This window comes from Cervus canadensis, chromosome 12, assembly GCF_019320065.1.
Source record: "Cervus canadensis isolate Bull #8, Minnesota chromosome 12, ASM1932006v1, whole genome shotgun sequence".
In the NCBI taxonomy this organism is placed as follows: domain Eukaryota; kingdom Metazoa; phylum Chordata; class Mammalia; order Artiodactyla; family Cervidae; genus Cervus; species Cervus canadensis.
Window position 1 is genome coordinate 13191586 of NC_057397.1, and position 288358 is coordinate 13479943.

The 288358-nt window shown below is 43.2% G+C and overlaps 1 protein-coding gene and 1 non-coding gene across 4 annotated transcripts; both read left to right on the forward strand.

Moving 5' to 3' along the window:
* Nucleotides 1–28335: 28335 nt before the first annotated feature.
* FER1L6 (fer-1 like family member 6) lies at nt 28336–190534 on the forward strand. 3 transcript variants are annotated; one of them, XM_043484105.1, is made up of 42 exons: nt 28336–28422; nt 61671–61709; nt 66428–66510; nt 71112–71232; nt 74658–74712; nt 75163–75294; nt 79082–79144; nt 81002–81080; nt 82626–82782; nt 83386–83572; nt 84820–85012; nt 88513–88865; nt 92617–92725; nt 93609–93792; nt 101179–101299; nt 102730–102830; nt 106711–106801; nt 109567–109686; nt 111275–111427; nt 118573–118750; nt 122128–122252; nt 129224–129358; nt 133002–133151; nt 141952–142062; nt 142328–142489; nt 143823–144003; nt 145436–145662; nt 147258–147380; nt 149836–149875; nt 151435–151547; nt 152590–152721; nt 153640–153765; nt 158922–159049; nt 163411–163581; nt 166372–166532; nt 168834–168976; nt 171868–171956; nt 172411–172509; nt 176043–176284; nt 178019–178182; nt 188143–188243; nt 190029–190534. In XM_043484105.1, exons 1-42 carry the CDS (start codon nt 28400–28402, stop codon nt 190210–190212), a joined length of 5649 nt encoding a protein of 1882 aa, XP_043340040.1. In that variant the 5' UTR covers nt 28336–28399; the 3' UTR covers nt 190213–190534. The 3 variants fall into 3 exon arrangements, with proteins under 3 accessions (XP_043340040.1, XP_043340042.1, XP_043340041.1); XM_043484107.1 differs by having other exon boundaries at nt 122128–122219; XM_043484106.1 differs by lacking the exons at nt 28336–28422; nt 61671–61709 and adding an exon at nt 65833–65983.
* LOC122451551 lies at nt 138984–139090 on the forward strand. Its single transcript, XR_006272449.1, has one exon. It is a non-coding gene; the product is annotated as a small nucleolar RNA U13 (small nucleolar RNA).
* Nucleotides 190535–288358: the final 97824 nt, after the last annotated feature.

Genomic DNA, 288358 nt, shown 5'->3' on the forward strand with positions numbered 1-288358 from the left:
CCCATGGATGGAGAAGCCTGGTAGGCTACAGTCCATGGAGTTGCAGAGAGTCGGACACGACTGAGCGACTTCACTGTCACTTTCAGTCATCCAAATTTTCGGGTTTTTTTGAAAATTGATTTTGGCTCTTAGTTCCTTTGCCTTTCCATGTAAATTTTAGAATCAGCTTTTCAACATTTACACACAAGCCTGCAAAGATTTTAATCAAAATTATATTGACTCTATAGATCAAATGGAGGAGGACTGACCTCCTAACAAATCTCTCTATAGCTTCTTTGATTTTTGTTGGGTCACTGTTATGTAGATTTTCTTTCTTTCTTTCTTTTTTTTTTGGAAATGTTTTGACCTCCAAATTAAATTTCTATAATAGATGTATTCAGATTATCTATGTCTTCTTGAGTGAGTTTTGGTAGTTTATATCATTCACGAAATTGGTCTGTATTACTGAATACGAAATTGGCCTATATTACTGAATTTAAGGGTATTTATTTTTCATAGTGTACTCTTGCTGTCCTTTTATCTTGTGAGATAAGAATACAAAAAAGATCAAGTGAGATCAATTCCAAAGAGAAAATGGCCAGGAATGATGGTGAAAGATGGGAATCCAGAGATACAGGAATCCAGTGTATAGTATTTAATCAGTAATGAACTCAGAAAATAAATCAATTACATCATCAAAGTACTTAGAAAAAATGACTGTTGACCTAACTATTGTGAATCCTGCAAAACTATCTTTCAAGAACAAGTGTGGAAAAGACATTTTCAAATATAAAAAGACCAAGTTTATCATTAGATCAATCTTAAAAAAAATAAGATTTATTCACAAGGAATGTCTGTTTTATGAAAAGAATGCTAAGCAAAGATGCTGATTAACCTTAAATTTCTTTTCTGAATGAAAATAATAGGTTTAATTTGGAAGAGTAAAAAAATAGGACTAAAACCCTGAAAAAGTTATATGAGAGTTATGATTACACAGAGTGAAGCACTCTTAGCTCACTGTATTGTTTAGGGGTAAATAATAATCTTTCATGTGTACATTCGTCACTTATTACTGTAGATTTACTAAATGGCAGACAGGGTACTAGTTTAGGAAAGGGATGGATCAGTGAATAAGAAATTCTGGTCTTCGTGGAGTTTACATTTTAGTTAGTGGAGACAGTAAACAAATTGCATAGCAGGTTAGAAGGTGGTAATTGCTATAGGGGAAAAATAGTAAAAAGGATGGGAAATATTAGGAAATGGAATTACTATTTATCAGTAGCTGGTCAGAGAAGACCTTAATGAGAGGGTGGCATTTAAGCAAAGAAGAGTCTGGGCCAAACATCTAGGGAAGAGTGTTCGGGGAGAAGAAATAGTTTGTGCAAAGGCTAACTGGTAGAAGCATGCCTGGCATGCATGTCCGAAAAAAAAAAAAAAAATGATGGGACTAGGGTAAATGGAGCTAGGGTAAATTGTGTTAGATATATCAGAGGCCCCCAACCTCTACATTCTAACACCTGATGATCTGAGGTGGAGCTGATGTAATCATAATAGAAATAAAGTGCACAATAAATGTAATGTGCTGGAATCATCCTGAAACCATCCCTCCCACCTCGTCCCCCCACCTCCCCTACCAAACACAACTCACTCCCTGGTCCTTGAAAAAACTGCCTTTCATGAAACCAGTACATGGTGCTAGTTGGGTGCCATGAGCGAGAACGGCAGCAGTCTGCTTTTGTATGTTTTGCTCATGAGGAAGAAAAATACATGAATGGCTTTCATTTTCCGGGCAGGCATCTGCTGAATGCCGGGCAGGACAATCAAATTGAAACCCACGTTTAGGCCTTTCCTGTTATCTTTTGAACACCACTGAAAATTTAGAATGCCGAAAGGGAGCAACTGCCCAATTAAACTTTTCTTAACTTTATCTCTCAGTGTTTTTATTTCTGGTATTTCAAAAGTCACTGTCCGGGTTCCTGTGGGCAAAGAGTGGGAGTTGTGTTTAAAGTTCAGGGTCCAGGCAGCTGAGGTCTGGAGTGGTTTCAGTAGCTTCTTTGCTTACAGGCTTCTCTCTCCCAGTGGGTGGCAGTGTTTCACTTTTTAATCTTCCCTTTTCTGAGGGACTTCACTTGCATGAGGACAACAGAGCAAGCAGAATTCATTTACAGCCCCCCTCGTCACCCACTGCCTCTAGTCCTGTTAACCGTGGACTGAGTTCGCTTGGATAACTACTTTGAGAACAACGGAACTTACTCCTCCAGTTGATTGTCCTATAATTGGTCCTTAAGTGGCTGTGTGACCTAATTCTGGCTAATGAAACAGCATGGGAGGTCTTTGGGGAGGGCACACCTCCCAAAGGGAAAATATGAAAAAACGACTGAACGATGAGAGGAAATGAAACCCCACCCGTGGTCTTTGGATCCTATCTCGTTGCTTTTCTGAGACTTTCTAGGTCTAATATCTAGTGGTTGTGTAATGGTGGCATGTTTACATCCTTAAGTCAATTTGGTTGATAAACATGAGACCTCATAAGAGCATCAGAAGAGAGCAATAATAATTTAGTGAAGCTTGGAAGATAGTGTGGGAGATCTGTTACCAAAAGAGTGTGGGGCGGGGGTTCTGGCCGCTCGCCCCTTGAAAGACATTAAACAGGTCAGGTTGGTGGGAAGGACCAAGATGCAGAAGCAGCGGTCATCTCTGACAGTCATCTTCAACCTGGTCATCAGCGGTCTGACCAGCAACATCTTGGTTGTTTAAGGTACAGTTAACCTTCAGTTCCAGGGTCTATTTATTCCCATTTCTTTGAGGCCAGTTCTCAGAATTGTGGCAGCTCATGTCCTGGGTCCGGTCTGGTCACATGTAGTTAAACTTCTCCACCTGCTGTTTTAGTGTCTGTAAGACAGCTCACAGGATGTGGCTCAGAATATTATCTATAGCCCTTGAGAAAGAACTAAAGGTCCTTGACTAAATCATTATTATTCATTCTCCTTTGACTGTTTTCCTTTATTTCTGTATTTCTCGTTTCTCTGATTAAACTTCTTTGACTAGAGTTTTCCACAGACAAAAGGCAGGCTGAGGACATGGTGCGGGGCAAGGACTATAGAGTCCTGCTCCATTTCAAAACCACACAGCTGGGAGCAAGAGAGGAAATGGTGAGGCAGCCCCAGAAAAGCCCGTGCTCCTGCAAAGGTGGTATAAGCGGGGAAGGTGAAGACGAGCCATTAGCTTCGAGTAGGCAAATGTGAGCAGGTTAGATTGGAGCCAGGGGACTCCTGACACAATACTAATTACTGTATTGTTAAGTATCAGGAATAGCAATGGCTATTCCTATTGTGGGAAGGGCTTCTAATTTTCTTGACTCCTCTCATTAGGCACAGTGAAGGCATTCAAAGAATTCTCATTGAAAAAATTGTTCTCTTATTAGCTTGGGAAAACCAAGGTCTTTTTCTGAGGACAGATAGAAATACAGGTTTGGTTTTTCCAGAAATGGAGCAATGATCCTTCAGTTATGTGTACAATAATTGGACAAGACACATTTCTTAAACTTTCAGAGGTAGAGAATTACATAAATCCAAGACCACTAATAAAAAACAAGGTCGTTATCCATGACATATGCAGAGGACCCTGAGATGAATGGGGCTGTATGCTCCCAAAGGCGTTCAGCCAAGCAGAGGAAGCACACACAGAGTTGACCATAATACAACTAGAAAGGGTAGGATCCTACAGCTACTTAGAAAGAGGTGCGGAACACAGAGGAGGGTGTTGTGCTGAGAGGAAAGGAGAAGAGAGTCAGGGTGGGGTTTATGACAGGCTGCTGTGAAAATTTAATTGGAGTGGGGCTTCCCTGGTGGTCCAGGGGATAAGACTGTGCTTCCAATGCAGGGGACGTGAGTTGGATCCCTGGTTCAGGAACTAAGATCCCACATTGGATCCTCATGGCCAATAAATAAATACAACGCCTAATGCTGGTTCTGAGGCTCTTTAGGAAAAAATTTTTAAAAAAAATAGGAGTTTTCCAGACAGGGAGTGCAGGAGTGTATATCCAATGCAGAGGAGTCAGCATGAAGGGACACACAGGAGCAAGACAGTGTTCAGCATTTTAAAGTAATGGCAAGTTCTCTGCGTTTGTAGAGCATAACCATGGCCAATGCTATAACAAAAGGGTAAAGAACATTGCTTTCTGCGATCAGGAGAAAGCTGAATGCCTCTGGTCATCTTGTATACCAGAAATAAGCTGAGTCACCTAAGTATTCTGAATGTCATTAGAATCTTCGTTGCTTTTGTGTTCACATCACCCGATTAAGCAAGGGGAAAGTTTTTAGGTGAGACTTATGCCTTTAAATCTTGACGTCCCACCGGATAACTGGAAACAGTGTGGGTAGATTGCTCTTTGAGCTCTTGGAAGGTAAGCATGAAATGAATCTTACTCATTCTAAGGTTGTGTGGGCTCATGGTGGTTATGACTCATGACTGGTGGTCAAAATATAGGTGTTGACTTGATTCAAACACTATAGATTACTGTGAAAGCAAAAAAGATGATAAGCCTGGTCTCTGAAAAGGTAAGTATGGCATCGGAAGTATGAGTCTCATGGAGAAGAGAATCATATCTTTTTTCTTTGGCCAAATGGCATGTGGGAACTTAGTTCCCCAACCAGGGATTAAACTCGCACCCCCTGATTTGGAAGCAGAGCCTTAACCACTGGACTGACAGAGGTACCAGGAACCGCCTTTAATTACAGGGAAAATGAAGTAAATGGCTTGGATCTATAAGTATTTTGTGTCTTGAGATTCTATGTTCTATAGTCTTTCTTTGGATTTTCATGATTCTTGCAAGGATCCAGGCAGGCTACACAAAGAACCTACTTTATAAATTAATCAACTTGAGACAAAGTTCTTATAATTAAAAAATCTTTTTCTTCTTTATTTTCCCTGACATTTTCTCTCAAGAGATAACAATTGTCTTGTCAAATTGTTTCCTTTCAGAGTCCATCTCTTATCCCTCTGAAATGTAAACATCTCTGCTTGATGGATAATCTAGGTATGTGGAAAAGAATTCAGATGTTAAAATCATAAAACAAGTCTAGTGTAAGAGATAACGATCATGACTGTATTCTATCCATTGTCAGTTTCTTTAGTTGTATCTAAATAATGAAACTGGACATTTGGTAACAACAAGAAACTAATTTTTTTTTTACTTTTTTTTTCTGTTTAGAGTTAAATCATTTGTTTTGTGTGCTTAATAAAACCTCTGGTCTTTAAGAGAGATATTTATACTTATAGTTGCTGCTTCATCCTGCAGAGATTTTCAACAAATTTAAATTATATAAAAGTGTTTTGGACAGTTTCTAAGTTTAAACATCTTGCCAATTGCCGTTCATCTACAGTACTCCAAATATTCTTGCTGAATTTTTATTTGTCTGAATTTGATCACAGGAGCTACAAGAAAGAAAATTTAAAAACCTGATATTTGTGGTTCAACCATAGAAGAGGCTGACCAGAGAATATAAAACAGCCAATGAAAAAGAAAATCAGGCATTTACTGTTTGTCTAAGGCTCATTAGGGCTTCCCTGGTAGCTCAGCTGGTAAAGAGTCCGCCTGTAATGCAAGAGACCCCAGTTCGATTTCTGGGTTGGGAAGATCTGCTGGAGAAGGGATCGGCTACTCACTCCAATATTCTTGGGCTTCCTTTGTGCCTCAGTTGGTAAAGAATCCGCCTACAATGTGGGAGATCTGAGTTCGATCCCTGGGCTGGGAAGATCTGGAGAAGGGAAAGGCTACCCACTCCAGTATTCTGGCCTGGAGAATTCCATGGACTGTATAGTCCACAGGGTCGCAAAGAGTCGGACACTACTGAGCGACTTTCACGTTCACTAAGGCTCATCAAGAAAACAAAGCAGAAATACCAGTACTGACTCTGGTTGTCATGGTGAAGATCTTTCCAAATCTTAAATGTATAGAAGCCCAAGAAATGCTTCACAAGACACATGATCCAAGGACTCCAGGCTCTCTGAGGCAGTAAAATTTACGTTTAGGAATTTCGATTCAGGTGAGACAAGTCTTGTTTGTCTTTGTACCACTGTATCTGCATCTCCACATGTTTGCCACCCACAACCAGTCCTTTTGGTTTTATTATGAAGGTTTCACTACACAGAGCTTCCCAAGTGGCACTAACGATAAAGGACCCAGCTGAATACCAGGTCAGACGGCTCTGCTGGTGGCTCAGATGGTAAAGAGTCTGCCTGGAGTGCAGAAGACATGGGTTCAATCACGCAGTTGGGAAGATCCCCTGGAGAAGGGAATGGCTACCAATTCCATGGGCAGAGCACCCTGGTGGTCTACAGTCCATAGGCTCCCAAAGAGTCAGACACAGCTGAAGTGCCTTAGCCTCAGGTAAGAAATCTGATTCATTCCAAAGAAAAACTATTACTGCGAGTGAAAGTTTTTCTTTGAATTAAGATCAGAATGAAGAAAGAACAGAGACAGCAATCTATAAGACATACCAGCTGTGCATAAGTTTTCCTGCTTCACATTTTTGGGGTTTCATAAAAGCCCTCTTATTCTTTTTTTTTTGTCTTGAAGCATGGCATACAGGATCTTAATTCCCCCACTAGGGATTGAACCTGTGTCCCCTGCAATGTGGAGTCTTAACCACTGGATCACCAAGGAAGTCCAAAAGCCCTGTTACTCTTTTCACCAAATTTAAACCAAGACCCAGGGCAGCTTCTACCAGAATATGACATTTTATACCCCATACATTTCTCTCCTCTTAATCTTGGTAATTCTAGAAGTAGGTTTGCCAGATTTAGCAAATGAAAATACAAAATGTCTGGTTAAGTTTGATTTTAAATGTTGGTGAAAGTATATGTTCCATTTAACCAAAACTCAAATTTAACTGGGTATCTTGTATTTTACCTGTCAAGCCTATTTAGAAGACATCATGTTACCCTATCCAATAAAGTTTTTCTTTCCTGGCACTGGATGACCTGATTTGTTTGGCAGTCTACTTCTTAGGTGGATTTACTTCAGAAGTTAATCCTGATTGGTCTAAGTGAGCCATAGTAGTTCCATTCTCCTTGAGAGTGATTGGTTTAGACGTGGTATATAGTTCAATTCTTGACAATGGGATTTGAGAACAAATCTACTGGGGTAGGGATTCTGGGAAAGGCTTCTTTGCTAATTGAAAGAAACATAAAAGGAACTGACCTCTCTCATTCCTCTGGATTTTGTCCTGTCTAAATGTGACACCTGGAAGAGTGGCAGCAATCTCGAGACCATCACAAGGGCAGACCAGATGGCAGGACAAAGCTAACTTTTGGAAGATGGCAGAGCAGGGAATTGGGAAGAACCTGGATCTCTCATGATGTCACTGATTCACTGAATCAGTGCCTGATACCTGACCCTGGAACTTCTTACTTGATAATAAAATTTCCTTATCTTTTAAAAAATTAGTTAATTGTTTTGGCCACACCATGCACCTTCCTTCTCCTGGGATCTTAGTTTAGTTCCCCAACCAGGGATGGAATCCAAATCCCTGCATTGCAAGGTGCGTTCTTAACCGCTTGACCACCAGGGAGGTCCCCAAGTTTCCTTATCTTATAAGGCATTTTGATTTGAGTTTTCTATTCCATGTAACCCAAAACATCCTAAATGATAGATGATTTATTAGAGTGGAAAACCAAAGCTCAAATAAGTGAGGTAAGTTATCCAATGTCACTGAACTAGGAATTACTGGGGTTGAATTTGCAGGCAAAGCTGTCTGACTTCTCTCTGTTATACCAGTTCAATCATTTCCCTGGAGTGAGGCTGTGGATAAATTCTACCACTTCTCTGAACTTTGACTTCCTTTTCTGTAAAACAGAGATGTACCTTTTCCCTTTTGTTGTTGTTTAGTCATTAAGTTGTGTCCAACTCTTTTGTGACCCCATGAACTGTAACCCACCAGGCTCCTCTGTCCATGGAATTCTCCAGACAAGAATACTGGAGTGGGTTGCCATTTTCTTCTCCTGGGGATCTTCCCTACCCAGGGATGGAACCCCAGTCACCTATATTGCAGGTAGATTCTCTACCTCTGAGCCACCATGATCCATTAAAGATTTAAATAAACAGTGTGAACCGAAAGTTCAGTATGAAGATACCTAATACGTTTCCTCCTTCCTTGCCCAATTTATGCTTTTATTCTTAGGAATATTCCTTTGCTCCTTACTGTTCAAGGAGATGAATAGTCCTTTCATTTGAAAAGGGTTGGTATACTATAAGGACTTAGATAAGTAAAGTTTCCCATTCCATGAAAGTACTTGGACCCTTGAGTCTGACTGTTCATTGGACTTAATGAAGCTCATAAACTCAATGAGTTCTTCAGACTATGGGGATCGCTCACAATTATGCCTACATGCTGGAGCTTTTCCTTGTTATAGTTTTTCAGTCCAGCCGTCACTCATCTTGAGTTTTCATGCTGTGGAGGACACAATGGGGAACAGCCCCCACCAGGAGCCAAGATGTAATGGTTCTCAGAACCATACTTTAAAAATAAAAATTATTCTCTTATGGATCTGGAAGCCAGAAGTTCTAAATCGAGGTATCCGTAGGACCGTGCTCCCTCCTGAGGTTCCAGGGCAGGATCCTTTCTTGTCTTTTCCTGTTTCTGGTGGCTCTGGGCAATTTCTTGGCTTGTAACTGCATCATTCCAGTCCTCCACCTTCACTCGACCTTCCCCTCTGTGTTGCCCCCAGTGTGTGTCTCTTGTCAGGACACTTGTCAGAATCATGCTTTCTAAAAACAGAGGCTGGGACACGGGTTTTCAGGATACTGGCTAAGAGGACCTGTAAAGTTTGCTTAATCATTCTGAGCTTTACTTTCCTTATCTGAAAAATGGAAATAATAAGACTTAACCTCAAAGATTGATGCCAGGACCACACAAGGTAAAAAGTGAGAGCTCCTGATGTCTAGAAGTTGAACAGAGCATCGTCACCCTCAGGGAGTCCTGCCAAACACACACCGCTCAACATTCTGTTACTCTCATTACCTCTGCAGTTGCAGCGTCCCTGCCAAACTGTTCTCCTTTCCAAAAAAAGATTCATGAAGAAGGGTTTCAGCCTCTCAGTCCACATCATTTCTCTTTAGAAACTGAGCAGTAATCAAATTTCCAGACCTTGGGTGAACTGCAGGGGCATGAATGGGTCACAGCTCAAACAGATCCTCCAGCTGGTTCTGGCGCCTCACCAGCATCTCTGGTTTGAATATAAATGGGAAAAACTATGGAACTTTGAAAGCCCATGTTTGGGATTGAGCAACTTGAAACCTGAGCAGATAATTACATACCCTCTGATACCGTCCTCCAAATTAACTTATACCAACTGAGCTCACTCAATCCATTTCAAAGGCTAAGGAAATTGACAAAATAAATTGTCTTCCTAAAATTGATATAAAATATGCTTCTACTGAGAAGTTACAGAGAAGATAGACTAAAAGAACCTTGGCTAGTGACTTAGTCTAGATTCTACCAGCCCTAAATCATTGCTTCAGCTAGGCTGTCTTTCTGGAATAGCCCCTCAACTCTTCTCCGTCTCTGCCCTCTTTGTGAAATCCGAAGACTCAAATATAGTGTGTGCGTGATCTAAAATAAACATTCACAAAGCCCTAGGAAACTCTCTTACTCCTTCCAAGCTAATCCCCACCCACCCCCACCCCCACTCCCCGTAGAGGTAACTAGTATTCTGACTTCTATCACCTTACTTTTGTATGACCTTGAACTTCACATACATGAAATCATGAAGTCTGTACCCTTTTGTATTTAGCTTCTTTTGCTCATCAATATGTTTGTTGCATGATCCATATTTTTGCTTGTAGCCTTAGTTTTTGGTTTTGTTTTTTTGATTGTGCCATGCAGCATGCAGATCTTATTTCCCCAATCAGGGATCAAACCCATGCCCCCTTCAGTGGAAGTGCAAAGTCTTAACTACTGGACCTCCAGAGAAGTCCCCAGTTGTTTTCTTTCTTTTCTTTTTTTTAAATAGAATTTATTAGTAGTTTTAGGCTCCCAGCAAAATTGAGTCACTGGTACAGAGATGTTCTATATACCTCCTGCCATCCACCCGCAAGTGTAACGTCTCCCATAATCCATATCCACACAAGGCTGGTGTTTTGTTATAATCGCCATGTGGCACAATGGTTTTCAACCAGGGCAGGGCACCATCCTCTTAGGGATCACACAGGTGGACAAGTGTGGTGCTGTCTTAACTGTGACAGTCACGGGCTCACTGCTGGTGTGCAGTGGGCTGGGGACAGGAGTGATAAACATCCTGGACTGAGCTGGGCAGCCCCACAAGTGACTGGCTCCACCCGTTTACTTTACAGGGAGTTAAGCCGGGAGAAAGATGCTAGTCTGAGGTCACGTGGGGCGACATGAGCTGGGAATCCTAGTGCCCCGTTCTGGCTCCAGTGCCCTCACTTCCCTGACATAAGGGATGAGCTCTGGAGTTCCAATGATGTGGGTTCAAATCCAGAGTCCAGTGTGTTCTGGGCAAGTTGTGTGATGCTGGGCAAGTTACTTATCCAAGCTTCACTTTCTTTATCTGTAAAATGGGAATAACCTTAGTATTTGCCTTGCAGAGTAGTTTTCTGAGGATAAAAATGAGTTCATTTACCCACAGTGTGCTCAGAACTGCCTGGTCCATGGGGGATGCACTTTATATGTTGAGTGTCAACTATATCTCACAATATTTGGGTGTGGTTGTTTTTGTGAGGATGGCTGTATGTTAGTCACTCAGTCATGTCCAACTTTTTGCAACCCCATGGACTGTAGCCTGCCAGGCTCCTCTGTCCATAGAATTATCCAGCCAAGATTACTGGAGCGGGTTGTCAATTCCTTGTCCAGGGGATCTTCCCGACCCAGGGATGGAACCCGGGTCTTCTGCGTTGCAGGCAGATTCCTTACCGTCTGAGCCACCCGGGAAGCCCAGGTGGGGTTCATACTAGTGAGGATGGTTAGTATTTTCCTTTTTTAAAAAAGTTTTAATGAAGTAAAAAGTATTTATTAACAAGCTGGTACTTCCCAGGTGGTCCAGCAGTTAAGACCCGCTGCTCCCAATGCAGGGGGCACAGGTTTGATTTCCTGGTCAGGGAACTGGATCCCACATGAGTTCACAAGTTGCAACTGAGAGCCCACATGCTGCAATGAAGATCCTGCAAGTGGCAACAAAGATGCAGTGTGCTACAATGAAACAGTCAAACAAGTAAAATAAAAGCTCACATATCACAAGAGTGCAGATTATAGAATTTCTTCCAGCTGGACTGATCCTCATAACTAGCATCATGATTAATGTACAGGACTCATCACCAGTACTCATATAACCTCTTTTGCTCCCTACCTGTCATTACTCCCCACAAAGAGTAAACCGTTGAGTCTAAATTCTAACAGCTTCGATTCTTTCATGTCTATTTTCATACTTTGTATAATGGAATCATATCACATGTACTTTTTGTGTGTATCTGGCTTCATTCACTCAACATTGTATCTGTAAGTTCCATTCTCCCCCACCTCCCGTTTGTCCCCCTCTGCCTGTTTACTGGGAAAGAATAAAGGGCCAGCACAGAGGGAAAATATATGAGAGGGTGACTTAATAGAAATTTTTTAAGAGGAAAACTTGCTGCTTAGATTAGTTAAAGGGATTGGGCGAACTTTGCTGCCTTGTTAAAATCCTGGCACTTAAGGCTCCCAAGTGTGGTCAGAAGAGCCCATTAGTGATTTGGGCTTTGAGGAAGGGATCAGTAAAGAAGAGTAATGATAAATAAAAACTTACATAGCGTGTGTTCTGGGGCAATGACTCAAAGCAGGCCAGTTGCTAGATGAGACCTCTGTTCAGTCGCGCTCTTTCTAGAATTTTTTTCCTGGGGATTTTATATATCATAACTGAGGTTCATTTCTTTATATAATGAAAACACATTCTAAGTACCACATGTTTCCCATTCCCAGACGTGATCTCTGCTTCCTGCATACGTTTGGGGAGGTGGCCCCCAGTCAGCACATTGCTTCTTTCCCTAAGCACTGCTGTGTGGACTTGGCATGTTTGTGCAATAAAGAAGTAAGTCTGTTGACTTGAACTGATATTCATCTTTATTTCTATACTCTAGTAGGAGTCATTGTCTGCTTAATTTCAGGAGATAGAGGTAATCATTTTTCTCTATCTTTCACCAGCAGAGCTACAAAACAAATTCTGAGCTATTGGTTTCACAAGGCAGGAAGTCACCAAAGAGTTGTCAGACAATTCAAGAGAGGCGTAATAGGAAGACATCAGGAGCATAACTCTACAGAAAGCGCCATCAGTGAGTTAATCAATGATTCAGACAGGGAGGGAGGGTTGTTCGCTGTCACCTGCCAGGTGAGCCCGAGTGATGCAAGGACCTGTGCCCCACCTCTGTCTCTAACATACTGACCCAAGCGAGTGTTGTCTCCTGTCTGTTTTAGGAAGTCTCACTGCTGTCCCCCCATGTTCTCTATAGTCTAGCCTCCATTCAGAATCCAGAATAATCCACAAAAATTGTAGGTCAAATCTGGTCTTTCTGCTTCTCAAAGCCCTTCAGTGGCTCTCTATTTCACTCAAAGGGAATATTTATATAAAAGATTTTATAGTCCTGTATATATATATAAAATATTTTACATTAATATATAATCTTATATATACACATATATAATCTTTTATATATTATATGCAGATGCTAGGGGATTTTGTGCATAATGTGTGATAGAGCTTCTTATCATTGTAAGACTTTCTTCTTAGGTATGGACCTCCTTCTCTGCTTCATAGCCCTGACAGCTACCATAACACTTGACACATAGAAATGCTTAGTGAGGGACAAAATGATATAATTTATGTGAAAGCAACTTGGCATACCCTCACCCAAGAATCATTCTTTCATATAATTTTTAATTACAGTTGATTTATTGGACTTGTCTGCCATTGCTAGCCTTCTTTTTGTTCATTGCCATGATTTTATCCAACCTCTGTCTATTTAGCATATTTTTCCATGTCTCATTTCCTCTGTGCTCCCAAAATAGCACTATAATTTTCTCTGATTGATGCTGTTTGTATAAACTGGCGAAGATCCTGGGTTCACACACCTGAGTTCTCTGGCTCGCTTGGGTTTCAGCAGGACACTTGGGAGTTCAGCCACCAGCAGCTGGACGTGTTTGGCATCAAATGAGATGAAGGGGCGAGAAACAGCAAAGCACTTTAGAATGGCAGGCATGATAAGGGCTGTTGTCATCCTGCTGCTGGGACAGGCAGTTTCTGGTCCTGTTCTGTGAGTGTTCTCACTGGTGGCCTCCTGTTGTTTCAGCCTAAGTCGCTCAGGCTTTGAATCAGCATTTTCATCAGGTTGTTCCAATGACAGGAAGCACCATCGCATATTATGAAAAAATTCTCTAGCATATGCATGTGAAAAAAAAAAAGCCTCCTGTAACTTTGTTTTCTTTACCTGCCCCTGCAAAGAAAATGAAATTATCATCTCTAGTGAGATTGATTCTTCCCCAAAAAGGTTGTTACCACCACGAAAAAATTACCAGCCATAATAGAGGCCAACAAATTATTATTATTATTATTTTGCTTAAGCACATTTTTCATAAGTATAAGAGAGAGTGAGCTAGCTCTTCATAAATCTTTTTGGTATTGTTAAGAATTTGATGCTCTTATTGTTTTTTTTTTTTATGAACACATTTTTGCCACCTTTAAAATTTTTAATTTTGTTTTTAATATTTTAATTAATTAATTTAATTTTTGGCTGCTCTGGGTCTTTGTTGCTGATGTGGCTTTCTCTAGTTGCAACAAGCGGGGTGTGATGGTACACAGGCTTCTCACTGCAGTGGCTTTTCTAGTTGTGGAGCACAGGCTCGGTGGCATGTGGAATCTTCCTGATCCAGGGATTGAACCCGTGTCCCTTGCTTTGGAAGGCGGATTCCTACTCACTGTACCACCAGGGAAGTTCTCTCATTGTTTTATTATTTTAAAAATAAAATGGAGCATCTTCTTTAAGAAATCAGGGTTAAGATTTCTAAGCTATCTTGTCTCACTTTCCCACAGAACAAGTCTTAGAGAAAATTAAAAGCATCTGGGAGAAGGGGTTGGGGTGGAATAGAGTAATGTGATATGTTCCAGAACAGGAAAGATGAGAGACAGGAAGAAGCTGGCTGTGTCAAGACTGCTGAGAATCAGAGCAGGGGAAGTCAGGAGACTCACTGGTAGCATTTTGCTCCCAAATCCACTTTTTAACTCTTGCATGGCCAAGGCTATGTTGAGTTCCTAGAGTCAAAGTCATAAGGAGAGCCTGGAGCAGTCTTTGGATGGGAGTAAGTTAAATACAGGACAGTTGATCAAGACCTGAATTTCACCACTTGTGGCTCAAATGTTAAAGAATCTGCCTGCAATGCAGAGACCCAGTTTCAATCCCTGCATCGGAAAGATCCCCTGGAGGAGGACATGGCAACCCACTCCAGTATTCTTGTCTGGAGAATTTCATGGACAGAGGAGTCTGGCAGGTTACAGTCCATGGGGTCGCAGAGTCAGACACGACTGAGTGACTAAGCAACAACGAAGTTAAATACAGGACAGCTGATCAAGACATGGTGTTCATCATCATGGCCCACGCCCTAACCTACCACCTCCCAGAGAGCCACTCCCCTCCCCTGCAATGTTTACCGACCTCTGTCCCAGGCAGAGAGCTCCTGGAGAGTCAGGGGTGGGAGCCAGGCCTTAGGACCCCACCCTGAGGTCTTCACTTCAAGCCTTGCCTGCACTAACTGTGGGGCTGCCAGTTACGGCACCCATTAGGCTCATCCTAGAGATAAACGAGTTAATGTTTGTGACGCATTTGGCATAGTGCTTGGCACATAGCAAGAACAATGTGAACATTAAATAAAATACTTTTTTTTTGGCATTGTCCAAATACCTTGTTTCCGGTTCATTTTCTATAAAACTTTTACATGTAACTATATCTGTTTTAAAAGGAAACTTAGTTACTAATAAAAATGGAAGGCCATGTTATAAAAAGAAGGTAACTAAAAATAAAAATGAGGAAAACAAAACAATGTTATTAAATTCTAGGTGTATTCTGTTCCCTGAGTCAGGCTCTGAGCTTGAGGCCTCTCTCTCTCTGTTAAAAAGTGAGATTTGCCAAGCCCTGGGCATAAAAGATAGTAGCACCAAAATGAAATTTACCCTTTGTTGTAACCACAAGGATCAAGGGAGAAAGAGAGTTGTAATAATTTTATTATACATTTCATTATATAATGAAATCTATATTATTATATAGATTTATTGTGTATATATTTCATTAAACATACAATTTTATTATATAATGTATAATACATATATTATATAATATATCAGTCAGTTCAGTCGTTCAGTCGTATCCGACTCTTTGCGATCCCATGAACCGCAGCACGCCAAGCCTCCCTGTCCATCACCAACTCCCAGAGCTTACCCAAACTCATGTCCATCGAGATGGTGATGCCATCCAACCATCTCATCCTCTGTCACCCTTTGTCCTCCTGCCTTCAATCTTTCCCAGCATCAGGGTCTTTTCAAGTGAGTCAGTTCTTCGCATCAGGTGGCCAAAGTATTGGAACTTCAGCTTCAACATCAGTCCTTCCAATGAATATTCAGGACTGATTTCCTTTAGGATGGACTGGTTGGATCTCCTTACAGTCCAAGGGACTCTCAAGAGTCTTCTCCAACACCACAGTTCAAAAGCAGCAATTCTTCCATGCTTGGCTTTCTTTATAGTCCAACTCTTACATCCATACATGACTACTGGAAAAACCATAGCTTTGACTAGATGGGCTTTTGTTGACAAAGTAATATCTCTGCTTTTTAATATGCTGTCTAGGTTGGTCATAACTTTTCTTCCAAGGAGCAAGCATCTTTTAATTTCATGGCTGCAGTCACCATCTGCAGTGATTTTGGAGCCAAAAAAATAAAGTCTGTCACTGTTTTCACTGTTTCCCCATCTATTTGCCATGAAGTGATGGGACCAGATGCCATGATCTTAGTTTTCTGAATGTTTATAGTTTTAAGCCAAATTTTTCACTCTCCTCTTTCACTTTCATCAAGAGGCTTTTTAGTTCTTTGATTTCTGCCATAAGGGTGGTGTCATCTGCATGTCTAAGGTTATTGATATTTCTCCCAGCAATCTAGATTCCAGCTTGTGCTTCCTCCAGCCCAGCATTTCTCATGATGTACTCTGCATATAAGTTAAATAAGCAGGGTGACAATATACAGCCTTGACATTCTCCTTTCCCAAATTGAAACCAGTCTGTTGTTCCATGTCCAGTTCTAACTGTTGCTTCCTGATCTGCATACAGATTTCTCAAGAGGCAGGTCAGGTGGTCTGGTATTCCCATCTCTTTCAGAATTTCCCGCAGTTTGTTGTGATCCACACAGTCAAAGGCTTTGGCATAGTCAATAGAAGAGAAGTAGATGTTTTTCTGGAACTCTTTTGCTATTTTGATGATCCAAAGGATTTTGGCAATTTGATCTCTGGTTCCCCTGCCTTTTCTAAATCCAACTTGAACATCTGGAAATTCACGGTTCACGTACTATTGAAGCCTGGCTTGCAGAATTTTGAGCGTTACTTTGCTAGTGTGTGAGATGAGTTCAGTTGTGTGGTAGTTTGAGCATTCTTTGGCATTGCCTTTCTTTGGGACTGGAATGAAAACTGACCTTTTCCAGTACTGTGGCCACTGCTGAGTTTTCCCAGTTTGCTGATATATTGAGTGCAGCACTTTCACAGCATCATCTTTTAGGATTTGAAATAGCTCAACTGGAATTCCATCACCTCCACTAGCTTTGTTCATAATCATGCTTCCTAAGGCCCACATGACTTCACATTCCAGGATGTCTGGCTCTGGGTGAGTTGTTACACCATCGTGGTTATCTGGGTCATTGTGATCTTTTTTGTATAATTCTTCTGTGTATCTGTGCCACCTCTTCTTAATATCTTCTGTTTCTGTTAGGTCCATACCATTTCTGTCCTTTATTGTGCCCATCTTTACATGAAATGTTCCCTTGGTATCTCTAATTTTCTTGAAGAGATTTCTAGTCTTTCCCATTCTATTGTTTTCCTCTATTTCTTTGCATTGATCACTAAGGAAGACTTTTTTTTTTTAAATCTCTCCTTTTTATTCTTTGGAACTCTGCATTCAAATGGGCATAGCTTTCCTTTTCTCCTTTGCCTTTCGATTTTCTTCTTTCACAGCTGTTTGTAAGGCCCTCCTCAGACAACCATTTTGCATTTTTGCATTTCTTTTTCTTGGGGATGGTCTCGATCCCTGCCTCCTGTACAATGTATATAATATTGTATGTTATATACAATATAATATATAATCTCATCTAAAATAATTTCAGGACCACCAGGGAAAAACACAGTTCACACACACACTCAAATGTGTATTTGGGGCTTCCCTGGTGGTCCAGAGGTTAAGAATCCACCTGCCAATGCAGGGGACATGGGTTCAATCCCTGGTCTGGGAAAATCCCATGTCCACGGAGCGGCTAAGCCTGTGAGCTGTAACTACTGAAGCCCATGCTCCAGAGCCTCTGCTCCACAAGAGAAGTCACCGAAGTGACAAGCCCAAACAACGCAACTAGAGAGCGGCCCCAGCTCACTGCAGCTAGAGAAAGCCAGGACAGGGCAACGGAGGCCCAGTGTGGCTGAAATACACAAATACATAAACAAGTAAGCACAGAGCTTCTGTGCAGCCCCGATTTTCAAAAAATTAAAAAATAAAAATGTATTTGGAAAAATGGAGGTTGACCTGCATATCTGTCCTGCCTTGGGCACTTGTAAATTGCTCCACCATTCCCAGCCCTGCGGGAAGCACGTGCTGTTGGTTGTCACTTGGGTTCCCCAGACTCTTTCCCTCATGATGCTTCTCCATGGACACCAGTGTCAGTTAACAGCTTCTGTGCGACAGGCTGTACTTCTTACTGTGTCGTCCTTCTTCCCATCATTACATTGTCACCAAGACAGGTGTAGATGAGACTCTACTGAAATATATGTGAGTCTGACCTGTGTCCCTTGGCTGTGAAGGGCAGCCTTGACACAACTGGTGAAAGTTCAATATTGGTCTAAGGATGAGATCATGGTTTCTGTATGTCTTACACATGTGAACTCATTTTCTCTTCACAACAACCCCATGAGTTAGTAACTTAATTTACAGATGAGGCAGCTGAGGCTCAGACAGGTTAAGTAACTTGCCCAAGATCACACAGCTGTAGGTAGTAAGAGCCAGGATTGTCTAGGTTCTGGAGTCTGGGATTTTGCTACTGCCACTGTACTGCCTCTCAACAAACAAACAATAAACAAATGAGATAAGTATATTGTGGATCAGAGAGTGACCTATGCTAATGGAGAATACCAAAGGAGGGTGTGCAGGGGGCTGGGTTTTTACTGAAGTGAATAGTCAGAGATGACGTCTTTGAGCAACTGAGGATTTGAGCAGAGGCCTGATTGGGTTGAAGGAGGAACCTTGAAAAATCATTCATTTGACTCGTGAAGTCAATCTTAAGGATATATTAGCTCTGATCTTGCCCATTGCTCAGCTCAATGTAATAAGATATGCAGAATCAAATCTAGGAAAAACATTATTATTGTTTGGTGCCGGAAAATAGAGACGAGAATATCAAAACAAACAGATGAGAATAAGGATGGATTCTTAGTCTTCTCCATGCCTGCTTCAAAGTGAGGGCAGGATTATACAACACACAGTGCAGGCTCCTGGGGGTGAAGGCCACAGAGTCAGGGTTATTGTTGTTCAGCCGCTCAGTCATGTCTGACTCTTTGACTGCAGCACACCAGGCTCCTCTGTCCTTCACTAGCTCCCGGAGTTTGCTCAAACTTATCTCCATTGTGTCAATGATGCCATCCAACCATCTCATCCTCTGTTGTCCCCTTCTTCTTCTGCCCTCAATCTTTCCCAGCATCAGGGTCTTTTCTAATGAGTTGGCTCTTTGCATCGGGTGGCCCAAAGTATGGGAGTTTTAGCTTCAGTATCAGTTCTTCCAATGAATATTCAGGGTTGATCTCCTTTAGGATGGACTAGTTTGATCTCCTTGCTGTCCAAGGGACTCTCAAGAGTCTTCTCCAACACCACAGTTCAAAAGCATCAATTTTTTGGCACTCAGCCTTCTTTATAGTCCAACTCTGACATCTGTACATGACTGGAAAAACCATAATCAGGGTTCTAAGGAGCCAAATAAAAAGAGGGCTTGTTCTGAAAGCAACCACTCTAGAAGAAGCAAGTACTGTCCTGGGAGGGGGGAGGCAAGGGGTGGTGGCACAGAGCATCGTCCTTGGAGGTGGCAAATGAAGGAAGCTAGCCAGGGGTTCCACAGTGACCTGAGGGGCTGTTGGGTAAAAGAGGGGAGCACGCTCAGCTCAAAGGCCTCCAGATTCCAGTTCTAACAACACACTCACCTTCGTGTGCTATTCCTTCCAAGTAGGATTTTAAGTCCCTTTCGGAGCAAAGGTACCGAGGTATTTTACTGCGCTGGCTGAAAAGCTTGTAACAACTTATGCAGAAACCTAAATGAATCTTTTGTCCAATACAATATGTGCTGCTAACTTGCACATCTGAGAAAGCCTGGCTTCTTCCTTACTTCTGCTCTGCAGAAAGGTAAAATCAGGCAAAACACATGGAATTTTTTGTTTGTTTGTTATCGTGGTTATATGTTGTGTTATTCACAAGAGCTCTGAAACTGTGCTGATTTGACTCTCCTGCAAGGAATCTGCCTTTCTGCTTTGAATCTGGAAAGATTTGGGAAGGATGTTTTCTTGCTAGTGATTTGTAACTTTTCCTTCTTTCCTGAAATGTCGTGAGTTCCTCATTTTAAAATTTCTATCTTTTTTCTTTTATCTTGATGTCCTTACCCCTTCCCCATTTTGCTTTTGAGTATTACCCTGATTGGCTTTACCTTTTTAAAAACCTAAGTTATACTTGTGCTTCTCACTGTGTAAAAATAGTACCCGTATTAGGTAGAAAATAATGGCTTTCAACACCGTCTATGTACTGATGACTTTCAAGTTTATGTCTCCAATCCCACCCGTTTCCTAAGTTTTGAGTTCGAGAGAAGCTGGAAATCTTTCTCTTTTTTTTAATATTTTCTTTATTTATTTAGGAAAGACATGAGTTCGATTCCTGGGTTGGGAAGATCTCATGGAGGAGGAAATGGCAACCCAGAGTGTTCTTGCCTGAGAATCCCATGGACAGAGGAGCCTGGTTGACTACAGTCAATGGGGTAGCAGTGAGTCGGACTCAACTTGGTGACTAAACACCAACACCAACATCTGTTTATTTGTTTGGCTGCCTTCGGTCTTAGTGGGGCACGCGGTATCTTTCATTGTGGCACAGACTCTAGTTGCGGTTCGTGGCCTCAGTTGCTCTGCAGCATGTGGGATCTTCGTTCCCTGACCAGGGATCGAACCTGCGTCCCCTGCATTACGAGGCAGATTCTTAACCACTGGACCACCAGGGGAGTCCCTGAATTCTTAAATGTTGCCAATGAATCAGATAAAACAACAACCACCGTAACACTATGTGATCCAAACCTATCTAAATCTGTCTGCAGAGGGTGATTGACAGAGACAGACAGGGAGAAAGATACAAGCCATGCTTGGGGAACAAACACTGCAGGAATGTATGTGGATATGAGTGGTTGCAAGTCCGGGGCAATAAGACAAAGAGCTGGATAGGGCTGTACAGCTTGAGAACTGAATTTACTTGTAGGAGTTCGGACCCTATTCTGTGGACTGTGGGGAGTCCGTGATTATGGAGATGGTTTGTTGAAAACTCTGTTTTATAAAGCAAGAAGATCCCCTGGAGGAAGGCATGGAAAAGGTTGTTGAGTTGAGGACAGAGAATGAGTTAAGAGTGTTGCAGGGAAGATCCAAATCTCACTCAAAGTTGCATCTGTTCTTTGATTTGCTTTTTGTTGCTTTTGTTATTATAATCATACATAACGACCTGCCTCAGGGAACCAGCCCCTCTTGCTGAATATTAAAACCAAAGTGCCTTTGTTCAAGACCCTGTCCACCTGTGGATATCTACAGGAAGAAAGAAATATCTTCTATTCTAGAGGGTATTAGCAAAATCTGTTGTTCCGTCGCTCAGTCATGTCTCTGCAACTCCAGGGATTGCAGCACGCCAAGCTTCCCTGTCCATCACCATCTCCTGGAGGTTGCTCAAACTCATGCCCATTGAGTTGGTGATGCCATCCAACCATCTCATCCTCTGTCGAACCCTTTTCCTCCTGCCTTCAATCTTTCCAAGCATGAGAGTTTTTTCTAATCAGTCGGCTCCTCACATCAGGAGGCCAAAGTTTTGGAGCTTCAGCTTCAGCAACAGTTCTTCCAATGAATATTCAGGATTGATTTCCTTTAGGATTGACTGGTTTGATCTCCTTGCTGTCCAAGGGACTCTCAAGAGTCTTCTCCAACACCACAGTTCAAAAGCATCAATTCTTTGGTGCTCAGTTTTCTTTATAGTCCAAATCTCACATCCATATATGACCACTGGAAAAACCATAGCTTTGACTAGATGGACCTTTCTTGGCAAAGTAATGTCTCTGAATTTTATTCAGCTGTCTAGGTTGGTCATAGCTTTTCTTCCAAGAGCAAGCTTCTTTTAAATTCATGGTTGTAGTTACCATCTGCAGTGAGTTTGGAGCCCAAGAAAATAAAATCTGTCACTGTTTCCATTGTTTCCCCATCTATTAATGGGCTTTTTATTTTGCTTTCTCACTTTCCCCATCTGTGTTCTATAAAAAATTTGGCCTCCAGACCCTGATAAGATGGTTATTTTGAGACTTTCCAAAGTTGTATTCCTGTAGACTGCCAGGCTCTTCTGTCCATGGGATTCTCTAGGCAAGGATACTGGAGTGGGTTGCCTTGCTCTCTTCCAGGGGATCTTCCCAGGGATCTGTGTCTCTTATATCTCCTGCATTAGCAGGTGGGTCCTTTACCCCTAGTGCCCCCTGGGAGGCCCTGTCTCAACACTTCATCTCTCAGTTGATTGGCCTGTCATGCAGCAAGTAGGGTGAGCTTGAATTCAGTAACATGAGGATGCTACAGAGATTCAGGGTGAAAACTGATGAGGGTCTGAACCTGGACTAAAACAGGGCTAGCGAGATATATGAACAGTCAAAAAATATTCATGTTTGGTTAGAAAGAAAGGTTTCTTTCCATTTGTTGAGAGGTTGATTTAGAAGACTGAGGTCTAAGTCACAGACAGACCACTAACTAGTTTTGCGACCTAGGGCCAATCCTTCCTTTAAACTTTAGCTTTTCTTCTGCCACGTGGTGACAACTGTCCCGTCAACTCAGGATGCTGTAGCAATCCAGAGAAGCAGAGAGCCTGAAAGAGCAACCATCACTATAAAGGACTGTGTCCATGGAAGTGATCTGGGGATATAGGGATGGGCATGCTAACTGAAATGAGGATGGGCATGCTAATTTATTTACAAGCACGGGCTGTGTAGGAAAGGACAAGATTATCATGGAAGTGATTTTTATTTGTGTAATTTTAGCCAGTTCTGGGATTCCACATCAGTTAGGATTTTAAAAACATAAGGAGACATGAAAAATTATTATTTAAAAGAATGATGATTTTTTTTTTAATTTATATGAAACAATAGCAGCATCCGGAGAGGAGAGACTTCCTCTGTCGCTGTGAGTAGTGACAATCACAGAACATGCTGAGTCTTACAGCCACTTCTTGTTTTAAAAAAAATTTTATTTCTTTGACTGCACTTGATCTTAGTTGCAGCAGGTCAGATCTTCCTTGACGTGTGTGGGCTCTTTTAGTTGCAGAATATGGGATCTAGTTTCCTGACCAGGGATCAAACCTGGGCACCTTGCATTGGGAACACAGAGTTTTAGCCACTGGACCATTAGGGAAGTCCATTTACAGCCACTTCTAAGCAAAATGGACCTACCCACTATCCTAGTGAGGGCTCAATTCAGGGCAGCTGCATTTGATACCTCAAGCTACATCTCAGCCAACAGCAGCAGATACATCAGTGGTCTGAGATGTGCCCTTGTGTCAAAGAGACTCTTCCAAATGGGAATAATGGTAATTAACTGAGACAGGAGGTAATTTCTATAGGAAATTTGAATGAGAAAGTAAAGCATCCCATCTATGGCATAAGGACCATGGGGTAGATGGGTAACATGGCAGACCCCTAGGGAGAAGGGGGGATGATGGTAGAAGGAAGATGGTAGAACACTAGGGAGATGGTCCAAGATCTTTTACTTCCAGCATTTCTGGAGTTACTTTAGGTCAAGAACTACTCTTCTGCTGTATTTTCCATGAAGCCATGTTAACTTTCGTCATTTTGTTCTATATAATTCCATTCAGTGGGAGTCCTTAATATAATCTTCACTATTCATTTGAGTTAGCCAAGCCTCCTGAAACCAAAAGGCTATATAAAAACACTGCGCCTATTCATCTGAACTGAGAATAATCATTTTTGAGGTGTTTGAATTTAAAACAGAGGTCATCTACAATTTGCTTAAACGGTGAAGTTAGACGGTATATGACTGAATAGACTCAGAAGTTTAGGTTAAACATTAGAAAAATACTGTATTTCAAATTCTTCTTTTATAGATGGGCCATTGCTTTAAAAAAGGAAGATGTCTTAAGACTAGTCATGTCAATGACAGTGAGAACAAGGCTGAATTAACTCATGAAGTTGATGGTGGAGTGGAATAATCCTGGGCTTCAGTCAGAAGCCTTAACTTGAAGTCCAAGTCCTATGCCTTCCTGGTTGGGTGGGCATTGCGTTTGCAGGTAAATCTCTCAATCATGCAGGACCCCAGGTGTTGAAAAATGGAGATGTGATGGTGTTGGCCCTTCTATACCAATGATGATGATGATGATGGTGTCACAGGAGTCCATGAGATAAACCATCCGAAGTTCCTCATAAACGAAACTAATCGGTATCATGAAATTAAGAAATTAGAGATTTCCCTGGTGGTCAAGTGGCTAAGACTCTGCTATAGCGCTAAGCTCCTCTGTCCATGGGATTCTCCAGGTAAGAATACTGGAGTGGGTTGCCTTGCCCTCCTCCGGGGATCTTCCCGACTCAGGGATTCAACCTGGGTCTCCCACACGGCAGTCTAATTTGTTACTGTCTGAGCCAGCAGGAAAGTTGGGAAGAAAGATTAAGAGGCTTGATCAAAGTTGAACACCTTGGGATTCAAACTCAGGTCTTCTGGGCTTTGCATTGGTGATTGGCTCATCCTAGGATGCTGAAACAGATGGGCTGCCATGATCCTTGCAGATTGTCCAGTCTAGGCCCTTCTTTTGGGAGAAAAGGAAGCTGAGGTCTAGGGCAGTGAAGTGACCTGCCCAAGGGCACACAGCTAGTTACTGGTGAGGTCAGATTCTCAGATGTGGGGCTCTGCCTCTCGCAGCAGTAACCTATCATCTGTACTAGGAGACGTCTCTGGGGTGCAGCCATCCTGAATTTCCATGCGCTTCCGCAGATAGGTCTGCTGAGAATTACAGGGGAAACTTACCCTTCCCAAGCGACAGCTGGCATGCGTGCTCTGCTGTGTCTGGAACGGCCCCACACCCTGGGTTTATGGTGTTGCCTCTGGCTTCTCCTGGCAGCGGGTAGCTGTGGCCCAGATTAAACAAATAAAGGAGTTTACTGAAAATCAACCCCTTGATTCTTGAGGATCAGCCACTTCTAGCACGAATGTCACATGGTACCACACCTGGAAGGGAGCAGAAATGACACATGAATATGCTCACAATAGCCAGTTTTGATGGAGTTCTCATCAGGTATCAAGGTCTTTAATTGTCATAGGCTACCAGTTAGTCGATTAAACCCATTTAACAGATGAGGAAACTGAGACCCAGGGACGTTAAGAAACTTGTCAGTGTGGGAAAAAAAAAAAAGCTCACGAGTAGTGGAGCCAGGTTATCACCTTCATTCTCTGATATGTTTGATGCCAAAGCTGACATTTGTAATCACTGGACACACCCGTGTGGAACTTAGAACGCTATGTACCCTTGGGAATGCTGGGTGGCTGGGAAATAAAGGCAAAGTTTTGCCTTCATGAAATTGATAGTCTCACGTGGGATGCCCAGTGCACAAGCATGATTAATTAAGGCACTTGCTATCTCAGGGAGTGCTGACTTTTTCTACCAGGCCCTCTTCTAAGAGATTTATGAGAATCACCTTTAATTTTTTTTAACATGCCTATTCAGTGAATTTTTATCTGCATTTTACAGATGAGACTACTGAGAGAGGTGAAGCAGATCACCAAACTTCCTACAGTTTATAAGTGTTAGAGTCTTGATTCAGTCCAAGCTTGTAGTCACTACGGTCAAGTTAAAAAAAAAGAAAAGAAATGCAATGTGAATCTAAAAGGAGAAGTCTGTGGGGTTGAAAGCCTGATTACACTAAATGCTTTGAACTGACTTTGGTAGATTTTCCTGCCAACCTCAGGGACCTGGAAGAGCAGCGGAGTGCATGGTGTTAGAGGCAGCATGTCGTAATCAAAACGGGAAGAGAATGGATGCCAGAGCTCTGAATCCGAGACCCTTCTCTTCTTCCCGGTGAGCTGTGCGGCCGTTGTAACTTGGCTGTTGTAAGCCGAGAACACATTGGCTCTTTCTTCTGTGTCCTGCTTGCTGTCACTGAGAAGAGCTCATCAGTCAGTCAGTTCAGTCACTCGGTCGTGTCTGACTTTTTGCAACCCCATGGACTGCAGCACGCCAGGCCTCCCTGTCCATCACCAACTCCCAGAGTTTACACAAACTCATGTTCATTGAGTCCATGATGCCGTCCAATCATCTCATCCTCTGTCATTCGCTTCTCCTCCCGCCTTCAGTCTTTCCCAGGGTCTTTTCCAGTGAGTCAGTTCTTTGCATCAGGTGGCCAAAGTATTGGAGTTTCAGCCTCAACATCAGTCCTTCCAATGAACATTTAGGACTGATTTCCATTAGGATGGACTGGTTGGATCTCCTTGCAATCCAAGGGACTCTCAAGAGTCTTCTCCAACACCACAGTTCAAAAGCAGCAATTCTTCCGTGCTTGGCTTTCTTTATAGTCCAACTCTCACATCCATACATGACTACTGGAAAAACCATAGCCTTGACTAGATGGACCTTTGTTGGCAAAGTAATGTCTCTGCTTTTTAACATGCTGTCTAGGTTGGTCATAACTTTTCTTCCAAGGAGTAAGTGTCTTTTAATTTCAAGAATGCAGTCACCATCTGCAGTGATTTTGGAGCCCCCAAAAATAAAGTCTACCAGTTTCCACTGTTTCTCCATCTATTTGCCATGAAGTGATGGGACCGGATGCCATGTAAGGAGCTCATAAACCTGGTTTATTTTTAAGATATTTTTTGTTTTATTGCTTGTGTCTGGGAAGATACCCATAGGTGCTACCAAGCCCCACAAAGACTGGGGAATTTGTAAAAGCTTCATAGAAATCTCGAAGTTATAGGGCTAGTTGGTGTTTTTTCTCATATTCCTTTCTGAGGCATACTTAGGTAATTATTCATCAACTGATTTCTCTTTGGTATTACAACTGTCTGCTTCTTCAATTCCTCAAAATCTTCAAAGAAGGAAAAGAAGAGAGATGTTTTCAATTTGGCCAGCTGTATTTCCCCAGTGGGGCTTCCCTGGTAGCTCAGTGGTAAAGAATCCGCATGCCATTGTAGGAGACGTGGTTCAATCCCTGGATTGGGAAGATCCCCTGGAGAAGGAAATGGCAACCCACTCCAGCATTCTTGCCTGGAGAATTCCATGGACAGAGGAACCTGGTGGGCTACAGTCCGTGGGGTCGCAAAAGAGTCAGACATGACTGAAGTGACTTAACAATAGCAACAATTTCCCTGGTGAGTTTCCTTTCTTCTGACTTTGTGACAATGAAAATAACAGTGGTCTGGCCAACGCCATTGGTTATTAGCTATGTGATTTGGGCAGGTCTTCTCTTTTGGGCTCCATTTTCTCTCTCTCTCAAACTAGGGCTACATAAAACCACTGGTTTGCACATTGAATTGTGCACTCTCAGAAATGGTCATCACGAGCTGTGGAATTATTGGAGAAGGTCTGGAAATCCATACATTAGACAAGTCTGAAGGCTGAACAAAACCACACCTTACATACATCTATTACATGTGTATAAGGATGCTGTTGTAAATTATGAAATGCAATTTAAAGTATTACTGAAGTTTTGCTAATTTTGGCCACTATGCTTTTCTTAATTAAAATGCCATTAAAACTGTTACTGAATATTTACTGCTTTTGATCATCATAATTTTCTTAATTAAAATGTAATTTAAAATGTTCTTGAACTTTTGTTCATTTGGATTATTACAATGTTCTTAACAAAAGGTACTACACATTCTGTTAATATGAGGAAGGTCTGAATGCATCTTTAATATTAGGAATGGGTTTCCCAAATACAAAGGTTGGGAATCACAGATCCAGATGATTTATTGGGTTCTTTCCAGGTCTAACATTTTGGGATCCTAAACTGCAGTGGCCAAAACAATAGCCATTAGCCACATGTAGCCATTTAAATTTAAATTAATTTTTAAAAGTGTACACAGTTGCACTCACCACATTTCAAATTCTTGGTAGTCACATGCGCTAGTGGTCAGTATTGATAATAAAACATTTCATTGATGAAGAAATAGCCTTTTCTTGGAGAACTGAGTGGTTTATTTATTTTTTTGCCTCACTGAGCAGCTTATGGGATTTTAGTTCACCAACCAGGGATCTCAGTAGTGAGAGTGAGAAGTCCTAAACACTGGACCACTGGGGAATTCTCTGAGTGATCGCAATAATATGTTGTCCTTGCAATGAGATGCTTTGTGTGCGTGTGTATACTCAGTCATGTCCAACTCTTTGCAATCCCATGGATTGCAGCCCACTAGGCGCCTCTGTCCATGGGATTCTCCAGGCAAGAATACTGGAGTGGGTTGCCATCTCCTCCTCCAGGGGATCTTCCCGAGCCAGGGATCGAACCTGCATCTCCAGGGTTGGCAGGCAGATTCTTTAGCACTTGAGCCACCATGGTCTTGAAACATAATTCTTAGAAGAGTATGAACTTGAGGCTTGAAGGCACTTAGCCTTTGGTTCTGTCACTGAAGACACATGCCGCTAGGTGTGTCTGACGGATGGGTCCACTCTTCGTGGGACAGTTTCCTTTTGCAACTTTGATTACACTGGGTAACATGATGCTTGAGAATAGCCGTGCACGCCAGCGAGTGTTGATTCAGCCACACCCCAAACAGCCTCACCCACCAGCTGACTGTGAAACTCAGAAGCTTGTGCCCAGGATCTGGATAAAGCCAGACACCAGGATTTTGCCAGCTCCTAGCCCAGAGGAGCCACCAAGAAGAGGAAGAATGGAGAAGCCATCCAAAGCCAAGTAATATATTTCCTTTTGCTAACAAGGTTTCTGGGTGTGGCCAGAGCCAAAGGGCCGGGGGCTGGGGAAGGAGGGCCTCCCTTCAAAAAAATCCTTAAAGATTAACAGATTTAAAGCTTAGGAGGGGAAGCTTGTGGGCCAGAAAGGACAGCTGGACAGCTGGGTCTGACCATGCACTTAAAGAGCTTCCCAGGCTGCTCAAGTGGTAAAAAAAAATCTGCCTGCCAATGCAGGAGACGTGGGTTTGATACCTGGGTCAGGAAGGTCTCCCAGAGAAGGGAATGGCAACTCATTGCAGTATTTTTGCCTGGAGAATTCCATGGACAGAGGAGCCTGGCAAGCTACAGTCCATGGGGTGACAAAGAGTTGGACATGACTGAGTACATACATGCACCTTAGAGACGGAATTTTCCCCTTCTGATGAGAAAATATATCATATTCATTGTAGAAAACTTGGAAAATATAGAAGCTATGAGGATTTTAAAAATCACTCAGTATCACTGGAGATAACCATTGTTAACATTCTGAACATTGAAAAAATTCCTTTAGGTCTCCCAACTGAGCCATAAGGTGAAAAGTGAAAGTAAAAGTGTTAGCTGCTCAGTCCTGTTTGACTCTTTGTGATCCCATGGGCTGTAGCCTGGCAGGCCTCTGTCCATGGAATTCTGCAGGTAAGAATACTGGAGTAGATTGCCATTTCCTTCGCCAGGGGATCTTCCTGACCCAGGGATCGAACCCGGGTCTCCTGCACTGCAGGCAGATTCTTTACAGTCTGAGCCACTGGGGAGCTATAAAGGGTTAATATTAAATGCTTTGTATTTTCGGAAACCAGGACCTTTCCTGATGTAATTGCACTAACCTATGTGCACTAACCAGCTTAAACTTGTGGTTTCTTTTCTCGCTCTGGCCATCTCTTGCCTCAAAGTCTCTTCTCTCAGTTTGTAAATAAGAAGTGCGGTCTTTTTAGTCCTATGGTCTCATTCTTGGACTTGCCTGGGGAGTTTTGCTGGGGCTCAGTCTGAACCCGTATGGCCACAAGGGCCTTGGGGAAGTTAGTCGTGTGTATAGAACAAGCCTTGGTTCTTCATTATGCTTGGGGCCAGTGAAAAGGGGTCTAAGCACATTTGTATCATTTCATCTACAAAGCAACTTGGTAGAATTATCTGAGCACGTTGTCAGCTCTGCTTGGGGACAGGTTTGATGTAATGGTATACAAATGGGCTGCTGAATCATTTTTGAAAACTCAATCATTTGTTAAATATATCTGTTATAAGTACAGCTCTTTACTAGGTTCTGGGTCCACACACATGGATCACCCAGATCTTCTCTCAGAGCACTTACAGATAAGTGGTATCAATGAACAGCAAAATAGATGACTATGATGTGGGTGCTGTGAAATTACGATAGGAGTAGGAACCCGGGTGGGAAGAGAAATCTCATCCATTTTGGAGGATCAAGGAAGGCTTTTCAGAAAAAGTGCATCTAAGCTGAGAAGGGGAGGGTGAATGGTAAACAACATTCTTGAACGTGGAGAAAGTGAGAGAATGTTCCAGGCAGAAGACACAGCAGGAGTAGAAGCTGGGAGGTGAGAAAGCATGATCGCTCTGAGAGGACAAGTTCAGCAAAGTACATGCAATGTCTGTCCTGCATATTTTCCCGGTAAACGCCTTGAAAGATAACGTTTGCTTCCAGACTGGCCTGTGTTGACCTCCGATAGCATATTTCCCTTCCTCCTCAAGTGTTACTGTCACAGTTTCTCAAGAGGACCAAGGTGGGGGTCACCTTCCTCAGGCAGCCCTCCTAGATTTCCTCTGGGGGAAAGAAACTCGCTCTCTTCTGAATTCCCACAGTGCTCTTGTCCTCTCTCACTTTCCATTTATACAACAGCTACGTCCAGTGTCTCTCCTGCTACTTTCTGGAACTCTGAGCAGACTGAGGTCAGGGACACCCTGTCTTCCAGAATCTTACCTGGTGCCTGGAACAAAATTGCACATACACAGCACATGTGTGTCCAGGGGGAGCTGGGCTCAAGCAAGGACTGGTCTTCTGTGGGGCTGTCTTGTACTTTTTGAGATTTTATTTTATTTTATTTTTTTGGCCACGCTGCATTGCATGTGGAATCTCACTTCCCCAACCAAGGACTGAACCTGTGCAGCCCTCAAGTGGGGTCTTAACCACTGGACTGGGAAGTTCTTTTTTTGAGATTTTATCACATCCTCTCTCCCATCATAGTCATTCTTTCCCTCTATAGACCTGCCCTGATCTTCTGCTATGGCCAGGCTCAGGAAAATTTTCAGAAGAGGATAATGACATTTTATTTCATTTGTGCATGCAAATTGGATGTGTCAGGATGAAGGTTTCAAGTGGAGTTATAAATAGTGCTCAGAGCAAGGGCCGTGCTGTGTGTGGAGAGAGAGTGGAGTTTCTCACTTGGGGAGTAACACTTTAGTGCTGTGGAGGGTTTTTGGCAGGGTTCGTATCCAACCTTTAGGCATGTGTTTGGCTGCCTTTATTGGTAAAATAAGAAATTGTTCTAAACCAGTGGCTGAGTGGGCTCCTATCTTGAACCCAGTGAATGTCCTGACTCCCAGGATCCACTGACATGCAGCAATTAATGGGTTAATGCTGATCAAGGCAGGAGGTCTCCAGGGTCCTGCACCAGTGCCTCTTTGACAGGTCAATACCCATGCCATTTTGAATATCATCTCTGATTATCAGATATATGTCTGTCAATGATAGTGAAGAGTTTCCTCCTAAAGAAAGATTTGGGGTGGGAGTGGCTTTTGATAAAAGAGAGCTGATTAGGTAACCATACACAGGAGTGATGCCAACCTAATAATTAGTGATGCCAAGCTAATAATTGACTAACAGTTTCACCCTAGGGATGTCGCTTCACCTCTGCTTCTCTGTTTTCTTGTCTGTAAAGGAGGGAAAATAATTCACTCCTGTTATCCATCTATCCACCCATCCATCCAACTACCGCTCATCCGTCCAACAAACAACTGTGCATCCCCAACCTGGAAATGTTGCCTAAAGGTGGCCAGACAGACATTTAGGGAGTTCAGTTTGGGAAACTGGTCACAAATCTAGTTTTGAAGGTTGAATGAGATGTTGAAAGCACAAGCCTTTCAAAACTGGGGAGGATTTCACTGATGGTGAGTCCTCATGATATCAGTAGAGACGTTTCTTCCGTGGTGTTGACTCAGACGGCAGACTAGGGCATTTTGGTACAATTTAGCAGCCAGGAAGGCCTTTTAGCTCTTCATCTATTCATGTCATTTATATAAGCCTGCCTGTACCAAAAGACTATGAGTCAGTTTCCATTTAACTAGTATTTGATAAGAGCCTTCTTGTTCCAGATAGATTTTTTTTGCCCCTAAATGAAAAGAACCTTACAATTTTTGCTGATTGTAAACATAATGCACAGCCTTTATAAAAGTGTAAAGTGACACAGTAAAAGGTACAAAGATGAACGTAAAATTACCCCAATCCTGCTTCCCAGAGATTAATACTCATCTTTTTGATGAAAATCCCTTCAGGCATCTTTCTATGCTTATATGCATTTTTTAAAAATATCGACTACATTGTATTATACTTGCCATTCTGTCACCTACTTTTCCTCTGAATATTATCAATATGCACTGAAAATTCCATTATCCAGTGGGTGATTGAAAAGAAGTGTTTAATATTAAAAAGCACTGTGACTTTGATGGTTTCTTTTCTCATGTCATACCAAGATTCTGTGAGAGTTAAAGCCTTTTCTTGCATTTTCTTCTTGAACTAATCAAGTTTGTGCTTTGGTCTTGTAAGGTGGTTCTTTTTCAATTCAACGAGTACATATTGCCCTGTCATTTTAAATGAATACCTGGTACTCCACTGTATATAAAAAATACATTTATTTAATTAGCCTCCAGCTGATGAATATTTGAGTTATTTCCCATTTTCGGCCAATGTAATCATTCCATAATAAACATCCTTGTGTGTTCAACTTTGTTCATTGGCAAAGTTGCATGATTGCATCCTCAGGATAAATTTCTAGAAATGAGAATCTGGCTGAGGTCAAAGGTTTTTAAAATTTAATCTATATTTGTATCAGGGGCTATTATGGGGCAAGAGAAGTTGTGGAAGCTCAAGGCTTAGCTGGGTTGGTGGGACTTCAAACTCATGGCCCAATCATAGAACAGTCCAGAAAGTAGACAGCCAAAGAGTGAATGCTTTTAGGTGAAATGGTCATTGAGTGTTGGAAGCAGTTTCAGAGAAAGTGAGTGAAATGACCTCTCTTTGGAGTCCTTAAAAATAGTTGGACCGTCCTCACTGAGGTTACCTCTTAGAGAGTGCTGCTTAAAGGCAGTTGAATGAATAGATTCTTTTCATTCAACAAATACTTCATGAGTGCCCCTTCAATGTGAGGCATGGGGCAAAACCAGGGCAGCAAGGGGTGGTCAGTCCATGGGGGACGCAGGGTGGCCAGTGTGAACCGCAGCTCAGAGTGGGTGTGCTCCGGCCAGCTCTGGCTCCTTCTATGACCCTGCGGCTTCCTGTAAATGGATGGGCACACCGTCTGGCCCCTGAGGGTTGTAATCCACTTCAAAATCAAGGTTCGGAGGGTGACACTGGGTTGTCATGAAGAACTAAGACTAGACTGGGCTGGGAAGATCCCCTGGAGGAGGACATGGCTACCCACTCCAGTATTCTTGCCTGGAGAATCCCATGGACAGAGGAGCCTGGAGGGCTACAGCCTGTAGGGTCACAAAGAGTCAGACACGACTGAGGCAACTTAGCATGTTCCAGTGCAGGGGGGTGTGGGTTTGATCCCTGCTTGGGAAGCTGAGAACCCACATGTCTTGTGGCCAAAAAACCGAAAAAAAAAAAAAAAAAAACAAACAAACAACCCACAAACAAACAAAAAACATGGAAGCACAATATTGTAACTAAATCAATACAGACTTGAAAAATGGTCCATATTAAAAAAAAAAAAAAAAAAGGTGGTAGAGTCAGCTTTGAACCCAGACTGACTCATCCAAAGCTCTTCTTTTCCTCTGAATCATGTGTCCTGGCTCTGGTTTCCAAAAATACAACAGCTGTGATCTCTTGTCCCCCATCCTGTCTTGCCCTCTTTGTCCTCCTCCGGCCGTGTCTTTTCCTGTCCTGGGAAGGGGTTGCTGCGCAGTGAGTTTCTACTTTATGCACCAAGAGCAGTGGCTCTTGGCCATCATCACTCCCACACAGTGATGGAGAAATTTGCACCTAAGGTTTATTCCAAAAGCTGGTGAGGAAATGTCTGGTAAGAAAGCAAGAGTCTGGAGAAGTTTTGCAATTTGCCTAGAGTCATGGATAATCAGTAAATGGCAGGCAGTGAAAAAGACAAGCTTCTTGGGAGCTTAGTTTTATAACCCAGAAGTGAGTCAGAAATCAATAATGAGACTTTAACAACCAATCTCATTTTGGGGAAAATAGAAGATTCAACTCATGGCTTGGCTGAAAGATAGGGCTAGTCCTCATAATAGTGAGTCTAGTTATTCGTGAGATAAGAGGATTGATGAAAAAAAATTTCTAGGTCTCTACTGGAACTCGTAAGCGGAAATGAAATCTGTACTAATCCTTTGGGAAAACCAACTGAACTCTGAGTGGTAAGGATTCAATGATAGAAGTCATATTTCTTTATTCAAATATCTGAAGGGCAACCTAGTTTTTATTTGTGAAATTGAATTTTTGGCTTTGACTGTATTAAACAGCCTATGGTTTGAAAATCTTCACATCGGAAGATTGTGATGAACGGAAGCACCGTTCATGTCTGTAGAGATCTTATTTTAATGCTTTTTCAAAAGTTGTACTTCTGGTTGGTAGATGGGTGGGCTGGCTGATACTGTTTTACTTTACTAATGACTGCATTATTCAAGGCAGAATCCCAAACGCAGACAAAATAAACATAGATCACATTTATCGCTTCTTTTCTACGTTCTGCAGTTACCTTGGCAAGAGAGCTGAGTTACTTTAGTTTGACAGGATTTGTTCTTTATGAAGCTTTACTGACTGCTGTCTTACACCTCTTTCTCTCTCTATATATATATCCCTGTTTATAAAGTTGTTGTCTGATGAGATTTCTTCTCACTGCTTCTTTTTCCCTTTCTGGAAAGGTATGCAAAGTTCATGTTGTGAATAATGCAGGGCTTTACTTATGTAATTGCTACAAATGATGATAAGGGTTAGAGAGGAATATTAATTTCTCTATTAATACTTGAATATGAATCAAAGGTTCATTGATCTGTAAATTACCTTTTAATGGAATTTGAAAAAAGTTTTCTCATCAAAATTTATCCATAAATTCTCATTAAATGCTTACCTTTGCATACAAAGTATACAGATGAATTCACTGATGAATATTCCAACATGTTCAATTTTTTAGAGCAAAAAGTCATGTTTGGATTAATCAATATCACTGCTGCCTGGTGGTGACTTATTGAAGTTATTTATTGTTGGTGGAATGAGACTATATTTTTCTTTTCGACTGCTCTACACCTTTAATCTTCTTTTCCCTTTTGTAAATTCTTCCCAAGTTAAAACCCATAATAAACCTGCTTCCCTTGCAGCTAGGATGCTGACATTAGACTCCAGCCACACCAGTCAGGTGCGTGCACTTGAGATTTTTTAATTGAAAGCTAGTGACACAAATAAACAGGTGCAGCGTAGAATGATTCTGGTGAGGGGAAGGGCAAATAGCCTATTCTCTGATTTATTTATTTATTTTTGCTGTGCCAGCTCTTCACTGCATTATGTGAGATTTTATTTTCAGACCAGAGATTGAACCCAGGTTCCTTACTTTGGGAGTGCAGAGTCTTAGCCACTGGACCACCAGGCAAGTCCCCAAATATCCATTTTCTCAGAGTGAGCAGTACCAGAGCTCCTGGCAGTACCTCTGGTTTGCAGTGTGGTGGGTATGCAGAAGTATCTGTACCCAGAGGTGGAGTCTACCCAGGGGCTGCCTGTGATGTGAGGCATTGCTCTTGGTTTTGTAGTCTTCAAGGTTTTCCCAGTTTCCCTGAGAATCTGGGGCTTCCCTTGTGGTTTAGACGGGAAACAGCCTGTCTGCAATGTGGGAGACCGGGTTCGATCCCTGGGTCAGGAAGATCCCCTGGAGAAGGAAATGGCAACACACTCCAGTATTCTTGCCTGGGAATCCCATGGATGGAGGAGCCTGGTGGGCTACAGTCCATGGGGTTGCAAAGAGTTAGACACAACTGAGTGACTTCATTTTCACTTCTCACTTCTGAGAATTTGAAAATGTCTCATATCCTTTAACACATTCCTTTTCTAGTTAATCTAGTCAGGGAGTGTTTCTGTAATTTGCAACTAAGAAATCCAACTGATACAACTGGGATATGAGAAAAAAGAGAAGGAAATATGGCTTTTTCACATGTATCTCATTTTAGCTGTTGAAAGACATCAGTAGAACAAGACTCTGCCAGGTTTTCTTCCAGTAGCCATCATCTATTTCAACTGATTCATGTTTTAAAAAAGCAGTCTAGGGACAGTGATGCACACCCAGGTAGAATGTTTCTAAGGGAAATGGAGGGTGTTTTAATACCAATGAATGGCTATGAGTTTGGGACTCACCAGTGGGCTTTTTGTTGTTGTTCAGATACTAGGTCATGCCCAGTGGCCTTAGGAAATGGCTTTAAAAGATGAACTATGAAGAGGTTAAGGAGAGAGATCTTCTGGAAAGGTTCCAGGTTCTTAGCTTGTGAGGTATTAGGAGCTGGTTGAAATAAAGAATACAGTTTCACTGGAGGCCCACGATTTAATTCTTCCACACATTCATCCAACTATATTTATTAAGTATCCATTCTGTACCATGCACATGCAAAAATATCAATATTAAGGAGATGGGGGTGAACTGGGCAGAGCTACACAGGCCTTTATTTGATGTTCTGGGGTTTCAGAGTGTTTCCATATACACATGAGGGAAGGACGGTAGGTTTTAGTATAACTGAAGATGATGAACACTGGAGAGGTCACATGATTTATCCACCAACACATAGCCAGTAAGTAGTAGAACTGAGAATCAAATTCAATTCTTTTGGTTCCAGAATCTTACATTCTTTCTAGGATGCCAGCCCTCCTTACCTGCTAGAGTTCATATCAACGTGAGAGACAGGTGTGAAAATAATACTTTTCTTGGAAGAGAGTCTGATTCAGAGAAAGGTTAAATTGGTAAATATAGAGGCAGGACCTCCCTTTCTAGGGCTTGTGGTCTTACTTCCACTCTGCAAATGTACTACCCCAGGCTGCCTCTCTCATTTATATCTTGATTATAAACATAGTATTGAGAGATGCCCTTGATGGATGATATTCAGGGAAGGGAAAACATCAAACATCTTTGGGATGAGGGTAGAAAGTGAAGTGAAGTCTCTCAGTCATGTCCGACTCTTTGAGACCCCGTGAACTGTAGCCCACCAGGCTCCTCCGTCCACGGGATTCTCCAGGCAAGAGTACTGGAGTGGGTTGCCATTTCCTTCTCCAGGGGATCTTCATGACCCAGGAATCGAATCCAGGTCTCCCACATTGCAGGCAGACGCAGGCAGACACTTTAACCTCTGAGCCACCAGGAAAGGTAGCTTCAAATATAGTCAAGTGTGAGAACTAGAGAGAGAGGGACTGCAAGAAAGGGAGCTCTACCTACTTAGCCATTTCCTCCTAGGGCTGCAATTTTATAAAAGACGTGGTCCCCACCCTCGCTGATACCACAGTCTAGCGGGCAAGATAAGCATGTACACACTGAGTCATTTCTATCCTCAGGCCTGTGCATATATGTATTCTACTAGGTGGCATTATTTTCCTTCTTTTTTTTTTTAATTGAAATTTTTATTGAGACAATTGTATGCTGTTGAGAAGTGAAGATAACACGTGATTATGGGAAATAATACAGAGAGATCTCATGTACCCTTTACCCGGTCTCCCCAAAGGTAACATCTTGCAAAACTATAGTACAATATCACAACTAGTCTATCGACTTTGAAACAATCCACTGATTATACTCAGCCTTCCTAAGTTTTACTTGTACTTATTTGTGTGTGTGTGTGTGTGTGTGTGTGTAGAGTGTGTTTGGCTCTATACAGTTGTAACACCTGTGTTGGGTTGTGATCTGACACCACAGTTAAGATACAGAACTGTTCCATCACTATGAGGAGCCCATGGGCTGACCTTTTATATTTTTATAACCATATCTCCCTCCCTCCCTGGTTTTATATTTTGTGTGTTTTGTATCCTTGGTGTCTATAAAGAATCAATGAAGGAACTTCACTGGTGGTCCAGTAGCTAAGGTTCTGAGCTCCCAAGGCAGGTGGTCTGAGTTCGATCCCTAGTCAGGGAACTAGGTCCCACATGCTGCAACTTAGAGTTTGCATGCCACAGCTAAAGATCAAAAATCCTGTGTGCCACAGCCAAGACCTGGTGCAGTCAAATAAGTAATTAGTAATTTAAAAAAAACTCACAACACAAAGTAACATAAAAAAGGACATTTGAACAACTCCTAAAATAAAATATTTTTTAAAAAAGAATAAATGAACTAACAATGCTATAAGAGATTGTGTTACATTTATATTTGTGTTTGTATTTATATGTGTCCTCTGAAGGAGAGGAAGAAGCCATTCATTTGAGCAGGGCCTTGAAGTCAGAGAAGGAGGCAGAGCCTCACAGTGAGTGAGGGACACTGGTGACTTGGAGGGCGCGGTGACTAAGCTCGTGGACTCCACGAAGGCCTGGCTGCCTGGGTTTGAATTCCCTTTCCAGCACTAAATGTCTGAGTGATCCTCACCAGGCAGATCTCTAGGCTTGCTCAATAGGAAGGACATTGTAGCCCCTTCAGAGGTCACCTGGAATAAGCTGCAATGGTGCGTGTATAAGAGTGCCAGGAAAGTGGTAAGACTCACCTCGGCAAACAGACGCCGTTCTTACTGGTCTCACTTTTAGCAATTTGAGAAGGCCTTTCAATGACCCGGTCTGAAGTCCTGTCTCATTCTGCCTTTGTGAAGAGGTGTGGATTGAGCTTCTTCCTCCTTGAGGCTGATGTGGGAGACAGTTCTCAGATGACACCCAGCCTCACCCCCGCCACAGTGGTTCTTGGTTCTCGCCCTGATGGTCACTCTCACTGAGGATCCTGAGGCCTTGCTGGCATTTTCCCTGTCTCTTCTTAAATGCGTTCTATGAGGAAGTTGTTTTTTAAAAGATTGTTATTTTTTAATTGTTTAACTTTTAGTTTTGACTTTTCTGGGTCTCAGCTGCGGCACGCAGATCTTCTATTGCGGTGCCTGGGCTTCTCTTTAGTTGAGCACAGGCTCTCCAGTTGAGGCACTTAGTTGGCATGTGGAACCTGAATTCTCCCGCCAGGGACTGAACTGGGACCACTGCACTGGCAGGCAGGATTCCTAACCCCTGGACCACCAGGGAAGTCCCAGAAAATGATTTGTTAATGAGCATTTAATCTGGGAATCTGTGAACTTCCTGAGTGGCTGCCCTCCTGAATAACCAGAGCGTGTGTAGAAAAAGCCCCACCTACACTTTGCACACTTGGTCAAGGTTTGACCCCAGCCTGCCCTCCTTCCTAACAAAGAGGCTTGTAGGAATTTATTCCCAAGAACCAGCTCCCTTTTCATCCACTTCCTCTTCATGTGATTTAGAGAGGTGTTTACTGTGGGTCTAATCTGTGGGTAGGGTGTCTAGACCTCTCTTGGTTCCATTGGCATTCCTTTGTTGTGTACACACCTGCTGTGAGAAAATAAATCTTGAGTTACAAAGACAAAAGCAGTTAGTAGAGCAGGATTCGGGTTAAAAACCATTTGTGAATCCCTTTGCCAACTGTCAAATCCACTTCCAGAGGCCACCACAGGAAAAGGCCTGTCTGGGGAACTGCAGAGACAATTTTTTTTTTAAGGATGAAATTGAAAAGCACCTAGGAAGGCACTTTCCATACACAAATTTCACATGGCGTCCTCAACAATTCATTGTGTGCTATGAAATATTACTGTCTTTTTCTCCCCTTAGAGATTCTTGCAATCTCAAAAGAGCAGGGACTTAACCCATTAAGTGTGGGCAGCTGTGGAGAGGAGAGTAGTGAACTGTTTCCTAGTTACAGACACAGGGCGCATTCAGCAGGCTGGTGGGATAGGCACAGATTTAGGGGACGTGGGGAAAGGGTTTAGCCTTCACTGATGATTCTTAGCTAATTAGTGATCACTCTAAGTGATCACTCTTATTAATTACGATCACTGGTGGCTCAGACTGTAAAGAATCTACCTGCAGTTCAGGAGACTTGTGCTTGATCCCTGGGTCAGGAAGGTCCCCTGGAGAAGGAAATGGTAACCCACTCCAATATTCTTGCCTGGAGAAGTCTATGGACAGAGGAGCCTGGCAGGCTATAGTCCATGGGGTCTCAAAGAGTTGGACATGACTGAGCAACTGAGCATGCATGCTAGGGATGAAAATCTTATTTTCTATTGTTACTCTGAGTATAAAAAGAGATTTCCCCTCTTTCTTCTTCATCTAGCCCTTCCCCTTTTCAGTATTAATATGGGTTTTCGGATTGTTATCTAATGTGTTATAATCCATTCCTGTTACTGATTTTGATACTCAAATTGTCTCCTATTTTTCCAGAGAAAGCCCCTTCAGGTTGGCTCCTGTGTCCTTTCCACATGCCCCCATCAGTTTTTTGAGTAGTTTCTTTCTATCTGGAATGAGACTTTCCAGGTTCCTATCTAACCTCTTGTGATTATGTTAGAAAAGCAAGAAGGTAAAAATAATTTCCCAGCTTCAACACTGGCAAACACATCCTAGAACTTTGACAAAAACCCAGCAGGTTCTGGACTGGTCCTATTGGTCACTGAAGCTCCAGATATGGGTCCCAGGAAAGTCACTGCTTTCTGTGAGAGGCAGCTGAGGGTAGATGCTACTGGCAATGGGCAGACCTGTGAGCTCAGGCAAGTGCAGACTCGTGGCCAACTGGTCAACATGACCCCTGGCACGTATCCATGGTGATGGGAGATGGGAAGCATATGGTAATTAAAGCCACAAGGAAAACAATTTCATCTAGGGATTTGAACCCTTGTTTCCCAAATGACACCAGGAGAGCAGCAAACCAGTTATAAAATTATCTCTTTGCTTTGCAGCAATTTAAACAGGTGCTAGTAGTAAAGAACCTGCCTGCCAGTGCAGGAAACATAATGAGATATGGGTTCAATCCCTGGGTCAGGAAGGTCCCCTGGAGGAGGTCATGGCAAACCACTCCAGTATTCTTGCCTGGAGAATCGCATGGACAAGGGAGCCTGGAGGGCTACAGTCCACAGGGTCTCAAAAAGAGTCGGACACAACTGAAGCAACTTAGCAAGCAAATGTCTTCTACTCTCATATCTGTAGAGATGAGGATCCTCAGTAAAGGGAGACAACAAAAGGAAAATAGAGAAGGTGATGAGGTGAAAAAAATCTCCCAAACTGTCTGATGCCAAAAAAAAAAAAAAAGTCAAATGTCAAAATGTTTCTTCAAGGCAGAGACATTTTGGGTCAGAGACTTCTAGACAGTTTGTATGTCACTTGGCAAGCATCCCTTAAAGAACTTTGCAATGCCAGTTGAATATGTGGAAAACAAGCAATAGAGCTGTGTATGAGGATGGGAAGAATAACCACTTGGTTGGAAGGAGCCAGTGGCCATGTCACCAATGACTTTATGAGATTACACTAGGATGCGTGCCAACTGGGATGTTCCAAGTCAACTGCCCACATGCTTTAAAATTGCTCTGAACCCCCCCAGTTGTTTCAAGGACAGAAGCTCAGAAGTTGGCCCACACTCCTCAAGTTCGATGAGAAGGCCAGGTCCTGGGGAAGAGATGAAAACCAGCTAGTTTCAAGCCCATAGTATGGTGCCCTACTTTTTCACCATAGAGGCTCAAAGCCCTTTAGTATTATCGACTTAGTTAATTATGATGTTGCCCTTTGAGTCTGGAAAGTGCATTGATATTTTTAAATAAAAGCTGATTGCAGCCTGATCTTCTCAATAAACGGTGGTGAATTTTCTAAGCAAAATGAGGGTGCTGTGACATCCATTCACTTGGACACAACCGTCTCGCATTTTCTGGTCTTCCCATTGTTAGGAGAAGAGAGTGACTATTAATAAAACAGATGGGTAGTGTTCAAGCTTTAGAAAGTCAGCTTCCTGGGGATATTTAGGACTTGAGTCAGCAAATACACACACTACCGTTCTCCTTTGTCTTGCCTCTTGCAGACACAGGTAATCTATCAGAGTTTCAAAACTTTCTATATAATATTAATTGGATGCCTACAATGGATGGGATGGTGGGGGCAAGAAAAGTGAAATGTATCTCGTCTCTCCTCTAAGAGCTTTTCAGTATGCTTGGGAAAAAATCAAGGGTGATAGCAACTGTTCTCAAATGCACTTTCAATCTATGAGAATTTTAGTTACATGGAGTCAGAGTCATCCATTTTTCACTGTACAGCAGTAGTGGAATGAGGATGGTATGTTTCTCCTGGGTCTCTTACAACATAATAGTATTTTCCAGAAAGACACTTGTCCTCTAGCCAGTTTTGGTTATGATTCCCCTCTGCTGTGCAGTCTAACTGTGACTTGGGTTTTTTTTAAATTTCACAGAACACAATAACATGCAGGTTACCCCCCGTGGTGGACTGTGTCTTATGGATATATTGAATATGGGATAGAGAAGCAGTGAAGTGTGGATGTTAAGAGCGGAAGTTCAGAGTCAAGTCTTGGCTAGCTGCAGGATGGCTGATCCTGGGCAAATCAGCTTAAGCTCTCTGATATCTGTTTCTTTATCTGTAAAATAGAGACAGTGGTAGATACTTTACAGAGTTGTCCTGAGGATGAAATAAGAGTATAAAAGTGTTTGCCACAGTTCCTGGCATATGAAAATGCTCAAATTTATAATTGCCATTATTATTTTTAGATTTTTTTCTTTTAAATATGTATTTATTCTGCTGCGTTGGCTCACAGGATCTTCATTCATTGTGTCACATGGGCTCTTTTATTGCAGCACATGGTCTCTAGTTGGGGCACGGGGGCTTACTTGCTTCATGGCATGTGGGATCTTAGTTCCCTGACCAAATATAGAACAGGCTTCCCCTGCACTGCAAGCCAGATTCTTAACCTCTGGACCACCAGGGAAGTCCCAGCCATTATTCCTTTTTAAATTAAACTTATTATTTTTGGTTGCACACGGCCTTTGTTTAGTTGCAGTGCACCGGCTTCTCATTGTGATGGCTTCTCTCGTTGCGGAGCACAGGCTCTAGGGGGCGCAGGCTCAGTAGTTGCCCTGAGGCATTTGGGATCTTCCTGGACCAGGGATTGAACCCATGTCACCTGCATTGGTAAGCGATTTCTTAACCCCTGGACTACCAGAGAAGTCCTGTCATTATTTTTATTCTTATTCTTATCATGATTATTACATGTGGAGTCGATTCCAGCAAGCATCCTTGGGGATGAGCAGAAATGTCGACAGCGCGCCACCCGTGCCCCCCAACGCCACCCTGCCCCTTTTAGGGATGGGAGCATTGCTCAGGAACTGTTGTTCTGTTCAGGGTTCCCATCAGCCCCTGGACATTAGGAGGTTTCCTCTGGCTCCTTCTTGCTCCTTCATTCTGTAGACTCATCTACTCCATCTCTGCTTCAACTGATTCCTGCTACCCTGAGCTAATTTCTCTATATTTCTCCACCTGGTGACTTCTGTTGATTCATAGGTTTCAAAATCATGTTTCTGTTTCCTATTTCAATGACAGGTAATCAAAAGCAGTTAGTTGGCTTCCCCTTTCTGTCTTGCCAAGAACATTTCTTTTCATTACAGTACATCTCAAGGAAGGAGAGGAAGGAACACTTGGAGAATTCAAGAAGACTGAATCCTACGTAGACTCATGTTAGGTCTCTTGTCCCTCAGCGACTCTGATGTGCCCTTTCAGATGACTCTCACCTAACTGTTTACACAGGGAACACCTGCTTGGTACATAGAAATCAATATCTTTTCCTACTAAGCTTCCAATGTACTGAGCTGCTGCATCTCCAGGAAGTTTACAGAAAAACTGTAGCACAATTTGTAACAGTGGATTTATTTCCTTTTCATTCAGTTGTTGAATCATGAAGGGGTGATGTGAAAGTCACTCAGTCATGTCCAAATCTTTGCGACCCTATGGACTATACAGTCCATGTGATTCTCCAGGCCAGAATACTGGAGCGGGTAACCTTTCCCTTCTCCAGGGCATCTTCCCAACCCAGGGATCAAATCCAGATCTCCCGCGCCGCAGGCAGATTCTTTAGCTGCTGAGCCACAAGGGAGTTGAGGTACAATTAATGACTTTCAACACTGAGTGGAAACATTTGGTATCAATTAAAACAATAGGGTAATACCCACAATAATAGGTCCAGTATTAAGATCTATAGATAGTTTAGAATTGTATATTAACACATATATGTGAAATCCAGAAAAATGGTACAAGTGAACGGCTTTCCAGGGCAGAAACAGAGATACGGATGTGCAGAACTAACACGTGGACACAGTTGAGGAAGGGGAGGGTGGGACAAACCGGGAGGGTAGAGCTGACACATTTACACTACTGTGTGTAAAGTAACGATTGGGAGCTCACCTCTGTGCTCCGTGATGACGAGAGGGGTGGGGTGGTGGCTGGTGGGTGGGAAGGAGGCTCAGCAGGGAGGAGATGTGTGTATGCATGTAGATGGTTCACTTCATTGTGCGGCAGGAACTAACACAACATTGTGGAGCAATTATATTCTAATTTAAAGAAGAAAAGAGAAAGTGATAAAAAAAGAATCCACTGCTTATGTTTCTTATTTTACTCAGCTCACCCATCTGTTAAAGATGACACCTATTTTAAGAAATCAAAATCACACCATTTGCTAAAAATAGGAGCAAAGCTTTAATATAAAGGAGAATGAATTTCCTACTCTTCCAGGGAAGATTACATTGCTTGAGGTTTTCCTGGGTCCCATGCTTTTTCCTCCCATTTTTTCCTCATTCATTTGGACACAGCAAAGGAAGGGAATATCAAACCATCATTTTGAGGCTTTTTAATAATGCTGATGGAAAAGGCAATAGGTGTCCATTTGTTAGAGGGTGTCTACTTATTAGCAGGATTTCTCAAACTGTGATCTGAGTTCCAATATTTCAGTCACCAATTCAGGGAAACTGACTTAAAAAGTTTTGCTGTCAAATCAAATTTAGAGCTACTTTGTAGTTCTTTTTTGCCTTTGAGGAGTCTTATTTCATCTAACTGTATTATTTTTGAATCTAAGTCTTGTAAAATGGGCCACTCCAGAATTTTCCAAATGTATTTCAAAATGAAATCTCTTTATTTGTGGAAGGTCCAGTTCTGAATGATAAGATCTAAATTTAGAGTCTGTTAGAGTGGGTCCTCCAAAGAGCAGATTCCAAGACGGCATTGGTGTAATCAAGATTTATTTGGAGAGGGACTTCTCTGGTGGTCCAGTGGTTAGGACTCTGAGCTTTCACTGCAGGGGGCTGGTGTCCAAGCCCTGGTCAGGGAACTAAGATCCTGCATGTCACTTGGTGTGTCCAAAAAAACCCCATTTATTTGGGAAACATATGGGAAGGATAGAGCTTCCCAGGTGGTGCTAGTGGTAAAGAATATGTCTGCCAATGCAAGAGACACAGGTTTGATCCGTGGATCAAGAAGATCCCCTGGAGGAGGGCATGGCAACCCACTCTAGTATTCTTGCCTGGAGAATCCCATGGACAGAGGAGCCTGGTGGGCTATAGTCCATAGGGTTGCAAAGAGTCGGACATGACTGGAAGCAGCTTAGCACTGATGCATGGGAAGGATGAAGAGGAAGAAGTACCAGAAGGCAGAGAGTTTTCAGACTATGATGCAAACCTGACTCCTGTGATGAAGAGCCGGAAGGAAGGGGAATTGGATAGGAAGAATCTTCTAAAAGACATTTCCTCCAGGCCAATAGGGACTCTTGTGACTCAAGTCATCCGTTAGAAGAGTACCATGTCTTGTAGGACTAGCTCACTTGCGATGCTTAGTCATTTGCTGGGTAGCCTAGTCTCAGTGTGACACAGAAGTGAATCAGGGGTACAGGAGCTGGGGCTGTCTGTGAACTATGCTTCGTGCAGCCAGAGATCTGAGTGGCATTTTTTCATGACTACCATGGTTTCCAGTTTGGGCCAGTTTTAACTGTGCAAACTTGAGTAAGTCATTCCAGGCTCTAGAAACGAAATGGTTAATCTGTCAACAAGGAGGGAAACCTTTATATGTCACACAACTGCTGTGACACACAGCTGTGTGTACAAGTTCTTTGTAATCTGTGAAGCACTCTAGAAATAGAAAATAATATTACAATGGAGTGAACGAAGCCATTTCAAATGTATTAGCTGTTAAAAAGTCATTGTGCTCCTTGACCACAACGCATTGTCTTTCCCAGGTTGCTCTGTATTTCCCACAGGCCCACTGCAGTGCTGGGCATCTAATAGGTAATGAGTAAATGTTTGCTGAATCATGATAACAACTTTTGAGAGTCCTCCAAGGAAACACTCCATGACTGAGATGGTATGTGGGATAATGATTGTAGACACTGAAATGTATTCCCTCTGGCAGAAGGCCACATGGCAGGAGGGAGGGTGGAGGATGATTTCTGTTGATAAGATCTGCCCTTGTATTTGGAATTGACATAGCAGCTTCGTGCAAAGGGCATTATTCTTCCCAGAGTGGGGAAGACTGGAGGAGAGTTTCATAACCTTCTTGTTTTGCAATATAGCCTTTCTTTTGAGAATTTCTAAAATAATTCTGAAGCTGACTGAAAGGCAATTCCCAATCTTCTTTTTAGATAACTTTACAGCATCACTCCTCTGAAGTTCATTTCCTAGAGTTGTCTGTCAGTTACATTATTGAACCTGTTGAGTTTTACCAACTCATCCTTTCCCCCTTTTGGAGAAGAATCTGTTGGGGCTAAAATGTTTAAGGGGCAAGCACAGGAATGAGGGAACTGGATAGTGGGGGTGAAGTGTGACTGGGTAATTTCTTAAGGAGCTGACTGTAGCTCATCTGTTTGGTTCTATTTCCTGAGAACTCACAGTTTTGTCTGTTCCTTCTTTCTACATTGCTTTGTACCAACTCAGCATTTTCAGCATTCGAATGTTTGTGGAATGAACCAATGAGTGAATTAGATGTGCTGGGCGCAGGAATCAACTAGAGAGAGTTTCTACCTTAATGGTCTAAGGGATGCATGTGAAAAAAAAAAACATGTAAAAATAAAATGACAAACTATGATAAGCGTTGAAAAGAAAAAGCATGAGAAACACGAGGACCTGCTGAGGAGGAGGAGAGGGGGGAATATCTGGGATGTTAAGCAGCATCCTTCTAAGGGACGGGATGGAGTCAGTAGGGTGAAGAGGTGTGTGAGGGCATATGGATTCCAGGTACAGAGAAGACCATGTGCAGAGACCCTGAGGGAGGGTCATGTTCCCGTCAAGTTGCCAAGGAAAGGTGGTCAGAGCAGAGAGAGAAAACAGCAGAAATAAGAGAAATAAAGCTCTGGGTTTTTCCTTGTGATGAACAATCAACAAACCTTTATGACTGTCTACTGTGTAGCCAGCTAATTTCTGTTGTTATGATGTGTACTTGTATCTGAGTCAGACATAGCAGCCGCAAGGCGAGACTGTTGTTCTGCAAATAAGGGGGAATAAACTTAAATTCTAGAAGGAGAAATATGAGTTTTAGCTGGAGAATCCTTGAGGGACCCTGGAGCTATTGAACTCAGATCAGAGATGCTACAGATCTTCTTTTGTGAAGAACAGATCAGACAAGGGGAGGAGGTTTTGCAAGCTTTGAAAGGATCAGGGATCAGGAGGCGAGGTTCCGGCTCTGATGGTTCCATGATTGGCTGTGTGACCTCAGACCATGTCACCTTTTTAGTCGTCACTTTCCCCATCTATAACACCTGAGGTTGGGGCTCAGGGATCTCTGACACATTTGCTTCTGATTGGGGTCAAGTTCACGATGACCAAAAAGGGAAGAAGGGGAGCCTCAGGAAACCTGTGCCCCACCTGTGAACGCCTGAGCCACAGGCCATTTCTTTGGGGACAGTGAGGGCTCTGCTGGGGCTCGTGAATGAGGTTGCCTTGTGAGTTACTAGGTAACCGGCTCAGCCCTCACTTGCAAAATCTTCTCCCCACCCCGTGTCTTCCTGTCCTGTCTCTCAGAGACTCTTGCATCACTGCCTGGTCCATAGGCATCAACCTCTCAGTCTTTCCCATGAAGGATCGGTAGAAAGAACCCAACATTTTCCTCCTTTCCTGTGGCGCCATCAAGAAGTGCAAGAGGGGACTTCCCAGTGGGTAGGACTCTGAGCTCCCAACACAGGGGGCCTGGGTTCCATCTCTGATCAGGGAACTAGATTCCACACACTACAACTAAGACCCAGTACAACCCAAATAAATATATATATATATATTTTTTTGAAATGCCAGAGGAAGTAACAAAGGGTAGTGGGTCAGTTCCTTGAGGTTGCCATACAAATGACCACAGACTGGGAGGCTTAGAACAACAAAAAATTATCCTCTCCCAGGTCTGGAGGCTGGAAGTCTGAATTCAAGGTGCCGAGAGGACCATGCTCCCTTTGACGGCTCTGGGAGAGAATCCTTCCTCTTCCAGCTTCTGGTATCACTAGGTGTTCCTTGGTTTGTGGCCACATCACTCCAATCTCTCTGTCTTCACATGGCCTTCTCTGTGCATCTTCTCCTTTTCTGTTTCTTGTTAGGACACTTGTCATTGGATTTAGTCCCCACTCTCAGGGTGGCACTAGTGGTAAAGAACCCGCCTGCCAATGCAGGAGATACAAGAGAGGTGGGTTCAATCCCTGGGTCAGGAAGATCCTCTGGAGAAGGGCATGGCAACCCACTCCAGTATTCTTGCCTGAAAAATCCCATGGACAGAGGAGCTTGGCAGGCTACAGTCCTTATGGTCCCAAAGAGTCAGACACTCCTGAAGAGACTTAGCGCTGCACAGCACGGGGGTAATCCAGAACTTAATTACGTCTTCATAGATCCTTTTTTTTTTTTTTTGTCACAAATAAGGGCACAGTCACAGTTTTCAGAATGTGAATATACCTTTTGGGGTGCCACCATTCAGCCCACTACAGGCCATGACTTCTGAGACATTTGACCCACCAAAATGCCTTCTTTTTATTTATTTTTCTCCTTTCTAAACTTGACTTCTTGAAACAGCATCATCCTACAAGTTCCAGTGAAATGCCACAGAGAGGAGACAGCAGGCTGAAGAGCCTGAGAGCACAGGCTCTGAGGGTAGGTGGTGGTGGTGTTCAGTCACTACGTCGTGTCTGAATCTTTTCGACCCCATGGGCTGTAGCCTGCCAGGCTTCTCTGTCCTTCACCATCTCCTGCAGTTTGCTCAAACTCAAGTCCATTGAGTCAGTGATGCCGTCCAACCGTCTCATCCTCTGTCATCCCCTTCTCGTCCTGCCTTCAATCTTTCCCAGCGTCAAGGTCTTTTCCAACGAGTTGGCTCTTCGCGTCAGGTGGCCAAAGTACTGGAGCTTCATCTTCAGCGTCAGTCCTTCCGATGAATATTCAGGGCTGCTGGCCTTGGTTCAAACCCCAGCACTTACCAGACCCTCTGTGACCCAGTTTCACCATTCATAAATTGGGTAAATAACAGTACGTACTTCTGAGGGCTGTTGTGGGACTTAAATAGGATAATACTTGTTAAAGTATCTAGAACAGGCCTCAAGTAAAGTGAAAACACTTTACTTGTAGGAGTATGTGTGGCAGTATGTGGGAGAATGGGGCGACAGAGGATGAGATGGTTTGGATATCATCACCAACTCGATGGACGTGAGTTTGAGCAAGCTCCAGGAGCTGGTGATGGACGGGGAGGCCTGGCATCCTGTAGTCCATGGGGTCGCAAAGAGTCAGACACAACTGAGCGACTGAACTGAACTGAAAGTGCAAAAACATATTACAAAGTAGTAGGGGATGGTGAAAATGACTAAAAACCCAACTTGGGTGACTAGATGGTGGCTAGAAAGTATCCAGAGCTTTGGCACTGTCTGGAGCTGGGGTTTCTTTAAGCCTAGACCCACCTGTGGCTACCTGACTTGGAATAAAGCATGCCAGTGGCCCCTCCCCTCAGGATCTGCTCTGAGCTGCTGTGTTTGAGGATCAGGGTCTTGGGCTCTGGCGGCCAAGCCAAGCAGCAGGCACTGGATTTCAGATAGGGAGCTACCAGGTGGACACAGTGGAAGGGGCATTTCCAGGGAGATGCCCACCCCTCCAGAGGCAGTCTAGTGACCTGCTCCATGCTAGAGGGGAGACTTTCTCCTCCCAAGACCCATTCTGGACACTGTGCCTCTGGCCCTGCCTTGAGTCCAAGAAGATAGTGAGCACGAGTACTTCCGGGCATGGTCAGAAGCCCTCAGTGATTAAGGTGAGACCGGTTGCTCTTTTTCTTATGACTGAGCAGGACTCAGCTGCAGTCTGGGCTGTTGGGAGCCCTCTGGGGTGTGGCTCCTCTGTTTGTGCCTAGAGACCTGGGTCATGATGGGTGAGGTCTCAGAGTGCAAAGAGGCTGGGCTTCAGCAATGGATACTGTGTGGTTGTAGGCAAGTTTCCACACCTCCCTGAGCTGTGGGGTTTAGCACCTGGGAAGGGAGGATTGCACTCTTGTTAATCCTGTGGCTCTAACTGGTATTTGGGAGGAGGTATAGAGTGGAGGTTGGATGGAGCTTGGTTGCAGCTTAGAGCTGTGGGATCTTAGGCAGGTTACTCAACCTCTTATGCTTTAGTTTTCACATTAGTAAAAGGGATTGAACACTGCTGTCAGATGGTTATTGGGACAACTAAATGAAAAAACTGTATGTAGGACCTTAAGCCAATGCCTGACTTATCCTACATGCCTAATCAGTTCAGTTCAGTTGCTCAGTTGTGTCCGACTCTTTGTGGCCCCATGGACTGCAGCATGCTAGGCTTCCCGGTTCATCACCAATTCCTGGAACTTGCTGAAACTCATGACCATCGAGTTGGTGATGTCATCCAACATCTCATCCTCTGTTGTCCCCTTCTCCTCCTGCCTTCAATCTTTTACAAGTTTAATGAATAGCAGCTATTAAGATTTCCCCAGAGCACTTTAAATAATGATAGTCAATAATGAAATGGATGACTATTGAGTAAATTAAACACTGTACAATGGATAACTGTTTAATCCCAGCATGGTCTAGAAGGAAAAGCATTCAGCTGGCTGTGGGAGACTCAACTCTGTCCCCAGTTTGTAGCTGGGTGACTTTGAGCAAGTTGCCTAACCTCTCTGAGCCTCAATTTTCTTGACTTGAAATAAGAATCATAGCAGCTATTTTCTTTTATTTGCCAGGAGCTGATCTAAGGGCTTTTCATATATAAACTCAATCCTTGTTACTTTGTGAAGTAGATATTTTTTTAATATCTATTTTACAGATGAGAAAATGGAGGCATAGAGGAGTTATGTCATTTGCTTCAGGTTGCACAGATTGTAACGCAGAGGCCAAGGTTAGATGTGATTCTGTGTTCTTCCCAGGATGCCATGGAAAGACTGCCTTGCTTTGTTCCCTCACAGAGCTTCTGTTAGGGTCCCACATGGACAGAGTGCTTGGGGGAGGGAAGACTGTTGTCCACTGGGCTCCACTGGGCTCCACTGCCTCTGTTTTATGTGTGTGAGATTCATTACTGTGTAAACTGGGATTTTAAGCAGGAAGAAGTAGAGGCTTCCCTGGTAGCTCAGTGGTAAAAAACTCACCTGCTAATGCAGGAGATGTGGGTTCGATCCCTGGGTTGGGAAGATCCCCTGGAGTAGGAAATGGTAACCCACTCCAGTATTCTTGCCTGGGAAATCCCACGGACAGAAGAGCCTGGTGGGTTGCAGTCCATGGGGTCACAAACAGACACAACTTAGCAACTGAGCAAGCAGGTAGAGATACGTTGTGATCATGTGTGAGTTCAGTATAATCTTCTCCACTTCTGATATTGCTCCTAGAGAGGATTGGAAGTAAATGAGTTTTTCTTCATTGTTTGTATGGAAAAATCTTTACTGAGAGTCTCGAGTCTGGGGTCAAGGACTCAGTATAACTTAGACCTCTTCTATTAGTGTTTCCAAGTGGAGACTGGGAGGGACAGGACTGGGATGCCCCTGCCAGCTTGGGATTCAATACATTTGGGCCCTGAACTGAGGCTGAAATCCCAAGGACAGTTACTCCTGGAGAGGGTGTTTTGTCTTCCCAGCCAAGAAGCTCAAACTTCAGCTTTTGCAAAAGTAATTTCAAAGGAAACCCAGCAGAGCCTTCAGGAACGTCTTGGCTGAGTGCCGGAGAGACAGTTGATGGCATTCTGTTGTGCCTGAGACCCTGTAAATCTCACACAAGACTCCCTCGAGATGAGCTGTTCTACAAAACCTCTCCAAAATGCCTTCAGTGTGATGTCTGGTTGCGTGAATTGATAGATGACCCTTCAGGTTCATTTCCTTCTATGCAGGATATCAGTGACAACAGAAGCAATGAATTTCTGGTGGGGATTTTTTTCCCTCTGTGATCTGTTCAGGGTCTAGCTAACTGGAAGCTGTTTGTCGGTCATTGCATTGACTTGCCTCACTATATTTCAAGTTTTAACTGACAGAGAACTTCACTCGACTGCTCTAATTAAAGTCCTTACTTTGGGAACTCATCAGCTTGAGTGAAGTAGATTTTCCCTCCTCATGGTTGCAGAAGCCATTAAAGAATTCAAGCATGTAAAGGAGACAGGATCCTATGGAGGTCGTATCTGAAGTACCGTAGCCTTTCATTTTCAGCCTTGATTTGCTTTTGCTTTTATCAGTTGTGAAATTCTTTTCATTTGACTTTTTTAAGTAGACAGAGGAAAGTGGTTAGGTTATCGTCGTTGACCCCTTGGAATATTTTCTGTAATGCACAGGAGTTCTGAAGGAGAGCTCTGTGGAAGAATAAAGGCCATTTTTTTCCATTTATTTATTTTTAAGTTAACTTTTATTGGAGTACAGTTGCTTTACAATGTTGTGTTAGCTTCTGCTGTGCAAGGGAGTGAATCAGCTCCATGTACACATATATCCCCTCTTTATTGGACCTCCTTCCCCTTCAGGCCACCACGGAGCAGTGAGCAGGGTTTCCTGCACCGTACAGTAGGTTCTCCTTAGTTACCTGTTTAATGCAGGTGTGGTCTGTTATCAGCTTTTGCCCCACCCGTGTTTGGAGAGGAAGGGGTGTGGAAGTCCACACTTGCTGAAGTCTTAGCGTTCCTGGGGGGTAAATACGGGAATAAATGGGTACCCAGAAGCCCCAACAATTTCAATAAGCAAATATGACCTTGATCTGGTTCCTAGCTCTTAGCTTTTTTTTCCCTGGGTCTTAGTTTCCCTATTTGTCGAATAAGTATGCTTGTCTTGAAGAGCAGTTTTCAAACTTGAAAAGTTTATTTAAGCTTTCCTCGAACTCCTTAACACAGGAAACAAGTAACGATGAAGCCCTTCAGATTGAAGGGAGGGAGGGAAGGGGGCAGACTGGGCCATCTTGGTCTTTCCTTCCTTCCTCCTACCTCAACCCCCTGGGTAGACACCCCCAGCTTGAGATCATTGATAACCCCTCCCATCAAATATCTAGAATTATTTTTCCAGCCCCTCCTTTCACTCAGCATCTTTACTGTAGTCATTCTGCCCAAAGATAGATGTGAAAATGACTTTATTATTTCATCTCTTCCTGACTGAAATTGCATAGTCCTGTCATAAGTCACTCTGAACTATTCTGTCTTGGAATAATGCATATAAATTTTCATCTCCCCCTTGTATGTTTCAGAAATATTTGTAGTCATCAATTTATGATGTAGTAAACTCCTCATCACTGTTGTCTTTGAGGCTAGGGTTGGCTTATCAGCTGAAGGTCTCACTTGTTAATATTTTATCAAACAAATACCCCTTGAGGACCTAGTATATGCAAAGCACACACGTATGCCCCAACCTTGCCTAACAAGGAGGACAGACATACATGTAAGCAATTCCTAAGAGAATGACTGGCTTTACCAGCTTAGGTTACAATAAGTCACACTGTCTTTTTTTTTTTTTTTTTTTGTCACACTATCTTTTATCATTCAAAGTCATTGCTTTAGTAGGTTAGAAGAGTGGTCAATTTGTCTTTGGTAAAGACAAACCTCCCTACTCTTGTTTCCCTGGGAGCATAAAGCACAATCTTGCTTTTAAATATTTTTGTACCTTTTAAAAAGTGTTTTTGACATGTACGCACTGCTTTATTTACTTATTTATGGCTACAACAGTTCTTCATTGCTGCAGGCAGGCTTTCTCTAGTTGCGGAGAGGAGGGGCTACTCTCTAGTTGCAGTGCACAGGCTTCTCACTGCAGTGGCTTCTCTTCTTGCAGAGCACAGGTTTTAGGTGAGTGGGTTTCAGTACTTGTGACACAGGGGCTCAGCAGTTGCAGCTCAAGGGCTTTAGAGCACAGGCTCAGTAGCTGTGATGCTCAGGCTCAGTGGCTCCATGGCAGGTGGAATCCTCCCGGACCAGGGATCAAACCCATGTCTCCTATCCACTGCCAACAAGGAAGCCTGTTTATAAATATTAAGCAAAGAGAGAAGTTTACTTAACAGTCATAGATTTTGCTCTCATCACTCTGAACTGTATTCCTGCTGAAAAGGAGTCCTTCTCTGATAAGGGATGTCCCAGGGCTTCCTGAGACTGTAACACTCTGGTTTGTATTTGGATGCGTACCCATTTCAGACCACGGCCGCTGAACTGGGACTTCCAGACTCAGCCACACCCTGGGCCAGCACTGGCCTTCCACATGACTTTCTAGTCTTGGTATTGGGTATTGGTCAACAATCCAGAATCAGTCATCCTCAGCATGAACCCCCCAGGCATCTGCAGTTCCAGCCACACTTCAGTGCCTCTAAGGCTTAGGACCCTGTTGGATTTATCTTTGTACACCAGCGCCTTCCACAGGGCCTGGGCCACAAACAAAATCCATGACCTTTTGTTCAATCACCTTCAATCACCCCAAAGGGACTGGTAGTAGAGAAAGAACCAACCGATAAAAGATGTTCAGGCATGATAAAGAGAGAGAAAAAAGATGCGTTGAAAAAGGGAGTGATTTTAAGAAACTGATGAAGACCAAGGCTGGGTGACAGCCAGGGGTGATGCACCATTTAACAGAGAACAGATGGTTTATCAGGTACCAGCACGAGTAATTTCCTCTTTCTCCCCAGCTCCAAGGTGAGTGTTAGGATAAGGCTTAGCCACTGACTTTTGAGATTGTTCTCTTCTCTGATTATGCTTTGCTCTGATTATGGTCTTACCTCTTTTCTTACATTTTTTAAAATGTATTTTTAAGCTTTTTGCCTCGGATGAGTCTTTGTTGCTGCACGCAGGCTTTCTCTAGTTGTGGTGAGCGGGGGCTACTCTTCATTGCGGTACTAGGGCTTCTCCGCACGGTGACTTCTCTTGTGGAGCGTGGGCTCTAGGCTATAGATTCTGTAGTTGTGGTGCACAGGCTTAGCTGCCCTGTGGCATGTGGGATCTTCCCAGATCAGGGAAGAGCTAGTGTCCCTTGCATTGCAAGTTGGATTCTTAACCACTGGACCACCATGAAAGCCCCTGATACTTTACATTTTTAAATAGAGACAGAGAGCTTCCAATGAACTCTTGCGGCCCTTTCTCTATCTGCCCATCTATCTGTCTGTGTGTCCTACAGTCAATTAGCCTATGCCAGGAATTATGAAGGTACAGGCATAAAATAGGCACAGTTACTGCCTTCAAAATTTCAGCATCTAATAAAAGAGAAGGATATTTTCAAGTAACTCTTATGATCCCTATAATAAATGATTTCATATTATAGAAATAAGGACAAAGGGCCAGTGGAATCCAGAGGAAAGAGTGACTTGATTCCTCCTTACAAAACCAAGAACTGTTCACATAAAAGAAGGTAGCTGAACATTCCTAGAAGAAAGATGTGGGTGTTGACAGTAGAGATGGGAGAAGTAACCTTCAGTGGAGGCCCTGGAGTGAGATCAGGTTCATGCACAGAAGTGTGTGAGGAGTTTTAGGAGGAGCTGTCCACTGGACTGGGGAACAGAGTATGGGAAGTCAAATACTGGATTAATGGGCTGAGCCTATGATGTGGAGAGCCCTGAGGGACATTCGTAGGACGTGAATCCAGTGTTTTCTTTTAATTAACATGTTTAGGATATGGTGGGCTTCCCTGGTGGTTCAGTGGTAATGAATTTGCCTGCCAATGCAGGAGATGTGGGTTCTATCCCGGGGTCGGGAAGATCCCCTGGAGAAGGAGATGGCAACCCACTCCAGTATTCTTGTCTGGGAAATCTCAGGGACAAAGGAGCCTGGTGGGCTATAGTCCATAGGATTGCAAAGAGTTGGACACAACCTAGCCACTAAGCAGCAATAACAATACGATATAGCACTTCAGTGTTTACAAATAGAATGTTGTATGTTTTATATCATTTGATCTTCATGACAATTATCTAAGAGAGGCATAACTTATCCTCTAATTTATAGATGAAGAAACAGGTGCAGAGACTTCTCTGGCAGTCCAGGGGTTAAGACTTCACCTTCCTGTGCAAGTGGCGTGTATTTGATCCCTGCTTGGGGAGCCGAGACCCCACCTGCCTCACGGCCCAAAAACCAAGACAAACAAACAAAAAACAGAAGCAATGTTATAACAAATTCAGTAGACTTTTAAAATGGTCCACATAAAAAAAGGGAAAAAAAGGATCTAAAAAGAAATTGAGGTGCAGAAAGCGTAAAGATTTGCTCAAGTTTCCATAATTAGCAGGTGGCTGAGCTGATAATCAAAGCCAAGGCTTTGGATCCCAGAATCTATGTTTTTAAAAAGTGAAGCATTTTGTTGAAGCATACTGTTGTTCTTTAGCTGCTAAGTTGTGTCCAACTGTGCAGTGCTATGAACTGTAGCCCAACAGGATCCTCTGTCCATGGGATTTTCCAGGCAAGAGTACTGGAGTGGGTTTTCATTTCCTTCACCAGATAATCTTCCTGACGCTTGACATATACACATAAAATACACATACAAATTAAAAATATATGACTTGAAAACTTTCACAAGTGAATAGAGTAAACAGTGATCTCTATTAAGTTAGGGAGGTTTTACATCTTTCGATATTGCATTTTTCTATCTATGAGCATGGAGTGTCCCTTCACTGATCTTTTTTTGTAATTCCTGGTGTAGAAATATTACTCATATTTCTTAGGTTTATTCCAAGGTTTTTAAATTTTTTGATGCTCTTATGATATCTTTTATTTATAATTTTAGTTAATACTTTGTTATTGGTGTGGTGGTGGTGGTGGTGGTTTAGTTGCTAAGTCATGTCCAACTCTTGCGACCCCATTGACTGTAACCCACCAGACTCCTCTGTCCGTGCTAGGCAAGAATACTGGAGTGGGTTGCTGTTTCCTTCTCCAGGGGATCTTTCCCATGCAGAATCAAACCCAGGTCTCCTGCATTGCAGGCAGATTCTTTACCAGCTGAGCTACGAGGGAATCCCCTCGTTATTGGTATGAAGTGAAGTGAAGTGAAGTTGCTCAGTTGTGTCCGACTCTTTGTGACCCCGGGGACTGTAGCCCGCCAGGCTCCTCTGTCCATGGGATTCTCCAGGCAAGAATACTGGAGTGGGTTGCCATTTCCTTCTCCAGGGGATCTTCCCGACCCAGGGATCGAACCAAGGTCTCCCGCATTGCAGGCAGATGCTTTAACCTCTGAGCCACCAGGGAAGCCCATTGGTATAGAAAGGTACAATAGATTAAAAAAAAAATTGACCTTGTTTCTAGATGACCTACTGAACTCACTTATTAATTCAATGAATCAAACTTTATTTATTTATTTTTTGACTGGCTACGTGGTAGTTCCCCGACCAGGCCCTCAGGCTTGAAAGCAAGGAGTCCTAACCACTGGACTTCAAGGAAATTCTCCACTTATTAACTCAACTAATCAAGCTTTATTGAACTGTTAAGAGAGGGCCTCAAGTACAGTGTTGGATAGAAGGGCTGATAGCAAACATCTTTCTTTTTTAATTGGAGGATAATTGCCTGAAAGGGTTTGTTGATTTCTGCCTTACAACAACGTGAATCAGCCATGAGTATACACATGTCCCCTCCCTCTTGAACCTCCCTCCCATCCCGCCCCCATCCCACCCCTCTAGGTTGTCACCGTGTGCAGAGTTGCGCTCCCTGGTTGTACAGAAACTTCCCACTGGCCGTCTATTTTGTATATGGTAGTGTATATGTTTTAGCACTACTCTCTCAATTTGTCCCACCCTCTTCCTCCACTGCTGTGTTCACAAGTCTGTTCTCTATGTCTTGATACCAAACATCTTTGCATCCTTTTTTTTAAATCTAAGAGAAAGTCTTTTAATATTTACCATTGATGTGATATTAACTCTAGGATTTAGGTAGATATTCTTTGTCATATTAAGGAAATTCTATGCTCTTCTAGTTTGCAAAGATGGCTTCAGAATGGAGACCAGTTTGCAGGAAGGAGAAAGAATGGATCCAGAAAGGCCAAGTTAGCGTGAGGTCTGTATAAGAGTAGGAGCAGTGTGGTTATAAGGAAGGAATGTGAGGGAGGGATGCTCTGGGTTCTCTTCCTCCTCAATGGCTCTTACATGGTAACTGCTCATCTCATAAAAATTTCAAAAGAGAAAAGAGCACTACAACTTGTCAGAGTTCTCTTTCTCTGGGCATCCCAAATGGTGCTCTTTATTACTAGATGTTTTGTGATAAAGATGTGGTACAATTCATTTAGAAAAATCTGAATACTCTATCACTCTTTTTGGAAAGTCATGATGAAGGTCAGCATATTAAAGGCTCTGAGAATCCTACAAAGGGAGGATATAATTTAATTATTTAATTTAATATAGCACCCATCCTTCTGTCTTTGAGGTCCATTACATGAGACTCAAAAGGAATTTTAGAGATCCTCTGTTTACCCATTATGGAGTTGAATGATACTCACCTATAACAAAATCTTTATATGTCAATCTGTTGGTTGTCTTAAGGTTATAACTGTATCTTTCTCTTTCCCTGTTATGTTCAAAACCATTGAGAAATAGACCCATGTGGCAAATTGGGATCAACATATCATCTTTATTGCTGGCAAAGGTAGATTGGAGGAAGCTGAATGGAGTGGAGTCCAGACTGGCCTTCATATACTTCACTGTGAATCAGAGGGTCTCCCCCACCCAGTTGCATGCAGGGATAAGGATCTCTGCCTCAGTGACTCATTTCCACCCGTAGTAGGAGCAGAAAGCAGAATACAAATGTTCTGTGTGAAAGCTGACTCAAAGAAGGGGAGACCACATGGGAACAGAAACCTTTAACGTTACCTGAGAGAAACATGCCAACCAGTGGATGGCCTATTGTTATCATTGTGACAAAAGATACTCAGGGAATTGATGTGGAAAGGAAATTTGGGGGAGTAAAGAAAAGATGGAAGTCTCAAAAGGGTGGAAGACTGATTTATGCTGGGACATAGGGAGAAACAGATGCTTGTTCTAAATAAGTCTATTTGGGACTTAGTGATTGATCATTTTATCTTTAGGAGAACAGAGATCAGGGCTCTGATTAGCCAGCATATAAAGAAGCTGAAATAAGAAAAAGTAACATTTTCTTAGGGACCCAGGAAAGAGAAAGCTTGGGGCCAGGGGAGTCCAGCAGCCCTAAGTATACTGAGTCAATGACATGACCTGCAATATTTGTTTCTCTGTTTTCCTTGCTCTCCAACCGACCTGGCCATACACTGATCTTAGCTAGAGAGGAGGAGGAACAGGAGAGGATGGAGGCCAGTGGCCATGGGTAAAAAGTCTCCTCCAGCCCTTGGAAGATGACCTCAGTAGTGGGCACTCTTGGGGTGCTGCAGGGTGGGTAAGAGGCATGAGAGGAAAAAGTCTCCATTTTCCTGGAACAGACCTACAACAGCACCTCCTACCACTTTGCCCTTGAGTTTTTGGCAAGGGTTTCTGAAGGACTGTCAGAGACTGGCTTAACCCAGGATGGTTCTACCCAATGTGACTCCAGATTACTCCCGAGTCACCCTTGGCTCAGAGAAACCACAGGAGGGAGGATTCATTAGCATCCTTGGAGGGGCATTTCCTAGACTCTGGCAGGTGAAACAGCAAGGTTTTCAGTGACAATCTGCTGAGCTGGTGATATCTGAATTTCACTGTGATGGCTGATGGGGCTGGAATATACAAAATGAGGGCCTACCAGAGAAACATCTGTTTACCTCAACAAGGGGGGAGATTCCATATTCCAGTAGGCAAAAATGGAGTGTTTCCCACCAGATTGGGAATCAGTTCTCCATCTACTGGGGCTTCCCAGGTGGTGCTAGTGGTAAAGAACCTGCCTTCCAATGCAGGAAACATGAGACATAGAGTTCGATCCATGGGTCAGGAAGATCCCCTGAAAGAGGGCATGGCAGCCCAATCCAGTATGCTTGCCTGGAGAATCCCATGGACAAAGGAGCCTGGTGGGCTATAGTCCATGGGGTTGCAAAGAGTTTGACACAACTGAAGCAACTTAGCAAGCACGAACACACTGCGTCTACTCAGGTCATTGCCTGACACATCAGACCCAATAGAGGACTGATCCTTCTCTCTTAGACTGAAGGACTCAGTTCCATCAAGACTGAGCTGATCCCATGCAGAATTAGGGAAGACAACCGGTTCTATGGGCTAACTGTTGGGATGAAGGTTAAAGAGGAGTTGAGGTTGGATGATAAAATTCACATAGCCTACCCAAATAAACTCACTAAGTACTCTGAATTTCTTAAATGTTATTGTTCCTGCTGGTTAAAAAAATTATCTTTGATCTTCCTTAAAAAATATAAACCTTGTCTTTGCAAACACAGCTCACCAGAACTGATAATTTAGCCATAGGAGTTTGAAACCCTGCTGCACTTCAGAATCAGCTGGGGACCTTAAAAGACTACTGTGCCTTGGCCCCACTCTGACCAATGAAGTCAGACTCTCTGGGATGGGATTTGACCATACTGTGTTAAAGAGTTTAGAAGGCTCTTCAGTAAGAACCAAAGTTGATCATTGTTGCTCTGAACAAATAGGATATGATCAGGAGAATAGTAACGGGCAGATCATAGGGAGAAGGGAAGAAAAGTTTCAGAGTCTCAACAAGGCAGGATGTCATGTGGATTTATATTTTCACAATCTTCTGCAAAACCCACATTATAGCTATTTCTGTGTTTGCTGGTTTGCCTTTTGCCAGTCTTAGAAGTAGGATGAGTATACAGAGAGCATATACCCAAGAAGGTATTTCCAACAGGGAGCTAGAAACTTACTCAAGGCTCTATAGATAACCTCAAAATGGTGATGAAGCTTGGTTTTGTTTTGTTTTGTTTTTTAAGATAGACCTGATTACCTGCAAACCATTCTTTTGACAAAGGAATTTTATTAAACATTAGTATATTAAATGTATATTTTTCAAATATATATTTTAAAACATTTTTAAGAGTTATATAAAGAAACTCACAAATCAAAAAAATTATTTTTCTACACTGGATGTTATGATTGTGTTTGGAGGGTGAGGTGCAGAGGTGACCTGAGTCCTCTTAGATGGGAAGGAGAGTGGGAGGGGCATGAACTGGTCGCACCCACCGATGCAATTAACTTAGTGTTTGTCCTCTTGGCCTGAGCTTCTTCTCTTCTGCACTGAAGGTAGAAAAGATGATTCTAGAAGAGGAATCTGGTGGCACAAGTGGAAAACCACATAGAGACCGTGGTTGTGAGCCGTTTCCTAATCCCGGCTCCCCTGAGCTGTGTAAAGTAGTTATCTGTAGAACTTTTAACAGTGCAGCATGAAGGTTCAAGGAGGTCACACACACAGCACCCCCATGAGAAAAGCAGAGTGAACTTTATCGCCGCTTCCTGCAGAAGAGGAGCCTGGAGCTCAGAGAAGTCCCATGGCCGGCCCCAGAGACATAGTCAGAAAGGGACAGAGATGAGACCCGAGCTCCAGTTGCCCGGCTCCTCTTTCTGTGTGCTGGGCTGGCTTCCTCCCTGCCTGTGTGAGCCCTGGGTCCATGTGGAGCAACACCACCTTGAACAGATGAGCAGAAGCATGTAAACACATACACTGTTTAATGCTCTTGTTGTTTGGATGCAGATATCGGAGTCATGGTAGCTTTCACCCTGAGGAGACCAGGTGGGTACGGACATTTCTGTGTGTCTCTTGACTTATCTTTGGGTGGCCCTGGGAGGAGATTCAATAGACCCTAAGCCAGAGACTTGCATCCTTTTTTGGAAGTGTATGTGGTGGGGTTCCCTTGCTGGAAACCTTGGCACACTGGAGGAGGGTGGGTGATGGCAGCAGCCTTGAAGACTTACCAGGCAATTCTTCCTGAGTTACTGGCTGATCCCAATACATTGACTGGAAACCACTGGCATTCTCTTCTTTTAAATTTAATTTTATCTGTGTTATAAATGTATCTCTTAAATTGAAGTATACTTGCTTTACAACGTTGTGTTAGTTTCTGCTCTACTACAACATGTGTCAACTATATGTATACATATACCCCCTTCCTCTTGAGCCTCCCTCCCTGAATCCCACCCCTCGAGGCCCCTGACAACCTCTTGTTTGTAAAAATGGGTAATAATAGCATCTGTCTCATGCATGGTATATTTCAGGGATCCTAAGAGCTAATGTGTATAGCCTGGTATTTCATGGAACATGGTGAGTGTCAAAGTATGTTTAAAAAATTTTAAACTCAGGGGAATACTGTAACATATTTTCTTATCATCAAGAAAATAATAATAATCTATAGCACATTTATGGCTTCCCTGATAGCTCAGTTGGTAAAGAATCAGCCTGCAATGCAGGAGACCCTGGTTCAATTCCTGGGTCAAGAAGATCCACTGGAGAAGGAATAGGCTACACACTTCCTTATTCTTGGGCTTCCCTTGTGGCTAAGCTGGTAAACAGTCCACCTGCAATGTGGGAGATCTGGGTTTAATCCCTGGGTTGCAAAGATCCCCTGGAGAAGGGAAAGGCTACCCACTCCAGTATTCTGGCCTGGAGAATACCATGGACTGTATAGTCCATGGGGTCACAGAGAGCCGTCACGACTGAACGACTTTCACTCCACTTCATGGCACATTTCGCGTTGTCTAAGCATTGTGTCCTTTTTAAACATCACTTGGTGGTTAGATAAGAAATATTGTGTTATATGTGAATGAAACAAGCTCATCTGAGCTAAGCATCCAGCCCCAGATTCTGGCGCTAACAGGTGGGTTCACGCTGGGCCCTGAGCTGGGTTCTGTCTCCACTTTACCCTCTGCTGCCTGATCTGCCAGTGACTCAACATTTCTGGGTTGGCTGTGTCCTCTCTCTACTCTGGATGTCGTGGGGCTGAGGAGGAGAAATCAACTTTCACACTGGACATCATGCTGGCAGTCTCCTTGAGCACTGACTCAGGGTTCCAGGCAAACAACCTTGTGTGTTTGTGAAACAAACATTAACCCCTTTCCACAGAGTGGAGTGGGTTGTCAATTCTTTGGGCATTACTAGAAGGGTTCTGGCTTCCTCTGCAGGGGGTCTGGGCTGTGATCTTCTCAAAACTGATTCTTCCCCCAAATCAATTAAAAATCTCTGAAGGTGGTTCTGGATGTTGGCATATTTGAAACCTCCTAGGTGTGTCTAATAGACAGCAGAGTTAAGAGCTCTTGGTTTTAAGGGGTAGGGGTGCCTGTCTCAGGCATATTCTTTACCACTGAGCCACCAGGAAAGCCCTAAATTGGATATTACAATTAAATGAGTTGCATGGATTTTTCAGTTTTCTGATGCATCTAAAAGGTGTTCAGGGAATTCTCTGGTAGCCCAGCGGTTAGGGCTCATGACTCTCACTGCCAAGGGTCTGTGTTCAATCCCTGGTCAAGGAAATAAAATCCAGCAAGCTGCGTGGTGCAGCCAAAAAACAAAGTGGGGGGTTGGGGGGTGTTTGTACTATACTGTAGTGTGCAAAAGCATTATGTCTTAAAGAATGTATGTACCTTAATTAAAAAATATTTTATTGCTAAAAATAATAGTTTATTGCTGAAAAAAGATGCTGAGCATTCAGTGAGTGGTAATCTTTTTTTCTGGTGGAGAGCCTCGTCTCGACGTTGATGGCTGCTGACCGCTCTGTCAGGTTGGCGGTTGCTCAAGGTTGGGGAGACTGTGGCAGTTTCTTTAAAATAAGACAACAGTGAAGTTTGCCATGTGGATTGCCTCTTCTAAGAGGTGGGACACCTCTCCCTCCTCCCGTGCCCACGACAGCAGCCTAAGGCGTGCCCCGATGCCTCAGTCCCCAGCTGCCCCGTGGGAGAGCTCAGAATGCTGAGGCCCTCCGTGATGAACACTTCTGCTCCCTAAAGGTGTATTCAGTCTCCCTCTGATAGGTACTCTTATTTATTGGTAGCAACTTCCTGTTACCGAATGGAAATAGCTCAGTCTTCTCAAGTCATCTGAGAGCTCGTTGGCCAGGTTCCCAGGAACATCGCTTCTGCCTCCGTGAAATGATCACAGGCAGTGAGCCTTTGGGGACGACAGTAGCAATTCAGGGTTTGGAAGGCGCTGGCCGTGGTACCTCTGCTGGGTAACTCTCCTTTGAAAACAGGAAAGGAAAAACTATTATTGGAAAATTTCTTCAAGACTTTCAGGAAAGAGGGATTTCCCTGGTGTAGCAAAGATTCCTGGGAGACGTAAAAGGGTGCTCTTATCACAGCTGATGGCAAATAAAAGTGGGAAAAATACCACCTAAAAAGGGGTATGTTTTAATACTCTCCATATCCTGGACACTGTCCTAGGTATTTTGCTTACTTACCCCTTTTTATTCTTAGAACAATCCTGTGAAGAATGTACCTTGTTATTTATCTCCATTGTACCCTGGAGGAAACTGGTTCCAAGAATTGCTGTGACTTGTCCAATCCACCCATGTCTGAGTTGTTTTGGAGCCTATTATTTCCATTTTACTGTGTTTCAGGGTCTCAAAGGATCACCGCCCCCGCCCCCAGGCCCCTTAGGCCAGTCCCCCTCCCCCACTGACGTTCAATGTTTGTCCTCTCTACAGCATCCTTTATGAGTGATTCTCAGGTATCTGCTTGCACACATCCAGGAACAGGGAACTCACTCCCACCCAGTGCAGTTCATCCACTGTTCAGACAGCACCAACAAGGAAGGCTCCTTAATTCCTCTTCTGGATCAAGGCAGGATGTAAAAAGAATAAATAAGCAAATAAGTGAATGGAGGGGACATCTGTCTCCTAGTTGCTTCTTCTCATTGTCCTAACTTTATCCTTTCCAATAACGAGAATAACTAACATTTATTGAGCAACTAGTTTGTTCCAGGTACTGGGCTAAATGCTTTAGGTTTGTTACCTCATTTACACACGAGGACCCAGGAGTATAGAGAGGTTAAGTGACCTGTTCAAGGAGGCAGAGATGGGCTCAGAACCCAGGGAGTCTGGGTGTGGAGGCCCTAAACTTGGCCACTGCAGTTCTCCCCCTCATGAGCCCTAAATATGCCAGCGAAAGGGAAAGCTTCCTTGGTTCCTCCATTGTCCTTGTGTTGCCCCAGGACTGCAGGATGCTCCCTGAAACGGTCTGAGCTTTGCTGCTCTCTCCTCCCTTCTGTCCTTGTTCCTCTTCTTCCCTCCTCTATGGGCCACCCCATCAGCCCGCCCGACACAAGCCCAGGACTTTTTCTGACTTGCCACCCTTCCACGTAGCTCCAGAGAGGCATTCTTTCAGGAGGCCCGCAGAGGATCAGGATGCTCCTGGCATCAGCTGGAGATAGCAGACTGGGCCCTTTCCTGGGTTGAGAAAGTGAAAGTGTTAGTCACTGAGTCATGTCTGACTCTTTATGACCCCATGGACTCTAGCCCATCAGACTCCTCTATCCACGGAATTCTTAGGCAGGAATACTTGAGCGGGCAGCCATTCAATTCTCCAGGGGAATCTTCCTGACCCAGGGATTGAACCCAAGTCTCCCTCATTGCAGGTAGATTCTTTACTGGCTGAGCCACCAGGGAAGCCCTGAGTTGAGAAGGAGGCCCCCAAATGGATTCCTGCTCTTGGCTAGTAATAATAATAATGATAGTGGCTGACATTCTGGGCATACACCATGTGTCAGCTGAGCTGCGCACTTGTGGCGTGACCTCAGTAAATCCCAGGGCTGCTTGCCCGTGGAAATGGTCAGAGAGCTTGGCTGTGGAGAGGGTGTTTTAGTCTGCTCAGGGGAATCAGCAGCCTCAGGCTTCTCAGTGGTTACAGTCTGGGCTCTGAAATCAGGCAGACGTGGCTCCAGGGCTAGCATTTAGGGGCTGTGTGACCATGGAAACATTACTTACTTTCTCTGAGCCTTGGTTGTTCATCTGTAAGATAGGAAGGAAAGGGTTGCTGTGATGATTTAATGATATCATTTGTTTTGAGTGCCTGGCATAGGTAAGTAAAGAGAAATGGAAGTGAAAACAGCGAGTGCTATCTTTTAACTGTGGTTCTAGGTGGATCTCCTGATTTCTGTTCAGGTGGGATTTTCATGGTTTCTGCAAAAGTAGACCTATCTGGAGAGTGTGTTGGGTCATCCTGACACTTGTGGGTTTTATTTTTTTTTTGGTTGTGCTGCACAGCTTGTTGGATCTTAGTTCCCCAACTGGGGATTGAACCTGGGCCCCAGTAGTGACAGTGCTGAGTCTTAACCACTGAACCACTGGGAATTCCCTGGACACTTGTATTTTGATGCCCTTCCAGGGTGGATGAGGAGGATGGTCAGCTTCCAGAAAAACTCAGAGAGTGTGTGTGTGTGTTTATTTTCTCTTAACATGTCTGAATGAGCCAAAGTTGCTATTGCTGTATTTTTTAGTTTTTCTTCCTTTTTTTTCCCCCCAGAAAAGGAATGTTTGGGCTAAAACTGAAGAAAAAGAAGAATAAAGCAGAGAAGGGGTTAATCCTAGCCAACAAAGGTGCCCAAGGTGAGGCTTTTGGGGGTTGGGGAGAGACCACTACCCTGGGGCCTGCAGGTCTCCAGAGTTGACCCCTACTTGGCTGAGAAGGGGGTTCACTCTCCGGGGGAGTGAGGTGGGAACTGTGTCTGGGTCTTCGAACCCTGCCAACCCCAAGTGTGCACCCACGGCGATCCCCATCGGTGCTGGGTCATCTGGTCGCTGAGCCAAACGGGTGGGTGGACACCTGCTGGGCCATGAAAGGGCCCCCAGGGAGGCAGTGACAGAAGAATTCAGGCTCCCGGCTCTGTTCTGATTTGCTCTGTGCCCCAGGATAAATCACTCAGCACCTCCAAGTCCCAGCTTCTCCCTTTGGTAAGTGTTTGGAGTATGGGCTCAGCTGACCATGGGGATCATGGGGAGAAGCAAGTGAGATGATGAAAATCAGCGGGAGGGCAGCAGCTGCTCTGCGGAAGGCTTTCCATCCATGGGCTCATTTAACCCCTCCATCATCCTGCCAGAAAGTGCGGTTATCCCAGTTTCACAAATGAGGTCACCGAGATGCAGTGAGAGGACGTGAAGTGTGGAAAAGACCAGCTGCCGGATTGCAGGGCTAAGTGGAAAAACCAAAATGCAAAGCCATTGTCAAGAACTTATTAAGAATAGCTGGATGGTGATTGCAGAGCACTAAGCCAAGGAGTTATTACAGGGCTAATTACAGGGCTCAGCAGGCTGCACAGACCCATGAAGCCGGCCTTGAGGGTGGGGGGCACAGAGCCAGGAAGCAACGGCATTGGGATGCAAATCCAGACTCTCCGATATTCTACACTTAGAATGGGCTACTTCTTTCTCCAAAAGCAGAAAACCCCAAGTTACAAGGTGACCCTTGGCGGTGGAGGCCAGGCCCTGAATCAGGGAGACAGTCAAATGTATTGAATCAAAGAGGATCAACTGCTTCCAGTGGACAGGTCTGGGGTGATGCCTGGAGACTTCTGCTGGGTGGCCCTGACAACAGCCAGTTGAAAGCCAGCTTTCTGGACTGTTTCTAAACCAAAATGGTGCAGTGGGTCTGCTTTATTTTCGCTCTCCTTGTCTCCTTGGAGGGATCCACTATTTACCCTTCACTGCTGTCTCCTGCAGGTGCCCTGTAGCCTTATCTCTCCTCTCCCCCACCCCAACTCCACTCTTCACTCTCATGTAAAACCCAATCTTACAAAAAAAAAAAAAAATATGGGAACTTATCATACTGAAGTGCTAATGATAATAATGATTAAATCATCCTTGGATGGGACAGGAGAGGCATCACATTTTAAGTGGAGACAAGGTTTAAAGCTTAAGAGAAGTATTTGCCTATTGGGTGGAATAGAAGGTATCAGGGAGTGGGTAGAAAAGACTCTAGGGTCCTTCCTGATGTCCTTGAAATTACAACCCTGAGTAGGATCCTGCATATTTTGCCCCCATATTATAAGAGGTTCAGAGAGGGTAAGTGCTTGCTCAAGGTCACACAACCAATAGATGGAGAAACTGGCTTCTGAGGCTGGGGTAGTCTTATACCAGAGCCCAAGCTTTCCTACCCCATGGGTCAGCCTCCAGTGAGGAGCCCTTACTGCTTGTGCAGCAGGGAAAGAATAAGCTGGTAGAGATTTAGGGCATTTCAGACCAGAGGCATTTCAGAGGACCCAGCTCCCATGGCTCATTCTAATTAGAGTCTTCAGCCCACAAAGCAAACAGGGCAAAGAGGAATCAGACCTCTCCTGGAAAGTAAATAGTGTCCATCCTGCTGGCCAGGGCCTGACCCTGCAGACTGACAAAACAAAGTCTATGGACCTGAGTACAAGTTGGCCTTTCCTTCTTGGCATGACTGGGGAGGTTAGGACTTCTCTGGTGAAATGTTTAGAGATTCTCAAAGTCTGTGGCTCTTACATCTGTGTATTTTGAGACCTAATGGCTATGCCTTAATTTTGTAAAATTCCAGGTACCTTGACCCATCCATCATTAGGGCTTCCCCGGTGGCTCAGTGGTAAAGAACATGTCTGCCAATGCAGGAGACAAAAGAGATGTGGGTCCGATCCCCGAGTCAGAAGATCCCCTGGAGGAGGAAATGGCTACCCTCTCCAGTATTCTTGCCTGGGAAATCCCATGGACAGAGGAGCCTTGCAGGCTGCAATCCATGGGGTCTCAAAGAGCTGGGACACAACTGAGCTTGTAACATGAGCACGTACCCATTAATTAGTTACCCAATGAGTAGTTGTTGGGTACCTTCCACGATCATCATTCATTCAACAAATATCAATGGCATGTCTCCTAAGTGTCGGGTGCTGCACCAGATTCTGGCTATATAGTGGTGACACTGGATAGTTTAGAGGGAGCTCTTGCACTTGTCCCAGATCTATTCTCCACCCTTGTTCATCTGTTCTCAGCTCTAGGAGGCTGACCCCATTGGATACATGACCCAGCTCGCTTCCCCAGTGGGACGCCCCAGCGTGAGGTCTGGGGGAGGGAGGAGAGGGAGGTCAGGATGTGTCCCCCAACTGGAGGATGGTCATCCCTCCTTCTAGGGAAGCCCGTGGGACCTGACCTCCTCTCTTCTCAGGTTCTAGTAACTATTCTCTCTCCTCATCTGGAAGGTCTCCAAGTGGTATCAGCTTGGTCGCCTTGGGCTCCAGATATCTCTACAATCCTTTGTAGTTTTTCTACACCCACACCTTTTTAGAAAGTCTTCAGAACATTCTGTCCTGGTTGGGCCATCTGTTATCCATGGGGGCCCTGATGAGGAAACTGCGTTACAAGTGGAGAAAAGTGCTAAAAAGAAAACGGACCATGTGCTTAAGTGGAGCCCACTGGGGGATTTCTTTTAGCGTGGTTTGAGAGGGGCTCCCTGGGGGGAAATATTTAAGTTACAACATTGAGGATGAGTGGGAGCCCATCAGGGCAGGGAGAGCAACTCAGGCAGGCAGCCTGAGAAGAAAAACTCCAAGCAGGAGGCGACTTGTTAGAAGGGAAGGGAGTAAGTAACTAGAAAGCAATGAGGGCTGGGCTAGAGGGGCAGGTGGGCCAGGAGGAGATGGCAGTCAGGTAGGTAGGGAATTAGAGTCCTGTGCAGACTTCAGACATATTCTAAGTGCAGTTTTTCAAAAGAGGGGTTTTCAAAAGAGAAACATAATTTTTTTTTTTTTAAAGAAGGTTACAGTGGATGCTGCTTGGTTACTTGATTGGAGAGGACACAGTATTTCAGTGAATGAGTGAATGAGTGAGTGAATGAATGAATGAAGGAGTGAATGAATGGATGAGTGAGTGAGTGAGTGAATGAATGAGGGAGTGAATGAATGGATGAGTGAATGAATGAATGAGGGAGTGAATGAATGGGTGAATGAGTGAATGAATGAGTGAGTGAATGTATGTTGGCTATGGATGAAGCTTCAGCTGACTGCCTTCCCACCTCCAGGTCGGTCTCACCCTCCTGCATATAAACCCCCACAGGGAGGGGCCCATGTCTTGCTAATTCCTCCATCTTGCACATCTAACATAGCCCAGATTCTGGCATGTATAAGGTTCCTAAGAATGTTCATTGGAAACCTGACTCTGTCACAGTTGCTCCTCATTCCTGAGGCCCTTGTGGTCAAGACGGGGAGCAAGGCTAAAGTTTATCTTCACACTTCAAGTTGTGCAGTTGGGTGCGGGCATTCCTCTGGGGTTTCTGCAGGCTGGGCTTGCCTTTTGTTTTCCGAGGGACAGAGGAGTCAGAGCAGGCAGCGCGGGCTCAGTCAGCCTTTCTATGATTCTGGACACCTATGCGGTCTGGGTCCATGAGCTCCTGTGGCTCCAGGGGCTGCGTTATTCTGTCTTCTGACTCGGTTCTGTTTTGTTGGTTTGCTAATTCAACTCAGAGAATCAAAATATATCAAAGCTGGAAGGGGTTTAGAAGCTTACCAGTTTCCCATAGAGCCCGGGGTTCTAAGAAATGGCTTCAGGGGTGGCTGAAGAGGGTGATGGTGAGGCTGGGAGAAGGACCCTGCCCTGCATTCCACCCCATGGTGCATAGAACAGCTTGGTGCCAAGAGACTTGTGTTATATATTGAGGTTTAGTATAAAATTACATTTATGGAAAGGGTCCGGGGTCTGATCTCTTTGGGGAACATTATTCAAGCTTTGACACCTTGCTACTCCAAACTAGCCCACAGACAGCAGGAATGGCCTCACCAGGGACCTTGCTTTTAGACACGCAGAGTCTTGGGCCCTACCCTGGACCTACTGAATCAAAATCTGCATTTTAACAGCTTCGTAGGTGATTCTTATGCACATGACATTTTGCTAATGAGACGCAGAGGGAATAAATTAGTTGTCTAAAGTCTAAATGTGGCAAGGTTGTGACTTGAAAGCGCATCTTTAAATTCATAAGCCATAACTCCACAACACCAGACATACAAATCTACCCTTTTTTTGGAAACAGAAGATGTATAACATGTCTGGCCTTTCTGCCAATAAAATGTTAAGATCCAAGAGGTCAAGGACTGTCTTCTGGTCTCCTTGTGTGTCTGTGGTGACTGGCATAGCGCTGGACGCAGGGTCGAGGCTCATATCGCCACGGTGTGTCACATTTAACAGGCTTTTCCCTTTGTTTGCGTCTCTAGACGGTCAAGCTGAAGCAGAAGCACCACAGGAGGGACCTTCTCACCAGGAAGGCCTGGGAGGAGATTTGATTTCTGACAATACTTCCATCACTCCTGTCCCCTCATCTCCTCCAAAGAGAAGGTACAGTGTTGACACAGGCAATCAGCCTACTCCTACTGAGCACCTCTCTTGTGCCAGGTACCCTGCATGCTCCGGGTGAATAACACCAGTCCCTGTCTCCAAGGAGCTGAAGGTCTGAGGCAGGAAGACAGAGTGCTGTGTCCCCTCCACTTTCTCTATGGCAGTGCTGGCCAGGGCCCCGGCTCTACCAGCTCCTAGTTTTAAATCTTCATGTCCCTCATTGTTCAGGAGTGATAACAGCAACAGGAGACAATCAGGAGCTGTCCCTCACCTGTTCTTTAAGTCACCGAGATGCTAGATGTCTTAGCTTTGTGTTTGTCCCAAATGAGAAAGTGTTTCTTTTACTACCCAACAAAAACTCAGAACAAACTGACCTTCTGCACGCAATCTGCTCTATCAGTTAGCTAGCGGTGTGTAACAAATAACCCCAAGGCTTAATATTAGAATTCATTATTGCTCATGAGTCTACGGGTTAGTTGGTTAGTTTTTACTGGTTCCATATTGTCACAAGGACGTCACTCATGTTTCTTTCATCATTTGGCAGCTCTGTTGATTTTAGTTTGAGGGTTGGTCCATTGTGGGCTGGCTTAGGATTACTTTATCTGGGGTTATGGGGCTTTTCTCACTATAGTATTACATCCTCTAGCAAGCTAGGCTTTTTTTACCTTTTTTTTGGCCACACAGCTTGTGGGATATTAATTCCGTGACCAGGGCCTGAACCCACAAGCCGCTACAGGGAAAGTGAGGAGTCCTAACCACTGGACCGCCAGGGAATTCCCCCCAAACTTTTTCCAGTGGGACTAATGCCAGAGTTCTGAAAGAAAGAGTGGAAGTATACACAAGATCTCTTGAACCTAGGCTTGAAATGGGCAAAAGTAATTTCCGCTGCATTCTATTGGCCAATGCAAGTCACAAGTCCAGCCCATGTCACAGCAAGAGCAGACTACAATTTCCAGAGTGAACAGTCTGGGTATGAGGAAGCCAATAATTGGGGCTAGTGCTTTGATTTGTTTGTGTCCATTTCTTATTTATGATAATTCCTCATGCCACCCTTTCCTTTTCCACTCAGTTATTACTATCAGTAGAGCAAATTAGTGCTTCCCTGGGGCAGGAAAATCCTGAGTTGCTATTACTGGGCTGTGACAGGATGCACAGTATATGTGTGTAAGGGTGGAGTAGGGGGGCAGAGAGAGATGGAAATCAGAAAAGGTGATAGGTCAGAGATTGACCCTTAAAAGAAGGCATGAAATTTGTATGCTCATACTCACTGTAATATCTCCTTCCCGCCTTATACTGCACCATGGCACCCCCCCTGAAACCCCAGAATCAGGATTTCAATTATTTTTAATATCCTTTAATGGATCCTTTGACATTTGTTTTACTAGGATAATAGTACTGAATTGGTGGAGAAAGACAGGTGAAAGAGAAGAAGTACTAGCCTTTTCCTTTCTCCTTGGTCAGTGAATTTTCCATCAATTAAAATTCTACCCATCCACCAGTGCTCGATTCAAACTTGACCTCTGTAGTGACATCTTTATTGCTTAGTTTGGCTCTCATGGATATTTCTGTTCTCTGAACTTCTGTCACGTTTTTTCCCTATGACACATTTTGTACTTAATAGTTCTTTCTATGTATTCTGGTCCTGTCTCTCTTGGATAGATTGCTAGCTCTGCAAGGACCAAAATGATGGCTTCTTCATGCTTGTTTTCTCCCTGAGACTAGCACAGAGTTTTCACATAGTAAATGCTTGGTACAGGTTTGCCATTTTATTAAAGAACAGATACCCTTTGATATCTATCTTTTCCTACATGCAATATTTCTTTTAATCCATAGAGCAACCCCATGCAGTAGAAATTATTTCTATTTTTAGATGAAGAAATTAAGGTTAATGTCTCAAAACTGGGGAAAACAAATATTCTAATAGAGATCAGTCTGACTCCAAAACCTTGAGATTCTTACTAGTTTATTCTCTATTAGAGTCAGTTACAATCAGCAGAAATAGAATGAAATCAGATGCAGCGTTGCTAGGAGGAAAGAGAATAAAATTCCACAGGAACTCAAGCTCTGTTTTTCCCCCACCCATTGCTGCTTCTGTGACAACAAGGATTCTTCATATCTATTATTATCCAATCTCTACATGCCCAGGTGTTGCACATCTGTTTTCAGTTACTCACAACAGTCCAGACAAATGAAGTCCCCTGAAAGTGAAATCTCACTAAGATGTTTGGTTGTTGCTCGCAATTTTCTTTCTTTTTCATTTTTATTTTTTTTACCAATGTTTTTTCCCCTAAAAGCAATTATGAAACCCAGAATTGCTGTATAGACAAGAAATGGCAAAGTGGTCATCTTTGGTCATCTCTGGTCATCTGGATAGGACCAGAGAGCAGATAAAGAAGATCCTTATTTAGACCCAGGTCTGCCACTGATTTGCTAGGGCATCTCAGGTTCTCATTCTGTAAAATAAGAAATAAATGATACTGATAATCATACTCACAATAAGAGTTGACGTTAAATCTTGCCAGATGCTAGGTTAAATATGTATGTTACATCTTTTAATTGTAGCAATCACTCCATGTATATGGATTATTATTAAGTCCATTGTTTAAGATGGGAAAACTGAGTCATAGAGAGGTTAAGTCACGTGTCCATTTACACTTATCTCCTCCAGAGAGGGAGAGAGAATATCTGATATAAATAAAAGCACTTAGAAGGACCTGGGAAAGTATTATCGTGGCTTATAGATTTAAGGTAGGTTCTTTTTTTTTTTTTTTTTAAGGGAATAATAATTACATTTTTTGAAGAAACATTGATAATTTTTTATGCAGTATAATAGTTTTACAATTTTGTGTTAGTTTCTGCTGGACAATGAGGTGAATCAGCTATGTGTATACCTATGTTCCCTCCCTCTTGGACCTCCCTCCCCCACCCTCTAGGCCATCACAGAGCCCGGAGCCGAGCACCCTGTGATGTTTAGCAGCTTCCCACTAGCTCTTGTGCAAAGGGTAGTTAGCACACATCTGTCAGCGCTGCCCTCTCAGCCTGACCCACCCTCCCTACCCCATCCCTGTGAAGGTGCAAATGAAGTCGCTCAGTCATGTCTGACTCTGTGCGACCCTATGGACTGTAGCCCACCAGGCTCCTCCATCCATGGAATTTTCCAGGCAAGAATACTGGAGTGGGTTGCCATTTCCTTCTCCAGGGGATCTTCCCAGCCCAGGGATCGAACTCAGGTCTCCTGCGTTGCAGGCAAACTCTTTACCATCTGAGCCACCAGGTAACTCTAAAGAAAGTGAAGTTGCTCAGTCAATTCGTCTGTTTTCTACATCTGCATCTCTCTTCCTGCCCTGGAAATAGGTTCATTTTTCTAGATTCCACAGGTAGATTTTTCCTTAATGAAACAAATGTGTTTAACTTTCTTTCAATAGATCAAAACTGTTGACTAAGATCCACGATGGGGAGGTCAGATCCCAAAATTACCAAGTAAGTGATGAGTCCTTCCTACCCAGCCTCCGCCAGCTCTTCCGTCTTTAAAAAAAAAAAAAGTTTTATTTATTTGTTTATTGCTGGCTGTGCTAGGTCTTCGCTGCTGTACAGGCTTCTCTCTAGTTGTGGTGAGCGGGGGCTACTCTCTAGGTGAGGCGCATGAGCCTTTCACTGTAGTGACTTCTCTGGTTGCGGAGCCTGGGCTGTGCGGTGCAAGGGCTTCAGTAGTTGTGGCTCCCAGGCTCTGGAGCACAGGCTCAGTAGCTGCAATACATGGGCTTAGTTGCTCCTCGGCAGGAATCTCCCCAGACCAGGGATCGAACCTGCGTCTCCTGCATCGGCAGGCGGATTCTTTACTGCTGAGTCACCGGGGAAGCGCTCCCCCAGCTCTTCTTGTGTGAATGAGCAGCCAGGCCCAGAGTGTGTGCATGTTGCTTTGTGTTGTAGATTGCCATAACCATCACGGAGGCCCGCCAGCTGGTGGGTGAGAACATAGATCCGGTTGTGATCGTCGAGGTCGGGGACGAGAAGAAGCAAAGCACAGTGAAGGAAGGAACCAACAGCCCATTTTACAACGAAGTAAGTCACGGGGGTCACCAGCTTCCTCTCCACCAACATGCTCTTCACCACATGGCAGCATTCTTCAGCCAAATAGAAAATCTGCTCCTCCTGACTGCTTCCCATCCCTCATCTAAGCCCAAGGCGAACTCGCTGAGCCTCCTTAGGAACAAAATTTAACGGACAATGGACAGTCGAGGCAAGGAAGTCCCCTTGATTTTAAATTCATTGTTGTTTTCAATAGACCCATTTTCTTATTACTTAAAAAATATTTATGGAGTGTAATTGACTTACGATATTATATTAGTCTTAGATGTACAACTTAGTAATACATTAGGAAATGATCACCGTGGTAAATCTGGTTACCATCTGCCACCACACAAACTTATTATAATACTCTTGACTATATTTTCTGTGCTCTAATTTACATCTCCATGACTTATTTACTTTGTAACTGGTAGGTCACAACTCTTACTCCGTTTCACTCATCCCCGAAACACCCCTCCCCTCTAGCAACCTGTATCCATGAGTCTGTTTCTGTTTAGTTACGTTAGCTGATTTGTTTTGTTTTTTAGATTCTGCATGTAAGTGAAATCATATGGTATTTGTCTTTCTCTGTCTGATTTATTTCACTCAGAACGTTACCCTCCAGGTCTGTTCATGCTGTTGCAAATGGCAGTATTTCACTGTTGTTTTTTTATGGTTGAGAAATATTCCATTGTGTATATATATCATATCTTCTTTATCCATTCATCTGTTGATGGACAAAGTTTCTTCCATATCTTGGCTATTATAAATAGTCCTGAACATAGGGAGGCACATATCCTTTCGAATTTGTGTTTTATTCAGATAAACACTCAGAAGTAGAATTGCTAGATCCTATAGTAGTTCTGTTTTTAATTTTTTGAGGAACCTTCATACCGTTTCCCATATTGGTTGTACCAATTTCTTATAAACTCATCTTCATCCATCATAAATTCTGAGTATATATTCAGTAAATGTGTTGGCTAGTAAGAAGATAAACATTCATTTGCAGAGCGGAAACACTGAGAATTTAATTACTAATTTTGACATAGTCATACTGATTTGGAAAGTAAAGCAGTGGTATTTTTCTAAGCAGCATAAAAATTGTAAAGGAAAACATCAAAGAGAGACATAGATCTTCTAAGTTTATACACACTAATTTCTTGTTTCTTAAATAAAAAGATTACACAGTTTTTAAAAACTGTCAAAGGTTCAAAAAGTATAAAATGATTTATGAGAAAATGTATACAGTATATGTTTCCCCTGATCTTTGATCTCTAAGTCCTCCTCCCTGGAGGCAGACTTTCTCCCCAGGCATTTGTGTATCTTCCCAGAAATATTCCAGGTGTGCATAAGAATGTGAACAAATATTGTAGCCAAATGGTAGTGTTCTACACACACTGTCCTGGACCTTGGCCTTTTCACAAAATGTTGTATCCTGGAGATTAGTCTGTATCAAGACATCTAGTTCAACCTTATTTTCCCTTCTTTGCTGTAGAGTTTTCCATTGCATGGACTTATTACTAAACCAGTCAGTCTCTCATTGATGGATATTAAAAGTTTTTTTCAGCCTTTGGATACTACTTATAATGATATTTAAATGCATAATTGGGGTGAAGAGTATATGCATTTAAAATTTGATATCACCACATTGCCCTCCAAAGAGGTAATGATTTATATTCCAACTGTGTGCCAGAGTGCTTGTTCCTCCCAGGCACTTCAACACCATGAATTGTCAAAAAGTGCAGTCAACTCTTAATTAATTTTTTAATGAGAGTGGAAATTGAAAAGGAAGTCAGGGGGAGGATGCATAATAAAATCAACAGAAAATCCCCAAATCCCATTTGAGCTGTTAACTAACTCCTTTCCTCTTTATCACTCCTGCCTTAGGGCTTTTAGCTACTAATTAAAGTGGCAGTGTCTCCTTCCTGTTCTACTCCCCACCTCCATAACATTTGAGCTGTTAACTCCTTTCCTCTTTGTCACTCCTGCCTTAGCGCCTTTTACCATGAGTTAAAGTGGCAGTGTTCTCCTACTGTTCTTCTCTCCACTTCCATAACATCTTTGAGTGTGAATGCGATATGAAATAACATGCATGGAAGTGCTTTAAAACTGCAAAGCTCTACAGATTTGTTAATGAGTATAAGTATTTGCTTGATGCAAACAAGTCTTGCATCTAAGTGACATTCCATTGGGCTAAATGTAGTCACCGGGAAAGCGAGTGAAAACATAAAAGTTGAATTAAAATTCTTTGTTACAGATTTGGACTCTAATTTTCAAGCCTAAAGTTCATCAGATGTTGAAGAAATCAGTTAGTAGAGGCTGGGGAATCTTTCCCAGCTAGAAAAATGTGTGTGGCTTCAGAGGTCTAGGACCCTATGTCAGGCAGTTGAGTCTGAAACATGTGAAACTCAGTGGAAGGCAATAAATGGTACAACTAATTTACTAGTCCAAAGGAACCCACAGCATCTCATATACCAGAGAATGAAGAACTTCATGTAAATGAGTTTTGCACAGAAAAGATTTTCTGAACACCAAAACTCTTAAAATATGCAAAATTTCCTGAAATGTTATGCATAGTTTCCTGTTCTCTTAAACAGGAGACACTGGACATAATATAACTTTAATATAGCTTTTCATTGATATTGCAGGACTGCCATTTTGAAGGTCTCTTATTGTAGGATATGATGACATCTTTGGTTTTTCTTCCATGTTTTGGTTTTTCTGTTCTGCCTTTAACAGCAAGCTGTTAGTGATCACGTCTCCCTCTCCCACTGATGTCATGTTCATCTCTAATGTCCTTGTCCCATTCCTCCGTTGTGCAGCTCAAATACCAAACAATCCGTGAAACAACTTCCTAGTTCTGACTCGGCCACCACCTTCAGTCCTTAAAACACAGTCTGTAACAAAGCACTACTCCAGCTTTCTACATGAGGAGCATCCTACCTCACTTTGGGAACTTGACAAAATTCCGATGGTGAAACATCTCGCACTTGAATTCCTTTTATGATAATGTTAGGAGAACTCAACTTTGGTCCCGGGTTCAGCAATAACTAGCTATATGACTCCAGGCGTGTCTTTTAAATTTTTTCATCTTCAATCTTTATATGTAGAATATGGAGACTATATATTTTCTTCAACTCTAAAATTCAATCACCTTCTTCAAATTAGAAATCTTCCTTCCCCATAATTTCTTTTTATTATTTTCCTGGTCAGTCTTGGGAATGTCACAAGGATGTTTGAAGCTGAAAAATCCCAAGAAAATGAAATTTTAATCAAGTTTACTTTAAATTAAAACCACAATGAGATATATTTTCAGTCATCATTATATATAAGCAATAAAAATGAATATGTAAGAGAACTGACAATTCAAGGGCTAGCAAGGGAATGGAGAAATGGCTATTTTCATATGCTGCCAATGGGAATGTAAAATGCTTTAGCTCCTTTGGAAAAAAATTATGCTAGCTACTAAAAATTTACATGCACATAAGCTATGATCCAATAATTCCAATTCTTATGTCCATTTTAGAGGAAAGCTTACCTATATGTTGTGAAAAGATATAATTAGTGTTTTTTTTTTCTATTTGAAAAAAAATGAAAACAAATTAAACAAGTTTCAGTGGGAACAAATCAAACAAATTAAGCAAGTCAATTAATTGATGATAGAGTTATGCCATTGGGAACCTTGCAGCAATTGGTTAGAACAACGCAGAACCAGAAGTATTGAAGAACAGAGTTCTTACATGAAAGTTCTTACATGCAGAATGAACTTTATGTTTTACAGTACTTTGTTTTCGACTTCATCGGGCCCCAGTTGCATCTTTTTGACAAGATCATCAAAATCTCAGTAAGTATATCATTGGTGGCAATGGTGATGGAGGTGGAAGAGATTCTAGGCCTTGGGAAGTCTTGAAGACTTCCTTGCCTATCTTCTTCACCCATTCAATCTATATCATATTATATTGTATTATACATAAGTTCTGCATTAAGGTTTAGGTAATAGTGGAATCTTGCTTGGGGGTACTTGAAGAATGTGACTCTTGAAGAATGAGAAGTGACCAGGTGCCAAACATTCTTCACATGTGAATTTCAGGCATGCTGACAGGTGGTGAGAAGATATTTCGGGACCTGGGACATTGCCAGGATGTTGTCTCATTGCATCAGTCAGACAACCACCTGTTTGTGGGATCAGCTTTATTGCAGGCTCTGAGGGGACTGTCTAGAGTTCAGAGGAACAGTTAATAGCTAGGTTTTATGCAGCATCATAGATAAGGGTCATGACTCTCTATGGAGCAAGTGAATTTTTAGCAGAGGATCAAAGCTGTTATTGCCTATCTCTGTTTCTCTAACTTGGAAGAAGGAGGTAGAAAACTGTCTTTGAATCAAGGATCTCGTAGAATTTTACGGTTAGAAGGAAGCTCAGAGGCCGTATAATCCAACTTCCAGCCAGTACAGGAATCCCTCTCCACCACTTCCATGACACATGACATGGGGTTCTTGGGCACTACTTGACTATATCCAGTGACGGGCAGGTCACTACTTCTAGAGAGGCCCATTCCATTGCTGGAGAGTTCTGCTATAAAAATGATCCTTATAGTAAGCTGAAATCTCTCTTCCTGCAGCTTGAGAACTGCAAAGAGATCCTATACCTGCTTTTAGATGGCAGTATTTTCAAGAGTGGAAGACACCTGAGTTACTATCACCCTTCATCCACACCCTCAGTTTTCTCTTTTCTGGGTTAAAGGTTAAACTAGTCCTCATTCTTCAGCAGTTTTGTGGTTTCTGGACCCAGGCCCAGCCCTGCCAGCTTCCTGTAGAACTTCCTTATCTTAATTGCATTTAGAATGAAAAATGTTCTGCTGTAAACAGCCAGCAGTCTACTGACTTATCAGACAAAATACTGAGGATGACAGCCTCCTTTGTCCCGACTACTGTACATGTCCCAGACTCTCAAGACAGTAGGGATGGGAAAGTTGTGAGCAAAGCATTGTGGGATTTTAGGAGAGAAAGGGAACATGTTCAGTTGTGAAGGATCAGGGAGGGCTGCTTAAAGGAGGCAGCATTTGCTCTAGGCATTTAAAGATGGGTAGAGCTGGGACTTCCCTGGTGGCCCAGTGGTTAAGAATCTATCTTGCAATACAGAGGACATGGGTTCGATCCCTGGTCAGGGAACTAAGATCCCATATGCTGTGGAGCTACTACGTCCAAGGGCTGCAATTACTGAGCCTGTGTGCCACAGCTATAGAGCCCATGTGCTACAACAGAAGATCCCTCATAATGCAAGGAAGGTCCTGCTTGCTGCAGTTAAGACCCCATGACAAAGCCAAAAAAAAAAAAAAAAGATTGGGTAGAGTTTCTAAACGCAGAGATAGATTTGAATACTGGGATTCTCTAGAGTTCATTTTGGCTACAAACAAAGAAAAAACAAACACCTTTTAGGTGGTGAGATTTGATGGGTGTCCCTCAAAGGACAGTTAGCTAAAATCCTGCTAGAGGGTGAGGTACAGCTGTGATTCTTTGGCCACCCTTACAGCCAACCCTGAGATTCGATAACCAAATGTCAGCGTGCTCCAGATAAGAGTGAAGGCCAGACAAGGTTCAAGCCCTAGAATCCTCTTTGATGGGTTTGTCGTGAGCCCTTTTCACAGAGTTAGCCTCAAACAGAAACCTAATGTTGCCAGACTCACTGCTCCATCTCTCCCAGGTCTTTCACCACAAGCTGATAGGAAGTGTACTGATCGGCTCCTTCAAAGTGGACCTGGGGACCGTGTACAACCAACCTGGTGAGAAAGTATTGCCTCCCAGTCTCTCTTACTCTTCTCTTCTTCTGACACCCAGAAGTCAATTCATTTTTCCCTTTATCCATTTATCCATTCATTCAATATATTGAGCATCAGTTATGCAAAGTGGCATAACTGTATAACTCTTAGATCTCTTCTTCGAAGTTTTCAGTCTAATGATAAAGCTGTCTTATATGTCCGTATGCTGTGTGCTTAGTCGTTCAGTCGTGTCCAACTCTTTGTGACCCCACAGACTGTAGCCTGCCAGGCTCCTCTGTCCATGGAGATTCTCCAGGCAAGAATACTGGAGTGGGTTGCCATGCCCTCCTCCAGGGGATCTTCCCAACCCAGGGATACTTCTGAGCAGTTTTTAAAAATATTTTCCCAAAGTCTGTCCAATTTACTGCTGTGAGACACAAGAAGGAAAGGTGGAAGTTAAGAATGTGGACTCTGGGACCAGATTTGCCTGGCTTCAAATTCTACTCTGCTCTTTCTTAGCTGTGCAATCTTGGGTTAATAACTTGACTTCTCTGTGCTACAATTTCCTTATTTGTAAAAATTGGGATACGATAGCATCTCCTTCATAGAGTTGTTGAAGGATTAAGTAAATATATATGTAAATGAATATAAACATAAGCATATATGCATAAGCACTTCATAGGATCTAGCACAAAATAATGACTATGATAAGTAATACATGGATTTGCTGTAATTATTACTATTATCCCTGATTTTTCAGAGGCGCTAGGCAGATTGTCCAAGGTCAAGAGTTAATAAGTAACATAACCAACAGCAAACATAAATCTTCTAATCAAAGTTTCCTTCTCTTCAACAGTGATTCCAATGCACATGACCCCAAGGGGCCAGGCAGTGGGCATCACTGAATGCAGTGGATTGGGTTTAATGCAGTGGGAATTGAGGGAGGCTGGGGGAAATGGAGGCAGGGGGACATAATTCCTATGGAAGGAATAGCATCTACTCAGCTCCTTTCCTACCTGCCACCATGTGGCAATGTGGACTATTGCCAGATCTAACAGGTTTTTGTTTTTTTTTTTAAAGATAAGTTTACAGTCTAGATTTTGTTCACTGTGTAGGCCAGGCAAAAAGATCCATGAGTGGCACTTGTGGCCTGTGAAATTATGTGTGGCTTCTTCTTTTTTGGCTACACCGTGCAGCATGTGGGATCTTAGTTTCCCAACCAGTGGTCCCTGCAGTGGAAGCACAGTCTTAACCACTGGACCCCAGGGAAGTCCCTCAGACATGGCTTCTACACTGCATTCATGTCCTTCTCTCCTCAAAACTAGACTCTAGTCCAGGCATTTTCCACTCGGTCGAGGGCTTCCCAAATCCCTGTGGCAGGTTGGGGGAAAAGATGGAGAAGTGGGTGGGGAGAGAGGAGAGGAGGGGCTGCATGGGACCTGGAAATAACTGTGATGAGCGAGCCCCTCCTGGGGAGCAGAGGGTGGGGAGGTTTGTGTTGGAAGAGAAGTGGGTGGAGCATCTGGGTGCACCTGGGCAGGTTATCTGAGCTGTTGGAACGTCTTGCAGGTCATCAGTTCTGTGACAAGTGGGCCCTGCTCACGGATCCTGGTGACATCAGGACTGGCACGAAGGGGTACCTGAAGTGTGACATCAGCGTGACTGGAAAAGGAGATGTCTTAAAGCCCAACCCCAAAACCTCCGATGCCGAGGAGCAAATAGAAAAGTGAGACAGGTCCATGGAGGACCATGCAAGAGAAATGACATGTCCCCATTTCCGTGTCTTTTCCCTCTCCCTTGCCTTCAGGAAAGGTTCCTTGAAGGAACCCCCATTAGGGGTTCCTGAGAACTGCCAAGTTAAAAGGGCCTGTCCACCTGAGATTCTGCTCTGTCAGGGGCACCATGAGGTATCTTACCAAAGGCATGCTGTCCTTTGGGAGGTCAGCTTCTAGAACAAGAACAGCTTGTCTTCCTATACCAACCCATAATAGATAAGCTATTCCAAAGCTTATCCTATTGATCTGAATTGAGCTGATTTTTCTTTGAAGGGAGAATAATTTCAGCCCCTGACTTATGAAATGGGAAGATTTAATGTACCTCTTTTAAGTGTTTATTCTGTAATTCTGGGACCTGAACCAGTTTACTGCTTTCATTCTATTCATATCCTGCGCTGTCATTCACACCAGGAAGAAAACTCATTTTAGCGATGCATCCTGATCTTTTCTCCTGTATCAGGATGCTCCTTTCTGCCTCCAAATTGCCTCTACCTTTTCTTTCTATTTTTTCAAGTGAAACAGCTGTTTTATGTTTCTTTTTTGTCCCCCGCAAGGAACCTCTTGATCCCTCAAGGGTTTCCGTCAGAGAGGCCCTGGGCCAGGTTCTACGTGAGACTCTACAAAGCCGAAGGGTTGCCCAAGGTGAACTCCAGCATCATGGCGAATGTCACCAAAGCGTTTGTGGGTGACAGTAAAGACCTCGTGGATCCCTTTGTGGAGGTCTCCTTCGCTGGGCAGACGGTGAGTGTCCGTTGTCCCAATCCTGGCAGACCTGGGGCCAGAATTCTGCTCTTTACCCCGGGACACTGCTGGGTAAAGGATTTTACATTAAAATCAAAATCAAGACATGCCTGGAGAGAGAAAGCATGTCGCCAGAAGGCCTTGCACTGGCAGGAAAGTAGGGGAGAGTCACCTACTTCCTCTCACTTTCACCTTCCTGGAAGTTTCATGGAGGAAAACTGGGCAGGCTGGGAGGGGGGAACCACCATTCAGGACCCAGGAAGGCAGGCCTCCTTCCTCACCTCTGACTACTTCTCTGAGCTATTGGCTAGTCCCCACTTCCCAGAGAATTACCACCTCCCTTTCAATCTGCTCCACAATCTACCCAGATTTTCCTTATCATATGTAAGCCTGGACATCCTTGTGTCTGGCTGTTCCCTGCTCAAGAACCATTGGATGTGCCAGGGCCTGGGCACATGGGCAGAGCCTAATCCTGATTAGTTGGACTCAGAAGCTTCAGCTAACACTCGTGTCTCTATCCAGCTCCTCCCCTTGGCAGGGTGAACCTTGGACTACTTTTATCTTGGGTCCCATTGGCATATATAGGACATATATAACCCCCATGTAGGATATCACCTCCATTGTATGATGAGGGAACTGAGGTCTAGACTGGGGAAGGGATTTGTACCAGGTCCTAATTTTAAATGATATTTATTTATTTATTATTTGTATTTTTGGTTGTGCTGGGTCTTCATTGAGGCACGTGAGATCTTTCATCTTCATTGTGACACACAGGGTCTTTCAGTTGCAGCATGTGGGTTCCCTGACCAGGGATCAAACCCAGATTCCCTGCATCAGGAGCATGGAGTCTTAGCCACTGGACCACCAGGGAAATGCCCGGTCCTACTTTTATAAGACATGAACTCAGGGTCTAATTGTATCTGCTGCCTTCCTGGAAATGCATGGAATGCCTTCATAACACAGGTGTCAGTTTCACCTCAACCCAATGTGATGATGAAAACTTTCTGGGGGAGGACCTGTGACAACCCTCCTTTTGTCCCAGATGCCCAGCACGTGTCTGGCACAGAGCAGGACACTGGTTATGTTCATGGGATGTAACTGATTTTCATGGGTGCCTGGTGGAAGCAGGTTCATTATTTTTGGCAACTTACTTTATATTTCCAGCTGGTGTGAAGAGTTTTCTTTAGTTGATCAAAGGCCTGTTTCATTTCCTTCAATGGTTCACATCCTCCTGGCTTTGTGTTTAGGGGCGAACCACGGTGCAGAAGAACTGTGCTGATCCCGTGTGGCATGAACAGGTGGTCTTCAAGGAAATGTTCCCTCCGTTGTGTCGGAGGGTAAAAATCCAGGTGTGGGATGAAGGCAGCATGAATGATATAGTGCTGGCAACCCACTTCATTGACTTGAAGAAAATCTCCAATGAACAGGATGGAGACAAAGGTAAGGCCTCACACGTCTGACTTCAAGGTAGGGTCTCAAAATGATTCATTTAGAGCCTCATCTTCAAAACCAGAGGATTGGAGCAGGCGATGTGTTAGGCACTTTCCATCTCTGCCTGGTCTGTGGCTTGGGTTGGTTTAGGGTAGTGGACTGAGCCAGACTCTGGGAACCATGAGGCTTGTTCCCCATCCCAGGTCTTCCAGGAACACTGCTGTGTGTTCTTGAGGAAATCATTCCCTTTCTCTGGGCTTTATGCTTCTTAACTGGAAAATGAAGACTTTAGATTGGATCAGAGATTGGCAAACTGTGGTCCATGGACCACATCTGAACTACCGTGTATTTATGTATGGCTCACTTGCCTGGAAAATCCCATGGACAGAGAAGCCTGGTAGGCTACAGTCCATGGGGGTCGCAAAGAGTCAGACACGACTGAGCAACTTCACTTCCCAAGCTTAGAATGGTTTTACTGTGTTTAAATGGTTAAAAATATGCTTCCCTCAACTACTGATGGAAACTCTAGAGCATGAGCTGACTGCAGAGAGCCAAGGGAAGAACTGAGAGTCCCAGCTAACCCACTGAGTCAGTCCGAAGAGTTTTCACCCTGGATAAGGCTCTTTACAGTAATTCCCCTACATACAAATGAGTTCCATTCCAGTGTGTGTTCATAAGTCCAATTTGTTGGTAAGTCCAGAAAGTTAGCCTAAGTACCCAGCTGACACAACTATACAGTACTGTACTATAATAGGTTTATAATACTTTTCATACAAATCATATGTACATAAAAAACAAACACAAAAATAAAACATTTTTAATCTTACAGCACAGTGCCTTGAAAAGTACAGTAGTACAGTACAGCAGCTGGCATACAAGGGTTGGCACACATTTGCATCTTTTTGAAAGTTTGCAACTTACAGGTTCATATGTAGGGGACTTACTGTATTAGCAAAATATAAATTAATAGCTGATAATTCTCTAAATATCCCAACCCACCTTCCTTTTATTTAAATCCCAAGAGAATCTTTCTCTGCACTACAAATTTGTGTTAATTAATGTATATATTTGTGTATATGTGTGTGTATACACATTATACTGTAAAAGCCTTGGCTTATGCAACGAACAAGTTTTACACCTTTTTGTGCCTGGCATAAGAGTGTCATCATAGAAAGGCCTTAATAAATATATACCATTTAACTTTCCATGTTGTGGAAATGTTTCCCCCAGATTGCTTTATGTAGAAAGCAAATTCTGCCCATCTATAGGATTTCTCATCCAGACATAGACATGTTTTACCCACAACTTTTCAGAATCATTTTGTTGGGTTCGGGGAGATGTATAGCAACAGTAAAAAGTAGATGTCATGGGCCATAGAATCTTTCTACCTTTTTTAACACAATATCACTACTTCTTAGAATTTATTCAAAGGCAGGATAGAATCTAGTGCATGGAGGAATGGGGCAGTGGGTGAGGGGATGGAGAGAGGAAGCTTTCAGGTATTAAAATGATTGATAACAATAAAACATATGGCAACTTTTCATCAACAAGAATTGTTAAGCAATTTATGATACATATTGATTCCTAGGTCAGGAAGATCCCCTGGAGGAGGTTTTGGCAACCCACTCCAGTATTCTTGCCTGGAAAATCTCTTGGACAGAGGAGCCTGGAGGGCTACCGTCCATAGGGCCACAAAGAGTTGGACACGACTGAAGCGATTTAGCACACATGCATGTATTAAGCTAATACTTTAGAGCATTTCCTAAAGACTTCACTTAAGTGAAGCACTTAATATTATCTCTTTTAATCCTGATAGATTAGATTATCCTGATAGATAATCCTGAGATAGGTACTATTAGCATTCCCATTTTACAGTTGAGGATACTGAGGCATCAGAAAGTTAAAAGACTTCTCCAAGGTCACACAGCTTAAAAATGGCAGAGCTGAGACTTGAGTCTGAACCCAGGAAGTCAAGCTCAGGGCCACCATACTGTATTGCCAGTCAAAATGGAACATTCTGGGAATTTCCCTGGTGGTCCAGTGATTAAGACTCTGAGCTTCCACTGCAGGGGGCCCAGGTTTGATCCTGGTCCAGGAATGAAGATCCTACATGCTGCAGAAAAGAAAACAAAAGGAACACATTCAGTTGCCAAAGAGATGTTTGCATAGACACTTATATTTTCCCAGATGCTATGGATCAAGAAAGGAAACAACTTATGCTAACAGTAAGTTAAGATCACCAGGTCTTTTCAGTTCTATGTTTAGAGCATATTTCAGAACATTTACTTCTCTCAGTTTCCACTACCATCACCCTGGTCCAAGTCTACCTATCCATGTCTTGAATTTTAATGATGAAGGAGACCTTGAACCAGTGTGCTTACATCCATTCTTATAACCCTTCATATAGCAGCCAAAGTGAATTTAAAAACACACATCTGAGTAGGTCACATCTTTTCTCAAACTCCTCTAGAATATTCCCATAATTTCTAAGATAAAGACAGACCCACTCACCTCTCCACACTCTTCTCACCCGCTCCCTCTCTGGACTCCAGCCACACTGGCTTTCTCTTCCAGTTCCTTCTGCCTCCAAGCTCCTTTCCAGTTGCCACATGCTCTTTCCTCTGCCCAGAACTCTCCTCTCTCTGCCTAATTCCTCTCCATGCCACATCAGCCTGTTTTTTGTCCTTGCAGCACAAGATATAGCTCCTTCATAGCATTTGTAATGTGAATATTTGTTTCATGTTTGTATCTGATTTAATCTCCATTGGGCTCTATGTTTCATCTCTAAAATGATGCCTGGCACATGTTAGGAGTCCATAAAAGTCTGATGAATGAAAATGCATGTCGGCATAGCCTTGCTAAAATTATGGGCAAGTCTAAACCTATACATGGAAGAAAGACTAGAAAGAAACATAGCAAAATGCCAATTGTGATGGCATGTCCTGTCTTTCCTTAATTTTATTCTATTTTTGGTAACCATGCATGGGCTTTTCTCTAGTTTTGGAGAGCAGGGGCTATTCTGTAGTTGCAGTGCATGGGCTTCTCATTGCAGTGGCTTCTCTTGTTGCTGAGCACAGGCTCTAGGCACACTGTCTTCAGTAGTTGTAGCATGCGGGCTCAAAGGTTGTGGTGCTTGGGCTTGGCTGTTCTGTGGCGTGTGGAATCTTCCCAGACCAGGGATCGAACCAGTGTCCCCTGCATTGCAAGATGGATTGCTATCCATTGTATCACTAGGGAAGTCAGGGATGTTCTGTTCTGTTTTGTTTTTTGATCGAGCCTCATGGCTTGCAGGATCTCAGTTTCCCAACCAGGGATTGAACCTGGGCCGTGGCAGTGAAAGCCCAGAATCCTAACCACTAAGGCACCAAGGACCTCCCCGTGATGGGATATCTGTAAATATTTTCTCTTGTCTTTTCTTTATACATTTCTAAACAAATGTGCACAACTTTCATCAAGCAGTAACCAGCTTGAAAGCATAACCAGGCAACTAAAACTTGGGCTCTTTCTAGGCTTCCTGCCCACATTTGGACCTGCCTGGATTAACCTGTATGGCTCACCCAGGAACCACAGTCTGATGGATGACTACCAGGAACTGAATGAAGGCTTCGGAGAAGGCGTGTCATTCCGGGGCAGAATCTTGGTGGAGATTGCTGTGGAGATCCTCTCGGGAGGGGCACAGGAGTCTAAATTCTCCAAGGCGCTCAAGGAGTTCAAGTTGTCTCCGAAGGACAAAGACTCCAAATCTTCCAAAGGCGCGAGTAAAGACAAGGGTGACAAAACCGACGATGGCAAACCCCAGCAGGCTTCAGACAAAACCAACTCAACAGAGGTGGAGGTGGAGCCTTTCGACGTGCCCCCAGAGGTAGGTCTGAGCGCTCCTCCACTGAGACTGTGCCCTGAGCCCAGGGCAGAGGCAGGATCTGCCTCGGGCCCCCAGAGACCCTCAGAGGTGTGGCGCCCCCTGCAAAATGTGTGTTGACTCAGCCCTGTATTTCAGGGACGATCCTCTGCCTTTTTCTGCTCACATCATAGCCATCTGCTCATGTTACATTCTGTCTGCATCCCCCCAAACACAGATTCCCATGGAAACCAAAGTAAAATAAAATTAAAGCACTCTGGAGGAGCTGTTGGGAGTGGGTGGCCGGGTGATGGGCTGAACTCTGTCTGGGGCCTAACTGTGTTTAGCTTTGTTAGCTCAGTGTATGTTCTGGATGAGATAACGTGGGATGAGGGATGAAGAGGAGGAAGAGTGGGTGACAAGCAGGGACACAAGAAACTGAGACGCCTGTTCCCCTGCCCCACGCCTGTGGGGAAGTCACCGCTGGAGGGAATGGTTATCATTGCTTGTGACTCAGCAAATAGCAGAATAGCATCTTCTGGCCCAGTTCTGTGTTAGGGGTGAGAGATCTGGGACCCCAAGAGGAACATAAACCATGAATATCTTCTCGGTCATTAAGTTCAGTAATAGTACTTTGTCATTACCAACGAAGGAATTTTATATTTTGGTGGGTAGGTTGTAGCTTGATTCTGCCTCTGGAAGTGTGTTTCTCAGGTCAACCAGACTCTAATTTCAGGTGGGGAAGGGATGGGCTGGTCTCCCAGAGCTGTCCATTCCCAGTAGAGACTAGAACACATGGAAGGATTTTTAGTACGTGGGTCAACTTAGCCTTGGAAGAGCCACTTAATTTTGCTGCTGGGATTTAACAAATCTGGCTTCTGCCAGAGTGGATGATCTAAAAGAGAGCAAGGCAGTGACTGCAATGTCTTTTTTGCCCAAATCCATGGAAATCACACAGACATTTATGCCACATTCTAATTGTTAGAAATGAGCCACATGTCCAGCCCACATTGAAACAAGGTTGGGGAATGAATGAGGCTTCACCTTTTAAGGGGAGGATTTTCCAAAAATTTGTGGACATAGTTTAAAACTACCACACTGGAGCTTCTACCTTCCCTAGAACCCCAACAGCTCAGAGTTTGCCCTTACCAACATGATAATATCTATTTTTTGTAGCATCTTCTTGTTTAGCTCTCCAGGTTCCCCCAGCTCTAATCTCCTTTGCTGCAGCCTTGCTCTCATTGTGAATCTGGACAAATGAGGTCCTATAATGCTGGCTTTTTAAACTCATCGTCATCATCACCATCAAAGCTTATCTCCCTTCTGTAAAACCTTGTGTTCATTTTTATTCTTTTTTAAATTTATTTTTATTTTCTCTTGGTGTATAATTGCTTTACAATGTTGTGTTAGCTTCTGCTGTATAGCATCATGAATCAGCTGTAAGGATACATGTATCTCCTCCTTCTTGAACCTCCCTCCCATTCCTGCCCACCCCACCCCTCTAGTCATCACAGAGCACGGAGCTGAGTCCATCTGCTATGTACCTGCTTCCTATTTGCTAGCTCTTCTACACACGGTAGTATATATATGTCAGTGCTACTGTCTCACATTGTCCCACCCTCCTCTTTTCCTCCCGTGTCCAGAAGTCCGTTCTCTACATCTGCATCTCTATTCCTGCCCTGTGTTCATTTTTAAATCCTCAGCATTGGCAGGAATAAAAATAGAGTCTGACTGCATGAAATTTATGGTATAGAAGGGGAGATAAGACATACAAAATAAATGTATAGGAAGCAGAATGTGATCAAGTGCCTTCAGCAGGTAAAGATAAAGTCAGTGCAGTGCAGTGTAAGGATTAAAATATTGGGCTTCCAAATAAGACAGTTGGGTTTAAGATGTGGCAGTATGGTGCAATGGTTACCATCCAGTCTCTGGACAAGTATCTGTTGGAGTCTTTGGGCAAGTGATTTAAGCTCCTTAGGTTTATTTCATTTAATGAATTAATACAACAAAGTGCTTATTAGAAAAGAGCCTGGCACATAGTAAGTGCTCAATTACTATTAATCTTGTTTAGTAACTATGAACAGATATCTTACTCTTTCATGAAACTACCTCACCTTTAAGTGGGTAGAATAGAAAGATCCTTCTCATAGGATAGTTACAAGAATTACATGAGATAATACAGGTAAAATTCTTTTTAAAAGATTTTTGTTTATTTATTTAAAGTGAAAAAATTTATTGAGGTATAGTTGATTTACAATATCATGTTATTTTCAGTTGTGGAACATAGTGATCCAGAAATTTTAAATGAAAGATAACTGCTTTACAATGCTGTGTTGGTCTCTGCCATAGATGAACATGAATCAGCCATAGGTATACATAGTCCCCTCCCTCTTGAACCTTCTTCCCACCTCCCACTCCATCCCACCCCTCTAGGTTGTCAAGAGCACCAGTTGAGCTCCCCGTGTCACACAGCCAATTCCCACTGGCTATCTGTTTCGCATATGGAGGTATATATGTTTCCATGCCACTCTCTCCACATCTGACACAAAATAAGAGTTCTGCAAACACTACCATCATCATTTTTCTAGCTCAGGGCATCAAGGGAGGCTTCCAGAAGAGGAGACATTTGGGTTGGACTTTGAAAGGTGGATGGGATTAAGACATGAATTATAATGTGTTGAAATACGGTGACTCCACTTATGGCATTGGCATATGTAGGCTTTATCCTAGGTACTGCACATGGTCGATCTCATTCCTTCCCCATGTAGGTCCTGCTATGATGTTCATTTCACAGACAAGGAACATGACACCTGGAGAGCGGACACGGCTTGCCCAGTCAACGGCTAGGAAGCAGCAGAGTTGGGATTTAAAGAGGGGATCGTGGCCTTGGAACCTGCGGTCCCTCTTCCAGGTTCCATGGCCTCCATTCCCTTTGGGTCTCTGAGTGATTTTTAATCTCCTCCCAGAGAGTAAACGTGGCCTCAGGAAGGCGTGATAAGGGGCTGACTTACAGCCAAGGGACACAGTGGCGGCAGGTGGGAGCGGTACGTGCTGTGACTAAGAGTTAGCACCTGGACCCACCCTGTCCTACACTTTCTGGTGAATAGAAACATTTCCTGCTGATACCAGCAGCACAGGGAGCTTGTGTGTGAAGGAAGAGTCTCAAAAAGAGAGAAGGGGACCTCCCTGGCAGTCCAGTGCTTAAGACTCTGTGCTCCCAATGCAGGGGCATGGCTTCAATCCCTGATTGGGGGGACTAAGATCCCTCATGGCTGAAAAAAAGAGACAGAGTTAAGAGTTCTTGATTGAATGCGGCTCTTAGCCTCTGAAACTGCAGCTGCTTTATTTCCTTCAATGAACCTTACTGCTGTTTCAGTTGGGCTCAATAAATCCAAGGGTCAAACCAGAAAGCACAGAATAAAAAGCTCCAGCTCATTCAGCCTCCTCACTCAGAAATGCGATGTTGTGTCGCCTGGTTTCCTTGAACCATCAGTCTCTTAACAAGATACATATAGCAAGCTTACCTTTAAAATAAAAGGAAATTTGATTGTAAGGTTGAGACTACATCATTGCGAATGGCTGAATTGGGATTTGCAGTGTGTAGGTCCTGGTTCCTGCCAGTCTGATTAGAGTGGAAATGATGTACCGTATCAGGCTGACACCAAGACTCAGGTTTCTATAAATCACCTTGGATCAGGTTGGCCTCACTAATTCAGTTTCCTCCTACTATAAAAAGATCCAGGCCCATCTAATGTATTTTTTTTTCTTCCTACAGATTGTACCAGAAAAACATGAGGAATTTTTACTCTTTGGAGCATTTTTCGAAGCTACCATGATCGACCGGAGGATCGGAGATAAACCCATCAGCTTTGAAGTTTCTATTGGTAAGTGCATACAAGCATAGTGCCTGGAACATGGCATGAACTTTATATCTCTTTCTTAAATAAATGAATCAATTCTTTACATGCAGATGGTAGCATTCTGTTGGAGGTTTGCGCCTCAGGAAGGAGTGAATAACTCCTTGTCCAGTCTAGAGTCAATATGTAAGGGATAGATTTATTTAAATTTAAAATATATATATATATAAATAAAAAATAATAAAAAATTTTAAAATGCACACGTATGGCTGATTATTGTTGATGTATGACAGAAACTAACCCAATATTGTAAAGCAATTATCTTCTGATTAAAAATAAGTTAAAATAAAAAGATTGAGAGTATAGCTTGCATTCAGACAGACTTGGACTACTAGTCCTGGTTCCCTGACCCTAGGATCACTTAATTTCTCTTGGTCTTGCTTTCTTCATCTATAAGATGGGAATAGTGATAATTCCTTATGAAGCTATGGCAAGGGTTTAATGAATTAATGCACATGACGTGCTATGTATATAATAGATGCTATTGTTATAACTCCCAGCAGTCTTCCTGGACTGAAGTGCATCTGGAAACACCACTCCAAGAAAGAGTATTCCATCAGAGAAGGTCTTGATTTACATTTGGGAAGTTTTGGAGCAGAAAAAAATGGAGATGAAATCCAGTTAATCTGTAACTTAAGTCATTTTTACAAAAAAAAGACCTTAAGATGGAAGCTGATGATGGCTTAGTATCACTGCTAATCTTATTTCTTTGATCTGACCATCATCCTACCTACATACTGGGAGCTTATTACTCTGCCCTGGGAAGACATAAGCTTGGATCCTTTCTGCCAAGCAGCCTGATTCTGCTTATTGACATCTGGCCCTTCTCCCCTTGCTACTGGCTCTACAGGTAATTTTGGGAACCTGATTGATGGAGGGTTGCATCACAGGAGTAGGAAGAAGTCAGCAGACTTAGCTGAAGAAGACGCTCTGCCGCTGCTGCACGAAGGAGAAGGGGACGCAGCCCATGATGTCGCCATTCCTCTGGTCTCCACCACTCACCCGGAGAAGCCACTCGTGACAGAAGGGAACAGGTAGGAGACATAGCTTCCTCGATGGCTTCCCTGATGCCTCAGCAAGTAAATGCAATGCAGGAGACGCAGGTTTGATCCCTGGGTTGGGAAGATCCCCTGCAGAAGGGAGTGTCAACCCACCCCAGTATTCTCGCATGGAAAATTTCATGGACAGAGGAGCTTGCTGGGTTACAGTCCAGGGGGTCGCAGAGAGTCGGACACGATGGAAGTGACTGAGCACGCACACACAGGAGCCCCAGGAGGCAAGAGTAGCCAAGACTTCTGACTGTGGAAACTTGACCAATTTCCATGACTGTTTGATTCAGTTCTTCTCTAAAACTAGAAACATTCTTTATCTTAGTTATGGGTGCAAGGTGCAAATGAGGCCAACAGGATAAATGCCACTCTCCTGAATTCTCATGTTGACAATTCTCCAAATGACACATCCAGTTAATTCATTCAAGGACAGAGTGACAATGATGGTTCTTATTACCATATCTGAAGCTCTCTTTATCCTATAACTTTGAAGCATAACAGGATGGGAAGGTCAGAAGTTAAAATTTCAATCCAAAATCCTATCAACAGTTATTATAGTCATCTGAACACAATGTAAACTCAACTTGGTGGAATTATTAATTACATCATTTCTTATCTTATTTGGGGCACAAACTGAAGAATTCAAAAATGATTCTTAGCCATCAAAAAAGACCATTTCAGAAAACAACTGGGGCTCCTACATGCACCCTCACTGATCTTTAACCCACATGACATTTCAACATGCAAAGAGAAGTGAAATTATAGAATTTTGTCTTAAGACAGTGATGTCAACCAAGTGTCTTATGAGAAAGGAAAGCCACATGTAGTGAGAGCCTTCTGTGTTCTGAGCTTTGTGCTAGGAGTAAAAAAAATATGATCTCATGGGAATGTCATAAGAGAACATTGCTCATTACTTGTGAAGGGATTGGAACCACATCACTAGTTCTCATCAGTCTCTACTCTTCTGGATCTAGACAGTCTCTCTGGGCATGAACCCATGGCTTACTGACCACTGTTAGAATAACAAGAATTCTCACATCTATTTCCCTAGATGGCCTTCTTCCTGAGCAGCAGACCAAACACCTCTACTTGGGTGTCCCCGAGTCATCAGACTCATTGTCTTCACAGGCAGCTTTTCCCCTTTTCCTATCTTTCCCATCTCAGAGACTGGTCCTACCACTCACTGCATCCTCTGAGCCACAAATTGGAAATCTGTCAATTGTTCTCTTTTCCCTTCCTACCCACAACCAATCAGTGATGAAGTCTGGTCAAGTCTAGTTCTCAAGTGTGTTCCCTATTGCCACTTCTTTAATTTGGTCAATTGGTATCTTTGGCATAAGTTATTTTAAACACCTCTTACTTGGCTTGGACCTGTATCAAGAAAATCACCAAACTATCCATCCGAACTCCCCACTCCCCCAGCTTGACATTATCCATTGGCTGCTTGTGGTTTTTTAAAAATAAATAATTAATTAATTTTTGGCATTCCTGGCTTGTTTGTTGCTGTACAAAGGCTGACTCTAGTTGCGACAAGCAGGGGTTGCTCTCTAGTTGAGGTTCGAGGGCTTCTCATTGCAGTGGCTTCTCTTGTTTCAGAGTATAGGCTCTAGGGAGTGTGGGCTTCATTAGTTGTGACTCGAAGCTTCTAGAGTGTGGACTCAGTAGTTGTTGCACATAGGCTCAGTTTCCCGGTGGCATGTGAAATCTTCCCAGACCAGGGATCAAACCTGTGCCCCTTTCATGGGCAGGCAAATTCCTAGCCATTGGGCCACCAGGGAAGTCCTGCCTATACCTTTCAGGATTAATCTCAGACACCATATTTTGTTGATTTGATCCCCATCTCAGTTCAGTTCAGTTCAGTTCAGTCGCTCAGTCGTGTCCGACTCTTTGCGACCCCATGAATTGCAGCACACCAGGCCTCCCTGTCCATCACAAACTCCCGGAGTTTACTCAGACTCATGCCCATCGAGTCGGTGGTGCCATCCAGCCATCTCATCCTCTGTCATCCCCTTCTCCTCCTGCCCCCAATCCCTCCCAGCATCAGGGTCTTTTCCAATGAGTCAACTCTTCACATGAGGTGGCCAAAGTATTGGAGTTTCAGCTTTAGCATCAGTCCTTCCAATGAACACCCAGAACTGATCTCCTTCAGGATGGACTGGTTGGATCTCCTTGCAGTCCAAGGGACTCTCAAGAGTCTTCTCCAACACCACAGTTCAAAAGCATCAATTTTTCAGCGCTCAGCTTTCTTCACAGTCCAACTCTCACATCCATACATGACCACTGGAAAAACCATAGCCTTGACCAGATGGACCTTTGTTGGCAAAGTAATGTCTCTGCTTTTTAATATGCTATCTAGGTTGGTCATAACTTTCCTTCCAAGGAGTAAGCGTCTTTTAATTTCATGGCTGCAATCACCATCTGCAGTGATTTTGGAGCCCCAAAAAATAAAGTCTGACACTGTTTCCACTGTCTCCCCATCTATTTCCCATGAGGTGATGGGACCAGATGCCATGATCTTAGTTTTCTGAATGTTGAGCTTTAAGCCAACTTTTTCACTCTCCTCTTTCACTTTCATCAAGAGGCTCTTTAGTTCTTCTTCACTTTCTGCCATAAGGGTAGTGTCATCTGCATATCTGAGGTTATTGATATTTCTCCCAGTGATCTTAATTCCAGCTTGTGCTTCTTCCAGCCCAGCGTTTCTCATGATGTACTCTGCATATAAGTTAAATAATCAGGGTGACAATATACAGCCTTGACCTACTCCTTTTCCTATTTGGAACCAGTCTGTTGTTCCATGTCCAGTTCTAACTGTTGCTTCCTGACCTGCATACAGGTTTCTCAAGAGGCAGGTCAGATGGTCTGGTATTCTCACCTCCTTCAGAATTTCCCACAGTTTATTGTGATCCACACAGTCGAAGGCTTTGACATAGTCAATAAAGCAGAAATAGATATTTTTCTGGAACTCTCTTGCTTTTTTGATGATCCAGCAGATGTTGGCAATTTGATCTCTGGTTCCTCTGCCTTTTCTAAAACCAGCTTGAACATCTGGAAGTTCTTGGTTCATGTGTTGCTGAAGTCTGGCTTGGAGAATTTTGAGCATTACTTTACTAGCGAGTGAGATGAGTGCAATTGTGTGGTAGTTTGAGCATTCTTTGGGATTGTCTTTCTTAGGGATTGGAATGAAAACTGACCTTCTCCAGTCCTGTGGCCACTGCTGAGTTTTCCAAATTTGCTGGCATATTGAGTGTAGTACCTTCACAGCATCATCTTTCAGGATTTGAAATAGCTCAACTGGAATTCCATCACCTCCACTAGCTTTGTTCATAGTGATGCTTTCTAAGGCCCACTTGACTTCACATTCCAGGATGTCTGGCTCTAGGTGAGTGATCACACCATTGTGATTATCTGGGTCGTGAAGATCTTTTTTGTACAGTTCTTCTGTGTATTCTTGCCACCTCTTTTTGCATCTACTTCTCTACAATAAACTCCGGTCATTCCCCAAATCCCACCAGTCCTCTAGTGCCGTTCCCCAGATGAATCCTGCTGTTTGCTCCATCTGGACCTTTGAACATGCTCTAGCCTCTGCCAGGCAACAAGTGGCATCCTCAGCATGGCTAGCTCCCATTACCTTTCAAGAGTAAGTTCAGGTTCCCTTCCCTGAATCCCAAGGCTGATTTGGACTTTGCTCAGCTCCATCAAACACTGATCACACTTCATTCAGCTGTTTTTATTCATCTGTCTCGCTATTAGATGGTGTGCAGTCAGAGGGCAAAGGACTTGTCTTGTTCACCTTTGTATCTGCTCTTCTCCACACCAGGCATGTAGTAGATACTTGTACCTGTTTTTGAATGAGCTAAAGAAGTGCTATAACCGGGTTGGGCACTGGGTACCATGGGGGTAAAGAGAGGGAGGGGGAAGAGGTGAAGAGTTGGCAAAGGTCACAAAGGTGACACTAAAGAGCGAGGATGAGTTTAAGGATGGAAGCGATCATCTGGGACAAAGTAGGAAGGGGTAAGTGAAAATAACCCTGGTTGCGCGTCCTCTCGCTTCTGAGCATGGCTGCACATTTTCTAAATCCTGTCTCTCCCATGGACCATCTTCCCCCTCCTATGGACCACCTTCTTTGGGGTCTTTTTTGGCCTCCTGGCAGCCATGCTTGGGGGCCGATCCTCCCTTACATGCACCAAAAAGGACCCCAAACTTCCCTGTCCTTTAATAGTTTCTCTGTCCAATGTCAAACCTGAGGACATCAATGAGCAGGATCTGCAGCTCTGGGAGGCTTTTCTGAGGCTCTCAGTGGTACTCTGCATCCTTTCTCTGGGACCAGACAGTGAAAACATCCCCACTTCGTTAGACTAGCCCATTGCTGATAGTGGTGGTAATATCAGAAGATGTAGTGTGGGAAGGGCTTAAGGAGAGATGAGAGCCCTACAGAACCTTCCAGTGGGCCACACATTACTACTAACCAGCTCACTCGAAGAGATCAAAATAAGTCATGCTGGTGTTTGGGGGTTTTCCGTATATTCCTGTCACTATATTGAAGCTCTATCCACATAGTGGCAAGCCAAGAATGGCAGCAGCTGAATTAGAAGGTTCTATAATAGAATAGACCCCAACACACTTGTGCATGCCCACACACACACATGCCTATGCACCCACAGTGTCCATACCCATGAGCACACATACACACATGTGCGCATACACACACATACAACTTGTCTGTTGCTTCCACTGAAATACCACTTTATAAGGAGCAGTTTAGTCTGACACTTGAAACATCACCTTGGGTTTGCTCTGGGCTTTCCAGTTTTCTAAAGCATGTTCATTTACATATAATTTACATATGGGCCTGGAGCACAGCCCAGAGTCAGCTCATCGTTGGATTCTCAGGGCTCCAGGCCTGCCCTTGCCCAGAGTCACAGGGCTGATGGCACATCAGGGCAGCCATTCAAACTGTTAGGCTTCTCTTCCTGCTGGCAATGTGGGACCCTCCCATCTGCTGCTCTCCATCTGCACGGTCATTTGCCTGAGAAAATACTGCATCCTGAGCCCTGTAGATCCAGTAAGACCTGGAGGACCTGGGAGCCAAAGACACAGAGGCTCTGAACACTGTTAGCACAAAATCATCCAGAGCAAAGAAACCTTGGGACAAAGCACAACATCGAGTAGGAATTTATTTAGTTTCAGGATTCTCAGTGCCATAATTTGTTTTTTAAATTTTTATATGAGTATAATTACTTTGCCTGGAGAATCCCATGGACAGACAAGCCTGGTGGGCCATAGTCCATGGGTCGCAGAGAGTCGGACACAACTGAAGCGACTTCCCACGTACTTGTTTGCTTTACAGTGTTGGGTAGTTTCTTCTGTACAGAAAAGCAAATTAGTTATACATATACATATTCCCCTCTTTTTAAGCTTTCCTTCCCACTCTGCTCAATGTGCTGTGGCAGCCTGGATGAGAGAGGGGTTGGGGGGAGAATGGATCCATGTATATATACGACTGAGTCCCTTCACTGTTCACCTGAAACTATCAAAACTGTGTTAATTGGCTATGTGCTAAGTTATTCAAGTTGTGTCCAACTCCTTGCAGCTCTATGGACTGTAGCCTCCAGGTCCCTCTGTCCATGCAATTCTCCAGGCAAGAATACTAGAGTGGGTTGCCATGCCATCCTCCAGGGGATCTTCCCAACCCAGGGATCAAACACTTGTCTCTTACATCTCCTGCATTGGCAAGTGGGTTCTCTACCACTAGGGCTGCCAATACAAAATTAAAAGTTCAAAAGGAAAAATAAAGATTTCTTTCCCACTTATGTCATCACAGAGCATTGAGTAGAGTCCCCTGTCCTCTACAGTAAGTTCTGATCAGTTATCTATTTTGTACATAATAGTGTATATATGTCAATCCCAGGCTCCCATTTCATCCAATCCCCACTCCCATCGTTGGTATCCATGAGTTTGTTCTCTATGTTTGTGTCTCTATTTCTGCTTTGCAAATATGTTCATCTATATCAATTCTAGATTCCACATGTAAGCCATATTATACAATATTTGTTCTTCTCAGTGCCATCATTTTTAACAAGATAAAGGAAGGAGCAGTTTCTGACCTTCCTTATTAGTTAAGTTTTATTTTGTTCTCCTGCTGTAATCATAACCTCAGTTTCTGCCAAGGACTTATTTGGCTTCTCTTCTGAATGGTTGCCTGCTGGTTTGTTTTCTGCAGAACAGACCACAGAGCATCTTTGCTAACTTTATGGCCTCTGAAAGAAACTTAGGTTGGAGAGCTAAAAAGAACAACCATGTGTTCTTTCAGGCTGAAGTCCTCTGTAGCTTTTGGAATGGAAACAAAGCTATCTCTTTCACTTTCCCTCCACTCCAGCCTCTAGAAGCTCCTGACTCCTAACACGGTCCACATTTATTAGGGCCCCTGTCCAACCAATGCCCATGACAAGAAGTGTGCTCTTGCCTGCATTCCATGTTTCTCTTCACACCGACCCAGATGTTTGTGGGAAAATTACAGGGGGCTGAGGGCAGAACTAGGTAAGAATATAGCTGTCATTAGGCAGGGAACTTCAGCCTTTGGCTACATCTCTCCTGTCTTACCTGCTTCCTCATCCACATCCTGGGGAACTGAATCCTACCTGTTAGTTTCTTCTTTTCTGTCTTCAGTCTCATCCTCTGAACTATCTATTTCTCTTCATCATTTAAGCATATCCAACCATCACCATCAACCATTCTCTTTGGCTCCATGTCTCCCCTTCCAGCTACTTTGCCATCTCTTCGGTCCTTTCTTAGTCAAGTGGGTCACCTATCAATATATTATTGGCACCAATGCCCAGCAACAACAAACACTGGATGGATGGCAGCCATGAAATGTTGCAGTTGAGTTTGAAGCACATGACTTCATCCTCATTAATATTATTACCTTCTTACAATTCTCTAGCGATTTCAGTTTCTAAAATACATTCACCTCTGTTATCTCAGTTGATCCTTACACAGTCAGTTCTTAGCATATAGAATTAAAGGGAAAGGAAAATGTTAGTTTTTCTCCCTTCTCTCCTCTCTCAATTAGAAAGAGAATTTTTCCTTGAAGAGAGCTTGCCAATTAAATCCTGCCTTCTGGAGATCATTCTAAGCTTTGCCCTGGGTCAGAGGGTGTCAGCCGTTACTACCTCTCCATTGTAGCCGTATAACTGTTCATTGTTTAGTGTTCATAGGTCCTCAAGTAAAGGCTAAAGATGTAATTAATAGTGTGACTATTATGTCACCATCCTTCCCCCAACCCACCCAGGAGGTGCGAAATGAACATGTGACTGGAATTGCCTGAAAAACACTGATTGCCACCTAACTTCCAGACCTAATGTGTTTTCCCAGGAATTACAACTATTTGCCATTTGAGGGCAAGAAGCCCTGTGTCTACTTCGTTAGTTCTTGGGGAGACCAGACGTTTAGGCTGCATTGGTCCAACATGCTGGAGAAGATGGCAGACCTCCTGGTAGGTGACTCTGACAGGTGATGGATTCAAATATTGGGAAGCGGGAGGCAAAGGGGATCTTTTCCCACCCAGTAGAGGGTCTTGGCCTCAGTTTCAATATCAAAGAATTGAGACCTCTGCATTTGGATGACGCATGGCTCCTGCCATGTGGATCCAGGGAAATGAGAATACATTTTGCAAAATGCCTCACCTTTAAATCAAACTCTCCAAATTCAAATCCCTGCTCTGCTTCTACCTGTTATAGCACCTAGTATGATCCATGCTAAGTCGTTTCAGTCATGTCTGACTCTTTGCGACCCTGTGGACTGTAACCCACCAGGCTCCTCTGTCCATGGGATTCTCCAGGCAAGAACACTGGAGTGGGTTGCCATGCCCTCCTCCAGGGGATCTTCCCAACCCAGGGATAGAACTCACCTCTCTTAAGTCTCCTGCATTGGCAGGTGGGCTCTTTACCACTAGTGCCACCTGGAAGGCCCACAGAACCTAAGGATAGACCATTTTCCTCATCTCCAAAGGTCAGGGGATGGATAGCATTCTCACAAAATTGGTAGGTCTTAATTTCAACTAGTATAAAATCCTAAGTCTTTAACAAAGTAGATAATTCCCTCCAAAGTCAAGCCCCGCCGCCTCTCCAGTCCTGTCTCTCACAAGCTCCTCCTCCTTACTTTATTCCAAGCACAATGGTGTCCTTTCAAGTGTCTCCTTCATGCCTCCTAGCCACCTCCATGCTCTTCCCTCTGCCTGGGCTGCTTTTCCTCGTGTTTCTCCAAGGAAGCCCAGTCAGCCTCCATAGCTCAGATTCGAGCACTCCCTCAGAGAAGCTGTTTGACATTTCCTCTTGCCCTCTCCCATCATATCTTGTTCTTTTCCTTCAGAATTGTTTGAGGAATTGAATGTGCGAAAGTATTCAAAACAGTGTGCATGCATGGTCAGTTGCTAAGTCATGTCCAGCTCTTTGTGACCCCTTGGACTATAGCCCACCAGACTCCTCTGTCCATGGGATTCTCCAGGCAAGAATACTGAAATGGGTTGCCATTTCCTCCTCCAGGAATCTTCCTGACCCGGGGATCAAACTCCTGTCTCCTGCATTGGCAGGCAGATTCTTTACCACTGAGCCACCTGGGAAGCCCATTTAAAATCGCACCTACATGCAGTAAATATAGGCTGACCAACCCAAGCCCCAGGGGTAAAGAAAACCAGGGAAGCTGCTGCTTTGGTATCTTGCACCTTCCCTTTGTGATTCCTTTTCACTTCCTCTCACATTTCCCTTTCCAGCTCACATATCTCATGGACAGCATCCTCTCCTGCCTCTTTCCTTTTCAAAACAAAATATGAGCTGAACATCATTTCTGTGAATGTTAGAATCAGTGTCTCCATGACAAAGTCTCATTCCCATCTCTCATCCCTCCACCTCCGTGGTTTGTTTTCAGGAAGAAGGTATAGAGGAAGTAAAAGAATTGATTAAGATTTCAGAGGAAGCCCCAGAAGAGAAAATGAAGACGGTGCTCAGTGACTTTATCAGTCAAAGCAGGTACTGGAGGGACAGATGGCATCTGGGGAGCTGAGCTGTGTGGAATCAGCTTTTACTTACCTTAGAAAATAGCCAATTTTACATTCAGTCAAATGAACATTGAATAGTGTTATATCCATCTGAATTTGGTTCAGTAATTCAGCTGCTGTGGGCTCACTATTGCTTTCTTATACTTAACTAAAATATAAAGCAAAGGGGGGAAAAAAAAGGAAAAGGGAAGAAAAGAAAGACTTACTGCAGAGACTCTTTTTGAAACAAGAAAATTGCTAGCAGTATTAGTGTCCAGCATGCTTCTTTGCATTTGGTAGGTACTCAACAACTATTTGGGCTTCCCTGGTGGCACTAGTGATAAAGAACCTGCCTGCCAATGCAGGAGACTTAAGAGATGCAGATTTGAAACATCCCCTAGAGGAGCGCATGGCAACTCACTTCAGTATGCTTGCCTGGAAAATCCCATGGACAGAGGAGCCTGGTGGGCTAGTCCAGAGAGTCAGACATGACTGAAGCAAGTTAGCACACATGCAACAACTATTTGGCAATTGGATGGTGGTGGTGGTGGTTTAGTTGCTAAGTTGTACTTGAATTTTATGACCTTATAGATGGCAGCCCATCAGACTCCTCTGTCCATGGGATTTCCCAGGCAAGAATACTGGAGTGGGTTGCCATTTCCTTCTCCAGGGGATCTCCCTGACTCAGAAAACCCGCATCTCCTGCACTGCAATTAGATTCTTTACTGCTGAGCAACCAGGGATTCCCAATTAGATGGATAAGTTGTATCAAATGCTACTTAACAGAATTTTTTGGACACCATATTAATAAGCACCTATTAATGACTTTTACTCCAGGAGGTAGACAATATAATAAAAAAATGAATAGGGTATGTTGGTTACCAATTGCAGAGTAACAAATAATGCTTAAATTTAAGGGACTAAGACATATTTATTATTTCACAGTTTCTTGGGTCACGAATGTAGATGTGGCTTAGTTGGGTCCTCTGCTCAGAACCTATCCCAGGCTGCACTCAAGGCATTGATTAAGGCTACAGTTATCTCAGGGCTCAACTGGGAAGGACTTACTTCCCAGATCACTCACGTGGTCATTTGCAGAATTCAGTTCTTCGTAAACTGTTGGGTTGAGGAGGATTGAGGACTGCAGCTCCCTGCCAGCTGTTGTTTGGAGGTCATCCTCAATTCCTTGCCATGTGGGCCTTCCCACGCTACATCTCACAATGCGACAACTGACTTCATCAGAGTGTGTGAGACAGAAGAGTGAGAGAGGATGCGCCGGTAAGATGAACATCATGGTCTTTTATAATCTAGTCTTGGACGTGACATCCCATCAGTTTTGATGGGTTCTGTCAGAAACCAATCCCTGGGACTAAGGCATATTCAAAGGAGAGGAATTATATAATGGCAAGAATAGCAGGAGGTGGGGATCATGGGAACCATCTTAGAGGCTGCCTCCCTTACAAGAAAACAACTTGGATTAACTCTTGAAATGAATCAGTCAATACTCGAGCAATAGTGAGAATTTGTCACAATAGAATGAATGGAAAAGGAGTGGCATTTAATTTGATGGAAAGAAAAAAACAAATAGACAGCAGATAGCTAAATTCCTGTGTTTTGCTTTGTAAGTTTTCTTTCCTAATCTCTCAACTACCCAAGCATTTTTACTTTTTTTAAAAAGGAAGAAAGCAGAGAAATAAATATGTGTTTTTTCTATCTTGACTTCTCTTCTGTTTTTCATAGAAGCAATATGAATCAGTGCTTCTCCTGCTGTGAGCTAAGTGCCACCTGCAATTCCCTTGAAGCATCTTTTAAAAGCTTCATGATCATTTTTAGAAATTGTGGGCAAATTAATAGCTGGAAAATTTTTCTTTACTAGGAGGTTGCTTGATGTAATAATCATTCCTCTTTCTTTTCTGCAAGTTTAAAACCAACTGAAAAAAATATACATGAGGATTAGACAGAGATCAGACATTTGTTTTAAGTTTGGTAAATAGGGATTTGAGAAAGCAGTTTGGACCTGAGGTCAAGGAGGCTTTGTAGTTCCCCCCAACCTGTTGGAGGTTGAGCATCTTGACTTTGGGCTTTCCTCTAGAAGGGCCAGACCACCTGCCATGTGGAAATGAGGCGCCTGCCCACAGCCCATGGTGGGCTGGGTCTGAAAGATGAAGAACAATCAGAGTCATGAGCCAAAGTCATCTACCCTCTTCTGAGGGGAAAATAAGCTATTTCTCCCCCTGTGTGGAAGGGAGAGAGATTAGAAGCATCCATCATGTTTCTTAGAGCTGATCCATCCTAGGAGTGGAATGGATTCCTTCTGCTTCTAGGAAAGAAAGGTAGACATGTGACAAGACTCCTTCCTCAGAATGGAATCCTTTTATTCTTCTTAAAAGTTAAGAGAAAATGCAATGACTCGTATGTATGCCCAAAGAGAATTTCTGGCGAAGCTTCCCACCAGGCAGAGCTTCTCTGTGGGACCCCGAGCTGGGAGGTTTGGCATCTTACCCCCGTTTTGTTCCTTTGTAATTGATTCTTTTCATCACAAAAGTACTACATGCTCATCTCACAACAATAACAAAATGCAGGATGGGTAGGGTAAAAATGTTCTCAGTTCTCTCTCCAATCCCACTCAGAGAGCAGAGTTTGATTGGTCTTTCTGGTTTTTTTCCTGTGCATTTGCAAACATACACATTCGTAAGAATGCTCTATTTCTTTACAAATATTGCACACTTTGTTCAGCAGCTTGCTTTTTCACTCAACAGTGTATCACCAGCATCTTTCTACAGTGGTAACTAATGGTTTTCCCCACTGTTCAGTCATGTGATATGTATCATGTAGTATTTAACTAGTCCCTGATATTTTTGTTCTGATTTATTTTGCTACTATAAATGGTGCTACAATAAACATTACTGTATAAATATCTTTTTTGCGAGAACTTTCAGTTATTTTTAAAGGATAGAATTCTAGTATGATTTTGAATCAAATTATATGGACATTTAGATATTGATAAGTGCTGTCAAATTACCTCCTAAACGTTATAATAATTAACACTCTCCTATCATAATAGAGGAGAGTGACTTTTTCCTCTCGAATATTATCAATCTTGAATACTATCCAGTTTTTAATAAGTGAAAATGGCATCAATTTTAGTTTGCATTTAAATTATTGCTGATGAGGGCAATATCTTATTTTCCCACGTTTAAAGCCATTTCTAACTCATCACATTCATAACCTTTTTTTACTGAGCACATTTTTAACTTCATCTCTCAAAGTGTTACTGTTCAGTCCTTTGTATGTTTTTAAAAATATGAGGACATAGCCCAGTTTTGAAACTAAAATATTTGCTTGACATACAACTTTTTAGGAACCTTTTGGAGTGTGTTAAATTTGTAAAATAAAAGAATTGCAAAATAACTACATTATTTTGTGTTTGCTCTTATGAACTTGTATAGCCATCACATTAGGCATATACCAAAAGAAAGTGGAAAAACAAGCATTCCTCAAATCAATGTGGGACCTGGACATCAATTCCCATTCTCATTTGTCTCTCAGAAACATTACAGGGACTTCCCTGGTGGTCCAGTGGTTAAAACTCCAAACTCCCAATGTAGGGCACCCAGGTTTGATCCCTGGTCAGAGAACTAGATCCCATATGCCACAACTAAGACCCAGCACAGACAAATAAATAACTAAATCTTTTAAATAAAGAAAAGAAACATTAGTGCATCATTGCTTAATCCTAGTGAAAAATACATTGGTTCTGTGGTTTCATCAACTTTGTCATTGCATTGTAGAAAGTATACTTGTAAATCTCTGGAATTATAGAAATGAATTTTCACTAAGTAGGTTTGAAAATTGTTTTTCTTCTCTTCCAGCGCCTTTATCTCTGAAGCAGAAAAGAAGCCCAAGATGTTAAACCAAACCAATTTAGATAAGAAACGACTTACGCTCTGTTGGCAGGAGCTGGTATGTGAAAATCTATTTATACTTGGGGAGCACTAAAACATGGGCTTTAAAAATAAGCCTCGTAGATGAAGCATAGGTCATACACCACATGAGGATAAGGTTCTAAAGGTTATATGTTTGTGTGATATAGAGGAATGAGTGGGAAGGAAATGAACAGATGATTGTGCTGGAGAAGAGCTAGCATGTATTGAATGTTTATAAGAATGAGCTAGAAGCCCACCAGTGCTACATTCTATTCTGATATAGGGCTCGTTCATTTTTTGGCATTGTATCTTGTCAGAGGCTGTGGACTCTTGCACCTAACCTTCTGCCTCCTGAGCTGAGAGACAAAAAGAAATAACTAGGCTTCCTCTCCTCGATGTCCTCCCTTTATGAATTGTATGAAAAGCTGTGAGCACTCCTGAGGACAGGGTAGGGCGGTGGCTGGTCCCTCTCTGCGTCCTGTAACCCCTGCACAGTTCTGGGTGCCTGAGAGTCGCTCGGTCCCTGTTGAATGAGTGACAGCTGGGAATTGCCAGGCCAAGTCAGACCCTGAGTATCTCTCCTTGAAACTTCAGCTCCAGCTGTGGCACCAAGGAGCGTCTTGTATGAAGTCATGATAATTCTGCAAAATGAGATTCCTCAGTGTTAGGGAGCTCAGCTTGGTGCTTGGTGATGACATAGAGGGGTGGGATGGTGGGGTGGGGTGGGAGGGATAAAGTAGTTATCCTCCAGTTTACAAAAAAACCAGGGACATTTTAAAGATGTGAATGGGGCCTGGAGAGATGAACCGACTTTTTTTTTTTTAAGGTCATAGCTAGTTAACTATACTCCAGAGACTAAACCCTGGGTCTCTGAACACTTGACTCATCCTTCTTTCCAGAATAATAAATGGTTTGTGCTCTCCCCTACTCCCAGGGAGACCAGATTCCCACCATATATAAAATCTTCTTCCTACTCCTTTCTTCCTCAATACCTGTGACTGCCCTTCCTGCCTCTGAAATATCCATCCCCTATGTATCACCCACCGAGCTCTCTCGTTTTCTGTGTCCGACAGTCCTTGTCCTGAACAAGCCCACCATGTCAGTGCTTTGTAGTGGCTTGGCTCTTTCCTCATCTCCACGCCTGTGTTTCCAGCCTCCTAGTGGACATGTCAACTGCTGCCTCATTGCCCCTCTGACCCAACATACCCCACTCAGCCCATTATCTTCCCACCTAAGCTTGTTCCCCATCCTATATTGGCACCACCAGCCTCCCTTGTTGCTCCAGTCAGAAGCCTAAGAATCAACTTAGAACCCTATGCCTCACCCTAAATGGTCAGTTTGACCCCAGACCAGGTCGAGTCCCTGGCCTTTAAAGACTCTGGCCCTTACTCTATTCTTCATCCCCTGAACCACTGCCTAACATCTCTGGCCTTAGCATCTCTGGCCTGGACTATTGCAATCATCTTCCTCCAGTCCACCTTCCAAAATGGTCTCCAAAACACAAACTTGCTTATATCGCTCTTCATGAAAATATCACTGAAGTCTCTCAGTTGCTTCAATACTTTGGCCACCTGATGTGAAGAGCTGACTCACTGGAAAAGACCCTGATGCTGGGAAAGACTGAAGGCAGGGGGAGAAGGGGGCAGCAGAGGATGAGATGGTTAGATAGCATCACCGTGTTGATGAACATGAATTTGAGCAAACTCTGGGAGACAGTGGAGGACAGAGGCGCCTGGGGGGCTATGGTCCATGGGGTCACAAAGAATCAGACATGACTTAGGGACCGAACAACAACAGCGCAGTTGTTCAGAAGGTAAAGTCCGAACTCCTTCATGCATGCCGTACAGAGCTGCCCAGCATCTGGGCCCAGCCGCGTGTCCCGATCCTAGCTCCCATTTCGCCCTTCCTGTATATCCATGCAGCACTGACTTTGAACCCTTCCTGATTATGTGTCTTCATATGTAGTTGTTCCTTCCATCTGGACTGTCTTTTTTTTGGACTGTCCTTTTTTTAATCAACTGATGAATTCAATGTATTTTTAAAGACTCAGCTAAAATATCACATTTAATATTATTCATAAAACCTGGCTTTGGCCCCTCCAGTCCCTTGATGTTTTACACGGTTTAGTTATTTGCATGTACTGCTTTCACCTCGCCAACTGTCGAAGTCTCAGGGAAGGGAAACTTGTATCCTTCCCCTGCCCTAGGCCTTGGCTCCTGGGAGCGCCTGCTCCACTGCAGGTATTCAGGTCCTCTAGTCAGGGGCTTCCTAAGTGCCAGGCCCTGGGTGCTATAAGTTCTCAGTGCTTGTCCCCAATTTATTGACTTGTCTGTTCACCCCGCAAACATTTATTTAACTCCTGCCATGTGCCAGGAACCCCATCAGACACTGACTTCTCTGGGCCTCAGCTTCTCATCTGTCAAATGAAAGTGAAGTAATATTCACTCTTTCCATATTCCTGAAGTGAAAGAAAGTGAAAGTGGCTCCATCAGGTCTGACTCTGTGACCCCATGGACTGTAGCCTGCCTGGCTCCTCTGTCTGTCCGTGGTATTCTCCAGGCAAGAATACTGGAGTGGGTTGCCATGCCCTCCTCCAGAGGATCTTCCCAACCCAGGGATCAAGACCAGGTCTCTTGCATTGTAGGCGGATTCTTTACCATCTGAGCCACCTTCTTCTTTTAATGGGCAGCGTGCAGACCCTGAAACTGCCCTTGTGAGTGGCTCAGTGTGGAGCTTACAGGCACTTTGTGCTTCTTAACCAGATTTCTAGAAAGATCTACACCAATTCTTGTTTTGTTTTAGGAGGCAATAGCCAAGGAGGCCAAGGGGCTCACTCAGCAGCAGAAGAAAAAGTTATCTCTTGAAGAAATGATCCAGACAGCCCAAAACTTTGTGGAAAAAATCCGCTTTCTTGTGGATGAGGTAATCAACTCTACAGGCAAAGCTCATTTGGAAGATTAGACTGAATATGTCTTCCTGGGGGGTTTGAATGTTTGCTGAGGATGAAAGATGGAGCTGTGTTTTCTCTCAAGTTCTGCTGAGCTGAGGAGGCAGTATTCATTTGATGGGTGAGAAGGGAGGTTTTTAAATTAAGTCAAACATGTATGACTTTATGGATTTTTTTTAACGAAGCCTGAGTAGTCAGCAGAAATAAAAAGCACGTTCCTAAAACAAAAACAAACAGAAAAAACCACAGTTCTTAGTAGGCTCAAGAAAAGTCAAAATAAGCCAAGCACTTAGATATGAAACTTAACTATGAAAACTGAAATTGAAGGTCATGTTCAGTAAAAGTTAAAACGAATCTTCTCATTTTAAAGTTAGTTGTAAGCCATTGTTAATCGGCTATACCCCAATATCAAAAAAGGTTTAAGCTTAAAAAAAAGAAAAAAAAAAAGAGCAGGAAAAGGGGAAAAAAATTAGTTGTAAGTAATATCTTCTGATCTTCTGGTGACAACTAGAATGAGCTTTACAAAGTCCTCATATTTGCTTCTGTTATAAAAACCAGGTTTCCTTCCTGGAGGAAGGTTTTGGGGAGATTTATGGCTTCTGTTGTTCTTGAAAGTTGTTTTTCTTGTTGCAAATCAATCATTCCCAGGAAGCATAAAAAACCCTGAGACAGTCACTTTGGAATGCAGGAATTTTAATAAGCACCCAGAATGTTTGAAACAGGGCTGTGACTAACCAACGCTGTGGCTGGAAACCCTTCCGATGAGTGTCCCTGTTTCCATGTCAAGAGAGAAAGGGTACCAATTACAATCGAGGTTATGGGGTTAGAAAGAGCGTCTACTTATAGTCCAAGGATGTCAAAAGCTAGTTTAGGACAATACACCTCCCTTTAGTTTTGAAAGCTATGTTGGCTCAGAAATGAGCATTTCAAACATTCACAATGTAATGGGTCTCTTGGCAGGGAATTCTGCAATTCTTATCTTGATTAGCTCAACTTTAAAGTCTAATTTTCCACCAATTTAGTGCAGTTTCTCCTGAACAAACACCTAAAATGGAGTGAAAATACTTAACAATCATATTTGAGGTATAAAGTCCCTTGTAAAATTGTTTTTCCTTCCTGAAGATGGAAAGACATCCAAGGACATTCATGGCTTTTTGTTTTTGTTTTTTCATCTGAATGTTCTGGAAATGTTACCGGGCTCCTAGGAGGTCCATTGCTTGAAACTAAATTGTGCTTACAAGACTGCAAAGAAAAAATTCCATGGGAAAGTGTAGAAAGTGTTTGTTCTGCAGATGGAGAAAAGTAGGCGAGCAAAGATGCCGAGTCATGGGTCTGACTTGTGTATGGTCAAAGTGTGATGAGCAGTTTGGCGTATGGGGTTTCCGTGACCTAAGACTTTCTTAAAGAAGCCACATTTAACTTGCTTGGTTGCACAGGTGTCTCAGTACCCAGATGGTTTAAGTCTCAGAACTTTTGCAGAAGGGGGTTGTTTCAGGACAGGAGAACCCTGGAAATGCCCATGTAAATACACACCTATCACACCCACCCCCTCTGCCCTGACAGCCACAGCACACCATCCCTGACGTCTTCATCTGGATGCTGAGCAACAACAAGAGGGTGGCGTATGCCCGCATCGCCGCCAAGGACCTGCTCTATTCCCCCATCAGGGACCAGATGGGTCAACACTGCGGGAAGATCAAAACTCATTTCCTCAAAGTAAGTCTGTACTATTTTTGACTCAAAGACAGGAAATCTCTGTTTTTCCTGGGTTATGCAGAATTCCTAGTATGTGTCCAGATTTATGACTCAACCCTAAGACTCTCAAAAATCCGAGGACAGCTAGAACATCTTGCCCCCTCTTGATTCAAGTTATGTTTAAGTAGACCATCCTAATATTTTCCATTTTTTCCTTTTTTTTTTTTGCTTTAAATCTAGTGGATGTACCCTAAAGGTTATTTAAATTTTACTTCTTTGATTACTGGGAAGAATGAACATTTTTCTGTGAGTTTCCTCTCTACTTTTTCTCTTGGGCAATTTATCCACAGCATCATCTCACAAGTTCATCTATATCTTTAAAATAGATTGCAAAGAAAATTACAAGAGGAGAGGCTGATATTCCACAGAACTAGTTCAGGATTCCTGATGGCTTTACATTGTAGAAGTATGATAGTCTTTTCATCTTGGGTCCCTGCACCCTTCGTGGGTTATAGGCACAATCTCTGGATAGATTCTACTGTCTTAAAATCAAGATTTAAGGCTTTCTTGGAGACCTTGGGTATTTTAGTTCTACTACAAAGAAATTTCTTTCCCGGAATTGGACTTGAGCAACAAACATGGAGAACGAGTGGACCCAAAGGCTTGTGTGCATACGTGCCAAGTTGCTTCAGTTGTGTTCGACTCTTTGCAACCCCATGGATGTAGCCCTCCAGGCTCTTCTGTCCATGGGATTTTCTAGGCAAGAATACCAGAGTGGGTTGTCATCTCCTTCTCCAGGGGATCTTCCCGACCCAGGGATCAAACCCGCATTTCTTGCATCTCTTGCATTGGCAGGCGGGTTCTTTACCACTGAGCCACCTGGGAAGGCCTGAGCCTGAGTTGCTGCTGCTGCTGCTGCTAAGTCGCTTCAGTCGTGTCTGACCCTGTGCGACCCCATAGACGGCAGCCCACCAGGCTCCACCATCCCTGGCAAGAACACTGAGCCCGAGTTGGGGGAATATTAATCAAGAGGAAACAAAACGGTGTCATCTGAAGACATAGCTAGGGAACAGTAAATCTGGAAAGGCCGCCAGGGTTCCGTGGTTCCTGTTCCAAGATCTTTCTTTCTCCCTAATTTAATATTCACAATGCTATTAAAAATGCTGGGACAGAATTTGCAGAGCTCAGCCCAATCCACCACCCAGAGTTGTTCTCCCGCTTCAGTCTCAGAAAAGGACACTCATTACCCAAAGCAGGCTTTTCCTATGAGAGGAGCCGGATGCACTTGCCAGAGGGGGGCGCCCAATGTTCTTTTTCTTTTCTCCCTGGGACACGTGTCAACGCTGAGTCCACCTCTTAGTCTCGTTTCCACCTCTATCCTGGCTTCTGCTCCACAGCTCTGAGTCCCATCTCTTTCTCTCAGGCCTCTAGCTTTCCATTTAGCTTTTCCTTTATTGTTGTTCAGCCTCTCAGTCGTGTTGGACTCTTGTGACCCTACGGACTGCAGCATGCCAGAATTCCCTGTCCTTCACCATCTCCTGGAGTTTGCTCAAATTCATGTCCATTGAGCTGGTGATGCTTTTCCCAGGATGCAGCAGAAAGTGGTGTGCCGGGTCCTGCCACAGAGTGAAGTCTCTACAAAGCAAACACTTCTTTCTCTTACTAATACTGATGGGCTAACTTCAACACAGTTTGTGTGAATGATCATCCTTCTTCCCTTTTTCTGACTGGCCATGATTACCCTTCTTTGTAAGCCAGTTGGCATTTCACCAGGACCCTGGAGGGATGTGGGTGGGTTATGGGAGAAGCTCAGACTTTAGCATTCTGTCTTGCAAAACTTGTACACATTGGTGATCATATTTTTCTGTTTTGTTTTTTTTTCTTTCCCTCCCTGCCTTGCCAAGCTATTAATAAAAGGAAAGAAGTTGCTTTGGTTGGTCAGACTTCGGGAGCACATGAGAGAAAAGAGATTGGGGAAGGGGGAGTAGGGAAGACACAGCCCAGGCTGGAAATGCACATGAAATTAAACGTGGGGTGTTGCTTCTATGAGTACCTGAGAAGGTGCTCAATGATGTTGCGTGAGTTACAACTTGGATTCCTAAGTGAGAAACTGCATTGTCTTGCAAGCAAGTTCAGTGTGTGTATTTTTAAAAATTTATGTATTTAGTTAGTTTTTGGCTTTGCTGGGTCATTGTTGTGCTAAGTCGTGTCTGACTCTTTGCGACTCCATGGACTGTAGCCTGCCAGGCTCCTTTGTCCTTGGGGTTATACAAGCAAGAATACTGGAGTGGGTTGCCATTTCTTTCTCCAGGGGATCTTCCCAACCCAGGAACTGGACCCAGGTCTCCTGCATTGCAGGTGAATTCGTTACCGTCTGAGCCACCAGGGAAGAGTCTTTGTTGCCGTGTGAGCTTTTCTCTAGTTGCGGAGAACGGGGCTTCTCTCTAGTTATGGTGCACCGCCTTCTCATTGTGGTGGCCTCTCTTGGTGCAGGGCATGGGCTTTAGGGCACTACCAACGGCCTTCCGTAGTTCCGGTGGTCGTGGCTCTTGGGCTCCAGGGCACTGGCTCAGAGGTTGTGGAGCACAGGCACAGTTGCTCCCTGACATGTGGGATCTCCCCAGACCAGGGACTAAACCCGTGTCTCCTGGATTAGCAGGTGGATTCTTTACCACTGAGCCACCAGGGAATTTTTAAAAAGATGTGTAACCTAGAAAATTTAGGCACACAGCCATGGTCCTTGTATAACAGCACAAGATATTGGCTGAGTGTTAGGTTCTAACCATGATTCACACATACAGGTTGTTTTCAGAGCAGCAAAGATGTAGGATGTTTCGTGGTTTTGTTTTAAGAAGCAAGGGATATCAGTCTGGCTTGAGGCAATGCAGTACAGTAAATGAAGAGTCTTGCTACTCCTTGGAACAGTGGTCCATAGATTAGCAGGATCGGCACTAATAGGGAGAAATGCAGAATCTCAAATCCTACCCCACATCTTCGGAGTCAGAATTTGCATTCTACCAGATGGTCCAGGCAACTCACATGCATGGATACACATAACAGTATTGGAGGAGGGCTAAGAGGATGGGCTCTGGAGCCAGGTGGAGCAAGGTTAAGTCTTGGCTCTATTCCTGCCTTGCTCTGTGATGTTGGACAATTGTCTTAACCTCTCTGAACCTTCACTTCCTCATCTTTAAAATACACAGCATGAAAGAATTTGTTTTATAGTCATCATGAAGGTGAATGATAACCTATGGCTTGTTAATAGGATGCAAGTAATGAGGACTGATGCTGAAGCTGAAACTCCAATACTTTGGCCACCTCATGCGAAGAGTTGACTCATTGGAAAAGACCCTGATGCTGGGAGGGATTGGGGGCAGGAGGAGAAGGGGGCGACAGAGGATGAGATGGCTGGATAGCATCACCGACTTGATGGGCATGAATTTGAGTAAACTCCGGGAGTTGGTGATGGACAGGGAGGCCTGGCGTGCTGTGATTCATGGGGTCCCAAAGAGTCAGACACAACTGAGCGACTTCAGGACCTTCTGTGTGTAGGAACATTCAACCAGGGCCTGGGGCAATGTAAGTGCTCAGCATATGTAAAATATTATCATTAGACCAAGAAACAGAGAATTCAACAAATATTTACTGAGTGCTTCCTGGGTACAAAGTACTCTTTTAGGCATTGAGGACATCACTGTGATATGACAGAAATCCTGCTGTTGTGAATTGAAGGCCTGTGATGGATCCAAATGGCAGATGTTTTTGTTGCTTTTATGACAACAAAATAACCGCAGGCTCTCAATAGCTATTTGTTGAACAACTGCTTAGCGCATTTTAACTATTACCTTTATTACTGTGGGCTTCCCTGGTGGCTCAGTGGTAAAGAATCCGCCTGCTCTATAAGAGATGCAGGTTTGATCCCTGGGTCAGGAAGATCCCCTGGAGAAGGAAATGACAACCCACTCCTGTATTCTTGGCTGGGAAATCCCACGGACAGAGGAGCCTGGTGGTCTACAGACCATGGCGTCGCAAAGAGTCAAGCAACAATAACAATTATTATTGCAGAAGTGGTGAATGGAGAGTTATTTGTCTTATAATTTTAAAAATTCTGAGTTGCAATTATGGTTCTCTTTACTAACAGCAAAATGACCTTATTTGTCTTTTTGAAGCTGGATAAACAATGACATCCCACTCCCTAAAGAATAAAATCTAAACTCCTCCATATACTCTGCAGGATCCTGTAGCCTCGTCTGTGTCATTCTCTGTTCCAGTTCTTTCTTTTTTTTTTTCTTTTCCATTTATTTTTATTAGTTGGAGGCTAATTACTTTACAATATTGTAGTGGTTTTTGCCATACATTGACATGAATCAGCCATGGATTTACATGTGTTCTCCATCCTGAACCCCCCAGCTCTTTCTTTGCTGAAAGCTTTCAGCAGATCCATCCCTGGCACAGAGCAAGCACTCAGTAAAGGTCAGCCCTTAGCACCACTCTTAGTTCCTGCCCTTGTAGCTTTGTTCAGGCACTTTCCTCTTTCTGGGATGCTTTCTCTATGATCCATCCCCAAAGTACTTATTAAAACCCACTGGAATATGTGAGTCTTTTTTTTCCTTCTGGTTTTATCGAGCTATAATTGACATAGAGCACTGTACAAGTTTAAGGCATACAGCATAATGATTTGACTTACATATATCTTGAAATGATTATCACAATAAGTTTAGTGAACATCCATCACCTCATATAGATACAGAATTAAAGAAATAAAAAAATTTCTTTCTGTGATGAGAATTCTTATGATTTATTCTGTTAACTTTTTCATATGTAACACAGTAGTACTGTTCATTGTATTTATCATGTTATACATTACATCCCTAGTATTAATTTATCTTTAACTGGAAGTTTGTACCCTTTCACCTTCATCCAATCCCCCTCACATACCCCCTGCCTCTGGTAACCATAAATCTGGTGTCTTTTTCTTTTTTTTTATTATGTACATATGTATTTATTTGACTGTGCAGGGTCTTCATTGCTTTGCACAGACTTCTCAATGAAGTGGTTTCTCATGTTGTGGAGAACAGGCTCTAGTCTAGGCACATGGGCTTCAGGAGTTACAGCAAGCGGGCTCAGTAGTTGTGGCTTTTGCACTCAGTTGCTCTGAGGCCTGTGGAATCTTCCCAGACCAGGGATCGAACCTGTGTCCCCTGCATTGGCAGGCAGATTCTTATCCACTGTGCTACCAGGGAAGTCCTAATCTCTTTTTCTCTGTTTGTTTTTGAAGTATAATTGACCTACAATACTATGCTAGCCTGTGTTACACAACGTAATGATTTGATATTTCTGTACATTTCAAAATGGTCACTATGCTAAGTCTAGTTATGATATGTCACCATACAAAGGTATGGAATATGAGAGTCTTAAAGAAAGGGTGGAAATGCCTGCTGCTGCCTCTCTGGTCCAATGGCATCTTCTCTCTTGGAGAGGTACACTTGACTTTGTATATGAATAAGTGAATGCAGGGCAGCCTCCTTGTCTAGATGTGAGCTCTTGGAAGAGAGACCCAGGGCTGTGTCTCAGTCTTTTGACGCCCTTCTGGCCCTGCTCCCTCTGCAAGGTCTGGTGACACTTGGTGGCAGTTGCTGAATTGGGTTGCTTAGAATCTTCCTGGGGAAACTCACAGAGAAAGATAGGAAGGCAGGCAAACAACCAGGTGCAATTTGGGTTCTGGGACCTTCCATGAGTGCCTGGGAAATTGTCAGAGTGAGTGGTAGCCTCTCCTAGTGGGATTTTGTGACTCTCGAGGGGAAGGAAGTGGTACAGAAGGGGAAGTGTGTATTGATGGGAATGCCTGAGAAACAGAAGAGGCACTTAGAAGAGTCAACACAGTCTAGAGAGGTGGCCACTTTCAGAATGCAAGCCTGGCCGGAAATACTGAAGGCAGCCGAGTCCAGGGCCTGGGACTCCCTAGATGGGATGTTGGTGATGGTTTAGTCACTCAGTCATGTCTGACTCTTTGCCACTTCATGGACTGTAGCCCGCCAGGCTCCTCTGTCCATGGGAGTCTACAGGCAGGAATACTAGCGGGGGGTTGCCATTTCTTTCTCCAGGGGGTTCCCGACCCAAGGGATCCCCTAATCCCAGTGGCGGAGAAATAGAGGAGCCACTCTACATTGAGCTGTGTCCTTTGCATGTTGAGCACACATGCACCCTTCCACAACATGTATATTGTGTGTACACACCACTCAAACTAGTACACACATAAACATACAAATTCAAACAAACATAAATATAAATATTATACAAATCTGAGTACATTCAAAAGAGGGAAGACAGGGTAGTGAGGGAATTTGAAATCACACTGTGTGAAGAAGGGGTGAAGGAAGGAGAGGTGTCCAGCCAGGTAGAAAGGGTGTGATAAGGCAGGCAGGTTCCTACAAACCCACAGGGGCCTGACCTATGGGATGAGTGTCTGAGTTCTTCTGAATGAAGCAAAGAGGCAGAGGTTATGGCTGAAATTCTGGGCTATTGGAAGCTCTGGGAAGGGAGATTTCAGCTCAGTGTGGGGAGAGGCAGGCTGTGTGGGTTCACAGTCCAGAGCCCAGATCTGATTTCATCTCCCCTGATTCGAGTCCTGGCTCTGTCACTGAAAAGCTGAGTGATCTCAGCTGCTAGAAATGGCTTACCTGAGTAACCCAAAAGATTCAGATCAGCTAGTCAGTTAATTGGATCCAGGGCACTTTCTTCATGAATGATGTATAAACCAATGATGGATACAAAGAGCTTTGCTAAGTCTGTTGACGTCTGGTGACTAAGACATTGAAGATTTTCAGTAAAATGAATACTCTTTCAGTTAAAAAAAAAGAGCTGTATTATCTTAGGACGTTATTATAGTTAGCCTTTCTGAGCCTGAGTTTCCTTATCTCTAAAACAGAGGCAATAACTACACCTACCTGTTAGGTTTAAATGATCCAGGGCTTGGAAGTGCTTCATGCAAGGCCTGTTTAAGCTTCAGGGCCCATTAAACCTGGGTTCTTCTCTAAAATCATGTGTTGTGCCAACTAGGGTCATTGGTCTCATTTTTTTGATACAAGCTCCAGGGAAGGAGCTCAAAGAGTGAGGCCAATCTGGTTCCTACTAATGAGGCAATCTTCCTTGTAACCTTTCCCCAGCTTCCTGGAAAACGGCCGGCTGGTTGGTCGGTACAAGCAAAAATTGACGTGTACCTGTGGCTGGGCTCCACCAAACACTCCAGCGCCATTTTGAACAACTTGCCAGCAGGCTATGAGGCAGAAGTGTCCTCCAAAGGGGCTGGCACCCATCAACCACCAGACAACCTGCTCTACCAAGGTATGATGCCCACTGGGCCAACAGGGTCATGAGCTGTCTCTGGTGTGCTTCTGAGAAAACAGTAAGGAGGGGTGACATGCATGAGTTGCTTGCACAGGATCAACTTATTTGCCTCTTTTAATACAGTATCTAAATTTTCTTTCTGACCTTCCAATGTCCATTTAGAAACAATGAAGTCTTTAAGCATATCTGGAGTAAACATGTTTCTGTTAATAAAGTGTAATATGAGTTTCTTTGTAGGTGGACGATACAGATTTAGTTTGTATTTTAAGCAAAAGGTGTCGTTTAAAGAAACATCAGTAAGTTCTTGTGCTCATAGGATCTGTGGAATTAAAGCAGATTTCCTTTTGCATGACATTGGGGTTTTGACCCAAAAAGAACAGGCATTTACGTTTTCCAGTAATGACCCAATAGGAACTGGTATCATTGGGGTCACTCATGTTTCTCTACTTTGATTCTTTACTTGGCTACTTTTAGAAATTCAGCATGGTTTATGTAATCCCTTCTTCTATATAGATATTTTCAATGAGTGCCATCATGTTTACATTTTCACATAATTCTTTTCCATTTTTTTAATGTGGTGAAAGTCACATAATATAAAACATGATTTTTATCACATTTAACTCTACTGTTCAGTGGCAAGGGCTTCCCAGGTGGCTCAGAGGTAAGGAATCTGCCGCCAACGTAGGAGACACAGGAGACAGGGGTTCAACCCCTGGTTTGGGAAGATCCCCTGGAGGAGGAAATAGCAACCCACTCCAGTATTCTTGCCTGGAAAATCCCATGAACAGAGGAGCATGGCGGGCTATAGTACATGGGGTCACAAAGAGTTGGACATCACTGAGCGAGTAACATTTTCACTTACCCAGCTAGTAAACTATCTCCAAACTCTTCTTTATTTCCATTGCTTCCCATCTTGTCTTTAGAGAGTTTTCATCTTTGGGTGAAAACATCCACATCAAGTTATCTTTTTATTTTTATAGACACTATCTCTAGAGACCCAAAGTACCTGGACATATTTGCTGTCCCAGCTATGCACAATTCAGAGGAGAGGAGAGATTTTCCCCAAACCTTTCTGATCCTCTGAAGCATGTTCTTTTCACAGGATGACCTAATAAACTCTCTCTGCTGTGCCTTGACATTGATGGCTTTGGCCGCCTTCCACACCTCCTGGAGAATTTGGTCTCTTCATTCATTTAATGCTTCAGAACATATCCATTCAACCAGTAATACCAATAATTAGTTTGCCACTGCATATGGAAGGCACGGTGGGAGAACTAGTGAGGAGATGTAGAGGCGAATGAAAGGTGATCCTGGCCCTCTGAGGGGGCCAGCAGACGTGTCTTTAATAACCACACGTGGAAAGTGAGCCGTAGCCCAGAGGTGGACCAAGTATGAAAGCAATGAGGAAGCCGACTTTACTAGTCTAAGGAACAGAGCTGGTAAGACTCAAGGTTTCAGGAAAACAAAAACCTAGACTAAGTCCATGTCGCCTCCTGGAGTTGTGCAGTGTCCTGTCTCTGTGGCTGCCTTGGGAGCTCTGCTAACATTCTGGGGTTTAGGCACTTCGGGGGGAGCTGGTGGACATTCTCAGGGATGAGCCATTCTCAGGTTCACTCCCAGCTGAAAGATGTGTCCACTGATGTAGCCTATTAAGGAACACGTGGGCTCTCTCTTGACATACCCCAATCAGGAAATTCCTAAACCATCCACTGAACATTTCTTTGTTTACCGTCCCTTTTAAGGAGCTCTGTTGTGTAAGAGAGTTAAAGGGAACAAATGAATACAAAAAACAAGAGAAGCCATGTGTCAAGGATCATTGAGTCCATGAACCAAGGAATATGATTAAGTCACCTCCTCCTTGGGGTTCCCCCAGCATCCCCTGGTCTGCCCGCCCCCTGCCTGCAGCCCTCTCTCTGCCGCCCATCCCATCAAGCAGGTGTGCTCACTCCTGCCTTTCACCTCCCACGTCCTCTGCCCATACCTCCTGCAGGACACTCAGCCCCGGCTCCTGTCACTAGAATTGATGTACGTGGCTTATCGTCTGTCTCCTCCCTGGAGCTCCCCAAGGGTGGGGGCTCTTTTAGCTGCTTCAGAATCCTCAGAGGCCAGAACTGTACCTGGTACACTGTAGGCACTCACAATGCTATTGGCTGGCTGAATGGGTGGATGGATGGCTCAAGACTTTGTTGAGTTTATTTTTTAAAAGCTTTTTATTTTATATTGGACTATTGGGCTTCCCAAGTGGCACTAGTGGTAAAGAACTTGTCTGCCAATGCGGGAGACATAAGAGACACGGATTCGGTCCTTGGGTTGGGAAGATCCCCTGGAAGAGGACATGGCAACCCACTCCAGTATTCTTACCTGGAGAATCCCATGGACAGAGGAGCCTGGTGAGCTACAGTCCATAGGTTCACAAAGAGTCTGACACAACTAAGGCAACTTAGCACGCGCTTAGTCAATTAACAGTGCTGTGATAGTTCAGGTGGACGGCAAAGGGATTCAGCCATACACATGTATGCATCCATTCTCCCCCAAATTCCCCTCCCTTATTGAGTTTATGGAAGCAAAGACAACTTGTGGAACCATCCCTTTCTTATACACACACACACACACACACACACACACACACACACACACCTGCACCAGTGGAAACAGGAGGCTTACTAAGAGGTAAAATATGGCACTTTAATTTTTAGTTGAAGTATAGCTGATTTACAATATTATATCATTAGGTATACAGAATAATGATTGAGTATTTTTGCTGAATTATATTCCATTATGTTATTGTAAGATAATATGGCTATAATTCCTTGTGCTGCACAATATATCCTGTTGCTTATCTATTTTATACATAGTAGCTTGTATTGGTTCATCCCATGGCCCTTATTTGTCCCTCCCTCTGTCCCTCTCCTCTTTGGTAACCACAAGTTTGTTTTCTATTAATATATCTGTGAATCTCTTTCCATTTTGCATAGAGATTCAAAAAACCGTGATATTTCAGAAAGAGGTTTGGACTTTGTAACCTGACAGAAATGAAATCCGGGCTCTGGCATTAGCTGTGCAAGCTTGGAAATGGATTTTAGCCTCTTTGTAAGCCATTTCCCTCATGTAGAAATTGAAGACACTGATGTGTATTTCACCAGTTGTTATGAAGATTAAATCCCAAAATGTGGTGAAAGCAGCAAGGAGAACGCCTGTCGCCAAAGTACCCACGACCACGACCTCTTCCCCCATCTTCCCTATGACCATTTCGGTTTCAGCGGCTGTCGGTGCCCGCGGTCTCCCTCATCTGTCTCTGGATGCACCCACCCACTCACACTCACCATTCCTAAGAATCCCGCTAATACACACCCCTTCCCATTATTTGTCCACAGATCGGCACGTCTTTCAGCTGAGAGCTCACATGTACCAAGCCCGGGGCCTCATCGCAGCCGACAGCAACGGACTCTCAGACCCTTTTGCTAAGGTCACATTCCTTTCCCACTGCCAGACCACAAAGGTAACCAGGGAAGCTCACTTGCTTTCTCCTTGCAGCCCACTGCTGAGCCAGAGCAGGCCCCAGGAAAGAAAAGAGAAGAAAAAAAAAACAAAAAACAAAACAAAACAGGGCACATTGCAAATACTTGTGTCTTTAGATGTGTAGGTGTTTTAGACCCAAAAACAGGGATGCAAGGAAGGACAGACATGGGGAAGATCTACTGATCCAATATGATCTGTAGTCCTAAAGCCAAGAGGTCAAGTACTCGAAGCAAAGGCAGATTGGGGGAGGAAAGAAGAATGAGGAGGGAAGGGAGCTGGCATCCTGAGCACTCCTGGAGTGATGGGCGCAATGCCCATCACAGTGGGAATGAACGAATGAGAAAACAGTGCAGTCTGCATGAGGCTTGTGCAGTAGTCTCTACTGAGGGGTCTCGGTGGGGAGGAAAGCTTTCCTGCTTTGTGGTCAGGAAGCTCCAGACTGTATTTCCAGCTGGGGGTCTTGGCACACTTTTAACCCCTCCGCAATTCAGTGTCTCCCTTTAGAAAATACTGCTTCCTGATGGATGCTATGAGGATTCAAGGAGATGGATCTATACCTGTTTCCTCTGAATTCTTCCTTTCCTGTGAACTGAGTACTGACATGTGAGAAGAGGCCTTAATCAGCACATGTCCAACAGGCTGCTTTTCTCATGAGATCGTGTTCTGTAAGGGTTTACTCTATTCTCTGAGGATTCACTGTTTTGAGGGAAGGGAGCTCAATAAAGGCTTTGCCTAACTCTGGGAGTTAAGACAGAATTAGGGCACAGAGAGCCCTGAGCTTACATTCTATTTCATCTACTCTCCAGCTGCCTTTATTCACTAAACCTCCATTCATCCTCTTAAAATAGGACTGTAAGAAGAAGCAAAAAGTTAAGTGTACAAAGAGATTAATGAGTAGTGGCCATTCCATTGGCTTGTATTAAGAGGGCTGACATTTCTCCCCAAGTTGAGGCCGTAACCTGGGAGACTGTGTTTTGATTTACGACACAGGCTGAGATTATCCTATGAACTAGCATCTTGTCCATTTCACCAGCGCATCTTGTCCATTTCACCAGTGCCAGAGGAGTGAGGGGTGCTTGCTCTGTGCCAGCTCCCAGGCTGGGCTCAGAGGAGCTGGGGCACCAGACTCTGAGCTTGCACAGTGTAGGGTCGGGTGTGGGGCTGGGCCGTCCTTTGGCAGATGAGTTGGCTGCACTGTTGTAAACCCATGGTACTGGGCCCCAAGAGCCACATGGAGAGAGGGGTTGGCTCTGCCTAAAAGGGAAGTCAGGGGAGACCTAAGAAGGAAGGTGATTTCATCCTCATTTAGTGAATAATCATGAAAACCTGAAGATTTCAGACTCCTTTCTCTTCCCTGTGTTTTGAGAGGCAATACGTAGTGTGGCGATTAAGAGTATAGACTCTAAAGCCCTTGATTAAATGCAGGAGGAGAAGGGGACAACAGAGGATGAGATGGTTGGATGGCATCACTGACTCATTGGACATGAGTTTGAGCACGCTCCGGGAGTCGGTGATGGACAGGGAAGCCTGGTGTGCTGCAGTCCATGGGGTCTCAAAGAGTCAGACATGACCATGCAACTGAACTGAGAGCCCTAGTGCCTGGGTTCAAGCCTGAGCCCTTCCATTTATGAGCTGTGTGACCTTAAGCAAAATCCTCTTTGTCCTGTTTCTTCATTTCTGTATTTGTTTCTGTAAAATAGGGATGTTGGAATTGTATTTGCCTCCCAGAGGGTTGGAATTGTATTTGCCTCCCAGAGGACAGTGTCTTGTTTATAACAGCTCCTGGGTAATTAATATTACCATATTGTTAATATGGCCATTGAGGCTTGCCACCAGAAGCAAGGGAGATTCTCAAAAGGGGGCCCCCGGAAGCTGTCTCTGCCTGCATAGCTTGGAGTTCCAGGTCCTCAGAGGTGATCTCAGGGCTTGGGGGGGAGCAGGCAGTTTGAGTGAATTCCCTCAGCTGATGTGTAATTCTCCTTCTAGTTTGCATCTCTGTACAGTCTCTTCATTTGATTTAGACTCACATCTCAAAGGGCTTCCCTGGTGGCTCAGACAATAAAGAATCTGCCTGCAATGCAGGAGACACAGGTTCAAATCCTGGCTCAGGAAGATCCCCTGGAGCAGGAAGTGTCTACCCACGCCAGTATTCTTGCCTGAGAATCCCCGGACAGAGGAGCCTGGCAGGCCACAGTCCATGGGATTGCAAAGAGTTGGACATGACTGAGTCACTAACACTTTCACTTCCTTTCCCAAAGGGACAGATGACATTTATTTATCAAATAATCATTTGAAAGGGAAAACAGGTTCTGTTGAATCCTGGACTTTGCCTTCATACTTTTGAACCAAGTACCTAATTTTTGTTAATAATAATAATAGCTGTCATTTATTGAAAACTACATCTGTGCCAAGCACAATGCTAAGCATTTTATATGCATTTTTTTCTACATCTAACTGCAACCCAAAGGTTTAATATATTGTTAGTGTCCTTCATCTGCAGATGGGAAGGTAAGGCTTGGAGACTCTTTAATTATTAATAGAAGGTGGTAGAGCCAAGTTATGCTGGGAGTTCAACTGGTAAAAAATCTATCTGCAATTCGGGAGACCTGGGTTTGATCCCGGGGTCAAGGTAGTCCGTGGGGTCACAAAGAGTCAGACACAACTGAGCAACTTTCACTTTGGCTTCTCAGGTGGTTCAGACGGTAAAGCATCTGCCCGCAATGCGGGAGACCTGGGTTCAATCCCTGGGTTGGTAAGATCTCCTGGAGAAGGGCATGGCAACTCACTCCAGTATTCTTACCTGGAGAATCCCATGGACAGAGGAGCCTGGTGGGCTACAGTCCATGGGATCGCAAAGAGTCGGACACAACTGAGCAACTAACACCTGTGGAACCAAGATGGCTACCCAAGTTGGTCCAATTCCAAAGTCATTTTGCTTAACCACTCTGCTTCCATTTTGGTAAGAAAGGGTTCTAGATTCCCTCTCCTGTTTCAATGTGTGCTGGCTCTGTGGGACTGGTCTTTGTGTGACTTGCCCAGCTCATGCATTCTTCAAGGTGGAGAAGGCTGAGCTGGGGGGCCCTACAGTCATAGCTGAGCTGGTCCACCATTCATCTGGAAGCATGTGTCTTGAACGTGTTGCTCAGGGAGAACTGACTCTGAAGGGTGGGTTCTGCAGCTAGTCCTTTATGAGTGACCTTCCCAACCCAGGGATCGAACTCATATCTCTTACATCTTCTACATTGGGAGGCTGTTTTTTTACCACTGCACCATGTGGGAAGCCCCTTATATGTGACTTAATGGTACAAAATAATTCAGAAAGGGAATCCAGTTATTCCAGACACCACCAAGGACGTGGAACTTAGAAATCTTGTGGTGATAGAGTAAAGGGAATGAGGGACAGCTCCCAAAGAGAAAGACTTTGGGGATAGAAGAGGAGGGAGATTGCTTGGCTAAGATGGAGCTTGGAGTAGAAGGACGGGGATCTTAGCAGGTGGGGAGCATGGAAGCTGAGATTTCAATCAGGTGGACGCTGAGTCCTGAGGATACAGGTGGTCTCTTATTAGACACGAGTTACCCAGTGACCAAGATGGGCATGCGGTAAGTATTCAATAAATGTTCACTCATTTGTAAGTGTGTGTGGCTGGGGTTGATTGGGGTGGGCAATAAGCACTTATTGAGTACCTACTGTATGCCAGACACTTAATACACTTTATCTTAGACAATGGTCATAACAACTCTACAAGGCAGATACTAACTCCATTGAAGTGAGTGAGACTAAGGTTCAGAGGGGTTGAATCACCTGCCCAAGTAGGACATAGGCAGATGGTGAAACCAGGGCTCCATTCCAGGGGCATCTCTGAGACTAAAGCCACACTCCATCCATGACATCTCACTCCTTCTTCAAAGAGTTAAACTTCAGTTCAGTTCAGTCGCTCAGTTATGTCCAACTCTTTGCGACCCCATGGACTGCAGCATGCCAGGCTTCCCTGTCCATCACCAACTCCCGGAGCGTGCTCAAACTCATGTCCATCGAGTCAGTGATGCCATCCAACCATCTCATCCTCTGTTGTCCCCTTCTCCTCCTGTGTTAAACTCAAGTGTTACTAGAATCTCTCCAGCAGCAATGTCATTGAACCAGTTTTTAAAGCATAACCTCTGAAGGAAGCTCCGAGGACATGAGATGAGTTGTGCTCGCCTTGGCAGAGAAGTTGTTACGGAGTTCAAGCTGGCTCTGCTCACTGTATGACAGGCCAATGAATCCTAGAGACGAGGGGTTGAGGCAGGGAAGAGACTTTAATCGATGAGCCAGCTGATGAGAAGATGGCAGCTATCACCTCAAAATAACCCTCTTGTCAGGGCCTGGTTGCCAGGTTCTTTTATGGATCAGAGATGGGGAGAGGCAAGGAAACAAAGTAAAAAGACTATTCAATCCTTGCAAATATCCCCTAGACTGTCAAGCCTCAGGCAGGGCGATGTGTTAGTTTCATTTCCTTAGAGTCCTTGCCAGGTGCAGTACTCAGGCTATGTCCCTGAAGCAAGCCATTATGTATGTTTATAATAACAAAAAAGGGTTAAAGTCAAAGAAGCAGATCCAGTGTAAATTTAAATTTAACCCTTCCTGGTTACAAAGTGGGAGAATGTACTTTTGCTCAGGTGAGCCTTTCAGTACCTCTCAAAGGTGGCCACATGTCCTTTCATTCACAGGACAAGCCAATACCCACTCATTAGTTCATGCAAGTAGCTATCAAACACCCGCTCAGCCCAGGATGCCATGTGATACTGAACACTGTGCCAGCACTTTGAAGGAATAGATATATAATGAATGAAAGATTGAATGCTAGCCTCTGGAATCTTACCAAGTGGCAATTATAGCCCCAAGTGCCAAGGAAGCCATCAGAACATTTCTGTAGGAAAGATGCTGTGAGAATCATAAATTGCTTTGGTATCACACTCTTGGGGGCAGCCTGCAAAAATGATCACATTTTTATTTTCAAAAGCAACCTGAAAACACATAGTTATTGTGATGTCAGTCACCTTCACAGGGGAACTTAGCATTGCAATGCCGTAACTTGCTGTTCGTGAGTTGGTGGAAGCCATTCTTTTCCTGTCCAAAGAATTAAGATTTTCTCTGGAATGTAATGTTCAAAACCTCACTGTGTGAGAGGCATAAAATACTCCAAAGGCAAAAAAGCAAGGAAGCAAGTTGTGGAATGCGTGATATTTTTATGGCTCACATAAAAAAGAGCAATAAAAATATTATTTCGTGATCACAGTGCAAATGATTTAAGGCCGTGACTTGAAATTGTTCTTGATGTAAAACTCTGAGATGACAGTTTTATTTGGACCTTGGAGCCTAAGCAGTTAGTTAGTTCAGGCCAGAGCTCTCTCTAATCCCTCCTGGAGAGAGTGGCGCACAGTGGAAATTTCCTCAGGACCCAGCAGCCGCTGTGTGGTCTGCATTATGCTGTGAAATCGTCCATTTGCCTGCACAGCCGGGGAGGCTGTGACTGTGGCCTCTTTCCAGTACTAACATATGAATACGACAGTTTTTGCCTAGTTGCAAAGTCCACCCATCCTGCAAGCAGCCTTAGCTTCTAGCTCTGTGAAACTGGCGTGTTTCCAAACAGCCAGTAAAATAGAGTATGCAAGTCCATCACATCCTACCTTCTAAAGGTACTCCTTGAATGGCCTGGCGGGGAGCTCTGAGCCACTTCTAGGTGAGACATTCATGGTTCCGGACAAATTACGTAGTTTGGTGTTCCTTTGGTTTCCCATCTGCGTAATGGGTGCAGCTAATTTCCACTGTCGCAATTTGCTATGGAGGAAAGAACGATGTCATGCAAAATGGTGAGGATTATTTTGAAGACCCTAGTCAGATTAAGTAGCCAACAGCAGTAGAATTCCACTGGAATATTAACTTGAGAATCTGCTTTTGAGTATTTGATGATGCAATTTTATTTGTTAACAAATGAAGCGTCACTAAATCTCCCACATCCTCAGTTTAGGCTTTCACTGGGCTCCCCAGGTGGCACAGTGGTAAAAGTATCTGCCTGCCAGTGTAGGAGATGTGAGAGACATAGGTTTGATCCCTGAGTCGGGAAGATCCCCCGCAGGAGGAAATGGCAACCCACTTCAGTATTCTTGCTTGGAAAATTCCATGGACAGAGGAGCCTGGCGGACATGGGGTTACAAAGAACTGGACATGACAGCACAACAACAACCAAATGGAGATGATATTAGCATTTACTTGGTGAGGATGGATGAAGTTAGCAGTTTGGGCCAAAGGATCCAGGTTAAATCCTGGTTCTGTCACGTGCTCACTCTGGACAAGTGAGCATTGGTTTCTGTTTCCACCTCCCAGAATTGTTGGGAAGTTTGCACAAGACAGTGTATGTGACGCACCACAGCCAACACACAGTACATGCTCAATGAAAGGTAGCTGGTGTCATGATGGAAGCGAGGATTAAGCTGGAATTACGCTTGCAAATGCCTTCTCTGGTGGCTTAGACGGTAAAGAGTCCTCCTGCAAAGCAGGAGACACGAGTTCAATCCCTTGGTAGAGAAAATGCCCTGGAGAAGGAAATGGCAACCCACTCCAGTATTCTTGCCTGGAGAATCCCAAGGACAGAGGAGCCTGGCAGGCTACAGTCCATGGTGTCGCAAAGAGCCAGACACAACTAAGTGACTTTCACTCACTTACACTCAGCTTGCAAATCGGGTGGCAATCAGGTGGGGTACTACTCAGGAAACTTAGGTAAACTCCTTCAGAGCAGGGAATCTGCCTGCCTAGCATCCGGTACTTAGTAGTATGTTAATTTCCTCTGTTGCTTGAATGTTGAACAAGTGAGCAATGATGATAAGGATGTGTCCTCTTAACCCTTCCCAGAGCCCCCTCCAACTCGATCGAATTGAATGAGCGTTGGCTTTTCTCTTGGCCCCACCTTACAGGTCATTCCCCAGACCCTGTCCCCCACCTGGAACCAGATGCTCCTGTTCAATGACCTGGTGCTGCACGGAGACCAGAAGGAGCTGGCAGAATCCCCGCCCTTAGTGGTGGTGGAGCTATACGACAGCGATGCGGTGGTGAGTGTCTCAGGGCTGCGCTGACCGGGCTTCACCAGAAACACTCTGCTTTCAGCCACCTTCCTTTCTTTAACCTACCTGGGATGGTGCCTGGACGCAGTCCTCACCTGGGAAAAACACTGATTTTACAGAACTAGGGAGATCAGTGACGATCATTTGTTTTACTAAAGGTTTTTTTTTTTTGTCTTAGATTACCCTTTAGATTGCAATTAAAATAGGATCTGATTCACAAAAGTTCAATCAACATTCACTTCTTCAGGAATATAATTATTAAGGCAACTCACGGTTGTTCCTAGCTCTCAGTGAGCTCTATATTCTATTGCTGCTAGTAAAAAAAGTCCATGCCTTTTGAAAACAGAGGGTCTTTACTGATCTCCCTGGCTGGAAGCAAATGGATGTATTGTCACCGATTCAGCCTTGTAACTGGATCTTCTTCTTTTGGTTGTTGCTTCCAAGCCCTGAAACAATGCGTTTATCTCCATCTCATTTCTGTTATGATGTTAGCCAAACTGCTTCCTCTCCAAAGATGTCTGTGTTCTGAAATGTTGAGCAGATTCAAAAGCTTACTGGAAGATTTTTTTTTAATCACTGAAACAAATCTTTTTCTTTTTTAAACTAAGAAGTCTAAAGGGAAAGGCAAAGGCTTGTTTTAATGTTTTCTTTAATGTCTTTACCTCCTCTGGAGATTGCAGAAGCACAAATATATTAAGTATAAAAGTTGTTGCAAGAAATCTTCCTAAGGCCTCTTCACCTCCTCCGAGCAACCTGGCAGCTCCGACCTTCATCCAAGGTCAGGAGGAAATTAGGATGGGAGAACTGGAGAGCATGAAGCCCCTTCTGGCTTTGGAGAAGAGGAAACAGAAGCCCAGAAAGGTCAAATGCCTTGTTCAAGGTCACAGCTGGCTGGAAGCACAGCCAGAACTTGAATTTAGCCACCTGTGTCCATTCTTTCCTGCACAAGTGCAGTGGCCATTGTGACTGTCTACCTTTAGACATACATATTCAGCTTCTCCTTGTCACTCTCTGGAGTCTGTTCCCCCATCTGTAAATTTGGGTATGTGGTATATTTATGGGCTTCCCCAGTGGATCAGTGGTAAAGAATCCTCCTACAATGCAGGAGCCTCAGGAGACGTGGATTCAATCCCTGGGTCAGGAAGAGCCTCTGGAGGAGGGCATGGCAACCCATTCCAGTAGATGTGTGTTCTGCTGCTGTGCCTAGAATATAGACTTTCTGTAAAGAAGGTCACAAAATAGGTACCTTTTCAAAAGAGTCCATAACAACATGATTCCAATCTTAAGTATTTTTATTTGACAACCAGTAACAACAATCAAAGGCTGCCCATGTTGCTCATCAGTAAAGAATCCGCCTGCCAATGCAGGAGACACAGGAAGTGTAGGTTCAACCCCTGGGTCAGGAAGCTCCCCTGGAGGAGGAAATGGCAACCCACTCCAGTATTCTTGCCTGGAAAATTCCATGGGCAGAGAGAGGAGTCTGACGGGCTACAGTCTACCGTGTTGCAAAGAGTTGGCCACAACTTATCACATGCGCACACACACACACACATGCACACACAAATATATACAACAGCAATCAGTCATCATTAAAAACTGAGACCCACCTATTGGACTACAGTGGATTTCCTTTGTCTGTTTGCTTTTCAGACCCTCTTCTAGATCTCCATTCATCGACTGCCTTCCTGGGCCCCACCCCAAACCAAACTGTTCAGAAAAGCAAGCCTACATTCTCACATCTAAAGGAAAAGAAAATGTAGGAGAGAAAGAAAATATGAACATTTTTTGCACTTTTTTCCTTGAGATATGTGTTGACGTGCAAAAGATTCTGTTCACACCCGTGGGCTGCAGCCATCACAATCCCATGGTGATGATCAAATTTTAGATTCTGACTCCGCAGGGCCCGGCTTCCAGTCTCAAGCTTTCCCTCGTTACGCAGTGCCCGTGCCCTCATTCAAGTCTGCCGGCTCTGTAAGAAATGAGTTTGGCACGCAGGTTGCTTGAGTTTATGTTTACTCTTTTGTTTCCAGGGCTCATTTTAAGTTAATTTTTCTGAGCTAAGGTTATGGACAAAAATAATTATGCAGCAGATCATTCATTTCACATCCAGCTGCCCTAACTCCACTCATCCCCGGAACAGGTCTGATGGTACCACTGGATATCAGCAGGCAGCTTCCTTTGTTTGTTTTCCCCCTCACCAAGCTTCCTTTTACAGCCAGAAATGCAAATGCTGGTTCATGAGTCCAAAGGCAATGAAGCAGCACAGGTGTTAAAACCCAGCCTCAGCCAGAGAATATGGGCACTGTCCTTGGACTTGGAGGTCATTTATCCAAGAGTGAAAGCTCTTTCACTCTTGGATCAACAAGAGCTTGGATGAGTGCCTGCCCTGTGCCAAGGGACATAGCAGTGAATAAAATAGGCAGTCCTGCCTGCCTGCCTGAGGCTTACATCACAGCAGTTCTTGAGATAAATATCAAAGCAGCCCCATGCTCCAGCCCCAGGCTTCTTGAGGTGGAACCAGAACTGGGAGCAGGCACTAGGAAAAGGCAAGAGATATACCATCAAATAGTTCTTCAAGAAACTTACATACAAAGCCATTCTAATCCTCTTTTACTACCAAGAACAATTGGGCAGAATTGCTCTATTACTTAAACATGCTGATCTTAATCACCATCATATTACTATGTGTGTGCTGTGCTTGGGCGCTCAGTGGTGTTCAGCTCTTTGTGACTCCATGGACAGTAGCCTGCCAGGCTCCTCTATCCATGGGGATTCTCCAGGCAAGAATACTGGAGTGGATTGCCACTGAGCACCTACTGTTTACCAGCTGTTGTGCAATGCACATCCATTATTACATTAATTGTCATGGCCCTATAAACAATGTACCTTTTTTTAAAAAAGAAATTCAGGCAAGGCTTTGCTGGGGCCCCTGCTGCAGCAGTCGGGGAGTGGGAGTCAACAGGTTCCCTTGCTGACTTGCTCCCCGAGAAGGAGGAGCAAACTTGTTCCTTATATGGGGAGAGGGTAAGGCTGTCCTTAGGTGGTCTGCCCACCCCTTAGGTGATATTGTGTGCAGGGAACATGCACAGTACCCTACTTTTGCTCTCAAAACAATGTACTTTTAACCCCCTTTTTAAGCATGAGGATCAAAATGGTTGAGTAAATGGTCCAAGACTAGAGATCTAGAAAGTAGTAGATTTGGCATCTCCAACTCATGTTTGCCTGGACTCGAAACTTGTTTTCTCAACCACAATGGTGCCCTGCCCTGGAGATCTTTCAGAATGTGTGCTGCCACTTTATTTTCCTTTTCCATTTCAAGTCTACCTTGGGTGATTATCTTCATTCCACTGAGCTCAATACACTGAGAAAAGAGATAACCCCTAAGATGGTCTTGAGCCAGGAAGCCCTTGAGATGACCTTAGAGTTTGCCCTGGGAGCCCAGATTGATTCCATTGCTCCCTGAGCCTATGGAAAAGGACTAGAGGGGCTCAGCCAAAGACACTGAGACATGTAGACAGTAGTAGAAGGGAGACATGAGGCTGACAGTTTTGTGAAGATTAATTGCAAAATCACACCAAGGCACCAGGTAGGTGACCACTTGGGACAAAAACTCTTATCTTTTCTGCCTTAGGGGAAGCCAGAATATTTGGGTGCCACTGTGGCTGCTCCTGTGGTGAAGCTGGCTGACCAGGACTATGAGCCCCCCAGGCTGTGCTATCACCCCATCTTTTGTGGGAACCTCTCTGGAGGGGACCTCCTTGCTGTATTTGAACTCCTGCAGGTAAGTGAACCAGATGTGACATCTGTACTAGCCGTCCATCTGGTCTACCTGGCCAGAGAAGCAGCCTCATGGGAGGTGCACGTCCATCACTCTGTGCCTGGTCCCTCCCTGCTGTCCTGTGTCTGGAGATGGCTCCTTCTGGGGATCTGGGAGATACCATTTAAGAACTCAGGTGACCAGCTATTCCCAGAGCCCCTGTGCTGCAAGTCAGAGTCCCAGGATGAAAGGTCCTTATGGATTTGGCCAGCAAAGCTTGAGCAGCCCTATGCTCCATACAAACCATGAGAGGATATGAAAGGGGAAGGGAGCAAATGTTTGTGGACACTCCCATGTGCTCCGTGTTGTGGTTGCTGCCTCACATCCCTCTCATCACACTGAAATCTCCCTCAGTCCTGATGAGGTAGGCATTATGATTCCCATTTTATAGATAGTAAACTGAGGATTAATGTAACTGACTGACTTATCTCATCAGGCTGCTAGTCGGTGGTTGACCTGAGAGCTGAGCTTAAGACCTTTAAAGCCTTCTGCTCCTTACACTGTATTGCAAAGTTTCCCAAAGACCCCAAGTTCTTAATCTGTCCTACTAAGACTCTGGGGAATTTATGAACATACATCTAGGAAGAACTTCTCAGAAAGCAAAGGCAGGATACTTGGGGAGGGAAGCTGAGTCTGGTTGAATCATCAAGGACCAAATGGGACAGAGAGAGGACCTGGGAAGAAATGGCCCAGTGGGCCTGCATCAGAGAGGTTTCTCTCCCTGACCATCCCATTCACTGGGGGCAGATGGCACTTGCCCTTTGCATCAGATCAGTCCCTCTCTAGGAAAGCCCGTTTTCCAGAAATTCCAGTTTTAGAAAGATCTCACCTGGTACAGAAACTAGGAAGCAAGCAATCCTAAGACACAGCAAGCAAGTAAGAGGGAGGGTGTTAGAGGCAGATCCCATGGGTATGGATCTTGTTCCCATCACTTACTAGTGTGCAACCTTGGGTAAGCCACTTAGTCTCTCTCTGTTTAACCTGCAAAACTGGAGATGATAATTAATCTCCCTAAAGTGCCTGGTGTGAAATCAACATGCAACAAATTCTACCTATTTTATTATTATTAATATTATTATACCATGGAATAGTAAAGCAGGATATCTCAGTTCAGTTGCTCAGTCATGTCCAACTCTTTGCGACCCCATGGACTGCAGCATACCAGGCCTCCCTGTCCACCACCAGCTCCCAGAGTTTACTCAAACTCATGTCCATTGAGTCAGTGATGCCATCCAATCATTTCATCCTCTGTTATCCCCTTCTCCTCTTGCCTTCAATCTTTCCCAGCATCAGGGTCTTTTTCAATGACTCAGTTCTTCACATCACAGGTGGCCAAAGTATTGGAGTTTCAGCTTCAGCATCAGTCCTTCCAATGAATATTCAGGACTGATCTCCTTTGGGATGGACTGGTTGGATCTCCTTGCAGTCCAAGGGACTCTCAAGAGTCTTCTCCAACACCACAGTTCAAAAGCATCAGTTCTTCAGTGCTCAGCTTTCTTTATGGTCCAACTCTCACATCCATACATGACCACTGGAAAAACCATAGGTTTGACTAGACAGACCTAGTCTAGTCCCATCTATTTCAGGTGAAGATACTGAGCTGGATAGAAAGGCAATGGCCTACCTGATATGGCAGGTTGGAGCCTAGAATCCAGCTACACCAATTCCCCCAAGAGCTGGAGAGACTGGAGAGTATAAGGGGAAGGGAACAGCTACTGGGTCAGACACACTTGTACTCAAATCCAAACTGCCCATGTGTGCATCTTGGGAGTTGCTTAAGACTCTTAGAGATGAGCTCTGAAGTACAGCTAATCAGACTTTGATTGTGGTCTGGTTTTTGCTCCATTTAAGGATGAACTTTTTAATGCTGGAGTGGCTGCCTTGGAGAAAGAACAATCTATCTCTCAGGGGAACTAAAGCAGGATGAGCTCTTAAAGGGGCAGAGTAGCAGAAACCCAGGCATCGGCTTCAGTTCTGTGGTGACTGTAGTCTACAAGGGGAGGAGAAGAGGACTGCTGAAATCTTTGTCTTACAAATCTCAGGTCCTAGGATTCCAGGATGCCCAATCAGGTGAAAGTTTAATAGAACCAGCTCTCAGCAGATAGATGTGTGCTGCACAGAAATGTGAACTGTTAGCACTGAAAGAGTGACTTTCAAAACCAGCTGGTCCAGTCTTTCCTCAAGTGAGGGTCCAGGTGATTTTAGGCTGTCCATGAGGGATTTTAGGTCACAATTGGGTAAAGTATTAGGTAATGTTGAATTGATATTGGTGGAGTTTTGATTTTTTCCCCAGGTTTTTTGATATAATTGACATATAACTTTGTGTAAGTTTAAGGTAGACAATATGGTAATTTGATATATGTGTGTATTGCAAACTGATTACCACAATAAGGTCAATAAAGACAGCCATCACTTCACGTAGTCAACCTTGTGTGTGTGTGTGTGAGAAAGAGAGAGCGAGAGAGAGAGAACTTTTAAGATCTACTCTTATAGCAATTTTCCAGTGTACAGCCCAGTATTGTAACCATAGTCATCACACTGTGCATTAGATCCCCAGAACTTACTCATCTTCCAACTGCAAGTTTGTGCCCTTTGACCACCCTTGCTCACGTTCCCCACCTCCCCACCCCTGTCAATCTACCAATCTACTCTCTGTTTATGTGGTTTTTTTACTTTTTAGATTCCACGTATAAGTGATGTCATATGTATTTCTCTTGGTCTTTGACTTACCTCACTTAGCATTGTGTTCTCAAGGTCTATCCATGTTGTTGCAAATGGAATTTTGCCTGTTTTGATCCTTCTAACTACTTTTAGAAGAAAGTCTCATGCCCATCTGTGTATAATCCCTCTTTCAATTTGCAACCTTCCTTTTTAAGGAAGCACAGGCTTCAGTTTCAATGCCTCTAAAAAAAACATCAATATTATCTATAGGAACATTTTTCTGAGTCTATTTGTTGGAACACCAGCTCCTCCAGACACGATGAAAAGAAACTTTAAGAAATGCTACACATGACATATTCCAAAAACATTATTTTGTTTTCATTGGTTTTCTTTTTAAAGTTACTTTCCATTGATGGCCAGTGGCTTTTGTTTTACTTAGCAACACGAAGTTTCTTTTCTGAAAATGAAATGATATCTAATGAAAATGTTTACTAGATAATAGCACAAATGATAAAAGTGGTAGCTTTTGTTGTTGTTTAGTCACTAAGTCATGTCCGACTCTTTGCAACCCCATAGACTGCAGCAGCCAGGCTTCTCTGTCCTCCACTATCTCCTGGAGTTTTCTCAGATTCATGTCCATTGAATCTAGCCATCTCATCTTCTGTCACCCCCTTCTTTTCCTGCCCTCAATCTTTCCCAGCATCAGGGTATTTTCCAATGAGTTGACTCTGCATCAAGTGGCCAAAGTATTGGAGCTTCAGCTTCAGCATCAGTCCTTCCAATGAATATTCAGGGTTGATTTCCTTTAGGATTGACTGGTTTGATCTCCTTGCAGTCCAAGGGACTCTCAAGAGTCTTCTCCAGTACCATAATTTGAAAGTGTCAATTCTTTGGAGCTCAGCCTTCTTTATGGTCCACCTCTCACATCTGTACATGACTACTGGAAAAACTGTATCTTTGACTATTCAGATATTTGTCAGCAAAGTGATGTCTCTGCTTTTTAAGTGGTAGAAGAAGGACTGATGTGAGTAAACCAGCTCTAGTATAATGCTCTCATTTTACATGCAGAAAGCTGAGGTTCAAGTCTGGCTAGATTGGATTCAATCAACTGCTCTTTTCACTGCACAAATCTTCCTGAAGGATGTCCCTTAATCTAGGGGTCCCCAATCTTCCAGAGCGTGGACTAGTACCTCCTGTCAGATCAGCAGTGGCATTATATTAGAAATAAAGTGCACAATGAAAGTAATGCACTTGAATTATCCCCAAACCACTCTCCACCATCCATGGAAAAATTGTCTTCCACAATAAAACCAGTCCCTTGTGCCAAAAATGTTGGGGACCGCTGCCCTAATCCATCAGTGAGGGCTGAACCAGCAGATCCTGACAGGCTCTCTGAAGGCTGGGCTTTCTCCCAATGCCATGGTCCCACCTCTGATCTTCCCTCCCTCCCTCCGTGATGAGCCGGGTGGACTAATGCAAGATCCTACTACTTCCTGAAAGCAGGGTAGATGGAGGCAGCCTTGTCAGAGGCAAGCAACCTAAGTGACACAATTCATTAGGGTTTCATTAGGACTTCCTCTCAGCTGATTTCTTGCCCAAAAAGTAATTTGATCATCAATACAACTGTCTCAGAGGGTGGATCTCATACAAGCTGAGCAGGCAGGAGCTGGAAAATTCCTTCATTGACACCTGTGGCTCTCAGCATCTATCTGTGAGTGGTTTACCTTCAGCCTCTCCTTCTCCATTACTGAAATGCTGCCCTGTCTCAGAAGAAGGGTTTGGTACCTGGGTTCTTCAATGCCCCAGACTGAATTCCTTATCTCCATTTTCCTCCCCTACCCAGCTAGCTGCCCCCTGTCCTCCCAGTCCTGGCCCACTCCCCCCTCCCACCCCATTCTCCCAGACTCTCTGCCTTGAGAATTCAGACTCAAATGTAGTTCTTCACTCTGGGTCTATATCCATGGCTAGGCCAATTGTTCTAGCCAGATGATTGTCCCTGGTTCCCATAGACCCTCGTTTTCATCAGGATTGTTCCACCTGCCTCTTTCCTGGTCTGCTAACCTACTCCTTTTTTCTTGTTCACTCAGTTCTCCACGTTCCCTTCAGAAGACAATTCCCTATGCTACTCTCCTCTTAAGAAATGACCAATGTCTGTCTGCTTCTCACCTCCAAGAAACTTTCCTGAGGTCTGTATTTTCGGAACATGAGTTCCTCTGCTGCTGCTGCTAAGTTGCTTCAGTCATGTCCAACTCTTTGTGATCCTATAGACCCTAGCCCGCCAGGCTCCTCTGTCCATGGGATTCTCCAGGCAAGAATACTGCAGTGGGTTGCCATGCCCTCCTCCAGGGGATCTACAGTTAAAAGAAAGCTTGAGAAATTCTTCATTGTTTTATAAATCCCTCTTGGGGCCTTGAAATGCCCATTACCATAGTAAAGACTCTGAGAAGTCAGCTATGAAGAAACTTTTGAAATTCTTTTTTGAAATTCAACATTTCCCCAATGATTTTGAGCACAAATATATATATATATTTTTTTTTTTGCATGATAACTCTTAATATTTCATGAAAAGAAAATGTAGCCCCTAGGAGAATGTCAGATGTCCATAGCTTGGCATTTAAGCTCTCCCCAAATTAATTTATCTTCAGACTGCTTTTTTAGTCTCACATGTCAGCACAGTTACTCTGCATATACTGTGGCCTCTTTACAGCAGACTATTCTGAATTCTCAGACCTCACCGCACAAACATCCTCCTCTGTTTCTAGCTGCACCGTCATCCTGTTCCGAAATGTCTCCCTACTCTGCCCATCCTGACCCCCGCACTCTACTTACTATTTAGGAAACTGATCACCACCACCGTTCAGGACCAGAGTGGCCTCCTCCAGGAAGCTTTCCCCCTCCCTCACCTCAGTCAAATGTTTTCTTCTCTTCCTACTGATGTCACTTTGCCTCTTTTTCTGTTTAATCCAGGCTTTGATAAAGTCCATTGTTTACAGGCTTGTCTCCCTTAATCTGTAGTTTTTTGAAGGCAAGATCTACTTCATGCATTCACTCGTGCACTTAAGTAAATATTATCGCGTGTCTGTTTTGTCCCAGAACGTTCCTAAGAATTCATCAGTGAATAAAACGAACTCCCTGATCCTTTTGTAGTTCATGAGCATGATGATTGGGTGTTCACGCTGCTGCGTGACATGTGCCTCCCTCACTAAACCTTGTTACGACATCGGCACATTACCTGTCTGACGTGAAAAAAAAAAAAAAACGAACTCCCTGACCTCATGGGACTTGTTTTCTAGGGAAGGGAAGAGAATGGACAACACTATGTAAATTGTAACATAGCAGCTGTGTGGTAAATGCTGAAGAGAAAGGGAAAGCGCGTGAAATATGAAGCAGATGTGGGTGTTGTGGGAGGGGGCAGAGTTAACACTTTAGGCATCCAGGGCAGGCTCCCTAAGAAAGTGGCATTTAAGTCAAGACCTGAAAGCAGATTTAAATATACTTCTGGGATAGTTTCAGGAACTAGCAGTCCTTGAACACCTGTGTCCCATTGGAAACTAAGATTATTGAAAGTTGAGCCTTAATCGTTGCAAAGGTCTGTCAATTTCCAGTTTACTCTTATTCCTAGGGAACTTACTATGAGGCAGAGAGCGTTGCCAAGTGCTTTGCATGCTGCCTCATCCATTATTCACAGCAATTCATGAATCAGATATCATTATCTTTACATATGACAGAACTGAGACTCAGTGACACTGTGTGACTATTTCAAATTCCACAGCTAATAAGTGATGAAGTGCAAGACTGGTATCCACCTAGTATACTGAGCTAGGGATAATGGAGGTGTGGATGATGGGCTGGGCTGGAGGAGACAGAGAAAGGAGCAAGGCTTCTGAGCATCAGTGATTTTTCAGATGGGCAGGAACTGAGACCAGGGTCCTACATGACTCCAAGTGTGGCACCCCCTTAAATTCTGTGCCTGGGTCCCCTGTCCTGTCCTGCCCCTGGAACTCCTTCGAGGTCCCGTTATGTTAGATATGTCCTGGGATATTACAGCAGTCTGGCTTTTGGACCAATTTATCCTGATCCTTCGCACTTTGCCTTCATAACAATTCTTTAGCATACCCTGCTGAGTAACCGTACACTATGTGGCTTTATAGGCCCACAGCCAACCCATTTCACTCTGAGAAAGCTGAAAGTAAAGTCATTCAACCTCTACCATGCTGTGGGATCCTTCAAAGTTTTAGTCGCTCAGTCATGTCTGACTCTTTGAGGCCCCATGAACTGTAGCCTGCCAGGCTCCTATGTCCATGGGATTCTCCAGGCAAAAATACTGAAGTGGGTTGCCATTCCCTTCTCCAGGGGATCTTCCTGACCCAGGAATCGAACCTGTGTCACCAGGGCAGCTTAAACTCTCAGGGGCATCTTTGAGGCGCTTCTGGAATGAGCTTCTTTAGGGCATTTCCCAGGTCGACATCTCAGCAGCCCCAAGATGAGCAGACACATGGTACTTTTTAAAGCGCATGTAGCAGCACCATCCTATGCCACCATCACAGCTGTTCTGTGGCTTTATCTTTGAAACCACAGGAGAAATTAGCTTTCTCAGAGAGGTGATGTTTTGTAGCCTAGATAGCTCACCACCAGGCAGTGTTCACCTCATCTTTTCCCAGCTTCTTTTTCTGGTCTGGCTCATTCTGCAGCTTCATTATCTTGAGTCTATTTGGCATTCACAGGGACTGCTGTCTTCTTTTTCCGGGCTTCTTTCTAATTAACTGAACCGCATCTGCTGTTGCCAGCTAGAATATGTCTGCAAAAAAGAAATGGTGATATGTTTGTACTTTGCAGGTTTTGATGAGCAATTAGACTTTTTTGAGCATACGGAGCTAATGTGTCAGTCAGCCAATAAACATTTATCAAGAATCCATTGGAGTTGGAGCATCACTTGAGGGTCTGAGAAGGAAATGCAGTAAACAAAGGCTTCCTCTTGGCCAAATTAGACAAACTCCCCCATGAGAAAAACTCCCAGCTCCAAAGCAAGGGTCCGCTGGTCCAGTATCTGAGGCCCAGAGAAGGACAAGGACTCATGCAGGGTCACACAGCAGACCCTGGTTTCTGGACTCAGTCCGCTAAAGTCTGCACTGAGCCTGCTGAGAAAACACGCTGTGTGCCAAGGACTGCAGAGTAGAATGGCTCAGTGTGCACGCTGTGTGCTCAGTCACTTCAGTCATGTCCGATGCTTTGTGACCCTATGGACTGCAGCCCGCCAGGCTCCTCTGTCCATCGGATTCTCCAGACAAGAATACTGGAGTGGGTTGCCATTTCCTACTCCAGGGGATCTTCCTGACCCAGGGATAAACCCGTGTCTCTTAGGTCTCCTGCATTGGCAGACAGGTTCTTTACCACGAACGCCACCTGGGAAGCCCCAGTGGCTGGGACCAAATCAGCGGCGGCTTCTTAAAAGATATGCGTGCTGAGCTGGGTCTTGAAGGTAATGCATGGTGGCTCACCCAGGGAGAAGGCCCTTTCCATAGGAGACTTTCTAATTCCTTTGTGTGAGAGTTCAGTAAAGCACAGATTGCCTTCCTGCAGTTTCATTCACTCCAAAGACACAGGAAATGACACCCTTCGTCCCAGAGGTCTGCCTTCAAAAGACTTCATTTTCTGTTTCATTGCTTACGATGCAGTGTCTGTGTGGTTGACTGAATCTCCTGTGGTGCATGCTAGGGGAATAGTGAAGTCTCAGAGGTTGGAATCCTATGAGTCCCTCTGCCATTCCACAGCTGGAGTTCCCATGCCATTTGGTGAGATTGTGAGGCTCCATCTACTTGTCTTTTTTCCCTCCCCTCTCTACTGTGAACTCACTGAAAGCTTATGAACCTATTAACTCCTGACACACTGTAAGTGCTCACTACATGTTGGATTACCCTCATGAATGAATGTGTTTGTCAATTAAGAAACTGTGATAAAAATGCATGGTCTTGATTTACGTTTTAAGCCGGAAACATTCCTTTTGTTAAAACAGTGGCGGTCTTTCCCATGAGGTGAGATTGTGTGGCAGCCTGCATTTTCCTTGCCTCTCCTGATTTCTAACCAGCCTTGATCTGTGTGGTAGGTCCCCATGTCTGGGCTGCAAGGGCTCCCTCCCTTCGACCCACCCGATGCCACCCAGATCTACCCTGTTCCTGCCAGCATCCGGCCAGTGCTGAGTAAATACCGCGTGGAGGTAAGGGGGCCGGGAAGGCTTGGGCTGTTCTTTGGGCCTAAGGGCACTGGTGCATTGCGATCATGGCTGTGTTGTGTGAGGGGACTGGTGGGATCCGGGGGAGACACAGCTGCTCAGAGGGAGCCCTCGAGGAGCCGCACCATCCCTTCCTGGAAGAACACACCGTGGTTCCCGGGCTGGGGCACCTGATGTTCCTACCCCTGAGCCACACCTGCTGGTTTCTCCCCGGGCCTTTGAGTGACAGTGCTACCTGTTCTCTATTCAGGTTCTCTTCTGGGGAGTCCGAGAAATGAAGAAGGTGCAGCTCCTCTCGGTGGATCGTCCCCAGGTCCTCATCGAGTGTGGGGGACGCGGCGTCAAGTCTTGTGTGATCCAGAGCTACAAGAACAACCCAAACTTCAACGTCCAGGCAGATGCTTTCGAAGTGGTGCGGGTCCCCTCCTCCTACCCCCAGGCCTCTGCATGCTCATTCCCTTCATTCCCTAAGATGTAACTCACTCCTTCATGAATTTGGGGGGATGTTTTAGAGTTTCAGGTGTCCACTACTCACAAGAAAGAACAAGAAAGTTTAATTCAGTGAAAAGCCGGAAGGTCAGAATGATCTAAGACAGACTTTTGTTGTTGTTTTGTCTTTAAAGCTTCCAGGTGTAGATCATTTAGTAAATCAAAGTATGGTTCCCAAAGTGTGGCCCCCAATTCATCACCATTACCCAGGAACTTATTATAAATGCAGATTCTTAGGTCCTGCCCCAGGACTACTGGATCAGTCTGTTAGGGGTGAGCTGGGGCCCAGACACCTCTGGTTTAACAAGCTCTGTAGGAGACTCTGATACACACTGACATTTGAGAACCACTGGCCTGGAAGATACTGTCACAAAACTTATGGTCAAATGTTTTAAAAAATATTTGTACATAGCATCTCAGCAGTTTGCATTTAAACTTATGCTTCTAAAGTGATATTTGATACCTGTGCTTTTTGTTTATTTCAGTACTGTTTTATGCTCTGATTTGGAACTTACTGTGAAGTCAAAGTTTGCTTTGTCCAACCCAGTCAGCTCCAATAGACACAGATTTTCTATCAGCAAAGTGTTAGTCACTCGGTCGTATCTGACTCTTTGCAACCCCATGGACTGTAGCCCACCAGGCTCCTCTGTCCATGGAATTCTCCAGGAAAGAATACTGGAGTAGGTAGCTATTCCCTTCTCCAGGGGATCTTCTCGACCCAGGGATCGAACCCAGGTCTCCTGCATTACAGGCAGATTCTTTACTATCTGAGTCATGACTAGAGTTAAAGAATGTGTACTGTGTTTGCGAACCTTCCACACCAGGCTGTGTTGAGCCCGGGGTGGGGGAGGTCACCAGGGTAAAGAAACGGATGGGGCACTGGCCCCTCAGTTCCATCTTTAGTGGCTCAACTCTCATCTGTTTTATATAGTGGATCCGTGTTTCTCTGAGATGAGAGTTTGTATAGATAATGACGAAATAAGAGGATTGAAGACGACTGCCATAGAGACTTGGGGAGTGTGTGATTTTTGCAATTTATTTGTGGGTTGAATTATTAGTGCCATCCCTTATATGTTGCATAATGACTCCCTGACTTGAGAAGACAGTGTTTCAGACTCCGGCCAGCTGCAGGCATGGCCCGGAGGGATAGGGCAAGGCAGGCTCAGAGGAAGGATGGGTGCCTGGTTGGCTTTGGTCTTGCTCCCAGACAGGTCAGCTCGGGTTGTACCCCACTTCATCCTCATCTCTCCCTGCAGGAACTGCCTGAGAATGAGCTTCTACACCCGCCCCTGAGCATCTGCGTGGTGGACTGGAGAGCCTTCGGGAGGAGCACCCTGGTGGGCACTTACACCATCAACTGCTTGAAACAGTTTTTGTGCAAATCCAGGGAGCCCCTCAGCCTCACCTCACAGGTGGACAGAGCCCAAGTTGAGAAAGGTAGGAAGATTCTAGATCTTGGAACTGCAGGCTACAAAGTTGTGGTACCCGCAGGTGCCCACTCGGGACCCCAGCACAAAACAAATGCCCCAAGGTCAAATGGATCTTTCTGAAGAATTTGCTCCTGTGGTCCCCTTTGCTTCTTAGCTGCCAAGTTCTGACCTGAAGCCTGACATCAGGGTCACCTCTTCTAAGAAGGGTTCTTTGTGACTGGAGCTCCCTTCTGCCCCTGCTTGTGTGAGTGCTAAGTCACTTTAGTAGTGTCCAACTCTTTGGGACCCCGTGGACTGTAGCCCGCCAGGCTCCTCTGTCCATGGGGTTTTCCAGGCAGGAAGACTGGAGTGGGCTGCCATGCCCTCCTCCCTCTTGCCCCTACTCCCTGACATTTTCTTTGCTCGATGATATTGGAACTTATTCTGTTTGGGATCCAGGTGCGGGTCGAGTTCATTGGGTGATGTGGTTCTTGCTGTATAGTCATCACTTGTCTCTGCAAGACTGCTGTCTCATTACATTCACCGGCTCCTGCATGCTTTATTCCTAGTCTCCTCCCCACTGCATGCCCCCCACTGCTGATGCTTGTGAAATCTAAATCTATTTAATTAACATATATTATATGATACTATAATATTCACTTGGTTTTCCACTTTCATCCCTCAAAGCTATGTTTTAAGATCTATCCATGTTGCTATGGTTACTTTCACTTGTTACCCTGATCTGGTGCATCTACCCTACAATGGTTTCATTATCCCCTCATATTGGACCACTGGGCTGCCTCCAGCTCCCCACTTCCGCAGTATTGTGATGAACATCCTGTGTGTGTTCACTGAGGGAGAGTCCTGTGTAGGAGTGAGATTACTGGCTCCCAGGAGATGAATACATGTAATTTTATTAAGTACTTTCGGAGTGTGCTCCAGAGAGCAGTACTGGTTTACATCAGTCTACACTAGTCTATGCCAGTCTATTCAAGTATACACCAGTCTATATCAGGTTCCCTATTATGCACATGGACTTCTGTGGCCAGAGTTCTGCCAACACTTCAGGAGTTCACAGACCTCTAGAGTTTCTAAGGTTTCCCCTGGTTAACACAGTGGGAAAGGGCAATCAACACAGAGGACCTGTCCACTACATCTTGATAAACATGACTCCTACAACCACAGTTATTTAAAATTGCTCTGAGGGATCAATAATAAGTACAATCATTTGTTGATGACCAGTTGTGCCCCAGACACATTACATCATGATCTCATTTATTGCCCAAAGACATGAATATGTTTACAGTCCTTTTATAAATATGGGAAAGTGAGGCTCAGAGTTGTTAGGAACTTGTCATATTTGAATCCTGAACTGTCTGATTGTCAGTACCGCATCCTTGAAATGATCACCCTGTATTGATTGTAGCCCAGTTGCCTGATCCAGTGTCCTTTCACTTCAGATATTTCAGATTCATCAGTTGCCACTGAGCCCTCTGAGACCCTCAGCTCTGCTCAGGAGCAACCAAAAGCTCATGTCTTTGTGGACATTGAGCTGCCTCCCACAGTGGTACCTGACTCAGCCCAGGTTCAGGCAGCCAACCTGATTGACATCCCTGACTCGTCCCCTATGCTGGAGCCAGAACACAAACCTGCATCCCAGGAGCCACCAAAAGATGGAAAAGCTAAGGTCAGAATGTCATCCGTCTTCATATTTACAAGGCACATTAGAGTTTGCTGACAAGGTTGTAGATACTAATCCTCCCACCTATTAGTTATGTGACCACAGCAAGCAACTTCACATTTCTGAGCATTAGTTTCTCCATCTGTAAAATGGAGACACTGATACCCACTTCATGGCATTGCCATAGAATCAGATAAGTCAGTGTATATGGAATTAAAGTGTTAGTCAAATGTGACATTGTATTTAATTGAACAGAAATACTTCTCTACTCATTGGCTTGGAAAGAAAATGATTTCCTTATCTAGGCTTATTCCACAAATATTTTGAACCTACAACCTACTTTGTATAACATCTCATGGGACCAAAAAGATGTGTCTTCTGGATTCTAAATAGAAATGAGACTTATTTTCAGTTGGCTGAGATTCTGTAAGGGGAAATGGATAAGTATACAAGACCATAAAGCGGGGACAGGAGTAATATTTTAAGACATAATTTTGAATGCAAAATCCTTGTGTACCTACCAATTGACTCAAAGAAGAATGCAGTTTTGAGAAAGTCCTAAGAGAGGGCCTACCCAGCAAATGGTAAAAGCTGAAATGAGAGGCAGAGTGAGATAGATGAATTGATATTTTCTCAGGCTCTTCCCATCTTATCCAGGCTCAGTGTGACTCTCTGACAACCCACAGGTTTCTCTCTGTCCCACCAGCACTGTACCTGCCGCTTGGTGTTACAAATCTCAGTTGAAGTGTTTTTACCACCATAAAACTGGGTTTCACCAGTTTGAAGATGATTTTAAAAAATATCTCTATCATGTTGAGGTTTGACAGAAAACAACAAAATTCTTTAAAGCAATTATCTTTCAATGAAAAATAAATAAATTTAAAATATATATAGGTATATATCTTTGGATCCCCTGTACCAGATAGGATGCCTGGCACATCGTAGGTAGCCAGGAGATGAGAGCAAACAAATGATGTGTACGATGTCACGATGAATCTGCATTGACACAACTAGCGGTCTTCTCCCTAAATGCCCACTTCCTGCCGTATACACATCACACTGCCTCTCCATCTCCCAGTCACTTGTGTTGTCGGTGTCATTTATTTGCACCAGTTCCAATCAGATATGATGCTAAAGGTGGATTATCTACATTAGGCCACTTAATCCTCATGACAGTGAAGTGAGCAGGTATCATTGTTCCTAGCTGAGGAAACCAAGAATCACAAAATTTCTATTTTTGTTTATATTGTGTTTAGAAGTTCATTCACTTACTACTATACCACATTGTATCATGTAGCTTGCTTGTCTCTTCCACTCAAGTCAAAACTTCTCAAAGGTGGGGATTGTGTCTAACCGTTAGATTCCCATATCAACCATGATATATATCTCATAACTACTCAATAAATGCCAAATGAATGGATGAAAGATTATTAAACTTTTATTTATTAAGGGGGAACCGGGAGCTGTAATCATAAAACCTGCTGACACCTCCATCCATCTCCTGAGGGTACCCATGCATCCTCTTCCTTAGTAAACTGCTCAGCCACCAGCACGCAGATTCTTGCCACCAAACTAATAATCCATCCCTCATTCTTTGACAGGACCCCAGGAAACCTTCCCGGAGGTCTACTAAAAGGAGAAAGAGGACCATCGCTGATGAATCGGCTGAAAATGTCATTGACTGGTGGTCAAAATACTATGCCTCCCTGAAGAAAGCACAGAAGGTGGGTTCTTTCTTGGCTGTGAGAGTCACATGCCTCGATAAACACACAACACCCTTTGCCACCCCCCTCTAAAATCCTGCATTAGTCCCTCTTTTCAGTTCCACTCTAGGTAGGCTCTACTTGGGTCTGGTTCCATTAACTGCTGAAGGGTACAAGCCTGGAAGGACCAGGGTCCAGAACTGCAAACTCCTTACTGTCTGGCTGGAGCTGGCCCTAGGACACAGGCTCTGCTGTAAATGCTGGCAGGATGTGATGTCTATCTTGGCATCCAGAGAATCTGCCCACCTCAGGGAGGTTCAGCCAGGAGAAATGGGGTCTCTAGACAGGTGGGCATCAGTGAAGGGGCTTCAGGTTCACCTGGAGACACCCGAGTTAAAACATTCTCCAGCTGGAGTCTAAGTTCATAGGGGAAACTATCAAAGTAAAGGCTGGGGTCCTGGCCTTAGCAAATGGCAATAATCAGCAGAGCCTCATGCACCTGGAATAAGAAAGGAATTGAGTTATAAAGTCAGAGAACCAGTAGGGAGTGGGTCTGGAGATTTAGGCAAAAGCTCAGTGGCTGAATTTGGTAAGACTTCTCATCCTTGAGTAAAAATGGAAAAGAAAGTTATTCTGATGTTATCATCATATTCTATTGAATAGAAACTCTTCTGATTCTTTATTTGGAAAGACCGTATTTCTTTTTTTCCCATTTTTTTTTTAGAGTATAATTGCTTTACAACGCAGTTTTAGTTTCTGCTCTGTAGCAGCGTCAGTCAGCTATGTTGTTCTCATTCAGTCGCTCAGTCACATCCGACTTTGCAACCCCACGGACTGCAGCACCCCAGGCTTCCCTGTCCTTCACCATCTCCTGGAGCTTGCTCAAACTTGCTTAATCAGCTATATGTATGCATACATTCCCTCCCTCTTGAACCTCCCTCCCGCCCTCCCCATCCCACCCCTGTAGGTCATCACAAAGCACTGAGCGGAGCTCCCTGTGTTGCTCAGCGGCCTCCTGCTAGCTAACTCTGTTTTACGTGTGGTAGTGTACAGGTGTTAATGCTACTCTCTCAGTTCGTACCCCCCACCCCCCGCCAACTTCCTGCACCATGTCTACAAGTCCATTTTCTGTATTCCTGCCCTTCAAATAGGCTCATCAGTACCGTTTTTCTAGATTCCATTTGCATGGGTTGATGTTGTTTTGTCATTAAGTCTTGTCCAACTCTTGCGACCCTATGGACTGTAGCCCGCCAGACTCCTCTGTCCATTGGCTTTCCCAGGCAAGAATACTGGAGTGGGTTGCCATTTCCTTTTTCAGGGGATCTTCCCAACCCAGGGACCAAACCTGCATCTCCTGCATTTGCAGGTGGGCTCTTTACCACTGAGCCTGCCGGGAAGTCTTATATATATAGGTGTGTCCAACTCTTTGCAACCCCATGGACTATACAGCCCATGGAAATCTCCAGGCCAGAATACTGGAGTGGGTAGCCATTCCCTTCTCCATGGCATCTTCCTAATCCAGAGATCGAACCCAGGCCTCCTGCATTGCAGGCAGATTCTTTACCATCTGAGCCACCAGGGAAGCCCATATATATACATTAATATGTGATTGTTTTTCTCTTTCTGACTTACTTCACTCTGTATGACAGATTCTAGGTTCATTCACATCACTTCAACTGACTCAATTTCATTCTTTTTTGTGACTGAGTAATCATCACTGATTCAAATATGTATATATGTACCATTTTCTTCTCTATTGATTCTTCAGTCGATGGGCAGTTAGCCATGTCCTGGCTATTGTAAATAGTGCTGCAATGGTATGGAGGTTCCTTTAAAAAACTAAACATACAACTACCATATGACCCAGAAGTCCCACTATGGGGCATATACCCTAAGAAAAACATAACTCAAAAAGACACATGGATCATGTTTCTTCATCTAGGACTATCCATGAATATTGATATACAGTTAAATAAATAACCAACCAAATGTTAGTCCCTGCCTCTAAACCCCCTCCTTTCGCTGGAGTGGGCACTAGCACTTTGGGTGAGTGTGCAGCCCCTTCCTCTTTCCCTGTTAAGCGCCGCAATCCCAGCATAAACCCAGCAACCCAAAATGTCAGCGGGGAAACTCACAGATGCAGATCGGGGTGATGCTCCAGGGATGAGGAGGAATAGCCGGGAGAGGGGTTGCTTTTCCAGCGGCTGAGAGGAGACTGCATCTAGAGGACAAGGACGTCAACAAGCTTGGTGGCCGTGGTCCTGGATGTGTGGGCACCTCTTCTCTAAGGCAGGGCGTCTCCCTGCACTTAAGTCCTAGGCCTTTACGGTGAGGCTTCCTTTGGGGGCTACTAAGGACCATTTGACATTCTTTTAAAATGCTGAGGGCTGAGATAATTCAATGAGAATTGTTAGCAGTCTGGGTTAATAAATGAGATGTGAGAGTGTCATCATCTTGTTTCCCTCTTTTCTCAAAGGAAAAGGAGAGCAATTCCAAGGAAGAAAAAGGCAACACAGGTGAGTGGCTGTTCTGGGGACTTGTAAATGCAGCACAAAGCCATTTAAGTGAGAAAATGATAAAATGGGAGCCATGAGAGCAACCTTGGAGCCCAACGCCCTCATTTCCCAAGTGAGGAAATAATCCTAGGAAGATGACAGCACTTTAAAGAGCTTGTGTAGCTGATTTGAGCTGGACAGGAACCAGATCCCAGGAGCCCAGGCCTCCTGAGTTCAGTTCAGTGCTGAAGTCGACCCGTTGGCTCAAATCTCTACCCTAAAGTCTTAATGTAGAAACAGCAGAGTAAAAATAGGAACAAACTGAGATGGCAGGCCAAAACCAACATGATAAACTTTAATAGAGGTGGCCTGGATTTAGGTTCCAAAACTCAGCTGACAAGGATTGGATAGAGCTGGTTTGGCAGAAGCTCAAATGAAACAGCCCTGGGATTTGAAATGACTTGATGTAAGCCAACAGTAGGTCTGGGCCTAAAACAACAGAAACACCAAGAGCTGTTTCAGGTAATACAAAAGTAAGAAGACCAGAGTCAATTTCAGTTCCTCAGGCCACTCCTATTAGCCTATTTAATTCCAAGACCAGCCCCAGGACATAAGCAATAGTATCTTGGTTTGCAGATAGATAGTAAAATGGAAAGTACGAAGGTTGAGTCACTTGCTGAAGTTTATATGGCTAGAAAATATCAGAGCTGGAAGTCTGTCTCAGGTGGTTTTTCTCCAGAACCTGCTCCTAAAAAATTACCAAATAATCTCTCAAAGTACAGTTGTGACTTTGTGTAAGACTATTAACCTATTTGAGTTTGAAGATTTTTAAAAAATAGTTATTATTTTTATTTATTTTATTAGGCTACACCAGGTCTTAGTTGCAGCATGCAGGATCTTTGGTCTTCGTTGTGGCATGTGGGCTATTTTTTAAAGTTGTAGTATACGGGATCTAGTTCCCCAGCCAGGGATCAAACCCAGGCCTCCTGCGCTGGAGAGCAGTCTTAGCCACTGGACCACCCAGAGAAGTCCTGAGACTGAGGTTGTTGAACTAGACAATTCTCAAGGTCCTAAAGAGATCTGAGGGGGAATGTATCTCAAGCTTGGGTGTCACTTTATCCTGGGTCTGTTATTTACTAGTTGGGTGACTGGGCAAATTACTCACCCTCTCTGTGCCTAGTGTAATGAGTTCTTGCACATGGCAGGAAGGCCAGCACATTGCTAGCCCCAGGCGTCTGCTGACATCGCCCTGCTACTTGAGTGCAATCTCCTCCGCTCCTGCAGTGCCTGGTCTGAAGGACTCAGGGCAGAAATCCTGCAACAAAATGTTACAATTTCTTCTTTTTCTTCTTCTCTTTTTTTTGCTGTGCCACAGAACATGGGGAAATCTTAGTTCCCCAATCAGGGATGGAACCTGTGCCCCCTGCTTAACGACTGGGCCACCAGGGGAGTCTCTCTATTCCTTTTTTAAAAGAAGGGTCATGACACATGCCAGAGCAAAGGAAAAGAGGAGCTTGACCTTGTCTCTTCTCATCTAAACAGCCACAAGAAGTCTAACCATTTCCGCTAAATATCCACAGAGGCGAAACCAGATGAGGTAGTGGTAAATATAGACAGCCCGAAGAAGAAGAAAGACAAGATACTCAAGAAAAAACCCAAAGAAGATGAAATGCCCAACCTGGCCGTCTTGCAGGTGTGTGGACACAGCCATCTTGGCCATGGTTAGGGTGGGAAACTCAGAGGGGGGTTCTTTTAGTCCTTCAGCCAACTTCGGAATGCCTTTGTCTGAACTAACTTGCTTTGTCTTTGTTATCATCACTGATTCAAAGCAACAAACTGACGAGCATGCAAGCCAAGACAGTAGAGCTTGTTCTTTTTCCGTTTTCTGCATGCCCATATTGAGAAGGGGCATAATTTATATTGGCTAGCCTGGATCCAGCAACGTAATTTACAGTGTGTGAGTTCCCCTAGGATCGCTTCTTGGGGCTTGACATCATCATGCAGATGTGCACAGACTCGAAATAGCAAGAGTTTTAGCTCTTACTAAAGTCAGCTCCATCAGACCAATCCTAACATTAGCCAGAGGTTGTTAGCTAGAGGCAAATTGACGGATATGAAAATTGGGAGTATGAAAATTATGTACCTAGATACTGAATTTAGCTAAGTTATTTTGATGGGAAATTTGAAGAAGCGATCTAAGTATATTACTAAACCAAAAACTCAATTCAGTTTTCCATTTCTAAAATATACATGTGATTTTCTACTTGGAAAATTCACGGCTATATGCATTATAATAAAAGCAAATATTCCATCACTTTATATGCATTAAGAATGAAATGTTTAATGAACAGTTTTTAATTTGAATATCCTCAAAATATGGCAGTCTGTATCTGACAATCAGTGACATCAATTAGCTATAAAAAGTTTTGCCACATATACTTATATATTACATTTATACTTATATATTACATTAAAGAAAAAACTTTGGTTTAGCTATATTTCTTAGAATTTGAAAGTTTATCAGAAATGTTTTGTACATTTTAGAGTGGTAGCTGGTTCTAGGAATGTCAAGTCAATCATATTTCTTATTTTGCTAAAGATAAATTAACTGTCCCTCTTAGATTTTTCCAAGGTGTGTATAGGAAGACTGGTTTTGGAGAATCTTGGCATTTTTTCATTAAATCAATCCTGGGCTTTGCTTCCTCTAAGCATTCTCTCCTCCCTTCTTCCTAAAGATATATGATGGGGATCTCGAGAGTGAATTCAACAATTTTGAAGACTGGGTGAAAACCTTTGATCTGCTCAGAGGCAAGTCTGTGGAAGACGACCAAGGCCTCGATGGAGACCGAGTCATAGGAAAGTTTAAGGCAGGTTCCAAAGCTAACTCTTTTATTTGGCTCTCCTGTCTATAAATATCAGATATAACTTAATTCTGTGGGACTGTGGTGTGCAATGTGTGTAAGGAAAATCCTTGATCTCTATGCAAGACCCTCGCTTTCTAGAATTCCACAAGACCAAGCCCTAGTCTTTTAAAGTATTTTATTTGTGGCCAGTAAAGTGGACTGGAGCTCAATCTGTGGAACATGAGAAACCAGAGTCATTACCTAAAAAGATCACTGAGTTTTACTCTCCTTTCCCCACCCCTGGCCTCCCAAACATGATTGACACAAACCTACAAGCTGAATGATTAAACTGATCAAACAACACAAGCCCTTCATCTGGCAGACCTATGGTGTCAGCCTCACAAAGTAATAGGTGACACTGGCTATGAACCTACTGCATGCCTGGGCCCTTTATATCAAAGTGATGTGTTGGAAATCGCATGGGCATTGCAGCTTGCCAACCTGGATTTTAAATCCTCATTGTGATACCAACTAGCTTCGTGATCTTGAGCAGTACTTGACCTCCCTGAGCCTCGATTGCAGCGTCTAAAAATAGAAATACTGCAGTCGGAATGGAATGAGATGATGGGGGAAAATGCTAGCTCAGCACCTCGCATGTAAAAGGCACTCAGGATCCCATCTGATGCTCCTGTTCCTGTTTCTCATGTAACAGCCCACTGAGGAGGGTGTTGCTGTACCAACACCGATTCACTGGTGTACTGTGAAGAAGCGCAGATGCAGGCAGGTTTTATGAACTGTCCAAGGACACCCAGGGGCAAGGGTAGAGCTACCCCAAGTCCTGCTGGGTCCCAGGGTGTGGTTCATTCCCAGCGCTATGCCCTATATGGTTTTCAGTGGAGCATTCATAATCTTGTTTCAACGGGTGGTGCTTTGTGGTTCCAGGGCTCCTTCTGCATCTACAAAAGCCTGGAGGATTCCAGTTTCGAGGACAGCGGGCAGCTGAGAATCCAGCAAGGGATTCCCCCCAACCACCCCGTCAAAGTCCTGATCAGGGTGTACATTGTTGCGGTGAGGCATCCTCGTTTACTCTGAGGGGTTGTCGGAATCTCCCAAGAGCTGCCACAACAATGTATTATAGACTGGGTGACATAAACAGCATTCCTTTTCTCCAGTTCTGGAAGCTGGAGGTCCATGATCAGGTGCTACCAGAGCTGGTTTTTGGAAAGGCGTATCTTCCTGGCTTGTAGATGGCCACTCTCTTGCTGTGTCCTCACAAGCCTTTCCTATGTGTGTGCATTTGTGTGTGTCTGTGTGTATGTGTGTGAGGGTGAAAGAGACCCACACACAAAGAGGAGAGAGACAAAGAGAGGAGAGGAGATATGTTGTTTTCTTGTTCTTGTAAGGTCACTGGTTCTATCAGTTTAGGACACCACCCTTCAGTCAGTCAGTCAGTTCAGTCACTCAGTCGTGTCCGACTCTTTGTGACCCCATGAATTGCAACACGTCAGGCCTCCCTGTCCATCACCAACTCCCAGAGTATACTCAGACTCATGCCCATCGAATCGGTGATGCCATCCAGCCATCTCATCCTCTGTCGTCCCCTTCTCCTCCTGCCCCCAATCCCTCCCAGCATCAGGATCTTTTCCAATGAGTCAACTCTTCACATGAGGTGGCCAAAGTACTGGAGTTTCAGCTTCAGCATAAGTCTTTCCAATGAACACCCAGGACTGATCTCCTTCAGGATGGACTGGTTGGATCTCCTTGCAGTCCAAGGGACTCTCAAGAGTCTTCTCCAACACCATAGTTCAAAAGCATCAATTTTTTGGCACTCAGCTTTCCTCACAGTCCAGCTCTCACATCCATACATGACTACTGGGAAAACCATAGCCTTGACCAGACGGACCTTTGTTGGCACCACCCTTAGGACCTCATTTAACCTTAATTAGCTCCCTAAAAGCCCTGTCTCCAAATACAGTCACATGAGGGGTTATAGCTGTGACACAGGGATTTTGAGAAAACACAACACAGTCCTTAATAAGGAATATAAAGTTTGGTTGGGCTTCCCTGACGGCTCAACAGGTAAAGAGTCTACCTGTAATGCAGATGATGCAGGTTCAATCCCTGGGTTGGGAAAACCCCTGGAGAAGGAAATGGCAACCTACTCCAGTGTTCTTGCCTGGGAAATCCCAAGGACAGAGGAGCCTGGTGGGCTGCAGTCCACGGGGCTGCAAAGAGTCGGATGTGACTTAGCAACTAAAGAACAACAGAGTTTGCTTGGTAACATGGACGTTTGCTGGCTTTTCACTCAGCGAGAACATTCCCAAGCTGACAGGACCACTCTGTGTACCTTTGTTTGCTCGCTGTGGTTGGCTGCTAGCTGAGCAGGGAACCAAGTAGCACTGCAGCAGGAGGCTCCCAGGCAAGTCAGCCAGTGAAAAGGACCGGGGCGGAACAGGGCAGCTGCCGCTGCTCAAGCCTCCCACTCCCACCCAACTATGCCTCTGCTCTGCTGCAGTCAGACATTTCACTTCCAGTGTATTTCCAAGAAAACTATTATCTGCCCTAGGCTTCCTTTCTCATAGTGAGGGCACTGATCCTTCATTGTGAAACCTCTTAGCCTGATTGCCAGGAAGCTTGGGGCCAAATTTGGTGCTTGATCAAAGTGACCCTGTGCTCAGCTTTCATGGTTCATGTATTTGTATTGATCTCCTGACCTTGGAGCTGATTTATAGCCATCTTATCGCATATTAACTTTCTTGTTTACATTGCATACAATATTTTTAAGAAACTGAAATGAAACATAAAACAAAGGTGAATGATTCTTTAATGCTAAGGTAGAATGAAATGTCCCCTTTCCACCATGCATTTCTTATGTTTCCCTCATTATTAGTAGCACTGCCATCATCACCATGACCACCACGTGTGAGGCATGTTCTAATCACTAAGGATGTTGTGATGGGAAAAAAAACCAAAACAGTCCTTGCCTTCGAGGAAGTCACAATCTAATTGGAAAGATGAGAAGTACTTGTAAAGTGTTACTGGCCATGCCAGTGGTCTATATTAAACACTCAGCCACAGGAGAATTTAGATAAATCTCAAAATTTTGTTCAAGAGATCACTCATGTCTTGGGAGAGATATTGTGCATTCCTCAGGAAATAGACCATGCTTTCAAATAAATTTGAGGAAATATTGTGCATATAATAATTCATTTCCCCTGTCCAACCCCTGAGATACATAAAGCTCATTAGCACAATGAATGCTCTGAGAATTCCAGAAGCAAAGAAACTGATTTAACAGCTTGATTCTTTAGCAGCATGTTGAAAACTTACTGCCCATACCTATTTTTCCTCCCTACAGAAAACCCTGCCATCTTTCTCATGAATCAAATAGACCATAGAATCTGTATAGGAGGAAGGAGAGGGAGAAATCTTTTGGACCACAGAGACTGGAGAAGGATTATGATTTGTGTATTCGTTTAGCAAATACCTGTAGTACACTTTTATATGTATACATATGTATGTGTATATGTGTATGTATATCTATATTTATATACAGGTACCCTCTAGAATGCAGATCAGGTTCCTGCTCAGGAAACAGCATGGAGGAAGGAGGACTGGGACTGGAACTTGAGCACAAGCAGGTCTTGAACAAATGAAGAGTCAGAGAGTGTCAGCCCTGAGTTTTAGGGTATAGGATAGACTATGGACAGCCAAATGTTTTCCTTGACATTTCTAGTAACAGTGTATTTACTTTCTCACACTGATTTAATCAACTAAATAATTTAAATCTTGAAATCTCTTAATTTGATAAAAATACCAAAGAAGTAAAAAATTATACTACTTAAAAGTTGCATAGAGAAAGAAATAAAATCCCCTCAATTCTGCAATTCCATCCCCAGACATAGCTTACCCTTCTTATGCATATATACTCTTCTTATGCAAACACATCTCTATCTATTTACACTTGTCTACAACTACATCCCATCACTTCATGGGAAATAGATAGGGAGACAGTGGAAACAGTGTCAGACTTTATTTTTTTGGGCTCCAAAATCACTGCAGATGGTGATTGCAGCCATGAAATTAAAAGACGCTTACTCCTTGGAAGGAAAGTTGTGACCAACCTAGATAGCATATTAGAAAGCAGAGACATTACTTTGCCAACAAAGGTCCGTCTGGTCAAGGCTATGGTTTTCCCAGTAGTCATGTATGGATGTGAGAGCTGGACTGTGAGGAAAGCTGAGCGCCGAAAAATTGATGCTTTTGAACTATGGTATTGGAGAAGACTCTTGAGAGTCCCTTGGACTGCAAGGAGATCCAACCAGTCCATCCTAAAGCAGAGCAGTCCTGGGTGTTCATTGGAAGGACTGATGCTGAAGCTGAGACTCCAGTACTTTGGTCACCTCATGTGAAGAGGTTGACTCATTGGAAAAGACCCTGATGCTGGGAGGGATTGGGGGCAGGAGGAGAAGGGGACGACAGAGGATGAGATGGCTGGATGGCATCACTGACTCAGTGGCATGAGTTTGAGTAAACTCCGGGAGTTGGTGATGGACAGGGAGGCCTGGCGTGCTGTATTTCATGGGGTTGCAAAGAGTTGGACACGACTGAGTGACTGAACTGAACTGAACTGAACAACTACATCCGGGTATATATTTAATGGAGTCCCACTTCATGCATTACATGTTGATCTTCTATTTCTTTCTTTCATGAGTAATGTACCTTGGACATTTTTCTAGATGACTTCATATAGGTCTTTTTCATTCCTCATAGTAACCACCTAGTGTTTTACTGAATTAACATAATATCCATTCATTCATTCATTCATTCACTCATCAAAATTGGGAAGACCCTATCTTAAGTCCTGGAGATAATGTAATGCACAAGACAGATAGTACTTTTGCTCTCATGGAGATAATAACTAGTTGGAGATGATATGAGGATTAGGAGGGTATAAAAATAACCACAGACAGGTAAATAAGCAAGATAAATGTTAGAGATAACTGCCACATAAAGAATTAAAATTGGTGATGTAATCAACTTCAACAAAAATAAATTGGGCGATGTGATGAGAGTAAATGGGGAAGGGCCAATTTTGAATTGAGTTTTTTCCTAAGTAATTGACATAAAAGTTGTTCACAATTTTTAGTTATTAAATAATATTCTAATGAACAACCTTGAAAATATAGCTTTGTGTGCTGATGCCTTTCTGTCTGTAGGACAGAGTCCTAAAAATAAGACTGTTTCTTATCTAGCTCTCAACTCCCAAGTTTCTCCATCTTTTCCATATCCTTCCTCACCATCTCCCTACTCTGGTCCTCCCTGATGGAAATGGGTTGTTACTTAGCTGACCAGCACTCAATGCAAGACTGACGGGCTCATGCATTTCAAAGCCAACTGGTTTTAGGAGAAGCTTTTATGTCTAGCCCATAATTTTACAGATGAATCTCAAACAGACGACTTGTTTTGTCCAAGATCACATGACTACTTAGAACTGGAACTCAGGTTCATGCCTTTTGCCTCCTCGTCCAGCAGATTCCTCTTTACTCTGTGCCAACCAGTGCTTTCCACTGGGGAGACAACTCCAGGGAAAGCAGGACTTGAGCAAAGCTGGTAACTTTTAACAACCAAGTGGAAAGGCTAAAACAGTGATTCTTAAACTTGGCTGAATCATCTAGGAAACGTCTAAAAAAATCTCAAAGTCCAGGAACAATTAAATATCTGGGGATAGAACTCAGTTCAGTTCAGTTCAGTCACTTAGTCGTCTCCGACTCTTTGTGACCCCATAGACTGCAGCTCGCCTGGCCTCCCTGTCCATCACCAACTCCTGGAGTTTACTCAAATTCATGTCCATTGAGTCGATGATGTCATCCAACCATCTCATCCTCTGTCATCCTCTTCTCCTCCTGCCCTCAATCTTTTCCAGCATCAGGGTCTTTTTTAATGACTCAGTTATTTGCATCAGGTGGCCAAAGTATTGGAGTTTCAGCTTCAGCATCAGTCCCTCCAATGAATATTCAGGACTGATTTCCTTTAGGATGGACTGGTTGGATCTCCTTGCAATCCAAGGGACTCTCAAGAGTCTTCTCCAACACCGCAGTTCAAAAGCATCAATTCTTTAGGATAGAACTCAGGCATCAGTGTTTTTTAAAATACCCAGACGGTCCCTGTGCACAGTGTTGAGAACCACCGGACTGAAGGATTTTTTTTTCCCTCTTCTCCAGGCATTTAATCTTAGTCCAGCTGATCCAGATGGCAAATCAGATCCCTACATTGTGATCAAGCTTGGCAAAACTGAAATCAAAGACCGGGACAAATACATCCCTAAACAACTGAACCCAGTATTTGGAAGGTCAGTGGCCATCTGAGTCTCATTGCACTGTCCTCTCTGCGTTTACTCCTGTGGTATTTCTTTGAGGGTGGGGTTGGTGTGTGGAGCTGTGTGGGTCTGAGTACACAGTGCAGGTTAAATGCTGGCTGCTGCTCATGATAACAGCCAATCAAGCCGATATTCATGGTGAAGGGCCGGATTCTTTCCCTGGTCTCTTTAGCAGTTTGGTTGTGCATAATCTTTACGCCCCTGGTTTTCCAATAATGATTTTCCCAGATCTCAGAAGTAACAGGCCCCTTGAACAATCATCAGGTTCAGCCTCCTGCCTTGGAAAGAGTTCCTTTTTACAGACCAGATAATCGAGGCCCAGAGTGGTTTAGAAACTTGTTCAAGTTCACACCACTCATAAGTAGAAGAGAAGGGGCCAGATGTTTAGTCTTTGTCTGTTACCAAAGGGATTTTTGCATCGTATCGTTTTGCAGTTCATTAGGGTTTCCCAGGTGGCACTAGTGGTAAAGAACCTGCCTGCAAATGAGATAGACGTAAGAGATGTGGGTTCAGTCCCTGGGTTGGGAAGATCCTCTGGAGAAGGGCAAAGCAACCCACTCCAGTATTCTTGCCTGGAGAATCCCATGGACAGAGGAGCCTGGTGGGCTATGGTCCATAGGGTCGCAAAGAGCCAAACAGGACTGAAGTGATGTAGCATGCAGCACACTGCAGGCAAAACATTGAATTGCACTCCCAGTTTTCCTGCAAAGTGTTTACAAGGCATTGCATTTGTGTATGTTTAGGTGAGCCACGGATTCTCCAATTCTCAGCAATCCTCCTCTAGGCCTTTCCTTTCTCCAGGGGATCTTCCCAGCCCAGGGATCGAACCCAGGTCTCCCACGCTGCAGGTGGATTCTTTACCAGCTGAGCCACCAGGGAAGCCCTTCAGCATCCCTATCACCCCACTTATCTTCTAAAAGGGTTGTGTTTGTGAGCCTGACTGCCATTAGCTCTGGAGTCAAGCACACCTGGGTTTCTCTTTGCCACATCACACAGATGGCTTAACCTCTCTGATCCGTAGAGCAGTAACAGTGACACTTGACCCTCATACGCCTTTAGAAGATTAAGTATGACAAACATCCAGCATTGTCTATGACATTGCATAGTAGCTACTCAAAATGCATTAGCTTCCATCCTCTCCACCTTGATAATCAGTTTAGCAATGTACACAGGTGTATCTAATTCCTTTTTTCCCCGGTGTCCCAAGGACCATGGGATGAAATCTCTATCCATCTCATTTAAATTCATTTACACAATTGTGGTCGCTTTGGAACTTCTGACATTTGATCAGAACCAGCCTCTTACATGTTATTGCTCCCCAGGAAATAAGACAATAAGCGATCTTGCTTGTTCAGATTAAAGAGAATGATTAAAACGATGTGCTAGGGAAACGTACCCTTGCTTCCCTGATCTGGAGATGACCTTTACCATTACCTGCTGTTTATGTAACCAGCACTTCATTTTGCCAAGTGCTTTGTAGTCACTTTTTATGAGCTGCTCTCTCCACAGTGCCATGAATTAGACTGGTTTTATAACCTCCATTTATGACCATGGTAAACAAAAGAGAGGCTGATGGGATATTCCTTCTTACCTCTGGCACTTCAGAGCCTCTTCCAGAAGCCCTCCAGGTGTGGATGTTTTGTTGGATGTTGCTCAGGGAAAGATACTGCTGGCTCACTCTTGCAAAGTTCCAGCAGGGACCATGGAGGGCTCTTGTGCCTGGCCTGGGGTCTGGGGAGCCCCTCTTTGAGACCTTTATAAGAGGATGTCACAGGCTCCTCCCCTGATGCCCTGGCCCCGGAGCTGCCTAGTTTTCTTCATAACCTCTAGCATGAATTGGTGTGTTTATTATGTGTTTATGGTTGTTTCCCGTCTCCCCACTAGAATAGGTGCTCCATTCCAATGGGGACTTGGTCAAGTACCCTGTACCTTGCTGTAACCGTAGTGCCTAGGACAGAGCATGGCACAGGGCAGATGCTCTTTGAGTGTCTGTAGAATTGTAGAATAAATGAATGAATAAACAATGGGCAAACAATCCTTCAGTCATTTTTCAGTGGGATTTCAGGGGACCCCATTATCCTGATGGGGTACACGCCTGAAGAGTTGAGAGTTCCTCATTTTCTTAATAACCACAGCATCTGATACACACGACACATATTATGATGTCTCATAAATGTCAGATGAACAAATGAATCAACAAAGAAGGAATAATTGGACAAAGAAACAACGGGACATCTTTTCTCTGAAGGTTCACAGTACTGAATGTTTCTATAAGGCTCAGGTTTTACCCATTTCATGATGCATTCTCTTTTCTCACACCAACTTTGTATCTAGAGGTCATATCACATTGACACCCACATTCATTTAAGTCTAATTTTCCCCCTGAGTGACTGGAAATCCAGTCACAGAGAGCTGCTTTTGGTAGTTTTCCTAAGGACAGCACTAATGAAAATTCAGGAGGGGTGACCCAGTGAGCACACAGCATACCATTCTGAAAGATGGATCAGAACATTTGCCCTCTGTCCTCTGTCACGGTTGCCAGGGGCAGTTAAACACTTAATAAGTCTTTCCGTGGTGGCAGCAGCTTGGTGATGGCCAAGCTCAGAGGTGGCTGGGGGCTTTCTGGTGAGATGCCTCTAGAATATCCATTACAGCTTCAAATCCAAATCTTGGAAACCCAGGGAGGCAATACTATGTCTTCAGATGGAAGAAATGATATCATTTTCTGCACAGCTGTAGCCCTGGCCTGCTAGGGCTGCCTCAGTCAGTTACAGGCAAGGAGCTGTCCAGCATCTCTGAAGTTTTCTCTCTGGGGAGGGTCAATTGGCTCTGGGCTATGCTGTGATTGCCCTCCCTACCACCCTGGAGAGTGAGAGTCGGGCTAAGTGGGCCTGACCTTGAAGGCCACAGCCCAGACAGGCCTGAGGACACCTGGGGAAATAATGGGCCCTCTAGTATCCTCTCCTCCTGCCTCCTCTCTGTCCCTTGCTCCCAGACCAGGCCTCCCTGTGTTGTCCCAGAGCAGAGTCAGGAACAGCTGGAGAAACACTGGTGTTTTAAGAACACATTTGCCTAAGATGCAGGCCTACACTCCCAATTTAATTCTTAATTACCTTCTCTAATGCTCAGTAGAACAGATAATGCATTGTTACAGGAAATCCGATATCATGCCTATTCCTCTCAACACTGCATTGGCGTGGGATTGTGGAGGGAGCATGGAATTAGGAGAAGGAAACTGATACGTAGTTTGACCTGATCTGTGATCCTAGGCAAGTCCCCTGTGTTCTCTGGACTTCAGTTTCCTTAGCTGTAAAAGGAAGTGATTGGATATGGTGATTTCTGAGATCCTGCACAATTTAAGCAAACATTTACTGTGTCTGCTTTCTGCAGCTGAAGTACAGGCTCCAACAATGCAGAGATGAGGAGAGCAGGTCTCTGCTCTCAAGGGGCTCAGAATCTTGTAGAGACACATCCCAGGTCCTGCACATCTATGTTTTCATGGTTTTCCATTGTCAATAGGATTTTCATTTCAAATAAACCCAGCTGATATCCCCTGATGAATCGACAATGGAGGGGAGAGGAAATGGCAATTTATTGGGCACCAGTTGAATGCCTGAAAGTAAAATCTGTGCTTTATATTAACAAGATCCCATTTAACCACTATGCTATATTATAAAGAAGATATATTTATCCTCATGTACATATAGAGAGGCCAAGAGAGTTGAAATAACTTTCCCAATGTTTTACAACCAGGAAGTGGCTGATTCAAAATCAAGATTAGAAATCAGTCCTGTTTGAGACCAAAATCTAAGGACTTTGCTCTTCCTCTTGCTGTCACCCTAGCTGAGACTATAAGATGTGACCCATGAGAGAGTAGATGATTGTCTACTGGAAATTGACAAAAGGGTTGGAAATTGTTTGCATCTCAGTGAAAAATTAAACTACATAAATATCCATTAAGTAGTAATTGGATTGCTCATAGTGAGTTCCTATGGACTGTAGGCCAATATTTAACCACTTGATGCAAACAGCCAACACACTGGAAAAGACCCTAATGCTGGGAAAGTTTGAAGGCAGGAGGAGAAGTGGGCAGCAGAGCATGAGATGTTTGGATAGCATCACCAACTCAATGGATATGAGTTTGAGCAGGCTCCAGGAGATAGTGAGGGACAGGGGAGCCTGGTGGTCTGCAGTCCCTGGGGTCACAAAGAGTTGGACATGACTTAGTGAGTGAACAACAACAATGGACTGTAGGCAAGCTAAAAGTGAAACAGGAAGAAGTTCTCTGCAGTGCCAAATGCTATTGATTCCTAAAGCCTCTACTTGGACGGCAGGTCATTTGAGATCCAGGCCACGTTCCCGAAGGAGTCATTGCTCTCCGTACTGATCTACGACCATGACTTGATTGGGACAGACGACCTCATTGGTGAGACCAGGATTGACCTGGAGAACCGCTTCTACAGCAAACACCGAGCCATCTGTGGCTTGCAGAGTCAGTACGAGATGTAAGTTCTTCCTCCTGTGGAGTCACTGTTGTGTCCTGAGGCTGCAGCCCAGGTGCTGGGAAGACCAGCTAGGACTTAGTTTTAATATCTCAGATGGGCTCCATGTCAGCAGGGCTCACTGCTGACTTGGAAATCGCTCACTACAAATGAGGGTATTTGGGGCTGGGGAAGCAACACTGATTTGGAACCCAGGGCAAATTCTTCAAGAGTCAAGAGTTGAATTGCATTTGTTCAGTTGATTAGCTGGGCCTGGTGGACTGAGTTCTCAGTGGGGAATGATGCTAGAAGAATGATTAACATAACACAAATGCCAATATCCTAGTTAATTACAACCAACACTCACAAGTACTTAAAACATACCACACACTTCACATGGTATATCTAATTCAGTTCTCCTCAAAACCCATTGAGATGTTATTCCCATCTTATGCATGAGGGAGAAGTGGGCCCAAGTCTCTCTCTTTAAAAAGGTTTTTGAATTCTGCTTAATTTTAGATTGTATACTAGGTTTCTTTTTTTAAGTATGGCTTATTTGATAAGCCATAAGAGAAAATTCTTATAAATATCAGCTAGGAAAATATATCAAAAAAGGAAAATATAAAAACATTCATTAGGCTTCCATGGTGTAATTTTAGAAATATATTTGAATATAAAGTAATATATATTCCTTGTAGAAAATTTAGGAAATACAGAAAGTACAAAATGACGCTCAAATTATTTCACTCATAGATAAAACTTACATTAAAGAGTGTGTATGTATTTCTTTTTAGTAATTTTTCTATGCTGCATGTGTTTATAGTTGCTTAGTTGTGTCTGATTCTTTGCAACCCTTTGAGCTCTAGCCCACCAGGCTCCTGAGTCCACGGGGTTCTCCAGGCAAGAATACCGGAGTGGGTTGCCATGCCCTCCTTCAGGGAATCTTCCCAGCCCAGGGATCAAAACTATGTATCCTGTCTCCTGCCTTGCAAGCAGATTCTTTACCCATTGAGACATTGAGGAAGCCCTTTTTCTATGCTATTTCCCCCCAGATTTGGACTCATACTATCCATGCAATTTCCTAAGCTTCTTGATGCACTTATACCTTATATCGTAAGCATTCTATGGTATTATTAAATATTCTTCAAAATCATTATTTTAACAGCTTTGTGGTATTCCCTTATATGAATTTATTATACAATTATATAACCAATTTCCCTTCTTGAATTTCAGGGCATTTACATTTTTCTTCTTTATTCTATTAGAAATATTGCTGCTGTGAGCATTGCCATACAAAAGCCATTGCAAACCTTTCTGATAATTAATTCAGAGTTCGTCCATAGACATGGATTTATTTCCATCGAAAGGAATGCACACTTTAAAGACTTTTAATAATAACGTCCAGATGTCTCTCCAGAAGGGGTGGACCAATTTAGACTCTCATTAACATAGTCCAAGCATCTATTTCCTCCATGGCATGATTTTCAGACAAGTCTCTACTGCTGGCCTGTTATCTGAGCCGAGAATGCCAGCTCAGTCTGGGGACTTCAGTGACTGTAGAAGCCTTCTGGGGTATTTACATCATTCTCAAGTACCTGAGTGGGTACCATTCAGAGAATGATTAGCTGTGTGCACTGTGAAGTCAGTAAAGGAAACCACAAGCAAATGTGGTATGTCTTCTGTTCAGTAGAACTTCCTGACAGTGGAATTACCAGGTATCAGAATAGTTTAGTCAGGTAAGTTGTTCACTGAAGTTTTAAAAATAGACAAGAACACCTATTTCTGGGAAGGTCTATGTATGGTTCTGGGCCTGGCTTGGAATCTTTTTCAGGATCCTCATATTTCCGAACCAAGGTAGGAAAACTGTTTTCCAGTTGTGTTTTTTTTTTTTTTTTCAATGTTTAAGTGGATTAAATTCTGATGAATCCCACATCCCAGGAAGCAGAGAAATCCAAGCTTATCTCAGTCATGGCTCCTAGGGAACATCTCATTGCAAGTTAATGATTTTTTTTTTTTTAACCAAATAGCTTGTTTTTAAGGAAAGAAGGGGTTGGAAAGATCTGGAAACTCCCCACTAGGAAGTGGCACCTCAAGACTTCCTGCCCGGGATATGAGTCTACAATATGATTTTGGAAGAGGAGGAGAAGGGAGGAAAGAAGCAGAGGAACTGGAAGACTGAGCTTGGTTTTCTTCTGAGAAGAAGTATCAGCCAAATAGCTATCCTGCTAGTGACAGGACAAACTAAACCAAAACTACCTGCAAAGAAATCCGTAAGGACAGAGAGCACATTGATGATTGCCAAAGGCTAGCTTGGGCATGGGGAATGAGGAATGACTGCTTAAGGGGTAGCGAGTCTTCTTTTGTGGTGATAAAAAAAAATTTTTTTGGCACTAGATGATAGAGGTAGTGGTTGCACAACATTATGAATATACTAAATTCCACCAAATTGGTCAACTTTAAAATAGCCAATTTTGTTATGTGAATTTCATTTCAGTTTTTTAAAGGATGCATTTGTTTTAAAAAAAAAAAAATATATATATATATATATATGAAACTACCTGAAAAGAAATGTTCTGTCAAGCTACTCCGAAGTTCTGCCTTTCATACCAGCACACATATGCAGAGGTATTGACCAGAAAAGAGAGAAAGCAAAATCAACAAAAACAAAAACACTAGCCCCAAGCATGTGGAATGTCAAGTTAAAGCTAAAGGACACCACACAGGTCATCCTTAGGTGGCCCTTTCACAGAGACCTTAGGGAGCGGCTCCTGAGGAAGCCCGGACCTCACCCTCTGTCCTTTGTCCACTTTTCAGAGAAGGATACAATGCTTGGCGAGACACATCCAAACCTACCGAAATCCTCACCAGGCTCTGCAAAGACAGCAAGCTGGATGGCCCCTACTTCCGCCCTGGGAAAATACAGATAGGAAACCAGGTCTTCTCTGGAAAAACAACCTTTACCGAGGAGGACACGGGTAACTCCCCACAATGTATCCTGTTGAAGTGGTTCTTCTTTTGAAAAGCCTGCTTTCAGTGGTATTGATGACTGAAGGCAATGGTCATCTACTGTAAAGTTAATGCATGGAAAAATAATGAGGAGGATGAAGATCACTTGTAATCCCCAAATTCAGAGATAATGATGGTGCATGGTGGTATATTTCTTCACAGTGTGTGTGGGTGTGTGGGTGTGTGTGCGTGTGCAATATGCCACATTTTTACATAATTTTAAATATGCCATATATATATGGTACATTAATGTACCATATATACACACACACACACACACACACACATATATATATATATATATATAGTTTTGTACTCTGCCTTTTCTACTTCCAATAGATTATGACAATTCTCCTTTGTTCTTTGAAATGATCTTTGATAATTTTCTATTTTATGGCTGTGACATTTCCATTGTGTCCATTTTTATGGTGTCACTTAATGTTTCCATGAACCTCCTTACACATATTTTTGCATATTTCTGGTGAGTCTACAGTATATATCATAGAAGCAGAATTGTTGTGTCAGAAGATAGACAATACCTTAAAATGAATATTATATAGAATAAATACTTGGACACAACTCAAATTACCCCCATAAGTGTTACACCAACAACTCTCCTATTCCAACATCAAGAAATAGATTTTTCTATATGAGCAACATAGAATATACCAGGAGGACCTCAGAAAGTCTTTCATAAATTTAGGATGAGGAAAAAATCCTTTTTAAGGATATAAAACAACTCCTGTACTATCACACCTATCCATTTGATGCTTAAAAATTACCTATATATGGTGCAGTGCTTCTGGTGCAAAAAAACAAATTATGTACATGCTACAGGGTGTTTTGACACTCTGTTGACCCCACCACTTTAATGCCAAGATTTCCTTTTACCTTGTTATTTTGGTCCCAAGAAATTCTAAGAGGTTATTCTCATGCAGAGTTATTGACATTTAGTGTATTAACAATATAGATGAATTTCTGTGAGAAAAATACTTTTTCACAACATACTCTATTAAGCCAATTTAGTCCCTTGGTCGCTATTCTACATTTCATGATTAAACAATTTATTTGCCCACCAAAAACCTGAAATTATGTTCATCAAGATCAGTTTTTGACTGATTAAACTTTATGACGAAGATTTAATTCATCGATTATTTGTTCATCCCTATCGACTTTTACTGACTATAATGATTGCTGTTGGGAGATTCTCCTGGTAGCCTTTTATTTCTTTGGTTAAACCAAGTTCAACTTTCTTATGTCAAATTTGGCCATTCTAAAGTTTGTCAAGAAGATTTTATTCTTTCAACAATTTTTGTCTTATTTGGCAAGTATTTTTTCTACCAATAGTTTTTATCATGAATTACCTTTTTTAAAAATAAAATGATAGAGCAGAGAGTCTTTTCCCTGAGTAAGTGTTGGTAGGAGTGAGAGATCTCAAGCAATAATGATAAGAGTCATAAGACATCAATGAGCACATATTATGTCTATTTCACCACCTTGTTTAGGGCCACTCTGATCCCCCAGGCCCTCTCCCACTATAGTGTTAGCAAATAGCTTTATGTCTCCAGAAAAAGTACCCTCTCTTGCCCCTTAAACCAAGTTTGTGATTCATAGACTGAAGGAGTCTGATTCAAGGGGTGAAGGGAGTCCTGTACTCCAAGACCCTGACTGTGCTCTGAGTCCTCTGGTCAACCCATCTCATTTCCCAATCTCTTAAATTTTTTCTTAATTAATTTATTTTTTAAATTGATGTATAGTTGATTTACAGCATTGTGCCAGTCTCTGATACACAGCAAAGTCTCTCCTCAGTTATACACATATATACATTTTTAAAATATTCTTTTTCAATATAATTTATCCCAGAAGATTGACTATAGTCCCTTGTGCTATACAGTAGGACCTATTCTAAACATAAAAGTTTGCATCTACCAAACCCAAACTCCCAGTCCATCCCTCCCCTTCGCCCCCTCCCCCTTGGCAACCACAAGTCTGATCTTTATGTCTGTGAGTCTATTTCTATTTCATAGATAGATTCACCCTCTTAACTTTCAATCTCTTTCCCCCTCCTACCACTCTACTCCCACCTCTTTCCATGTTATTTGTCCTATTTCTTTTTTGCTATCTCTTCTCTCTACCTGTATATTTTCTCTCTACTTGTATATTTAAATAAACCTTTAAGGAAGTGTTTGAGAATGCATGACAGTTCATCACTGCCCCCGTACAGGAGCATGCATCTGACAAGTCTCTTTATTTTTCTATCTTCCGTGCAGATGAGACGGTGGAGTCGTATGAGCACTTGGCCCTCAGGGTTTTACACTCTTGGGAGGATATTCCCGAGGTTGGGTGTAGGCTGGTTCCTGAGCACATAGAAACACGGCCACTGTACCACAAGGATAAGCCCGGAATGGAGCAGGTAGTGGCCAAGAAATGTTCATCCCCAACAAATGAGACTTTTGCCCTAAAAGTTAATCTTTTGTGCCATATAGTAATGGTTCCCAACCAGGGACAATTTTCCCCCTCCTAGCCTGGACATTTAGCAGTGTCTGAAATATCAGTATTCTTGGTTGTCTCAGGTGGGTGAAGGTGCTACTGGTTTCTAGTGGGAAGAGGCCAGAGATGCTGCTAAACATCCTATCTTGTACTGGGCAGCCCCCCACAACAAAGATTATTCAGCCCCAAGTGAATGTTAAGATTGAGAAACCCTGCCCTAAAATCAGAGTTGGATTTATTGCTCTTTCCTTTTTATGATTTGGGTAATCAAATTCTTTCAGAAGAATATTGGCATTTAAGAAAGTTCAAAACCCATTTAATGTACCCAAGAACTTGTCCAAAATCTATTAGTAACCACACAGCCCGCTAGTTTTCCCAGAGAGGCAATAGATGGAGGCTTATCTTGAAGAATTAGCAAAAACAAGCTGTGTGGAAGATAACTAGAGATCTGGGTTATGAGTTGGAAGGGAAAAGAAAATAACTTTATTAAGAAACTTTTAATGTCCTAGACTCCTTATGGAAATAATATCACTCAATTAGGATATATCACTCAATTAGGATATATCACTCAAGGATATATTTATCCATGTTATGGCCATTTTAAGAGTAAAAGAGGGCATTATTAATAATTAAGCTGCTACAAAGGGCCCACGCCAGGGTTTTCCTAGACAAACAGAGGTGTAGGGGTCACCTAAGCCTTATCTCTTAATATTACCTCATGATGAAATTATTATGATCCTTACTTTTAAGAAATTGAGGTTAGGAGAGTTTAAGTAACTTGCACAAAGTTACTCAGCTGGTAAACAATCTACCTGCAATGCAGGAGACCCCTTTTTAATTCCTGGGTTGGGAAGATCCCCTGGAGAAGGGATAGGCTACCCACTCCAGTGTTCTTGGGCTTCCCTGGCGGATCAGATGGTAAAGAATCCACCTACAGTGCAGGAGACCTGGGTTCAATCCCTGGGTTGGGAAGATCCCCTTGAGGAGGGCATGGCAACCCACTCCAGTATTCTTGCCTGGAGGATCCCCATGGACAGAGGAGCCTGGTGGGCTACAGTCCATGGGGTGGCAAAGAGTCAGTCATGGCTGAGCAACTAAGAACAGCACAACAGAGAGCTGGGATTTAACCCAGACAGCTTGAGTCCCTGGTTCTGTCCCAGTTCTGAATTCACTCACTGTGTAGTCTGGGCAAAGCAAGTGAGCTTGACTGTAACGGGGAGGAAGACCCACACTGCTATCCCAGCCATGGTGGAATATAAACCTAGTGATAGGATGTGTGTGGGTGTCTGAAAAGAATACACTTTTATCAAATGTAGAAGCTTATGCTTATTTCTTAAGATTTACTCCCAGATCTTTGAAATCTTTTGGTTACTGGTGTCCCTCATTTTACCTGTCAGATGTGGCTTCTTGGTTAAAGGTGAATGTTAATGTCTGTTGCCTGGAGAAGTCCATGGACAGAGGAGCCTGGTGGGCTACAGTCCAAGGGGTTGCGAAGAGTCAGACACAGCTGAGCCACTGAGCACATAATGTCTCTTTAGAGACCCTAGGAATATAATCCTTCATTGAATTGGAGTGGGTAGCCTATTCCTTCTCCAGTGGATCTTCCCAACTCAGGAATCAAACTGGGGTCTCCTGCATTGCAGGTGGATCCTTTACCAACTGAGCTATCAGGGAAGCCCAGAATTGGTTCATCACTTCCCAAATGCTAGCTCTTTGCTTACATTGTCCCTTCCTCTGGAAATGCTCTTTTTGTCCCCCTAGCCAAAGCTCCTCCTTCACGCAAATCCTACGACTCCTCCCCACTCTGTTGACAGCCCCACTTACTTCATATAAAATCTGCCCTGACCATCCCAGCCTTTGCTGATCACTCACCTTCTCGCCTGAGCTGACAGAGCACTTAGCGTACACACAACAGAGCTGAACATAGAATCCACTGGACCTTCTTCCCATCTGGGCTTTCAAATCCCTTGAAACAGGGTAAATTTTGGTGTATGGAGTCCAGAGCAATGGATGGGAGGTCCTATTCTATCACTAATTAGCCACAGGACCTTGGATAATTTCTTTGACTTCTCTGAACCTTACTTTCTCATGGCTAGGGGTGAGCGTTGGTGGAGGTAGTGGATGTTAAGGTACATTGGAGGCAATGAAGCATGATACTTCCGACAGATAGTAGAATCTCTGTAATCCTTAGGGGTTGGTAAGAAAAGCCAGGTCTCTATAGAGTCAGCATTGCCTGTGTAAATATGTGCAAGACATTTCTCATCTGCCAAGTAGGAATTTCTACCTAGTGGAGATATTGGAGGAATTAATGAGACAATGCTTTCAATTGCACAGGGCTGCATCTACCACATAGTAGGTGCTCAGTAAGTTTTGCCCTTCTTTAGATATATGCTCTAGTTTTTAATAAAAATGTAAGTTCTGTCTTTGTCAACAAATATTCTAAAAACAATATGGATGATAATATTATATTATATTTACCTAATAACTATTCCTAGTGAAGTGAAAGTGTTAGTTGCTCAGTAATGTCTGACTCTTTGCGATCCCATGGACTGTAGCACATCAAGCTCCTCTGTTCACGGAATTCTCCAGGCACAGATACTGGAGCGGGTTTCCATTGCCTTCTCCAGGGGATCTTCCTGACCCAGGACTGAACCTGAGTCTCCTACGTTTCCCGCATTGCAGGTGGATTCTTTACCATCTGAGCCACCAGAGACTCAACCCTCGTAAAGGGATCTGTTAAAACTGTGAATGGTCAGTGTCCACGTGGTAACCACACTTTCCCCCAAAAAGCTAGTATCTTCTTTTCTTAACAAGGGCCGTCTGCAGATGTGGGTGGATATGTTTCCTGAAGATATGCCTCAGCCTGGACCTCCTGTTGACATTTCGCCAAGGAAACCCAAAGGGTAAGTGGATGCAACTTCATCTTCAAGGAAAGAGACCATGGTCTCAGACTAAAAGACCTGGTGTCTGATACACTACATCAATCAGCTGACACCTGATAATCATGCCTGACTTTCCACCTGGTCAGTTACATCAGGAGATCAGTGGTGGTAGTAATAGTAGCAATGGGGATGGAAATAGTGGCCCCTGTTTTATGGTAAGAGCCCTGAGTGTCAACATTCTTCCACATTCTGAAATATGTTGGTTAATGGAAGGAGGATCTGCTCAGAGAAATTCATATTCTTGATGATTCCAGCTGGAACACTTGATTTTGATGGAACGAAGACCTTGTCTTAATATTTTTAACTTGGTAAAGTCGAGGAAGCTTATAGACTCAAAGCAATACCAGAATCACATAGACACCAATCGACTCAACCTCCAGGGTCTTCAACCTACGTCTCCCTTCCCTTACCCCAGGTATGAACTGAGAGTAACCATCTGGAACACAGAAGATGTCATTTTGGAGGATGAGAATATCTTCACAGGACAAAAATCGAGTGATATTTATGTTAAAGGGTAAGATCATCAGCAAACTCCATCCACCCTTTCCTTCTCCTTTTCACCCTTTAACCCCCAACCAAACTATGCCTCATGGAAGGCACTCCACCCACACCCCACAAAAGGAGGCTTTCTTACTCACCTTGTTAGAAAGGTCACTTTGTCAAATATTTGGTCATTTTACTAAGAATGATTATCTCATGGAATATTTTTATGAGAAAATTTGTTTATATGAATGTCTCTTCCTGTTAAATGTTGACTGCCTAAACTTTTTGAATGACATTCAAAATACGTTTACACCAGCAGGAAGTAGTGAACAATAGTGCTATTGATGAAAGATTAAGTGTTAAGATTATATGCATGCATGCTAAATTGCATCAGGTGTGTCTGACTCTTTGTGACCCTATGGACTGTAGCCCACCAGGCTCCTCTTTCCATGGGATTCTCTAGGCAAGAATACTGGAATGGGTTGCCATTCCCTCCTCCAGGGATCTTCCCAATTCAGAGATCGAACCTGAGTCTCTTATGTCTCCTGTATTAGCAGGCAGGTTCTTTATCCCTAGCACCACCTGGGAAGCCCACAGTGAAACCAAGGTCGCTCAGTTGTGTCTGATTCTTTGCAACCCCCATGGACTACACAGTCCAAGGAATTCTCCAGGCCAGAATACTGGAGTGGGTAGCTGTTTCCTTCTCCAGGGCATCTTCCCAACCCAGGGATCAAATCCAGGTCTCCCACATTGCAGGTGGATTCTTCACCAGCTGAGCCACAGCCTAACACAAAAGTTGAAATTTATACCTTTTCATTTGCTAGTTTGATAAAAAAAAAAATTTACCAACCTAGGACCTAGGAACCTAAATAATTTGTATCTCTCTCTTACATGTTGGCTATGACACAAATGCCTTTGCAGGTTTCCTTTAGCCCCTAGTCAGGGAGGAAGAGGAGGTGGTAGAGAATCAGAAACAATACGATTTAAACATGTTCCCTAATCAAGAGGGAGGGGATATATGTATACATGCAACTGATTCAGTTTGTTGTACAGCAGAAACTATACAACACTGTAAAGCACTTACACTCCAATTTAAAAAATAGGAATTGTGGTTCTTTTAGCAGGAAAATTTCAAAGAAACAAAAAATATTTTTTTTCTCCACAAACTCTGAGGAAGTTAAGAAATTATTTAGAGGTTTTCAAAATAAATATTGCATAACCTAAGGCATTCTATGATTTGAAAAAATGGAATAATAATCATAATAACAGAAGTTATCTATAATAATAACTATAGAGAGCTTCTCATCCAAAATCTTCTCGATAAACTACTTGTTTTCAAACAAAATATTCAGTATACTCTCAAATGCAAACAATAAAGTATAAATATTATTGTAATAAAGTGTACAAATTTCTTAACAACAACAACAATAAAATGTGCCCTCAGATAAAACTCATCTCAGAAACGGTAAATTCTTCTCAGTTTTATCTTTGTCTTCCCCAACAAGAAACTGTCTTCCTCATTGACACTCTCATTTCTGGTATGCCATTAAGTCATTCATTTTAGGTCCCAAATAGCTGTCAGCAGTATCCATTCTCTTCATTGTCACCACATCATCATCATCATCTTTTTTTTTTAATAGTCTTATATATTTATTTGTTTTTGGCTGTGCTGGGTCTTCATTCCTGTGTGGGTTTTTCTGCAGTCACAGCAAGCCAGGGCTACTCTTTATTGCAGTGCATGGGCTTCTCACTGTTGTGGCTTCTTTTGTTGTAGAGCACAGGCTCTAGGACATGTGGCCTTCAGCAACTGGATTTCCTGGGCGCTAGAGCACAGGCTTAGCTGCTCCAAGGCATGTGAGATCTTCCTGGGCCAGGGATCGAACCCACATCTCCTGCTTTGGCAGGCAGATTCTTTACCACTGAGCCACCAGGAAAGCTCCACCATCATTGTCTTTTTCTCCATCATTTCTTGCTGGGGTCAATACTATCTGAATTGGTCTCTCTATGTTCATTCTTGGAGAAGGCAATGGCAACCCACTCCAGAATTCTGGCCTGGAAAATCCCATGGACGGAGGAGCCTGGTAGGCTGCAGTCCATGGGGTTGCTGAGAGTTGGACATGACCGAGCGACTTCACTTTCACTTTTCACTTTCATGCATTGGAGAAGGAAATGGCAACCCACTCCAGTGTTCTTGCCTGGAGAATCCCAGGGACGGGGGAGCCTGGTGGGCTGCCGTCTATGGGGTCGCACAGAGTCGGACACGACTAAAGCGGTAGCATATTCATTCTTACCTCCAATAATTGGTTCTCCACATTGAAAAATGAGTTATCTTTTAAAAACACAATCTGATCACATCAGTCCTGTACTTAAAACCCTTTAATGACATCCTATTTTCTCTGGACAAGGAGCTAAAATCTCTCATAAGTCCTAAAATATCACATATGATGAGCTGCTACCTAACATCTCACTGGATCAGTTCTCCCCCTTGCCTTCTCTAGTCACACTGAGCTTCACTCCTGTCTTAGAATGTGTCCTAATTTCTTCTTCCATAGGGCCTTTGCATATCCCTCACTGGTGACTTCTTCCACCCCACCCACGTCCCTCCATCCTCTCCCCTCCAAGACGGTGGCTCCACAAAGGCAAGGATCACCTCTGCTTGCTCCCCATCAGCCCCTAGCATCTGGCTCAGCCCTTACCTCATAACCGGTATCACACATACCTTGATTGGCCGAGCACCATCTTTACCTAAATAAAGGCACCTCTACCTAAATAATTGTGCCTTTACCTTGAGTGGTACCACTCTTCTCAGAGGAGAAGGATCTTTGTTTGCTCTGGGGTAGTTTGGGGTAGAGGAAGGGATATTTGCTTTCAGAAAGTAAGTTGTATTGCATTATCAATTAGCTTGAATTTAAAGTACCTATTTTCTCAAGAGTTAGTTAGCCTTGGATAAAATACTGGAGGAAAATGTATTCATTATAGCTTACTTTATACTCAGCACGGAAGAGAAAGACCGGATAATACTAAGAGGAAATAACATAATAGATCATTTGGAGTACACAAAGCTCTGGACATATATTATCTCATGTAATTCCTCAGAATTACCATGAACTAGATTCTGTGATTGCTTCCATGTTCCAGATGCAACAAAGGTACAGAGAGTTTAGACAACTTATCTGTGTAACAGAGCAATGTAATATAGTGGGTGTGGAAATGCCCCCTCCCCCATCAAGAAGTCTCCCAGAGTGAGAAGAAACTCATATTAAACTTTCATTTCACATTTCCTGAGTTTTCCCTCTTTATTGCATGAGGCTTCAGAGCTACTCAAGAACTACTGAAGACAATTCCCTAAACTGACTTAGAATGAGAGTCTTCTTTCTGCTTCAGGCCCTTTGATCCCTATTTATCGCTTTCAGAGTCAATGGAAATTTCCATCTGAATCTAACTATATCATAATTTTAAAGCTATGATCCATGACCACAATGAAACCATTTCAATCACTCTTGATGAGGCTGATGCATGAATAATGTGCTCAGAGTGTTTAATTATTTCTCTGTCTTCATTCAGGTGGTTAAAGGGTTTGGAAGATGACAAGCAAGAGACAGACGTGCATTACAACTCCCTGACCGGAGAGGGGAACTTCAACTGGCGCTTTCTATTTCCGTTTCAGTATCTCCCAGCAGAAAAGCAAATGGTCATTTCCAAGAGGGAGAATATATTTTCATTAGAGAAGATGGAGTGTAAGACACCAGCTGTGTTGGTGCTCCAGGTTTGGGATTTTGAAAGGCTGTCTTCAGATGATTTTCTGGGTAAGGTAGAGACTTCATCAAAGTCATATTAATGTTGAGGATTTTATCCCAACTTCTGGAGAGCTTAGTCTGAATTTGCTCCACAAATAATCATTTCAATGCTGTTTAATTATTTTGATAGCAAAATATTGGAACATTCCAAATAGTCCCTTAATATAAGGTAATTGACTCCATAAGTTATGGTACATCCCTATGGTAGAAGATACATATTCAAGAAACTTTAAATTGATCTTTGCTCCAATGCTAAGAAGCTATTAAATTTTGAGCTAATTACTGGTCTCTGTACCTCAGTTTTCCTCAGTTGTAAAATGGGAATAATAAAATTATATACTTCAGAGGGTATTGGGAGCTATATACTTGATAATGTAAAAACAAAGTACAGAGTTTCATACATAGTAGTGCTCAATAAGTAACAACCCTGCAGCCATTAAAATATTAGAATATTTAATCAGTTGGATAGTTAGGCAAGGTGCATTAAATGAAAAAAGTATGTTAAAAAAAAATCCCCTTTTGGTAAAAAAGTGTGTTTATTTGTATAGCAGAAAGAGTCAGAGACAGCCAAAGAGACAGAAAGACTGACATGAGGATATGAACTAATAAGTAAGGCAGTGGTCAACTTTTGGGAGGTAGGATTACATAATTTTTTTTTTTTTTTGCTTATGTACACATTCTAAGTGTCCACATTTAACAAATATTACTTTTGCCATAGGAAAGGTTATTAAAGAGAGAGAAATCTAATATCATCTCATGGCATTCTCTTATGACTTATATTTACTTGTTGAAAACACATTGTTGAAAACTAGTGAATGCAACAAATAGAAGCAGATGCACATATACAGAGAACAACCTAGGGGTTACCAGTGGGGAGAGGGAAGGGAGGAGGGGCACCCCAGGAGTGGGGGTGTGGGAGGTACAAACCATTGAGTGTGAGATAGGCTCCGGGATGGATTACACAACTAGGGAAATACGGCAAATGTTTTATAACAACTGTGAGTGGAAACTAACCCCCTAAAGATTGTATATAAATTTTCTTAAAAGAGAAAATTCACTGTTGAGACCCCACGAAGGTACTGGAAGAGTTGCTACCAGGACAGTAAGACTTAGTCCCCAACCTGGAGGAGTTCAGTGGACCCAGAGAGGGAGGGGTGATGGGGGGAGGAGGTTCTTACAGGCTGATCGGTGCTAAGTCAGGGAAAAGCTCAGAGGATAGACACAGAATCTAGATCATACTCGGGGAACAGAGAAGAGGCCCAGCAGATGACATCAGAAACTGAGGCTTGAAAGTTACATACGGTAGCTCTGCCCTGGTCTTCTACTTGCTGCCGCGTTACTTTCTTTTATTTAATACTTTTTTTTTAATGTGGACCACTTTTTAAAGTCCTTATAGAATTTGCCATGATATTGCTTCTGTTTTATGTTTTGGCTTTTGGGCCGCGAGGCATGTGGGATCTTAGCTCACTGACCAGGGATGGAACCCACACCTTCTGCACCGGAAGACAAAGTCCCAACCACTGGACTGCCAGGCAAGTCCTGGTGTGCTGCCACATTATTAAAGCTTTAAATGCAATAACCATGTCTTGGTCATATTTGTGTCGCAGATACCTAGCACAAGCTATTGATCCCTTGTGGTTCTGATTGAATGACCAGTGAGAGGATAGATGAATGGATGGGTGAATGAGGATAATGATGGATTTTAAAGCCCTTCCCTAACCCATTAAGGGCATCTCTTCACAGGCTCCCTGGAGATGAACCTCAATAGTTTCCCCCGAGCAGCGAAGTCTGCCAAAGCCTGTGATCTCACCAAATTTGAAAATGCAAGTGAGGAGAACAAGATTTCCATATTCCAGCAAAAGCGTGTGCGGGGCTGGTGGCCTTTTGCTAAAAGCAAAGAACTCACAGTAAGTGAAGATGGCGTGGGGGTGGGGCAGGCAGAGGACCCATGCTCTTTAAATGAGTCATTTTGTAAACTTCAAGAAAAATGACTTGAAATGACAGAGAGCCCTTTAGGGCAAAGGTTCTGCTGAGAAGGAAGAATTCTGAAAAATTTATAAATGCATTAAGCCCTCCATATTTCGGCATGCTAGATTTAATAGCAATCTATGTCAGGGTGGGTTTCCATGCTCTTGGCTTGAACATATGCCCCTGGCATTAATTTTTTTTCGACATCTCTTGAAATTATGCATACATTCCTGACGAATGTGCAATTTTAATGCAAATGCTTCATGCCTTCACCTTCAAACGAAAAACTCAATTTAAAAAGTAATCCATCCTTTTAAAACTTGCTCCAGAGGATGCTGGCAGAAAGGAGAGCCATTTACCCCTTTCCCAACTTGCCAACTTGCTCCATCCTGCGTGGCGCATACTGTAGGAGTTCAGACATATCACAAGTAGTGGGAAGAAAGTTTCTCTTACCCTTTGTTTGAGCCCCCCCCATCACTCCTGCGTAAGGGAGGATGGAGGACTCCAGTGCTCAGTGAAGTCGAGAAAAGGGGCCAGGACCGCATGGATGGCCCCCTTTCGCTTCTGTCCTTGTCTTGGGGTGAGCGTGTTCTCCCTTTTGCTCCTAGTGCCCAGAGGTCAAAGCAAACCCAAGTCAGGACCTTTCAGGTCTCAGGTCTAGATAGAGACTGAGTTCTCAGTCTCTCTCTGTTTTACAGGCTCAGTGGGGGCAAGACAAGGATTTCTTTGAGCTACCTGGGTAAATGGCAGCTGATGACCTGACTCCATAGGGTCTAGTTCTAGTGTGCTTTCTTGGAGGCTTTCTCTTCCCTCCATTCTCACTTCAGTCCCCTCTGTGAGATGGGATCGGAAGAAGGAGGATTCAAGCAGGCTCCTTCTTTCCTGTCCCCTCAAGGATGCACTGAGGTTTTACAATGTGGCAGCCTCTGCACTCCATTCCAAGCTTCATGGCTTAGCACATAATAGATGCTCAGTTAGTGGACTGATCGATGAATGGATGAGTTCAGAAATGAAGGTTCATAACAATGTTATTCATAATACCCCAAATTGGAGCCATCCAAATGTCTATCAACTGATGAATGGATAAACAAATTTGATATGTTAATAAAAATTTCAGAAACACAGACCTGATTGAAGTAAAGACGAATTTATTTGAAATTTGTTGGGACTAGAGCCAGAGAGAGGCAGATTCAAGAAGCACTTGAGTTGTGTTCTGTTCCACTACAATATGAGGGAGCCTGGTAAAGGTAAAACACCACGAAGTTAAGCATAGTTTTTTGGTTACCAATCAGAAACCCAGCTGGCAAGAAGGGTGCTTTTTAAGCAAGGATTGGTTGGGGTTTGAAATGATTATATTGTTGCAAAAGGAGGGGGAACTTTGAAACTGCAAGGTTGCAGGGAGCAGCTGGTGGCAAATACTGTTTTGAAGATGGCTAGTCCAGTCCATCCTAAAGGAGATCAGTCCTGGGTGTTCATTGGAAGGACTGATGCTGAAGCTGAAACTCTAGTACTTTGCCCACCTCATGCGAAGAGTTGACTCATTGGAAAAGACCCTGATGCTGGGAGGGATTGGGGGCAGGAGGAGAAGGGGACGACAGAGGATGAGATGGCTGGATGGCATCACCGACTTGATGGGTGATGGGTGACTGAGTGACTGAGTGACTGAGTGACTGAACTGAACTGAACTGAGTGGTGTCTTAGAATTTGATACAATTCAGAAGGTTGAAGTTCTCAATGATTTAGGAACTTGCATCCACAAAACCACCTGGCATCCATTTTGGATGCCTGAACCATAGTTACTCCATTTTGAGTTTTAAGTGGCTTTAAATATGTCACCATCAGGTATATCCATACAGTGGAATAAAATTTAACCACAAAAAGGTATAAAGTGTTGATACATGCTCCAACAGTAGACTGCTAGCTATTTCTCCAGCAGAAACAGGCTATTTGGGATTAACAAAGAACTGCAGTTCAAGATCTACAACCATGGCTAGCCATGTGCAAGTCCCCAGCAAAAAAATGGACAGAACTCTTTTATGGAGGGAAAAAGGAAGCTGGGAGTGCTATAGTTAACAAAGAATCTGTGGCTTTTCATTGGCAGAGTCCTGACTGTCTCTCATTGGATAAGCTCGCCTGGATAAACCAGGCGAGAAGAGGAAGTCTTTCTTCTTCCTGTTAGGTTCTGCTATCCGCATAGGGCATGAGAGCCCCCTTTTCTGATCTCTCCACTCTATTTAAATTGAGATTTCTGTCTACTCATTTTTACAGTTTCCATGCCTGTAAAAAGAGTAGTTTAGACTGGGTACCTCCAAGATGTGTTTCTAGCAAAGACATTCTCTATTTCCAACTCTGCGTAAACTCCCCTCCTGTGCCTTGAAGCCAGCAGTCAAAACATCACTGTCCTCTTATTCCAATTACCAGCAGCCAGGAGGGGTTTGTTTATGGGCTCTGCCACCTGCCAGGCTTATTTTTAAAGCCACTTATCTGTACACCCAAGTGGTGTAATTGAGAGACTTGGATCACACAACTCCTAGTGTGGAATATGGATAATGAGTGAAAAACAGCTCTAAATGGAATTACAAAAGCATGGGAATCCTTTGGTGAAGGAACGGGAATATGTATAGAACACGTTTTTCATTAAACACATTGCATCATGCATCTTATTATCCTGCTAAAAGCAACCTTCAAAGAAATCACTCTTTGAGGAGATGAAGATGGGTTTCTTTTATAGGTTAATCTTGTGAGTCTACAGGTAGGTAGCCCAGATAAGTCCCAAGAGCATAATAACTAAAATTAAAAGAGAGGTTTCTTTGCCTTCAGTTTAGTGCAAAAAAAACAGTTGTCAACATTTACTACGGCTACATACTCATAAGCTAGGCACTAGAGGCTCAGCAATCAATAAGACACATTCCTGCCATCCAGAAATTCAGTTTAGCTGAGGAGACCTGTAGACAGACAAACGATCTGAAGAGTACATGGCAAATTCAGATTCTACAGGAACAGAGAGGGGAGATATTTTTCACCTGAACATTGTTTTTAAGACAAACTATACTATACGCATTTATAGAAAATTCAGAAGACACCAAAATGCAGAAAGGAAGAAATAGTGCCCATATGCACATTACTCAAAAAAACAATTGCTAATACATATTGTTATTCCCGATATATATAGATTTTGGTTAATTTTATATAGTCGTGATCACTCTGTGTTAAAAATAATGGCTTGTTCGTTTTGTTTTACTCAATGTTATAATAAGCATTCCTCTACATAGTATTATGAATATGATTAACTCTTTATATTCTCAAAATAGAAATGCCACAGTTAAATCATGTGTTTTTCCTCAACATGTGTTCATTTAAAGAAATTTAAGTGTGCAGAAAAGTTGACTAGGACAAGGATCAGTCAGTCATATACCCACCATCTAGAATCAGCATTTGTTGATACTTTGCCATATTTATTTTACCTCTATATGTGAGTATATATATGTGTGTGTATATATATATACGTATAGGTATAGATACACACACACATACATTGGCTGAACCATTTAGGAGTAAGTTGTAGACATTCTAACACTTAACCCCTAAATACTTCCATGTACATATCCTGAGAATATGGAAATCCTCTTACATAACTATAATGCCATCATCACATATAAATTAATACTATTGTCTAATATAACTTGATATCCATATCATATTCATTTCTCCTTCTATAAAAAGATACCCTATTGTCCTCAAATGTATTTTCTAGCTGTTTTTTTTTTTAATGAGATTCAGTCATAGTTGATATGTTGCTATTACTTATCTTTTTGATCTATTTTATTTTCAAATAGGCCCCCAGCCATTTTTATCTATCATCTGTCTATCTATCTGGCTATCTATCTATCCATCCATCTATATATTATCTAATTATATCATTGTTTTTCATTTATTAGTTGGCATTTATGTGTTAAGAAGAGCTTTTTCTCATCAAATGGATATATACTATAGTCACCACATCCCCTAAAAAAAAATCAGATAAATGTTTAATTCTCTCCATTCACTACCAAGTTTTTGAATCAAGAATTAGTGTAAGATTCATACTTAGTGGTGGTAAATGAGATTTTTTTCTCTTGCTTTATTTTTTTTGTATCATCATTGACTCATGAATTTAAAATTATTTTTTTCTAACCCAGTAGCAAACAAGGTCCCTAGCACCCTGACACTTGTTTCTAAATACCAATTCCAACTAAAAGAATCCATATATTTTTGGGGAAATGGCTGTCTTCAGGTCAGGGGCAGATAAATGCAGTGTGACCTGAGACATCTCATTATAACAAATAGGACAATTTGAATATCCAGAAGAATAATGACTATGTGTTTTGTGTTAAAGCTTTTACTGAGTTTTGAATTATTTCCTTCAATTAGCTATCGAGAAATGGAGTTCCTAGGTCCAGAGTATGATCATGTACTGTAATGCACACAGTCACACACACATGCATATGTGCATGTACATATATATGGGTATGTGAGCTTCGCTTGTGGCTCAGCTGGTAAAGAATTTGCCTGCAATGTGGGAGACCTGGGTTCGATCCCTGGGTTGGGAAGATCCCCTGGAGAAGGGAAAGGCTACCCACTCCAGTATTCTGGCCTGGAGAATCCCATGGACTGTATAGTCCATGGAGTCCCAAGGAGTTGGACATGACTGAGCAACTTTCACTTTCATGTGTATATGTATGTATTGTGTATATATGTATTCCTCTTTCTAAAGGATTTAACCAGCATACATTCCCACCATTAATGTATGAGAATGCCTCATCTTATACAAGTGAAGGTTGTGTTTAAAAAGCAATCATTATTGCTGAAGACAGCATATCCAACCTCAACAGAATCACTTCTTCGCCTCCCCCAGCTTCCACCCTCGGGGCTCAGTGAAGTGTGAAGCCCATAAGCAATGGCCGCGATACCACAAATCTAGTCTTGTCAGGACCTTTCCTTATCATTTTCTTCCATCCATAGATGTCATTAGGTTAACAGATAGTCTCTCAAAGTGTCCACTCTTTCTAACTCTGATTTAAAATTACATTGGGAGGATATTATTAGCTTAAAGCTTCTCCTTGGTGCTTGGTTGAATACTGATGATTGAAATAGGATATGGCCTCTGTGTGGAGAGATATGGAATGAGGAGCAGCATTTATCAGACTGCGTTAGGAAACACCTTCCCCCTGTTGCCTTTGTGATGCCAGATAAACCCTTCATGCCCACTCAGGCAGGGCAGTGAAGCGGGGTCGAGGCTTTTCATAATATTAGCTAATGACTCCTATGACTTGGGCAGAATTCATTTCATATCCTCTGCCTCCTTTTTTTTTCCTTTTAAAATTTTTCTGTGAGAATATGGGTCCTTGGGATTTTTTTGAGAGTTTTCTGAATAAACAGAATATATTTCTCATTAAATTATGCATTTCTGTCCATGAAATAGTGTTGAAGGTAAGAACTATGATTTTTTAAGAGTTTGATATTCACCAACACCGGGGTGAGCACTGTATAAGTGTTATTTATTTTTCAAAGCAACTTTATGGGGTACATGCTACTAACATCCCCAGATGAGTGAGACTCAGAGAGGGCAGGTAACTCACCCAAGGTCACACAGCTAGTAAGTGGTAGAATTTGATTTCAGATATAAATTTGTCTGCATGAAATCCTACTCACTCAATTCCTGTGCTGTTAGGCTATGCCTTGCCCTACTATTCTCTGTTACTGAAGGCCAACTATTAGATGGAAGTCAAAAACATGTTTTTCTTTTCTTTTTAAAGCCAATTTTATTAATACATAATATGTTTACATACAGAAAAGAGTAATATACATTCTAGAAAAGTGCACCAACCATGCATTTTTACACACTGGACACTCCCATCAGTACCTAGACAAAGAAGCAGAACCTCTCCAGTGACCCAGACCCCTCATGCCTCTGTCCTGACCACTATCATGACCTCTAACCTCATCAATTGATCCGTTGCCTTCTTTAGCTAAATGAAATCACGCATAGTGTATCATTTTGTATCTGGCCTCATCTGTGCAACATTTTCCCTCTTTATAGCAAGTATGTGTTTTTCAACATTTAACATCAAAAATATATTCTAATGCTGGGGAATGGCAGTGATTGTGAGATTCTTCTTGAACATTTCAGAATAGGCATATTGATTGATTGTTAAATAAATAGGCTGGTTCACTTCTTCCACAGAATGAAACCACTTAGACACATAAAATAGCAGAAGATATTGTTGTTTAGCTACTCAGTTGTGTCCAACTCTTTGCAACCCCATGGACTGCAGCACACCAGGCTTCCCTATTTGTCACTGTCTCCCTGAGTTTGCTCAAACTCATGTCCATTGAGTCAGTGATGCCATCCAACCATCTCATCCTCTGTCGCCCCCTTCTTTTGCCTTCAGTCTTTCCCAGCATCAGTATCTTTTCCAATGAGTCAGCTCTTCACATCAGGTGACCAAAGTATTGGAGCTTCAGCATCAGTTCTTCCCATGAATATTCATGGTTTCTTTCCTTTAGGATTGACTGGTTTGAGCTCCTTGCTGTCCAAGGTATTCTCAAGAGTCTTCTCCAGTGCCACAGTTTGAAAGCATCAATTCTTTAGTGCTCTGCCTTCTTTATGGCCCAACTTTCACATCTATACATGACTACTAAAAAAAATCATAGCACTGACGATATGCACCTTTGTTGGCAAAGTGATGTCTCTGCTTTTTAAAACACTAGGTTCGTCATAGCTTTTCTTCCAAAATAGTGGAGGATGGGATTTGGTGTCAGAGGACCTGGGTACAAATCCTAGTTTTGTGACATAGGTTAGCAAATATCATCAAGCCTTCGTTTCCTGAGCTGTAAACTGAGAATAAAAATGTCATCTATTTTGCCAAGCTGTCAAGTGGTTTAAATGGAATAATACACCACCATGCAAGTTATACACACTCTAGCTAAGCTTATTGTTAATCAATGAAGAAAAAAAGGCACCTGTGATCCCTTCACTCTCATACTCACTTGTTCTCCACTGGATTTTGTCCTCTGTTCCAAACATTCTGGAGCCCAGCAGTTGGTTAGTGACTCTTAAGCTCTGTCAAGTATAGAGGAGTTGAATGAGGCTCCTAGCACATAAAAGTGTTGCACAGTGGAGCCCAGGTCATTGCTGAAAAACCTCTGGAGACCAGCCAGAGGGTCTTATCTTGCAGATTGGAAGCCCTCTCTGCCATGCATTGGGAGCTGGCTTCTTGGGTTTATTCCAGCCATGAAATCTTACACGGTTATCCTAAGCTCTAACTCTGCCTTTCATGAAACCTAAAAGTTAGAGCCAAGTTGCTTTAAAGAGCCTCTGGCCATTTGATAGATGAGGAGACTAAGGCCCAAGAAGACAAACACCTTTAGGTGGCAATGATGAAGGCAATCATAGAATCATCTCATGTTAGAGCTGGGAAGGGTCTCATAAAAATTTTAGTCCAATTATCTGGCAATTGGAAGGCAGCTTGCTATAAAGGAAAGAGCATGAACTTTGGAATCATACAGAGTTTGGTTCAAATTCCAGTTGGTTATCTAATTGCCTATGGGACCTTGGGAAAGTTATTTGACTTTTATGGCTTTATTTCTCTACCTGTATAAAGGAGACCTACTTTGCTAGTCACTATGATGGATAGATTATAGACAAAAAAACAAATCTGGGGCAAAACAAGCATTCAATAAAGCATTGCAATTACAGTTAGAGTTATATTACTATTATTGTGATGTTAAAAGATGTGTAGAGGAGTGACAAGAATGGATAAAACTTTATATTCTTTCTTTCCAAGTATTTCCTTAGTCCCTTTATGTGCAAGTCATTGCTGATGGAGCCAAAATTTCTCAATAGGAATGAGTATATATACACATATTTTTAAGGAATATTTCTGGGTCATATGAATTTAATCCCTTCTGAGTTGGGTCACAGTGCTAGTCTAAAGAATGGATGAGTCTACCTAGATTTGAACTCATGACTTCACTTGTAATAAAAGCCCACTGTGCTTTTTTACTAATTCAGACAGCCATGACAGTATCTCTCTGCGCCTGCTCCAAAAAAGTGAAAAAAAAGTGAAACTGAAAGTCACTCAGTTGTGTCTGACTCTTTGTGACCCCATGGACTATACAGTCCATGGAATTCTCCAGGCTAGAATCCTGGAGTGGGGAGCCTTTCCCTTCTCCAGGGGCTCTTCCCAACCAAGGGACCCACACTCACCCCAAATACTCTATTTCTCTCTAATTTCTCCCATGATTACATTTTTGTGGCTGCCAGCAACTAAACCTGTTTGTTAAGAAGCCCTGGCTTGGGTTTCCCTGGTGGCTCAGTGGTAAGGAATCCACTTGCCAAAGCAGGAGACACAGGTTTGATCCCGGATCTGGGGAGAGCCCACATGCCGCGGAGCATCTAAGCCCACAGGTCACAGCTGTCGAGCCTGTGCTCTAGAGCCCGGGAACCACAAACCATGGTGCACTCTAAGCCCATGTGCCACACCTGCCAAAGCCCATGTGAGCTAGAGCCGGTGCTCCACAACAAGAGAAGCCACCGCGGTGAGACCCCTGCCTACCACAGCTGGAGAGCAGCCCCACTCACTGCACCTGGAGAAAAAGCCCATGCAGCAATGAAGACCCAGCACAAAAAAATAATAAATAAATAAGAATGAAATATATATATATGTATGAAGAAACCCTGGCTTTTTCAGAAAGAATAAATAAGTTAACACAGATCATTGGTTCATTAGAACCTTAGACCTTTTTATTGGGTAAGAAATCAACCTCAAAAGTCAGGTAATGCCCCATCCACACGGGATTCAGAAAGGCAAACTTGACAGCAAACATAGGTGCTAAAATTCCTTGATGTTGCTCCAGTCTCCTGCCACTTCTGTGTCCCTCCTATCATCTTGAATCTTTTCTGATTTTGTTTTTTTTGGCCACATCACACAGCATGTGGGACTTTAATTCCCTGGCCAGGGATTAAACCTGTGTCCTCTGCATTGAAAGCATGGAATCTTAACCACTGGACCACAAGGGAAGTCCCTCACCTTGAATCTTGATCCACAAAACCAAAGGAGCAGGAGAAAGTGTCTCCTCCACCAAGAACAGGAGCTCTAGTAGATCAAGGATCCTATTTTTCTTAATCATTAAGTCCCCAGGGCCGAGAACAGTGCCTGGTATACAGGGAGCCTCCAAAAGTAGTGAATGAGCAAGAAAGAATGACTCTCACCTTTTACAGAAGTCCTGTCTCGTCCTTTGATAACCCAAGACTTACATCCCTGCCAATAACCTTGGCACGGTGCTCTGAAGAAGCTTATGATTCACAATTTTCAAACCAAAGAGACTGTTTCTCTCTGAGGGAAGAGAAGGGAAGAGAGTGCTAGAATAAAAGGATAATTCTAAAATACTTAGAGGGCACAACAAAAACAAGGATGACAGAAAATCCATTTGGCAAATGTAGGTCCGTACACACCCAGCTCCGCTTGAGAGTCATTGACAGAGAAGAAAGATGGTAGCAGATTCAAAAGGGTTTGCTACTCAAGTAATTAGTCCCCTTTTCTATTTTCTATAATTCATATTGCTTCTACAGATATTAAATGATTACAAATGAAATCTGTGTGTCTATGTGTACACATGGGACCTCACAAAAGTCGAGTAACATTATTTCAGGACTTTTATTGTCCATCGTAAAAATGGCTTCTCCCAGGACCAAAAAGATAATATTTCCTCGAAATAAAGCAGCTGGGTAGTCAAAATCCTTCCTGGCGTTCTCCCACATGATAACAGTTCTTCTAGAAAGTTGGCCTTGCCCTCCCCCCCAGCCCCTACCCCGCAGCGCTTTGTGACTAGAAACTGAGAGTTTTGTCTTTGTGCAGGGGAAGGTTGAAGCCGAGTTCCACCTCGTGACGGCAGAGGAAGCTGAGAAAAATCCTGTTGGAAAAGCCCGGAAAGAGCCAGAGCCCCTGGACAAGCCCAAGTGAGTGAAGTCACGGGGGCGAGGGGATCAGACATGGGAAAGGCCCTCTGTGGTCCCCATATCAGTGGATGCAAGCATTTCTCCAAAACATCCCTCCGGGAGAAGCGAGAAGTGAGGAGGAGTCAATAGGTCCAATTCATGTAGTTTTGGGTTCTTTTTGTTTTGTTTGTGCTTAGTCACTCAGTCGTATCCAACTCTTTGCAACCCCATGGACTATAGCCCACCAGGCTCCTCTGTCCGTGGGATTCTCCAGGCAAGAATACTATAGTGGGTTACCATTTTCCTGTTCCAGGAGATCTTCCCAACCCAGGGATCAAACCCAGGTCTCCCGTGTCTCCTGCATTGCAGGCTGATTCTTTATTGGCATGGTTCTATAATTGAAAAATATTCCAAAAATCTTAGTATCTGGCAAATGGAAAGGACACTTTTTCATAATACTACCAAATAAGCAATTCCAGAATAATTTCATATATTTTTTCAACTAATTTTGTATGCAAATGTGAGTTTCACATGAATTTTTTTCCTAGTCTTTCTCTAATCATGCATGCAAAATTATCTTTATATTTCACTTATCCTTGGCTGAAAATTGTTGCCATAATTGTCAGAGGATTTTTTTTAATGGTTGTGGAATTGTTCATAGACTCGATACCCATATTTAAGTTGGTTGCCATCCCATAGTTGGATGTTTAATTTACTTCTACCTTTTTCCATTATTATAATATGATAAAATGTTTCCCCTTTATAAATTATCACTTAAAATAAATTTCCAGAAATAGAATTACTAGCAGCGAGGATTACCATATTCAGTTTAAACCATGGTTATATATCAATTAAAAAGTAAACACATGGGGCTTCCCTGGTGATCCAGTGGTTAAGACTTCACCTTCCAATGTTGAAGGTGCGAGTTTGATCCCTGGTTGGGAGCTAAGACCCCACATGGCTTGTGGTAAAAAAAATCAGAACATAGGACAGAAGCAATATTGAAACAAATTCAATAAAGACTTTAAAAATGGTCCAAATCAGAAAAACTAAAAAAAAAAAAAAGTTAAAAACAGTAAACATATATATTGATAGATATGAAATATGTACACAAAATACCCTCTCAAATTACAGCTATCTTATTCCTCCCTGGACCCCAAGTGTCTCCTGATGAGTAGGTGTTCCCTTCTTTGCACCTATATTTAATCTTTCATAGTGTTGGGAACATAATGGTTGCTTCATTAATTCAAAATTATTTATTAAGCTACTGTACCTACTTAAAAAAAAAAAAAACCACTTTGAAGAGCACCAAAGAAATATAATATATAAACTCTGCCTTCCAGAAGCTTTCAGTCTATTTAGGGAGGGCACACAGATTCATAAAATAGTTATCAGAGTGTGGAAAACACATATTAGGTTCAAAAAGTGGGTAGGTCAAGCAATGAGTGAGGTAGGAATTCAGAACGAGAGGAATTATTGTGGACTGGGGTAGTCAGGGAGGGCTTCATGGAAGAGGTGAGGCTTGAACTGGTCAGGGTAGGGCAGACAGAGGGCTTTCAGTTCTCTGGCTAGGTTCTAACTAGGCTCTTGCCCTCCTCAGGACCACTCTTTAGAATGATGAGGAATCATTATCACATAAAAAGTTAGCTTGCTCCTGCTTGAAGACAACATGGTCTTCTCCCATTTTCAGGCCTCTCGTTGTGGGTCCTCGCAAAACTGAGAGTCAGAAATCCTTCCTGAGATCTTGAGATTCCTATGTGTTGACAATCTGGCACCTCCCCTGATCTTCTCTTGCTTCCTTCTCAGCCGCCCGAACACCTCCTTCTCTTGGTTCGTGAGCCCCTTCAAGTGCCTGTACCACCTCATCTGGAGGAATTACAAGAAGTACATCATCATCGGTTTCATTCTGATCATCCTCATCATCTTCCTGGTCCTCTTCATCTATACCTTGCCGGGAGCCATCAGCCAAAGGATTGTTGGGGGCTCGTAGAGGGTCATGGGGAATCCAGACCTTCCCTTTCTGCTGATCCCCTCTTCTTTCTCATCTGTAAATAGATAGATAGGAATGTGTGCTCTGTGCAAGCACCATACTAGGTGCTAAGGGGGTAAACCCAAAGACCTAAGAGTCACTCCCTATAACTAAAGACACATCAGCTCTTCTTGGAGGAAATTGGAGAGGAACAGTCCCTCCCTACTTCAACCCCTGCTACCCCTTTTTCCAACTGAAAAGCCTTAAGTCATGGTTTTGCCCATGGGCAGCATGAAATAATGGTTCTTTTACCCTATAGTAGTCACTGGTGACCTCAAATTGACTTAGGTGAATATTTTCTTTCCATATTTGGTTTTATTCTTAGTTTAATTCTAGGTCTCAGATATTATTGGAAACACTTCTTTTTAAGTATTAAGTAAAAATTTTTACTGCAAATTAAACTAAAAGCATTTTAGCAAATTACTAGATGTTTAACCTGTCCCATATATCTTCAGTTCAGTTCAGTTCAGTCACTCAGTCGTGTCCACAGGACTGGAAAAGGTCAGTTTTCATTCCAATCCCAAAGAAAGGCTCAAACTACCGCACAATTGCACTCATCTCACACACTAGTAATGCTCAAAATTCTCCAAGCCAGGCTTCAGCAATACGTGAACCGTGAACTTCCAGATGTTCAAGCTGCTTTAAAAAAGGCAGAGGAACCACAGATCAAACTGCCAACATCCGCTGGATCATTGAAAAAGCAAGAGAGTTCCAGAAAAATATCTATTTCTGCTTTATTGACTATGCCAAAGCCTTTGACTGTGTGGATCACAATAAACTGTGGAAAATTCTGAAAGAGATCGGAATACCAGACCACCTGACCCATATATCTTAACCTTGTTTTAATCCTTACAGTTTATAGGACACATTCAGTTATTCAGGCTGAGAAGCTGGCTAGGAATAAACTTTATATATACCACTTAAAATGCTTTATCATTGAAAGTCCCATCTAAAAAGGAGATGTTGCTGGTTCTCCATTAAATGCTTGTAGAACCTGCTCAGTAGTAGTAGTGAGTTCTGGAGAAGTCCATTTGTGTTTATGCTAAATGGATTTAGCATATGGCAATTTCCAAGTGGGAATTAAAATATGATTCTAGGTATGTGTGAATAGGATGGGGAGCTCCATGAGACCAGTAGGAATTCTCTTTAGTCAGATATATAATCCCCACCAAATATGGTGTTCCCCTAGCCCTACACCGTGATGTGAATACCATCCTTTGCATTATTCAGTCTTACCACCATATATGGTACGTCTGTCATGACTCTTAAGCACAGATTAATGTCAAAAGCAGTCTTAGAAACAACACCCAATACACTTGTCAGATGGGGTCAGTTTTTCTTAGATTAAATCTTTGATCTTCAAAGTAACACAGTCTAGATCTGCCATCCCATCTAAAGCAGGGAGCGGAAGTGAGGGACTAGTGTTCTCAGGTGAAATAGGAAACAAAAGAATTAGAATGTTTGGCCTCAAACACGAATAAGTATGGCAACCGTTTCTTTCTTTCTTTCTTGAGGGGCCATTTGGTGGTATGGAGGAAGCTGGATTGGGGTTCCCCTCTCGACACCAGAAGCACTGGGGCTACTGTTTTCTTTAGATAGTCTTACACATAGCTCAGCTGCTAAAGAATCTGCCTGCAATGAGGGAGACCTGGCTTTGATCCCTGGGTTGGGAAGATCCCCTGGAGAAGGGAAAGGCTACCCACTCCAGTATTCTGGCCTGGAGAATTCCATGGACTGTATAGTCCACGGGATCGCAAAGAGCCGGACACGACTGAACGACTTTCACTTCACTTCACACATGTGTTATTTCTGTAAAATGACGCATGTTACTTCCACATGAGAAGTCATTTAGAATGTTCCTGTTTCATAAAAGATTGAAGTATTAGTGTTGTTCCCTGAATTCTAAACACTCACTCCTTAGTAAACATATGTCCTATTTTCTTAAAGTGCTAAAAACTAGAGCATTTATAGCATGAGGATGTTTCCTAGTGTGATTAGTTACATAAACTATGGATAATTCTTACTGTGAAATAACAGACATCAAGAATGACATAGCTCAAATTATTTGATGGCATGGAATATATACATTGAGTACACTGTAAATTTAAAAAAAAACTGTATGTATAGCATGATTTAAAAAGAAAAATATGTACATATGCATAAATTAAATGTCTGGAGGAATATGCCAAAGTGTTAATAGTGGTCATCTTTAAATAGCAGTTGGAGAAGGAAATGGAAACCCACTCCACTACTCTTGCCTGGAAAATCCCATGTACAGAGGAGCCTAGTAGGCTACAGTCCATGGGGTCACAAAGAGTCAGACACGACTGAACGACTTCACTTTCACTTTAAGTAGCAGTATCTTTTCTTTCCCTTCTTGTTTCTCTATTTTTCCTAAGATTTCTAAAATAAATATGCTTTGTTTTTAACATCAAATGTTTAATAAACAATTATAAATTTAAAGATGTTCATTTAAAACTATGTATTGAGTGTCCCTTGTGTGCATAGCAGTGGGATACAGCAGAGGTAAGATAAACGCAGCCTCTTGTTGCCATGGATTTTGCATCCAGAACCTCCTCAAGATATTGTTTATCTCCAGATTATGGTTTGTCTAAGAAGAACACTAAGTAAGGAATGTGTTTTTCACGGATGAAGTTTAGGGAAAAGCACAACACACGTTTGCGGCGATGTTGAAAAGCAAAAGAACAACTTTATTTTTAGGACAGATTTGGGAGGAAAGTATTATGCTTCCTGCTGGATTCTGGACAGTGAAATGCCAAGTCAACACTTGACGAAACAATACACATTGTTCAATCCACAATAAAAACAATAAAAATGGGAAATTCTTCTAAGTTAAATACAACTCAAATTTTCTTTGATGTCATATTGAATGCTGAAAAGCAAAAGTATTTGAAACACTTTCAGATCAGATGGTGCTATAAGAAATGTGTGAGGAGCAATGGTAAGTGAGGATAATTTTGGAATCAGCTCTATCTGGTGTTTTACACATAGATTATCACTCATGGCCTGTCCTGTGTAGAAAATAAATAAATAAAATAAAATAATGTTCTAGGCCAACTGTGCACAGCTGGCCTTAAAGGAACTACAGCTTAAGAATTTTAAAAATTTAGGACTCCCCTGGGGGTACAGTGGTTAAGAACCTGTCTGCCAATGCAGGAGACAAGGGCTTGATCCCTGGTCCGGGAAGATGCCAGACGCCGTGTAACAGTTAAAGCCCTGCACCACTTCTGAGCCCGCACTCTAGAACCCTCGAGCCACGACTACTGAAGCCCATGCGCTTAGAGCCTGTGCTCCGCAACAAGAGAAGCGATGCAATGAGAAGCCCGTGCACCGCAATGAAGAGTAGCCCCCAATCACTGTAACTAGAGAAAGCCCACAAACAGCAATGAAGACCCAGTACAACCAAAAACTAAAACAATTTAAAAAGTTAAAGCAGAATACCCATTTCCCAAGAAGCTGTCATGAGTCCCTACTTGTATTCTTCAATGGGATTAATTTTTTTTAATTAATTTACTTATTTTAATTGGAGGCTAATTTACAATATTGTAGTGGTTTTTGCCATACATTGACATGAATCCACCGTGGGTATACATGTGTTCCCCATCCTTAACCCCCATCCCACCTCCCTCCCCATCTCATCCCTCAGGGTTGATTAATTTAAATCTATTCGTTTGATGGATTAGAGTTGTTCTTACTGCTTAAATCTGGCTCAGAGTGGTTTTGCTTATTTTTTTTTTAAAAACAACATTTAAATCTTTCCCCTCAAACTAAGCAAAATGGAATACCAGCAACAACATCATGAAACAACTCACAGGATATGATATCCAATTCTCCAGTAATAGAAATGGTCTGTGTCTTTCTTGCTCTTTTCCCTCAAAAGACACATGAATGGAAATTGGAAAACTAAACTGTCTTTGTCACAGCTGGGGCCAGTTGGTGTTTATTCATTTGACAGATAACTATTGAGTTCCATCCTAATTGCAATTTCTGTGATCAACTCTGGGGACTCAAAAGTACACAATTTTCTAGATAAAGTAAATCTTCACTCTAAAGGAGCATAGGGTTTGCTAGACAGAAGATATTAATCAAATAATCACATAAAGCCAGATAAATACAGACTTATAGATTTAGTAGGAGCAAAGCACTGGGATCAGAAAGAGCATCTCAACAAGGACCCATAGCCAGTCTGGCAGTCAGGAAGAAAGATGGAGAGGAAGAGCATGCTAGCAGAGGAAAGTAGCATGTGCAAAGGCCCTGAGGTGGGAGGAAGCAAAAGACAGTGGGTACCAAGTGAGAAGCAGAGGGTCCTGAGATGGAGCTGAAAAGTCATGTAGGGGCCACACCCATAAAGGCTTCAGTCTTCACTTTAAGGGCAGTGAATAGTGAGGATTTTTAAGAAATGGAAAAGAATGACTAGATTTTTATTTCAGGTGGAGAACAGACTGGAGATCATCCTTCCCACAAGAGAGAATGATTATTTTCACTCAGCAACTGTGGCAAAGAAAGAAAGAGAAGGGATCTGAGATGATCCCTCCATGGCTCCAGGGTGGTCTAATGGGGAGTTTGGGGTCTGGTATTAACTCTGCTTCATACAGGCTATGTGACCTAAGGCATCTAACTTCACATCTCTGATCTATACTTTCCTTGTCTGTGTTATAAGAAGGTTCACATATATGGTGATGAAAAGACCATGGCATATTTTGGTGAAAAACAGGTGTTGATGGGTCTGTATCATGGAGCAGGATGGATTGAACTCATAATCAGACTATGAAAGGCTTTGAATGCCAAGCAAGAAAGTTGGACCTTTTGCAGCAGAAAGTGGGGACCCCTGGAAGAGTTTAAACAGAGAAGTGACAAGAACCAGTCAATGTATTAGAGAAGTTGCTCTCCCTGCAGTGCATGACAGATGGATGAAGATGAGATCCAGAGGCCAGGGGACCTTTCAGGAAGCAGTAACCAAAACTCTGGGCTTTCTTGATGGCTCAGTGGGAAAGGAATTTGCCTGCGGTGCAGGAGACACTCGCGGGTTCAACTCCTGGGTGGGGAAGATCCCCTGGAGGAAGAAATGGCAACTCACTCCAGTATTCTTGCCTGGAAAATTCCTTTGACAGAGGAGTCCGGCAGGCTATAGTCCATGGGGTCGCAGCAAAGAGTCAGACATGACTGAGCACATGACACATGACATGAGCTGAAACCCTGGTGGGAGGACCAATGTCAGGGCCATGGCCATGGGGATGGACAGGAAGAGCCAGATTCTGGAACACTGGTGAGGTTCCCCAACCACCACCCTATCTCTGGCACCCAAGATACCTGCAAAGGAGGACAGGAAGGCTTGAATCCTGGCTGCATCCTTTCTATCTGGGCAGGTCACTTGATCTCTGAGTCTCAGTTCTCTCATCTGATGTAAAGGAATGATTACCTACTTGGCAAGAGTTGTGAAGATTGGAGAAAAGGTATGTAACATGTCTAGCATGTGCCTGGCATGAAACAAGTCCTCAAAGGATAGTAGCTAGTGTCATAAATATTATCTCTACAGGTGGAATCAGCAGGATGTGGGGTCTAACTGGACCTGGAAGTGGGGAAAAATGATCAGACTTATGTTTTAGAAAAAACTTTCAACCCATAATATTCCCAAGTGTATTTCTTTAGTATTGATTCTGTAATAGATTACAACAAACCCAGTGGATTACAACAGCACAAATTTATCATACAGTTTTGTAGGTCAGAAGTCCACCAGATTTAGTCTGCTGAACTAAAATCAAGATGTCACCAGAGCTACCTTCCCTCTTGGAGGCGCAGGGGGTCAGTTCAGTCGCTTAGTCATGTTTGACTCTTTATGACCCCATGGACTGCAGCATGCCAGGCTTCCCTATCCATCACCAACTCCCGGAACATGCTCAAACTCATGTCCATTGAGTTGGTGATGCCATCCAATCATCTCATCCTCGGTCGTTCCCTTCTTCTCCCACCTTCAATCTTTCCCAGCATCAGGGTCTTTTCAAGTGAGTCACTTCTTCACATCAGGTGGCCAAAGTATTGGAGCTTCTACTTCAACATCAGTCCTTCCAATGAATATTCAGGACTGATTTCCTTTAGGATGGACTGGTTGGATCTCCTTGCAGTCCAAGGGACTCTCAAGAGTCTTCTCCAACACTGCAGTTCAAAAGCATCAGTTCTTCGGCGTTCAGCTTTCTTTATAATCCAACTCTCACATCCATACATGACTACTGGAAAAACCACAGCTTTGACTAGATGGACCTTTGTTGGCAAAGTAACGTCTCTGCTTTTTAACATACTGTCTAGGTTGGTCATAGTTTTCTTACAAAAGAAGAAAGTGTCTTTTAATTTCATGGCTGCAGTCACCATCTGCAGTGATTTTGGAGTCTCCCCCTCAAATAAAATCTGTTACTGTTTCCATTGCTTCCCCATCTATTTGCCATGAAGTGATGGGAATGGATGCCATGGTCTTAGCTTTCTGAATGTTGAGTTTTAAGCCAACTTTTTCACTCTCCTCTTTCACTTTCATCAAGAGACTTTTTAGTTCTTCTTCACTTTCTGCCATAAAGATGGTGTCATCTGCATATCTGAGGTTATTGATATTTCTCACAGCAATCTTGATTCCAGCTTGTGCTTCATCCAGCCAGGCATTTCGCATGATGTACTCTGCTTGTAAGTTAAATAAGCAGAGTGACAATATACAGCCTTGATGTACTCCTTTCCCAATTTGGAACCAGTCTTTTGTTCCATGTCCAGTTCTAACTGTTGCTTCTTTATGTGCATACAGATTTCTCAAGAGGCAGATCAGATGATCTTGTATTCCTGTCTCTTTCAGAATTTTTCACAGTTTGTTGTGATCCACACAAAGAATTTGGCATAGTCAATAAAGCAGAAGTAGATGATTTTCTGGAACTCTCTTGCTTTTTTGATGATCCAGTGCATATTGGCAATTTGAGCTCTGGTTTCTCTGCCTTTTCTAAATCCAGTTGAATATCTGGAAGCTCACAGTTCCTGTACTGTTGAAGCCTGGCTTGGAGAATTTTCAGCATTACTTTGCTAGCATGTGAGATGATGGCAATTATGTGGTAGTTTGAGCATTCTTTGGCATTGCCTTTCTTTGGGATTGGAATGAAAATTGACCTTTTCCAGTCCTGTGGCCACTGCTGAGTTTTCCAAATGTGCTGGCACATTGAGTGCAGCACTTTCACAGCATCATCTTTTAGGATTTGAAATAACTCAACTGGAATTCCATCACCTCCACTAGCTTTGTTTGTAGTAATGCTTCCTAAGGCCCAGTTGACTTCGCATTCCAGGATGTCTGGCTCTAGGTGAGTGATCACACCATCGTGATTATCTGGGTCATGAAGATATTTTTTGTATATTTTTTCTGTGTATTCTTGCCACCTCTTTTTCTTATCTTCTGCTTCTGTTAGATCCATACCATTTCTGCCCTTTATTGTGCCCATCTTCCCTCCTGGGGACCTAGGGAAGAATCTGGTTTTTTGCCTTTTACACCTTCTAGAGTAAGGGTTCCCAAACCCCCAAGCTGTGGACCTGTATGGGTCAGGTGACTGTTAGGAACCAGGTCACACAGCAGCAGTGAGCAATAGCAAGTGAGGGAGGGAAGCTTCACCTGCTGTTCCCTACCACTCCCCATCACTGGTGTTACCACCTGAGCCATCCCCCTCCACCCCATCTGTGGAAGAACTGTCTTTCATGAAACTGGTCCTTAGTGTCAAAAAGGCTGGGGACTGCTGTTCTAGAGGCTACCTGCATTCCTTGATTTGTGGCCCCTTCTTCCTTCTTCAAAGCCGGCAAGTTTACATCCCTCTGTGCATTTCTTTTGTAGAAAGAAATTTTCTTGCTTTCAAGGACCTGTGTGATTACATCAGACCCACCCAGATAATCCAAGATAATCTCCCTACCCCAAGGTCCTTAAGGTAATCACATCAGCAAAGACCCTGTTGTTGTTCATACTCTTGGCGACCTCATGGATTGCAGCATGCCATGCCTCCCTGTCTCCTACTATTCTGGGAGTTTGCCCAAGTTTGTCTCCATTGAAATACCCTACTGCCAAGTAAAGTAACATATTCATGGGGTCTAGGGATTATGACTGGACTTTTTTTTTTTTTTTTTTTTGCAGACAGAAGCACTATTCTGTCTACCACACTGAGCATTACCCTGGTATTTTAATTCAGCTCAATTTGAAAACCATTTCAACAGAGATTTGAAAGCTGGTGGGGGTGATTATATGGGTGTATGGAAAAAAGGAGGCTCCACAGACACTTTTCTTTCTGGAACAAGATGTTTCCGTTTGTTGTACAGCCTCTCAAGCAACAATTGTCTCAGGGAAAAAGGTAAGATCCTTCCATCCTTCCCTGACTCATTAAAGTCCTTTCAAGCACAGTAGATGAGGTGTGTTTGCAGCTGGCTATGAAAGGACTCTGCCATTTCCTCTTACATTTCTGCCTCAGGAGTTTTCAAATAAGCCTCTTAGGTTCAGCTTTCCTTTAACACAGCAGTAGTTTCTTCTAAATCTGGAGAAAACCTGTGTCTTGGCTCTCTGTAGTTCATAAAGGGCGATCTGAGAAAAAAGCACTCTATTTTTCACTGAATTGTTTTACTAGTGGAAAGAAAAATGGCCTTTGGAGACTCGGATAATAGCATGTGAAACTTGGGCACAGACAGGAGCTGTGTGACCTTGAATGAGTTACTCAGCAACTCTGAATCTTATCTTTCCGATATGTAAGATCTTATAGGATTGTCTGTGTTTGGGCATTTGGGTAGTGGTCCTCTCTGGGGACAGAAGTAGAAGATTATGTTGTTGTTCAATCGCTAAGTTGTGTCCAACTCTGCGGGTTTGTAAATGGGATCCTAAAGGGTCTAAAATACTGTATCTGGGACTTCATTGGTAGTTCAGTGGTTAAGGCACTGCACTTCCAATGCAGGGGATGTGAGTTTGATCCCTGGTCTGGGAACTAAGATCCCACATGCCACGTGGCATGACCAAAAAGTAAATAAAATAAAATACTTTCTTCTCCATGTCAACACTGACAATACAATGTGGCTCAATCGTTCAGTCGTATCCAACTCTTTGTGATCCAGGGACTGTAGCCCACCAGTCTGCCCTGAACATGGAATTTTCCAGGCAAGAATACTGGAGTGAGTTGCCATTTCCTACTCCAAGGGAGTCTTCCTGACCCAGGGATCAAACCCACATCTCCTGTGTCTCCTGCACTGGCAGACAGATTCTTTAACACTGAGCCACCTGGGAAGCCCCACAATGTGGGGCCAGGGAAAATAGAACAATCAGACACCAACAGTGCTTTCCATTGGAAGTAACACAAGACACTGCCATCCACACCTCATTGGCCAAAATAAGTCATGTGGACATGCCCAACTTCAAAGGAGCAGGGAACTATAATCCTCTGACCCTGTGCTCAATACTTTCAAATTGTGGTGCTGGCTGTTTATAATAGCCAGGACATGGAAGCAACCTAGATGCCCATCAGCAGATGAATGGATAAGGAAGCTGTGGTACATATACACCATGGAATATTACTCAGCCATTAAAAAGAATTCATTTGAACCAGTCCTAATGAGATGGATGAAGCTGGAGCCTATTATACAGAGTGAAGTAAGCCAGAAAGATAAAGACCATTACAGCATACTAACACATATATATGGAATTTAGAAAGATGGTAATGATAACCCTATATGCAAAACAGAAAAAGAGACACAGATGTACAGAACAGACTTTTGGACTCTGTGGGAGAAGGCGAGGGTGGGATGTTTCGAGAGAACAGCATCAAAACATGTATATTATCTATAGTGAAACATATCACCAGCCCAGGTTGGATGCACGAGACAAGTGCTTGGGCCTGGTGCACTGGGAAGACTCAGAGGGATTAGGTAGAGAGGGATGTGGGAGGGGGGATCAGGATGGGGAATACATGTAAATCCATGGCTGATTCATGTCAATGTATGACAAAACCCACTACAATATTATAAAGTAATTAGCCTCCAACTAATAAAAATAAATGAAAAAAAAAATTGTGATGCTGGAGAAGACCCCTGAGAGTCCCTTAAACAGCAAGGAGATCAAACCAGTCAATCCTAAAGGAAATTAACATTGAACTGGAAAGACTGATGCTGAAGCTGAAGCTCCAATATTTTGGCCACCTTGTGCAAATAAACAACTCATTGGAAAAGACCCTGATGACGGGAAAGATTGAAGGCAAAAAGAGAAGGGGGTGACAGAGGATGAGATGGATGGTTGGATGGCATCATCAACTCAATGGACATGTGTGCTGATTCGCTTCAGTCTCGTCCGACTATTCGTGACCCTGTGGACTGTAGTCTGCAGGCTCCTCTGTCCATGGGATCCTCTAGGCAAGAATACTGGAGTGGGTTGCCTTGCCCTCCTCCAGGGGATCTTCCTGATCCAGGGATTGAACCCAGGTGTCTTATGTCTCCTGCATTGGCAGGGGGGTTCTTTACCACTAGAGCACCTGAATTTGAGGAAACTCCAGCAGATGGTATTGGACAGAGGAGTCTGGCGTGCTGCAGTCCATGGGGTTGCAAAGAGTCAGATGTGACTTAGCAACTGAACAAAAACAAGGACCCTGTGCTCAGAAACAGAGGAGAACTAGGTGTTGGTGAACAATAGCAATGCTTTCTGCATGGGGGTATGATTACTTGCAGGTTACACGTCAAAAAATTAAGGCTCCAGAGTTAATTATAATGAAGTTCTGTTTGGTTCTAAACCGTCTTCTCTCCTTATTTCCACTTTTTTAAACCTGCAATTAGAGGTGTCACCACACATGTAGAACACAGGGACTTTGCTGGGGAGGCTGGTGCTATTTTATTCCAAACCTGGAGTTTATCAGGGAAATCTTAACCATGGCTCTAGAAATTCAGCAGATTTCCACAGCAGTAGAGCTACAAATGTGGATGATGTCACGAGTAGCTATTAGGAGGTCAACAAATGTGGTGGCGTTTTTGACATTGTTTTCACTCCTTCTAATATATAGTAAAGGGAATTTTTGCTGGTGACATAATTACATTTTAGTATACTGGATATAGACTAAGTTCTCCCTAAAGAATTGTCTAATTTTCTGCCTGTATCAGTTTTTGTGATGTTTATGATGATTTAATGAAATGTCTTGCTAAGTGTAAGCCAAGTGATTTTCAATAAAACACCATGATTCAGATGGTGGTGAATCATTTTTACGGCTTTCCTGAGCTCCTTCACCAGAACCACTTACAGCTCCTAAGAGTCCACCTGGGGCTCTCAAGAAACACCCCAGTGGCACTTTACTTCCTTTGACTCAGGCAGCTCAGCTGGAGTCTTAGCAGTTAGGATCCGGGCATGTAGAGGCAGCCACCGAGGCCACGAAGTAGAAGTCAATTTGCATTGATGTCAGTTCTTAAAATAAGCAGCCTCGAAGGTACCTCATGCCCTGATCATTCTTGTCCTGCTGCCTTCCCTTCTGCCAAGCACCAGTGCACTTTTCTTGGACCTCTCCTATGATCCAGACATACTTTATCTGGCTCTGCGATCAATATGTACTTGTCATATGCCTTATTCACCTCTGTGTCCTGAGTTTCTTCAGGTCCTATCACCCTGAAGTGTAGAAATGTAATGAAGGTAACAGTAACAACCCCAAGGTCAGGACTCTTTTAACCCAGTTTGATTTATAGGAACTCAGCCTCCTAAAAAGTCGTATTCACTTACTCAGCCCCAGAAGCTTTTAAATAAAACCTAAAACCAGACCTAGGGCAGTTCACCCATCCTCGTTTCATCTCCAGCTGTGGGGGCAGGAACAGATGTGTGGACAGAGGCAGAGACTAGGGTGGCCGTGGGACAGGTTACAAGTTTAATGGATCTAACTGATGCTTACCCTCGGTTTCAAAGCACTGCTCTCAGTGTTGGGACTACTGGTGATTTGTATGTTCTTTCTGCTTCTATGTTTTTTTCCCCAACTTTCTACAATAAACATCTGTGGCATGGGAATCAGGAAAAAAAAAAAAACACACCTAAATTATAGTTAAACAAAAGGAATAAGAAAATACCAGTAATTGAAACAATAAATCCTATTTTTTAAATTGTTTAAAATGTGCTCGTTTTCTTGTGTACTCTAGATGGGGTGTATACTCTGGGAGGCAAAGTTGTTTTTATCAACTGACACAGAACAATGAGTAAGGAAAATGAAAAATATGCTCCAAATTCACCCTGGATGACCTTTGGATTATCCAGTGGTGGTGCTGCAATTTTTAAGGAGCTTCTGTTCCGTGACTTTCCCCTTCTCAATCATAATCAACTTAAGTATTTATCTGGATTCGCCCAAAACACAGACTACATTATTCTATTCCTTCCCTGTTCTGTTACCAAATACATTCACTGACAAAACCAGGATTCAAAGTCAAGCTCTCCATTTCAGCAGCATTTCCCACCTTTTGGGCAAGTACGGCTGAAAATACAATTACTCTGTTACCCACCTAACTGAGGGGGAGATTCTAAAGAGATGGTTTTTGGTCTCAATTCAGGTACAATCTGAATGTATGTCCTTAAATGTTCCCAGGACTCAGGCTCTTAATCCAATGAGTGGAGCTGGAAAGCACATTTCCCCCAAGCTTCAGAGTGCCCCCTGGGACATCAATCACAAACAGTGGATGTGGAGCTGCTCTATACACGGTAGGTCACTGTTTACATATTTGCAACTAGTGACCAAGGGATTGACTTTTTGCCTCAGGTGCCAGGAAACATAGAAACCAGTTCAACTAGAAAATTAAAAATGTGTTTGTTCATTCATTTATCCATTCATGTATCCAAAAGGCATTTCCTGGTCACCACCATCATCTCAGTGCTTGGAGCTGGCTGCTGCTGAATAAGGTAGTTTATAACCTGAGACTGAGTCTGAGAGGTAGAGTATACAGTGATCCTACAGGCTCCCAGACCACCTTCTACCCACCCCTATTAGGTCTGGGTTCTGGAACTAAGCCAAAGGCCCGTATAGTCAAATGGGGCTTCCCAGGTGACGCTAGTGATAAAGTATTTGCTTGCTAATGAAGGAGATGCAAGAGATGCAGGTTCAATCCCTGGGTCACGGAGATCCCCCGGAGAAGGGAATGGCAACCCACTTCAGTGTTCTTGCCTAGAAAATCCTGTGGACAGCAGAGCCTGGTGGGCTACAGTCCATGGGGTCTCAGAGTCAGACACGACTGAGCTTGCACGTGTGCATGTGCACACGCACACACACACAACACACACACACACATGGTTTTTCCAGTAGTCATGTACAGAGGTGAGACCATAAAGAAGGCTGAGCGCCAAAGAATTGATGCTTTCAAAGTGTGGTGCTGGAGAAGACTCTCAAGAGTTCCTTGGACAGCAAGGAGATCACACCAGTCAATCCTTAAGGAAATCAACCCTGAATATTCATTGGAAGGACTGATGCGGAAGCTCCAACACTCCCGCCACCTGATGTGAAGGACAGGGAAGCCTGGTGTGCCACAGTTTGTGGGGTCACAAAGAGTCAGACATGACTTAGTAACTGAACAAATGGGACTGTAATGAGACAAGTCTGCTAGGATTGAAAAGTAAAGCTTCCAGCTACTTCTCCACTACTGACCGAGAGAAATTCACATTTTTTTCTCCTTTTGCCAAAGAGAAAAATAAACACTTTAAAGCTGACACAAGGACTTCAGGCAGGAAACTGGACTCAGAGAAACCAGACAGTAAACACTCAAGCTAGCAGGGAGAAAAGATCTTCTCTAAAGAGCTTCTGCGGGACATGCACTAAAGAGGCTGAAAACAAACACTCTTAAGAACAGAGCAGATGGGTCTCATTCCCTCCACGTAGGTTCATGACACATTTCATCTCTAGCTTTGTCTTGGAGCAAAGAAATAATTTAACACACAGAGGCAGACACACTCATTCAGAGGAACCTCCACTCCTTGAGGACTGAGGCTGAGGGAAGACAAGGGTGACTCATGTTCCCATGGACCAGATCTGCTTCACAAGCAGGCAACACCCTCACAGAACAAGGTGACTGCTGGAAGTCACCCAGCTCCCCAGATATCACATCTTAACTCAGCCCCTCCTGTCCCACTCACACCTGCCTTATGGGTATCTGAAACTCAACCACTGTGACTGCATTCTTCTAGATTAAGACCTTGTCCCTGGTGAGCTTAGCTTGGTGCTCTGTGATGACCTAGAAGGGTGGGATGGGGGTGGGTGGGTGAGAGGGAGGTGACTAATTCATGTTGTTTTATGGCAGAAACCAACACAACAGTGTCAAGCAAGTATCCTCCAGTTAAAAATTTTAAATGTAGTACAAATAAAGAGTTTATAATAGGGAAATTAAAAACAAACAAACAAAAACAGAATTGGAGAGTGCAGATCATGAATTTTGGGTATGATTTTGTTAAAAAAAAAAAAAACAAACAAAAAAAAACACACATGGAATGTATGTTCATGGTTCCCATACTCCAAGAAAGTCTAGAATAAATGTATTTACTTAAAAAAAATATTTTCCCTGATATATAACCCACTTCAGGTGCTGGCAAAAGTGGGCAAAATTAGATGAATCAAATTCCAAGTATTTGCAAGAAGGAAGAAGTTAATAGTGAGGTGTCAGAAATCAGAAGCCCTCCCAGGATGTCTATCAGGAGAATGCTCAAGCCTGGTGGTTCTCAAATTTCATGTGCCTGAGAATCACCTGAAAGGCTTGTGGAAATCCAGTGCTCTTCCACCCTTGCTGATAAAGAATTTCAGGTTCAAAGGCACATATCCTCTAACCACTTTCTCTTTGTTTTTAATATACACTGAATTCCTTGGCACTGCCAATCAAGTATATCAACAGGTCTTCAATAAAGAGCTTGGTTTTATGCTAGACAGCCAAGGTATTTTGGAAATTTCCCAAGAATATCCTGAAGTCATGTACCTTAACACTCTTATGATATATCATCCTTGTTACACAATTATCTGATGTAAGAAATAGTCTGTTAGTTTTAATATTTGTATAAAATAAGTCATAACATCATTTTATCATTAAGAAAACACCACAGTACATACATATGCTCAAAACTCGGAGGCTGATCCTCCATTGTTTCCTGGTATTGTTACCTGGTATCTGATGTGTTTAATATTTCTCTACCTTATTTTAGTATGCTATTTCATAATTTTACTCTTTTTAAAAATTTTACCTTTTCACATTTAAAAAAATTTATGTTTTTAAAAATCAAAGTATAGTTGATTTACAATGTGTTAGTTTCTGGTGTACACCAAAAGTGATTCAATTACACATATAATTATACTTTTTAATTTTCATTAATTACATGTAAATATTTTTAAATAGTTTTATTATTTTTATGTGTTTTTGAAACGAGGGCATTTTCCCCCATGCTTATTCTAGCATCTGGAGTGAGAAGTACAACCATTTGCTCTCAACCCTTTTCTGGAGCCAGAAGACTCCAGGAAGTCCATCTCCAAAAAGCCCAGAGATCAATTTGCAGAACTCCCTTTGCTGTCTTTTAGAGAAATCCCACAGTTACCATTTCTGTTACCTTTCTTTATTTAGGAAGCATGGTGTATCCATGGTTTGTCTAAATGCTTCTTTATTTCTTTGATTCAATTTAATACAGAGAGAAGAAAAGGAGGAGAAATGAAGACATCTGTTCAGGTTCTAATCTGAGGTGAATAACAGGATTATTGATATTTCCCACTTCTCAGTCCCACACGGTAGCATATTTACCCCAGGAAAATCAAATCCATAGCTCAAATGGCCTTTATGTTCCATGGTAACAGGTTGTCAGTGTAATTCATGGCTGTATCACTTGTACTTAGCAAGGTGCCTAAAGTATAGTGTTATGTATATTATAATCTGTTTATCAACTGAGTTGTCATCCCTAAGGAGTAAGTGAGACATATTTAAGTCTATTTCCCATTTGAGGAAATTGAGGGTCAGAGTCACAGCCAAGCACCACAGGCAGGACTAGATGCCAGAATTTCTAACACTGACCCAATTCAACACATTCCAGGAGAAACAATACAATGGTGTTGATGATTTAGTCACTAAATTGTCTTATTCATCTACATGTTGATGTGAATACATAAAAGATAGTCATTTGTTAGATTATTGTAATTAAATGAATTAGTGTGATTATATTATTATCTGTTTCTTGATATTTCACACTCATGGAATATCTCAGAAATGAATAACAGCATTAAGAACCCTCTCCCGAGAAAAATGCACATCTATACAAATGCACACAAGCACATGAAATTATGCATCAGTTTCATCAGGTGCCCAGAGCCCCTAAAATTGAGTTACACCTGAAAAATCTCTTCTAAAATCTTTAAGTTTTAGGGTCTAGAAAGGGCTTTAGAGATGATTGGTTTCAATTTCCTTATTTCTACAAATATGAAACCGAAGACCAGAGATAGGGAGTTCTCTGGCAGATTGATTTTAGGGTGCACACACAGAAGGCGTGGGATACCAACTGTTTGGGCATCCTCCTCAGAGTAAGCTGAGGAAAGAGACACTCCACCTTGTTAAGACCTGTTCTTCTCCCAAGTCTCACCCTCCTGAGCTTCCTATTGGCAGAAAGGACCTGCCCAAAGCTTCACAGATGTTCAAGAGAAGCCCAGAGACTAGAACTCAGGTCTCCTAACTCCCACCCCATTGCATTTTTCCATGACAAGTTTTGTCCCCAAAGTCTCTTTTTTGTTTTGCTTTTTTTTCTTTTTTTTGGCTGCACTGGAACTTCGTTGCTGCATGCAGGCTTTCTCTAGTTGTGTTGAGCAGGAGTTTCTCTTCATTTCAGTGCACTGACTTCTCATCGCTGTGACTTCTCTTGTAGAGCACAGGTCCTACATGAGGGGACTTCAGCAGTTTCAGCACACGGACTTAGCTGCCCTGGGTCATGTGGGATCTTCCCAGACCAGGGATCAAACTTGTGTCCCCTGCATTGGCAAGTGAATTCTTAACTCACTGGACTACCAGAGAAGTCATGTTGTGCTTTGTTTTGTTTTTTTTCTCTTCTTTTATTAAAATTGAGGTATATTAATTTCAGGTATGCACATAATGATTTGATACTTGATTATATTCAGAGTGATCATGCAATAAATCTAGCTAACATCCATCACCTCACATAAGTACAGAATATTTTTTCCTTGTGATGAGAACTCTTAAGATTTATTCTGTTGGGAACCTCAAAGTCTCTTAAAATCTCTTCCTCCACCCTCCCAGCTAGCTGCTCCCCTCCCATTCTGTTTCTGAGCTCCATTTTCACTGATTTCTTATGTAATGCATCCCTACCCCTTTCCAATTAAAAAGGAACCTAAGTTTCGGTTCATAAAGTGATAAATAGTTCAAGTAGGATGATTGAAACCAAAAATTACTTAATTACTTGTGTATTTCCAGTGTAAGTGAAAAGTGAAAGTGAAGTCGCTCAGTTGTGTCCGACTCTTTGAGACCCCACGACTGTAGCCTACCAGGCTCTTCCATCTGTGGGGTTTTCAGGCAAGAATACTGGAGTGGGTTGCCATTTCCTTCTCCAGGAGATCTTCCTAACCCAGGGATTGAACCCGGGTCTCCGCATTGTAGGCAGATGCTTTACCGTCTGAGCCATCCTTAAATCAAACTCTTATAAATCAATCAGTCAACTATGATAAAACAACAAAAACATAACAAATTGATGAAATAACAGATGACACTTAAAATTATGTCCTGAAAATGTCACTAAAGGTTTGGGTAAATCTTTATTATGCAAAAATAAATGGAAACTAATAATATTTGTGGAGCAATATAGGTACAGAACAGAATTAAGTTTTGCTGTCCCTCCACACTTTGATTAAATCAAATGAACTCTGACCCTTCCAGATAATAAAAATTGCTAATTGCCTCAGAAACTTAATTATATGATGACTGATGAAGCGGTTTCATTCCATAGAAAGGAAAAAATCATTAAACAACAACAATTCCTTTTCAAGGTGAACTCCTGCCAGGCCCCCAAAACACACGAAGGACAGAGGTTTCTGAGTGCTTGGCCAGTAGTGGAACCCAGGTCTCAGGGAAGTGTAATGACTCACCCAAATCATATAGCAGTAAGTTATATAGCTTAGATTTCCAGATAAGGCCTTGACATTTTTGAGTTGGCTTTTCTACAAATATTAATGGTGAGTTTCACTATCATCAATGACTAGGACCAACCATCCCACTGAGGACCACAAGAAAACCTACACAAAATAGTGGTTATTTGAAGGAATCAAAGAGCTACTAAGGTAAAGATAATTTACAGGATTAAGATCCATCAAAACCAGGGGAAGTGACACCAGAAACTGGAACTCCTTTACTACTAAGTTCAACTGTTGATTCCAAGGCTTCCCTGGTAACTCAGCTGGTTAGGAATCTGCCTCCAATGCAGGAGACCCTGGTTCAATTCCTGGGTTGGGAAAATACCCTGGAAAAGAGATAGGTTACCCACTCCAGTAATCTTAGGCTTCCCTGGTGGCTCAGATGGTAAAGAATCTGCTTGCAATTAGGGAGATCTGGTCTTGATCCCTGGGTTGGGAAGATCCCCTGGAGGAGGGCATGGCAACCCACTCCAGTGTTCTTGCCTGGAGAATCCCCATGGACAGAGGAGCCTGGTGGGCTACAGTCCATGAGATCACAAAACATCGGACACAACTGAGTGACTAAGCAAAACACAACAACAAAGCTGAACTTGAGAGTAGAACTTCTTATCAAGAGAGTAGGGATTCTCATAGGCCTAGAGGGAAATGAAATGGGTTCACCATCCTTCAAAGAAGAGGAGCTTTGAAAATTATGCAGAGATTTTAGTTGGGAAACAGGAAGGCATCCCAGAAGCAATAGTAAATTGAAAATGAAATATCCCTCCCAAGGACAGAGGCTTCCAATAATTTCAATCTCTGATTTGATAAGGTGATCTTCCTGAATAGCTCCTACAATGTAGGAGACCCGGGTTCGATCCCTGGATCAGGAAGATCCCCTGGAGTAGGGAATGGCAACCCACTCCAGTACTCTTGCCTGGAGAATTCCATGAACAGAAGAGCCTGACGTGGTCATGGTATGCCATGGGGTCTCAAAGAGTTGGACACGACTGAGCAACTAACACTTTCACTTTCTTTCTGCCCTCAGCTTAATTTAGTATAGTCCCAACAGAGGGACAAAAAATAAATACAAGAAAGAAAAAACAAATAGCAAAATGTCAGAGTGAAGTCTAGTCATATAAATAAGTTAAACTGGGTTCAACACTCCAATTAAAAGGCAGGTATTGTCAAACTGTATATTTTGATATACATCAAGGCTGTATATTGTCACTCTGCTTATTTAACTTACAAGCAGAGTACATCATGCAAAATGCTGGGCTGGATGAAGCACAAACTGGAATCAAGATTGCTTGGAGAAATATCAATAACCTCAGATATGCAGATGACAACACCCTTATGGCAGAAATAGAAGAGGAACCTAAAGAGCCTCTTGATGAAGGTGAAAGATGAGAATGAAAAAGCTGGCTTAAAATTCAACATTCAAAAAGCTAAGATCATGGTAATCAGTTCCATCACTTCATGGCAAAAAGATGGGGAAACAATGGAAAAAGTGACAGACTTTATTTTCTTGGACTTCAAAATCACTGCAGATGGCGACTGCAGCTGTGAAATTAAAAGACGCTTGCTCCTTGGAAGAAAAGCTATGACAAACCTAGACAGAGTATTAAAAAGCAGAGATATCACTTTGCTGACAAAGGTCTGTATAGTCTAAGCTATGGTTTTTCCAGTAGTCATGTACAGATGTGAGAGTTGGAGCATAAAGAGGGCTGAGCACCAAAGAATTAATGCTTTTGAACTGTGGTGTTGGAGAAGACTCTTGAGAGTTCCTTGGACTACAAGGAGATCCAACCAGTCCATCCTAAAGGAGATCAGTCCTGAATATTCATTGGAAGGACTGATGCTGAAGCTGAAGCTCCAATACTTTGGCCACCTGATGTGAAGAGCTGACTCATTGGAAAAGACCCTGATGCTGGGAAAGATTGAAGGCAGGAGGAGAAGGGGACGACAAAGGGAGAGATGTTTGGATGGCATCACTGACTCAAAGGACATGAATTTGAGCAAGTTCCAGGAGATGGTGAAGGACAGGGAAGCCTGGGGTGCTGCAGTCCATGGGGTTACAAAGAGTTGATATGACTGAGCAATCGAACAACGATTGTCAAACTGGATTTAAAAAGCAAGATCCAATTATATGCCATCTTATAAGATATGTATTTTAAGTACAAGAGCACTGATAACTTGAAAACAAAAGGATAGAAAAAGATACACCATGAAAAAACTAAGCATGAGAGAGCTGGTGTGGATATACTGATAACAAAGCAGATGTCAAGATAAAGGATTACTGCCAGAGATAAAAAGGGTACACTTCTAAATAATGAAAGTATCAATTCATTAGGACATTACAATTCTGAATAAGTATGTACTTAATTACAAAGGTTTAAAATACTTGAATTAAAAATTGATCACAACTAAAAGAAAATAAGGGATAAATCCACAATCATAGTTGGATGTTTTAACACAATTTTAATGTTTTTTTTAAATTTTCAATATTTTATAGACTTATCAACTACTATTAGCTCTATCAACCAACTTGAACTAACATTTACAGAATTTAAAACCTGCTGATGACAGCAGAATACATACTCTTTTCAAACGTACAAGGAACATTTACCGAGATAGACCATATGTATGTCCATAAAATAAGTCTTAATATACATGAAAGTTTAAAATCTTACAGGGTATATTCTTGGCTGGCCAAAGTGGAATCAAAATTGAAATTATTAAAAAGTCTTCTAAAAACCCATCCAAGTACTTGGCAATGAGAACCCACTGCTAGGACTTCCCTGGTGGCCCAGTGGTTGACTCCTTGCTTCCACTGCAGAGGGCACGAGTTCAGTCTCTGGTCAGGGACGTTCCACATGCTCAACAGTGCAGCCAAAAACAAAACAAAAAAACACTGCTAAACAATCATGTGTCAATAGTAAAATTAGAAAACATTTTTAACTGAATGATAAAAATACAACACATCAAAACATGTGACATGTAGCTAAAACAGTATATAGACGGAAATGCACATTAGATACTAATGTTAGAAAAAAGAAAATTGACTCAAGGTGAATTAAAGGCTTAAACATAAAACCTGATATCATAAAGCTCTTAGAAGAAAACAGGAGAAGTTCCTTGACATTGGCCTTGGCAGTGGTTTTTTGGATATGACACAAAAGCACAAGCGACAAAATAAAAAATCAACAAGTGGGACTACATCAAATTAAAAAACTTTTGCAGAGCAAAAAAGAAAAAATCAACAAAGTGAAAAGGCAAACTACGGAATGGGAGAAAATATTTTAAAATATTGAAAATATCTAACAAGGGTTAATATCCAAATATATAAAGATCTCATACAACTCAATAACAACAACAATAAAAACTATGGGTGAATCGACAACTATCTCAAAATAAAATTTAATTTTTAAAAATCTGATTTTAAAATGGACCTAAATAGACATTTTCCCAAAGAAGATATCCAAATGACAAACAGGTACATGAAAAGATATTGACATCACTAATCATCAGGAAGATACAAATCAAAATCACAATGAGATGTCACCTCACATCCTGTCCCCTGGTGGTCCAGGGGTTAAGAATATGCGCTCCCAATGCAGGGGGCACAGGTGCGATCCCTGATCAGGGAACTAAGATCCCACATGCTACATGGTGCAGCCAATAAATAAATAAAATGCACACTCCCATTTATCTTAAAAAAAAGAATTAAAATAAAAGACAAGAGACAAGTGCGGGCAAAGATGTGGAGAAAAGGGAACCCCAATACACTGTTGGTGGGGATGTACATTGGTTCAGCCATTGTGGAAAACAGTATGAAATTTCTTCAAAAAATTAACACTAGATCAACCATAGGATCCAGCAATCTGGCTTCTAGTATATATCCAAAGAAAATGAGAACAGGGTATTGGAAAGACATCTGTGCTATTAAATGCAATATAATATTATATGCAATTATATATAATAGCTAAGATATGCAAGCGACATGCCTGTCAACAGATGAAAGGATGAAGAAAATGTGATGAATGTGTATATTTATATACATACATATATATATATATGCAATGGGATATTATGCAATCATGAGAAGGAAGAAAATCCTACCACTTGAGATGATATGCATGGACCTGGAGGGCATTACGCTGAGTGAGATGTCAGACATAGAAAGACAAACATTACATGATATAGTTTATAAGTGAAACATAAAAAGCTAAACATGCAAAAACAGAGTAGAATGATTGTTACCAGGGGCTGGTTGCTGGGGGGTGGGGCGGTGAGAACTGGGGAGATATTTAAGAGCACAAACTTGCAATTAGTGGATAAATAAGTCATGGAGATCCAATACACGCCATAGTTATTGTAGTCAACAAAAGTTATTATAAACTTTGAAGTTGCTAAGAGACTAGATCTTAATTGTTCCCACTAAAAAAAGAAATAATAACTATGTGATGTGATAGAAGGTTTAGTTAATGCTACAGCAGTAATTACAGTGCAGCATATAAAGGGCATCAAATCAACTTCCATAATGTTACGTGACAATTATATCTCAATAAGTAAAAGGAGAAGAGTTTAAGATAGACTAATTTCTGAATGATTTAAATTATCTTAAAAATCAGAAAAAGAAAAGCAATCAAGGACGGAAAATAACAAAGATCAAAAATCTGTGAAATAACGACAATGGAAAACAAACATGAGAAATGTTAACAAAGCCCAAAATAATAAGGAAAAAACAGAGAAAAGAAAATTGCTAACATTAGGAATTAAAGAGGAGATATAACCCCAGATGTTAGAAGGACAATAAGGCAATATTGTCCCCTTCTGAGGAGGCACAAATGGTAAAGAATTCGTCTGCCAGCACAGGAGACGCAGGAGACACAGTTTCAATCCCTGCGTCAGGAAGATCCCCTGGAGAAGGAAATGGCAGCCCACTCCAGTATTCTTGGCTGGAGAATTCCACAGACAGAGGAACCTGGAGGACTACAGAACATGGAGTTGCAAAGAGTGGGACATGACTGAGCATGTACCCACTAAAGCAATATTACTAACATCTTTATGCTGATAACATCAGTACCTGAACCAGTTCTTTGAAAAACACAATTTACCAAAACTAACAAGAGAAAAATGAATGACTCAAATACTGCTCTGTCTATCAGAGAAATTGCATTCATAGTACAAAATGTCCCCACACAACGAGATGGTGTCACTGGTAAAACCCATCAAATATTTAAGGAAGGAACAACAGCTGTGTGTGTCACATGGTTGAGGATTCAGCAGCAGGTCACCGGCCTTCACCATCGTTGCTTCCAGATCCACGAACCCCAGTCTCGGTCCCTTTCTTCCAAATTCTAGGGAAGAAATTTAATTAGCCCAGCAGGGTCAGGTGTTCACCTCTAGAAAAATTAAACCATCCACGGCCAGTCAGGTGCATGAGCAGTTAGTTACATAGTACTGACCAGGACACAGGGACTGGAGCCTAAGCCCAGGGCAAGTGCCTGGACGAGAGGGTCCACCCCAGGCAATCACCCCCAGAGTACCTGCGATACCTACTGGCCTGAGAAATACTCAGCTCCTACAACTGGACACACACAGGCTGGGGGCAGAAAACTAGAATACAAACTCCCTACATACAGACTGTATCTGCATTCCTACTCTGGGCAGAGGAACTTCTCCAGGGGTCTTCTCATTGTAGGACCACATGGAAATCTGTCATCTGGCTCACATGGAAATCCAGTCCCAGTTAACGTGAGGTTTTAAGGTACAACAAATGGGAAAATGATGACCTAGTAACACACCAAGAAACTCAACCAGCAAATAAGCCCGGGAGTGCAACCCAAGAAAGGAGAACCTGTGCTTGGAACCACCATCATGTTTCCATAACCACTCCCCAAGCTCATGCAGTCCTAAAACAAACAAACTCCCCCCAAAACAAAAACAATGAGCCACTGGACTCTCTCGAGCAGATTCTGGATTATAATCCCCGTTTTCCAGATGGAAAAGTTTACAGCTGAAAGAAGCAAAGGGGCCTGCCCCATCTGACAGTGGATCTGGGGTGTCTTATGTTGCATGAGTCCCGTCTGCATAGTTTTATCACTTTAAAAGATAATTTGGGGCCCCTGTGGATTTCAGTTGGATGATGAAGCACTGGGGTACAGCCTTTCAGGGAGAGGCCCTTGCTTTTCTTTTTTCTAATATTTATTTACTTATTTGGCTGAGTTGAGTCTTAGTTGCAGCATGTGGGATCTAGTTCCCTGAAGGAAGTCGGGTTCCCTGCATTGGGAGTGTGGAGTCTTAACCACTGGACCACCAGCGAAGTCCCCGTTGCCTTTCTTCTGCTCTTACACTCCCAGCTTCCCTGCCCCTTCCTGCTTTGCCTGCCTCCCCATTTTGTTGGGATTATTACCAATGTTGAAATGAGAACAAAGATCATAAAGCAGAACTGCCAGGCAGCTTGTGAAAGGTGACTGAAGAGGGCAAAACTATATATTTAAAGAGGTTCATTTTTTAAAAGACTGAGGGATGATTTCCTCTCAGAATAAAATTATGCAAATCTTTTCTCTGCAAGGAGGGGGAAAGATGGCCTTTGGAGACTGACTCTAGACCAATTTTAGCTCAACTGCATTTCTAGTGCATTAACAACTTCAATTTGGAGTTCGGAGTGGGAGGAGATCGGCTGACCCAATTACACATCTTAAAAGGAGGTGGTGGCACTGGGTGTGTGATGAGCAGAAGAATGGTCTTTTCAACAAATGGTGCTTCATCATCAAAATATCCATAAGAGACAAAATTCTAACCAGACATGAAAATCAACTCCAGATAGACTGTGGCTCTAAATGTGAAAGGTAAAGTAATAGAACTATAAAAAGAAGACATTAGTAGATACCTTCATGATCTTGTCATTAAAGAGTCTTAAATAGTATGCAAAAAAAAAAACAGTCCTGTGAAAACAAAAAACAATAAACTGAACCGTGTTACCAAAAAAACAAATTTAAATTTTTAAAAAGGGAGGTGGGACAGAGATGGGCTTGCAGATGCTGACGTTGGGTGTGATGGTGTGGGCTTTGGTCACACAGCTTGCAGACAGAGGACATTCCCTGCCCCTGACCTTCAGCCCTTGTTGTCATCTCCTCTTCCCTGGGCCGGCCAACCTTTGACTTGAATGCACCGAGGACTCACAAGAGGCAGCATGATCGGGTAGACTGAGTGAGGGTGAGTTCCTTGTCTGGGACAAGTCACAGCCTCTTTCTTCCTGGTTTTTTTCTGTGAAGTGAGAATTATTCATGGTTCCTGTAAGGATTCCAGGTGATTATACATGTAAAGCACCTGACATAATTCACTTTCAAGAAGGAGACTATGTTGTTGTTCAGGTGAGAAGTTGTGTTCGACTCTTTGCGACCCCATGGACTGCAGCATGCCAGGCTTCCTCCATCCTCCACTGTCTCCTGGAGTTTGCTCAGATTCGTGTCCATTGAGTCAGTGATGCTATCTAACCATCTCATCCTGGGCTACCCCCTTCTCCTTTTGCCTTCAATCATTCCCAGCATCGGGGCTTTTTCAATGAGTCAGGATACGATTAAATATGAGATAAAAGAAAATCGATTCTGGTCTCTGTCCCCAGTGGCTGGCATAGAGCTTCTGAAACCCTTGGAATTTCCTGGGTAATAAGAGCATCTTTTGTTCTAATGAGGTGACGTTAGAGGCCCTCTGGGTGGGCTCTTATGGCTCCTGGATGAGGGCTGGTCACCAGAAAGACCAAGCCATGATTAGAGGCTTGGAATTTAGCCCTGTCCCCCATTCCCTTGAGAAGGGGAAAGGACTGAAAAATGGAGTTAATGATCGATTGTGTCTATGTGATGAAGTCTCTCTATATATATATATGTATACACATATGCATATATACACAAAAATTTCCATATATATATATATGTATATATATATATATGCAAAAATTTCAAGACCTTCCAGGTTGGTGAACACATTCACGTACCTGAAAGGTGATAGACCTCAACTCAACAGAGATGGCAGTTCCTTTAATAAGTTGATAAACATATTTCCTTGAGTTCTGTGAGCAACATAAAAAATTAATGGAATCTGAGAGAGGGGAGAGGTTGTGGGAACTTCTGATTTTTTTTCCAAGTGGAACAGAAAACACGGGTAACTCGGGGATCTACTACTTGCCATTGGCATCTGAAGTCAGGTGGAGTAGTCTCATGAGACCCAGCCCTCAACTTGCAGAATCTGACACTTTCTCTGGGTAAACCATGTCCAAATTGTATGGCCCCAGCTGGCATTGAGGAGAATTGCTTGATGTGGGGAAGAAGCTTCACACATTTGGTGACCAGAAGCAACAGAAGTGTTCTGTGTTAGTAAAAAAGAAAGACCCACAGGAGGAATAACTGTAGGTTTCTCCCTACACAGCTAATTATTACTGTTTGTGTGTCTGAGCCTCATTCATCACCCCTGTTATCCATCCATCCAGAGATTATCATCAATGGGAAGTTGTATGAAATAGATTACAGGGACACCCTGAAGTTCTGGAAGTTGATATGTTCCTGGACCCTTTCTTATTTCCTAAATTCTGTAAATCAAATGAAATTCAAAATGCAATTGGTACCCTTGCTATTTGTAAATAGATAAAACCCACAGTGAATAATTTTATAGAGCAAAGACTCGGCTCTTCAAATCTGATTTATAAGCTCAAGTTTTCACACAAAACAATATACCCTCAAGATGGAAAAGGACTCAGGGTTCTATGTTCTCCTGGGAGACTATGGAAGCAGAGGAAAAAATATACCCTTGTGTGGTTCATGCAGATTGGAATGAAACAAAATATCCCTAGCTTTTAAAAAAAGAAAAAAAATCACCTCTACCTTTTAATAGTGGACTTTGTCGAAGTGCCTTAAAAAATATAAGCAATATCTAAAATCAGGTGTTAGAACAAACTGACCTTTTCTCCTTAGAAATCTACTTCATCCTTATTTCTAATCTTTAGTTAACCTTTTCCTCTTTTGGCATAATAACCAAAAATAGTAAGGCATAGGACTTGAAAGACAGAGAAATCAGAAACTGATTCCCAGCTGTCATTTAAACTCTCTGGCCTTTATTTTCTCATCTATGAAATGAGAACATAATCCCACATGGTTGGTGGTGCTGAGTGTAACTGGTTGCCGCATAAACGCAATGGTGCACTGCAATCAAAATGCACTTCCACTGTTGTTCTTACCTTTAAACTTCATTGGAGGTGGGGGGATGGTCTCCCCTCGCCTCTGAGTGACAAACCCTGCAGGCTTCTGCCTATTCCGCTCACATTTGGTCAGTTGATAGTCTAAAGGCTGCATTTAGAGCCCCAATTCAGCAAGTACAAAGTCCAGCCCTTTGTAATGACCCTAAACTCTGAATGTGTGACTTAGCTTGAAGAAGATATGGCATATATACAATGGAATATTACCACTCAGACATAAAAAAGAATGAAATTTGCAACAACATGGATGAACCAGAAGGTGTCATGCTAAGTAAAATAAGCCAGAGAAAGACAGATGTTGCATGTTTTCACTTAGACGTGGAATCTAAAAAACAAATAAATGAACATAATAAAACAGAAACAGACTGTCAGACAGAACAAACTAGTGGTCACCAGAGGGAAGAAGGGTGGAGGGAGGGGTAAGATGCAGGAAGAGGATTAAGGGGTACAAACTACTAGGTCTAAAATAGGATACAAGGGGCTTCCCTGGTGACTCAGTGGTAGAGAATCTGCCTGCCGGTGCAGGAGACACATCAGATTAATCCCTGATCCAGGAATATCCCATAAGCCGCGGAGCAGCTAAGCCACAACTATTAAGCCTGTGCTTCAGAGCCTCTGCTCCACAACTTGCAAAACCCAAGCACCACAAGAGAGTAGCCCCCGTTCTCTGCAATTAGAGAAAAGCCCATGCAGCAATGAAGAGCCAGCACAGACAAAAATAAACAAATAACCGAATAAATAAAATTTTAAAAAATATTAATAAGATACAAGGGTGTAATGTACAGCACAGGGAATATAGCCAGTATTTTAGAATGACTTTGTAAGTAGTAGTGAGTTCGCTCAGTCGTGTCTGACTCTGTGTGACCCTATGGACTGTAGCTTGCCAGAATCCTCCATCTATGGGATTTTCCAGGCAAGAATACTAGAGTGGCATGCCATTTCCTTCTCCAGGGGATCTTCCCAACCCAAGGATCAAACCCTGGTTTCCCACACTGCTGGCAGACTCTTTACCGTCTGAGCCACCAGGGAAGCCCTATAATCTATAAAAATACTGAATCACTATGCTGTGTCCTTTAATATAATATTGCAAGTAACTCTATGGCTTCAGGGAACAGTGGGATAGGGGAAGCTGACTTTCCGCTCTTTCCCATACATCTGCTCCTGCTCCTTCAGATCACCCAGGCCAGGAACAGAGAGCGGAGCTGGGACCAGGGTGAGAGAAGAGGACAGTTCATGAAGCAAGTGATTCTGCACAGTCTGCCCGTGCAGGTGGGTAGGATGTCAGAGAGCACATCCCACGTTTCACTGGGCTTGAGGCTAGAAGGTGGCGCCTCCGCTCTGCTTAGCAATCTCTCAGTCGTTCATCATGATTTCAAACCAGGTGAGGGTGTAGGTAGACACAGTAGGTCTTGCACACATTGGCTATCCTCATAACCAGCATCCTGATATGTTTGTGAAAACTACGTCAAAAGAGTCTGCTTGTCACATAAAGATTGGAAAGAATATATCTCAAGTGGTTGGCTTATGGTAGGTGCTCAATAAATTGTTGACATGGTATAATCCTTACTAATCAATTGCTTCTTCCAGCTGGCAGATGAGAGGGGACTTTGTGGGAAAATCCCCACAGATGCTATTTAAATGCATCAGAATCCTTTTCTAAAAACTGCTCTCTAGTCAACACATTTAGATTTCCCAAAGTCAATTTCTTGTTAAATCGTCCTACATTTTAAGACACGCCACCAGTAAAACCACATGATTTAGAGTTAAAAACTATTCAAAAACATCCTAAAGGCATATCCAGTGGTTGCTGGTGATGTTTCAGAAGCAGAATTAAAACAAAAGCCTCCATGTGGGTTTGAGGTTCCTTTTAAAAAGTGTCATTTTCTCAAGAGTGAACATATTTATTCTGAAGGTCCACATGAAAGGCTAAAATACAAATTTAAACAATAGTTCAGAAGTCCCACTGAAAATCTGCTTCCATCAGCTCTTTGGAAAGTATAGGAAGCATGCTAATTCTGGTTCTACCACCTCTGAGCTTGGCCAAGAAAGAGTTGGACTATTTTCCAGCCAACCAACTCAATCAAATTGCTTGAACCTTCCAGGAAACCCAAGACTACTAATTTTCCAGACCCTGGGCTTGCGCATATATGTGTTTCAATCTGGTATGTTTGCATCTTGCTCCTTTGTGACGCTGTGGGTGTTGAGGTTCCCCTGCTGAGAAAGCTGAATGTTTTGTTTTTCTCCCAGCAACCTCACAGAATTGCAACAGCTCTCAGCCCCCCATAATGTGTTTGATTCCCACAGAAACAGCACCTCTTCTGAATCTGAAGATAGTTTCCGAAGCCAGAGGGAACAGAGGCGCAAATACCTTCTTCTCATCTGAGCAAGTATTCTTGCCTGGGAAGTCCCATGGACAGAGGAACCTGGTGGGCTATAGTCTACTGAGTCACAAGGAGCTGGACACAACTGAGCGACTGAACAGCAACATCTGAGCAAGACCCTACTGCACACCCACTGAGGACTTGGGTAATCCCCTTAGGTTATTTGGTTCTGGAAGTCCACCTTCCTTTGTGGGTTCAACTTCAATCACCTATGTATCTCTTTCAGCTGTACTACCGTGTTATAGTGGAATCCTGTGATTGCATTATCCTTGGGCTGTTTCTTAGTGTTTCTTCCCCTCCCCCCACCACCACCTTGAGTTAAACAGGAAGGCACAGGAGCCTGGAATCTAATAAAAGCCATCCCCCCAGGTGAAATAAGGGTCTGTGGTTCAGCAGTAAAGAATTGGTCTACAATGCAGGAGATCAGGTTTCGACCCCTGGGTTGGGAAGATCCTCTGGAGAAGGAAATGGCAACCCAATCCAGTACTCTTACCTGGGAAATCCCATGGACATAGGAGCCTGGTGACCTACATTCCTTGAGGTCGCAAAGAGTCAGATGACTGAGCATGCATGCATCCCTCAGTCCTACCTGCTACCAGCTCTGAAGAGTTCACACTTTTCTCCCTGAGCTAAACCAGCCAGTAAAACAGTATAGGTTTTACTATAGGACACAGAGAAGGGTGGTTTTAGCAGCACAGGATTGTAACGGCTGTGAGACTCAGGCAAACCTTGATGCTTCTGAGTTTGGGTATCCTGGGGGGTATTGGGGTACCTCAATACAGCTGGGTGAGTGGGGAAGTCACAGCTCCCACTAAGCCTTGCTAATGGGGTGGGTGAGCAGTTTTCTCCATGCTGTTTAGCTGGAGTAGAGGCGTTATTGTTTAAAAGTTTTCTGTCTTGCTAGGCAGCCTCTGCTTTGGTGGCTAGAGAATATGAGTCTTTCTTAGGTCTTTTGATGTTTGTGCCCAATGATGTTCCCAGGTTGCTGATTTCATTAGCTCAAGTCCAGGATATATGAAGCAAAATAAAACCCAGGAGACTCACTGCTGGATCCTGAGGTCTCTGCCAGTTTGCCTTCTTCTACTTTTCAGAGTCTTCATCCACTTGGTTTATACATCACATGTGAGTTCAGTTCCTTCAGTCACGTCTGACTGTGTGTGACCCTATGGACTACATACAGCCTGTCAAGCTCCTCTGTCCATGGGATTCTCCAGGCAAGAATACTGGAGTGGGTTGCCATCTCCTCCTCCAGGGGATCTTCTCCACTGAGGGATCAAACCCAGCTCTCCTGCGTTTCAGTCAGATTCTTTACCGCTGAGCCATTAGGGAAGCCCATACGTCACATTCAGGGGTTTTAATTGTACTTAGTGAAAGAAATAAGAAAACTGTGTCTATTCCATCTTCCCAGAAGCAGAGCCTCTGCTCTATTGTTTTATAACCTTCTTTCAATGGATCATCTCTTCATACAAGTAAATCTACCTCATATTATCATTTTAATGGCTGCATATTATTCCACTGCATTGATTTACATTGCTATTATTGATTAAATCAATTGTCTGTAGTTTGGACAGACAAGGTTTTTTCTCCCCAGCAAATTTCTTCTACTAGGAATAACACTGGAGTGAACATCTGAGTAGCTAAATATTTGTCATATTCTTGATTATTTTCTTGGCCTAAATTTCTGAACACAGCACAGCTAACCTAAAAGATACACACAGGTGAAGTCTTCTAAAATAGCTATTTCTGCTTTATTGAGTATGCCAAAGCCATACAATTGACTGTGTAGATCACAATAAACTGTGGAAAATTCTGAAAGAGATGGGAATACCAGACCACCTGACCTTCCTCTTGAGAAATCTGTATGCAGGTCAGGAAGCAACAGTTAGAACTGGACATGGTAAAACAGACTGGTTTCAAATAAGAAAAGGAGTATGTCAAGGCTGTATATTGTCACCCTGCTTATTTAACTTATATATAGAGTACATCATGAGAAACGCTGGGCTGGAGGAAGCAGAAGCTGGAATCAAGATTGCCGGGAGAAATATCAATAACCTCAGATATGCAGATGACACCATCCTTATGGCAGAAAGTGAAGAAAAACTAGAGAGTCTCTTGATGAAAGTGAAAGAGGAGACTGAAAAAGTTGGCTTAAAGCTCAACATTCAGAAAACTAAGATCATGGCATCTGGTCCCATCACTTCATGGCAAATAGATGGAGAAACAGTGGAAGCAGTGTCAGACTTTATTTTTCTGGGCTCCAAAATCACTGTGGATGGTGATTGCAGCCATGAAATTAAAAGACACTTGCTCCTTGGAAGGAAAGTTATGACCAACCTAGATAGCATATTAAAAAGCAGAGACATTACTTTGTCAACAAAAGTCCATCTAATCAAAGCTATGGTTTTTCCAGTAGTCATGTTTGGATGTGAGAGCTGGACTATAAAGAAAGCTGAGTGCAAAAGAATTGATGCTTTTGAACTGTGGTGTTTGGAGAAGACTCTTGAGAGTCCCTTGGACTGCAAGGAGATCCAACCAGTCCATCCTAAAGGATATCAGTCCTGGGTGTTCATTGGAAGGACTGATGTTGAAGCTGAGACTCCAAAGTAGACTTTGGCTACTTGATGTGGAGAGCTGACTCATTTGAAAAGACCCTGATGCTGGGAAAGATTGAGGGCAGGAGGAGAAGGGGGACGACAGAGGATGAGATGGTTGGATGGCATCACCGACACAATGGACATGGGTTTGGGTGGACTCCGGGAGCTGGTGATGGACAGGGAGGCCTGGTGTGCTGTGGTTCATGGGGTCGCAAAAACTTGGACATGACTGAGCGACTGAACTGAACTGAACATCTAAGTAGCTAAATATTTGTCATATTCTTGATTATTTTCTTGGCCTAAATTTCTGGACACAGCACAGCCAACCTAAAAGATACACACATGTGAAGGCTTCTAAAACAGGTAGCCAGTTGCTCTCCAAGGACCAGAAAAATTATAGCAAATTATGCAGCTATCATCAGCCTCTGTACCTTCAACATCACTGAGTATTTGTTTTAGCTGACAATCCAGTAAGCTAAAAATGGTATGTCTCTTTTCAAAGATTACCTTACTTAGTTATTTGTGAGACTCATCACTTGGAAAACAAATATAGTTAATCAATTACTACCGAATTTCTAGGCGGTAAGAGGAGAGATGGAAAACTGAGATGGGTAGCTTGAAAGGGTCCCCCAGGTAGAATAGCCACATGGCAGGCTGTAGCTTGCCATGGAAGGGCGACAGCCGGTGGGCAGGACCTGGGGTACCAGCCCAGACTGAGAGGCATGGGACAGAACAGTGCAAGGACAGCTCCCATCTTATGTGACACCAGGTGTCCGCTGCCATTCAAGAGGTCATTTAATTTCTCTGGAACTCTTGGGCCTGTTTCCTCAAGAAGCAGCTGCTATCCATTAGAAATGAGTAGTTGTCATCACAGTGAAAGGATTGAAAGCAAGATTTAATTTCGTTCTGTAACTCCTGGCCTTATGTGTGTGCCTGTTCGTCATTCAGTCATGTCTGACTCTTTGCAATCCCATGGACCGTGGCCCGCCAGGCTCCTCTGTCCATGGAATTCTTCAGGAAAGAATACTGGAGTGGGTTGCCATTCCCTTCTCCGGAGGATTTCCTGACCCAGGCATTGAACCCAGGTCTCCTGCATTGCAGGCAGATTCTTTATCATCTGAGCCACCAGGGAAGCATACACGAAACAAGTGTGTGCATACACACACACACACACACACACACACACATACAGGGAGCCCGGGCCTGTTCTAACCCTGGTCTCCTGTTCCATCCCACTGTCACTCTCTATCAGGCTATAATTAGCTTATGTTCCAGCAGGGACAGTCACGTAGGGTGAGTGTAAGATGATAGGGACTAAGACAGAGGCTTTCCTCCCAGCAGTTCTCAGCTCCTTCTTAGATCTCTCTACTGATGATCCTGCTGCTCAAAAATTAACAATAATAAGCTGTATTTGTTTCCAAAGACTTTTAACCCACAAGTCCTTGAAGGCTGGGACTCTCCAGCTGCCCCATTCTCCAATCTGAGCTAGTGGCCACCTCATATAAATTGCTAATTACTCCATTTCAATTTGCTGAATTGGAATCCATTCAGCATGGATTACTATAATGAATATATTGAATTAAGTTGCTTTGTCTAGACTTTGGAATAAGAGGTGGGCATCCCAAAATAACTAGTACTCAATACCTTGAAAATATGTGGGCTTCTTCACAACCTATATGTCTATCAACAGAGGACTGGATAAAGATGTATATGTACAAAGCAATATTACTCAGCCATTAAAAAGAATGAAATAATGCCATTTGCAGCAACAGGGATGGACCTAGAGAGTTTCATACTGAGTGAAGTCAGACTGAGAAGGTGAAATATCCTATGACATCCCTGATATGGTGGAATATAAAAGGAAATGATACAAGTGAACTTACAGAACAGAAAGAGACTCACAGACTTAAGAACAAACTTCTGGTTGCCTATACACACTGCTATATTTAAAATGGATAATCAGCAAAGACTTTCTGTATAGAAGGGAACTCTGGAATCCCCTTGCTGTCCACCTGAAACTGTCACAACATTGTTAATCGGCTGTATCCCAACACAAAACTAAAAAGTTTAAAATATCGAATAAAAAATACAGGGGCTTTTTCAGGCTGTTTCACCTGGAGTCATTAGATTTCATCAGAACAGGTGGTATCAGACATGTGAAGGGGCAATCTGATACCTTGAAGTATATAAAACATGAAATGTCATGCAAAGACTGCACTCACTCCTTGAAGTACTGCTACAGATGTGGGTCCTACAAACACAAAACTTCTCATAAATTTTTTTCAGTTCTCATCAACAAAGGGGAAAGATGCATTTATAATTGCAAGCATTGCACTGTAAAATTTATTCCTGACGGGAGAGTACTTCCATCTTGACCCAGCATGAATGGAAACTGAACACGCCATGTACAATTTTGTAGTTTGACGACTGAAATAATTGCATGCTTCTGGTAGCTTCTGGCTCTGTTTCAAACCTTGTTTCTCCTTCACCGCTCATATCCTCCCAGTGCCCAGCGCAGGAAGGCATGTTCCTGTAATGAGGCAACCTCTAGCTCCTCCTCTCTGCGTCACTGCCTCGGAGCTGGCACAGTGGACGCCTGAAGGTCCCAAGGGCGTTACAACCTGCTCTTCAGATCTGGTGCCCAGGTGCACCGGGAGCTCACATTTCCTGATTCCTGCCTGAGCAAGACCAGCCAAAGTCTGCCCGTTCCATCTGTGACCAAACCGTCTTGAAATTGTTCATCCCTGGGACCTGGCGGATCCATTTCTGCAGGAGAGACATGCAGTCCTGTCACATTCTCCAAACGAGGCATTACACTTTGCACCGAGGGCTTTGCACTGAGGGTTATCCATCACTGTGTGGGTGTGTTAGTCACTCAGTCGTGTCTGACTCTTTGAGACCCCGTGGACCGTAGCCTGCCAGGCTTCTCTGTCTGTGGGATTTCCCAGGCAAGAATCCTGGAGCAGGTAGCCACGCCATTCTCTAGAGGATCTTCCTGACCCAGGGATCAAACCTGAGTCTCCCACATTGCAGGCATATTCTTTACCATCTGAGCCACCAAGGAAGCTATCCATCACTGCTAAGTCACTTCAGCCCTGTCCAACTCTTTGTGACCCCATGGACCACAGCCTACGAGGCTCCTTTGTCCATGGGATTTTCCAGACAAGAATACTGGAGTGAGTTGCCATTTCCTTCTCCAGAGGAACTTCCGGACCCAGGGACCAAACCTGATTCTCTTATGTCTCCTGCATCGGCAGGCGGGTCTTTTACTACTAGCACCACCCGGGAACTAGCTAGCTGTTATTTCCAGAATTGGCACTGGGTCCTACCCAGCTCCTTGGACTACACGTTCATGGTTAGAACCCAGAATTAGGGGAAATGGGTTATTCATCCTATGACCTCCATCTTTACCAGGTTTTGATCATTTGACAGATATTTCAGATATGTAACTGAAATTCAGAGGAATCTGTCTCATGTAGCATCACTAATGAAGGTCAGGCAGGAGAGATGGTTGTAGGCACTTGTCACTGTGTCTTCCCAACTCTCTGAACCCCTTGTCTCCCTGTTAGCAATTAGTCACATCATGAGCCCTGCCATTCCGAAAAATCTCACATTCACATTCCTTTGCAGCTGATTTTCCACATGTGACTTGGGTCCCACCCCTTAGATGCACGTGAAGCCTGGGTTCCAACGTGAACATTCCAGGGAGGAGTCCACCTGCTGAGGAAGCAGATGTGCTGATGGAGATGTCTGCTGTCAAGGGTGATGCAAGGTAGACGAGCTGGGGGCTAGTCCTGAGCCCAGCTGGGGTTCAGAGAGGGTGCGGATCCTCACGGGCCTTTCACCACAGCAGTTCCTGTGATGCTGAAACTGATTATGTAGCTTCAGAGATCTCTGAGTCTTCCCAGATTGTGTATGTGTGTGTGTTAGTCATGTAGTTGTGTCTGACTTTTGTGACCCCATGGACTGTAGCCTGCTAGGCTCCTCTGTCCATGGGATTCTCCAGGCAAGAATACTGGAGTGGGTTGCCATTCCCTTCTCCAGGGAATCTTCCCTACCCTCCCAGACTGTGGTACCTACCTACTACCTTTAAATAGATTATTTTCTTGGTTGAAATAGCAACAGTTTGTCTTGTTATTTGCAACAGAAAACCTGACCATGGTTAACTGGAACCCAGAATTTCTGATTCCCAAACTCAGAGCACTTTTCCTTGACCCACAGTCAGGTATTAGCTCTAAACTTGCACCTTATTGACGCTCTTCCTTTCTCCAGAGAAGAAACTGAATACCAAACATCCATAAAAAGAACTTTAGACTATGGGTGGGGTGACAGAGAGGAAAATTGAGGGCACTAGATCTTACTAGGGGAAAGAAGGAGAGGAGGAGATTAAAAGAGAATCCGGAAGAAAAAGAGAACATACATGTGCCAAGCAATTAATTTGTACCCAGATGCATTATAAACCACAGCAGTCACAGCAACAAAAATGTACCTATGATAGGTATTCACAGCATTTCTTATCTCCCTACTTTCTAAGGAGGGTTCTTTCAGTTTGTTAGCTTCTGATTTCTTTTTGTGGGAATAAGATTAGTAAATAAGCAAAAGGAATGTCTCAGAGTTATGCAGAGAAGAAAGACATGGAAGTGGGAAAAGGGGATTACTGGCAGGCAGTATGGCAGAGTGGGGGGCAGGAAGAGAGAAGTACAGTTTGGAATTATGGTTTTCTCCAGGTATATTCCCAGGAATGGGATAAAGCCTTTTTCTAGTGGGAATCTAGAAAAACGGTACCTGAAAGTGAAAGTGTAAATTGCTCAGTCGTGTCCAACTCTTTGTGACCTCATGGACTATACAGTCCAGGGAATTCTCCAGGCCAGAATACTGGAGTGAGTAATGTTTCCCTTCTCCAGGGGATCTTCCCAACCCAGGGATCAAACCCAGGTCTCCCGCATTGCAGGTGAATTCTTTACCAGCTGAATCACAAGGGAAGCCCTGAAAAATGATACAGACGAACCTATTTCCAAAGCAGAAATAGAGGCACAGAGAGAGAGAACAAGTGATTGGACACAAAGGCAGGAAGGAGGCGGGTGGGATGAATTGGGAGATTGGGATGGACATGTGGACACTACTACGCATAAAATAGATAACGAATGAGAACCTGCTGTACAGCTCAGGGAACTCTACTCAGCGCTCCGTGGTGACCTGAACGGGAAGGAGACACACAGAAAGAGGGGATACATGTATGTGCAGAGCTGATTCTCTTTGCTGTACCGCAGAAACTAACACAGCATTGGAAAGAAACAACAACCCCAATAAACATTTTAAAAAGAGAGAGAGGTACCATCATGGGTGGGACTTTGGGGAGGGTGGTATTTGAAAAGTGATTGGAAAGATGTCCCGGCATTATTGTTTTGGAAGCATCACCATTCTGAGACCAGTCTTAAGAAGGAACGAATGCATAGTCTCATTCGGCTTTCATTATCATCCTGTGAAATGAGCACTATTATGCTTTCTATTTCTCAGGTTAAGAATCTAAGCGTCAGAGAGGTTTTGTAGCCGATACAAAGTGGTGACTGATTTGACTCCAGACGTAAAGGATTCCAACACCCTTTCATAGGGGAAGAGAGAAGTGAGATACACTGACCTACTTCACAACCTGCCCCTTTGCTCATCCAGGGTGGTCACATGGATTTGGAAGTTCCTGAGCTGATGCAGGGTTCTGTTGATTACTTAGTCATTTTTTTTTTAAAGCTACAAAGTCCCACGAAATGAAAATTACAAACACCTAAAAACAGAGCCTCCAAAACTGTTGTTGTTCAGTTGCTAAGTTGTGACTCTTCATGACCTCATGGACTGTAACATGCCACTCTCCTCTGTTCTTCACTATCTCCTGAAGTTTGCTCAAACTCATGTCCATCTAACCATCTCATTGTCTCACGCCCCCTTCTCCTTTTGCCTTCAATCTTTCCCAGCATCAGGATCTTTCCCAATGAATCAGCCCTTTGCATCAGGCAGCCAAAGTATTAGAGGTTCAGCTTCAGTATCAGTCCTTCTAATGAATATTCAAGGTTGATTTCCTTTAGGATTGACTGATTTGATCTCCTTGCAGTCCAAGGGACTCTCAAGAGTCTTCTCCAGACTATAATCAAGAGTTAATGCAGAGAAACTATTTGGAAAATAAAAATTAATTAAATTGAAAGAACAAAACGGCTATGTAACATGCCCCCCTTGGTCTGCCAGTAACATAGGTCATTTCTGAAGGCAATTAAGTTAATATACACTTTTTCAAAGTTTAAATGCAATTATCTCATGGTTGTTTATATCCATACAGACCAGAAATGATGACATGGGAGGAAAGTTGCCTTTGTGTAATCATTTTAGTCTAATGTGCTAGTGTTGGGTCTGGGAGAAATTAACAGCCTTGTGCTGGGTAAGAACATTACATATGGTATCTCTTTTATCCTCATTACACTCCTAAGAGGTTGATACTATTAGTCACATCTTGTAAATGATTCAGTGGGGCTCCAAAAGGTTGAGTGATCTGCTCAGTCTCACAGCTTCTGGTTTTAATTGGGAGACCAGGTCCTGGCATGTCTGTGACCGTCCCAGTTTATAGCTGTTATCCCAGGATAATTACTGAGTGTTTTACAATTTCCTCTTTTACTTTTAAACTATTTTTTCTTTTTTGGCCACGCTGCATGACATGCAGGATTCTAGTTCCTGAACCAGGGATTGAACCCATGTGGAGCCCCAACCACTGGACCATGAGGGATGTCCCCACAACATAGTTAAAATTATCTTACATTGGTAGATTTTTCTATCATTTATAATTTTTAACCAACATAATCACTATTATAAATACTATGATAAATAACTTTGTGCTCAGTCCTGTCCAACTCTTTGTGGCCCCATAGACTGTAGCCCGCGAAGGTCTTCTGTCCATAGAATTTTCCAGGCAAGAATACTGGAGTGGGGTGCCATTTCCTCCTCCAGGGAATCTTCCCGACCCAGGAAGTGAACCCACGTCTCTTACATCTCATTGGCAGGCAAGTTCTTTACCACTAGCACCACCTGGGAAGTCCCTATAAACAACTTTATGTATACAAATTTTTTCACTCACCTGAAGACTTCCATAGGATGGACCATTCAGAATTACTAAGTCAAAACACCATGAAAAGCCTTTAAGGTTTTGTGTTTAATGGCAAAATCACTTTTCAAGAAGCCAATAGCACTGTCTTCTCCCACAAGGAGCGTATAAGTCTCTGTTTCTCTAGCCTTCTAATGCTAGAAATTAGTCTTTTAATCGCTACCAATCTGATAAGCCAAAAAAGAAAATGTATCTGATGTTTTGGTGAGTTTTTGATGAGCAGATAAGGATGGACATGGTGGCTTCTTGTTGAATGCTTAGCTATCACACAGCACAGGAAACTTCTTTCCTATTTTGCTCAAACACAGGCTTGCAAGGCTTCTGAGCACCTGGCATGACAGACAACAGCCCTCACTTCTTCTCCCCAATTGATTAACTGACCTCATATGTCAGTAGAGTAAATTCTCCTCCTGGCCTGCTTCAGTGACAGCCCATTACTCATGCAGCATGGAAGACCCATATTTCAACCGTCTGCCCAATACCAGCTCCTGGGTAAGCATAACAACTTGTCTTCAGTTGGTTATTTTCAACCCTGGCTGCACATCAGAATCACCTAGGCAGTTCTTTAATCTTTAATTTAAATCTTACTTTCTTTTATGAGTAGGAAATATATGACGCACAAGTAAAAAGGGAAAAAAAAATCCCCCTCTGTGGCCCTGGACCAGCCAATTCTCCTTCCTGAAAGCAAATGATGTCATCAATTTCTCTTGGGTCTTTCCAGAGATATGGGTAGATTTTTAAGACGTGCCCTTTCTGGGACCTCACACATAGACCTTCTGTAGCACAATTTCCAGGATAGAGAATCTACAAACTTGGATTTTATTTTAAAGCCCACAGTACCATTGAATTATAGTCAGGGGTTAAAAAAAAATACATTACTATATCACTCATTCATTCATCATTCATTCCTTCATCCATTCAACATATATTTATTGAGCTTGGGCTTTTTTCTTTTTCCTTTGGTTGTGCTGTTTTGGCATGTGGGATCTTGATTCCCCAACCAGGGATCAAACCCATGCCCTCTGCAGTGGAAGCATAGAGTATTAACCACTAGACCACTGGGGAAGTGCCTGAGCTTGGGCTTTCAAATGCCAGACATTGTGGTTGGTACTGGAGATAGCCATGAGCCAGTCACTGCTCTCATGGAGCTTAGATTGCAGTGTGGAGGGAAAGCAGAGAAACTGTAATTATCAGAAAGTGAGACATTTCAGGACAAAACTAGAGCAGGATGATGGAAAGTCTTTCAGTTGTGTTTATCTCAACTTTAGCCTTCTCCTTCCTCCCCTTCCAGACTTTCTTAGCCCTTCCACTGAAAGGTACATGAAGAGAGAGAGAAAATGAGACAAATTTTGTCCGGCAGTTGGATTACTCCAAGGGTCCCAATTTAGAATGAGTCTTAAGCTTAGGCCCAAAGTCATTCCCAGGTGATATTCATGTCTCTTCATTAGCTCAGATCATTTGGGTTCTTCATAATGGCTTAGACATAATTCTGAGAAATGTCAATTTGGTTGTTACTCAAATAAAAAGTCTAATTTCTACTTTCTTTCCTGTAATCTAGTAAAACCTACAGTAAAGCATCATGAGGGCTCCTGAATACCTAGCTGGCAGCTGAGAACTGGGGGGTATCACCAATGTCTCCCAAAGAGAAAGTGGCTGGGAGTCTCCTTGCCACTGACACTCACAATGTTCAGTCCAATTCAATGAAATACTGTTATCGCATGTTCTAGGCACTACAGGCAGTACCATTTTTATCCCACTTAAAAATGAGGAGGAAACTCAGACTCAGAGAGGTTAAGTAACTTATCCAAGTTACCCAGAGTTCAGACCTAGATTTATTGAGGCCAGAAGTTGGTATGCCCCTCAAATTTTGAATACAATAATCCATGCATTGTGCTTATGGTAACATCTGGTGAATGGTTAAGTCCTATTCCATTCTAAGAAAGCTGCCTTCTCTTTGCTGTTGTTGTTCATCAGTTAGACTCTAAGATCTGGCAGCTAAAGGCTCATGACCAGTGATTTTCAGAACCCAACTGGTGAGAAAGAATTAGGCAGGGAAGCGTGAAACAACACAGCACAGTAAGTCAGGGGGTGGGGTTTGGAGCAGCCTGCCTGCTGCAAGCTGGGGGTGCAGCCCCTCCTGGTGCCCATGGGCCACACCGGGAGAAGTTCCTGATCCAGCCTGCGTTGTTGGTGCCTCAGCAGCTACCTCATCTTGTTCCCCCTTTGACCTGGAAGCACTGGAGGACATACTCCTATTTGTATTCCCAGCGCCTAGGCTAGCACCATAGGATCCAAATGCTGAGTGAATGAAGAAATGACTGAACAAGCTTCGCCCCACCTCTCAAGCTTCCTCTTCTCCAAAGGTGGACACAGTCACTCTTCATTTTGCATTTTTCCCTGCAGATGCTGTATTGGACCCTCTAGGTGTGTTTTTGCTCTTAATTCTCACACCAGTCATTAGATAAGAGGTATCCACTCCACTTTACACGTGTGAACAGAAAGTTAGAGTAAAGTTTAGGGGTGGTCATGTGGTTTGGGGGCTTCCAAGTGGCACTAGTGGTAAAGAACACGCCTACAAATGCATGGTGTGTTCGATCCCTCGGTCGGGAAGATCCCCTGAAGAAGTGAATGGCAACCCACTCCAGTATTCTGGCCTGGAGAATCCCATGGACAGAGGAGCCTGGCAGGAGTCCATGGGGTAACAAAGAGTTGGACATGACTAAGCGACTTAGCACAGCCCAGCCCAGCACGTGGTTTGGAAGCAGCCCCCATGCTGCTCCCTCCCCTTCTTTCTCCATGAGCCTGCTCTAAGACCCCAGAAAGCCTTCCCCCCATTCCATTCCCCATCTTCGGTTCCTTGCCACCCTTCGGGTTGCTGGTTTGGAGCAGTTTCTTTGGAAGAGAGCCGCTGTTGAGGATCTTAATTCCTAACAACAAACAGATTCAGATCCGGCCGTGTTGACATGACCGTGCATGTCTGCGGGATGGCTTAGGCGCCACCTCTGACTGCATTGCTTCTCAGACTTTAATGTGCAGACTGATCACCTGGAGATAGTGTTGAAACATAGATTCTGGGGCTTCTGTCTGGAGTGGTGTCCCAGATTCTAAGTTTCCAGCAAGCTCCAGAAGATGCTGAAACTGCTAATCTGCGTGCCACACTCAAGTCATGATGAGGCACGAATTCTCAATAGGCCGTGACTCAGGAACAAGTTTGTTATGTTCTTTGTTATGAGTTGAACTGTGTCTTCCAGGAAAAAAAAAAGATACATTGACATCCGAAACCTCCAATACCTCAGAATGAGCTGAGATGAAATCACACCGGAATAGGTTGGGCCTTTAATGTAATATGACTGGTGTCCTTCACAGAAAACAGCCCCATGAAGACAGATACCCAGGGAGGAGGTCATGTGAAGATGGGGGCAGAGACTGCAGTAATTACAACTATAAGCCAAGGAAGGCTAAGGATTGCCAGCAGCCACGAGAGAGGTGGGGACAGGTTCACCCTCAGAACCCTCAGAAGGAACCAGTCCTGCCAAAGTTCTGATCCTGGACTTCTAGCCTCTAGAACTGTGAGAGAAAAAAAATTCTATTGTTTTAAGTTACCCAATCTGTGGTGCTTGTTACAGCAGCCACAGGAAGCTAATACACTCACAAACTCTGAGAAAATAAAAATTAGCCCGGAATAAGAAAGTAAAAAATCTGCCTTGCTGTTCATCAGATGAGACACAAATAAGGTAAAAAAGACAGATAATAATTCTAGATGCAGATCATACAGATCAAATAATAAGATAACAGACACAGATGAAATCAACTGCTGAGTGACTGCGCTTCCCAGTGGCGCTAGTGGTAAAGAACCTGCCTGCCAGTGCAGGAGATGAAGAGACATGGGTTTGATCCCTGGGTCAGGAAGATCCCCTGGAGGAGGAAATGGCAACCCACTCTACTTGCCTGGAGAATCCCATGGACAGAGGAGCCTGGCGGGCTTCAATCCATGGGGTCACAAAAAGTCAGACACGCCTGAAGCAACTTAGCACACACACATGCATGCTGAGTGACTAGGTGACAATATTTCTGCCCAGAACAGACTGCTGCTGAGATAACCCTTAAAGTGTCATAACATCCCCCTTCTCTGTGATGGCCTACTTTCTTACCCTGAACTACAAAATCACTGACTATCAGAAACTTGGTTGTTTGAAGTTATATTAGCAAGAATGACATGCTCCACCTTTGCCTGGAGAATCTAAATCACTATGACCCTGAGAAAGAGACTTCATTTCCAGCCCAGGTACAAAGTATCTGATGGGGTTTTCCAGACACCAGTCCACGCCTAATATCACTTTGTTGTGAAGGTGTCCTCATCCACTTTGCATCCAGAACTGATGTTGATCCTACATCCACAGAGTTGGTTTGCTTTGAGTTCTGTTTCATATACAGTGGACCCTTGAACCACATCAGAGCTAAGGATGCCAACCCCACACAGTCAAGACTACATAGGTCTAACCTTAGTCATTCCTCTGTATTCACAGTTCCACATTCATGGATTCGGTCAACCACTGATCTTGTAGAACTGTGTGCTTTTATTTAAGAAACTCACATTTAAGTGGACCCTCAAAGTTTAAACCCATGTTGTTCAAGGGTCAACTGTAAGTTTTACCTACACTCCACACTTCCTCCAATCCTACAATATCTCTATCCTTTCTTTGTTGGCAAGAAACGCCATGGGCCCTGTGGTATGTGACCTGCCTCATCCCAATGGGCCAATTAACACTGACTGTGTTGGACAATAGGATTGCCTCAGTGGTCTTGGACTGACTGGGCTGGAATACCCCAAGTTTGATTTCCAGGGTTTATTACACAGTAAAGGACCCTTACAGTTGAGAATATTCAGATCTTCATTGAACTTCAATGTTTTCATCTCTAAAATGGAACACTTTAAATTCCCTGGTATTACAGTGTTTAAGACTCCTAGCTTTCACTGCCAAGGGCCTGGATTCAATCACTGGTCAGGGAACTAAGATCCTGCAAGCCACATGACTAGGTCAAATAAAATAGAGTAAAATGAAATGAAATTGAACATTATGCTCATTCCTTTTATTAAAGATAACAAACAAAAGATAAGGTGTGAAAAAGGCATCAACTCAGTGAATGCTGATTGAATAATCTTACAAAAGATGCATGCTGGGACTTCCCTTGTGATCCAGTGGTTAAGACTCAGCCTTGCAATGCAGAGGGCGAGAGTTTGATCCCTGGTCAGGGACCTAAGATACCGTATACCTCAGTGCCAAAAAACCAAAGGATAAAACAGAAGCAATGTTGTAACAAATTCAATAAGACTTTAAAAATGATTTTCATATCTAAAAAACTTTTTAAAAATGCATGCAACAGACAAGTACCTGAATATTTTTGCTACCAAATGTCTACTTGACATTAACAGCAGTTACTTGCCAATGGCAAAAAGCAATGGAGTGTTTGTTCTTAGGAACTTAGGACTTCATAGCACTGTTACAATGAAATTAGGCTAAATCGATGACCACAAGGACATTTCCTTATACCCGTAAGAAAACTAAGATCTAAGTTGAAGTTACAGCAGAGGGAAATACACCTATTATTTTGTAACAACTTTAGATGGAGTATGAACTGTAAAACCGTTGAATCACTATGTTGTACACCTGAAACTAATATGATATTATAAATCAACTATACTTCAATAGAAAATAAGTAATTAAGAGGCAGTTCATTCTCTTTTAAATGCTGCTTGGGCAGAAGAGTGCTTCCATATTTTTGTTGTTGTTTAGTCGCTTAGTGGTGTCTGACTTTGCGACCCCATGCCCTGTAGCCCGCCAGGCTCTGCTGCCCATGGGATTTCCCAGGAAAGAAATCTGGAGTGAGTTGCCATTTCCTATTCCAGAGGATCTTCCTGACCCAGAGATTGAAGGGATCAAACCCACATCTCCTGCATTGGCAGGCAGATTCTTTATCTCTGAGCCACCAGGGAAGCTTCCATATTATTCCTTATGTAACCCTTCTTCTCATTTGGTCTCTTTGACAAATGATGTCTCCTTTTTTTCCAGAATTAAAGTGATCCTATCTTAGGATCCTCGTGTGCTACGTCTTAGTGGAAAGTGTGACTGGGAGAGGGAGTGGGCTTGGGAGTCAGGAGGAGGCCTGGACTGGAGGGTCAGCTCCAGCCCTTACTAGCTAAGCAACCTGAACTCCTCTGAGCCTCAGTGATCATGTCTGTAAAGTGGGTATAGTAGCAGTTCCTACATTATAGGGCTATTGTGAGGATTCAGTTTATTTTGCAAAGCCCTTAGAGCAGTGGTCGCTCCAGAATAAACATTTAGGTTGGCAATCCTCCAATGTCTCCAGGAGCAAATACTTAGGTTGGAACCTGACTTCCTCTGTTTTTTTTTTTTTTGTCTTATTTACCCTCTAACTTCATTTAGTGAGATCTGTCTCTCTCTCCAGGGTCCAGTGTTTCCTTGTTCAATTTATAAGCAAACTGACCCCAGGAAGACAAGAGAAAACTAATCCCCAATCGAGTGTGGTTGACAGAAAGTAGTCTTTCCTTTGACCTCTTCTCGAAGGATTTGTAGTTTTATAAGCTCTGAGCCTGAGACTTCTCTAAATTCTGCCTAATACACCCCATGGGTCAACCAAACAGACCTCAATAGGAAACTTTTAAAAATAAGAGACGCAAACAAATGGGACCTAATGAAACTTAAAAGCTTTTGCACTACAAAGGAAACTATAAGTAAGGTGAAAAGACAGCCCTCAGATTGGGAGAAAATAATAGCAAATGAAGAAACAGACAAAGGATTAATCTCAAAAATATACAAGCAACTCCTGAAGCTCAATTCCAGAAAAATAAATGACCCAATCAAAAAATGGGCCAAAGAACTAAACAGACATTTCTCCAAAGAAGACATACAGATGGCTAACAAACACATGAAAAGATGCTCAACATCACTCATTATCAGAGAAATGCAAATCAAAACCACAATGAGGTACCATTACACGCCAGTCAGGATGGCTGCTATCCAAAAGTCTACAAGCAATAAATGCTGGAGAGGGTGTGGAGAAAAGGGAACCCTCTTACACTGTTGGTGGGAATGCAAACTAGTACAGCCGCTATGGAAAACAGTGTGGAGATTTCTTAAAAAACTGGAAATAGAACTGCCATATGACCCAGCAATCCCACTTCTGGGCATACACACTGAGGAAACCAGATCTGAAAGAGACACGTGCACCCCAATGTTCATCGCAGCACTGTTTATAATAGCCAGGACATGGAAGCAACCTAGATGCCCATCAGCAGATGAATGGATAAGGAAGTTCTGGTACATATACACCATGGAATATTACTCAGCCATTAAAAAGAATTCATTTGAATCAGTTCTAATGAGATGGATGAAACTGGAGCCCATTATACAGAGTGAAGTAAGCCAGAAAGATAAAGAACATACAGCATACTAACACATATATATGGAATTTAGAAAGATGGTAACGATAACCCTATATGCAAAACAGAAAAAGAGACACAGAAATACAGAACAGACTTTTGAACTCTGTGGGAGAAGGTGAGGGTGGGATGTTTCAAAAGAACAGCATGTATATTATCTATGGTGAAACAGATCACCAGCCCAGGTGGGATGCATGAGACAAGTGCTCGGGCCTGGTGCACTGGGAAGACCCAGAGGAATCGGGTGGAGAGGGAGGTGGGAGGGGGGATCGGGATGGGGAATACATGTAACTCCATGGCTGATTCATGTCAATGTATGACAAAACCCACTGAAATGTTGTGAAGTAATTAGCCTCCAACTAATAAAAATAAATAAATAAAAAAAAAAAAAAAAATTAAAAAAAAAAAAGTATTTACAACAAGAAAAAAAAAAAATAAGAGACGGGCCCTATTGACGGGTTGTAGCAGACAATGGCAGAAGTGGAAGGAAGTCCCAGTGCTCATGTGTCTACTCCTCATCTCTGCCCGTGGTTTACGGCAATGTGTCTTTGTAATCCAGGGACGAGCAAAACGTCTGTGGCTAGTGGCAGAGGCACTTTAGTGGCTCTGATGGACTAGTACTGGACTGGACTGAGTGTCTCCAATTAAAATCAGAGCCCCAGGTTGTCTGAAGTTGTTATCTCAACAGGGTAACAGTAGGTCAACTACAAAGTCTCTGTCTCTTCTCCCTGCTCATCCCCTTAGAATCAAGTGGGGAGCGTTGAAAGTCCTAACGCCCAGACAACACTCCAGACTGATTACTTTAAATGTTCCAGGAGTAGAAACCATGCATAAATATTACTGCAGATTCAGATTCAGTAGATCTGCACTGGGGTCTGAGATTCTGCATTTCTGACAAACGCTCAGTTGATGTCCGCACTGCTGGGCCCAGGACTAGAATTTCCATAGCAAAGTCTCAGACTGTCTTTTCTCCCATCCCTCGTGTCCATCAAAATTAGTGCTTGATGCTCATTGGTCTATTTCCCCCAAGGTTGTAGCATCAGAAGCAAAGGCTCTCTTCTGGTTAGTTTATTTACTTCTGGGACCTGGTCTGAGGAAAGAGAACTTATTATTATTGATTCACTGCATTATCTTGTTTAAGGAAAAGAAACTTAGAAATATGGGAGTTTAAAACACTTTTGCAGTCAGATCTTTCTGATCAATTCAATACCATCATCCTCTTGCTTCTCGTCAGAGGGCTTTCAGATTTAAACAGGTTCACACCACTTCTCTTTTCCTCCAACTCCTAGTTCAGATAATATTTTTAACAGCATTCAGAGTGAGGCAGAATCATTTGAACCTGAACTTGGAATTGGGAAACCCAAGAACTTGAGAAAGTCACATGTGTTCTCCGAGCCTTTTTTCTCTTCTGAAAAAGAAGAGGTGTCCTGATTCTTCCCAAGGAGGCATCACAAACACCGCCAGTCCCGCCCTGCCAGCCAGTCCAGCTCCCTTTTCTCATTCCACTTCCAACACCCAACATTTCTGTCCTGCCTCGCAGTACCTGAGAATCAGAGAGAAGTGTCTCTTCCATTCGCCGGACATGGAAACCTGGCCCTGGTGTGCATCACTTCCTTTCTGGAGAAACCAGCGTGGGAGGTGGACAACAATGGTCTTTCCTAATTAGAGAATCCCTGTACATCCTCACCTCAAGCAAATTCTTTCCCTCCACAGTCTCTCCTGACCTTCAACTTCCAAGTTTCTGTCATACTTGGATGCCAGCCACGTTATTATTTACTCAATAGCTTTCTTTAAATCTAGTCACTTTTTAACTTAAGTTCATTTCAAAAGGAAACTGCACCTGACTATCATAAACGATAGTTGGGAAGATCTATCTATCTATATTGGGAAGATCTTTCTCTGTTATTGTAAAACAACTGAGGGTCGCTCAAAATGACGACTACGAAAACAGAGCAGTCTAATCAGGTTCTAACTAAATAGTATTACTTGCTGAAGACACTGCTAAGGACTGCTTTCTCTTGATATAATTGGAAAGGCTGAAAGAAAATTGAAAGGAGAATTGTTCCCTCCCTCTGAGCTGATGCAGTTTCATGACTTGCCTTGAAATCATCAATGAACAGAACCAGGAGTATACATCCTCTACCTCAGAAACACTAGTTTAAGGGATGGAAGTCCTTCTGCTCTTCAAAGGGATTGACCGCAAGTGCTGGAGGGCCCTCAGAGAACACCCCCAAGCCCGTCCATCACCCCCTGCCAACATCCCCCCACCCTGACCCTTTGATCAGAATGTGAACAGTCTTTCCAATAACTCTGTCCTTGATTATTGCCACCTTTGTGGTCCAAAAGGCTGTGGCCAACAGTAGTTATTCCACCATCCTCAGGTTAAATGACCCAAGAAAAAGATGATTTCTGTCAAATGGCCTGACCCTCTCCTTTTGCCTACATTTGTGTTGCCTGTCTTGGATTCAGTTGTTGGGGGTTATCTCCAGACTGTTGCTGTAACAAGAGTGAGGTGTGTTCCCTCTGAGAGATGCCCCTTCTCTAGACAGGTCTGGGGTGATGACATTCCGACAGCTCTGGTCTGTTTTGTGCATGTGTGTTTGAAAACACTTTCTACCACTGAAATAGCAAGTTACCGAGTACTCAGGTGTGGTTGTGACACAGGGGAAGGACCATGGTGTATTCTTAGTCTACCACCTCTTATGTCCATCACTTGGAATTCATGTAACCTGGATAGAAGGCAGCCTCCATTCTCCCAGGCCAGATCACCGGGAAATCACAGGACTTGGAGCAAATGTTTCAGTGTAATGAAAGCTTGTGCTGCCTGGCCTCATCCTTTATGTGTATATTAATATTTTCCTATGGTCACAACTCAGAAGGTTGGCATCGTGGGTCTTTGTCAAATACCATCATCCCATCTGGGCAATACCAATATATGTAGAGAAAAAAATATTCAGGAGGCAATACACAAAATGTTACTCGTGTAGATTTTTTGGATGGCAGGAGATCTTAGTTTTTACATTTAAATGAAGCATTTTATAAATATTTCAATTCCTTGAGTGGCTTTCATTTTCTCTTTCACTGATATGTATTTTCTAATTTTAGTGTCATAACTCTACTGAATAATTTGAAGTTGCAAAAAATTTTTCTAGCCACAAAGTAGTGTACTAGCAAGCATAGGCTAATCATACATTGAAAAACAAAAATATATTCTTGGTCCAAAAATGTCAAACTTTGGTGAGACTCTGCAATTGTAACTCCACTTTTATTGCTTCATATTGTACATTATTATCTTATAGGTTCAGATAGGTTCATTTTTAAAATCCCATCTTAATAAATTTTAAAAAATAAAAAAATTTAAAATCCCATCTTAACTATTAAAATCTAACTTTTTAAATCTTAGAACTCTTTTTCTATACAAGACCTAATAATAAGCCATAGAATTGAGTGTTTTAGGAAACACAGGTTTGGAAAAATCAATCTGATCCATTTTTTCTTTCCCATTTTGTAGCCAGTGGAACTAAGACCTAGAGAGAGAAAGGGATTCATTCAGAGATGCTCATAACCATTAAGAAATCAAGCTGGAACTTTTTTAAAATGTAATTTTTATTTTTTTTAACACCAAAAACACTTTGTATTGGGGTATAGCCTATTAACAATGTTATGGTTGTTTCAGGTGAACACTGAAGGGGCTCAGCCATACATATACACGTAACCATTCTCCCCCAAATCCCCTTCCCATCCAGGCTGGCACATAACATTAAGCAGCGTTCCCTGTGCTACACAATAGGTTTTTGTTAGTTATCCATTTTAAATATAGCAGTGTGTGCATGACCTTCCCATCAAGCTGGAACTTGAGCTGAGATTCTCTCTTGTAAGACCAGAGTGTAGTTGTGTGGGTTTTGCACACTCAGTTCCAGGGGACACCAGCACATTGTCACTTCTGTAAATGACACCTCCTGGAGCTTCACAAGGCACACCTGCCTGGCATAGAGTACTCTGTTCACATCATTATCACTAAGTGGGAAGGCCTTTTACAATTTGACTGAGGCCATGACAGAGAAGATTCTGGAGACAAGTGAAGTATTTTGTTATTAGTTGGTGCGTGCAAGCTCAGTCGTTCCAACTCTTTTGCAGCCCCACGTACTGTAGCCCTGCCAGGCTTCTCTGCACATGGGAGTCTCCAGACAAGAATACTGGAGTGAGTTGCCATTTCTTTTTCCAGGGGCTCTAACCCAGGGATTGAACCTGCATCTCCTGCCTTGGTAGGTGGGCTCTTTACCAGCTGAGCCACCTCGGAAAAAGCTTATTTGTTGAAGGCAGTGAAATAATCTCATAGTTAATGGACTGAACTAATATAGCAAACTCCAGGAGACAGTGAAGGACAGGGAAGCCTGGAGTGCTGCAGTCCATGGGGTCACAAAGAGCTGGAAACAACTTGGCGATGACTGAATAGCAGTAAGAAGCTTTCAGAAGGCCCTGAGCCAGGAGACCTAGCAGTTTACTTTCCTATTAATTGTGGAGTTTTCCGGGTAGGATGCTGGCTGACTGAGGCATAGTTTTGAGAATTAGAATATTTCTCTCTCCCTCCTTTCCTTCCTCCTTAAAAAAAGACACCAAGTACCAAAGATGTGGACAAAGTACGGTGCATTGAGACAGGCCTCATGGGCACTATTGAATCAGCCATTGCTCTTGGGACAGGGTCATCCAACCTGCCAAGGAATCCCATTTTCGAGACAGATTTTACTTCATTCCTTTTGTCTTCCTTGCTGCAGTAACCTGGATGCACCCACAACGAGCAATCAGAACGCCAAGAATAATTTCGCATTTTCTTTACTTCTTTCAGCTCACTCTTCCCTGCAGCACAATGACCACAGCTCTCCCGGCACAAGTTCCCTTTCTCGTCCCACCATGTCAGCCAAGGCATGTGGCACCTCCTTGTTTCTCTGAACTGGGAAGCCAGCTTTGATTCCTCTTCCCCACCATGTCTAACCCTTGAACAAGTCCTGGTGCATCCAACTCAGACATTCCCTCAAACACTTCTCCTGCTCCCGGGCCAAGTCAAGGTGGGCCACCAGCATCCCAACCTTGTCTACTGTCACGTCCTCCCCCTAAATGGTCTCCATGCTCCCGGCCAACACACTTCTGAGTCTCTGTTCTTTCCACCTGTTGCCAACCTCCCTTCTCAGCCTGCAGCACTTAAGCCAATACTCTACCCTATTCCCCTTTATTCAAAAATCCTACCAAAATGCATAAATATCTATTTGTGACTGTGTGTTTAATCCTACAACTACCTGAATCAGAAAAAGCATTTGCCAGATTGCCACCGTAGCCCAGTGCTTTGCATTATTCAGTTTTACTTATTTGCTCTGTGACTTGGAGCAATTTAGTCAGCCTCTCTCTTTAACTATAAAATATGGTGATGGAGCCCTACCTTACAGGTTATTTGGGGAATTAAGTGAGATGGTTTGCAAAGTAGAACAGTGTTTGCCCTATCATTGATATTTAATGCCAGTTCCCTTGCCTTTCTCCCTGGGAGGGGGGAGGAGGTGTGTGTTAGTCAGGACCCTTGATTATAAGTGACAGAAACCAAATTTGAGCTGAAACCCAAAAGGGAAGTGATTAGCTGGTGTTTCTAAACCCCTGGAGAAATAGGACGATAGCTGAAACCAGGGACTCAATCATGCTCGCCTACCCACTTCTCTGTCTCATTCTCTCCCTGTGTGTGTGTGTGTATCTTATCTCAGCTTTTCCCATCACCTTTACTCTAACTGCCAGCCTTTCTGAAGCAGGAAACTTGTCTCTGCAGCCCAACCCCCTCCCCCATCATAGCTTCACTTCCAGAGAGAAAAGGAGCTTCTTTCTCTGAGCTCCAGTTAGAAAAATGCCAGGGAAGGATTCTGATCGTCCTGACCTGAGTCACGTGTGCATCTCCCCCGACCATCACTAAGGCTAGAGAGATGGAGACATACACTCTTATTCACACTATGACAGACTGGGGGACAATACCCCTCAAAGAAGGAGGATGCAACGCCAAGGGGGGAGCAGAAGAGATCTAGGCAGACAGAACAATGGGTGGCCACCATGAGAAACATGATAGAGTACCAAGCAGTGTATGTCACGGCAAGGCAATCATTACAAGTGCCTCTCTTAAGCTACTTATGTGTCTGTCTCCCTCGTTAAATTCTGACTTCCTGGAAACAGGATGTGTTAATTATGATGGTTTCCCTGCACCTAGCACCATCAGGTGTACACGAGGCAATGAAGAAGTGTTTTTACCTGAACATATGAATGTGCAGGGTAAGGATCAGAGTTTTCTTTCATCCTTGGCGGTATTTCTCAGCTGCAAAATGCTTCTGTGACCCTAGTCTGAGGAGACAGTTACATAATGGCCCTCAAAGCATCTTCAAGAAATCTGGCTTCTCTCGTTAGTTATTTACATCTTAGAATGCTCTTGCTGAGACTCACCCATTCTCCTTTGCCTTGCTTGGCTTCTTCTGTGAGTTTCCATGTTCCTATTTATAAATCTCACTTGAGCCCAGTTCTTTGGAGCCTATTTCTTCTCCCCACCTCCCTCCCGCCCTTCCTCCTGGGGGCAGAATGCTCTGGTTAACCTGAAATGGCTTTCAGAGGAGGCACAGCTGTTCATACCAGTGTGTGTGGCACCGTCCAGCTCCCTGTCTTGATTTCCTGTTTAGCCCCTGCCTCAAGGACAGAAGGGTCACCGAGCACAGCTTCTCCATTTCATGCACGGAAAAGTCAAGAGTCTGTGAGAGGAAGAGACTGGGCCACGGTCCCAGAGTTCCAGATGAACCCAATTCTAGGCTTTGCAAGTCCTAAGCTCTAGCCACGGTGAAGCCTGGGACCCCTGTTCTCAGCCCCTAAAGATGAAGCCAGCCACCATGGGCGGGAGCACCCAGGCCCTGTGTGGGGTGCTGGGACTCTGCGATGACTCAGAGTTATTCCTGCCCTTGCAAGGCTCACGTCCACAGCAGGCAACAGAGAAGAAAACCCATTACTACAATGGAGTGTGACGTACCAAAGTCTCAGGCCATGAGCTGCACAATAGAGAAGAGATAATAAATGGCATTTTTACCTGGAAAGACCTTGGTCTGACTCTGGAGAACCCTCCAGGGCTCATTTACCAAACACTAGCTCATAGAAACAAAGAAAATTATTTTCTGTATTTACAGTCAGAGCATTTTAAATTTGGAGGAAACGTGATAGGAATCTGCTCCCAAATCCTGAGTTCACAAGGGAACAAACCAGATGTGCAATTATACAATTAAATCATTGCTGTGGTGTGCAAATTGCTACCAAGCAGGTCATCTTAATAATGCATATCATTTTCTGTTGGGAAAAGGAGAGAAATTAAACATTTACCCATGAGGCCCTGAGCTACACATACCATTGTCACATTTAATTCTCCCAATAATAACACGGGAGAATTAATTATTCCATTTGCAAAAGAGGAAACCGAAGCACAGAGATGTTAAGTGACTTGCCCAAGGTCACACAGCTGGTAAACAATGGGTTAGAGATTTGAAAACTCGGGCTTATCTCTTTCCAAAGCCTCTCCTTGTGAATGGAAAAGGATGGAATTAATGTTAAAAACCTGGATCCTCTTCTTGAATCCACCACTGACAAGTTATGTGAACTGGGGAAGGTCTTTCCATTTCACTGGGACTTAGATTCCTATCCCATAAATGAAGAGAACTGAGCTGGGTCAGCAATGCCAATGTGTGATCCATAAATGGGCACCCTCCTGCCCTCTGTCCCAGGCAGCCGCGACTATCGACCAGCTCACCATTTCACCCTGGGCTCAAACTGAATGCAGAGTGTCATTCAGCGACCCTCCTTCAGTCACGATCAGCATGAAATACAATTGATTTGCCACCCTCTGACCTGATGAACTCTCAGATCTCTTTCAGCTCTATTGAGTTCACGCAAATTCTGGTCCTGGATTTTGTCATTTCTCTGCAGCGCCGAAATAAAAATGGGAACAGCTTATCTGTGATTCTGCAGAACAGAATTCTGCTAAATGCAGAGCCCGACCATTCTGGCTGATGGCAGGACTGTGTCTAGGACTCCAGAGGGGCCTGCCATAACTCTTGTTTCTCACGATGGAAATCTTTCCCAGTGCCTGACATTTACTGGAACATCACAAAGTTCTCTCGTGAAATGAATCTCTATTGCTGAAATGCCTTAATGTCTATAATAAGGCAGCCAAGGTATATGGAAAAATACCACAGTCCTCATATGCTGATTGACGTACAGGCCAGAGTGATGGGGTTGGGGGGTCATGGACTTAGAGTTATCTTTATGGAAGAGACCCAGAGGTGCCAAGCTATGTCAGTGGTTGAGCCTGGGACAGGAGGTGACAGAGGAATGGAAAATCAGAGCAAGGTTGACATCTGACACTGAGTTGACAAGTGCCGTCAAATGCCATTCACGGGGAACATACGCAGATCCAGGCGAGCTGAGCAACCTGGCAGAATCACCAAGCTGCCTCCATCCAAACCTCATCAGTGTCCTTTCAAGCAGCAGGTCCAGGTCATCCTGTCCTACCAACATCCACCATGGGAAAAAAGTGTGGTCCATCCTTCAAGGGCTCCATTTGAGTCCAATGTCTGGTTACCCCAGGTTGTCAGTGATTGCCTGCAGCCCCGTCTCTGTTCCAGGAGGAGAGTCAGTCCAATGGGGAAGAAAACCCTGCCTGGCTCCTGGAGGGTGACATGCTGCAGGCAGGAACAGCCCTAAAGGTGTGTAAACAAGGAACACACGTCCTGAGGGGCCCCAGGTCCCCTGCCCTGCCTGACTCCAGACAGGGTTGTGTTTCAGAGGCTATCTCCTACCCCACTCTCAATTCAGGCTGCTCAACACTGGTATTTAGTAGTAGGGCCCATAAATATTCATTAGGTGACTCAGAGAAGACAAACAAACAAACGAAAACACTCTCCATGAAAGAGAAATTCATTGGAAGCATCCAGGTCTGTCTACCCCGTTTCTTTAGCTCAGTGATGCTCCAACTGTGGTCCTCAAACTCTTAGCATCAATATCTTTTGGCCATCACACCACCTCAGGAATGTGCGTTTACTATCCTTCCAAGCCTGGAAGAGTCAACATAGATTAGTGAGAGGAGTAAAAGCTCTGGAACTTGCTAGAAATGTAAATTTTCTGACCCCTCCCCAGATCTCCTGAATCAGAAGTGCTGGGGTGGGGCCCAGCCATGTGTCATAACCAGGCTTCCAGGTGGTTCTGATAGCTGTCGGAGTTTGAGAACCATGTCTGAAGCTGAACAAGCTGATACTCAGGGGCAGGGGGAATTCCTCCTTCTTTGCCTACTGCCCAATTCCACTTTGTCATGGAAACCTCCCATCTGGTCCAGAGACTCTGCCTCAGGAGCAAAAGGGTCTGGCCCCAGGACTTTGTCATCGCCAGTATTGTAAGGGCAGGTCACTGCATCCTGGGGCACAGTCCTGGGCTTGAAGTGATAAATAAAACTGATACTTAGGACAGGGGATGGCAGCGACTGAAGGAAAATGAAAAATAAGCCTCTCTTCACTCCTTAATGTTCTGCTTCTAGAATCCCATAATTACACTAAAGTGGTGAGCACTTTACACGTATCAGCTCCCAGCAATTGTGGAGGGGATGTGGCTTTATCTGACAAAAGAAGATGCTGAGGTACCATGAGATTAGACTTCGTGTTGGAGGGTATTCAGCTCTTCGGAATACCTGGCCCCACATCTATCTGGCACTAAGACTTGGTCATAAATGGCCTTAATCCAATAACCACTGTTCCTCATGACTTCCCAACGTGACAGGTCATCATGGTTTGACTAAGACCAGGACCACATACTTTGGGGCACATGGCAAATATTTAATGGGTGGTAGCTCTCTCCTGAGCCTTTTCATACACTCATCCTCTCCTGCCTGGTTCTCAAGAGGGTGCCCTGAATTGCACTGATTCTCATTATTATTGTTATTGTGTGTGACTTCCCTGGTGGCTCAGATGGTAAAATGTCTGTCTACAATGTGGGAGACCCATGTTCAATCCCTGGGTCAGGAAGATCTAGAGAAGGAAATGGCAACCCACTCCAGTATTTTTGCCTGGAAAATCCCATAGACAGAGGAGCCTGGTAGGCTACAGTCCATGGGGTTGCAAAGAGTCAGACATGACTGAATGACTTCACTTACACTTTCATTATTATTGTAGAAACTCACTCCTGTTTGTCCACAGTCTAAGGGGAAACCGGAGGCTTTGCCCCAAACTGGCTCTGTTGCAAATCCCATTATGACACCATCCCAAAGGGATGTTCCCGCTAACAGAGACAGTGGTACACAGAGGCATGTCCCTCCATCAGACTTCCACTGTCATTGTAACATCTCTGGATTCTTCTCTCCTTCCCCTGAGGGAAACTGAAGCCCCGAGCTATTGCACTACCTCCTGTGGTTGCCAGGGCAACAACAGAGCAAGGACCATTCCAGGTTTCCTGCTTTCCAGCCACCCCATATACAGGGCAGTCTCTCTGGGCCGAGAGCCTGAGAGTTCTGCCACTGCCAGTGGAAGGCACAGCTGATGGTCAAAACTGTCTCTCTGCCAGCCAGTGAGGCTCACAGATGGCTGAGCACTGTTCTAGCTACTTCCTAATGAAAAGCAGCTAATGGTTGGAATGGCTGGAAATGCTGGCTCTAGAGCCAGGCAGCCTTGGCACAAATATCAGCTCTCCTACTTATGAGTGGTTGTGTCTTTAGCCAAGTTATATACCTTCTTTGTGCCTCAGTTTCCTCACCTGTAAAATGGGGATAGTACCTTCATGAGGTTTTCATGAGCACCACATGCATCATACTTGGTTCTTTACATATGTTTTTCCATTTGATGTTACAAAAACACTTTGAAGTCAGTATTATCCCCACTTGCTTTTGAAGAAACAGACACTCAGAGCCAAGAAGTGCCATGCCCAAGGTCTGAAAGATGGTAGTGATTCTAATAACAGTATCTAACATTTGGTAGATGGTTTCCCTTGTGGCTCAGACGGTAAAGCGTCTGCCTGCAATACAGGAGACCTGGGTTTGATCCCTGGGTCAGGAAGATCCCCTGGAGAAGGAAATGGCAACCCACTCCAGTATTCTTGCCTGGGAAATCCCATGAACGGAGAAGGCTGGCAGGCTACAGTCCATGGGGTTGCAAAGAGTCGGACACAACTGAGCGACTTCACTTTCACAACATTTGGTAGACTCTCACGATGTGCCAGGCACAGCAAAACCAGGCAGCAAGTTGTCTTTACTTTACAAACAGTAAAAGCTGAGGCACAAAGAGACTAACTAACCTTCCAAGATCACAGAGCTAGTGAATGCTGCAGCCACAGTGTCAACGTGGGCAGCTTCAAAACCTGTGCTATTGATCGGTATCCCCCTGAGCCCCTAGCCCTGGCTCTGTCTACTACACCATGCTACCTACTAATGAGCTGTGGAATTGATCATTTCATGAAAAAAAAAAAAAAAAAAGCTCTTCTTTACCTTTCATCCAAGGAAGAGTTACAAGATAAATCACAAGGATCGTTGGACAGAGTCCTAATCTCACAAGTGCTATTATCCACTTAAAGCCAAGTTTCTCTATGGGGGCTGTGATTGGCATTTGGGGTGAGTCAGTTCTCCATTTTCATGGAGTGAGTGAGTTCCCCACACACTGCACAATGATCAGCCTCCCCACCCACAGAGCCAGGCCACTGTAATACACCAGAATGGCCCACACGATGTTCACATATTCTCTGGGTGCGGGAGAGGATTCTGCCTCAGGTGAGAATCGCTGAATAGACGATTGCCTGCTCCTGTTTCCTCTTTTCACTAATTCAGTTACACGCATGGAATTAGGAGGAAACGGCATCAAACGCAAGACAGCCAACAGTGTGAGACCGAGCCTAACAAGGCACCACGTTCTTTAATGGAGTAGTCGCCAGGCATCAGCGCCCTGGTGAGTGGACCCTGCCCAGGTGTGTGGTCAGGAAGTGCTCTGTGCCTGAGCTCCCTTGCTGGACGTAAGAGCCGAGGAGAAGGCAAACCAGAGAAGATGAGACTCCAGTGAGGCCACTCACTCCCCTTCCTACGTCCTGTTGGTGGAAAGGAGACCAAGGCAAGGGCGCGGAGAGAGTTGGGATCCAGGCTCTGGGACGCGGTGTCACAGCAGCCAAGTCATTAATCTCCATCCCTCAGCTTCCCCAGTGGCCTCGTGCTGGGGGTTCCCCTCACCCGTTCCCCCAATTATGAAGCTTAAGTGATATCAGAAGTGTGAAGGCACCTGGACTAGTAAATATCACTGCTATGTTTGTTTGTGTTCAGAGCAGGTCTCTGGACTCTCAGCGCTCTTTCCTCTTGGATACCTGTCACCGTTCTTAGAATAATGAACCATTTGCCAGGCCCACACTCAGTGACTCATTTGTCCCCCCAGGGGACATGAGAAGAGCACTTCCTTCCCAGGAAAATCACTGCCAAGTGCCAAAAACCTCGAGGATGGTGTGTGGGGGTAGCCCAGAGTGCCGGAGAGGAACAAGTGACTTTGCACAAGGCAGACTGAGCAGAGGCCTCCATGTCCCGGGACATCACTGTTGGCACCATTTAAGGACATTAAGGTTCAGGATATAGGCTTTGAAATTCTACGTTGGGTACTTGTTGATTTTAGGAAGGAAAGAGTTCACAACAGACTGAACATTTACTACGTGCAAAGGTATGGGCTTCCCTGGTGGCTCAGCTGGTAAAGAATCCGCCTGCAACGCGGGAGACCTGGATTTTGATCCCTGGGTGGGGAAGATCCCCTGGAGAAGGGAAAGGCTACCCACTCCAGCATTCTGGCCTGGAGAATTCCATGGACTGTATAGTCCATGGGGCCGCAAAGAGTCGGACACAACTAAGCGACTCGGAGAAGAAGAAGGTATGGTTCTAAGTACCCAATGTGTAGTTATTTCATTTAATCCTTAGAGCACCCCAGCAACATGTGGATACTTATTCCTACTGTACACATGAGGAAAGGAGAATTAAAGATAAGTAACTTGCCTAAAGTAATACACCTAACTGGTCGGGGTGATAAAATAGTGCCTCCCCCTCAAATGTCCATGTCCTAATCCCAGAATCTCTGACTATGGATTCTATAGGCTTCCTGCCAAAGTGGAATTAAGACCGTTGGATGTCAGCCGATTTTAAAATCAGGAGGTTATCCTAGATAATCTGGGTAGGTGGGCCCAGTATCTTTAAAGGGGTATTTAAAAGAACCCGAGAGGTTCCCCCTCTCAGAAGAGAAGTAGAGAGAGGGGATGGGAGTGTCTGAAGGGAAAGGGAAAATAAGGTTCCCTTTATTTCCTTAATGTTACTTGTAATGGCTCAGTGGTAAAGAATTTGTCCACCAAGCAGGAGACACAGGTTTGATCCCTGGGTGGGGAGGACCTCCTGGAGAAGGAAATGGCAACCCACTCCAGTATTCTTGCCTGGGAAATCCCATGGACAGAGGAGCCTGGCGTCACAAAGAGTCGGACACAACTTAGCGACTAAAACAACAACAAACATATTTCCTTAATATTCGGCCACCAGAATCCCACAGCAAAGAGATCCAACCAGCCCATCCTAAAGGAAACCAGTCCTGAATATACATTGGAAGGACTGATGCTAAAGCTGAAACTCCAATACTTTGGCCACGTGATGCAAAGAACTGACTCATTGGAAAAGACCCTGATGCTGGGAAAGATTGAAGGCGGGAGGAGAAGGGGACGACAGAGGATGAGATGGTTGAGTGGCATCACCGACTCAATGGACATGAGTTTGAGTAAACTCCAGGAGTCGGTGATGGACAGGGAAGCCTGGCATGCTGCAGTCCATGAGGTCACAAAGAGTCGGACACGACTGAGTGACTGAACTGAACATAATTACAAATAACAGCTACCATTTATCTAGAAGTTGTTATGAGTCAGGCGCTAGGTAAGTACAGTGTACATATCATTTTTCAGCAAATTAGAGAGATGTGGCTTTATTTTACAAAAAAAGAAACGGAAGCACTGTGAGATTAGATACCACGTTGATTCAGGTTCAGACCACTGGGGCCAGCACCTCTGCAAGGCTCACTCTATGCACAGCCAATGCCTCCGGTGACTGAATGCAGCTGTGACCACTGTCCCAGAGTCTCAGTGAAGTCAAGAAGGCTCATCAACTGCAGTGCCTTCCATCGTCAGCCCTGCTCGTCACAAACAGTAACTCAAGCACTCTTCAAAGATGCTGGTTCTCTCTTCTCCAACATGTTACCCAAGGCTTGGTGAAGGGCATTTCTTTTGGGTTCTCTCAAACAATAGGTTTAGATAGGCAGTTTTTGTGTAATAATTGTATTCCAACATTTTTCTACATCTATGATTTTTCATTTCTTTCCCCAAATTATACCATGACATTTCTGGCATCTGAACATCATTTTGTTCAGTCAGAATTCAGAGACAGAGCTCAGTCAATCAACTAAGCAGCCAATTAGAACCCATTCAAGACGCTCCAGAAAACACATTGAACCAGGGACAGTTGCCATGGGGCCGAACAAGTGCACTGTTATGGCTACAGAATTGTTCCCCAGTGGAATGTAAGTAGTGGTTTCTCATAGCTAAGCAGAGAAGCTGAGCTCAGAAGTTAAATCTATTCTGATTTTCTAAGCTCAATGATTCTGAATCATCACTGCCATCTGCTTTCAGGGACTCCAGGAAACGAGGAACAGGAAAGGGAAAAACAACAGAATCCACGGACTGGGTTGCAGCATCAGTTCTGCCTTTGAGTCTCAGAATTGTTTCTCATTCTCTTTGGGCTTCAGGATCCTCTACTGTACTACAAGGAAGCGTAATGAGATGGTCTCTGAGGTTGCCTGCAGCCCCTTCATAACAGCCTCTCCCCTAATTCTCCAGCCCAGAGACCCAATCTGCTTTCCTTCCATCCACTGTTTATTCAGAAACAGGATCCTTTCCCAGGTCCGGTATCTCAACTCATGAGTCATCACCCACTGCATTTCATGGTGTAGAGTTATCCATCCAGTTTATTGAGGCACAAATATTCACATCAGAACTTCTTTTTGGAGAAGTTCTAAGATATCCCAGGACATAGTGACTTTTTATTATAAAGAGAAAAAAAGTTATAGTAGAGCAATACCTTACTTAAGAATCTATTTTAGAGACTCCCATGGTGGCCCAATGGTTAAGGATACATCTTCCAACGCAGGGGATGAGAGTTCAATTCCTGATTGGGGAACTAAGATCCCACATGCCAAGGGGAAGCTAAGCCTGATACAGCCAAATAAATAAATGTTTTTTTAAAATCTATATTAACATTTTCTATCATTTTTTGAGCACCAACTATGTGCTATGTCATTAGACACTGTATATTTTATCTCATCCGTTTCTCATTAAGACTCTGCTGATAAATATAATACTCCATTCCAGGCATGGGAAAACTGAGGCTTATGGAGGCCAGGCTGACTTGCCCAAGGTGAAGACATCAGTGGGTGGTAGATGTAGGATTCCTAACATCATCTATTGGCCCCAAAGGTGATGTTCTTTACACTGCACTATGTATCATATACACAGCTGGCTTCCTTCTCTGTTTCCAGAGCCCTTTGTTTAGTCCAATGAGTCAACATCTGACCACACCCACGCCTGTATTTTATCCACTTCTCCAGGCCTGTCTTACCCAATGGGCCATCAGTTGAATGACTGACATTTGCAGGGCATGTACTGAAACTTTCTCATCTCTCTAGTCTGTCCCCCTCCCCCAGACCTAGCTCCCAGCAGGTGTACAATATACGCTGGTTAGCCAGTGTACATCAATATTCCAAAAACGTCCTCTGCAATGAATACCATGCTGATGAACTTTGATGTAAGAAGCCTTTTTTAAAGCATCATAAGATAGAAAGATCAGCATTTGTCACACTGTCCATTATGAGCATCATCAGCTAAGCCTTTTTTTTTTTCCTGCCTCAATTTTAAATGTTAATTCTAACTTCTTGGGATCACCCACATATTTGAAGCTCTTACTATTGCTAGAGCTGTGATCATATTTCTGCCTGGGCCTAGACTCAAACACAGGAAGATGAAATGTGATTGGTACCCAGATTCGACTGCCATCTACCTGCTTGTTAGTGTCTGAATCCATCGCAATAATGAGTGCAGTCACCATTTATGTGGTCCCCGGGGTTCACTGCAAAGACTCTGCCATCATGCTGATGCTAGTCTTGATTCCAACAGTTTCCTAAGGCATTCTGGAATACTGGCCAAAACAAGAACCAAGCAGCAAAGTGAATCCTTGGTTGTCATATCCTTCCTTGTCCAGACACCTGTCACTTTGTCTAGGACGTGTCAAGGACACGTTTGCCTGATTAATATTAGGATTAAACTGTGGAGCTCAAACTAAGGCATTATACTGATTCATTGTCAGCCATCATCTCTGTGGCAAGATGCAGAGCTTTACATTGAAGTTGGACACTTTTCTGCCAAGATGGATCAATGTTTTCTTCTTGGACATAAGGGCTGTGTTGGTTCAGAAAAAATGCCTGTAAACTCAGATGCCAACACCTACACTCCTACAAGCACATAATCAAATCTGTATCATTTCCCTGGTGAAAATTTTTCTTTTAATATTTATTTATTTGACTGTGCTGGGTCCTCACTGTGGCATGTGGGGTCTTTAGTTGTGGCATGCGAATTCTTAGTTGCAGCATGTGGGATTTAGTTCCCTGACCAGGGATCAAATCCAGGCCCCCTGCATGGATGTGAGCTTGAGCAAACTTCAGGAGACAGTGAAGGACAGGGAAGCCTGGCGTGCTGCAGTCCATGTGGTCGCAAAGAGTCGGACGTGACTGAGCACCTGAACAACAACAATATCATTATTTTGCCGTATGAGGTAATATTCACAGCTTCTGGGGATCAGGACACAGACATACCTTTTTGGAGGCCACCATTTAGCTCACTACAAAAGCCACCTCCTGGAGAAATGGATTTGGGAAGGAGAGTGTTTGCTTGATCCTTATTTTTAGAGTCTTAAATCCTAACAGCATTTGATTGTCAGCTGCAAAACTCTCTTTGCTATTTTTCCAGGAACCCTCTCATGGTCCATCCTCGCAGATTCTAACAGGCAGAGCCATCATGGTCACTGTGTCCCTGGAACCATGATATAAATACAGCCTGGGGGTGAGTTTGTGGGACGGAGGGATGGGATGGAAAACACTATAGTGACTAGAGATATGTAGATGGGACAAAAGAACTCCTGAGAAAGAACATCAAATTTTGGTGTACATTATACATAACAGTGGGCTTCCCCGGTGGCTCAGAGGTTAAAGCACCTGCCTGCAATGTGGGAGACCTGGGTTCGATTCCTGGGTCGGGAAGATCCCCTGGAGAAGGAAATGGCAACCCACTCCAGTATTCTTGCCTGGAGAATCCCATGGATGGAGGAACCTGGTGGGCTACAGTCCATGGGGTTGCAAAGAGTTGGACACAACTCAGAGACTTCACTTCACTATACATAACAGTGCAGATGCTATAGGCCCAAATCGTGCACCGTGTGGTCTTTCCTTATATACTTGGACATGAGCTAAATGGTGATTAATTCACTCTTGACATTACATGGCTTTGATGCCCTCAAAACTGTTGAATAGAGTATTACTCCCAGTCTCTGATCACTGAGAAAGGAGAGACACTATATTGCAAAATTCAAGATGGCGTCACGCATACAGTAGTCGATGGATTGGTGTAATGTGATGTCATCAGTGTCTTGGATTTGTGTGTGCAGTGTCAGCTCTGTGAGTGAGGTACAAGGGTTAGGAGAAATGGTCCTGCCTATGAGGTCAGAGGTCTCAAGCAGAGTTTCTAAACCATGGATTGGTAAGAGTAGAAATAGAGAGTCTCAGCTCTCCTGACCCCAGATCAGCCCTGATCTCCGCAAATCTCCTTATCCAGAGGACTCAGTGCTCCTATTGTAAAATGAGAGCGTGGTCATTGTTGCTCTTCAGTCGCCTAGTCATATCCGACTCTGCAACCCCATGGACTGCAGCACGCCAGGCCTCCCTGTCCCTCACCATCTCCCAGAGTCTGCCCAAGCTGATGTTTATTTCATCAAATAAGAGGGTATAGGAAGCCAAATAAAGCCTCTAAAGAGAACCCAATGGTAACACAGCTCACTACACAATAACAAAAAAGGATCATATTTGCTAATATCACTATGAATCTCATGTAAAAAGTGTGTAACTATTGGGAGGCTGTCCAGGGTCACAGGGCCAGATGTAAGAGCTTCAAAATTCTAATTTTCACTTGGAAAATTTCACCTGAAAATGTGTATTTTGTGACTGCAACAAATTCTGCCAGTAAGCTGCCTTGAAGTGACAGGTTCACTTCATTCATTTTTGAGAAACTGTTTGCCAAATATCCAAGTCTAAATAACCATAGATTGAGAGTCACTTTTTTAAAAGCAGAAATGGGGTTTCTTGGGGAGGAAAAAAACTGGCTAATTCAGCTCATAATTAAAACAACAGCACAACTGCTTTCTCCCTAGACAACTAAGCAATCCTTGCTTTAGGATACAGTGGAAGTGTTTTTATGTGCACTGTTCTTTCCATTTTACCTCACAGAATATTAAAAAGGAGGTGTATGCAAAAGCCAAGTCTAAACTAAATTAATACTTTTCACTGCTTCATTAAGGACAGTCTTATGGGAAAGAGGCAGTGTTTGTATGGTGAGTACATGATGGTAAAGAATGCCCCAACTACCAGTGCAGCTGGGTTCACTACCTGGATTTGCCCCCAAGTGCCAGCAGTTTCATCTATGCTGCTTTTGCCTCATCGGTCAAATGTCGACACGTTGAAAAAATAAATAAATAAAAATGGCAGAGAGAAAGTAAGATCTTAGTTTTATCGTTAAAACAGGTTTGACATCACTTACTTCCTACAAGGGTTTCAGAACCCACATGAGTCCACGGACCACACTTTGAGAATCTGTGTTCTCACATACCTTTTAGTTCTAAGAATCCATAACCGTTCCTTAAACCTAGATTTCCCAGATGATTTTATCTCAAGCTATCATCAGAACTGGTACTACAAAAGAGATAATAGTAGCACCAATATTTCTGTTACCCCCTCATTCCATGTAGATTCTCAATCAAGGGATGCAAGGGGTGGCTGGGAGTGGGCAGGAGTTATTTGAATGTGAGCACCCAACTGGGTGGCTCTGACAGCATCCTGCAGTTAACAGTGAGAGAATACAGAGGCCATGATCTGTTTCAGGGTTTACATGTCTTGGGCCCTTCCAAGTCCTTTCTGGGCAGAGTTTTCAGAAACTTTGTGCTTTCTGCAGAGCTGTGTATCTCTTTCTCCAATTAATTCCTCCTGACATCTAACACTGGCCACAGAAACCATGATTTCTGTTAGAGGTCAGCCACTCCATAACTATTTATAATTCTGCAGGAAATCATGACTCTTTTCATTTCAAGATGACTAATAAACATTTAAAAAAACCCAGCTAATTATGGCAGTTCATAGAAACAGAATTTCAAAGAGTGGTGTGGGGACAGAGTGACCTGTCATTATTTTCTCTTATACCTCTCTCCCTAACCTCACAGAAGCCTTTATCAATGTCTTTTTGATTAGTAGCTTTTGAGAATTAGCTGGGATTCAGAGATTTGGGGAAGCAGGACAGGATGAGATTTGCATCAAACCACAAGGTTTTTAGAGTATTAATAAACCTGAATGTGTCCTATGTGGGCAGGCAGTGCGATTACAGAGCACTAGGTGATATTTAAAAGTCTGTAAGAGTCTCTGAAACAAATGTCACTGTAGAGACTACTTGGGTTTTGGTATCAGGCTGAAATTGACAAGATTTCACCACAGTAAAAATAGGTAAATACAATCAATCTTAGCCCTCCTCCTTTGGAGCCATGAGGGGGCATTTTCTGTGACCTTGAGAATTTCATTGAAAGGGTACAAAGGAGGTTAAAAAGTTCTCCCAGTTCTCTGGTAGTCCAGTGGTTAGGACTCTGTACTTCCATGGCAGGGGGCATGGGTTTGAACCCTGATCAGAGAACTAATATACCACAATCTGTGCAGAGCAGCCAAAAATTTTTTAAAAAATTTTAAATAAAAAAAATCTTTAAAAAATTCTCCCAAGAGAGCCCTGTAGCAAGTCACTGTGCTAGATGAGAATTTCTATATTCCCATGCTTGCTGCCAATTAGTTTCCTTTATCTCTTTAACAAATGTCATTGTTTTAGCATCTACTCTGTGCCTATCTCTGAGCTGGAGACTAGGATGAATACAAAAAATTATTAATATAAAACCATTTATCTCAAGACGCTTCCAATTTTTTGAGGGAGATAATAATTACAAAGACAATCTATGCCATAATTAAAAGCGTGGCTCTTCTATTTCTTAACTGTGTGACATTAGATAAGCTTTTAAAACTTTTTGACCTTCAGCTTTCTTGTCTGTAAAGTGAGGATAAGCCTAGTACATCCCTCACAGGGTTATTTGGGACATTAAATGAAATAACATGTGCAGAGAGCCTTGTACAGACCTGTACTTAGCATTCAAGACATCTGAGTCAATTATAACAACTAGCATTTCTGAGTACCTAAATGATGACTTTCCCTCCTAATGATAACCAGGGGAGTCTTATTCCCAATTTATAATTGCGGAACCTGAGTCTCATAAAAGTACAATAACCCACTGTACTAGCATGCCCCTCAGATGAGAATTATTGCTAAAGAGCAAAGTAAAGGGCAGGAATTAAAATGATGTGGGGCCCATTATTAATTGTGGTTTAGCCCGTCTCCAAGATGAGCCCCCTGTGAACCATAGTACTCGGGCCCTTGTGTGGGCCTCTCACACAGTGAATGGGGCTGACCCTGGAATGGCAGAAACGCTGCTGCATCCAAGGTAGGCTGATGATGCATGGCAGCTTCCACCTGGGTTTTTGGGGATGCTAGCTCTATAGATGCTGCATCTTGGAGCTAAGCTGCCATGCTGTGAGAAGCCCAAGCCACTGCCCCAGCGGTGACCACAGCCAACAACCACACCAGATAGCCTTGTGTGTGCACCATCCTGAACCCAGGTCAAGCCTCAAGATGACTACAGCCCAGCCAATATTTGACTACAAATGTTTCTGAGAAATAAACAAGAACTGCCTAGCTGCAGGGTCTCATATCACTTAGGATATGCGTGTGTGCATGCCAAGTCGCTTCAGTCATGTCCAACTCTTTGTGACCTCACAGACTGTAGCCCATCAGGCTCCTCTGTCCATGGTATTCTCCAGACAAGAATACTGGAGTGGGTTGCCAGACCCTTCTCCAGGGGATTTTCCCAACCCAGGGATCAAACTGGCATTTTGTATCTTCTGCATTTACCACTAGCACCACCTGGGAAGCCCCACTTAGGATGTAGAAAGATGCAAAGGGAATCTTTCTTTCAATCTGACAGTAAAAGGTAATTAGATAATCTAAACAGTCATATCTTTTCTGGAGCCCATCAGAGAGTCACAAGGTAACTAGGATACCTTAACTCCAAAGGGCGACAAGCTCTTCCAAGAAAAGACGGGACACAGGACCCGCCACTTTTAGCAGAGCATGGGAGACAGAGGCGGCCTCCGTTAAAGCCGGTAGCAGAGAGGGGCCCCCTCCCATAGTTTAGATTTTGTAAGCTCAAACTATTTTATTGTTTTAAAGGGACCTGGGCTGCAGGTTGGTTGAACCCTGGTCAGAGAACTAATATACCACAATCCGTGCAGAGCACCAGCAGACAACCAAGCTCTGCGACCTTGAGAAGTCCCCTGCACTCTGGCTCCTGTCTCTTCTGTCTGGCCGTGGTTCCAGCTGCCTGCTGCAGGGATCACGATAATGACAATGAGTGCACCCTTCAGAGAGCCACACCTGAGTGGAGCAGGAAGGCCACTGAGACGGGGAGGCCAGGACACTCCAGGGCAGGCAGTGACTTTGCTGTATCCTGCAGCTGGCAGGCCAGCAAAGGGGCTCAAATACCTACTGCCTCTCCTGTTCACTGATTAACATTCACAGCTTTAAACACATCACAGCTCTCCCCCATGCCTTGGTACAGACACTCTCACTGTGCATACACAGCACACACACAGACACACAGGCACACAGACACACACACACACACACACACACATCATGGTGAGGAAGAGCCAGGCAAAGAGCCTGAGAACCACTTTACCAGCAAAGTGATCACCTCTGCCAAATGACTTGATAAGTTAAATGAGACAGGGACAATAAATTCAATTAATGAATCTCTAAGAGGCCAAATGAGACAGAGCACAAAAGCCCTGAGAATTTTTTTGTGTGTGCAAAATACCATTTATCAAGAGTCTACGAAATGCCAGATACATTCAATATTTTCTAACATTTTTTGTCCCCTATATATACAAAAATGAAACATTAGATGTTACTGTTCCAACTGGCAGAGGGGAAAGCCACGCTGAAGTGCAGAGGAGTTGCTATGACATTGGCTCTGGAGTCAGACAACTGGGGTTTTGTTCCCAGCTTCACTATTTACTCTGTGACTATGGATGAGTCTTCTCTGTGCCTCAGTTATCTCTTCTACAAAATGGGGTAATAATGGTACCTGATTTTAGTAAATGAGACAGTGTATGTAAGACACTTGGCAATGTGCCTGGCATACAGTGAGCCCTTAATGAATGAGAGCCGCCATTATTAAGCCATTATTATTTGCCCAAATCACACAGTGAGGAAGTCTGACCCCAACATTACACTCTTTCCAAAGAAATATTGTTTCTGGCTGTGAAAACTGTTGTCTTAACATGTCAATATTAATAAGTTTAAATAACATAAGTTAAACAGTTAGAATGAACTCAGAGAGACCTGCCATGATCTCAAGGCAGCAGAGCCAAGGAAGAGCATATGTTTGCTGAATGACTTTCTTAGGTTCTCCCTCTCTCTTCTCTTTCTTTTTTTGCTGTGTTTGTGGTCTATACCTGTGATGTATCCCTTATTCCCTATCACTTATGGTGGCTCCATTGTCCTGATAAAACCATAGTGGATACAGCATGGATAGGTACAGTCAGGCAAAAGAAATTTCCATGTGAGCTCATCCTTAAAAGCTTAGATTTTTAATCATCAATATGCTAACTACTTTCTGATGCTACTTTCCAAACATTACTCATCCATCCCTGTAGGGATGTTGCTACATCCTACAGATTTTGTTCCATTATGTGTGTGTGCTCAGTTGCTTAGTCATGTCCAGATCTTTTTGACCCCATGGACTGCAGCCTGCTAGGCTCTCTGTCCATGGGATTTCCCAGGCAAGAATACTGCAGTGGGTTGCCATGCCCTCCTCCAGGGGATCTTCCCTACCCAGGGATCAAACCTGTGTCTGTCTCCTGCATTTCAGGTGGATTCTTTACTGCTGTGCCACCTGGGAAGCCGCTAGATCCATTATAGGCCAATGTTATTTCCATCTTAGTTCATACCATCCCCTAAGATACATTCTTGAGCCAGTCGCAGGTAACCTTTTTTTACAATCTGCCTGATGCCCATAGCTTTATGATTGATAAACGCCAGCAAAGGTTATAAAAACTTCCAGAAAAAAAGGGGGAAAGTTTAAAGCAATTATATTCATATAGTCTAGTGCAATCATCAGGATAGTATTTGGGCTTTGGAGTTACAGTTTAAAATGAATCCTGGCTCTACACTTTCTAATCATTGAGCTTTAGCCAAGTTGTTTAACTTGTAAGCCTTAGTTTGCTCATCTATAAAATGGGAGGATAATCTCTTTATTATCAAGTTTCTATGAAGATGAAATAAGAAAAGGTGTGTAAAGTGCTTACTTTAGTGGGATTTTGGGTTTATTTTGCCACTCCATGCAGCATGTGGGATCTTAGTTCCCTGACCAGGGATCAAACCCGAGCCCCCTGCAGTGAAACTGCAGAATCTTAACCACTGGACCATCAGGAAAATCCTTTACTTTAGTGATTTTTAAGTGTTCAATAATATACTAAATATGTGTGTGTATACATGTGTGCACACACAAACATACATAAACACACACATCTTTCCATTAAGACTATGCTGGGGGAGTTCCATTATTTTGGCCACTGTATCCTATCTACAGTAACTGGGATGTTTATTATATAGTGAATAAATGGATGGATGGATGGATGGTGATTTTTGCTTTGCTAACCACCTTTAGTATAGAAAGGACAATTGGAGAAAAATGGACCTGAAAATCATGACTTTGAAACAGAAATTAGGTCTAGGACACACCTACAGAGAAATCACTCAAAAGTACCAAGGCACAAGTTCTGCCAGGTTTTTGTCCTTGTCTCCCCAGGGCTTGTTCTTCAAGCACCACTATTCTGTGTTTCTTTCATAGAGTTTTGTAGTCTTCAAATTCCTTTCTTGTGCATAATGTCATTAGACCTTTGCAAGAAGCTGCTGAGGCAGGAACCATGCACGTTTGTGCCTCCAATCGTTTAATCAAGGAAGCGGGGTTCAGAGAGGCTGAGCAGACTGTTCTGATAACTCTTCAAGGGCTGGTTCCATCATGAGCCGGAGCCTGATCAATCGTGCTCAGCAGAGATGCAAAGAGAAACCATGTTGTGATGAGAAGAGCTGCTTCTCCATTACAGTAAAATTAGGGAAAGGACACCTTGGTCTTTCGTAAGGAGCATGACCCTTCCAGAAGGGGAGCCAGGGTTCTAATCCTGGTTTTGTTGTTGTTTAGTCACTAAGTCGTATCCGACTTTTGCGACCCCATCAACTGTAGCCCACCAGGCTCTCTGTCCATGGGATTTCCCAGGTAAGAATATTGGAGCGGGTTGCCATTTCCTTCAGAGGATCTTCCCAACCCAGGGATCGAAACTGCATCTCCCGCATCGCCACATTGGCAGACAGATTCTTTACCACTGAGCCACCAAGCAAATTTGGGGCCTGCTCTAATTAACTAATTAACTTCCATTTGACACAAAGAAGGGGAAATAAACAGAACTCTACAACCAAACAGATCTGAGTTTGAATCCCAACTCTGCTACTATTGATCTCTATAACTTTCAGCAAGTTACTTAATCTCTTTGAGCCACAATTTCTCAGTTTATAAAGCTGAGATAATATCCAATTTTGAAACTTAATTGAAATGACCTAGCAGAGTTCCTGGATCTAGTAGATTCAATAAATGATAACCTCCTCTCCTCCCTTTGCTACCCAGTTCAGTTCAGTTCAGTCACTCAATCGCTTCCGACTCTTTGTGACCCCATGGACCACAGCACGCCAGGCTCCCTGTCCATTACCAAGTCCCGGAGTTTACCCAAACTCATGTCCATTGAGTTGGTGATGCCATCCAACCATCTCATCCTCTGTCATCCCCTTCCCCTCCCACCTTCAATCTTCCCCAGTATCAGGGTCTTTTCAAATGAGTCAGCTCTTTGCATCAGGTGGCCAAAGTATTGGAGTGTCAGCTTCAACATCAGTCCTCCCAATGAACACTGAGGACTGATCTCCTTTAGGATGGACTGGCTGGATCTCCTTGCAATTCAAGGGACTCTCAAGAGTCTTCTCCAACACTACAGTTCAAAAGCATCAGTTCTTCGGCGCTCAACTTTCTTTATAGTCCAACTCTCACATCCATACATGACCACTGGAAAAACCATAGCCTTGACTAGACGAACCTTTGTCAGCAAAGTAATGCCTCTGCTTTTTAATATGCTGTCTAGGTTGGTCATAGCTTTTCTTCCAAGGAGCAAGTGTTTTTTATTTCATGGCTGCAGTCACCATCTGCAGTGATTTTGGAGCCCCTCAAAATAAAGTCAGCCACTGTTTCCCCATCCATTTGCCATAAAGTGATGGGACCAGATGCCATGATCTTAGTTTTCTGAATGTTGAGCTTTAAGCCAGCGTTTTCACTCTCCTCTTTCACTTTCATCAAGAGGCTCTTTAGTTCCTCTTCACTTTCTGCCATAAGTTTGTTACCCATTTCCTCCTTAAGGGACTGAAGAGGAACATAGCACGACAGTTGAGAAATTTGGAGCCAGCCTGCCTGGGTTCAAATTCTAGCTCTGCCATTTATTGACTTAAGCAAATCACTTAAGCTATCTGTATAATGGGAATAACAGTACCTACTTCACAGGGTTGTTATGATAACATTTGTAAAGCACTTATACTATCTACTTAAGTATATATGCTACCAGCTTATAGTAGGTGCAACATACTTTCTTTAAAGAAAAAAATAACCAGCTTCACAGAATTTTTAAAATTTATTTATTTTTAATCAGAGGATAATTGCTTTACAATATTGTGTTGGTTTCTACCATACCTCAAGATGTGGGGTGTGATGTATACATAGGTATACATATGTCCCCTCCGTTTTGAACCTCCCTCTCTCCTCCCACCCCATCCCACCTCTCTAGTTTGTTCACAGAGCCCTGGTTTGAGCTCCCTGGACCTAGAGCAAATTCCCACTGGCTATCTATTTTACATATAGTAATGTAAATGTTTCCATTCTACTCTCTCACTTCATCCTACCCTCTCCTTCCTCCTCTGTGTCCACTAGTCTGTTCTCTATGTCGGCCTCGCCACTGCTGCCCTGAAAATAGGCTCATCAGTACCATGGTTCTAGAGTCCATATATATGCATTAATATATGATATTTGCTTTTCTCTTTCTGCTTACTTTATTCTAATAGGCTGTAGGTTCACCCACCTCATTAGAACTGACTCAAATGTGTTCCTTTTTATGGCTGAGTAGTATTCCATTGTATATATGTACCACAGCTTCTTTATCCATTTTTGTGGAAAAATCAGCTGTGAAAATATTTTTTGAATGTGAAAGAATCGGACTAATAGAGAGAAATACTTAAAGCACCTCCCTGAGGCATCGGTATGTATCGATTCCTTACAATTTCACAGGCATTAAATAAGGTACAAAATGATTATGTCAGAGTCATTCATTCAGGAAACGTGTGTGTGAGCCTACTGCGTGCCAGTGCTTTGCACAGCACTGCAGGCGACATGCTGGGCAACCCAACCAAGGCCATTTTCTTTGTGGACCTTCTGTTGGGAGGAAGGGAAAGGAAAAATTTATAAAAGAAAAAAAAATCAATGATCAATTTCAACTTGTAATAAGTGCTCGGAAGGAAAGGTGTGGGGTGCTGTGATGGAGGCTGATGGCAGGAAGAGGATGCTTTATTTGTTTGTTTATTTACTTAGGTCATGCCATGTTGCTTGTGGGATCTTCATTCTCCAAGCAGGGGTTGAACCTGGGTCATGGCAGTGAAAGTGTCAAGTCCTAACTGCTGGACAGGCTGGGAATTCCCTGGAAGAGTATGCTTTAGACATGGGGGGGGGGTGTCAAGGAAGGTTCCCCCAAGGAGGTGACATGTGAACTGAGTCCTGAAAGTTATGAAGGTTCTTCTTACCAAGCTTAAAACAACCCAGTATAGTGGGGTTGGGAGGATTCAGCACAAGCATAACTAGATTCCATCTAGATTCCAAGATTCTAATGGAATCTACCTCACAGGATTGTTCTAAAGAATAAATGAGGGACAGGAAATGCTTGGCATACTGCCTGGTACACATTAAATGCTATTAATCATTACAGTCTCCCTGGGAAGTGCACCCCTTAGAGGATGACCCACCATTTCCACCTGGTCAAATGGACCACTCTTCTGGGCCTTTCTCTGCCTCACACAGCAGCATCCATCCGGGCATTCACTCTGCAATTCATTTTGTTTGAATTTGTTTATGAGCCACATAAAAGGTATGGATATGATGAAAGATACAAGTACAACCCGGGTCTGTAGGGAATTACAGCTCAACAGAAGAAACAGATTATTACAAAATGACAAGAGGACAGCCCAGTGCCAGAGAGGGCAACACGTCCACTGAAGAGCAAAGGGAGGAATGGCCTGCAGGTCTTCCCTCGAGAAGAAATGGGCACGGAGAGAAAGGAAAGTCTGGGAGGGAATCTCCTGGCATCAGGTGAGTTTTTCAGTTGGCCAGCATGCTGCATCAATGAATGGAAACACCTGCTGGCCAATGACACAAGGCCACAGGCGATTTCTGGGGCAGAGAGGAGGCAAAAGTGTGAGCTGAAGGAAAGGGAGCCAGACACTGAAGATGCACAACAGCGCAGAAAGTGGGGAAACAAAAGATGCGAACACTCTTGCCCCCGCCCCCCCAGGAGGAAACTTTGGTCAATCCAAAGGCCCCAAATGCATCCCAGCCTCCAGCCCTCTGCTCTCTTCTCCTCCAGCTGGAGTTCCCTTTCTGTTCCCTCTTCCAGACTCAGTGTCCAGCTCCAGAGTTCCTTCCCTGAATATTACAGCCCACAGTCATCATCAACCCCCCAAACTGTTAACTATTTTTCTGCAAGACTCAGATCCTTCTTCAGCCAACCCACAATGTACTAAGTGCGCACTGCATGCAGAACTTGGCGGTAAGTGCTGGAGGAATCATGCAGCATTTGTCCAGGGTGTTAGGAGATAGAGGTGAACATTACCCACACAGCACAAAGTAGGTTTGGGCGGAAGCTCAAAGAGATGCAGATGAAAAAGAACAGGACTGTGGGAAAAGAAAAGATTTCACACTCAACCACATGTCCTGTTTTCCCATACTACCTGGCAAAGTCCTTCCTTCATTTGTTCATTGAAGACCTATCTCCTGAGTACACTGTTGCAGGTGATTAAGATCCTTCAGTGAAATGATATTTCTCCTTCTTTGTCCGACTTACTTCACTCAGTATGATACTCTCTAGGCCCATCCATGCTACTGCAAATGGCATTATTACATTCTTTTTAATGACTGAGTAATATTCCATTGTATATATGCACTACATCTTCTTCTCCTAAATGTCCTCTCTTGAAGGACATTTAGGTTATCATATGACATTCCCTATGTGTGGAATCTAAAACAAAATGATACAAATGAACTTAAAAAACAGAGAGACTCACATACTTAGAGAACAAACTTATGGTTGCCTTACACGCTGCTCTATTTAAAATGGATAACCAATAAGGACCTACTACATAGCATAGGGAACTCCTTTCAATGTTATGCAGCAGCCTGAATGGGAAGGGGGCTTGGGGGAGAATGGATACATATATATGTATGGCTGAGTCCCTACACTATCCACCTGAAACTATCACAACATTGCTAATAGGCTGTACCCTAATACAAAATACTTAGTTTGTTTTTTAAATATATTTCAGTGAACAAAACAGACAAAAACCCATTAGTGAGGTGTTATTTTTATGAAGGCATGAAAGAGGTAAGGAAATGATCATATGGACTAGTACAGCTTGTAGTAAGTGCTTGAAAGAGCAAGTTGGTGCAAAGGCCCTGAGGTGAGTGTGTACCTGGGTCTGTGGGGAGGTCAGAGAGTTTGGAGCTCAGCGAACCTGGGAGAGTAGGAGGGGAGAGGACTGACGAATAGATGGGCCAAGGAGAGGACAGGAGCTTTTACCCTGAGTGAAGCAGGGATATTTTGTGTTGGAAAGAAATATGATGTAAACTACAGGAGAGAAATGATGATGGCTTCCACCAGATGGAAGCAGAGAAATAGCTTTAAATTTTACTTCCCTCCCTAGTGCTTAGGACCATCCCTGACATCTGGTGGATGTGGGACTTTTTTTTTTTTTTAATGATTGATTGGATTGAAATAAAACAAAAACCTGAAAAGTCCTTTGGATCTGAGTGCCAGCCAAGTGCCAGGTCCCACTGCATCACTGAGAGCATATACTAAGTGAGGCCATGCAAACTGCCCTTAACAGGCAGACTTCGGATGGTCCTGACCAAGGTGCAGCTTTTTTGAAAAATTGTGGTTAAACAATATGTAACATAAAATTTATAATTTTTACCACTTTACTTAGCTTTTTAAGTGTGGTATAGTTGACTTACAATATTATATTGGTTTTAGGTATGCAACATAATAATTTGATACTTTTATAGATTATGACCTATAAAAGGTTATTATATTATTGACTATATTCCCTGTGCTATACATTATATCCTTGTGACTTATTACTTTATAATTAGTAGTTTGTATCTCTTTTTTGTAAATCTTTTTTTTAGTTTGTATCTCTTAATCTCCTTCACTTATTTGTCCCTCCGCTCCTGTAACCACTAGTTTGTTCTCTGTTTCTGTTTTTTTATATTTGTTCATCTGCTTTTTTTCTAAAGTTACACATATTAGTAAAAACATGCTGTATTTGTTTGACTGACTTAATATGATAATCTCTAGGTCCATCCATGTTGCTGCAGATGACATTATTTCATTCTTTTTTATGCCAAGTATGTATTATTCTACTGTATGTATATACCAAGTCTTCTTGGTCCATTCATTTATTGCTCCCATATCTTGGCTATTATAAATAGTGTGGAAATGAATTTTAGGTTACATATGTCTTTTCAAATTAATGTTTTTATTTTCTTCAGATAAATATCCAGGAGTGGAATTACTGGATCTTGTAATAGTTTTAATTTTTTGAGGAACATCCATACTGTTTTCTGTAATGACTGTACCAATTTACATTCCCACCAACAGTGCACAAGCTTTTTTTACCACATCCTCACCAATACTTATTTCTTATCTTTTTATGACAGCCACTCTGACAGGTATGAAGTGATATCTTATTGTGATTTGATTTGCATTTCCCTGGTAATTAGTGATGTTTAGCATGTTTTCATGTGCCTGTTGGCCATCTGTATATCTTTTCTAGAAAAATGCCTGTTTTACTCCTCTGTCCATTTTTCAATCAGATTGTTTGGTTTTTGGTACCGAGCTGTATGCATTCTTCTGTCATAGGGAGCTGAGTGGGCAGTACTGACAGGAGTGAGCATGACCACAAGGTCTCATTGGCTAAAACTGAGAGCTGCAAGGAATAAACCTGCGTGCCAGGTAGAGCCCCAAGAATGGAAGTATCCCTGTACTTCCATTATGTCATGAATTTTTAATGTATTAAATGATTTCAAAATTAAAAGAACCTTCCAAAACCCCATCCTCCACCCTCAGTTTGCCATACTCAGAAGGGCTGCCCGGGATTGTATTCCAGAAGCCTGGTAAAAAGATGCTCACAGAACTCAGAGGGACAGAAAAAAAATGATGATTCAGGGACCAGGCTCAGCTTATTAGATCCAGTGTGCACTGGAATGCAAAAGGAGATGATGTGAGTGCACAGGGGGAGGAAAATCAATTTGTCACAGACTGAATCACCTCATTCTGCCCAAGGTCCACTATGCCACTCCCCACAGATTTTATGGGATCATCCAACCAAAGTACTCCGTGCCACCACCAGTTGGAAAGCCAGGGAAGAAAAGAAGAGAACAGCAATTTTTTATGATTATTCCAACTATGCCATGTAAGACACCAGCTTGGAAGCAATTCATTCTGCAGGATTTTTTGGGAGTTGGTCCAGGTGAGCAAATGCAGGAGAAAAATTCAGGATCTTAGCAAGGATCCACTCCTTCACTCACTATCACATCAGCATGTATCTAAGTCCATTCAGGCTGTACTACGCACTGGATGGCTTACAGACAGAAATTTATTTCTGAGTGGGTGAATAAATACTTTAGCAGATTGAGACAGCCTGTACATGAGAACAGCCCTTGACCCCCATCCACAGAATCCACTGCTAGTCAAAGGAAAAGCTTAACAAGCTCTATTAGTCTCACACCTTACAGTTTTCATAGCACTACATATGCGTTTCCTGATTTGAGCCTCACAGCAAATCTGTGAGATAACTATTATCATTTCAGTTTTATGGGTGAGAAAACTAAGCCTGAGAAGTGTTCAGTGAGATCCTCAAGATCATAAAATGGATACATAGCAGAACTAGAACTAAACGGCCAAGTTCAAGTTTAGTGTTTATTCTATGCTTAAGGAATACTTCAAAAGAAAGGTGCTTGCTTCTACCTAGATAAGTTTCTAATTCATGTGTCTACATCTCCTAAGATAGGGTCCAACGTCATCTCTTTACTCTGGGGGAAAAAAATGTGGCCCATTGGAAAGAGCTTGGGCTGGAGTCCAGACCAGAGCTGCAGGAACCAATTACATAACCTTGGACGAGTCTTGGCACCTCTCAGCAGTCCTCTGTTTTTTCTTCTCTTGAGTGGATGTAATAATAGCTGACTTGTCTGCCTCATAGGATGCCATGACGCGCCAATAAACGAAGATATAAAATATGCCACAGAGACATCAGCTTGATATTATAAGCGGATTCCAGGGCTCCTGTACCTTGGCCTCTCTGCTTGAAGATCTGATTGTGAAGGGGTTCCAACATTACTCCCGCTTCATTTCCATCTTACCCCAGTGACTTTACTTTTCCCCATATCTGACCCTTCCTTTAGAGCTCAGATATAGGATTAGATAGTGATAATTGAAGTCTTATGAATATATTATACTAAAACCCCTAAATTTTAGCCTTTGAATACAATATGTGGATTATATTTTATCCTTTTTTTTTTTTTTTTAATAAAAAGACAATTGCTGGTACTACTAAGAGGCACAAAGACTTAAGATTGTAGCTGTGGCAATAAGGAGAAGAAAAAAATTTTTTTTTTCCTTTTTTTTGGTGTCTTGGTGTGGCTTGCAAGGATCTTAGTTCCCTGCCCAGGAATTGAACCCCAGGCCCTGAACAGTGAAAACTCCAAGTCCTAACCACTGGGCCACCAGGGAATTTCAGAGAAAAGTTAATCGTAGGATATTTTGGGGAAGAAGAAGAAGCCAAATACGATTACAGTTTTAGGCCTGGGAATGAGGGAGGGTGGTGGTGCCTTTAACAACAGGAAAAGCAAGCAGGTCTGGAAGAGACAATGAGCAGCTCAGTGGAGAGTGTACTGAGTTCAAGGTCTCAGTGGGACACACAGGTACAAGTGTGGATCAGGAAACTGGAAAATCAGCCCTCAGTATCTGGGAATAGTGAGCACTTAGGAACGATCTACATAAAAGCCATGGGTTTTAAAGACTAGAGATTGGATGGGCTTCATCAAGATTTAAAAAAAAAGAAAAGGAAAAAAGAGCCAGCAGAGATTTTATACTCCAGTATCCAAGTCTTCACTAATTGGCCGTCTCAGTCCTTGTTAACCTATGAAGTCTTTGGATGTAGTTTGTCAGCCACAAATTGTCACTTGCCATGAGTGCTTGCCATCTACAAGGACTAAATCACGTGCCATTGCAGCCACTGACCTTCAACGCCCACTGAAGGAGTTCAGGGAGAGGAGAAATGAGGCACTCTGTGCTCCAGGAAACTGCAGGACAGGTCCTCAGATAGTTAGATAGTCTCAGGAGCTGATTTTATGAGCTCAAGTCTCATGGTGATGATTATTCCTCATAACTAGCAGAAGCTTCACGAGACCAGCAGAAACTTTCTACAAAAAAATATGTGCTTGATTGCATGTACTCCCCCTTTACCCAAATCACATGGTGTCCTTTCCCCCTGCATTTTTGGAGCAGCTTCTCAGAGCTATCTTAATGCTGTCTCCTGGGCTGCAGTCCTCATTTGCCCCAAGTAAAACTAAACTTGCAACTCTCACGTTGTGAATTTTTTTCAGTTGACAAGTTCTTTCTGATGATGGGTGTCACATCCCATTTTTTTTAAAAAAGATGTTTTGAAATAGAGATAAATTTTATTTCTTTGGTTAGGTCAATGTAAATATTTTCATCAAGATAGAAACTGCAAACATAGATGAATTTTGCAGGCTAATGCCAATATTTTGATTTACTACAGAATATAGATAAATAGTCTCCTAAAATTGGGATTATTCTGTTCATACAAGTTTGTATCTCAGTGGTCCCATGCCACTTTTAACAGGACTTTCATGGTTTGTCCCAATTTATAGATTAAGAAGCTTATGATACATTCCATATGAAATATACAGACATATACTTCTACATGAATTGCAAATATGGGTTTTTGTGTCAAATATTCTACATAAGAAGATGATGGACTTCAAATGCAATTATTGACTATAGTAATATTTTGTATTTTTTGGGAGAAAAATTTTTGGTGTGAAATTTCCAAAGAAGGATCATAGAAAATACAGTATGTTAAAGCTTTGCCAGGACTCTCTGGCTGTTCAGTGGTTAAGACTTCCAACACAGGGGGTGTGGGTTTGGTTCCTGGTCAGGGAGCTAAGGACCCACATGCCTGGAAGCCAAAAAACAAAACATAAACAACAGAAGCAGTATTGTAACAAATTCAATAATGACTTTTAAAATGGCCCACGTAAAAAAAATTTAAAAAGAAAAAGAAAATAGATAAGTAAGAACTGGGACTTGGTAACCCATTTGGGGGACAGATGCAATCACAAACAGAGGAAAATGAGAGAGAAAAGGAAAATCAGAATATGCAATCTTAAGAAGAAGAAAAGTGCCATGGAGTCAGCATTATCAAAAAGAAAAACATAATCGTAAAAGGAAGGCTAAGATAAGGCCTCAGGCCCTGATGAGGAGCAGAAGGTCATGGGTGCAGGAAGCATTTACTGATTGTGCCATGTGTTTATCTTCACCAAACAGTGTGCTTCTGGGGGTGGGCAACAAATTTTACAGCTGTGTGTGTCTTCACAGAACAGTTTCAAAGCATTCAGCACAGGGTTGTTCATAAATTACATAATAAGGCAGAGTTTCAAATATTTGAAAGGAATGTGTTTGGGAGAGGCTGGTGTAAAACTGATAAAGAGTCCAGGTTGAAGTGTCCTTCGCTGAGAGGTTGGGAGACCCTGATTCAGCAGCGGGCCCCCCACCTCGCCAAGACTATTTATAACTACCGGCAAATGTTCCCGGTGCATACCATTCGGTTCATGACTCAGGAAGACAGAAAATGAATTTATTTTCAGGAATCCTAACTCAAACACGGGGAACCCTGCCTGGCACTTTGTGATGACCTAGAGGAGTGGGGTGGGGGGAAGGGAGGGAGACTCAAGAGGGAGGGGGTATGTATGTAATTATGGCTGAATTGCGCTGTTGTGTGGTGGAAACGAACACAATATTGTAAAGAAATTTTCCTCCAATAAAAGATGGCTTGTAAAAAAAATTCCCAACTCACAAGTGGAGAACAGAAGCCTGGCTTGTACTTTTCCTCTCACCCTCCTGATTCCCACACGAAGAATAGCCTTTGAGTTAAACAGACACATATGATTAGCAAGCCCAAGGGACCAGACTTTCAGTCTCTAAGAAATAATTTCCTCTTCCTCTGTCAAAATATTTCTCCTTTGCATTTGTTGAAAATATTGCTGTGTCCACATTGACCAGTTTGACAACTGAAAATGCTGAGTGTTACAGGCTCACACCCCCTTCGTTTCCCCAGCAGAGAGAAAAGCGCTCCCCCAGCCCCACCTCATGGCATCTCACCCCCACTGCACACGGAAGGATGCCCATTCTCACCACGCCTCTCCCTTCCTGTATGTGTCCAGTCAGCTTCCAGTTCATACAGACAAGTCTACACAGTGGTCTACACAGACCAACAAAGTCGCAAGCGAGCGAGGCTGGCTGCGTCCATGAGGGACCGACCTGACACCCAGTGCTTCAGTGCTTGTGTGAGCTGGCCACTGGGGCTGGGCTGCCTGAGCTCACACCCTAGCTTTCCTGCTCGCTGCTTTTGAGACCTTGAGTAAACCGTAGTCTCTCTGTGCCACTTCCCTTTCGGGTAACATTAGGATAAGAAGAACACTTTCCTTTGAGAGCAGTTGTGATGACAACACAGTACCTCTCTATCCTTAGGAAGGCATGAGAAAGCTCATCATAAACCATAAAACAATGTAAATGTGCAGTGTAACCACCTTTATTCCTCTTACTGACATGTCTGGTGTTTAGTTAGTCCTCACTTGTGTGGGTTTTAGGAGACAGAGCACCGTTGGACTGATCAGCACCAAGCAAGTCGGCATTTGTACTGTGTTGGGTCAGACCTGCCCCCGTGCAGAGTGCAGGATGCTCAATGGCCCTGGGATGAGGAGCAGGGCTGCTGAAATGAAGCCTTCGCATCTCAGAGCCACTTGGAGGGAGGCCGCCCCGGAAGCAGCCAGGTTTAGAGAAAAGGCCCTGGCTGGGGTGCCAGGCAGTCAGAAACCAGGGAGGGATGGAGATAGACTCTTTGAGCGAGTTATCGCCACCTCACACAGCAGGAGAGAAGCAATTGCCACCTCTATCTTCCCGCTCCAGGTAGAGTGAATGATCAACAACTCATCCACAAAGGGAATGGTTCTTTACAAGGATGCAATACATCTGCGTTAGGCTGATTAAAAATTGTTCCCTGTCAGCCTCACAAGTGTAACACTCGAGAGTCTAGAATGCAAATGCAGACAGGGCTTTAGAGTCTGACATACCTGCTCTGCTCATGACCTTGGGAAAGTTGCTTCGTTTCTCCCGTTCTGCCACCTTGTCTATAAAATGGGGAATCATACTTTTCACTCCACGGGGTTACTGCTGAGTGTCAAAAGAGATGGCATCTGTGAAGTGCTGTACACAGACAACGCTAGGCTCAGAGGAAGCCTAGCATTGACAATGACCATACATCGCCCTCTTCCCTCCCTAGGTGAATCATTATGTATAACGGTGCTTAGACAGAGCATCCAATTGCTTGTCAGCCTTCTCCATGGTCTCTCAAGTGTCCCCAGAATTCCCAGCACTGAACTGTAGTCCCTCAGAACATAACAAAATTCCAGGGTGTTTTGCTTTATAACGTTTACGGTTCTAGTGCTTTCATTGCCTTAATTACATTATTCACATTTACTGAGTTAGCCATGAAAAGGACGGGTACTACTTTAAAAAATATAGGCCTAGGTATGCTCTCACCAGGTAGCAATAGGTACTTTATCTAGAGCTATTTCAATAATTTCTTAAATTTAGAAACTTGTGCAAACTTCATTTACTGAAGTTATTGTGTTTTGTATTTATTTTCATGTCAGTGTTCCCTACTCATCTGGGACCATGGACTATCTATCTTTGTATGGTCACTGCTTAATTTGGTATTTGATGCATAATGCTCAATAAATCTTTTTTAAGTGAGCTCTAAATTGAGTTGTTGTTCCTGCTTAAACTATCTAATTTGTTTTTTAAAAATTCAATATTCCTGTCTAAACAGTGGTTCACTGTGACTCAGGATAAATGGTGCTATACCCTTGACACACCAAAAATAAAGTATCTGTTCTCATGAACAACTCACTAATAAACGATGCTCACCAAAGTGCTCGAAAGATCCCAGATATTTCCAAAGTATATTACATCCTTCTTTCTTACATGTTTCAATATAACCTTTCTTGCAGTTTTACTGGTTAGCAATTAAAAACAAAAATAACAACAATATAGCTGTTGTTGCTATTGTTTAGTTGCTAAGTCATGTCTGTGCTCCTTTGTCCATGGGATTCTCCAGGCGAGAATACTGAAGTGGGTTGCCATTTCCTTCCCCAAATATAGCTGTTACCACTTACCGAATGCTTAGCATGTACCTGTGTGAAGTTTTTTACACAGTTTATCTGAATCCTTGTTGCAGCTTTGCTACAGGGTCAAGGAGAGGGTAAATTGAATGTCTTTTGATGCCCATGGGGCAGCTTCGCAAGGTCACTCAGCTAGCAAGCCGAATTTCAAACCCAGAGGGTTATACTCTAAATCCAGGACTCTTCGCCACTGCACCTAAATGCATCCCAGACTGGCATTTGGGCTTCCCAGGGTCCAGTCCACAGACTCCACTTCACACCCCAGTTTCTGCCTTCTGTGCACCTTCTGGTTCAGCCAGAGGAGTTACTATTTAACATACGTGCTCTGGCTTCCCAGACTCTGCCGAGACTTAGGAAACACCTACCTCCCAGAATACTCTTCCTGCCTTCTCTGCAGAGCCGACCCCATCACCCTTCAAGACCCAGGGCCAAATACTCTCTCTTCCAGAAAATCTTCCCTCATCCCTTCTGCCCACCATCACCACGCACACCCCACCAGGAGTCTCCCCTCCCTTCTCTAAACTCTCAGAGTGTTTTCTTGGCACTGTTGCTGTGACACTTCACACCCCGTCCCAGGTATTTCAGCTTTGTGTAGGGAAGTTCCATCTCTGTCTCTCCTGGATGCTGTTCACATCAGAAGCAGGATCCACGTGGATTCACGCTGCACCCAGCTCAGCAGCTTGTGGACTGAGGCCCCTGCACTGCAGTCCCACAACTGGGTCTGAACAGCAAAGTCACAGAGCTTCTGCCTCCCCCTTCTCCCCCTCCACCCGTCCCCGCTTCTCTCATCACTTCCCCCCAACCTAATTGATTTAACAGCATTTTGTGGGACTCTCCAATGAAGCATGAAATGGACCCACATGCACTAGGAGTCACACAATCAAAAGGCCAGAGAAAAATGGAAATGCTGGATACGGTCAAAATAGAAACCTGCCAATAGCCACCATCTCTGTCAACAGGGCCCCGTCTTTCTCTCACCTCCTCCCAGCTTGGATTGTGTGATCAAGTCTCAACCGGAAGGCATAAGTAAGGGGCTGAGAGTGCTTAGGAGCTAGGCTGTGCCCCTGAATTTACTCCAGAGAAATTCCATCAACTGAACCGGCATTTATGAGGCACCTACTGCATACCTGCTACCCTGTTGGGCAGTGGAGATGTAATGATGACAAAGGGTTTTCTGTCCAAGAGCTTAACAGGTGGGTAGGCACATAAACAGATGGGGAGGAGAAGAGATGGGCCGCTTCGTTCGGATCATGTGACTAGGAAATCCTGTCTCTGCTTTCAACCAGGGAGTGAGGTAACATTTTACATAAAGGCTTGGCTGGGCTGTGTGCTTCATCCTTATTCACTCCCTTCCATGTCTGCCTTGGAGCCCTTGAGCATATCTCCTCCATCAACACAGATGCTAGTGGTAAGTACAAGATGAAATACACAGTTGAGGGAAACAAGTCCGTGGTGAAGACCCTGCGTAACTGCCTTATGTAAGCAAAGCTGAGCTGGATTTTATTTTCTTTATGTTTTTCTGGTGAAATGCATCCTTTCCCTTCTTATGAGCCTCAGATGGTACATCCTCCTGCAAAAAACTAAAATATCTCCAAAGGTACCTAAGATCTATGTCATAATTTTCCCATCTCTGAAGTGGAAAGGGAAATATCCACCTCCTAGAGCCTCTATGAGAAATAGATGAGATAACTCATCCATCTAGTCAATAAATATTACTGAATGTCTATGATATGCCAGCATTGTTCTAGCTGCTGGAATTGGAGTAGTAAACAAAAGATTTTTTTTAAAAAATCCCCATCCTGGGACTTCCCTGGTGCTTGAGAACAACAATGGAAACAGTTTTCACATTTGGTCACCCTTAACTCTAAATCACTTTCTCATTTGACTCAGTGATCCAAATATCCCCAAAGACTGACTTACATGAAGAATAAAATTATGTTGGCAAGATGTATAAATTGTGTGGTCCTTTGCTTCCTGATGAAGAAAGAAATGAATCAACTTCAGTGTTGGTCCCCATCATTGGGACAGAGTTCAGTATGCAAACCTCAGAGGTGGCTGACCACAAGCAGAACATCTACCCCACCCGGAACAAGGTAACTGACATTCATTGTGCATCTGAAAAACCAAAGTGCTGCTTAGAGTTGCTGTAAACATCTTCCAATGAAAAAGCATCTCCCATATGTAGTATTCATCTACCCATTCATGCATTCTCCAATCCTCGATCCATCCTTCCACCTGTCTAACCATTTATAGAGCCATACACCTATCCAATTAACACCCACCCACCCACCCATCCATCCATTCATCCATATACCTACCTTTCTACTTAACTGTTCATCCATCTATCCACTCATCCACCCATCCAAATCACCCAGACATGGTCTGTGATGTCGAAGGGCACCCTTAGAATGGATTGTTGTTTTATTGTCCTTTACAATCCAACATTCTGTAATGCCACAAAAATTGATGGATGAGAAATGATGATATACAAAATGAACTGCAATTTCAGCAAGCCCCAAAAGAGCTCTCTCATCTAGTGGAAAGATCAAAAGATTCATACATACATAATTAAAGCAAGGGGCAGGAAATAAAAAGAGCCCAAGGGAGGTGTAAGCAGCAGCATGAAGGATGGGGCTAGCTGAGAGTAAAACGACCTGATCCCTACAGAGAAAGGTGGCTTTAACTGTTTTTGAAATATGTGACAATCAGCGCTGTGAGTTTGAAGGTCACCAAAAGCCAGAATTTACCTCCCCCAGTAGCCTGTATCATGCTTCACACTCCCACCCGCTTTTGCACAAGGGCGTCTTCTCCAGGTGGCCCTTATTAGTGGCACAAATTGCCTGGGCAACACACCCATCAGCATCTATCTACAAGATTAGCAATCGCATCATCTGTGATTCAGGATTTTATTTTCTGAAGCCGAAGTCAGGGCATGTGACAAGCACACAGGGAGACAAATAAAAGGTCTATTTGAGATCTGAGCTGCCGTGGAAAATCTGCCTCGTAGAGATGCTGTGCTTGTAGAAACTATTCTCCCTGGCTGGCCGCTCTGCCTTCGGTCTCACCCAAAGCAATTCCTTTTGATAATAATCAGTAGATTATCACTAAATACAAATCTCATTTAATCAGCCCCTTATTTTTTATGTCTCTGACTCCACATTATCTTCAAGATCCTCCTTAATCTGTCTCAAATATAATTTTTTGCCAATATTTCTACTACTCACTGCCCTCATTCTGCTTTTGATGCACTGTTTACCACGTCCTAAATAAACCCAGTGTTTTCCCTCTCTGCCTTTGCTCACAGGATCTCTCTGCCCAGAATTACTTCCTTCTCTCTCTCTCCCCCTCCCCTTTTCTGCTCATTCCTTTTTATATAGCTTTATTGAGGAATAATGGATATACAAAAAACTGCACTTGTTTAATGTATACAATTTGATGAGTTTGGACATAGGCATATACTCATGAAGTGATCATCATAATCAAGGTAATAGGCGTAGCCAGCACCTCTGAAAATTTATTTGTGCCTCTCCGTGTTGTGGTTGTTGTTACTATTGTGCTGCGTACTAAGTCACATTAGTCATGTCCGACTCTTTGAGACCCTATGGACAGTAGCCCGCCAGGCTCCTCTGTCCGTGGGGATTCTCCAGGCAAGAATACTGGAGTGGGTTGCCATGCCCTCCTCCAGGGGATCTTCTCGACCCAGGGATCGAACCTGAGTCTCCTGCATTGGCAGACGGATTCTTTAACACTAATGCCATCTGGGAAGCCCAAGCACAATTAACATGAGATCTGCCCTTCTAAGAGGTGGTTAAGGGCACTGTACAGTATTGTCCACTACGGGCATTGTGTAGTAAGACAGACTCTAGAACCCTTCTTGTCTTGCATAACTGAAACATTGTACCCATTGAACAACTTCCCATTTCCCCTTCCCCAGCCCCTGGCAACCACCATTCTACTCTCTGTTTCGCTGAGTTAGACTCTTTCAGACACTTCTCATTCTCTAAGCCAGACGTCCTGAGTCAGCTTCTCCATTCTTACAAGTCACAGGCTGCCATTCATTCCTCCACGGGTCCCACAACACTTGATTTTTCCAGTTCAGCATTTAATAGATTTTCCATGTGTTAGTTTCTTATGTATATGAATCTCTTCCTCCCCTCTCCAACTTTATTGTAAAGAGGAAAAGAGTAGGAGCCTCTCTGTTAAACTAGATAGTGCCAGTTATGTAGTTTCTCAGTAAATATTTCTATAATAATTATGGCTTTGGTTGTCAGAACATCAAGCTTTGAAACTGTCTCAGATTATCATTAACAAGTAGATAATATAGAAAGCTATGCTTTCTTGAAGTTCTTCAGGGTTCACAAACCTATTTTACTAATATTAGATATAAGACCAAGTGGATCAGAAATACCTTGGTAACTGTGGCAGATTCCTGTTGATGTTTGGCAGAAAACAACAAAATTCTGTAAAACAATTATCCTTCAATTAAAAAAAAAGAAATACCTTGGTAGCATTTGAATTTTGTTCTCTTAAAGTTCAGCAATTGAACTAAGTTGAACTGAAAGGGCCTCAGAAATCATCCAGTTTAGAGTTCCCATTTTACAGATAAGATTGCATTGTTTCGACTTAGTCACCCCTGCAGTTAGAACTGTTACCGAGCTACAACCACAGGGACAGTTCTGGGCCCCTCTCTCCTGCCATTGCCCCGACAAGGCTCAGTCAGTGACCCCAGGGCACACCTAGGACATGGCAGCATGCTACAGTTGGCATCAAACCCAGGAGGTGGGTGGCAATTCCTCCTCTCCCCTTCCCTCCTCCAGGGCGGAGACTGGGCAAGTGCTCTTTCAACTCTGACAGACTTGGATTTTTTTTCTTCAGGTCCAAATCAGTTATTTTAAGAAAAGGGGAAAGGAAACCACTTGTCATTTCTGAGATTAGTCACACACACACAAGCTCATTGTCAAATTGGATCACAATGAACACCCAGCTTAAGGCTTTTTTCTTTGCAAGAAGAATGGAAAGGGAAAGATCATGAATCTCTATCCTAGAAGAACTCAGCAGGCAAATAATCAGGGAGAAAAGAGAGCTACCCACCAACAGGTCACCTTGAAGCACTGGGTGACTGTTCTGAAAGGCTAAAGCCAGTAACAGACACTCTGGGTGGGGATAGGCACAGAGAAGACATGGGGAGAACACGATTACTACTGTTGCAAATATGGCCAAAGTCACATTCGACACTCCAGGCCAGCCTTGGATGCGAAGAATAAACTCATCTGAATTCCAAGAGCAAATATTTTCAATTCTGGTACTGTCACTGAGGAGTGAAAAAGCCAAGCTCCTGTTTGTTCATAGAATGAAACTCAGGACGTCTGAAAAAGCTTTGATTTTCGAGTGTCTTGATCTGCACTGTGTCTTTACTCATCTTCCATTGTTTTATTGGATTCTCATGACTGGGAGATAAGATACAGGTGCTAATGTTCATTTAACAGCTAGCACCCTGCGGGAAAAGCGGGTGGGATGAATTGGGAGATTGGGATTGACGTATATACACCATTGATGTGTGTGTGTGCGCTCAGTCACTCAGCTGTGTCTGACTTTTTGTGACTCCATGGACTGTAGCCCGCCAGGCTCCTCTGTCCATGGAATTTTCCAGGCAAGAATACTGGAGTGGGTTGCCATTTCCTACTCCAGGGTATCTTCCCGACCCAGCGATCAAATCCACATTTCTGTCATCTCCTATATTGACAGATGGATTCTTTACCACTGCACAACCTGGGAAGCCTACTGACACTATATATAAACCAGATAATTAATAAGAACCTACTGTATAGCTCAAGGAACTCTACTCAGTGCTCTCTGGTGACCTAAATGAGAAGGAAATCCAAAAAAGAGGGGATATATGCACACATATTGCTGATTCACTTTGCTATGCAGCAGAAACTCAACATTGTAAACAACTATACTCCAATAAAAATTAATTTAAAATAAAACAAAAAACCAACCAACACAAAAAAGGGCTAGGAGCAGAGTATAGTGCCTTTCTCAAGTTTAGGCAGGTTCTTGGGGCAGACTGAGGACTCAGAACCAGGCTTCCTGGACACTGAGAAACAAGGTGTTGCCAAGCTGGTGGGTCCTTCCGAAGAGCACAGGGCTTTCCACCTGCCAGTCTCCCTCACACAACAGCAGAAGTCTTGTAAACCCATGCACAACCTCAGCTAAGAAGAGGTACAAAGTGGGGGTGCTCTGCACCCCATGGGTAAGAGTCTCCCTTTGACGTCCCCTGGGTCTCACCTTTCTCCTGCTGAGCTCTGGGGTCAGCTTGATACTAGACTCCAGAGCTACCTTCCTTTCCCTTAAAACTCTAGCCCAAGCTGGACCAACATGTCCTTTTCTTCTTTTCCAAAGGCAGAGCTGAGACAGTAACATTTCTGCAAAGGACAGCTATGAATAGTAACCAGAGAGTTGTGACCAACAATAAAAAACAGTATCATAACTGCCACATTTCCAAAGAACTTTGCGATGCTGAGAGAACTAAAGACTTGACCCCAGAAGGCCAGAGCCTCCTCCCAGGCACCTGCTTTCCCAGGAGCTCATCTCCAGTTCAGTCACTGGTGACCAACTATGGATGTAATCCATTTCTGCACCTTGTAATGCAAGGGTTCTTGGCCCCTTTTCACACATGATGAAACTGAAACACAGGAAGTTGTAATCTCAACACTGAGCCACTGACTGATGGGGCTGCAGCTTTACCTCCACCTTCATTCCAATGACTGGCCCCCTTCCAACTCTACAATTGCTTGTTCTTTAATGTAGTTAGCAGTCCTTCTGCTTACTATCCTTTTAGCCCTGTTACTAAAAAAAAGTGCTTGAGGCAAATTTCAGGAGCAGTTGCTCCTATGATCTTTCTCTGTGTAGAATCCTCTGCTGAGAAAGTTCATCCACATGGTGGTGAAAACCTGTGACCACTATTTAATCAACCAACAAGCACCAATTAAACTTCACTATGTGCCAAGCACAGGAACTGTGGAGATATTTCTAAGACACCTTAGACCTTTGGGTGGTACAAAAGAGCTGAGTTGGAGAGACAAGAATAACACACATTAGAACAAACTGCTATAATATAAAGATAGCATTTCCTTATTTGCCACATCACAAACCCTGGAATGCCTGCAGCACCTGGGCCATACTCATTTGTATATTCTCTTTATGACAAAACGTGACTGACTGCAGATTAGATTAGCAAACATTGCTAGACATTATTCAGAGCCAGTCAGGGGAACAAAGACATTAAAGAAGTGAAGTAAATCCAATTTTGATCAAAGAGCAAGGCAATGATTAAGTAATCTGTGAAGATTATTTTTTAATTACTACAGTTCTCAGGGAATTCTGAAAGGATCTCCACGGAGTCTTAAGCAATGACAGCATCGCTAAAACATGGGACTTCATTCTCAAATGGATTTGTTGGAGAGGGAAATACTCGCTTGGATTTATAAACTCTGGGGTGTTTGTTTAGAAAAAAATCTAATCATGGGACTTCCCTGGTGGTCCAGTGATTAAGAATCCACCTTGCAATGCAGGGGTTGCAGTTCGATTCCTGGTTAAGGAACTAAGATCCCACATGTCACAGAGCAACTAAGTCCACATGCTGCCACTTCTGAAGCCTGTGTGCACTGGGGTCCCTGCGACACAGCTACTGAGCCCACGAGCCACAGCTAGAGAGTCCCCGCACCACAAGAAGACCCTGCATGATGCAACTAAGACCCTACACAGTCAAATAAATTTTTTAAAAAATTAAAAAAAGAAAATCATGCCACTTTATTACTAAACTAGGGTCACTTTTAACTTAAATAGATAAGAAGCTATGTAGGAAACTGACTGGATGTGTCTGGAATGTATCATTTCTGTATTTTTTTGGGGGGAGAGACTGTTAAGACACTGGTCAAATATTGCTCAAAGTCAAGGAATTATTTTCTAAACTTGGCAAAGATTTCCATTTCCTTCTGGCTTATAGAAGTGCCAGCTTTCATGTTGCTGGAGAGGTCTGGGGACTTGATGAGGTTTGTTTTTGTATGTGTTTGATTACAGACGATTACATTCTTTTTTATTTTATTTTTGGCTGTGCTGGATCTTTGTTGCTGTGGAGGCTTTTCTCTAGTTGAGGAGCATGGGCTCTAGGGCATGCAGGCTTCAGGATCTGCAGCTCCTGAGCACAGGCTCAGTAGTTGTGGTACTCGTGTTTAGTTGCTCCGAGGCATGTGGGATCTTCCCAGATGAGGGATTGTATCCGTGTCTCCTGCACTGCACCGATTCTTTACCACTAAGCCACCAGGGAAGCCTCTGAAGATTGCATTCTGAAAGGTCTATAAGTCAAGGCCAGATCTGCACATGCCTGGTGCTTAACTGCCTCCCAAGCTCCATCTGAGCCTATGGTAGAGTTTCTCAGTGGCTCAGCTGGTAAAAAATCTGCCTGCAATTGGGAGATCTGGGTTCAATCCCTGGGTTGGGATGATCTCCTGGAGAAGGGAAAGGCTACCCACTCTAGTATTCTGGCCTGGAGAATTCCATGGACCTGTATAATCCTTGGGGTGGAAAAGAGTTGGACATGACTGAGCGACTTTTACTTTCACTTTCCACCTCAGCACAGTTATAGCAGAATCTCTAGGAAGGGACTACATTTACTTTAAAGCTCCCCAGACAATCCCTGTGTACAAGCCAAGTCGAGACCACTGCTGTGTCAGTTGTCTCCCTGAAGCCCAGCTTGCACCAGAATGCTGGGCTGCCAAAGTTCAACAGCTCTCAGCATCACACCATAGCCTGGCAGGTGGTGTCCCAGCCTCTACAGTCCATCCCCAGGCCATTGTGAATCCCACCTCCCCTACAATTCTAGTTGTGGGTCCAAAGGCATGGCAGAATGATGATATATGGAGATTAAATCTTCTTTGAGGATCATCATGAGAATTAACGAAGGTAACGTATATATAATATATATATAAGGCACTGAGTGTACCATGTGGCACACAGTGAGCCCTGGAATAGTCATGACTTCTGATATCTCACTATGCCACCCTGAGTGAAGAGGAGAAGAAGACACAAGATGAACAGTGCCTGGTGATCTGGGAGGAATTTGCTATCATTTATCTTTCTCCTCTCTTCCCTCTGACAACCTCCCCCTTGGCACTTGAGGTGGAACACAAAAAGCTTAAATATTTTCCACAGCTGCTAATTGGCTTTTACAGACAGCCCCAGAGGGCAGAGGGCAGCATTGCTGGGTGGTGGAGAGGACAGCTGCCCTGGGAGATATGCCCTGGGTCCTGGACTTTTTAGGAGCTCTTATCAGTTTCCACTGGGCAGAATATCAGACACTGAACCCAGTGGATTTTCTGAACCTGAGTGGCTGTGAGGAAGGAGAGGGCCTCTCTGTCTTCTTGCCCTTATGTGTGCAGAAGCCAGAATTCAAACAGGTACTCATGACCCCAGCATCCTCTTTTCTGAGAAGCATAGATTCTGAACCACAGTAAAAGCTCTGTGATTCAGATTTTATATTGTGATAAGACAGGTTACACTCAAACAATAATCTTTAAGTTGTAACAGAAGTCCCTTCTTTTTGAACACATATTTTAACTCCAGGTGCTGCCTAACAAATCATGAAAAGCAGCTTTTACTGGAAGAGGATCTGCATCCCTGATGCATGCCAGGTGCTTGGCATGAATTACTTCCTCCCTTTAGACTGAGGCTCATGGAAAAGAACCAAGGTATAAACTCAACTGACAAATGCTGGGTTCCTGGGACTGGATTTTTCCCAAGGCTGCACAATATCACCCAACAACCTTGTCAAGAGATCGCGGGGCTTCAGCCCTAGAGTTTCTAATCCAGGAGGTCTGGGATAGGGCCCAAGTGTCTGCATTTCTAACAAGTTCCCAGGTGATGCTGATGCTGCTGGTCCAGGGACCACAGTTTGAGAACACCTGCTTTTATGGCCACAGTATCGACTACATAAACCTCAGTCAAAAAGAACAGGGGAGGAGGAGTCCTTAAGCATAACGTTAGAGTAGGTTGTTGGGTTTCCCTACCCACCAACATACATGCAATACCATTATTTGCTGAGCAGATGTATTCCTAAGAAGCAGCAGCAGGTTTCTGCTTAGCCTAGATCCAAGCATCCCCTCCATAGCAGCTGAGAATGGAAAGCCAAGGCTTCAGTGGCCTCCCAGATTTGGTGGCTTAGTTCCCTAAGGGTCTTTCCTTGGACCAGGTGAAAGGTTGTTGCTGAACCACGAAGACGCTGGGATCCTTGGCCTCCAGAGGAGAGGAATTCAATCTGGGGCCAGAGACGAGGCTTGATCACTCAGAGCTTTTGTGTAATAAAGTTTTATTAAAGTATAAAGGAAATAGAGAAAGCTTCTGACACAGACATCAAAAGGGGGCAGAAAGAGTACCCCCCTGCTAGTTTTTAGCTGGATGTTATATAGTCACTATTAATGTCAGTCTACTAATGAAAGAAAGGAATGTCTTAAAACTCAGAATGGCACCAGGCCCCTAATCCATAAAATGTGTTTTGGGATAATCTTGGCACCAGAAGAGTCAGGAGTCATCCTGAGCCATAAAACGATTGACTTGAATCTTGTAGAAGGGCAGATTACCATACAAATAGTTTCGTTTACATAGATTAGGGGAACAATGTCTGAGGATAACATAATGGTATGTCAAGTTGGTTCTGAGCTATTAGAAGGAACTGACTTGAAGACAGAGTCTGGGGTAAATGCACAGTATATTAACATAGCTTAAGACAAGCATTTCCTCAAGAATAAGACAAGGGTGCCCACTCTCACCACTACTATTCAACATAGTGTTGGAAGTTTTGGCCACAGCAATCAGAGCAGAAAAAGAAGTAAGAGGAATCCAGATAGGAAAAGAAGAAGTGAAACTCTCGCTGTTTGCAGATGACATGATCCTCTACAGAGAAAACCCTAAAGACTCTTCCAGAAAATTACTAGAGCTAATCAATGAATATAGTAAAGTTGCAGGATATAAAATTAACACACAGAAATCCCTTGCATTCCTATATACTAACAATGAAAAACAGAAAGAGAAATTAAGGAAACAATACCATTCACCATTGCAACAAAAAGAATAAAATACTTAGGAGTATATCTACCTAAAGAAACAAAAGACCTATACATAGAAAACTATAAAACACTGATGAAAGAAATCAAAGAGGACACAAACAGATGGAGAAACATACCGTGTTCATGGATTGGAAGAATCAATATTATCAAAATGGCTATTCTACCCAAAGCAGTCTATAGATTCAATGCAATCCCTATCAAGCTACCAATGGTATTTTTCACAGAACTAGAACAAATAATTTCACAATTTGTATGGAAATACAAAAAACCTCGAATAGCCAAAGTAATCTTGAGAAAGAAGAATGGAACTGGAGGAATCAACCTGCCTGACTTCAGACTCTACTACAAAGCCACAGTCATCAAGACAGTATGGAACTGGCACAAAGACAGAAATATAGATCAATGGAACAGAATAGAAAGCCCAGAGATAAATCCACGAACCTATGGACACCTTATCTTTGACAAAGGAGGCAAGGATATACAATGGAAAAAAGACAACCTCTTTAACAAGTGGTGCTGGGAAAACTGGTCAACCACTTGCAAAAGAATGAAACTAGAACACTTTCTAACACCATACACAAAAATAAACTCAAAATGGATTAAAGATCTAAATGTAAGACCAGAAACTATAAAACTCCTAGAGGAGAACATAGGCAAAACACTCTCCGACATAAATCACAGCAAGATCCTCTATGACTCACCTCCCAGAATATTGGAAATAAAAGCAAAACTAAACAAATGGGATCTAATGAAACTTAAAAGCTTTTGCACTACAAAGGAAACTATAAGTAAGGTGAAAAGACAGCCCTCAGATTGGGAGAAAATAATAGCAAATGAAGAAACAGACAAAGGATTAATCTCAAAAATATACAAGCAACTCCTGCAGCTCAATTCCAGAAAAATAAATGACCCAATCAAAAAATGGGCCAGAGAACTAAACAGACATTTCTCCAAAGAAGACATACAGATGGCTAACAAACACATGAAAAGATGCTCAACATCACTCATTATCAGAGAAATGCAAATCAAAACCACAATGAGGTACCATTACACACCAGTCAGGATGGCTGCTATCCAAAAGTCTACAAGCAATAAATGCTGGAGAGGGTGTGGAGAAAAGGGAACCCTCTTACACTGTTGGTGGGAATGCAAACTAGTACAGCCACTATGGAGAACAGTGTGGAGATTCCTTAAAAAATTGGAAATAGAACTGCCATATGACCCAGCAATCCCACTTCTGGGCATACACACTGAGGAAACCAGATCTGAAAGAGACACATGCACCCCAATGTTCATCGCAGCACTGTTTATAATAGCCAGGACATGGAAGCAACCTAGATGCCCATCAGCAGATGAATGGATAAGGAAGTTCTGGTACATATACACCATGGAATATTACTGAGCCATTAAAAAGAATTCATTTGACTCAGTTCTAATGAGATGGATGAAACTGGAGCCAATTATACAGAGTGAAGTAAGCCAGAAAGATAAAGAACATTACAGCATACTAACACATATATATGGAATTTAGAAAGATGGTAACAATAACCCTATATGCAAAACAGAAAAAGAGACAGAAGTACAGAACAGACTTTTGAACTCTGTGGGAGAAGGTGAGGGTGGGATGTTTCAAAAGAACAGCATGTATATTATCTATGGTGAAACAGATCACCAGCCCAGGTGGGATACATGAGACAAGTGCTCGGGCCTGGTGCACTGGGAAGACCCAGAGGAATCGGGTGGAGAGGGAGGGGGGAGGGGGGATCGGGATGGGGAATACGTGTAACTCTATGGCTGATTCATATCAATGTATGACAAAATGCACTGAAATGTTGTGAAGTAATTAGCCTCCAACTAATAAAAAATTAATTAATTAATTAATTAATTTTTAAAAAGACAAGCATTTCCATAAGAAGAATGCATTGATTAACTCAAGGTTTGAGAATAGTTAACTTCAGGTGGAACCAGGTGTCATTATGGCTACACAGTATGTTAAGAGAAACCTCCTTTTAAATTTGTATAGAGAAGGGAAAAAATATATATATCACTAGTTTGTTTCCTCCTGCCACTTAAGAGAGAGATAAAAAATGTCTTGCATTTTATAGACACTTGCAGCCTATTTCCACCATTTGGAGACCCCTGGCCTTCCTGCCTGTTACCCTCTCACAGGTAAGGAAAAGTCCAGGAAAGGGAAAATAAACTGGCCCCACAAGGCAGCCACAGCACCCTTACTTAACCTTTACTCTTCTTTTTTTCTTAAAATCTTTTTTGGCCATGCTACGCAGCACATGGCATCTTAGTTCCCTAAGCAGGGAGCCAACCCGTGCCTCCTGCAATGTAAGCACAGAGTCTTAACCACCAGACCATAGGGAAGTCTCCTTATTCAACCTCTTCAGGAGACCTTGGCAACCACTGGAGCTTGATTGCAATTTGTGGCCATTAACACAAGCTGGTGCTCAGGTGACCTCAGAAAGCCCTTTCTCTGATATTTGTCTGGTTTCCTAGCAACCTAAACATTAAGAAATGGAGGTGAAAACAAAAATTTCTAGGAGATCATCCCCGATGGCTTCCC

What these genes read in the sequence shown, in the direction of transcription:
- FER1L6 (XM_043484105.1), top strand. Translation starts at nt 28,400, where the DNA reads ATGGAGAAGCCATCCAAAGCCAA. An exon ending in GAGAAGCCATCCAAAGCCAA is followed by an intron (nt 28,423 to 61,670) that starts GTAATATATTTC and finishes GTTTGGATGCAG; the next exon opens with ATATCGGAGTCATGGTAGCT. An exon ending in TCTCCTTCGCTGGGCAGACG is followed by an intron (nt 83,573 to 84,819) that starts GTGAGTGTCCGT and finishes CTTTGTGTTTAG; the next exon opens with GGGCGAACCACGGTGCAGAA.